At 32.9% G+C, this 288,358-nt stretch overlaps 1 pseudogene across 1 annotated transcript in view; it reads left to right on the forward strand.

Moving 5' to 3' along the window:
- Window positions 1-1,526, forward strand: part of LOC146946841 (vacuolar protein sorting-associated protein 54, chloroplastic-like) — a 15,271-nt pseudogene extending 13,745 nt beyond the window's left edge. The window contains exons 13-14 of the transcript XR_015026817.1: window positions 868-949; window positions 1,068-1,526. The product of XR_015026817.1 is annotated as a vacuolar protein sorting-associated protein 54, chloroplastic-like (transcript). The remainder of the gene's footprint in view (window positions 1-867; window positions 950-1,067) is intronic.
- Window positions 1,527-288,358: the final 286,832 nt, after the last annotated feature.

Raw genomic sequence — 288,358 nt, forward strand, 5'->3', positions numbered from 1 at the left:
CATAGGGAAAAATGGTCTTATAAGCTCATAAATACAATTGTTTGACTCAATAAGTTAGAATCAATTTTCAGGGGCTGCTCCTTACTTTCATCCTGTTCCAATCTTCTCATCCATGCTTCCATTTCGTTTTTTTTTTTTTTTAAATAAATATTAGAAGCTCCAAGGATCTGAGCTCTTTGATGCCAATTTGATAAAAACCTAATATATTCATATCTGAAATAGAAAATAATGGAGCTCTGCAATTTACAATCTGAGGCGTATCCCTCTGTAACTGTACAACAGAAAGCAAAATATAGAAATGCAGAAACGAAGAAGACAGTTGGATTAGTATCCTTCCTCAAGCCAAAATATTTCCAATAAAACCATTCTATTACCAAGAAAAAAGATGATAGGTTGCCATAACCGTTACCCAAAATATTTTCATACCCCCTGATACTGTTACCCCCCCTCCAAAACTCATTCTATTATAACAGAATTCTCATTCTCTCTCTTCAATCCCCTTACCCCACGTGCCCCATTCTGTTATTTCTCCCCCCACATTAATAATGGACCTTTCATTAATAGTGACCCTATCAGATTTCAACTAATGTGTTAATGAAACCCAGCTTGGGGAGCATATATTGAGTCATTTCATATCAGCTTATATATTGTCCTGCACTGGAAAGAAACCGCAGGACAATGCTGAGTTAAAAAATTCACGGCTTTCAAACAGTGTGCATCATTTCGTTAAACTATATCCTAAGTAAATGCTGCAGCTGTTGATTTTTTCGGCTTTCGAACAGTTTTGCTTAACGAACTTGATCCCATTTCAATTAACTAGAGTTTTGTCATTCTTTTGGTTTCTAATTTTTTCTAAATTGTGTTCAGGTGTCTGGTTTGAAGTCCATCACCTCTAAACACCTGGCGCTGGCAAGTCAAGTCATTAGTTTCATACATGCTATTATTCCTGGTACAAATTCGCACACCTGTATTAAGTTTTTTGAATGTGTTTGTATCACCAGAGTTTATGAAATTGTTGTTACACGGTCGAATTAAATTATAACTTTGTTCTTCATTTCTGGTGTAAGAAATTCGGCAGATTCTTTTTCTGAAAGTTCCAGAGAATAGAAAATTGCTATTGCTTTCAGACATTGATCGAGTTGCGCAGGTACATACCTAATCCCTTTTTCGCCTTCCTCCATCTGATAGAGTAGACTTATGCAGATGCTGTTTGATTTTAGTTGCATTTTTCAATGAATATCTTTGCTGGAAGTATTATCTTTTCTTTCTTTCTTTTCCTGCTTATAGGGGATGAATATTTATGATTTACAATTCCTCATATAAGGTGAAAATTTACATAGTAGTGTATTAATTGGAAATAGATTTTCCATGTAGTCTCCCTTGCAATGATTCTCCAATCCCTCTACTTTTCCTTTGAGTGGAAAAAGAAATATTGTAATAGAGGAAGGGGCAAATTAATAGATATTATGTTAGGAACCCGAATTAAAGAGAAACAAAAGAAATAGTATTATTGATTGAAAAGAAAATATTACAGAAGATCAACCCTCTGTAATCCTAGAGCAAAAGCTCCTCAGAGAAGAGACATCTCTCTCTGCCCAAAAACCAATAAGGTTCCTAACTGAATAATTCTCAATCTCCCTACTGTTGTTGCCAAATGGTCTTATTTATATAAACTAAGGGCATAAACTGCCTGTAACCACTCCTAATCAATACAAATTACTGCATAAACTGCCTAACTGCTCCTAATGAATACAAATATTGCATATTATACAAAATGCTAACTGCTCCTAAATAACTATATATTGAAATAACTGACTGCATCAGCAGTTACCCTATCAATACCACCCGATACCTAACAGATTATTTGAGTTTGTAAAGTCTAAAGTGCTGAGTAACTGAAGGAAATGACAAAATGTGATAGAAAATGGAAGTGAACATAAATATATAAAATAGACAGAAGTCTGTGAAGCTGACAATTAAATGCGATGACATGTATTCTACAGAGTGCAAGTGTTGCACAAGAAATTATATCTTTTAACAACATGTGTGCATTTAAGCTGAAGGTCAATAGTTCGGATTTTGTAGCCTTTGTTCAATTTTTGGGTTTAACAAAATGTTTGGGTACCGGAACAAGGACAGGCAAGGAACTTGTATATCCACTAGATAATTTTTTTTAGAAACTTCTTTTCTATACTGATTTCATCATGTTCAAACTCATTAATCTCATCATCTATGAAATTCAACACCCTTTATGAGGGCTTTTACTTGTTTCCGCATGTTCGTACCAGATGAGTAGAGTTTAGAATGATCAACTTGTATTACACAAAGGGGATGAACAAATATATACACAAGAGAGAATCTCTCAAAACAAGGAAAAATAATAATCTATGGACACAGTATAAAAAAATATTAATATTATAGTAATGACTATAATCAACTGTATCAAATGTCATTTTTCCCCTCAAATATTTTTTCTTCCTTTACTCCCATTTTAATAGCGAAAATGAAATGTTAGCCTATGTGGTTAGAAGTTTGATAAACAGTGAACTTGTCCCTCGATGTCCCTTGATGCGAAACATGATATGTGAACCTATTTTGTTTTATATTCGGAAAAATGAAAGTATTGGAGTGACTTTGTCGCGAAAATGAGATTTTAGCCTATATGGTTAGAAGATTGATAAAGGTTGAACTTGTCCCTCGATCTCCCTTGATACGAAACATGATATGTGAACCTATTTGGTTTTGTATTCGGCAAAATGAAATTATTTGAATGACCATTGTCCCAAAAATGAGATTTTAGCCTATATGGTTAAAAGTTTGATAAATATTAATGTTGAATTTGTCCCTCAATGTTCTTTATTGCGTAACATAATATTTGAACCAATTTCGTTTCAAATTTGGTAAATAGAAACTAATGAGATGACCCTTATCGTGAAAACGAGATTTTAGCTTATATTGTTACCTGTTTGTTAAATATGAAGGTTGAACATGTCCCTCGATGTCGCTTGATGCGAAACATGATATGTGAACCTATTTGGTTTGAAATTTGGTAAAATGAAAGTATTGAAATGACCCTTGTCGCGAAAATGAAATGTTAGCCTATGTGGTTAGAAGTTTGATAAACAGTGAACTTGTCCCTCGATGTCCCTTGATGCGAAATTTGATATGTGAACCTATTTGGTTTGAAATTTGATAAAATGAAAGTATTGAACTGACCCTTGTCGCGAAAATGAAATGTTAGCCTATGTGGTTAGAGTTTGATAAACAGTGAACTTATCCCTCGATGTCCCTTGATGCGAAACATGATATGTGAACCTATTTGGTTTTATATTCGGAAAAATGAAAGTATTGGAATGACTTTGTCGCGAAAATGAGATTTTAGCCTGTATGGTTAGAAGTTTGATAAAGGTTGAACTTGTCCCTCGATCTCCCTTGATACGAAACATGATATGTGAATCTATTTGGTTTTGTATTCAGAAAAATGAAAGTATTGGAATGACTTTGTCGCAAAAATGAGATTTTAGCTTATATGGTTAGAAGTTTGATAAAGGTTGAACTTGTCCCTCGATCTCCCTTGATACGAAACATGATATGTGAACCTATTTGGTTTTGTATTCGGAAAAATGAAAGTATTTGAATGACTTTGTCGCGAAAATGAGATTTTAGCCTATATGGTTAGAAGTTTGATAAAGGTTGAACTTGTCCCTCGATGTCCCTTGATGCGAAACATGATATGTTAACCTATTTGGTTTGAAATTCGGTAAAATGAAAGTATTGAAATGACCCTTGTCGCGAAAATGAAATGTTAGCCTATGTGGTTAGAAGTTTGATAAACAGTGAACTTGTCCCTCGATGTCCCATGATGCGAAAAATGATATGTGAACCTATTTGGTTTTATATTCGGAAAAATGAAAGTATTGGAATGACTTTATCGCAAAAATGAGATTTTAGCCTATATGGTTAGAAGTTTGATAAAGGTTGAACTTGTCCTTCGATCTCCTTTGATACGAAACATGATATGTGAACCTATTTGGTTTTGTATTCGGCAAAATGAATTTATTTGAATGACCATTGTCCTAAAAATGAGTTTTTAGCCAATATGGTTAAAAGTTTGATAAATATTAATGTTGAATTTGTCCCTCGATGTCCTTTATCGCGTAACATAATATTTGAACCAATTTCGTTTTAAATTTGGTAAATAGAAAGTAATGAGATGACCTTTATCGCGAAAGCGAAATTTTAGCTTATATTGTTACATGTTTGTTAAATATGAAGGTTGAACATGTCCCTCGATGTCCCTTGATGCGAAACATGATATGTGATTCTATTTGGTTTGAAATTCGGTAAAATGAAAGTATTGAAATGACCCTTGTCGCGAAAATGAAATGTTAGCCTATGTGGGTAGAAGTTTAATAAACAGTGAACTTGTCCCTCGATGTCCCATGATGCGAAAAATGATATGTGAACCTATTCGGTTTTATATTCGGTAATTATTTGAATGACCATTGTCCCAAAAATGAGATTTTAGCCTATATGGTTAAAAGTTTGATAAATATTAATGTTGAATTTGTCCCTCCATGTCCTTTATTGCATAACATAATTTTTGAACCAATTTCGTTTTGAATTTGGCAAATAGAAAGCAATGAGATGACCTTTATCGCGAAAACGAGATTTTAGCTTATATTGTTACATGTTTGTTAAATATGAAGGTTGATCATGTCCCTCGATGTTCCTTGATGCGAAACATGATATGTGAACCTATTTGGTTTGAAATTCGGTAAAATGAAAGTATTGAAATGACCCTTGTCGCGAAAATGAAATGTTAGCCTATGTGGTTAGAAGTTTGATAAACAGTGAACTTGTCCCTCGATGTCCCTTGATGCGTAACATGATATGTGAACCTATTTGGATTTATATTCGGAAAAATGAAAGTATTGGAATGACTTTGTCGCAAAAATGAGATTTTAACTTATATGGTTAGAAGTTTGATAAAGGTTGAACTTGTCCCTCGATCTCCCTTGATACGAAACATGATATGTGAACCTATTTGGTTTTGTATTCGGCGAAATGAAATTATTTGAATGACCATTGTCCCAAAAATGAGATTTTAGCCTATATGGTTAAAAGTTTGATAAATATTAATGTTGAATTTGTCCCTCGATGTCCTTTATTGCATAACATAATATTTGAACCAATTTCGTTTTAAATTTGGTAAATAGAAAGTAATGAGATGACCCTTATCGCGAAAACGATATTTTAGCTTATATTGTTACATGTTTGTTAAATATGAAGGTTGAACATGTCCCTCGATGTCCCTTGATGCGAAACATGATATGTGATCCTATTTGGTTTGAAATTCGGTAAAATGAAAGTATTGAAATGACCCTTGTCGCGAAAATGAAATGTTAGCCTATGTGGTTAGAAGTTTGATAAACAGTGAACTTGTCCCTCGATGTCCCTTGATGCGAAACATGATATGTGAACCTATTTGGTTTTATATTCGGAAAAATGAAAGTATTGGAATGACTTTGTCGCGAAAATGAGATTTTAGCCTATATGGTTAGAAGTTTGATAAAGGTTGAACTTGTCCCTCGATCTCCCTTGATACGAAACATGATATGTGAACCTATTTGGTTTTGTATTCGACAAAATGAAATTATTTGAATGACCATTGTCCCAAAAATGAGATTTTAGCTTATATAGTTAAAAGTTTGATAAATATTAATGTTGAATTTGTCCCTCGATGTCCTTTATTGCATAACATAATATTTGAACCAATTTCGTTTTAAATTTGGTAAATAGAAAGTAATGAGATGACCCTTATCGCGAAAACGAGATTTTAGCTTATATTGTTACATGTTTGTTAAATATGAAGGTTGATCATGTCCCTCGATGTTCCTTGATGCGAAACATGATATGTGAACCTATTTGGTTTGAAATTCGGTAAAATGAAAGTATTGAAATGACCCTTGTCGCGAAAATGAAATGTTAGCCTATGTGGGTAGAAGTTTAATAAACAGTGAACTTGTCCCTCGATGTCCCATGATGCGAAAAATGATATGTGAACCTATTCGGTTTTATATTCGGTAATTATTTGAATGACCATTGTCCCAAAAATGAGATTTTAGCCTATATGGTTAAAAGTTTGATAAATATTAATGTTGAATTTGTCCCTCCATGTCCTTTATTGCATAACATAATTTTTGAACCAATTTCGTTTTGAATTTGGCAAATAGAAAGCAATGAGATGACCTTTATCGCGAAAACGAGATTTTAGCTTATATTGTTACATGTTTGTTAAATATGAAGGTTGATCATGTCCCTCGATGTTCCTTGATGCGAAACATGATATGTGAACCTATTTGGTTTGAAATTCGGTAAAATGAAAGTATTGAAATGACCCTTGTCGCGAAAATGAAATGTTAGCCTATGTGGTTAGAAGTTTGATAAACAGTGAACTTGTCCCTCGATGTCCCTTGATGCGTAACATGATATGTGAACCTATTTGGATTTATATTCGGAAAAATGAAAGTATTGGAATGACTTTGTCGCAAAAATGAGATTTTAACTTATATGGTTAGAAGTTTGATAAAGGTTGAACTTGTCCCTCGATCTCCCTTGATACGAAACATGATATGTGAACCTATTTGGTTTTGTATTCGGCGAAATGAAATTATTTGAATGACCATTGTCCCAAAAATGAGATTTTAGCCTATATGGTTAAAAGTTTGATAAATATTAATGTTGAATTTGTCCCTCGATGTCCTTTATTGCATAACATAATATTTGAACCAATTTCGTTTTAAATTTGGTAAATAGAAAGTAATGAGATGACCCTTATCGCGAAAACGATATTTTAGCTTATATTGTTACATGTTTGTTAAATATGAAGGTTGAACATGTCCCTCGATGTCCCTTGATGCGAAACATGATATGTGATCCTATTTGGTTTGAAATTCGGTAAAATGAAAGTATTGAAATGACCCTTGTCGCGAAAATGAAATGTTAGCCTATGTGGTTAGAAGTTTGATAAACAGTGAACTTGTCCCTCGATGTCCCTTGATGCGAAACATGATATGTGAACCTATTTGGTTTTATATTCGGAAAAATGAAAGTATTGGAATGACTTTGTCGCGAAAATGAGATTTTAGCCTATATGGTTAGAAGTTTGATAAAGGTTGAACTTGTCCCTCGATCTCCCTTGATACGAAACATGATATGTGAACCTATTTGGTTTTGTATTCGACAAAATGAAATTATTTGAATGACCATTGTCCCAAAAATGAGATTTTAGCTTATATAGTTAAAAGTTTGATAAATATTAATGTTGAATTTGTCCCTCGATGTCCTTTATTGCATAACATAATATTTGAACCAATTTCGTTTTAAATTTGGTAAATAGAAAGTAATGAGATGACCCTTATCGCGAAAACGAGATTTTAGCTTATATTGTTACATGTTTGTTAAATATGAAGGTTGATCATGTCCCTCGATGTTCCTTGATGCGAAACATGATATGTGAACCTATTTGGTTTGAAATTCGGTAAAATGAAAGTATTGAAATGACCCTTGTCGCGAAAATGAAATGTTAGCCTATGTGGTTAGAAGTTTGATAAACAGTGAACTTGTCCCTCGATGTCCCTTGATGCGTAACATGATATGTGAGCCTATTTGGATTTATATTCGGAAAAATGAAAGTATTGGAATGACTTTGTCGCAAAAATGAGATTTTAGCTTATATGGTTAGAAGTTTGATAAAGGTTGAACTTGTCCCTCGATCTCCCTTGATACGAAACATGATATGTGAACCTATTTGGTTTTGTATTCGGCGAAATGAAATTATTTGAATGACCATTGTCCCAAAAATGAGATTTTAGCCTATATGGTTAAAAGTTTGATAAATATTAATGTTGAATTTGTCCCTCGATGTCCTTTATTGCATAACATAATATTTGAACCAATTTCGTTTTAAATTTGGTAAATAGAAAGTAATGAGATGACCCTTATCGCGAAAACGATATTTTAGCTTATATTGTTACATGTTTGTTAAATATGAAGGTTGAACATGTCCCTCGATGTCCCTTGATGCGAAACATGATATGTGATTCTATTTGGTTTGAAATTCGGTAAAATGAAAGTATTGAAATGACCCTTGTCGCGAAAATGAAATGTTAGCCTATGTGGGTAGAAGTTTAATAAACAGTGAACTTGTCCCTCGATGTCCCATGATGCGAAAAATGATATGTGAACCTATTCGGTTTTATATTCGGTAATTATTTGAATGACCATTGTCCCAAAAATGAGATTTTAGCCTATATGGTTAAAAGTTTGATAAATATTAATGTTGAATTTGTCCCTCCATGTCCTTTATTGCATAACATAATTTTTGAACCAATTTCGTTTTGAATTTGGCAAATAGAAAGCAATGAGATGACCTTTATCGCGAAAACGAGATTTTAGCTTATATTGTTACATGTTTGTTAAATATGAAGGTTGAACATGTCCCTCGATGTCCCTTGATGCGAAACATGATATGTGAACCTATTTGGTTTGAAATTCGGTAAAATGAAAGTATTGAAATGACCCTTGTCGCGAAAATGAAATGTTAGCCTATGTGGTTAGAAGTTTGATAAACAGTGAACTTGTCCCTCGATGTCCCTTGATGCGAAACATGATATTTGAACCTATTTGGTTTTGTATTCGGCAAAATGAAATTATTTGAATGACCATTGTCCTAAAAATGAGATTTTAGCCAATATGGTTAAAAGTTTGATAAATATTAATGTTGAATTTGTCCCTCGATGTCCTTTATTGCGTAACATAATATTTGAACCAATTTCAATTTAAATTTGGTAAATAGAAAGTAATGAGATGACCCTTATCGCGAAAACGAAATTTTAGCTTATATTGTTACATGTTTGTTAAATATAAAGGTTGAACATGTCCCTCGATGTCCCTTGATACAAAACATGATATGTGAACCTATTTGGTTTTGTATTCGGAAAAATGAAAGTATTGGAATGACTTTGTCGCCAAAATGAGATTTTAGCTTATATGGTTAGAAGTTTGATAAAGGTTGAACTTGTCCCTCGATGTCCCTTGATGCGAAACATGATATGTGAACCTATTTGGTTTGAAATTCGATAAAATGAAAGTATTGAAATGACCCTTGTCGCGAAAATTAAATGTTAGCCTATGTGGTTAGAGTTTGATAAACAATGAACTTATCCCTCGATGTCCCTTGATGCGAAACATGATATGTGAACCTATTTGGTTTTATATTCGGAAAAATGAAAGTATTGGAATGACTTTGTCGCGAAAATGAGATTTTAGCCTGTATGGTTAGAAGTTTGATAAAGGTTGAACTTGTCCCTCGATCTCCCTTGATACAAAACATGATATGTGAACCTATTTGGTTTTGTATTCGGAAAAATGAAAGTATTGGAATGACTTTGTCGCCAAAATGAGATTTTAGCTTATATGGTTAGAAGTTTGATAAAGGTTGAACTTGTCCCTCGATCTCCCTTGATACGAAACATGATATGTGAACCTATTTGGTTTTGTATTCTGAAAAATGAAAGTATTGGAATGACTTTGTCGCGAAAATGAGATTTTAGCCTATATGGCTAGAAGTTTGATAAAGGTTGAACTTGTCCCTCGATGTCCCTTGATGCGAAACATGATATGTGAACCTATTTGGTTTGAAATTCGGTAAAATGAAAGTATTGAAATGTCCCTTGTCGCGAAAATGAAATGTTAGCCTATGTGGTTAGAAGTTTGATAAACAGTGAACTTGTCCCTCGATCTCCCTTGATACGAAACATGATATGTGAACCTATTTGGTTTTATATTCGGAAAAATGAAAGTATTGGAATGACTTTGTCGCGAAAATGAGATTTTAGCCTATATGGTTAGAAGTTTGATAAAGGTTGAACTTGTCCCTCGATCTCCCTTGATACGAAACATGATATGTGAACCTATTTGGTTTTGTATTCGGCAAAATGAAATTATTTGAATGACCATTGTCCCAAAAATGAGATTTTAGCCTATATAGTTAAAAGTTTGATAAATATTAATGTTGAATTTGTCCCTCGATGTCCTTTATTGCATAACATAATATTTGAACCAATTTCGTTTTAAATTTGGTAAATAGAAAGTAATGAGATGACCCTTATCGCGAAAACGAGATTTTAGCTTATATTGTTACATGTTTGTTAAATATGAAGGTTGATCATGTCCCTCGATGTTCCTTGATGCGAAACATGATATGTGAACCTATTTGGTTTGAAATTCGGTAAAATGAAAGTATTGAAATGACCCTTGTCGCGAAAATGAAATGTTAGCCTATGTGGTTAGAAGTTTGATAAACAGTGAACTTGTCCCTCGATGTCCCTTGATGCGTAACATGATATGTGAACCTATTTGGATTTATATTCGGAAAAATGAAAGTATTGGAATGACTTTGTCGCAAAAATGAGATTTTAACTTATATGGTTAGAAGTTTGATAAAGGTTGAACTTGTCCCTCGATCTCCCTTGATACGAAACATGATATGTGAACCTATTTGGTTTTGTATTCGGCGAAATGAAATTATTTGAATGACCATTGTCCCAAAAATGAGATTTTAGCCTATATGGTTAAAAGTTTGATAAATATTAATGTTGAATTTGTCCCTCGATGTCCTTTATTGCATAACATAATATTTGAACCAATTTTGTTTTAAATTTGGTAAATAGAAAGTAATGAGATGACCCTTATCGCGAAAACGATATTTTAGCTTATATTGTTACATGTTTGTTAAATATGAAGGTTGAACATGTCCCTCGATGTCCCTTGATGCGAAACATGATATGTGATCCTATTTGGTTTGAAATTCGGTAAAATGAAAGTATTGAAATGACCCTTGTCGCGAAAATGAAATGTTAGCCTATGTGGTTAGAAGTTTAATAAACAGTGAACTTGTCCCTCGATGTCCCATGATGCGAAAAATGATATGTGAACCTATTTGGTTTTATATTCGGTAATTATTTGAATGACCATTGTCCCAAATATGAGATTTTAGCCTATATGGTTAAAAGTTTGATAAATATTAATGTTGAATTTGTCCCTCCATGTCCTTTATTGCATAACATAATTTTTGAACCAATTTCGTTTTGAATTTGGCAAATAGAAAGCAATGAGATGACCTTTATCGCGAAAACGAGATTTTAGCTTATATTGTTACATGTTTGTTAAATATGAAGGTTGAACATGTCCCTCGATGTCCCTTGATGCGAAACATGATATGTGAACCTATTTGGTTTGAAATTCGGTAAAATGAAAGTATTGAAATGACCCTTGTCGCGAAAATGAAATGTTAGCCTATGTGGTTAGAAGTTTGATAAACAGTGAACTTGTCCCTCGATGTCCCTTGATGCGAAACATGATATTTGAACCTATTTGGTTTTGTATTCGGCAAAATGAAATTATTTGAATGACCATTGTCCTAAAAATGAGATTTTAGCCAATATGGTTAAAAGTTTGATAAATATTAATGTTGAATTTGTCCCTCGATGTCCTTTATTGCGTAACATAATATTTGAACCAATTTCAATTTAAATTTGGGAAATAGAAAGTAATGAGATGACCCTTATCGCGAAAACGAAATTTTAGCTTATATTGTTACATGTTTGTTAAATATAAAGGTTGAACATGTCCCTCGATGTCCCTTGATGCGAAACATGATATGTGAGCCTATTTGGTTTGAAATTCGGTAAAATGAAAGTATTGAAATGACCCTTGTCGCGAAAATGAAATGTTAGCCTATGTGGTTAGAAGTTTGATAAACAGTGAACTTGTCCCTCGATGTCCCTTGATGCGAAACATGATATGTGAACCTATTTGGTTTTATATTCGGAAAAATGAAAGTATTGGAATGACTTTGTCGCGAAAATGAGATTTTAGCCTATATGGTTAGAAGTTTGATAAAGGTTGAACTTGTCCCTCGATCTCCCTTGATACGAAACATGATATGTGAACCTATTTGGTTTTGTATTCGGCAAAATGAAATTATTTGAATGACCATTGTCCCAAAAATGAGATTTTAGCCTATATAGTTAAAAGTTTGATAAATATTAATGTTGAATTTGTCCCTCGATGTCCTTTATTGCATAACATAATATTTGAACCAATTTCGTTTTAAATTTGATAAATAGAAAGTAATGAGATGACCCTTATCGCGAAAACGAGATTTTAGCTTATATTGTTACATGTTTGTTAAATATGAAGGTTGATCATGTCCCTCGATGTTCCTTGATGCGAAACATGATATGTGAACCTATTTGGTTTGAAATTCGGTAAAATGAAAGTATTGAAATGACCCTTGTCGCGAAAATGAAATGTTAGCCTATGTGGTTAGAAGTTTGATAAACAGTGAACTTGTCCCTCGATGTCCCTTGATGCGTAACATGATATGTGAACCTATTTGGATTTATATTCGGAAAAATGAAAGTATTGGAATGACTTTGTCGCAAAAATGAGATTTTAGCTTATATGGTTAGAAGTTTGATAAAGGTTGAACTTGTCCCTCGATCTCCCTTGATACGAAACATGATATGTGAACCTATTTGGTTTTGTATTCGGCGAAATGAAATTATTTGAATGACCATTGTCCCAAAAATGAGATTTTAGCCTATATGGTTAAAAGTTTGATAAATATTAATGTTGAATTTGTCCCTCGATGTCCTTTATTGCATAACATAATATTTGAACCAATTTCGTTTTAAATTTGGTAAATAGAAAGTAATGAGATGACCCTTATCGCGAAAACGATATTTTAGCTTATATTGTTACATGTTTGTTAAATATGAAGGTTGAACATGTCCCTCGATGTCCCTTGATGCGAAACATGATATGTGATCCTATTTGGTTTGAAATTCGGTAAAATGAAAGTATTGAAATGACCCTTGTCGCGAAAATGAAATGTTAGCCTATGTGGGTAGAAGTTTAATAAACAGTGAACTTGTCCCTCGATGTCCCATGATGCGAAAAATGATATGTGAACCTATTTGGTTTTATATTCGGTAATTATTTGAATGACCATTGTCCCAAAAATGAGATTTTAGCCTATATGGTTAAAAGTTTGATAAATATTAATGTTGAATTTGTCCCTCCATGTCCTTTATTGCATAACATAATTTTTGAACCAATTTCGTTTTGAATTTGGCAAATAGAAAGCAATGAGATGACCTTTATCGCGAAAACGAGATTTTAGCTTATATTGTTACATGTTTGTTAAATATGAAGGTTGAACATGTCCCTCGATGTCCCTTGATGCGAAACATGATATGTGAACCTATTTGGTTTGAAATTCGGTAAAATGAAAGTATTGAAATGACCCTTGTCGCGAAAATGAAATGTTAGCCTATGTGGTTAGAAGTTTGATAAACAGTGAACTTGTCCCTCGATGTCCCTTGATGCGAAACATGATATTTGAACCTATTTGGTTTTGTATTCGGCAAAATGAAATTATTTGAATGACCATTGTCCTAAAAATGAGATTTTAGCCAATATGGTTAAAAGTTTGATAAATATTAATGTTGAACATGTCCCTCGATGTTCCTTGATGCGAAACATGATATGTGAACCTATTTGGTTTGAAATTCGGTAAAATGAAAGTATTGAAATGACCCTTGTCGCGAAAATGAAATGTTAGCCTATGTGGTTAGAAGTTTGATAAACAGTGAACTTGTCCCTCGATGTCCCTTGATGCGTAACATGATATGTGAACCTATTTGGATTTATATTCGGAAAAATGAAAGTATTGGAATGACTTTGTCGCAAAAATGAGATTTTAGCTTATATGGTTAGAAGTTTGATAAAGGTTGAACTTGTCCCTCGATCTCCCTTGATACGAAACATGATATGTGAACCTATTTGGTTTTGTATTCGGCGAAATGAAATTATTTGAATGACCATTGTCCCAAAAATGAGATTTTAGCCTATATGGTTAAAAGTTTGATAAACATTAATGTTGAATTTGTCCCTCCATGTCCTTTATTGCATAACATAATTTTTGAACCAATTTCGTTTTGAATTTGGCAAATAGAAAGCAATGAGATGACCTTTATCGCGAAAACGAGATTTTAGCTTATATTGTAACGTTTGTTAAATATGAAGGTTGAACATGTCACTCGATGTCCCATGATGCGAAACATGATATGTGAACCTATTTGGTTTGAAATTCGGTAAAATGAAAGTATTAAAATGACCCTTGTCGCGAAAATGAAATGTTAGCCTATGTGGTTAGAAGTTTGATAAACAGTGAACTTGTCCCTCGATGTCCCTTGATGCGAAACATGATATGTGAACCTATTTGGTTTTGTATTCGGCAAAATGAAATTATTTGAATGACCATTGTCCTAAAAATGAGATTTTAGCCAATATGGTTAAAAGTTTGATAAATATTAATGTTGAATTTGTCCCTCGATGTCCTTTATTGCGTAACATAATATTTGAACCAATTTCAATTTAAATTTGGTAAATAGAAAGTAATGAGATGACCCTTATCGCGAAAACGAAATTTTAGCTTATATTGTTACATGTTTGTTAAATATAAAGGTTGAACATGTCCCTCGATGTCCCTTGATGCGAAACATGATATGTGAGCCTATTTGGTTTGAAATTCGGTAAAATGAAAGTATTGAAATGACCCTTGTCGCGAAAATGAAATGTTGGCCTATGTGGTTAGAAGTTTGATAAACAGTGAACTTGTCCCTCGATGTCCCTTGATGCGAAACATGATATGTGAACCTATTTGGTTTGAAATTCGATAAAATGAAAGTATTGAAATGACCCTTGTCGCGAAAAGGAAATGTTAGCCTATGTGGTTAGAGTTTGATAAACAATGAACTTATCCCTCGATGTCCCTTGATGCGAAACATGATATGTGAACCTATTTGGTTTTATATTCGGAAAAATGAAAGTATTGGAATGACTTTGTCGTGTAAATGAGATTTTAGCCTGTATGGTTAGAAGTTTGATAAAGGTTGAACTTGTCCCTCGATCTCCCTTGATACAAAACATGATATGTGAACCTATTTGGTTTTGTATTCGGAAAAATGAAAGTATTGGAATGACTTTGTCGCAAAAATGAGATTTTAGCTTATATGGTTATAAGTTTGATAAAGGTTAAACTTGTCCCTCGATCTCCCTTGATACGAAACATGATATGTGAACCTATTTGGTTTTGTATTCGGAAAAATGAAAGTATTGGAATGACTTTGTCGCGAAAATGAGATTTTAGCCTATATGGCTAGAAGTTTGATAAAGGTTGAACTTGTCCCTCGATGTCCCTTGATGCGAAACATGATATTGGAACCTATTTGGTTTGAAATTCGGTAAAATGAAAGTATTGAAATGACCCTTGTCGCGAAAATGGAATGTTAGCCTATGTGGTTAGAAGTTTGATAAACAGTGAACTTGTCCCTCGATGTCCCTTGATGCGAAACATGATATGTGAACCTATTTGGTTTTATATTCGGAAAAATGAAAGTATTGGAATGACTTTGTCGCAAAAATGAGATTTTAGCCTATATGGTTAGAAGTTTGATAAAGGTTGAACTTGTCCCTCGATCTCCCTTGATACGAAACATGATATGTGAACCTATTTGGTTTTGTATTCGGTAAAATGAAATTATTTGAATGACCATTGTCCCAAAAATGAGATTTTAGCCTATATAGTTAAAAGTTTGATAAATATTAATGTTGAATTTGTCCCTCGATGTCCTTTATTGCATAACATAATATTTGAACCAATTTCGTTTTAAATTTGGTAAATAGAAAGTAATGAGATGACCCTTATCGCGAAAACGAGATTTTAGCTTATATTGATACATGTTTGTTAAATATGAAGGTTGATCATGTCCCTCGATGTTCCTTGATGCGAAACATGATATGTGAACCTATTTGGTTTGAAATTCGGTAAAATGAAAGTATTGAAATGGACCTTGTCGCGAAAATGAAATGTTAGCCTATGTGGTTAGAAGTTTGATAAACAGTGAACTTGTCCCTCGATGTCCCTTGATGCGTAACATGATATGTGAACCTATTTGGATTTATATTCGGAAAAATGAAAGTATTCGAATGACTTTGTCGCAAAAATGAGATTTTAGCTTATATGGTTAGAAGTTTGATAAAGGTTGAACTTGTCCCTCGATCTCCCTTGATACGAAACATGATATGTGAACCTATTTGGTTTTGTATTCGGCGAAATGAAATTATTTGAATGACCATTGTCCCAAAAATGAGATTTTAGCCTATATGGTTAAAAGTTTGATAAATATTAATGTTGAATTTGTCCCTCGATGTCCTTTATTGCATAACATAATATTTGAACCAATTTCGTTTTAAATTTGGTAAATAGAAAGTAATGAGATGACCCTTATCGCGAAAACGAGATTTTAGCTTATATTGTTACATGTTTGTTAAATATGAAGGTTGATCATGTCCCTCGATGTCCCTTGATGCGAAACATGATATGTGAACCTATTTGGTTTGAAATTCGGTAAAATGAAATTATTAAAATGACCCTTGTCGCGAAAATGAAATGTTAGCCTATGTGGTTAGAAGTTTGATAAACAGTGAACTTGTCCCTCGATGTCCCTTGATGCGTAACATGATATGTGAACCTATTTGGTTTTGTATTCGGCAAAATGAAATTATTTGAATGACCATTGTCCTAAAAATGAGATTTTAGCCAATATGGTTAAAAGTTTGATAAATATTAATGTTGAATTTGTCCCTTGATGTCCTTTATTGCGTAACATAATATTTGAACCAATTTCAATTTAAATTTGGTAAATAGAAAGTAATGAGATGACCCTTATCGCGAAAACGAAATTTTAGCTTATATTGTTACATGTTTGTTAAATATGAAGGTTGAACATGTCCCTCGATGTCCCTTGATGCGAAACATGATATGTGAGCCTATTTGGTTTGAAATTCGGTAAAATGAAAGTATTGAAATGACCCTTGTCGCGAAAATGAAATGTTAGCCTATGTGGTTAGAAGTTTGATAAACAGTGAACTTATCCCTCGATGTCCCTTGATGCGTAACATGATATGTGAACCTATTTGGATTTATATTCGGAAAAATGAAAGTATTCGAATGACTTTGTCGCAAAAATGAGATTTTAGCTTATATGGTTAGAAGTTTGATAAAGGTTGAACTTGTCCCTCGATCTCCCTTGATACGAAACATGATATGTGAACCTATTTGGTTTTGTATTCGGCGAAATGAAATTATTTGAATGACCATTGTCCCAAAAATGAGATTTTAGCCTATATGGTTAAAAGTTTGATAAATATTAATGTTGAATTTGTCCCTCGATGTCCTTTATTGCATAACATAATATTTGAACCAATTTCGTTTTAAATTTGGTAAATAGAAAGTAATGAGATGACCCTTATCGCGAAAACGAGATTTTAGCTTATATTGTTACATGTTTGTTAAATATGAAGGTTGATCATGTCCCTCGATGTCCCTTGATGCGAAACATGATATGTGAACCTATTTGGTTTGAAATTCGGTAAAATGAAATTATTAAAATGACCCTTGTCGCGAAAATGAAATGTTAGCCTATGTGGTTAGAAGTTTGATAAACAGTGAACTTGTCCCTCGATGTCCCTTGATGCGTAACATGATATGTGAACCTATTTGGATTTATATTCGGAAAAATGAAAGTATTGGAATGACTTTGTCGCAAAAATGAGATTTTAGCTTATATGGTTAGAAGTTTGATAAAGGTTGAACTTGTCCCTCGATCTCCCTTGATACGAAACATGATATGTGAACCTATTTGGTTTTGTATTCGGCGAAATGAAATTATTTGAATGACCATTGTCCCAAAAATGAAATTTTAGCCTATATGGTTAAAAGTTTGATAAATATTAATGTTGAATTTGTCCCTCGATGTCCTTTGTTGCATAACATAATATTTGAACCAATTTCGTTTTAAATTTGGTAAATAGAAAGCAATGAGATGACCTTTATCGCGAAAACGAGATTTTAGCTTATATTATTACATGTTTGTTAAATATGAAAGTTGAACATGTCCCTCGATGTCCCTTGATGAGAATCATGATATGTGAACCTATTTGGTTTGAAATTTGGTAAAATGAAAGTATTGAAATGACCCTTGTCGCGAAAATGAAATGTTAGCCTATGTGGTTAGAAGTTTGATAAACAGTGAACTTGTCCCTCGATGTCCCTTGATGCGAAACATGATATGTGAACCTATTTGGTTTTATATTCGGAAAAATGAAAGTATTGGAATGACTTTGTCGTGAAAATGAGATTTTAGCTTATATGGTTAGAAGTTTGATAAAGGTTGAACTTGTCCCTCGATCTCCCTTGATACGAAACATGATATGTGAACCTATTTGGTTTTGTATTCGGCAAAATGAAATTATTTGAATGACCATTGTCCCAAAAATGAGATTTTAGCCTATATAGTTAAAAGTTTGATAAATATTAATGTTGAATTTGTCCCTCCATGTCCTTTATTGCATAACATAATTTTTGAACAAATTTCGTTTTGAATTTGGCAAATAGAAAGCAATGAGATGACCTTTATCGCGAAAACGAAATTTTAGCTTATATTGTAACATGTTTGTTAAATATGAAGGTTGAACATGTCCCTCGATGTCCCTTGACGCGAAACATGATATGTGAACCTATTTGGTTTGAAATTCGGTAAAATGAAAGTATTGAAATGACCCTTGTCGCGAAAATGAAATGTTAGCCTATGTGGTTAGAAGTTTGATAAACAGTGAACTTGTCCCTCGATGTCCCTTGATGCAAAACATGATATGTGAACCTATTTGGTTTTGTATTCGGCAAAATGAAATTATTTGAATGACCATTGTCCTAAAAATGAGATTTTAGCCAATATGGTTAAAAGTTTGATAAATATTAATGTTGAATTTGTCCCTTGATGTCCTTTATTGCGTAACATAATATTTGAACCAATTTCAATTTAAATTTGGTAAATAGAAAGTAATGAGATGACCCTTATCGCGAAAACGAAATTTTAGCTTATATTGTTACATGTTTGTTAAATATGAAGGTTGAACATGTCCCTCGATGTCCCTTGATGCGAAACATGATATGTGAGCCTATTTGGTTTGAAATTCGGTAAAATGAAAGTATTGAAATGACCCTTGTCGCGAAAATGAAATGTTAGCCTATGTGGTTAGAAGTTTGATAAACAGTGAACTTATCCCTCGATGTCCCTTGATGCGTAACATGATATGTGAACCTATTTGGATTTATATTCGGAAAAATGAAAGTATTGGAATGACTTTGTCGCGAAAATGAGATTTTAGCTTATATGGTTAGAAGTTTGATAAAGGTTGAACTTGTCCCTCGATCTCCCTTGATACGAAACATGATATGTGAACCTATTTGGTTTTGTATTCGGCAAAATGAAATTATTTGAATGACCATTGTCCCAAAAATGAGATTTTAGCCTATATGGTTAAAAGTTTGATAAATATTAATGTTGAATTTGTCCCTCCATGTCCTTTATTGCATAACATAATTTTTGAACAAATTTCGTTTTGAATTTGGCAAATAGAAAGCAATGAGATGACCTTTATCGCGAAAACGAGATTTTAGCTTATATTGTAACATGTTTGTTAAATATGAAGGTTGAACATGTCCCTCGATGTCCCTTGACGCGAAACATGATAAGTGAACCTATTTGGTTTGAAATTCGGTAAAATGAAAGTATTGAAATGACCCTTGTCGCGAAAATGAAATGTTAGCCTATGTGGTTAGAAGTTTGATAAACAGTGAACTTGTCCCTCGATGTCCCTTGATGCAAAACATGATATGTGAACCTATTTGGTTTTGTATTCGGCAAAATGAAATTATTTGAATGACCATTGTCCTAAAAATGAGATTTTAGCCAATATGGTTAAAAGTTTGATAAATATTAATGTTGAATTTGTCCCTTGATGTCCTTTATTGCGTAACATAATATTTGAACCAATTTCAATTTAAATTTGGTAAATAGAAAGTAATGAGATGACCCTTATCGCGAAAACGAAATTTTAGCTTATATTGTTACATGTTTGTTAAATATGAAGGTTGAACATGTCCCTCGATGTCCCTTGATGCGAAACATGATATGTGAGCCTATTTGGTTTGAAATTCGGTAAAATGAAAGTATTGAAATGACCCTTGTCGCGAAAATGAAATGTTAGCCTATGTGGTTAGAAGTTTGATAAACAGTGAACTTATCCCTCGATGTCCCTTGATGCGTAACATGATATGTGAACCTATTTGGATTTATATTCGGAAAAATGAAAGTATTGGAATGACTTTGTCGCGAAAATGAGATTTTAGCTTATATGGTTAGAAGTTTGATAAAGGTTGAACTTGTCCCTCGATCTCCCTTGATACGAAACATGATATGTGAACCTATTTGGTTTTGTATTCGGCGAAATGAAATTATTTGAATGACCATTGTCCCAAAAATGAAATTTTAGCCTATATGGTTAAAAGTTTGATAAATATTAATGTTGAATTTGTCCCTCGATGTCCTTTGTTGCATAACATAATATTTGAACCAATTTCATTTTAAATTTGGTAAATAGAAAGCAATGAGATGACCTTTATCGCGAAAACGAGATTTTAGCTTATATTATTACATGTTTGTTAAATATGAAAGTTGAACATGTCCCTCGATGTCCCTTGATGAGAATCATGATATGTGAACCTATTTGGTTTGAAATTTGGTAAAATGAAAGTATTGAAATGACCCTTGTCGCGAAAATGAAATGTTAGCCTATGTGGTTAGAAGTTTGATAAACAGTGAACTTGTCCCTCGATGTCCCTTGATGCGAAACATGATATGTGAACCTATTTGGTTTTATATTCGGAAAAATGAAAGTATTGGAATGACTTTGTCGTGAAAATGAGATTTTAGCTTATATGGTTAGAAGTTTGATAAAGGTTGAACTTGTCCCTCGATCTCCCTTGATACGAAACATGATATGTGAACCTATTTGGTTTTGTATTCGGCAAAATGAAATTATTTGAATGACCATTGTCCCAAAAATGAGATTTTAGCCTATATAGTTAAAAGTTTGATAAATATTAATGTTGAATTTGTCCCTCCATGTCCTTTATTGCATAACATAATTTTTGAACAAATTTCGTTTTGAATTTGGCAAATAGAAAGCAATGAGATGACCTTTATCGCGAAAACGAGATTTTAGCTTATATTGTAACATGTTTGTTAAATATGAAGGTTGAACATGTCCCTCGATGTCCCTTGACGCGAAACATGATATGTGAACCTATTTGGTTTGAAATTCGGTAAAATGAAAGTATTGAAATGACCCTTGTCGCGAAAATGAAATGTTAGCCTATGTGGTTAGAAGTTTGATAAACAGTGAACTTGTCCCTCGATGTCCCTTGATGCAAAACATGATATGTGAACCTATTTGGTTTTGTATTCGGCAAAATGAAATTATTTGAATGACCATTGTCCTAAAAATGAGATTTTAGCCAATATGGTTAAAAGTTTGATAAATATTAATGTTGAATTTGTCCCTTGATGTCCTTTATTGCGTAACATAATATTTGAACCAATTTCAATTTAAATTTGGTAAATAGAAAGTAATGAGATGACCCTTATCGCGAAAACGAAATTTTAGCTTATATTGTTACATGTTTGTTAAATATGAAGGTTGAACATGTCCCTCGATGTCCCTTGATGCGAAACATGATATGTGAGCCTATTTGGTTTGAAATTCGGTAAAATGAAAGTATTGAAATGACCCTTGTCGCGAAAATGAAATGTTAGCCTATGTGGTTAGAAGTTTGATAAACAGTGAACTTATCCCTCGATGTCCCTTGATGCGTAACATGATATGTGAACCTATTTGGATTTATATTCGGAAAAATGAAAGTATTGGAATGACTTTGTCGCGAAAATGAGATTTTAGCTTATATGGTTAGAAGTTTGATAAAGGTTGAACTTGTCCCTCGATCTCCCTTGATACGAAACATGATATGTGAACCTATTTGGTTTTGTATTCGGCAAAATGAAATTATTTGAATGACCATTGTCCCAAAAATGAGATTTTAGCCTATATGGTTAAAAGTTTGATAAATATTAATGTTGAATTTGTCCCTCCATGTCCTTTATTGCATAACATAATTTTTGAACAAATTTCGTTTTGAATTTGGCAAATAGAAAGCAATGAGATGACCTTTATCGCGAAAACGAGATTTTAGCTTATATTGTAACATGTTTGTTAAATATGAAGGTTGAACATGTCCCTCGATGTCCCTTGACGCGAAACATGATAAGTGAACCTATTTGGTTTGAAATTCGGTAAAATGAAAGTATTGAAATGACCCTTGTCGCGAAAATGAAATGTTAGCCTATGTGGTTAGAAGTTTGATAAACAGTGAACTTGTCCCTCGATGTCCCTTGATGCAAAACATGATATGTGAACCTATTTGGTTTTGTATTCGGCAAAATGAAATTATTTGAATGACCATTGTCCTAAAAATGAGATTTTAGCCAATATGGTTAAAAGTTTGATAAATATTAATGTTGAATTTGTCCCTTGATGTCCTTTATTGCGTAACATAATATTTGAACCAATTTCAATTTAAATTTGGTAAATAGAAAGTAATGAGATGACCCTTATCGCGAAAACGAAATTTTAGCTTATATTGTTACATGTTTGTTAAATATGAAGGTTGAACATGTCCCTCGATGTCCCTTGATGCGAAACATGATATGTGAGCCTATTTGGTTTGAAATTCGGTAAAATGAAAGTATTGAAATGACCCTTGTCGCGAAAATGAAATGTTAGCCTATGTGGTTAGAAGTTTGATAAACAGTGAACTTATCCCTCGATGTCCCTTGATGCGTAACATGATATGTGAACCTATTTGGATTTATATTCGGAAAAATGAAAGTATTGGAATGACTTTGTCGCGAAAATGAGATTTTAGCTTATATGGTTAGAAGTTTGATAAAGGTTGAACTTGTCCCTCGATCTCCCTTGATACGAAACATGATATGTGAACCTATTTGGTTTTGTATTCGGCAAAATGAAATTATTTGAATGACCATTGTCCCAAAAATGAGATTTTAGCCTATATGGTTAAAAGTTTGATAAATATTAATGTTGAATTTGTCCCTCCATGTCCTTTATTGCATAACATAATTTTTGAACAAATTTCGTTTTGAATTTGGCAAATAGAAAGCAATGAGATGACCTTTATCGCGAAAACGAGATTTTAGCTTATATTGTAACATGTTTGTTAAATATGAAGGTTGAACATGTCCCTCGATGTCCCTTGACGCGAAACATGATAAGTGAACCTATTTGGTTTGAAATTCGGTAAAATGAAAGTATTGAAATGACCCTTGTCGCGAAAATGAAATGTTAGCCTATGTGGTTAGAAGTTTGATAAACAGTGAACTTGTCCCTCGATGTCCCTTGATGCAAAACATGATATGTGAACCTATTTGGTTTTGTATTCGGCAAAATGAAATTATTTGAATGACCATTGTCCTAAAAATGAGATTTTAGCCAATATGGTTAAAAGTTTGATAAATATTAATGTTGAATTTGTCCCTTGATGTCCTTTATTGCGTAACATAATATTTGAACCAATTTCAATTTAAATTTGGTAAATAGAAAGTAATGAGATGACCCTTATCGCGAAAACGAAATTTTAGCTTATATTGTTACATGTTTGTTAAATATGAAGGTTGAACATGTCCCTCGATGTCCCTTGATGCGAAACATGATATGTGAGCCTATTTGGTTTGAAATTCGGTAAAATGAAAGTATTGAAATGACCCTTGTCGCGAAAATGAAATGTTAGCCTATGTGGTTAGAAGTTTGATAAACAGTGAACTTATCCCTCGATGTCCCTTGATGCGTAACATGATATGTGAACCTATTTGGATTTATATTCGGAAAAATGAAAGTATTGGAATGACTTTGTCGCGAAAATGAGATTTTAGCTTATATGGTTAGAAGTTTGATAAAGGTTGAACTTGTCCCTCGATCTCCCTTGATACGAAACATGATATGTGAACCTATTTGGTTTTGTATTCGGCAAAATGAAATTATTTGAATGACCATTGTCCCAAAAATGAGATTTTAGCCTATATGGTTAAAAGTTTGATAAATATTAATGTTGAATTTGTCTCTCCATGTCCTTTATTGCATAACATAATTTTTGAACAAATTTCGTTTTGAATTTGGCAAATAGAAAGCAATGAGATGACCTTTATCGCGAAAACGAGATTTTAGCTTATATTGTAACATGTTTGTTAAATATGAAGGTTGAACATGTCCCTCGATGTCCCTTGATGCGAAACATGATATGTGAACCTATTTGGTTTGAAATTCGGTAAAATGAAAGTATTGAAATGACCCTTGTCGCGAAAATGAAATGTTAGCCTATGTGGTTAGAAGTTTGATAAACAATGAACTTGTCCCTCGATGTCCCTTGATGTGAAACATGATATGTGAACCTATTTGGTTTTGTATTCGGCAAAATGAAATTATTTGAATGACCATTGTCCTAAAAATGAGATTTTAGCCAATATGGTTAAAAGTTTGATAAATATTAATGTTGAATTTGTCCCTCGATGTCCTTTATTGCGTAACATAATATTTGAACCAATTTCGTTTTAAATTTGGTAAATAGAAAGCAATGAGATGACCTTTATCGCGAAAACGAGATTTTAGCTTATATTATTACATGTTTGTTAAATATGAAAGTTGAACATGTCCCTCGATGTCCCTTGATGCGAATCATGATATGTGAACCTATTTGGTTTCAAATTTGGTAAAATGAAAGTATTGAAATGACCCTTGTCGCGAAAATGAAATGTTAGCCTATGTGGTTAGAAGTTTGATAAACAGTGAACTTGTCCCTCGATGTCCCTTGATGCGAAACATGATATGTGAATCTATTTGGTTTTATATTCGGAAAAATGAAAGTATTGGAATGACTTTGTCGCGAAAATGAGATTTTAGCTTATATGGTTAGAAGTTTGATAAAGGTTGAACTTGTACCTCGATCTCCCTTGATACGAATCATGATATGTGAACCTATTTGGTTTTGTATTCGGCAAAATGAAATTATTTGAATGACCATTGTCCCAAAAATGAGATTTTAGCCTATATGGTTAAAAGTTTGATAAATATTAATGTTGAATTTGTCCCTCCATGTCCTTTATTGCATAACATAATTTTTGAACAAATTTCGTTTTGAATTTGGCAAATAGAAAGCAATGAGATGACCTTTATCGCGAAAACGAGATTTTAGCTTATATTGTAACATGTTTGTTAAATATGAAGGTTGAACATGTCCCTCGATGTCCCTTGATGCGAAACATGATATGTGAACCTATTTGGTTTGAAATTCGGTAAAATGAAAGTATTGAAATGACCCTTGTCGCGAAAATGAAATGTTAGCCTATGTGGTTAGAAGTTTGATAAACAGTGAACTTGTCCCTCGATGTCCCTTGATGCAAAACATGATATGTGAACCTATTTGGTTTTGTATTCGGCAAAATGAAATTATTTGAATGACCATTGTCCTAAAAATGAGATTTTAGCCAATATGGTTAAAAGTTTGATAAATATTAATGTTGAATTTGTCCCTTGATGTCCTTTATTGCGTAACATAATATTTGAACCAATTTCAATTTAAATTTGGTAAATAGAAAGTAATGAGATGACCCTTATCGCGAAAACGAAATTTTAGCTTATATTGTTACATGTTTGTTAAATATGAAGGTTGAACATGTCCCTCGATGTCCTTTGATGCGAAACATGATATGTGAGCCTATTTGGTTTGAAATTCGGTAAAATGAAAGTATTGAAATGACCCTTGTCGCGAAAATGAAATGTTAGCCTATGTGGTTAGAAGTTTGATAAACAGTGAACTTGTCCCTCGATGTCCCTTGATGCGTAACATGATATGTGAACCTATTTGGATTTATATTCGGAAAAATGAAAGTATTGGAATGACTTTGTCGCAAAAATGAGATTTTAGCTTATATGGTTAGAAGTTTGATAAAGGTTGAACTTGTCCCGCGATCTCCCTTGATACGAAACATGATATGTGAACCTATTTGGTTTTGTATTCGGCGAAATGAAATTATTTGAATGACCATTGTCCCAAAAATGAAATTTTAGCCTATATGGTTAAAAGTTTGATAAATATTAATGTTGAATTTGTCCCTCGATGTCCTTTATTGCATAACATAATATTTGAACCAATTTCATTTTAAATTTGGTAAATAGAAAGCAATGAGATGACCTTTATCGCGAAAATGAGATTTTAGCTTATATTATTACATGTTTGTTAAATATGAAAGTTGAACATGTCCCTCGATGTCCCTTGATGCGAAACATGGTATGTGAACCTATTTGGTTTGAAATTTGGTAAAATGAAAGTATTGAAATGACCCTTGTCGCGAAAATGAAATGTTAGCCTATGTGGTTAGAAGTTTGATAAACAGTGAACTTGTCCCTCGATGTCCCTTGATGCGAAACATGATATGTGAATCTATTTGGTTTTATATTCGGAAAAATGAAAGTATTGGAATGACTTTGTCGCGAAAATGAGATTTTAGCTTATATGGTTAGAAGTTTGATAAAGGTTGAACTTGTACCTCGATCTCCCTTGATACGAATCATGATATGTGAACCTATTTGGTTTTGTATTCGGCAAAATGAAATTATTTGAATGACCATTGTCCCAAAAATGAGATTTTAGCCTATATGGTTAAAAGTTTGATAAATATTAATGTTGAATTTGTCCCTCCATGTCCTTTATTGCATAACATAATTTTTGAACAAATTTCGTTTTGAATTTGGCAAATAGAAAGCAATGAGATGACCTTTATCGCGAAAACGAGATTTTAGCTTATATTGTAACATGTTTGTTAAATATGAAGGTTGAACATGTCCCTCGATGTCCCTTGATGCGAAACATGATATGTGAACCTATTTGGTTTGAAATTCGGTAAAATGAAAGTATTGAAATGACCCTTGTCGCGAAAATGAAATGTTAGCCTATGTGGTTAGAAGTTTGATAAACAGTGAACTTGTCCCTCGATGTCCCTTGATGCAAAACATGATATGTGAACCTATTTGGTTTTGTATTCGGCAAAATGAAATTATTTGAATGACCATTGTCCTAAAAATGAGATTTTAGCCAATATGGTTAAAAGTTTGATAAATATTAATGTTGAATTTGTCCCTTGATGTCCTTTATTGCGTAACATAATATTTGAACCAATTTCAATTTAAATTTGGTAAATAGAAAGTAATGAGATGACCCTTATCGCGAAAACGAAATTTTAGCTTATATTGTTACATGTTTGTTAAATATGAAGGTTGAACATGTCCCTCGATGTCCCTTGATGCGAAACATGATATGTGAGCCTATTTGGTTTGAAATTCGGTAAAATGAAAGTATTGAAATGACCCTTGTCGCGAAAATGAAATGTTAGCCTATGTGGTTAGAAGTTTGATAAACAGTGAACTTATCCCTCGATGTCCCTTGATGCGTAACATGATATGTGAACCTATTTGGATTTATATTCGGAAAAATGAAAGTATTGGAATGACTTTGTCGCGAAAATGAGATTTTAGCTTATATGGTTAGAAGTTTGATAAAGGTTGAACTTGTCCCTCGATCTCCCTTGATACGAAACATGATATGTGAACCTATTTGGTTTTGTATTCGGCAAAATGAAATTATTTGAATGACCATTGTCCCAAAAATGAGATTTTAGCCTATATGGTTAAAAGTTTGATAAATATTAATGTTGAATTTGTCCCTCCATGTCCTTTATTGCATAACATAATTTTTGAACAAATTTCGTTTTGAATTTGGCAAATAGAAAGCAATGAGATGACCTTTATCGCGAAAACGAGATTTTAGCTTATATTGTAACATGTTTGTTAAATATGAAGGTTGAACATGTCCCTCGATGTCCCTTGACGCGAAACATGATAAGTGAACCTATTTGGTTTGAAATTCGGTAAAATGAAAGTATTGAAATGACCCTTGTCGCGAAAATGAAATGTTAGCCTATGTGGTTAGAAGTTTGATAAACAGTGAACTTGTCCCTCGATGTCCCTTGATGCAAAACATGATATGTGAACCTATTTGGTTTTGTATTCGGCAAAATGAAATTATTTGAATGACCATTGTCCTAAAAATGAGATTTTAGCCAATATGGTTAAAAGTTTGATAAATATTAATGTTGAATTTGTCCCTCGATGTCCTTTATTGCGTAACATAATATTTGAACCAATTTCGTTTTAAATTTGGTAAATAGAAAGCAATGAGATGACCTTTATCGCGAAAACGAGATTTTAGCTTATATTATTACATGTTTGTTAAATATGAAAGTTGAACATGTCCCTCGATGTCCCTTGATGCGAATCATGATATGTGAACCTATTTGGTTTCAAATTTGGTAAAATGAAAGTATTGAAATGACCCTTGTCGCGAAAATGAAATGTTAGCCTATGTGGTTAGAAGTTTGATAAACAGTGAACTTGTCCCTCGATGTCCCTTGATGCGAAACATGATATGTGAATCTATTTGGTTTTATATTCGGAAAAATGAAAGTATTGGAATGACTTTGTCGCGAAAATGAGATTTTAGCTTATATGGTTAGAAGTTTGATAAAGGTTGAACTTGTACCTCGATCTCCCTTGATACGAATCATGATATGTGAACCTATTTGGTTTTGTATTCGGCAAAATGAAATTATTTGAATGACCATTGTCCCAAAAATGAGATTTTAGCCTATATGGTTAAAAGTTTGATAAATATTAATGTTGAATTTGTCCCTCCATGTCCTTTATTGCATAACATAATTTTTGAACAAATTTCGTTTTGAATTTGGCAAATAGAAAGCAATGAGATGACCTTTATCGCGAAAACGAGATTTTAGCTTATATTGTAACATGTTTGTTAAATATGAAGGTTGAACATGTCCCTCGATGTCCCTTGATGCGAAACATGATATGTGAACCTATTTGGTTTGAAATTCGGTAAAATGAAAGTATTGAAATGACCCTTGTCGCGAAAATGAAATGTTAGCCTATGTGGTTAGAAGTTTGATAAACAGTGAACTTGTCCCTCGATGTCCCTTGATGCAAAACATGATATGTGAACCTATTTGGTTTTGTATTCGGCAAAATGAAATTATTTGAATGACCATTGTCCTAAAAATGAGATTTTAGCCAATATGGTTAAAAGTTTGATAAATATTAATGTTGAATTTGTCCCTTGATGTCCTTTATTGCGTAACATAATATTTGAACCAATTTCAATTTAAATTTGGTAAATAGAAAGTAATGAGATGACCCTTATCGCGAAAACGAAATTTTAGCTTATATTGTTACATGTTTGTTAAATATGAAGGTTGAACATGTCCCTCGATGTCCTTTGATGCGAAACATGATATGTGAGCCTATTTGGTTTGAAATTCGGTAAAATGAAAGTATTGAAATGACCCTTGTCGCGAAAATGAAATGTTAGCCTATGTGGTTAGAAGTTTGATAAACAGTGAACTTGTCCCTCGATGTCCCTTGATGCGTAACATGATATGTGAACCTATTTGGATTTATATTCGGAAAAATGAAAGTATTGGAATGACTTTGTCGCAAAAATGAGATTTTAGCTTATATGGTTAGAAGTTTGATAAAGGTTGAACTTGTCCCGCGATCTCCCTTGATACGAAACATGATATGTGAACCTATTTGGTTTTGTATTCGGCGAAATGAAATTATTTGAATGACCATTGTCCCAAAAATGAAATTTTAGCCTATATGGTTGAAAGTTTGATAAATATTAATGTTGAATTTGTCCCTCGATGTCCTTTATTGCATAACATAATATTTGAACCAATTTCATTTTAAATTTGGTAAATAGAAAGCAATGAGATGACCTTTATCGCGAAAATGAGATTTTAGCTTATATTATTACATGTTTGTTAAATATGAAAGTTGAACATGTCCCTCGATGTCCCTTGATGCGAAACATGGTATGTGAACCTATTTGGTTTGAAATTTGGTAAAATGAAAGTATTGAAATGACCCTTGTCGCGAAAATGAAATGTTAGCCTATGTGGTTAGAAGTTTGATAAACAGTGAACTTGTCCCTCGATGTCCCTTGATGCGAAACATGATATGTGAATCTATTTGGTTTTATATTCGGAAAAATGAAAGTATTGGAATGACTTTGTCGCGAAAATGAGATTTTAGCTTATATGGTTAGAAGTTTGATAAAGGTTGAACTTGTACCTCGATCTCCCTTGATACGAATCATGATATGTGAACCTATTTGGTTTTGTATTCGGCAAAATGAAATTATTTGAATGACCATTGTCCCAAAAATGAGATTTTAGCCTATATGGTTAAAAGTTTGATAAATATTAATGTTGAATTTGTCCCTCCATGTCCTTTATTGCATAACATAATTTTTGAACAAATTTCGTTTTGAATTTGGCAAATAGAAAGCAATGAGATGACCTTTATCGCGAAAACGAGATTTTAGCTTATATTGTAACATGTTTGTTAAATATGAAGGTTGAACATGTCCCTCGATGTCCCTTGATGCGAAACATGATATGTGAACCTATTTGGTTTGAAATTCGGTAAAATGAAAGTATTGAAATGACCCTTGTCGCGAAAATGAAATGTTAGCCTATGTGGTTAGAAGTTTGATAAACAGTGAACTTGTCCCTCGATGTCCCTTGATGCAAAACATGATATGTGAACCTATTTGGTTTTGTATTCGGCAAAATGAAATTATTTGAATGACCATTGTCCTAAAAATGAGATTTTAGCCAATATGGTTAAAAGTTTGATAAATATTAATGTTGAATTTGTCCCTTGATGTCCTTTATTGCGTAACATAATATTTGAACCAATTTCAATTTAAATTTGGTAAATAGAAAGTAATGAGATGACCCTTATCGCGAAAACGAAATTTTAGCTTATATTGTTACATGTTTGTTAAATATGAAGGTTGAACATGTCCCTCGATGTCCCTTGATGCGAAACATGATATGTGAGCCTATTTGGTTTGAAATTCGGTAAAATGAAAGTATTGAAATGACCCTTGTCGCGAAAATGAAATGTTAGCCTATGTGGTTAGAAGTTTGATAAACAGTGAACTTATCCCTCGATGTCCCTTGATGCGTAACATGATATGTGAACCTATTTGGATTTATATTCGGAAAAATGAAAGTATTGGAATGACTTTGTCGCGAAAATGAGATTTTAGCTTATATGGTTAGAAGTTTGATAAAGGTTGAACTTGTCCCTCGATCTCCCTTGATACGAAACATGATATGTGAACCTATTTGGTTTTGTATTCGGCAAAATGAAATTATTTGAATGACCATTGTCCCAAAAATGAGATTTTAGCCTATATGGTTAAAAGTTTGATAAATATTAATGTTGAATTTGTCCCTCCATGTCCTTTATTGCATAACATAATTTTTGAACAAATTTCGTTTTGAATTTGGCAAATAGAAAGCAATGAGATGACCTTTATCGCGAAAACGAGATTTTAGCTTATATTGTAACATGTTTGTTAAATATGAAGGTTGAACATGTCCCTCGATGTCCCTTGATGCGAAACATGATATGTGAACCTATTTGGTTTGAAATTCGGTAAAATGAAAGTATTGAAATGACCCTTGTCGCGAAAATGAAATGTTAGCCTATGTGGTTAGAAGTTTGATAAACAGTGAACTTGTCCCTCGATGTCCCTTGATGCAAAACATGATATGTGAACCTATTTGGTTTTGTATTCGGCAAAATGAAATTATTTGAATGACCATTGTCCTAAAAATGAGATTTTAGCCAATATGGTTAAAAGTTTGATAAATATTAATGTTGAATTTGTCCCTTGATGTCCTTTATTGCGTAACATAATATTTGAACCAATTTCAATTTAAATTTGGTAAATAGAAAGTAATGAGATGACCCTTATCGCGAAAACGAAATTTTAGCTTATATTGTTACATGTTTGTTAAATATGAAGGTTGAACATGTCCCTCGATGTCCTTTGATGCGAAACATGATATGTGAGCCTATTTGGTTTGAAATTCGGTAAAATGAAAGTATTGAAATGACCCTTGTCGCGAAAATGAAATGTTAGCCTATGTGGTTAGAAGTTTGATAAACAGTGAACTTGTCCCTCGATGTCCCTTGATGCGAAACATGATATGTGAACCTATTTGGTTTTATATTCGGAAAAATGAAAGTATTGGAATGACTTTGTCGTGAAAATGAGATTTTAGCTTATATGGTTAGAAGTTTGATAAAGGTTGAACTTGTCCCTCGATCTCCCTTGATACGAAACATGATATGTGAACCTATTTGGTTTTGTATTCGGCAAAATGAAATTATTTGAATGACCATTGTCCCAAAAATGAGATTTTAGCCTATATAGTTAAAAGTTTGATAAATATTAATGTTGAATTTGTCCCTCCATGTCCTTTATTGCATAACATAATTTTTGAACAAATTTCGTTTTGAATTTGGCAAATAGAAAGCAATGAGATGACCTTTATCGCGAAAACGAGATTTTAGCTTATATTGTAACATGTTTGTTAAATATGAAGGTTGAACATGTCCCTCGATGTCCCTTGACGCGAAACATGATATGTGAACCTATTTGGTTTGAAATTCGGTAAAATGAAAGTATTGAAATGACCCTTGTCGCGAAAATGAAATGTTAGCCTATGTGGTTAGAAGTTTGATAAACAGTGAACTTGTCCCTCGATGTCCCTTGATGCAAAACATGATATGTGAACCTATTTGGTTTTGTATTCGGCAAAATGAAATTATTTGAATGACCATTGTCCTAAAAATGAGATTTTAGCCAATATGGTTAAAAGTTTGATAAATATTAATGTTGAATTTGTCCCTTGATGTCCTTTATTGCGTAACATAATATTTGAACCAATTTCAATTTAAATTTGGTAAATAGAAAGTAATGAGATGACCCTTATCGCGAAAACGAAATTTTAGCTTATATTGTTACATGTTTGTTAAATATGAAGGTTGAACATGTCCCTCGATGTCCCTTGATGCGAAACATGATATGTGAGCCTATTTGGTTTGAAATTCGGTAAAATGAAAGTATTGAAATGACCCTTGTCGCGAAAATGAAATGTTAGCCTATGTGGTTAGAAGTTTGATAAACAGTGAACTTATCCCTCGATGTCCCTTGATGCGTAACATGATATGTGAACCTATTTGGATTTATATTCGGAAAAATGAAAGTATTGGAATGACTTTGTCGCGAAAATGAGATTTTAGCTTATATGGTTAGAAGTTTGATAAAGGTTGAACTTGTCCCTCGATCTCCCTTGATACGAAACATGATATGTGAACCTATTTGGTTTTGTATTCGGCAAAATGAAATTATTTGAATGACCATTGTCCCAAAAATGAGATTTTAGCCTATATGGTTAAAAGTTTGATAAATATTAATGTTGAATTTGTCCCTCCATGTCCTTTATTGCATAACATAATTTTTGAACAAATTTCGTTTTGAATTTGGCAAATAGAAAGCAATGAGATGACCTTTATCGCGAAAACGAGATTTTAGCTTATATTGTAACATGTTTGTTAAATATGAAGGTTGAACATGTCCCTCGATGTCCCTTGATGCGAAACATGATATGTGAACCTATTTGGTTTGAAATTCGGTAAAATGAAAGTATTGAAATGACCCTTGTCGCGAAAATGAAATGTTAGCCTATGTGGTTAGAAGTTTGATAAACAATGAACTTGTCCCTCGATGTCCCTTGATGTGAAACATGATATGTGAACCTATTTGGTTTTGTATTCGGCAAAATGAAATTATTTGAATGACCATTGTCCTAAAAATGAGATTTTAGCCAATATGGTTAAAAGTTTGATAAATATTAATGTTGAATTTGTCCCTCGATGTCCTTTATTGCGTAACATAATATTTGAACCAATTTTGTTTTAAATTTGGTAAATAGAAAGCAATGAGATGACCTTTATCGCGAAAACGAGATTTTAGCTTATATTATTACATGTTTGTTAAATATGAAAGTTGAACATGTCCCTCGATGTCCCTTGATGCGAATCATGATATGTGAACCTATTTGGTTTCAAATTTGGTAAAATGAAAGTATTGAAATGACCCTTGTCGCGAAAATGAAATGTTAGCCTATGTGGTTAGAAGTTTGATAAACAGTGAACTTGTCCCTCGATGTCCCTTGATGCGAAACATGATATGTGAATCTATTTGGTTTTATATTCGGAAAAATGAAAGTATTGGAATGACTTTGTCGCGAAAATGAGATTTTAGCTTATATGGTTAGAAGTTTGATAAAGGTTGAACTTGTACCTCGATCTCCCTTGATACGAATCATGATATGTGAACCTATTTGGTTTTGTATTCGGCAAAATGAAATTATTTGAATGACCATTGTCCCAAAAATGAGATTTTAGCCTATATGGTTAAAAGTTTGATAAATATTAATGTTGAATTTGTCCCTCCATGTCCTTTATTGCATAACATAATTTTTGAACAAATTTCGTTTTGAATTTGGCAAATAGAAAGCAATGAGATGACCTTTATCGCGAAAACGAGATTTTAGCTTATATTGTAACATGTTTGTTAAATATGAAGGTTGAACATGTCCCTCGATGTCCCTTGATGCGAAACATGATATGTGAACCTATTTGGTTTGAAATTCGGTAAAATGAAAGTATTGAAATGACCCTTGTCGCGAAAATGAAATGTTAGCCTATGTGGTTAGAAGTTTGATAAACAGTGAACTTGTCCCTCGATGTCCCTTGATGCAAAACATGATATGTGAACCTATTTGGTTTTGTATTCGGCAAAATGAAATTATTTGAATGACCATTGTCCTAAAAATGAGATTTTAGCCAATATGGTTAAAAGTTTGATAAATATTAATGTTGAATTTGTCCCTTGATGTCCTTTATTGCGTAACATAATATTTGAACCAATTTCAATTTAAATTTGGTAAATAGAAAGTAATGAGATGACCCTTATCGCGAAAACGAAATTTTAGCTTATATTGTTACATGTTTGTTAAATATGAAGGTTGAACATGTCCCTCGATGTCCTTTGATGCGAAACATGATATGTGAGCCTATTTGGTTTGAAATTCGGTAAAATGAAAGTATTGAAATGACCCTTGTCGCGAAAATGAAATGTTAGCCTATGTGGTTAGAAGTTTGATAAACAGTGAACTTGTCCCTCGATGTCCCTTGATGCGTAACATGATATGTGAACCTATTTGGATTTATATTCGGAAAAATGAAAGTATTGGAATGACTTTGTCGCAAAAATGAGATTTTAGCTTATATGGTTAGAAGTTTGATAAAGGTTGAACTTGTCCCGCGATCTCCCTTGATACGAAACATGATATGTGAACCTATTTGGTTTTGTATTCGGCGAAATGAAATTATTTGAATGACCATTGTCCCAAAAATGAAATTTTAGCCTATATGGTTAAAAGTTTGATAAATATTAATGTTGAATTTGTCCCTCGATGTCCTTTATTGCATAACATAATATTTGAACCAATTTCATTTTAAATTTGGTAAATAGAAAGCAATGAGATGACCTTTATCGCGAAAATGAGATTTTAGCTTATATTATTACATGTTTGTTAAATATGAAAGTTGAACATGTCCCTCGATGTCCCTTGATGCGAAACATGGTATGTGAACCTATTTGGTTTGAAATTTGGTAAAATGAAAGTATTGAAATGACCCTTGTCGCGAAAATGAAATGTTAGCCTATGTGGTTAGAAGTTTGATAAACAGTGAACTTGTCCCTCGATGTCCCTTGATGCGAAACATGATATGTGAATCTATTTGGTTTTATATTCGGAAAAATGAAAGTATTGGAATGACTTTGTCGCGAAAATGAGATTTTAGCTTATATGGTTAGAAGTTTGATAAAGGTTGAACTTGTACCTCGATCTCCCTTGATACGAATCATGATATGTGAACCTATTTGGTTTTGTATTCGGCAAAATGAAATTATTTGAATGACCATTGTCCCAAAAATGAGATTTTAGCCTATATGGTTAAAAGTTTGATAAATATTAATGTTGAATTTGTCCCTCCATGTCCTTTATTGCATAACATAATTTTTGAACAAATTTCGTTTTGAATTTGGCAAATAGAAAGCAATGAGATGACCTTTATCGCGAAAACGAGATTTTAGCTTATATTGTAACATGTTTGTTAAATATGAAGGTTGAACATGTCCCTCGATGTCCCTTGATGCGAAACATGATATGTGAACCTATTTGGTTTGAAATTCGGTAAAATGAAAGTATTGAAATGACCCTTGTCGCGAAAATGAAATGTTAGCCTATGTGGTTAGAAGTTTGATAAACAGTGAACTTGTCCCTCGATGTCCCTTGATGCAAAACATGATATGTGAACCTATTTGGTTTTGTATTCGGCAAAATGAAATTATTTGAATGACCATTGTCCTAAAAATGAGATTTTAGCCAATATGGTTAAAAGTTTGATAAATATTAATGTTGAATTTGTCCCTTGATGTCCTTTATTGCGTAACATAATATTTGAACCAATTTCAATTTAAATTTGGTAAATAGAAAGTAATGAGATGACCCTTATCGCGAAAACGAAATTTTAGCTTATATTGTTACATGTTTGTTAAATATGAAGGTTGAACATGTCCCTCGATGTCCTTTGATGCGAAACATGATATGTGAGCCTATTTGGTTTGAAATTCGGTAAAATGAAAGTATTGAAATGACCCTTGTCGCGAAAATGAAATGTTAGCCTATGTGGTTAGAAGTTTGATAAACAGTGAACTTGTCCCTCGATGTCCCTTGATGCGTAACATGATATGTGAACCTATTTGGATTTATATTCGGAAAAATGAAAGTATTGGAATGACTTTGTCGCAAAAATGAGATTTTAGCTTATATGGTTAGAAGTTTGATAAAGGTTGAACTTGTCCCGCGATCTCCCTTGATACGAAACATGATATGTGAACCTATTTGGTTTTGTATTCGGCGAAATGAAATTATTTGAATGACCATTGTCCCAAAAATGAAATTTTAGCCTATATGGTTAAAAGTTTGATAAATATTAATGTTGAATTTGTCCCTCGATGTCCTTTATTGCATAACATAATATTTGAACCAATTTCATTTTAAATTTGGTAAATAGAAAGCAATGAGATGACCTTTATCGCGAAAATGAGATTTTAGCTTATATTATTACATGTTTGTTAAATATGAAAGTTGAACATGTCCCTCGATGTCCCTTGATGCGAAACATGGTATGTGAACCTATTTGGTTTGAAATTTGGTAAAATGAAAGTATTGAAATGACCCTTGTCGCGAAAATGAAATGTTAGCCTATGTGGTTAGAAGTTTGATAAACAGTGAACTTGTCCCTCGATGTCCCTTGATGCGAAACATGATATGTGAACCTATTTGGTTTTATATTCGGAAAAATGAAAGTATTGGAATGACTTTGTCGTGAAAATGAGATTTTAGCTTATATGGTTAGAAGTTTGATAAAGGTTGAACTTGTCCCTCGATCTCCCTTGATACGAAACATGATATGTGAACCTATTTGGTTTTGTATTCGGCAAAATGAAATTATTTGAATGACCATTGTCCCAAAAATGAGATTTTAGCCTATATAGTTAAAAGTTTGATAAATATTAATGTTGAATTTGTCCCTCCATGTCCTTTATTGCATAACATAATTTTTGAACAAATTTCGTTTTGAATTTGGCAAATAGAAAGCAATGAGATGACCTTTATCGCGAAAACGAGATTTTAGCTTATATTGTAACATGTTTGTTAAATATGAAGGTTGAACATGTCCCTCGATGTCCCTTGACGCGAAACATGATATGTGAACCTATTTGGTTTGAAATTCGGTAAAATGAAAGTATTGAAATGACCCTTGTCGCGAAAATGAAATGTTAGCCTATGTGGTTAGAAGTTTGATAAACAGTGAACTTGTCCCTCGATGTCCCTTGATGCAAAACATGATATGTGAACCTATTTGGTTTTGTATTCGGCAAAATGAAATTATTTGAATGACCATTGTCCTAAAAATGAGATTTTAGCCAATATGGTTAAAAGTTTGATAAATATTAATGTTGAATTTGTCCCTTGATGTCCTTTATTGCGTAACATAATATTTGAACCAATTTCAATTTAAATTTGGTAAATAGAAAGTAATGAGATGACCCTTATCGCGAAAACGAAATTTTAGCTTATATTGTTACATGTTTGTTAAATATGAAGGTTGAACATGTCCCTCGATGTCCCTTGATGCGAAACATGATATGTGAGCCTATTTGGTTTGAAATTCGGTAAAATGAAAGTATTGAAATGACCCTTGTCGCGAAAATGAAATGTTAGCCTATGTGGTTAGAAGTTTGATAAACAGTGAACTTGTCCCTCGATGTCCCTTGATGCGTAACATGATATGTGAACCTATTTGGATTTATATTCGGAAAAATGAAAGTATTGGAATGACTTTGTCGCAAAAATGAGATTTTAGCTTATATGGTTAGAAGTTTGATAAAGGTTGAACTTGTCCCGCGATCTCCCTTGATACGAAACATGATATGTGAACCTATTTGGTTTTGTATTCGGCGAAATGAAATTATTTGAATGACCATTGTCCCAAAAATGAAATTTTAGCCTATATGGTTAAAAGTTTGATAAATATTAATGTTGAATTTGTCCCTCGATGTCCTTTATTGCATAACATAATATTTGAACCAATTTCATTTTAAATTTGGTAAATAGAAAGCAATGAGATGACCTTTATCGCGAAAATGAGATTTTAGCTTATATTATTACATGTTTGTTAAATATGAAAGTTGAACATGTCCCTCGATGTCCCTTGATGCGAAACATGGTATGTGAACCTATTTGGTTTGAAATTTGGTAAAATGAAAGTATTGAAATGACCCTTGTCGCGAAAATGAAATGTTAGCCTATGTGGTTAGAAGTTTGATAAACAGTGAACTTGTCCCTCGATGTCCCTTGATGCGAAACATGATATGTGAACCTATTTGGTTTTATATTCGGAAAAATGAAAGTATTGGAATGACTTTGTCGTGAAAATGAGATTTTAGCTTATATGGTTAGAAGTTTGATAAAGGTTGAACTTGTCCCTCGATCTCCCTTGATACGAAACATGATATGTGAACCTATTTGGTTTTGTATTCGGCAAAATGAAATTATTTGAATGACCATTGTCCCAAAAATGAGATTTTAGCCTATATAGTTAAAAGTTTGATAAATATTAATGTTGAATTTGTCCCTCCATGTCCTTTATTGCATAACATAATTTTTGAACAAATTTCGTTTTGAATTTGGCAAATAGAAAGCAATGAGATGACCTTTATCGCGAAAACGAGATTTTAGCTTATATTGTAACATGTTTGTTAAATATGAAGGTTGAACATGTCCCTCGATGTCCCTTGACGCGAAACATGATATGTGAACCTATTTGGTTTGAAATTCGGTAAAATGAAAGTACTGAAATGACCCTTGTCGCGAAAATGAAATGTTAGCCTATGTGGTTAGAAGTTTGATAAACAGTGAACTTGTCCCTCGATGTCCCTTGATGCAAAACATGATATGTGAACCTATTTGGTTTTGTATTCGGCAAAATGAAATTATTTGAATGACCATTGTCCTAAAAATGAGATTTTAGCCAATATGGTTAAAAGTTTGATAAATATTAATGTTGAATTTGTCCCTTGATGTCCTTTATTGCGTAACATAATATTTGAACCAATTTCAATTTAAATTTGGTAAATAGAAAGTAATGAGATGACCCTTATCGCGAAAACGAAATTTTAGCTTATATTGTTACATGTTTGTTAAATATGAAGGTTGAACATGTCCCTCGATGTCCCTTGATGCGAAACATGATATGTGAGCCTATTTGGTTTGAAATTCGGTAAAATGAAAGTATTGAAATGACCCTTGTCGCGAAAATGAAATGTTAGCCTATGTGGTTAGAAGTTTGATAAACAGTGAACTTATCCCTCGATGTCCCTTGATGCGTAACATGATATGTGAACCTATTTGGATTTATATTCGGAAAAATGAAAGTATTGGAATGACTTTGTCGCGAAAATGAGATTTTAGCTTATATGGTTAGAAGTTTGATAAAGGTTGAACTTGTCCCTCGATCTCCCTTGATACGAAACATGATATGTGAACCTATTTGGTTTTGTATTCGGCAAAATGAAATTATTTGAATGACCATTGTCCCAAAAATGAGATTTTAGCCTATATGGTTAAAAGTTTGATAAATATTAATGTTGAATTTGTCCCTCCATGTCCTTTATTGCATAACATAATTTTTGAACAAATTTCGTTTTGAATTTGGCAAATAGAAAGCAATGAGATGACCTTTATCGCGAAAACGAGATTTTAGCTTATATTGTAACATGTTTGTTAAATATGAAGGTTGAACATGTCCCTCGATGTCCCTTGACGCGAAACATGATAAGTGAACCTATTTGGTTTGAAATTCGGTAAAATGAAAGTATTGAAATGACCCTTGTCGCGAAAATGAAATGTTAGCCTATGTGGTTAGAAGTTTGATAAACAGTGAACTTGTCCCTCGATGTCCCTTGATGCAAAACATGATATGTGAACCTATTTGGTTTTGTATTCGGCAAAATGAAATTATTTGAATGACCATTGTCCTAAAAATGAGATTTTAGCCAATATGGTTAAAAGTTTGATAAATATTAATGTTGAATTTGTCCCTTGATGTCCTTTATTGCGTAACATAATATTTGAACCAATTTCAATTTAAATTTGGTAAATAGAAAGTAATGAGATGACCCTTATCGCGAAAACGAAATTTTAGCTTATATTGTTACATGTTTGTTAAATATGAAGGTTGAACATGTCCCTCGATGTCCCTTGATGCGAAACATGATATGTGAGCCTATTTGGTTTGAAATTCGGTAAAATGAAAGTATTGAAATGACCCTTGTCGCGAAAATGAAATGTTAGCCTATGTGGTTAGAAGTTTGATAAACAGTGAACTTATCCCTCGATGTCCCTTGATGCGTAACATGATATGTGAACCTATTTGGATTTATATTCGGAAAAATGAAAGTATTGGAATGACTTTGTCGCGAAAATGAGATTTTAGCTTATATGGTTAGAAGTTTGATAAAGGTTGAACTTGTCCCTCGATCTCCCTTGATACGAAACATGATATGTGAACCTATTTGGTTTTGTATTCGGCAAAATGAAATTATTTGAATGACCATTGTCCCAAAAATGAGATTTTAGCCTATATGGTTAAAAGTTTGATAAATATTAATGTTGAATTTGTCCCTCCATGTCCTTTATTGCATAACATAATTTTTGAACAAATTTCGTTTTGAATTTGGCAAATAGAAAGCAATGAGATGACCTTTATCGCGAAAACGAGATTTTAGCTTATATTGTAACATGTTTGTTAAATATGAAGGTTGAACATGTCCCTCGATGTCCCTTGACGCGAAACATGATAAGTGAACCTATTTGGTTTGAAATTCGGTAAAATGAAAGTATTGAAATGACCCTTGTCGCGAAAATGAAATGTTAGCCTATGTGGTTAGAAGTTTGATAAACAGTGAACTTGTCCCTCGATGTCCCTTGATGCAAAACATGATATGTGAACCTATTTGGTTTTGTATTCGGCAAAATGAAATTATTTGAATGACCATTGTCCTAAAAATGAGATTTTAGCCAATATGGTTAAAAGTTTGATAAATATTAATGTTGAATTTGTCCCTTGATGTCCTTTATTGCGTAACATAATATTTGAACCAATTTCAATTTAAATTTGGTAAATAGAAAGTAATGAGATGACCCTTATCGCGAAAACGAAATTTTAGCTTATATTGTTACATGTTTGTTAAATATGAAGGTTGAACATGTCCCTCGATGTCCCTTGATGCGAAACATGATATGTGAGCCTATTTGGTTTGAAATTCGGTAAAATGAAAGTATTGAAATGACCCTTGTCGCGAAAATGAAATGTTAGCCTATGTGGTTAGAAGTTTGATAAACAGTGAACTTATCCCTCGATGTCCCTTGATGCGTAACATGATATGTGAACCTATTTGGATTTATATTCGGAAAAATGAAAGTATTGGAATGACTTTGTCGCGAAAATGAGATTTTAGCTTATATGGTTAGAAGTTTGATAAAGGTTGAACTTGTCCCTCGATCTCCCTTGATACGAAACATGATATGTGAACCTATTTGGTTTTGTATTCGGCAAAATGAAATTATTTGAATGACCATTGTCCCAAAAATGAGATTTTAGCCTATATGGTTAAAAGTTTGATAAATATTAATGTTGAATTTGTCCCTCCATGTCCTTTATTGCATAACATAATTTTTGAACAAATTTCGTTTTGAATTTGGCAAATAGAAAGCAATGAGATGACCTTTATCGCGAAAACGAGATTTTAGCTTATATTGTAACATGTTTGTTAAATATGAAGGTTGAACATGTCCCTCGATGTCCCTTGACGCGAAACATGATAAGTGAACCTATTTGGTTTGAAATTCGGTAAAATGAAAGTATTGAAATGACCCTTGTCGCGAAAATGAAATGTTAGCCTATGTGGTTAGAAGTTTGATAAACAGTGAACTTGTCCCTCGATGTCCCTTGATGCAAAACATGATATGTGAACCTATTTGGTTTTGTATTCGGCAAAATGAAATTATTTGAATGACCATTGTCCTAAAAATGAGATTTTAGCCAATATGGTTAAAAGTTTGATAAATATTAATGTTGAATTTGTCCCTTGATGTCCTTTATTGCGTAACATAATATTTGAACCAATTTCAATTTAAATTTGGTAAATAGAAAGTAATGAGATGACCCTTATCGCGAAAACGAAATTTTAGCTTATATTGTTACATGTTTGTTAAATATGAAGGTTGAACATGTCCCTCGATGTCCCTTGATGCGAAACATGATATGTGAGCCTATTTGGTTTGAAATTCGGTAAAATGAAAGTATTGAAATGACCCTTGTCGCGAAAATGAAATGTTAGCCTATGTGGTTAGAAGTTTGATAAACAGTGAACTTATCCCTCGATGTCCCTTGATGCGTAACATGATATGTGAACCTATTTGGATTTATATTCGGAAAAATGAAAGTATTGGAATGACTTTGTCGCGAAAATGAGATTTTAGCTTATATGGTTAGAAGTTTGATAAAGGTTGAACTTGTCCCTCGATCTCCCTTGATACGAAACATGATATGTGAACCTATTTGGTTTTGTATTCGGCAAAATGAAATTATTTGAATGACCATTGTCCCAAAAATGAGATTTTAGCCTATATGGTTAAAAGTTTGATAAATATTAATGTTGAATTTGTCCCTCCATGTCCTTTATTGCATAACATAATTTTTGAACAAATTTCGTTTTGAATTTGGCAAATAGAAAGCAATGAGATGACCTTTATCGCGAAAACGAGATTTTAGCTTATATTGTAACATGTTTGTTAAATATGAAGGTTGAACATGTCCCTCGATGTCCCTTGATGCGAAACATGATATGTGAACCTATTTGGTTTGAAATTCGGTAAAATGAAAGTATTGAAATGACCCTTGTCGCGAAAATGAAATGTTAGCCTATGTGGTTAGAAGTTTGATAAACAATGAACTTGTCCCTCGATGTCCCTTGATGTGAAACATGATATGTGAACCTATTTGGTTTTGTATTCGGCAAAATGAAATTATTTGAATGACCATTGTCCTAAAAATGAGATTTTAGCCAATATGGTTAAAAGTTTGATAAATATTAATGTTGAATTTGTCCCTCGATGTCCTTTATTGCGTAACATAATATTTGAACCAATTTCGTTTTAAATTTGGTAAATAGAAAGCAATGAGATGACCTTTATCGCGAAAACGAGATTTTAGCTTATATTATTACATGTTTGTTAAATATGAAAGTTGAACATGTCCCTCGATGTCCCTTGATGCGAATCATGATATGTGAACCTATTTGGTTTCAAATTTGGTAAAATGAAAGTATTGAAATGACCCTTGTCGCGAAAATGAAATGTTAGCCTATGTGGTTAGAAGTTTGATAAACAGTGAACTTGTCCCTCGATGTCCCTTGATGCGAAACATGATATGTGAATCTATTTGGTTTTATATTCGGAAAAATGAAAGTATTGGAATGACTTTGTCGCGAAAATGAGATTTTAGCTTATATGGTTAGAAGTTTGATAAAGGTTGAACTTGTACCTCGATCTCCCTTGATACGAATCATGATATGTGAACCTATTTGGTTTTGTATTCGGCAAAATGAAATTATTTGAATGACCATTGTCCCAAAAATGAGATTTTAGCCTATATGGTTAAAAGTTTGATAAATATTAATGTTGAATTTGTCCCTCCATGTCCTTTATTGCATAACATAATTTTTGAACAAATTTCGTTTTGAATTTGGCAAATAGAAAGCAATGAGATGACCTTTATCGCGAAAACGAGATTTTAGCTTATATTGTAACATGTTTGTTAAATATGAAGGTTGAACATGTCCCTCGATGTCCCTTGATGCGAAACATGATATGTGAACCTATTTGGTTTGAAATTCGGTAAAATGAAAGTATTGAAATGACCCTTGTCGCGAAAATGAAATGTTAGCCTATGTGGTTAGAAGTTTGATAAATAGTGAACTTGTCCCTCGATGTCCCTTGATGCAAAACATGATATGTGAACCTATTTGGTTTTGTATTCGGCAAAATGAAATTATTTGAATAACCATTGTCCTAAAAATGAGATTTTAGCCAATATGGTTAAAAGTTTGATAAATATTAATGTTGAATTTGTCCCTTGATGTCCTTTATTGCGTAACATAATATTTGAACCAATTTCAATTTAAATTTGGTAAATAGAAAGTAATGAGATGACCCTTATCGCGAAAACGAAATTTTAGCTTATATTGTTACATGTTTGTTAAATATGAAGGTTGAACATGTCCCTCGATGTCCTTTGATGCGAAACATGATATGTGAGCCTATTTGGTTTGAAATTCGGTAAAATGAAATTAATGAAATGACCCTTGTCGCGAAAATGAAATGTTAGCCTATGTGGTTAGAAGTTTGATAAACAGTGAACTTGTCCCTCGATGTCCCTTGATGCGTAACATGATATGTGAACCTATTTGGATTTATATTCGGAAAAATGAAAGTATTGGAATGACTTTGTCGCAAAAATGAGATTTTAGCTTATATGGTTAGAAGTTTGATAAAGGTTGAACTTGTCCCGCGATCTCCCTTGATACGAAACATGATATGTGAACCTATTTGGTTTTGTATTCGGCGAAATGAAATTATTTGAATGACCATTGTCCCAAAAATGAAATTTTAGCCTATATGGTTAAAAGTTTGATAAATATTAATGTTGAATTTGTCCCTCGATGTCCTTTATTGCATAACATAATATTTGAACCAATTTCATTTTAAATTTGGTAAATAGAAAGCAATGAGATGACCTTTATCGCGAAAATGAGATTTTAGCTTATATTATTACATGTTTGTTAAATATGAAAGTTGAACATGTCCCTCGATGTCCCTTGATGCGAAACATGGTATGTGAACCTATTTGGTTTGAAATTTGGTAAAATGAAAGTATTGAAATGACCCTTGTCGCGAAAATGAAATGTTAGCCTATGTGGTTAGAAGTTTGATAAACAGTGAACTTGTCCCTCGATGTCCCTTGATGCGAAACATGATATGTGAACCTATTTGGTTTTATATTCGGAAAAATGAAAGTATTGAAATGACTTTGTCGCGAAAATGAGATTTTAGCTTATATGGTTAGAAGTTTGATAAAGGTTGAACTTGTCCCTCGATCTCCCTTGATACGAAACATGATATGTGAACCTATTTGGTTTTGTATTCGGCAAAATGAAATTATTTGAATGACCATTGTCCCAAAAATGAGATTTTAGCCTATATGGTTAAAAGTTTGATAAATATTAATGTTGAATTTGTCCCTCCATGTCCTTTATTGCATAACATAATTTTTGAACAAATTTCATTTTGAATTTGGCAAATAGAAAGCAATGAGATGACCTTTATCGCGAAAACGAGATTTTAGCTTATATTGTAACATGTTTGTTAAATATGAAGGTTGAACATGTCCCTCGATGTCCCTTGATGCGAAACATGATATGTGAACCTATTTGGATTGAAATTCGGTAAAATGAAAGTATTGAAATGACCCTTGTCGCGAAAGTGAAATGTTAGCCTATGTGGTTAGAATTTTGATAAACAGTGAACTTGTCCCTCGATGTCCCTTGATGCGAAACATGATATGTGAACCTATTTGGTTTTGTATTCGGCAAAATGAAATTATTTGAATGACCGTTGTCCTAAAAATGAGATTTTAGCCAATATGGTTAAAAGTTTGATAAATATTAATGTTGAATTTGTCCCTCGATGTCCTTTATTGCGTAACATAATATTTGAACCAATTTTGTTTTAAATTTGGTAAATAGAAAGTAATGAGATGACCCTTATCGCGAAAACGAAATTTTAGCTTATATTGTTACATGTTTGTTAAATATGAAGGTTGAACATGTCCCTCGATGTCCCTTGATGCGAAACATGATATGTGAGCCTATTTGGTTTGAAATTCGGTAAAATGAAAGTATTGAAATGACCCTTGTCGCGAAAATGAAATGTTAGCCTATGTGGTTAGAAGTTTGATAAACAGTGAACTTGTCCCGCGATGTCGCTTGATGCGTAACATGATATGTGAACCTATTTGGTTTTATATTCGGAAAAATGAAAGTATTGGAATGACTTTGTCGCAAAAATGAGATTTTAGCTTATATGGTTAGAAGTTTGATGAAGGTTGAACTTGTCCCTCGATCTCCCTTGATACGAAACATGATATGTGAACCTATTTGGTTTTGTATTCGGCGAAATGAAATTATTTGAATGACCATTGTCCCAAAAATGAAATTTTAGCCTATATGGTTAAAAGTTTGATAAATATTAATGTTGAATTTGTCCCTCGATGTCCTTTATTGCATAACATAATATTTGAACCAATTTCGTTTTAAATTTGGTAAATAGAAAGCAATGAGATGACCTTTATAGCGAAAACGAAATTTTAGCTTATATTATTACATGTTTGTTAAATATGAAAGTTGAACATGTCCCTCGATGTCCCTTGATGCGAAATATGATATGTGAACCTATTTGGTTTGAAATTTGGTAAAATGAAAGTATTGAAATGACCCTTGTCGCGAAAATGAAATGTTAGCCTATGTGGTTAGAAGTTTGATAAACAGTGAACTTGTCCCTCGATGTCCCTTGATGCGAAACATGATATGTGAACCTATTTGGTTTTATATTCGGAAAAATGAAAGTATTGGAATGACTTTGTCGCGAAAATGAGATTTTAGCTTATATGGTTAGAAGTTTGATAAAGGTTGAACTTGTCCCTCGATTTCCCTTGATACGAAACATGATATGTGAACATATTTGGTTTTGTATTTGGCAAAATGAAATTATTTGAATGACCATTGTCCCAAAAATGAGATTTTAGCCTATATGGTTAAAAGTTTGATAAATATTAATGTTGAATTTGTCCCTCCATGTCCTTTATTGCATAACATAATTTTTGAACCAATTTCGTTTTGAAATTGGCAAATAGAAAGCAATGAGATGACCTTTATCGCGAAAACGAGATTTTAGCTTATATTGTAACATGTTTGTTAAATATGAAGGTTGAACATGTCCCTCGATGTCCCTTGATGCGAAACATGATATGTGAACCTATTTGGTTTTGTATTCGGCGAAATGAAATTATTTGAATGACCATTGTCCCAAAAATGAAATTTTAGCCTATATGGTTAAAAGTTTGATAAATATTAATGTTGAATTTGTCCCTCGATGTCCTTTATTGCATAACATAATATTTGAACCAATTTCATTTTAAATTTGGTAAATAGAAAGCAATGAGATGACCTTTATCGCGAAAATGAGATTTTAGCTTATATTATTACATGTTTGTTAAATATGAAAGTTGAACATGTCCCTCGATGTCCCTTGATGCGAAACATGGTATGTGAACCTATTTGGTTTGAAATTTGGTAAAATGAAAGTATTGAAATGACCCTTGTCGCGAAAATGAAATGTTAGCCTATGTGGTTAGATGTTTGATAAACAGTGAACTTGTCCTTCGATGTCCCTTGATGCGAAACATGATATGTGAACCTATTTGGTTTTATATTCAGAAAAATGAAAGTATTGGAATGACTTTGTCGCGAAAATGAGATTTTAGCTCATATGGTTAGAAGTTTGATAAAGGTTGAACTTGTCCCTCGATCTCCCTTGATACGAAACATGATATGTGAACCTATTTGGTTTTGTATTCGGCAAAATGAAATTATTTGAATGACCATTGTCGCAAAAATGAGATTTTAGCCTATATGGTTAAAAGTTTGATAAATATTAATGTTGAATTTGTCCCTCCATGTCCTTTATTGCATAACATAATTTTTGAACAAATTTCGTTTTGAATTTGGCAAATAGAAAGCAATGAGATGACCTTTATCGCGAAAACGAGATTTTAGCTTATATTATTACATGTTTGTTAAATATGAAAGTTGAACATGTCCCTCGATGTCCCTTGATGCGAAACATGATATGTGAACCTATTTGGTTTGAAATTCGGTAAAATGAAAGTATTGAAATGACCCTTGTCGCGAAAGTGAAATGTTAGCCTATGTGGTTAGAATTTTGATAAACAGTGAACTTGTCCCTCGATGTCCCTTGATGCGAAACATGATATGTGAACCTATTTGGTTTTGTATTCGGCAAAATGAAATTATTTGAATGACCGTTGTCCTAAAAATGAGATTTTAGCCAATATGGTTAAAAGTTTGATAAATATTAATGTTGAATTTGTCCCTCGATGTCCTTTATTGCGTAACATAACATTTGAACCAATTTTGTTTTAAATTTGGTAAATAGAAAGTAATGAGATGACCCTTATCGCGAAAACGAAATTTTAGCTTATATTGTTACATGTTTGTTAAATATGAAGGTTGAACATGTCCCACGATGTCCCTTGATGCGAAACATGATATGTGAGCCTATTTGATTTGAAATTCGGTAAAATGAAAGTATTGAAATGACCCTTGTCGCGAAAATGAAATGTTAGCCTATGTGGTTAGAAGTTTGATAAACAGTGAACTTGTCCCGCGATGTCGCTTGATGCGTAACATGATATGTGAACCTATTTGGTTTTATATTCGGAAAAATGAAAGTATTGGAATGACTTTGTCGCAAAAATGAGATTTTAGCTTATATGGTTAGAAGTTTGATGAAGGTTGAACTTGTCCCTCGATCTCCCTTGATACGAAATATGATATGTGAACCTATTTGGTTTTGTATTCGGCGAAATGAAATTATTTGAATGACCATTGTCCCAAAAATGAAATTTTAGCCTATATGGTTAAAAGTTTGATAAATATTAATGTTGAATTTGTCCCTCGATGTCCTTTATTGCATAACATAATATTTGAACCAATTTCGTTTTAAATTTGGTAAATAGAAAGCAATGAGATGACCTTTATCGCGAAAACGAGATTTTAGCTTATATTATTACATGTTTGTTAAATATGAAAGTTGAACATGTCCCTCGATGTCCCTTGATGCGAAATATGATATGTGAACCTATTTGGTTTGAAATTTGGTAAAATGAAAGTATTGAAATGACCCTTGTCGCGAAAATGAAATGTTAGCCTATGTGGTTAGAAGTTTGATAAACAGTGAACTTGTCCCTCGATGTCCCTTGATGCGAAACATGATATGTGAACCTATTTGGTTTTATATTCGGAAAAATGAAAGTATTGGAATGACTTTGTCGCGAAAATGAGATTTTAGCTTATATGGTTAGAAGTTTGATAAAGGTTGAAATTGTCCCTCGATCTCCCTTGATACGAAACATGATATGTGAACATATTTGGTTTTGTATTTGGCAAAATGAAATTATTTGAATGACCATTGTCCCAAAAATGAGATTTTAGCCTATATGGTTAAAAGTTTGATAAATATTAATGTTGAATTTGTCCCTCCAAGTCCTTTATTGCATAACATAATTTTTGAACCAATTTCGTTTTGAATTTGGCAAATAGAAAGCAATGAGATGACCTTTATCGCGAAAACGAGATTTTAGCTTATATTGTAACATGTTTGTTAAATATGAAGGTTGAACATGTCCCTCGATGTCCCTTGATGCGAAACATGATATGTGAACCTATTTGGTTTGAAATTCGGTAAAATGAAAGTATTGAAATGACCCTTGTCGCGAAAATGAAATGTTAGCCTATGTGGTTAGAAGTTTGATAAACAGTGAACTTGTCCCTCGATGTCCCTTGATGCGAAACATGATATGTGAACCTATTTGGTTTTATATTCGGAAAAATGAAAGTATTGGAATGACTTTGTCGCGAAAATGAGATTTTAGCCTATATGGTTAGAAGTTTGATAAAGGTTGAACTTGTCCCTCGATCTCCCTTGATACGAAACATGATATGTGAGCCTATTTGGTTTTGTATTCGGCAAAATGAAATTATTTGAATGACCATTGTCCCAAAAATGAGATTTTAGCCTATATAGTTAAAAGTTTGATAAATATTAGTGTTGAATTTGTCCCTCGATGTCCTTTATTGCATAACATAATATTTGAACCAATTTCGTTTTAAATTTGGTAAATAGAAAGTAATGAGATGACCCTTATCGCGAACACGAGATTTTAGCTTATATTGTTACATGTTTGTTAAATATGAAGGTTGATCATGTCCCTCGATGTTCCTTGATGCGAAACATGATATGTGAACCTATTTGGTTTGAAATTCGGTAAAATGAAAGTATTGAAATGACCCTTGTCGCGAAAATGAAATGTTAGCCTATGTGGTTAGAAGTTTGATAAACAGTGAACTTGTCCCTCGATGTCCCTTGATGCGAAACATGATATGTGAACCTATTTGGTTTTATATTCGGAAAAATGAAAGTATTGGAATGACTTTGTCGCGAAAATGAGATTTTAGCCTATATGGTTAGAAGTTTGATAAAGGTTGAACTTGTCCCTCGATCTCCCTTGATACGAAACATGATATGTGAGCCTATTTGGTTTTGTATTCGGCAAAATGAAATTATTTGAATGACCATTGTCCCAAAAATGAGATTTTAGCCTATATAGTTAAAAGTTTGATAAATATTAGTGTTGAATTTGTCCCTCGATGTCCTTTATTGCATAACATAATATTTGAACCAATTTCGTTTTAAATTTGGTAAATAGAAAGTAATGAGATGACCCTTATCGCGAACACGAGATTTTAGCTTATATTGTTACATGTTTGTTAAATATGAAGGTTGATCATGTCCCTCGATGTTCCTTGATGCGAAACATGATATGTGAACCTATTTGGTTTGAAATTCGGTAAAATGAAAGTATTGAAATGACCCTTGTCGCGAAAATGAAATGTTAGCCTATGTGGTTAGAAGTTTGATAAACAGTGAACTTGTCCCTCGATGTCCCTTGATGCGTAACATGATATGTGAACCTATTTGGATTTATATTCGGAAAAATGAAAGTATTGGAATGACTTTGTCGCAAAAATGAGATTTTAGCTTATATGGTTAGAAGTTTGATAAAGGTTGAACTTGTCCCTCGATCTCCCTTGATACGAAACATGATATGTGAACCTATTTGGTTTTGTATTCGGCGAAATGAAATTATTTGAATGACCATTGTCCCAAAAATGAAATTTTAGCCTATATGGTTAAAAGTTTGATAAATATTAATGTTGAATTTGTCCCTCGATGTCCTTTATTGCATAACATAATATTTGAACCAATTTTGTTTTGAATTTGGTAAATAGAAAGCAATGAGATGACCTTTATCGCGAAAACGAGATTTTAGCTTATATTGTAACATGTTTGTTAAATATGAAGGTTGAACATGTCCCTCGATGTCCCTTGATGCGAAACATGATATGTGAACCTATTTGGTTTGAAATTCGGTAAAATGAAAGTATTGAAATGACCCTTGTCGCGAAAATGAAATGTTAGCCTATGTGGTTAGAAGTTTGATAAACAGTGAACTTGTCCCTCGATGTCCCTTGATGCGAAACATGATATGTGAACCTATTTGGTTTTATATTCGGAAAAATGAAAGTATTGGAATGACTTTGTCGCGAAAATGAGATTTTAGCTTATATGGTTAGAAGTTTGATAAAGGTTGAACTTGTCCCTCGATCTCCCTTGATACGAAACATGATATGTGAACCTATTTGGTTTTGTATTCGGCAAAATGAAATTATTTGAATGACCATTGTCCCAAAAATGAGATTTTAGCCTATATAGTTAAAAGTTTGATAAATATTAGTGTTGAATTTGTCCCTCGATGTCCTTTATTGCATAACATAATATTTGAACCAATTTCGTTTTAAATTTGGTAAATAGAAAGTAATGAGATGACCCTTATCGCGAACACGAGATTTTAGCTTATATTGTTACATGTTTGTTAAATATGAAGGTTGATCATGTCCCTCGATGTTCCTTGATGCGAAACATGATATGTGAACCTATTTGGTTTGAAATTCGGTAAAATGAAAGTATTGAAATGACCCTTGTCGCGAAAATGAAATGTTAGCCTATGTGGTTAGAAGTTTGATAAACAGTGAACTTGTCCCGCGATGTCGCTTGATGCGTAACATGATATGTGAACCTATTTGGTTTTATATTCGGAAAAATGAAAGTATTGGAATGACTTTGTCGCAAAAATGAGATTTTAGCTTATATGGTTAGAAGTTTGATGAAGGTTGAACTTGTCCCTCGATCTCCCTTGATACGAAATATGATATGTGAACCTATTTGGTTTTGTATTCGGCGAAATGAAATTATTTGAATGACCATTGTCCCAAAAATGAAATTTTAGCCTATATGGTTAAAAGTTTGATAAATATTAATGTTGAATTTGTCCCTCGATGTCCTTTATTGCATAACATAATATTTGAACCAATTTCGTTTTAAATTTGGTAAATAGAAAGCAATGAGATGACCTTTATCGCGAAAACGAGATTTTAGCTTATATTATTACATGTTTGTTAAATATGAAAGTTGAACATGTCCCTCGATGTCCCTTGATGCGAAATATGATATGTGAACCTATTTGGTTTGAAATTTGGTAAAATGAAAGTATTGAAATGACCCTTGTCGCGAAAATGAAATGTTAGCCTATGTGGTTAGAAGTTTGATAAACAGTGAACTTGTCCCTCGATGTCCCTTGATGCGAAACATGATATGTGAACCTATTTGGTTTTATATTCGGAAAAATGAAAGTATTGGAATGACTTTGTCGCGAAAATGAGATTTTAGCTTATATGGTTAGAAGTTTGATAAAGGTTGAAATTGTCCCTCGATCTCCCTTGATACGAAACATGATATGTGAACATATTTGGTTTTGTATTTGGCAAAATGAAATTATTTGAATGACCATTGTCCCAAAAATGAGATTTTAGCCTATATGGTTAAAAGTTTGATAAATATTAATGTTGAATTTGTCCCTCCAAGTCCTTTATTGCATAACATAATTTTTGAACCAATTTCGTTTTGAATTTGGCAAATAGAAAGCAATGAGATGACCTTTATCGCGAAAACGAGATTTTAGCTTATATTGTAACATGTTTGTTAAATATGAAGGTTGAACATGTCCCTCGATGTCCCTTGATGCGAAACATGATATGTGAACCTATTTGGTTTGAAATTCGGTAAAATGAAAGTATTGAAATGACCCTTGTCGCGAAAATGAAATGTTAGCCTATGTGGTTAGAAGTTTGATAAACAGTGAACTTGTCCCTCGATGTCCCTTGATGCGAAACATGATATGTGAACCTATTTGGTTTTATATTCGGAAAAATGAAAGTATTGGAATGACTTTGTCGCGAAAATGAGATTTTAGCCTATATGGTTAGAAGTTTGATAAAGGTTGAACTTGTCCCTCGATCTCCCTTGATACGAAACATGATATGTGAGCCTATTTGGTTTTGTATTCGGCAAAATGAAATTATTTGAATGACCATTGTCCCAAAAATGAGATTTTAGCCTATATAGTTAAAAGTTTGATAAATATTAGTGTTGAATTTGTCCCTCGATGTCCTTTATTGCATAACATAATATTTGAACCAATTTCGTTTTAAATTTGGTAAATAGAAAGTAATGAGATGACCCTTATCGCGAACACGAGATTTTAGCTTATATTGTTACATGTTTGTTAAATATGAAGGTTGATCATGTCCCTCGATGTTCCTTGATGCGAAACATGATATGTGAACCTATTTGGTTTGAAATTCGGTAAAATGAAAGTATTGAAATGACCCTTGTCGCGAAAATGAAATGTTAGCCTATGTGGTTAGAAGTTTGATAAACAGTGAACTTGTCCCTCGATGTCCCTTGATGCGAAACATGATATGTGAACCTATTTGGTTTTATATTCGGAAAAATGAAAGTATTGGAATGACTTTGTCGCGAAAATGAGATTTTAGCCTATATGGTTAGAAGTTTGATAAAGGTTGAACTTGTCCCTCGATCTCCCTTGATACGAAACATGATATGTGAGCCTATTTGGTTTTGTATTCGGCAAAATGAAATTATTTGAATGACCATTGTCCCAAAAATGAGATTTTAGCCTATATAGTTAAAAGTTTGATAAATATTAGTGTTGAATTTGTCCCTCGATGTCCTTTATTGCATAACATAATATTTGAACCAATTTCGTTTTAAATTTGGTAAATAGAAAGTAATGAGATGACCCTTATCGCGAACACGAGATTTTAGCTTATATTGTTACATGTTTGTTAAATATGAAGGTTGATCATGTCCCTCGATGTTCCTTGATGCGAAACATGATATGTGAACCTATTTGGTTTGAAATTCGGTAAAATGAAAGTATTGAAATGACCCTTGTCGCGAAAATGAAATGTTAGCCTATGTGGTTAGAAGTTTGATAAACAGTGAACTTGTCCCTCGATGTCCCTTGATGCGTAACATGATATGTGAACCTATTTGGATTTATATTCGGAAAAATGAAAGTATTGGAATGACTTTGTCGCAAAAATGAGATTTTAGCTTATATGGTTAGAAGTTTGATAAAGGTTGAACTTGTCCCTCGATCTCCCTTGATACGAAACATGATATGTGAACCTATTTGGTTTTGTATTCGGCGAAATGAAATTATTTGAATGACCATTGTCCCAAAAATGAAATTTTAGCCTATATGGTTAAAAGTTTGATAAATATTAATGTTGAATTTGTCCCTCGATGTCCTTTATTGCATAACATAATATTTGAACCAATTTTGTTTTGAATTTGGTAAATAGAAAGCAATGAGATGACCTTTATCGCGAAAACGAGATTTTAGCTTATATTGTAACATGTTTGTTAAATATGAAGGTTGAACATGTCCCTCGATGTCCCTTGATGCGAAACATGATATGTGAACCTATTTGGTTTGAAATTCGGTAAAATGAAAGTATTGAAATGACCCTTGTCGCGAAAATGAAATGTTAGCCTATGTGGTTAGAAGTTTGATAAACAGTGAACTTGTCCCTCGATGTCCCTTGATGCGAAACATGATATGTGAACCTATTTGGTTTTATATTCGGAAAAATGAAAGTATTGGAATGACTTTGTCGCGAAAATGAGATTTTAGCTTATATGGTTAGAAGTTTGATAAAGGTTGAACTTGTCCCTCGATCTCCCTTGATACGAAACATGATATGTGAACCTATTTGGTTTTGTATTCGGCAAAATGAAATTATTTGAATGACCATTGTCCCAAAAATGAGATTTTAGCCTATATAGTTAAAAGTTTGATAAATATTAGTGTTGAATTTGTCCCTCGATGTCCTTTATTGCATAACATAATATTTGAACCAATTTCGTTTTAAATTTGGTAAATAGAAAGTAATGAGATGACCCTTATCGCGAACACGAGATTTTAGCTTATATTGTTACATGTTTGTTAAATATGAAGGTTGATCATGTCCCTCGATGTTCCTTGATGCGAAACATGATATGTGAACCTATTTGGTTTGAAATTCGGTAAAATGAAAGTATTGAAATGACCCTTGTCGCGAAAATGAAATGTTAGCCTATGTGGTTAGAAGTTTGATAAACAGTGAACTTGTCCCTCGATGTCCCTTGATGCGTAACATGATATGTGAACCTATTTGGATTTATATTCGGAAAAATGAAAGTATTGGAATGACTTTGTCGCAAAAATGAGATTTTAGCTTATATGGTTAGAAGTTTGATAAAGGTTGAACTTGTCCCTCGATCTCCCTTGATACGAAACATGATATGTGAACCTATTTGGTTTTGTATTCGGCGAAATGAAATTATTTGAATGACCATTGTCCCAAAAATGAAATTTTAGCCTATATGGTTAAAAGTTTGATAAATATTAATGTTGAATTTGTCCCTCGATGTCCTTTATTGCATAACATAATATTTGAACCAATTTCGTTTTGAATTTGGTAAATAGAAAGCAATGAGATGACCTTTATCGCGAAAACGAGATTTTAGCTTATATTGTAACATGTTTGTTAAATATGAAGGTTGAACATGTCCCTCGATGTCCCTTGATGCGAAACATGATATGTGAACCTATTTGGTTTGAAATTCGGTAAAATGAAAGTATTGAAATGACCCTTGTCGCGAAAATGAAATGTTAGCCTATGTGGTTAGAAGTTTGATAAACAGTGAACTTGTCCCTCGATGTCCCTTGATGCGAAACATGATATGTGAACCTATTTGGTTTTATATTCGGAAAAATGAAAGTATTGGAATGACTTTGTCGCGAAAATGAGATTTTAGCTTATATGGTTAGAAGTTTGATAAAGGTTGAACTTGTCCCTCGATCTCCCTTGATACGAAACATGATATGTGAACCTATTTGGTTTTGTATTCGGCAAAATGAAATTATTTGAATGATCATTGTCCCAAAAATGAGATTTTAGCCTATATGGTTAAAAGTTTGATAAATATTAATGTTGAATTTGTCCCTCGATGTCCTTTATTGCATAACATAATTTTTGAACAAATTTCGTTTTGAATTTGGCAAATAGAAAGCAATGAGATGACCTTTATCGCGAAAACGAGATTTTAGCTTATATTGTAACATGTTTGTCAAATATGAAGGTTGAACATGTCCCTCGATGTCCCTTGATGCGAAACATGATATGTGAACCTATTTGGTTTGAAATTCGGTAAAATGAAAGTATTGAAATGACCCTTGTCGCGAAAATGAAATGTTAGCCTATGTGGTTAGAAGTTTGATAAACAGTGAACTTGTCCCTCGATGTCCCTTGATGCGAAACATGATATGTGAACCTATTTGGTTTTGTATTCGGCAAAATGAAATTATTTGAATGACCATTGTCCTAAAAATGAGATTTTAGCCAATATGGTTAAAAGTTTGATAAATATTAATGTTGAATTTGTCCCTTGATGTCCTTTATTGCGTAACATAATATTTGAACCAATTTCAATTTAAATTTGGTAAATAGAAAGTAATGAGATGACCCTTATCGCGAAAACGAAATTTTAGCTTATATTGTTACATGTTTGTTAAATATGAAGGTTGAACATGTCCCTCGATGTCCCTTGATGCGAAACATGATATGTGAGCCTATTTGGTTTGAAATTCGGTAAAATGAAAGTATTGAAATGACCCTTGTCGCGAAAATGAAATGTTAGCCTATGTGGTTAGAAGTTTGATAAACAGTGAACTTGTCCCTCGATGTCCCTTGATGCGTAACATGATATGTGAACCTATTTGGATTTATATTCGGAAAAATGAAAGTATTGGAATGACTTTGTCGCAAAAATGAGATTTTAGCTTATATGGTTAGAAGATTGATAAAGGTTGAACTTGTCCCTCGATCTCCCTTGATACGAAACATGATATGTGAACCTATTTGGTTTTGTATTCGGCGAAATGAAATTATTTGAATGACCATTGTCCCAAAAATGAAATTTTAGCCTATATGGTTAAAAGTTTGATAAATATTAATGTTGAATTTGTCCCTCGATGTCCTTTATTGCATAACATAATATTTGAACCAATTTCGTTTTAAATTTGGTAAATAGAAAGCAATGAGATGACCTTTATCGCGAAAACGAGATTTTAGCTTATATTATTACATGTTTGTTAAATATGAAAGTTGAACATGTCCCTCGATGTCCCTTGATGCGAAATATGATATGTGAACCTATTTGGTTTGAAATTTGGTAAAATGAAAGTATTGAAATGACCCTTGTCGCGAAAATGAAATGTTAGCCTATGTGGTTAGAAGTTTGATAAACAGTGAACTTGTCCCTCGATGTCCCTTGATGCGAAACATGATATGTGAACCTATTTGGTTTTATATTCGGAAAAATGAAAGTATTGGAATGACTTTGTCGCGAAAATGAGATTTTAGCTTATATGGTTAGAAGTTTGATAAAGGTTGAAATTGTCCCTCGATCTCCCTTGATACGAAACATGATATGTGAACATATTTGGTTTTGTATTTGGCAAAATGAAATTATTTGAATGACCATTGTCCCAAAAATGAGATTTTAGCCTATATGGTTAAAAGTTTGATAAATATTAATGTTGAATTTGTCCCTCCATGTCCTTTATTGCATAACATAATTTTTGAACCAATTTCGTTTTGAATTTGGCAAATAGAAAGCAATGAGATGACCTTTATCGCGAAAACGAGATTTTAGCTTATATTGTAACATGTTTGTTAAATATGAAGGTTGAACATGTCCCTCGATGTCCCTTGATGCGAAACATGATATGTGAACCTATTTGGTTTGAAATTCGGTAAAATGAAAGTATTGAAATGACCCTTGTCGCGAAAATGAAATGTTAGCCTATGTGGTTAGAAGTTTGATAAACAGTGAACTTGTCCCTCGATGTCCCTTGATGCGAAACATGATATGTGAACCTATTTGGTTTTATATTCGGAAAAATGAAAGTATTGGAATGACTTTGTCGCGAAAATGAGATTTTAGCCTATATGGTTAGAAGTTTGATAAAGGTTGAACTTGTCCCTCGATCTCCCTTGATACGAAACATGATATGTGAGCCTATTTGGTTTTGTATTCGGCAAAATGAAATTATTTGAATGACCATTGTCCCAAAAATGAGATTTTAGCCTATATAGTTAAAAGTTTGATAAATATTAGTGTTGAATTTGTCCCTCGATGTCCTTTATTGCATAACATAATATTTGAACCAATTTCGTTTTAAATTTGGTAAATAGAAAGTAATGAGATGACCCTTATCGCGAACACGAGATTTTAGCTTATATTGTTACATGTTTGTTAAATATGAAGGTTGATCATGTCCCTCGATGTTCCTTGATGCGAAACATGATATGTGAACCTATTTGGTTTGAAATTCGGTAAAATGAAAGTATTGAAATGACCCTTGTCGCGAAAATGAAATGTTAGCCTATGTGGTTAGAAGTTTGATAAACAGTGAACTTGTCCCTCGATGTCCCTTGATGCGTAACATGATATGTGAACCTATTTGGATTTATATTCGGAAAAATGAAAGTATTGGAATGACTTTGTCGCAAAAATGAGATTTTAGCTTATATGGTTAGAAGTTTGATAAAGGTTGAACTTGTCCCTCGATCTCCCTTGATACGAAACATGATATGTGAACCTATTTGGTTTTGTATTCGGCGAAATGAAATTATTTGAATGACCATTGTCCCAAAAATGAAATTTTAGCCTATATGGTTAAAAGTTTGATAAATATTAATGTTGAATTTGTCCCTCGATGTCCTTTATTGCATAACATAATATTTGAACCAATTTCGTTTTGAATTTGGTAAATAGAAAGCAATGAGATGACCTTTATCGCGAAAACGAGATTTTAGCTTATATTGTAACATGTTTGTTAAATATGAAGGTTGAACATGTCCCTCGATGTCCCTTGATGCGAAACATGATATGTGAACCTATTTGGTTTGAAATTCGGTAAAATGAAAGTATTGAAATGACCCTTGTCGCGAAAATGAAATGTTAGCCTATGTGGTTAGAAGTTTGATAAACAGTGAACTTGTCCCTCGATGTCCCTTGATGCGAAACATGATATGTGAACCTATTTGGTTTTATATTCGGAAAAATGAAAGTATTGGAATGACTTTGTCGCGAAAATGAGATTTTAGCTTATATGGTTAGAAGTTTGATAAAGGTTGAACTTGTCCCTCGATCTCCCTTGATACGAAACATGATATGTGAACCTATTTGGTTTTGTATTCGGCAAAATGAAATTATTTGAATGATCATTGTCCCAAAAATGAGATTTTAGCCTATATGGTTAAAAGTTTGATAAATATTAATGTTGAATTTGTCCCTCCATGTCCTTTATTGCATAACATAATTTTTGAACAAATTTCGTTTTGAATTTGGCAAATAGAAAGCAATGAGATGACCTTTATCGCGAAAACGAGATTTTAGCTTATATTGTAACATGTTTGTCAAATATGAAGGTTGAACATGTCCCTCGATGTCCCTTGATGCGAAACATGATATGTGAACCTATTTGGTTTGAAATTCGGTAAAATGAAAGTATTGAAATGACCCTTGTCGCGAAAATGAAATGTTAGCCTATGTGGTTAGAAGTTTGATAAACAGTGAACTTGTCCCTCGATCTCCCTTGATACGAAACATGATATGTGAACATATTTGGTTTTGTATTTGGCAAAATGAAATTATTTGAATGACCATTGTCCCAAAAATGAGATTTTAGCCTATATGGTTAAAAGTTTGATAAATATTAATGTTGAATTTGTCCCTCCATGTCCTTTATTGCATAACATAATTTTTGAACCAATTTCGTTTTGAATTTGGCAAATAGAAAGCAATGAGATGACCTTTATCGCGAAAACGAGATTTTAGCTTATATTGTAACATGTTTGTTAAATATGAAGGTTGAACATGTCCCTCGATGTCCCTTGATGCGAAACATGATATGTGAACCTATTTGGTTTGAAATTCGGTAAAATGAAAGTATTGAAATGACCCTTGTCGCGAAAATGAAATGTTAGCCTATGTGGTTAGAAGTTTGATAAACAGTGAACTTGTCCCTCGATGTCCCTTGATGCGTAACATGATATGTGAACCTATTTGGATTTATATTCGGAAAAATGAAAGTATTGGAATGACTTTGTCGCAAAAATGAGATTTTAGCTTATATGGTTAGAAGATTGATAAAGGTTGAACTTGTCCCTCGATCTCCCTTGATACGAAACATGATATGTGAACCTATTTGGTTTTGTATTCGGCGAAATGAAATTATTTGAATGACCATTGTCCCAAAAATGAAATTTTAGCCTATATGGTTAAAAGTTTGATAAATATTAATGTTGAATTTGTCCCTCGATGTCCTTTATTGCATAACATAATATTTGAACCAATTTCGTTTTAAATTTGGTAAATAGAAAGCAATGAGATGACCTTTATCGCGAAAACGAGATTTTAGCTTATATTATTACATGTTTGTTAAATATGAAAGTTGAACATGTCCCTCGATGTCCCTTGATGCGAAATATGATATGTGAACCTATTTGGTTTGAAATTTGGTAAAATGAAAGTATTGAAATGACCCTTGTCGCGAAAATGAAATGTTAGCCTATGTGGTTAGAAGTTTGATAAACAGTGAACTTGTCCCTCGATGTCCCTTGATGCGAAACATGATATGTGAACCTATTTGGTTTTATATTCGGAAAAATGAAAGTATTGGAATGACTTTGTCGCGAAAATGAGATTTTAGCTTATATGGTTAGAAGTTTGATAAAGGTTGAAATTGTCCCTCGATCTCCCTTGATACGAAACATGATATGTGAACATATTTGGTTTTGTATTTGGCAAAATGAAATTATTTGAATGACCATTGTCCCAAAAATGAGATTTTAGCCTATATGGTTAAAAGTTTGATAAATATTAATGTTGAATTTGTCCCTCCATGTCCTTTATTGCATAACATAATTTTTGAACCAATTTCGTTTTGAATTTGGCAAATAGAAAGCAATGAGATGACCTTTATCGCGAAAACGAGATTTTAGCTTATATTGTAACATGTTTGTTAAATATGAAGGTTGAACATGTCCCTCGATGTCCCTTGATGCGAAACATGATATGTGAACCTATTTGGTTTGAAATTCGGTAAAATGAAAGTATTGAAATGACCCTTGTCGCGAAAATGAAATGTTAGCCTATGTGGTTAGAAGTTTGATAAACAGTGAACTTGTCCCTCGATGTCCCTTGATGCGAAACATGATATGTGAACCTATTTGGTTTTATATTCGGAAAAATGAAAGTATTGGAATGACTTTGTCGCGAAAATGAGATTTTAGCCTATATGGTTAGAAGTTTGATAAAGGTTGAACTTGTCCCTCGATCTCCCTTGATACGAAACATGATATGTGAGCCTATTTGGTTTTGTATTCGGCAAAATGAAATTATTTGAATGACCATTGTCCCAAAAATGAGATTTTAGCCTATATAGTTAAAAGTTTGATAAATATTAGTGTTGAATTTGTCCCTCGATGTCCTTTATTGCATAACATAATATTTGAACCAATTTCGTTTTAAATTTGGTAAATAGAAAGTAATGAGATGACCCTTATCGCGAACACGAGATTTTAGCTTATATTGTTACATGTTTGTTAAATATGAAGGTTGATCATGTCCCTCGATGTTCCTTGATGCGAAACATGATATGTGAACCTATTTGGTTTGAAATTCGGTAAAATGAAAGTATTGAAATGACCCTTGTCGCGAAAATGAAATGTTAGCCTATGTGGTTAGAAGTTTGATAAACAGTGAACTTGTCCCTCGATGTCCCTTGATGCGTAACATGATATGTGAACCTATTTGGATTTATATTCGGAAAAATGAAAGTATTGGAATGACTTTGTCGCAAAAATGAGATTTTAGCTTATATGGTTAGAAGTTTGATAAAGGTTGAACTTGTCCCTCGATCTCCCTTGATACGAAACATGATATGTGAACCTATTTGGTTTTGTATTCGGCGAAATGAAATTATTTGAATGACCATTGTCCCAAAAATGAAATTTTAGCCTATATGGTTAAAAGTTTGATAAATATTAATGTTGAATTTGTCCCTCGATGTCCTTTATTGCATAACATAATATTTGAACCAATTTCGTTTTGAATTTGGTAAATAGAAAGCAATGAGATGACCTTTATCGCGAAAACGAGATTTTAGCTTATATTGTAACATGTTTGTTAAATATGAAGGTTGAACATGTCCCTCGATGTCCCTTGATGCGAAACATGATATGTGAACCTATTTGGTTTGAAATTCGGTAAAATGAAAGTATTGAAATGACCCTTGTCGCGAAAATGAAATGTTAGCCTATGTGGTTAGAAGTTTGATAAACAGTGAACTTGTCCCTCGATGTCCCTTGATGCGAAACATGATATGTGAACCTATTTGGTTTTATATTCGGAAAAATGAAAGTATTGGAATGACTTTGTCGCGAAAATGAGATTTTAGCTTATATGGTTAGAAGTTTGATAAAGGTTGAACTTGTCCCTCGATCTCCCTTGATACGAAACATGATATGTGAACCTATTTGGTTTTGTATTCGGCAAAATGAAATTATTTGAATGATCATTGTCCCAAAAATGAGATTTTAGCCTATATGGTTAAAAGTTTGATAAATATTAATGTTGAATTTGTCCCTCCATGTCCTTTATTGCATAACATAATTTTTGAACAAATTTCGTTTTGAATTTGGCAAATAGAAAGCAATGAGATGACCTTTATCGCGAAAACGAGATTTTAGCTTATATTGTAACATGTTTGTCAAATATGAAGGTTGAACATGTCCCTCGATGTCCCTTGATGCGAAACATGATATGTGAACCTATTTGGTTTGAAATTCGGTAAAATGAAAGTATTGAAATGACCCTTGTCGCGAAAATGAAATGTTAGCCTATGTGGTTAGAAGTTTGATAAACAGTGAACTTGTCCCTCGATGTCCCTTGATGCGAAACATGATATGTGAACCTATTTGGTTTTGTATTCGGCAAAATGAAATTATTTGAATGACCATTGTCCTAAAAATGAGATTTTAGCCAATATGGTTAAAAGTTTGATAAATATTAATGTTGAATTTGTCCCTTGATGTCCTTTATTGCGTAACATAATATTTGAACCAATTTCAATTTAAATTTGGTAAATAGAAAGTAATGAGATGACCCTTATCGCGAAAACGAAATTTTAGCTTATATTGTTACATGTTTGTTAAATATGAAGGTTGAACATGTCCCTCGATGTCCCTTGATGCGAAACATGATATGTGAGCCTATTTGGTTTGAAATTCGGTAAAATGAAAGTATTGAAATGACCCTTGTCGCGAAAATGAAATGTTAGCCTATGTGGTTAGAAGTTTGATAAACAGTGAACTTGTCCCTCGATGTCCCTTGATGCGTAACATGATATGTGAACCTATTTGGATTTATATTCGGAAAAATGAAAGTATTGGAATGACTTTGTCGCAAAAATGAGATTTTAGCTTATATGGTTAGAAGATTGATAAAGGTTGAACTTGTCCCTCGATCTCCCTTGATACGAAACATGATATGTGAACCTATTTGGTTTTGTATTCGGCGAAATGAAATTATTTGAATGACCATTGTCCCAAAAATGAAATTTTAGCCTATATGGTTAAAAGTTTGATAAATATTAATGTTGAATTTGTCCCTCGATGTCCTTTATTGCATAACATAATATTTGAACCAATTTCGTTTTAAATTTGGTAAATAGAAAGCAATGAGATGACCTTTATCGCGAAAACGAGATTTTAGCTTATATTATTACATGTTTGTTAAATATGAAAGTTGAACATGTCCCTCGATGTCCCTTGATGCGAAATATGATATGTGAACCTATTTGGTTTGAAATTTGGTAAAATGAAAGTATTGAAATGACCCTTGTCGCGAAAATGAAATGTTAGCCTATGTGGTTAGAAGTTTGATAAACAGTGAACTTGTCCCTCGATGTCCCTTGATGCGAAACATGATATGTGAACCTATTTGGTTTTATATTCGGAAAAATGAAAGTATTGGAATGACTTTGTCGCGAAAATGAGATTTTAGCTTATATGGTTAGAAGTTTGATAAAGGTTGAACTTGTCCCTCGATCTCCCTTGATACGAAACATGATATGTGAACATATTTGGTTTTGTATTTGGCAAAATGAAATTATTTGAATGACCATTGTCCCAAAAATGAGATTTTAGCCTATATGGTTAAAAGTTTGATAAATATTAATGTTGAATTTGTCCCTCCATGTCCTTTATTGCATAACATAATTTTTGAACCAATTTCGTTTTGAATTTGGCAAATAGAAAGCAATGAGATGACCTTTATCGCGAAAACGAGATTTTAGCTTATATTGTAACATGTTTGTTAAATATGAAGGTTGAACATGTCCCTCGATGTCCCTTGATGCGAAACATGATATGTGAACCTATTTGGTTTGAAATTCGGTAAAATGAAAGTATTGAAATGACCCTTGTCGCGAAAATGAAATGTTAGCCTATGTGGTTAGAAGTTTGATAAACAGTGAACTTGTCCCTCGATGTCCCTTGATGCGAAACATGATATGTGAAACTATTTGGTTTTATATTCGGAAAAATGAAAGTATTGGAATGACTTTGTCGCGAAAATGAGATTTTAGCTTATATGGTTAGAAGTTTGATAAAGGTTGAACTTGTCCCTCGATCTCCCTTGATACGAAACATGATATGTGAACATATTTGGTTTTGTATTTGGCAAAATGAAATTATTTGAATGACCATTGTCCCAAAAATGAGATTTTAGCCTATATGGTTAAAAGTTTGATAAATATTAATGTTGAATTTGTCCCTCCATGTCCTTTATTGCATAACATAATTTTTGAACAAATTTCGTTTTGAATTTGGCAAATAGAAAGCAATGAGATGACCTTTATCGCGAAAACGAGATTTTAGCTTATATTGTAACATGTTTGTTAAATATGAAGGTTGAACATGTCCCTCGATGTCCCTTGATGCGAAACATGATATGTGAACCTATTTGGTTTGAAATTCGGTAAAATGAAAGTATTGAAATGACCCTTGTCGCGAAAGTGAAATGTTAGCCTATGTGGTTAGAATTTTGATAAACAGTGAACTTGCCCCTCGATGTCCCTTGATGCGAAACATGATATGTGAACCTATTTGGTTTTGTATTCGGCAAAATGAAATTATTTGAATGACCGTTGTCCTAAAAATGAGATTTTAGCCAATATGGTTAAAAGTTTGATAAATATTAATGTTGAATTTGTCCCTCGATGTCCTTTATTGCGTAACATAATATTTGAACCAATTTTGTTTTAAATTTGGTAAATAGAAAGTAATGAGATGACCCTTATCGCGAAAACGAAATTTTAGCTTATATTGTTACATGTTTGTTAAATATGAAGGTTGAACATGTCCCTCGATGTCCCTTGATGCGAAACATGATATGTGAGCCTATTTGGTTTGAAATTCGGTAAAATGAAAGTATTGAAATGACCCTTGTCGCGAAAATGAAATGTTAGCCTATGTGGTTAGAAGTTTGATAAACAGTGAACTTGTCCCGCGATGTCGCTTGATGCGTAACATGATATGTGAACCTATTTGGTTTTATATTCGGAAAAATGAAAGTATTGGAATGACTTTGTCGCAAAAATGAGATTTTAGCTTATATGGTTAGAAGTTTGATGAAGGTTGAACTTGTCCCTCGATCTCCCTTGATACGAAACATGATATGTGAACCTATTTGGTTTTGTATTCGGCGAAATGAAATTATTTGAATGACCATTGTCCCAAAAATGAAATTTTAGCCTATATGGTTAAAAGTTTGATAAATATTAATGTTGAATTTGTCCCTCGATGTCCTTTATTGCATAACATAATATTTGAACCAATTTCGTTTTAAATTTGGTAAATAGAAAGCAATGAGATGACCTTTATAGCGAAAACGAAATTTTAGCTTATATTATTACATGTTTGTTAAATATGAAAGTTGAACATGTCCCTCGATGTCCCTTGATGCGAAATATGATATGTGAACCTATTTGGTTTGAAATTTGGTAAAATGAAAGTATTGAAATGACCCTTGTCGCGAAAATGAAATGTTAGCCTATGTGGTTAGAAGTTTGATAAACAGTGAACTTGTCCCTCGATGTCCCTTGATGCGAAACATGATATGTGAACCTATTTGGTTTTATATTCGGAAAAATGAAAGTATTGGAATGACTTTGTCGCGAAAATGAGATTTTAGCTTATATGGTTAGAAGTTTGATAAAGGTTGAACTTGTCCCTCGATCTCCCTTGATACGAAACATGATATGTGAACATATTTGGTTTTGTATTTGGCAAAATGAAATTATTTGAATGACCATTGTCCCAAAAATGAGATTTTAGCCTATATGGTTAAAAGTTTGATAAATATTAATGTTGAATTTGTCCCTCCATGTCCTTTATTGCATAACATAATTTTTGAACCAATTTCGTTTTGAATTTGGCAAATAGAAAGCAATGAGATGACCTTTATCGCGAAAACGAGATTTTAGCTTATATTGTAACATGTTTGTTAAATATGAAGGTTGAACATGTCCCTCGATGTCCCTTGATGCGAAACATGATATGTGAACCTATTTGGTTTTGTATTCGGCGAAATGAAATTATTTGAATGACCATTGTCCCAAAAATGAAATTTTAGCCTATATGGTTAAAAGTTTGATAAATATTAATGTTGAATTTGTCCCTCGATGTCCTTTATTGCATAACATAATATTTGAACCAATTTCATTTTAAATTTGGTAAATAGAAAGCAATGAGATGACCTTTATCGCGAAAATGAGATTTTAGCTTATATTATTACATGTTTGTTAAATATGAAAGTTGAACATGTCCCTCGATGTCCCTTGATGCGAAACATGGTATGTGAACCTATTTGGTTTGAAATTTGGTAAAATGAAAGTATTGAAATGACCCTTGTCGCGAAAATGAAATGTTAGCCTATGTGGTTAGAAGTTTGATAAACAGTGAACTTGTCCTTCGATGTCCCTTGATGCGAAACATGATATGTGAACCTATTTGGTTTTATATTCGGAAAAATGAAAGTATTGGAATGACTTTGTCGCGAAAATGAGATTTTAGCTCATATGGTTAGAAGTTTGATAAAGGTTGAACTTGTCCCTCGATCTCCCTTGATACGAAACATGATATGTGAACCTATTTGGTTTTGTATTCGGCAAAATGAAATTATTTGAATGACCATTCTCGCAAAAATGAGATTTTAGCCTATATGGTTAAAAGTTTGATAAATATTAATGTTGAATTTGTCCCTCCATGTCCTTTATTGCATAACATAATTTTTGAACAAATTTCGTTTTGAATTTGGCAAATAGAAAGCAATGAGATGACCTTTATCGCGAAAACGAGATTTTAGCTTATATTGTAACATGTTTGTTAAATATGAAGGTTGAACATGTCCCTCGATGTCCCTTGATGCGAAACATGATATGTGAACCTATTTGGTTTGAAATTCGGTAAAATGAAAGTATTGAAATGACCCTTGTCGCGAAAGTGAAATGTTAGCCTATGTGGTTAGAATTTTGATAAACAGTGAACTTGTCCCTCGATGTCCCTTGATGCGAAACATGATATGTGAACCTATTTGGTTTTGTATTCGGCAAAATGAAATTATTTGAATGACCGTTGTCCTAAAAATGAGATTTTAGCCAATATGGTTAAAAGTTTGATAAATATTAATGTTGAATTTGTCCCTCGATGTCCTTTATTGCGTAACATAACATTTGAACCAATTTTGTTTTAAATTTGGTAAATAGAAAGTAATGAGATGACCCTTATCGCGAAAACGAAATTTTAGCTTATATTGTTACATGTTTGTTAAATATGAAGGTTGAACATGTCCCACGATGTCCCTTGATGCGAAACATGATATGTGAGCCTATTTGATTTGAAATTCGGTAAAATGAAAGTATTGAAATGACCCTTGTCGCGAAAATGAAATGTTAGCCTATGTGGTTAGAAGTTTGATAAACAGTGAACTTGTCCCGCGATGTCGCTTGATGCGTAACATGATATGTGAACCTATTTGGTTTTATATTCGGAAAAATGAAAGTATTGGAATGACTTTGTCGCAAAAATGAGATTTTAGCTTATATGGTTAGAAGTTTGATGAAGGTTGAACTTGTCCCTCGATCTCCCTTGATACGAAATATGATATGTGAACCTATTTGGTTTTGTATTCGGCGAAATGAAATTATTTGAATGACCATTGTCCCAAAAATGAAATTTTAGCCTATATGGTTAAAAGTTTGATAAATATTAATGTTGAATTTGTCCCTCGATGTCCTTTATTGCATAACATAATATTTGAACCAATTTCGTTTTAAATTTGGTAAATAGAAAGCAATGAGATGACCTTTATCGCGAAAACGAGATTTTAGCTTATATTATTACATGTTTGTTAAATATGAAAGTTGAACATGTCCCTCGATGTCCCTTGATGCGAAATATGATATGTGAACCTATTTGGTTTGAAATTTGGTAAAATGAAAGTATTGAAATGACCCTTGTCGCGAAAATGAAATGTTAGCCTATGTGGTTAGAAGTTTGATAAACAGTGAACTTGTCCCTCGATGTCCCTTGATGCGAAACATGATATGTGAACCTATTTGGTTTTATATTCGGAAAAATGAAAGTATTGGAATGACTTTGTCGCGAAAATGAGATTTTAGCTTATATGGTTAGAAGTTTGATAAAGGTTGAAATTGTCCCTCGATCTCCCTTGATACGAAACATGATATGTGAACATATTTGGTTTTGTATTTGGCAAAATGAAATTATTTGAATGACCATTGTCCCAAAAATGAGATTTTAGCCTATATGGTTAAAAGTTTGATAAATATTAATGTTGAATTTGTCCCTCCAAGTCCTTTATTGCATAACATAATTTTTGAACCAATTTCGTTTTGAATTTGGCAAATAGAAAGCAATGAGATGACCTTTATCGCGAAAACGAGATTTTAGCTTATATTGTAACATGTTTGTTAAATATGAAGGTTGAACATGTCCCTCGATGTCCCTTGATGCGAAACATGATATGTGAACCTATTTGGTTTGAAATTCGGTAAAATGAAAGTATTGAAATGACCCTTGTCGCGAAAATGAAATGTTAGCCTATGTGGTTAGAAGTTTGATAAACAGTGAACTTGTCCCTCGATGTCCCTTGATGCGAAACATGATATGTGAACCTATTTGGTTTTATATTCGGAAAAATGAAAGTATTGGAATGACTTTGTCGCGAAAATGAGATTTTAGCCTATATGGTTAGAAGTTTGATAAAGGTTGAACTTGTCCCTCGATCTCCCTTGATACGAAACATGATATGTGAGCCTATTTGGTTTTGTATTCGGCAAAATGAAATTATTTGAATGACCATTGTCCCAAAAATGAGATTTTAGCCTATATAGTTAAAAGTTTGATAAATATTAGTGTTGAATTTGTCCCTCGATGTCCTTTATTGCATAACATAATATTTGAACCAATTTCGTTTTAAATTTGGTAAATAGAAAGTAATGAGATGACCCTTATCGCGAACACGAGATTTTAGCTTATATTGTTACATGTTTGTTAAATATGAAGGTTGATCATGTCCCTCGATGTTCCTTGATGCGAAACATGATATGTGAACCTATTTGGTTTGAAATTCGGTAAAATGAAAGTATTGAAATGACCCTTGTCGCGAAAATGAAATGTTAGCCTATGTGGTTAGAAGTTTGATAAACAGTGAACTTGTCCCTCGATGTCCCTTGATGCGTAACATGATATGTGAACCTATTTGGATTTATATTCGGAAAAATGAAAGTATTGGAATGACTTTGTCGCAAAAATGAGATTTTAGCTTATATGGTTAGAAGTTTGATAAAGGTTGAACTTGTCCCTCGATCTCCCTTGATACGAAACATGATATGTGAACCTATTTGGTTTTGTATTCGGCGAAATGAAATTATTTGAATGACCATTGTCCCAAAAATGAAATTTTAGCCTATATGGTTAAAAGTTTGATAAATATTAATGTTGAATTTGTCCCTCGATGTCCTTTATTGCATAACATAATATTTGAACCAATTTCGTTTTGAATTTGGTAAATAGAAAGCAATGAGATGACCTTTATCGCGAAAACGAGATTTTAGCTTATATTGTAACATGTTTGTTAAATATGAAGGTTGAACATGTCCCTCGATGTCCCTTGATGCGAAACATGATATGTGAACCTATTTGGTTTGAAATTCGGTAAAATGAAAGTATTGAAATGACCCTTGTCGCGAAAATGAAATGTTAGCCTATGTGGTTAGAAGTTTGATAAACAGTGAACTTGTCCCTCGATGTCCCTTGATGCGAAACATGATATGTGAACCTATTTGGTTTTATATTCGGAAAAATGAAAGTATTGGAATGACTTTGTCGCGAAAATGAGATTTTAGCTTATATGGTTAGAAGTTTGATAAAGGTTGAAATTGTCCCTCGATCTCCCTTGATACGAAACATGATATGTGAACATATTTGGTTTTGTATTTGGCAAAATGAAATTATTTGAATGACCATTGTCCCAAAAATGAGATTTTAGCCTATATGGTTAAAAGTTTGATAAATATTAATGTTGAATTTGTCCCTCCAAGTCCTTTATTGCATAACATAATTTTTGAACCAATTTCGTTTTGAATTTGGCAAATAGAAAGCAATGAGATGACCTTTATCGCGAAAACGAGATTTTAGCTTATATTGTAACATGTTTGTTAAATATGAAGGTTGAACATGTCCCTCGATGTCCCTTGATGCGAAACATGATATGTGAACCTATTTGGTTTGAAATTCGGTAAAATGAAAGTATTGAAATGACCCTTGTCGCGAAAATGAAATGTTAGCCTATGTGGTTAGAAGTTTGATAAACAGTGAACTTGTCCCTCGATGTCCCTTGATGCGAAACATGATATGTGAACCTATTTGGTTTTATATTCGGAAAAATGAAAGTATTGGAATGACTTTGTCGCGAAAATGAGATTTTAGCCTATATGGTTAGAAGTTTGATAAAGGTTGAACTTGTCCCTCGATCTCCCTTGATACGAAACATGATATGTGAGCCTATTTGGTTTTGTATTCGGCAAAATGAAATTATTTGAATGACCATTGTCCCAAAAATGAGATTTTAGCCTATATAGTTAAAAGTTTGATAAATATTAGTGTTGAATTTGTCCCTCGATGTCCTTTATTGCATAACATAATATTTGAACCAATTTCGTTTTAAATTTGGTAAATAGAAAGTAATGAGATGACCCTTATCGCGAACACGAGATTTTAGCTTATATTGTTACATGTTTGTTAAATATGAAGGTTGATCATGTCCCTCGATGTTCCTTGATGCGAAACATGATATGTGAACCTATTTGGTTTGAAATTCGGTAAAATGAAAGTATTGAAATGACCCTTGTCGCGAAAATGAAATGTTAGCCTATGTGGTTAGAAGTTTGATAAACAGTGAACTTGTCCCTCGATGTCCCTTGATGCGTAACATGATATGTGAACCTATTTGGATTTATATTCGGAAAAATGAAAGTATTGGAATGACTTTGTCGCAAAAATGAGATTTTAGCTTATATGGTTAGAAGTTTGATAAAGGTTGAACTTGTCCCTCGATCTCCCTTGATACGAAACATGATATGTGAACCTATTTGGTTTTGTATTCGGCGAAATGAAATTATTTGAATGACCATTGTCCCAAAAATGAAATTTTAGCCTATATGGTTAAAAGTTTGATAAATATTAATGTTGAATTTGTCCCTCGATGTCCTTTATTGCATAACATAATATTTGAACCAATTTCGTTTTGAATTTGGTAAATAGAAAGCAATGAGATGACCTTTATCGCGAAAACGAGATTTTAGCTTATATTGTAACATGTTTGTTAAATATGAAGGTTGAACATGTCCCTCGATGTCCCTTGATGCGAAACATGATATGTGAACCTATTTGGTTTGAAATTCGGTAAAATGAAAGTATTGAAATGACCCTTGTCGCGAAAATGAAATGTTAGCCTATGTGGTTAGAAGTTTGATAAACAGTGAACTTGTCCCTCGATGTCCCTTGATGCGAAACATGATATGTGAACCTATTTGGTTTTATATTCGGAAAAATGAAAGTATTGGAATGACTTTGTCGCGAAAATGAGATTTTAGCTTATATGGTTAGAAGTTTGATAAAGGTTGAACTTGTCCCTCGATCTCCCTTGATACGAAACATGATATGTGAACCTATTTGGTTTTGTATTCGGCAAAATGAAATTATTTGAATGATCATTGTCCCAAAAATGAGATTTTAGCCTATATGGTTAAAAGTTTGATAAATATTAATGTTGAATTTGTCCCTCGATGTCCTTTATTGCATAACATAATTTTTGAACAAATTTCGTTTTGAATTTGGCAAATAGAAAGCAATGAGATGACCTTTATCGCGAAAACGAGATTTTAGCTTATATTGTAACATGTTTGTCAAATATGAAGGTTGAACATGTCCCTCGATGTCCCTTGATGCGAAACATGATATGTGAACCTATTTGGTTTGAAATTCGGTAAAATGAAAGTATTGAAATGACCCTTGTCGCGAAAATGAAATGTTAGCCTATGTGGTTAGAAGTTTGATAAACAGTGAACTTGTCCCTCGATGTCCCTTGATGCGAAACATGATATGTGAACCTATTTGGTTTTGTATTCGGCAAAATGGAATTATTTGAATGACCATTGTCCTAAAAATGAGATTTTAGCCAATATGGTTAAAAGTTTGATAAATATTAATGTTGAATTTGTCCCTTGATGTCCTTTATTGCGTAACATAATATTTGAACCAATTTCAATTTAAATTTGGTAAATAGAAAGTAATGAGATGACCCTTATCGCGAAAACGAAATTTTAGCTTATATTGTTACATGTTTGTTAAATATGAAGGTTGAACATGTCCCTCGATGTCCCTTGATGCGAAACATGATATGTGAGCCTATTTGGTTTGAAATTCGGTAAAATGAAAGTATTGAAATGACCCTTGTCGCGAAAATGAAATGTTAGCCTATGTGGTTAGAAGTTTGATAAACAGTGAACTTGTCCCTCGATGTCCCTTGATGCGTAACATGATATGTGAACCTATTTGGATTTATATTCGGAAAAATGAAAGTATTGGAATGACTTTGTCGCAAAAATGAGATTTTAGCTTATATGGTTAGAAGATTGATAAAGGTTGAACTTGTCCCTCGATCTCCCTTGATACGAAACATGATATGTGAACCTATTTGGTTTTGTATTCGGCGAAATGAAATTATTTGAATGACCATTGTCCCAAAAATGAAATTTTAGCCTATATGGTTAAAAGTTTGATAAATATTAATGTTGAATTTGTCCCTCGATGTCCTTTATTGCATAACATAATATTTGAACCAATTTCGTTTTAAATTTGGTAAATAGAAAGCAATGAGATGACCTTTATCGCGAAAACGAGATTTTAGCTTATATTATTACATGTTTGTTAAATATGAAAGTTGAACATGTCCCTCGATGTCCCTTGATGCGAAATATGATATGTGAACCTATTTGGTTTGAAATTTGGTAAAATGAAAGTATTGAAATGACCCTTGTCGCGAAAATGAAATGTTAGCCTATGTGGTTAGAAGTTTGATAAACAGTGAACTTGTCCCTCGATGTCCCTTGATGCGAAACATGATATGTGAACCTATTTGGTTTTATATTCGGAAAAATGAAAGTATTGGAATGACTTTGTCGCGAAAATGAGATTTTAGCTTATATGGTTAGAAGTTTGATAAAGGTTGAAATTGTCCCTCGATCTCCCTTGATACGAAACATGATATGTGAACATATTTGGTTTTGTATTTGGCAAAATGAAATTATTTGAATGACCATTGTCCCAAAAATGAGATTTTAGCCTATATGGTTAAAAGTTTGATAAATATTAATGTTGAATTTGTCCCTCCATGTCCTTTATTGCATAACATAATTTTTGAACCAATTTCGTTTTGAATTTGGCAAATAGAAAGCAATGAGATGACCTTTATCGCGAAAACGAGATTTTAGCTTATATTGTAACATGTTTGTTAAATATGAAGGTTGAACATGTCCCTCGATGTCCCTTGATGCGAAACATGATATGTGAACCTATTTGGTTTGAAATTCGGTAAAATGAAAGTATTGAAATGACCCTTGTCGCGAAAATGAAATGTTAGCCTATGTGGTTAGAAGTTTGATAAACAGTGAACTTGTCCCTCGATGTCCCTTGATGCGAAACATGATATGTGAACCTATTTGGTTTTATATTCGGAAAAATGAAAGTATTGGAATGACTTTGTCGCGAAAATGAGATTTTAGCCTATATGGTTAGAAGTTTGATAAAGGTTGAACTTGTCCCTCGATCTCCCTTGATACGAAACATGATATGTGAGCCTATTTGGTTTTGTATTCGGCAAAATGAAATTATTTGAATGACCATTGTCCCAAAAATGAGATTTTAGCCTATATAGTTAAAAGTTTGATAAATATTAGTGTTGAATTTGTCCCTCGATGTCCTTTATTGCATAACATAATATTTGAACCAATTTCGTTTTAAATTTGGTAAATAGAAAGTAATGAGATGACCCTTATCGCGAACACGAGATTTTAGCTTATATTGTTACATGTTTGTTAAATATGAAGGTTGATCATGTCCCTCGATGTTCCTTGATGCGAAACATGATATGTGAACCTATTTGGTTTGAAATTCGGTAAAATGAAAGTATTGAAATGACCCTTGTCGCGAAAATGAAATGTTAGCCTATGTGGTTAGAAGTTTGATAAACAGTGAACTTGTCCCTCGATGTCCCTTGATGCGTAACATGATATGTGAACCTATTTGGATTTATATTCGGAAAAATGAAAGTATTGGAATGACTTTGTCGCAAAAATGAGATTTTAGCTTATATGGTTAGAAGTTTGATAAAGGTTGAACTTGTCCCTCGATCTCCCTTGATACGAAACATGATATGTGAACCTATTTGGTTTTGTATTCGGCGAAATGAAATTATTTGAATGACCATTGTCCCAAAAATGAAATTTTAGCCTATATGGTTAAAAGTTTGATAAATATTAATGTTGAATTTGTCCCTCGATGTCCTTTATTGCATAACATAATATTTGAACCAATTTCGTTTTGAATTTGGTAAATAGAAAGCAATGAGATGACCTTTATCGCGAAAACGAGATTTTAGCTTATATTGTAACATGTTTGTTAAATATGAAGGTTGAACATGTCCCTCGATGTCCCTTGATGCGAAACATGATATGTGAACCTATTTGGTTTGAAATTCGGTAAAATGAAAGTATTGAAATGACCCTTGTCGCGAAAATGAAATGTTAGCCTATGTGGTTAGAAGTTTGATAAACAGTGAACTTGTCCCTCGATGTCCCTTGATGCGAAACATGATATGTGAACCTATTTGGTTTTATATTCGGAAAAATGAAAGTATTGGAATGACTTTGTCGCGAAAATGAGATTTTAGCTTATATGGTTAGAAGTTTGATAAAGGTTGAACTTGTCCCTCGATCTCCCTTGATACGAAACATGATATGTGAACCTATTTGGTTTTGTATTCGGCAAAATGAAATTATTTGAATGATCATTGTCCCAAAAATGAGATTTTAGCCTATATGGTTAAAAGTTTGATAAATATTAATGTTGAATTTGTCCCTCCATGTCCTTTATTGCATAACATAATTTTTGAACAAATTTCGTTTTGAATTTGGCAAATAGAAAGCAATGAGATGACCTTTATCGCGAAAACGAGATTTTAGCTTATATTGTAACATGTTTGTCAAATATGAAGGTTGAACATGTCCCTCGATGTCCCTTGATGCGAAACATGATATGTGAACCTATTTGGTTTGAAATTCGGTAAAATGAAAGTATTGAAATGACCCTTGTCGCGAAAATGAAATGTTAGCCTATGTGGTTAGAAGTTTGATAAACAGTGAACTTGTCCCTCGATGTCCCTTGATGCGAAACATGATATGTGAACCTATTTGGTTTTGTATTCGGCAAAATGAAATTATTTGAATGACCATTGTCCTAAAAATGAGATTTTAGCCAATATGGTTAAAAGTTTGATAAATATTAATGTTGAATTTGTCCCTTGATGTCCTTTATTGCGTAACATAATATTTGAACCAATTTCAATTTAAATTTGGTAAATAGAAAGTAATGAGATGACCCTTATCGCGAAAACGAAATTTTAGCTTATATTGTTACATGTTTGTTAAATATGAAGGTTGAACATGTCCCTCGATGTCCCTTGATGCGAAACATGATATGTGAGCCTATTTGGTTTGAAATTCGGTAAAATGAAAGTATTGAAATGACCCTTGTCGCGAAAATGAAATGTTAGCCTATGTGGTTAGAAGTTTGATAAACAGTGAACTTGTCCCTCGATGTCCCTTGATGCGTAACATGATATGTGAACCTATTTGGATTTATATTCGGAAAAATGAAAGTATTGGAATGACTTTGTCGCAAAAATGAGATTTTAGCTTATATGGTTAGAAGATTGATAAAGGTTGAACTTGTCCCTCGATCTCCCTTGATACGAAACATGATATGTGAACCTATTTGGTTTTGTATTCGGCGAAATGAAATTATTTGAATGACCATTGTCCCAAAAATGAAATTTTAGCCTATATGGTTAAAAGTTTGATAAATATTAATGTTGAATTTGTCCCTCGATGTCCTTTATTGCATAACATAATATTTGAACCAATTTCGTTTTAAATTTGGTAAATAGAAAGCAATGAGATGACCTTTATCGCGAAAACGAGATTTTAGCTTATATTATTACATGTTTGTTAAATATGAAAGTTGAACATGTCCCTCGATGTCCCTTGATGCGAAATATGATATGTGAACCTATTTGGTTTGAAATTTGGTAAAATGAAAGTATTGAAATGACCCTTGTCGCGAAAATGAAATGTTAGCCTATGTGGTTAGAAGTTTGATAAACAGTGAACTTGTCCCTCGATGTCCCTTGATGCGAAACATGATATGTGAACCTATTTGGTTTTATATTCGGAAAAATGAAAGTATTGGAATGACTTTGTCGCGAAAATGAGATTTTAGCTTATATGGTTAGAAGTTTGATAAAGGTTGAAATTGTCCCTCGATCTCCCTTGATACGAAACATGATATGTGAACATATTTGGTTTTGTATTTGGCAAAATGAAATTATTTGAATGACCATTGTCCCAAAAATGAGATTTTAGCCTATATGGTTAAAAGTTTGATAAATATTAATGTTGAATTTGTCCCTCCATGTCCTTTATTGCATAACATAATTTTTGAACCAATTTCGTTTTGAATTTGGCAAATAGAAAGCAATGAGATGACCTTTATCGCGAAAACGAGATTTTAGCTTATATTGTAACATGTTTGTTAAATATGAAGGTTGAACATGTCCCTCGATGTCCCTTGATGCGAAACATGATATGTGAACCTATTTGGTTTGAAATTCGGTAAAATGAAAGTATTGAAATGACCCTTGTCGCGAAAATGAAATGTTAGCCTATGTGGTTAGAAGTTTGATAAACAGTGAACTTGTCCCTCGATGTCCCTTGATGCGAAACATGATATGTGAACCTATTTGGTTTTATATTCGGAAAAATGAAAGTATTGGAATGACTTTGTCGCGAAAATGAGATTTTAGCCTATATGGTTAGAAGTTTGATAAAGGTTGAACTTGTCCCTCGATCTCCCTTGATACGAAACATGATATGTGAGCCTATTTGGTTTTGTATTCGGCAAAATGAAATTATTTGAATGACCATTGTCCCAAAAATGAGATTTTAGCCTATATAGTTAAAAGTTTGATAAATATTAGTGTTGAATTTGTCCCTCGATGTCCTTTATTGCATAACATAATATTTGAACCAATTTCGTTTTAAATTTGGTAAATAGAAAGTAATGAGATGACCCTTATCGCGAACACGAGATTTTAGCTTATATTGTTACATGTTTGTTAAATATGAAGGTTGATCATGTCCCTCGATGTTCCTTGATGCGAAACATGATATGTGAACCTATTTGGTTTGAAATTCGGTAAAATGAAAGTATTGAAATGACCCTTGTCGCGAAAATGAAATGTTAGCCTATGTGGTTAGAAGTTTGATAAACAGTGAACTTGTCCCTCGATGTCCCTTGATGCGTAACATGATATGTGAACCTATTTGGATTTATATTCGGAAAAATGAAAGTATTGGAATGACTTTGTCGCAAAAATGAGATTTTAGCTTATATGGTTAGAAGTTTGATAAAGGTTGAACTTGTCCCTCGATCTCCCTTGATACGAAACATGATATGTGAACCTATTTGGTTTTGTATTCGGCGAAATGAAATTATTTGAATGACCATTGTCCCAAAAATGAAATTTTAGCCTATATGGTTAAAAGTTTGATAAATATTAATGTTGAATTTGTCCCTCGATGTCCTTTATTGCATAACATAATATTTGAACCAATTTCGTTTTGAATTTGGTAAATAGAAAGCAATGAGATGACCTTTATCGCGAAAACGAGATTTTAGCTTATATTGTAACATGTTTGTTAAATATGAAGGTTGAACATGTCCCTCGATGTCCCTTGATGCGAAACATGATATGTGAACCTATTTGGTTTGAAATTCGGTAAAATGAAAGTATTGAAATGACCCTTGTCGCGAAAATGAAATGTTAGCCTATGTGGTTAGAAGTTTGATAAACAGTGAACTTGTCCCTCGATGTCCCTTGATGCGAAACATGATATGTGAACCTATTTGGTTTTATATTCGGAAAAATGAAAGTATTGGAATGACTTTGTCGCGAAAATGAGATTTTAGCTTATTTGGTTAGAAGTTTGATAAAGGTTGAACTTGTCCCTCGATCTCCCTTGATACGAAACATGATATGTGAACCTATTTGGTTTTGTATTCGGCAAAATGAAATTATTTGAATGATCATTGTCCCAAAAATGAGATTTTAGCCTATATGGTTAAAAGTTTGATAAATATTAATGTTGAATTTGTCCCTCCATGTCCTTTATTGCATAACATAATTTTTGAACAAATTTCGTTTTGAATTTGGCAAATAGAAAGCAATGAGATGACCTTTATCGCGAAAACGAGATTTTAGCTTATATTGTAACATGTTTGTCAAATATGAAGGTTGAACATGTCCCTCGATGTCCCTTGATGCGAAACATGATATGTGAACCTATTTGGTTTGAAATTCGGTAAAATGAAAGTATTGAAATGACCCTTGTCGCGAAAATGAAATGTTAGCCTATGTGGTTAGAAGTTTGATAAACAGTGAACTTGTCCCTCGATGTCCCTTGATGCGAAACATGATATGTGAACCTATTTGGTTTTGTATTCGGCAAAATGAAATTATTTGAATGACCATTGTCCTAAAAATGAGATTTTAGCCAATATGGTTAAAAGTTTGATAAATATTAATGTTGAATTTGTCCCTTGATGTCCTTTATTGCGTAACATAATATTTGAACCAATTTCAATTTAAATTTGGTAAATAGAAAGTAATGAGATGACCCTTATCGCGAAAACGAAATTTTAGCTTATATTGTTACATGTTTGTTAAATATGAAGGTTGAACATGTCCCTCGATGTCCCTTGATGCGAAACATGATATGTGAGCCTATTTGGTTTGAAATTCGGTAAAATGAAAGTATTGAAATGACCCTTGTCGCGAAAATGAAATGTTAGCCTATGTGGTTAGAAGTTTGATAAACAGTGAACTTGTCCCTCGATGTCCCTTGATGCGTAACATGATATGTGAACCTATTTGGATTTATATTCGGAAAAATGAAAGTATTGGAATGACTTTGTCGCAAAAATGAGATTTTAGCTTATATGGTTAGAAGATTGATAAAGGTTGAACTTGTCCCTCGATCTCCCTTGATACGAAACATGATATGTGAACCTATTTGGTTTTGTATTCGGCGAAATGAAATTATTTGAATGACCATTGTCCCAAAAATGAAATTTTAGCCTATATGGTTAAAAGTTTGATAAATATTAATGTTGAATTTGTCCCTCGATGTCCTTTATTGCATAACATAATATTTGAACCAATTTCGTTTTAAATTTGGTAAATAGAAAGCAATGAGATGACCTTTATCGCGAAAACGAGATTTTAGCTTATATTATTACATGTTTGTTAAATATGAAAGTTGAACATGTCCCTCGATGTCCCTTGATGCGAAATATGATATGTGAACCTATTTGGTTTGAAATTTGGTAAAATGAAAGTATTGAAATGACCCTTGTCGCGAAAATGAAATGTTAGCCTATGTGGTTAGAAGTTTGATAAACAGTGAACTTGTCCCTCGATGTCCCTTGATGCGAAACATGATATGTGAACCTATTTGGTTTTATATTCGGAAAAATGAAAGTATTGGAATGACTTTGTCGCGAAAATGAGATTTTAGCTTATATGGTTAGAAGTTTGATAAAGGTTGAAATTGTCCCTCGATCTCCCTTGATACGAAACATGATATGTGAACATATTTGGTTTTGTATTTGGCAAAATGAAATTATTTGAATGACCATTGTCCCAAAAATGAGATTTTAGCCTATATGGTTAAAAGTTTGATAAATATTAATGTTGAATTTGTCCCTCCATGTCCTTTATTGCATAACATAATTTTTGAACCAATTTCGTTTTGAATTTGGCAAATAGAAAGCAATGAGATGACCTTTATCGCGAAAACGAGATTTTAGCTTATATTGTAACATGTTTGTTAAATATGAAGGTTGAACATGTCCCTCGATGTCCCTTGATGCGAAACATGATATGTGAACCTATTTGGTTTGAAATTCGGTAAAATGAAAGTATTGAAATGACCCTTGTCGCGAAAATGAAATGTTAGCCTATGTGGTTAGAAGTTTGATAAACAGTGAACTTGTCCCTCGATGTCCCTTGATGCGAAACATGATATGTGAACCTATTTGGTTTTATATTCGGAAAAATGAAAGTATTGGAATGACTTTGTCGCGAAAATGAGATTTTAGCCTATATGGTTAGAAGTTTGATAAAGGTTGAACTTGTCCCTCGATCTCCCTTGATACGAAACATGATATGTGAGCCTATTTGGTTTTGTATTCGGCAAAATGAAATTATTTGAATGACCATTGTCCCAAAAATGAGATTTTAGCCTATATAGTTAAAAGTTTGATAAATATTAGTGTTGAATTTGTCCCTCGATGTCCTTTATTGCATAACATAATATTTGAACCAATTTCGTTTTAAATTTGGTAAATAGAAAGTAATGAGATGACCCTTATCGCGAACACGAGATTTTAGCTTATATTGTTACATGTTTGTTAAATATGAAGGTTGATCATGTCCCTCGATGTTCCTTGATGCGAAACATGATATGTGAACCTATTTGGTTTGAAATTCGGTAAAATGAAAGTATTGAAATGACCCTTGTCGCGAAAATGAAATGTTAGCCTATGTGGTTAGAAGTTTGATAAACAGTGAACTTGTCCCTCGATGTCCCTTGATGCGTAACATGATATGTGAACCTATTTGGATTTATATTCGGAAAAATGAAAGTATTGGAATGACTTTGTCGCAAAAATGAGATTTTAGCTTATATGGTTAGAAGATTGATAAAGGTTGAACTTGTCCCTCGATCTCCCTTGATACGAAACATGATATGTGAACCTATTTGGTTTTGTATTCGGCGAAATGAAATTATTTGAATGACCATTGTCCCAAAAATGAAATTTTAGCCTATATGGTTAAAAGTTTGATAAATATTAATGTTGAATTTGTCCCTCGATGTCCTTTATTGCATAACATAATATTTGAACCAATTTCGTTTTAAATTTGGTAAATAGAAAGCAATGAGATGACCTTTATCGCGAAAACGAGATTTTAGCTTATATTATTACATGTTTGTTAAATATGAAAGTTGAACATGTCCCTCGATGTCCCTTGATGCGAAATATGATATGTGAACCTATTTGGTTTGAAATTTGGTAAAATGAAAGTATTGAAATGACCCTTGTCGCGAAAATGAAATGTTAGCCTATGTGGTTAGAAGTTTGATAAACAGTGAACTTGTCCCTCGATGTCCCTTGATGCGAAACATGATATGTGAACCTATTTGGTTTTATATTCGGAAAAATGAAAGTATTGGAATGACTTTGTCGCGAAAATGAGATTTTAGCTTATATGGTTAGAAGTTTGATAAAGGTTGAAATTGTCCCTCGATCTCCCTTGATACGAAACATGATATGTGAACATATTTGGTTTTGTATTTGGCAAAATGAAATTATTTGAATGACCATTGTCCCAAAAATGAGATTTTAGCCTATATGGTTAAAAGTTTGATAAATATTAATGTTGAATTTGTCCCTCCATGTCCTTTATTGCATAACATAATTTTTGAACCAATTTCGTTTTGAATTTGGCAAATAGAAAGCAATGAGATGACCTTTATCGCGAAAACGAGATTTTAGCTTATATTGTAACATGTTTGTTAAATATGAAGGTTGAACATGTCCCTCGATGTCCCTTGATGCGAAACATGATATGTGAACCTATTTGGTTTGAAATTCGGTAAAATGAAAGTATTGAAATGACCCTTGTCGCGAAAATGAAATGTTAGCCTATGTGGTTAGAAGTTTGATAAACAGTGAACTTGTCCCTCGATGTCCCTTGATGCGAAACATGATATGTGAACCTATTTGGTTTTATATTCGGAAAAATGAAAGTATTGGAATGACTTTGTCGCGAAAATGAGATTTTAGCCTATATGGTTAGAAGTTTGATAAAGGTTGAACTTGTCCCTCGATCTCCCTTGATACGAAACATGATATGTGAGCCTATTTGGTTTTGTATTCGGCAAAATGAAATTATTTGAATGACCATTGTCCCAAAAATGAGATTTTAGCCTATATAGTTAAAAGTTTGATAAATATTAGTGTTGAATTTGTCCCTCGATGTCCTTTATTGCATAACATAATATTTGAACCAATTTCGTTTTAAATTTGGTAAATAGAAAGTAATGAGATGACCCTTATCGCGAACACGAGATTTTAGCTTATATTGTTACATGTTTGTTAAATATGAAGGTTGATCATGTCCCTCGATGTTCCTTGATGCGAAACATGATATGTGAACCTATTTGGTTTGAAATTCGGTAAAATGAAAGTATTGAAATGACCCTTGTCGCGAAAATGAAATGTTAGCCTATGTGGTTAGAAGTTTGATAAACAGTGAACTTGTCCCTCGATGTCCCTTGATGCGTAACATGATATGTGAACCTATTTGGATTTATATTCGGAAAAATGAAAGTATTGGAATGACTTTGTCGCAAAAATGAGATTTTAGCTTATATGGTTAGAAGTTTGATAAAGGTTGAACTTGTCCCTCGATCTCCCTTGATACGAAACATGATATGTGAACCTATTTGGTTTTGTATTCGGCAAAATGAAATTATTTGAATGATCATTGTCCCAAAAATGAGATTTTAGCCTATATGGTTAAAAGTTTGATAAATATTAATGTTGAATTTGTCCCTCCATGTCCTTTATTGCATAACATAATTTTTGAACAAATTTCGTTTTGAATTTGGCAAATAGAAAGCAATGAGATGACCTTTATCGCGAAAACGAGATTTTAGCTTATATTGTAACATGTTTGTTAAATATGAAGGTTGAACATGTCCCTCGATGTCCCTTGATGCGAAACATGATATGTGAACCTATTTGGTTTGAAATTCGGTAATATGAAAGTATTGAAATGACCCTTGTCGCGAAAATGAAATGTTAGCCTATGTGGTTAGAAGTTTGATAAACAGTGAACTTGTCCCTCGATGTCCCTTGATGCGAAACATGATATGTGAACCTATTTGGTTTTGTATTCGGCAAAATGAAATTATTTGAATGACCATTGTCCCAAAAATGAGATTTTAGCCAATATGGTTAAAAGTTTGACAAATATTAATGTTGAATTTGTCCCTCGATGTCCTTTATTGCATAACATAATATTTGAACCAATTTCAATTTAAATTTGGTAAATAGAAAGCAATGAGATGACCCTTATCGCGAAAACGAGATTTTAGCTTATATTGTAACATGTTTGTTAAATATGAAGGTTGAACATGTCCCTCGATGTCCCTTGATGCGAAACATGATATGTGAACCTATTTGGTTTGAAATTCGGTAAAATGAAAGTATTGAAATGACCCTTGTCGCGAAAATGAAATGTTAGCCTATGTGGTTAGAAGTTTGATAAACAGTGAACTTGTCCCTCGATGTCCCTTGATGCGAAACATGATATGTGAACCTATTTGGTTTTATATTCGGAAAAATGAAAGTATTGGAATGACTTTGTCGCGAAAATGAGATTTTAGCTTATATGGTTAGAAGTTTGATAAAGGTTGAACTTGTCCCTCGATCTCCCTTGATACGAAACATGATATGTGAACCTATTTGGTTTTGTATTCGGCAAAATGAAATTATTTGAATGATCATTGTCCCAAAAATGAGATTTTAGCCTATATGGTTAAAAGTTTGATAAATATTAATGTTGAATTTGTCCCTCCATGTCCTTTCTTGCATAACATAATTTTTGAACAAATTTCGTTTTGAATTTGGCAAATAGAAAGCAATGAGATGACCTTTATCGCGAAAACGAGATTTTAGCTTATATTGTAACATGTTTGTTAAATATGAAGGTTGAACATGTCCCTCGATGTCCCTTGATGCGAAACATGATATGTGAACCTATTTGGTTTGAAATTCGGTAAAATGAAAGTATTGAAATGACCCTTGTCGCGAAAATGAAATGTTAGCCTATGTGGTTAGAAGTTTGATAAACAGTGAACTTGTCCCTCGATGTCCCTTGATGCGAAACATGATATGTGAACCTATTTGGTTTTGTATTCGGCAAAATGAAATTATTTGAATGACCATTGTCCTAAAAATGAGATTTTAGCCAATATGGTTAAAAGTTTGATAAATATTAATGTTGAATTTGTCCCTTGATGTCCTTTATTGCGTAACATAATATTTGAACCAATTTCAATTTAAATTTGGTAAATAGAAAGTAATGAGATGACCCTTATCGCGAAAACGAAATTTTAGCTTATATTGTTACATGTTTGTTAAATATGAAGGTTGAACATGTCCCTCGATGTCCCTTGATGCGAAACATGATATGTGAGCCTATTTGGTTTGAAATTTGGTAAAATGAAAGTATTGAAATGACCCTTGTCGCGAAAATGAAATGTTAGCCTATGTGGTTAGAAGTTTGATAAACAGTGAACTTGTCCCTCGATGTCCCTTGATGCGTAACATGATATGTGAACCTATTTGGATTTATATTCGGAAAAATGAAAGTATTGGAATGACTTTGTCGCAAAAATGAGATTTTAGCTTATATGGTTAGAAGATTGATAAAGGTTGAACTTGTCCCTCGATCTCCCTTGATACGAAACATGATATGTGAACCTATTTGGTTTTGTATTCGGCGAAATGAAATTATTTGAATGACCATTGTCCCAAAAATGAAATTTTAGCCTATATGGTTAAAAGTTTGATAAATATTAATGTTGAATTTGTCCCTCGATGTCCTTTATTGCATAACATAATATTTGAACCAATTTCGTTTTAAATTTGGTAAATAGAAAGCAATGAGATGACCTTTATCGCGAAAACGAGATTTTAGCTTATATTATTACATGTTTGTTAAATATGAAAGTTGAACATGTCCCTCGATGTCCCTTGATGCGAAATATGATATGTGAACCTATTTGGTTTGAAATTTGGTAAAATGAAAGTATTGAAATGACCCTTGTCGCGAAAATGAAATGTTAGCCTATGTGGTTAGAAGTTTGATAAACAGTGAACTTGTCCCTCGATGTCCCTTGATGCGAAACATGATATGTGAACCTATTTGGTTTTATATTCGGAAAAATGAAAGTATTGGAATGACTTTGTCGCGAAAATGAGATTTTAGCTTATATGGTTAGAAGTTTGATAAAGGTTGAAATTGTCCCTCGATCTCCCTTGATACGAAACATGATATGTGAACATATTTGGTTTTGTATTTGGCAAAATGAAATTATTTGAATGACCATTGTCCCAAAAATGAGATTTTAGCCTATATGGTTAAAAGTTTGATAAATATTAATGTTGAATTTGTCCCTCCATGTCATTTATTGCATAACATAATTTTTGAACCAATTTCGTTTTGAATTTGGCAAATAGAAAGCAATGAGATGACCTTTATCGCGAAAACGAGATTTTAGCTTATATTGTAACATGTTTGTTAAATATGAAGGTTGAACATGTCCCTCGATGTCCCTTGATGCGAAACATGATATGTGAACCTATTTGGTTTGAAATTCGGTAAAATGAAAGTATTGAAATGACCCTTGTCGCGAAAATGAAATGTTAGCCTATGTGGTTAGAAGTTTGATAAACAGTGAACTTGTCCCTCGATGTCCCTTGATGCGAAACATGATATGTGAACCTATTTGGTTTTATATTCGGAAAAATGAAAGTATTGGAATGACTTTGTCGCGAAAATGAGATTTTAGCCTATATGGTTAGAAGTTTGATAAAGGTTGAACTTGTCCCTCGATCTCCCTTGATACGAAACATGATATGTGAGCCTATTTGGTTTTGTATTCGGCAAAATGAAATTATTTGAATGACCATTGTCCCAAAAATGAGATTTTAGCCTATATAGTTAAAAGTTTGATAAATATTAGTGTTGAATTTGTCCCTCGATGTCCTTTATTGCATAACATAATATTTGAACCAATTTCGTTTTAAATTTGGTAAATAGAAAGTAATGAGATGACCCTTATCGCGAACACGAGATTTTAGCTTATATTGTTACATGTTTGTTAAATATGAAGGTTGATCATGTCCCTCGATGTTCCTTGATGCGAAACATGATATGTGAACCTATTTGGTTTGAAATTCGGTAAAATGAAAGTATTGAAATGACCCTTGTCGCGAAAATGAAATGTTAGCCTATGTGGTTAGAAGTTTGATAAACAGTGAACTTGTCCCTCGATGTCCCTTGATGCGTAACATGATATGTGAACCTATTTGGATTTATATTAGGAAAAATGAAAGTATTGGAATGACTTTGTCGCAAAAATGAGATTTTAGCTTATATGGTTAGAAGTTTGATAAAGGTTGAACTTGTCCCTCGATCTCCCTTGATACGAAACATGATATGTGAACCTATTTGGTTTTGTATTCGGCGAAATGAAATTATTTGAATGACCATTGTCCCAAAAATGAAATTTTAGCCTATATGGTTAAAAGTTTGATAAATATTAATGTTGAATTTGTCCCTCGATGTCCTTTATTGCATAACATAATATTTGAACCAATTTCGTTTTGAATTTGGTAAATAGAAAGCAATGAGATGACCTTTATCGCGAAAACGAGATTTTAGCTTATATTGTAACATGTTTGTTAAATATGAAGGTTGAACATGTCCCTCGATGTCCCTTGATGCGAAACATGATATGTGAACCTATTTGGTTTGAAATTCGGTAAAATGAAAGTATTGAAATGACCCTTGTCGCGAAAATGAAATGTTAGCCTATGTGGTTAGAAGTTTGATAAACAGTGAACTTGTCCCTCGATGTCCCTTGATGCGAAACATGATATGTGAACCTATTTGGTTTTATATTCGGAAAAATGAAAGTATTGGAATGACTTTGTCGCGAAAATGAGATTTTAGCTTATATGGTTAGAAGTTTGATAAAGGTTGAACTTGTCCCTCGATCTCCCTTGATACGAAACATGATATGTGAACCTATTTGGTTTTGTATTCGGCAAAATGAAATTATTTGAATGATCATTGTCCCAAAAATGAGATTTTAGCCTATATGGTTAAAAGTTTGATAAATATTAATGTTGAATTTGTCCCTCCATGTCCTTTATTGCATAACATAATTTTTGAACAAATTTCGTTTTGAATTTGGCAAATAGAAAGCAATGAGATGACCTTTATCGCGAAAACGAGATTTTAGCTTATATTGTAACATGTTTGTTAAATATGAAGGTTGAACATGTCCCTCGATGTCCCTTGATGCGAAACATGATATGTGAACCTATTTGGTTTGAAATTCGGTAAAATGAAAGTATTGAAATGACCCTTGTCGCGAAAATGAAATGTTAGCCTATGTGGTTAGAAGTTTGATAAACAGTGAACTTGTCCCTCGATGTCCCTTGATGCGAAACATGATATGTGAGCCTATTTGGTTTGAAATTCGGTAAAATGAAAGTATTGAAATGACCCTTGTCGCGAAAATGAAATGTTAGCCTATGTGGTTAGAAGTTTGATAAACAGTGAACTTGTCCCTCGATGTCCCTTGATGCGAAACATGATATGTGAACCTATTTGGTTTTGTATTCGGCAAAATGAAATTATTTGAATGACCATTGTCCTAAAAATGAGATTTTAGCCAATATGGTTAAAAGTTTGATAAATATTAATGTTGAATTTGTCCCTTGATGTCCTTTATTGCGTAACATAATATTTGAACCAATTTCAATTTAAATTTGGTAAATAGAAAGTAATGAGATGACCCTTATCGCGAAAACGAAATTTTAGCTTATATTGTTACATGTTTGTTAAATATGAAGGTTGAACATGTCCCTCGATGTCCCTTGATGCGAAACATGATATGTGAGCCTATTTGGTTTGAAATTCGGTAAAATGAAAGTATTGAAATGACCCTTGTCGCGAAAATGAAATGTTAGCCTATGTGGTTAGAAGTTTGATAAACAGTGAACTTGTCCCTCGATGTCCCTTGATGCGTAACATGATATGTGAACCTATTTGGATTTATATTCGGAAAAATGAAAGTATTGGAATGACTTTGTCGCAAAAATGAGATTTTAGCTTATATGGTTAGAAGTTTGATAAAGGTTGAACTTGTCCCGCGATCTCCCCTGATACGAAACATGATATGTGAACCTATTTGGTTTTGTATTCGGCGAAATGAAATTATTTGAATGACCATTGTCCCAAAAATGAAATTCTAGCCTATATGGTTAAAAGTTTGATAAATATTAATGTTGAATTTGTCCCTCGATGTCCTTTATTGCATAACATAATATTTGAGCCAATTTCATTTTAAATTTGGTAAATAGAAAGCAATGAGATGACCTTTATCGCGAAAACGAGATTTTAGCTTATATTATTACATGTTTGTTAAATATGAAAGTTGAACATGTCCCTCGATGTCCCTTGATGCGAAACATGATATGTGAACCTATTTGGTTTGAAATTTGGTAAAATGAAAGTATTGAAATGACCCTTGTCGCGAAAATGAAATGTTAGCCTATGTGGTTAGAAGTTTGATAAACAGTGAACTTGTCCCTCGATGTCCCTTGATGCGAAACATGATATGTGAACCTATTTGGTTTTATATTCGGAAAAATGAAAGTATTGGAATGACTTTGTCGCGAAAATGAGATTTTAGCTTATATGGTCAGAAGTTTGATAAAGGTTGAACTTGTCCCTCGATCTCCCTTGATACGAAACATGATATGTGAACCTATTTGGTTTTGTATTCGGCAAAATGAAATTATTTGAATGATCATTGTCCCAAAAATGAGATTTTAGCCTATATGGTTAAAAGTTTGATAAATATTAATGTTGAATTTGTCCCTCCATGTCCTTTATTGCATAACATAATTTTTGAACAAATTTCGTTTTGAATTTGGCAAATAGAAAGCAATGAGATGACCTTTATCGCGAAAACGAGATTTTAGCTTATATTGTAACATGTTTGTTAAATATGAAGGTTGAACATGTCCCTCGATGTCCCTTGATGCGAAACATGATATGTGAACCTATTTGGTTTGAAATTCGGTAAAATGAAAGTATTGAAATGACCCTTGTCGCGAAAATGAAATGTTAGCCTATGTGGTTAGAAGTTTGATAAACAGTGAACTTGTCCCTCGATGTCCCTTGATGCGAAACATGATATGTGAGCCTATTTGGTTTGAAATTCGGTAAAATGAAAGTATTGAAATGACCCTTGTCGCGAAAATGAAATGTTAGCCTATGTGGTTAGAAGTTTGATAAACAGTGAACTTGTCCCTCGATGTCCCTTGATGCGTAACATGATATGTGAACCTATTTGGATTTATATTCGGAAAAATGAAAGTATTGGAATGACTTTGTCGCAAAAATGAGATTTTAGCTTATATGGTTAGAAGATTGATAAAGGTTGAAGTTGTCCCGCGATCTCCCTTGATACGAAACATGATATGTGAACCTATTTGGTTTTGTATTCGGCGAAATGAAATTATTTGAATGACCATTGTCCCAAAAATGAAATTTTAGCCTATATGGTTAAAAGTTTGATAAATATTAATGTTGAATTTGTCCCTCGATGTCCTTTATTGCATAACATAATATTTGAGCCAATTTCATTTTAAATTTGGTAAATAGAAAGCAATGAGATGACCTTTATCGCGAAAACGAGATTTTAGCTTATATTGTAACATGTTTGTTAAATATGAAGGTTGAACATGTCCCTCGATGTCCCTTGATGCGAAACATGATATGTGAACCTATTTGGTTTGAAATTCGGTAAAATGAAAGTATTGAAATGACCCTTGTTGCGAAAATGAAATGTTAGCCTATGTGGTTAGAAGTTTGATAAACAGTGAACTTGTCCCTCGATGTCCCTTGATGCGAAACATGATATGTGAACCTATTTGGTTTTATATTCGGAAAAATGAAAGTATTGGAATGACTTTGTCGCGAAAATGAGATTTTAGCCTATATGGTTAGAAGTTTGATAAAGGTTGAACTTGTCCCTCGATCTCCCTTGATACGAAACATGATATGTGAGCCTATTTGGTTTTGTATTCGGCAAAATGAAATTATTTGAATGACCATTGTCCCAAAAATGAGATTTTAGCCTATATAGTTAAAAGTTTGATAAATATTAGTGTTGAATTTGTCCCTCGATGTCCTTTATTGCATAACATAATATTTGAACCAATTTCGTTTTAAATTTGGTAAATAGAAAGTAATGAGATGACCCTTATCGCGAACACGAGATTTTAGCTTATATTGTTACATGTTTGTTAAATATGAAGGTTGATCATGTCCCTCGATGTTCCTTGATGCGAAACATGATATGTGAACCTATTTGGTTTGAAATTCGGTAAAATGAAAGTATTGAAATGACCCTTGTCGCGAAAATGAAATGTTAGCCTATGTGGTTAGAAGTTTGATAAACAGTGAACTTGTCCCTCGATGTCCCTTGATGCGTAACATGATATGTGAACCTATTTGGATTTATATTAGGAAAAATGAAAGTATTGGAATGACTTTGTCGCAAAAATGAGATTTTAGCTTATATGGTTAGAAGTTTGATAAAGGTTGAACTTGTCCCTCGATCTCCCTTGATACGAAACATGATATGTGAACCTATTTGGTTTTGTATTCGGCGAAATGAAATTATTTGAATGACCATTGTCCCAAAAATGAAATTTTAGCCTATATGGTTAAAAGTTTGATAAATATTAATGTTGAATTTGTCCCTCGATGTCCTTTATTGCATAACATAATATTTGAACCAATTTCGTTTTGAATTTGGTAAATAGAAAGCAATGAGATGACCTTTATCGCGAAAACGAGATTTTAGCTTATATTGTAACATGTTTGTTAAATATGAAGGTTGAACATGTCCCTCGATGTCCCTTGATGCGAAACATGATATGTGAACCTATTTGGTTTGAAATTCGGTAAAATGAAAGTATTGAAATGACCCTTGTCGCGAAAATGAAATGTTAGCCTATGTGGTTAGAAGTTTGATAAACAGTGAACTTGTCCCTCGATGTCCCTTGATGCGAAACATGATATGTGAACCTATTTGGTTTTATATTCGGAAAAATGAAAGTATTGGAATGACTTCGTCGCGAAAATGAGATTTTAGCTTATATGGTTAGAAGTTTGATAAAGGTTGAACTTGTCCCTCGATCTCCCTTGATACGAAACATGATATGTGAACCTATTTGGTTTTGTATTCGGCAAAATGAAATTATTTGAATGATCATTGTCCCAAAAATGAGATTTTAGCCTATATGGTTAAAAGTTTGATAAATATTAATGTTGAATTTGTCCCTCCATGTCCTTTATTGCATAACATAATTTTTGAACAAATTTCGTTTTGAATTTGGCAAATAGAAAGCAATGAGATGACCTTTATCGCGAAAACGAGATTTTAGCTTATATTGTAACATGTTTGTTAAATATGAAGGTTGAACATGTCCCTCGATGTCCCTTGATGCGAAACATGATATGTGAACCTATTTGGTTTGAAATTCGGTAAAATGAAAGTATTGAAATGACCCTTGTCGCGAAAATGAAATGTTAGCCTATGTGGTTAGAAGTTTGATAAACAGTGAACTTGTCCCTCGATGTCCCTTGATGCGAAACATGATATGTGAGCCTATTTGGTTTGAAATTCGGTAAAATGAAAGTATTGAAATGACCCTTGTCGCGAAAATGAAATGTTAGCCTATGTGGTTAGAAGTTTGATAAACAGTGAACTTGTCCCTCGATGTCCCTTGATGCGAAACATGATATGTGAACCTATTTGGTTTTGTATTCGGCAAAATGAAATTATTTGAATGACCATTGTCCTAAAAATGAGATTTTAGCCAATATGGTTAAAAGTTTGATAAATATTAATGTTGAATTTGTCCCTTGATGTCCTTTATTGCGTAACATAATATTTGAACCAATTTCAATTTAAATTTGGTAAATAGAAAGTAATGAGATGACCCTTATCGCGAAAACGAAATTTTAGCTTATATTGTTACATGTTTGTTAAATATGAAGGTTGAACATGTCCCTCGATGTCCCTTGATGCGAAACATGATATGTGAGCCTATTTGGTTTGAAATTCGGTAAAATGAAAGTATTGAAATGACCCTTGTCGCGAAAATGAAATGTTAGCCTATGTGGTTAGAAGTTTGATAAACAGTGAACTTGTCCCTCGATGTCCCTTGATGCGTAACATGATATGTGAACCTATTTGGATTTATATTCGGAAAAATGAAAGTATTGGAATGACTTTGTCGCAAAAATGAGATTTTAGCTTATATGGTTAGAAGTTTGATAAAGGTTGAACTTGTCCCGCGATCTCCCCTGATACGAAACATGATATGTGAACCTATTTGGTTTTGTATTCGGCGAAATGAAATTATTTGAATGACCATTGTCCCAAAAATGAAATTTTAGCCTATATGGTTAAAAGTTTGATAAATATTAATGTTGAATTTGTCCCTCGATGTCCTTTATTGCATAACATAATATTTGAGCCAATTTCATTTTAAATTTGGTAAATAGAAAGCAATGAGATGACCTTTATCGCGAAAACGAGATTTTAGCTTATATTATTACATGTTTGTTAAATATGAAAGTTGAACATGTCCCTCGATGTCCCTTGATGCGAAACATGATATGTGAACCTATTTGGTTTGAAATTTGGTAAAATGAAAGTATTGAAATGACCCTTGTCGCGAAAATGAAATGTTAGCCTATGTGGTTAGAAGTTTGATAAACAGTGAACTTGTCCCTCGATGTCCCTTGATGCGAAACATGATATGTGAACCTATTTGGTTTTATATTCGGAAAAATGAAAGTATTGGAATGACTTTGTCGCGAAAATGAGATTTTAGCTTATATGGTCAGAAGTTTGATAAAGGTTGAACTTGTCCCTCGATCTCCCTTGATACGAAACATGATATGTGAACCTATTTGGTTTTGTATTCGGCAAAATGAAATTATTTGAATGATCATTGTCCCAAAAATGAGATTTTAGCCTATATGGTTAAAAGTTTGATAAATATTAATGTTGAATTTGTCCCTCCATGTCCTTTATCCTTTATTGCATAACATAATTTTTGAACAAATTTCGTTTTGAATTTGGCAAATAGAAAGCAATGAGATGACCTTTATCGCGAAAACGAGATTTTAGCTTATATTGTAACATGTTTGTTAAATATGAAGGTTGAACATGTCCCTCAATGTCCCTTGATGCGAAACATGATATGTGAACCTATTTGGTTTGAAATTCGGTAAAATGAAAGTATTGAAATGACCCTTGTCGCGAAAATGAAATGTTAGCCTATGTGGTTAGAAGTTTGATAAACAGTGAACTTGTCCCTCGATGTCCCTTGATGCGAAACATGATATGTGAGCCTATTTGGTTTGAAATTCGGTAAAATGAAAGTATTGAAATGACCCTTGTCGCGAAAATGAAATGTTAGCCTATGTGGTTAGAAGTTTGATAAACAGTGAACTTGTCCCTCGATGTCCCTTGATGCGTAACATGATATGTGAACCTATTTGGATTTATATTCGGAAAAATGAAAGTATTGGAATGACTTTGTCGCAAAAATGAGATTTTAGCTTATATGGTTAGAAGTTTGATAAAGGTTGAACTTGTCCCGCGATCTCCCCTGATACGAAACATGATATGTGAACCTATTTGGTTTTGTATTCGGCGAAATGAAATTATTTGAATGACCATTGTCCCAAAAATGAAATTTTAGCCTATATGGTTAAAAGTTTGATAAATATTAATGTTGAATTTGTCCCTCGATGTCCTTTATTGCATAACATAATATTTGAGCCAATTTCATTTTAAATTTGGTAAATAGAAAGCAATGAGATGACCTTTATCGCGAAAACGAGATTTTAGCTTATATTATTACATGTTTGTTAAATATGAAAGTTGAACATGTCCCTCGATGTCCCTTGATGCGAAACATGATATGTGAACCTATTTGGTTTGAAATTTGGTAAAATGAAAGTATTGAAATGACCCTTGTCGCGAAAATGAAATGTTAGCCTATGTGGTTAGAAGTTTGATAAACAGTGAACTTGTCCCTCGATGTCCCTTGATGCGAAACATGATATGTGAACCTATTTGGTTTTATATTCGGAAAAATGAAAGTATTGGAATGACTTTGTCGCGAAAATGAGATTTTAGCTTATATGGTTAGAAGTTTGATAAAGGTTGAACTTGTCCCTCGATCTCCCTTGATACGAAACATGATATGTGAACCTATTTGGTTTTGTATTCGGCAAAATGAAATTATTTGAATGATCATTGTCCCAAAAATGAGATTTTAGCCTATATGGTTAAAAGTTTGATAAATATTAATGTTGAATTTGTCCCTCCATGTCCTTTATTGCATAACATAATTTTTGAACAAATTTCGTTTTGAATTTGGCAAATAGAAAGCAATGAGATGACCTTTATCGCGAAAACGAGATTTTAGCTTATATTGTAACATGTTTGTTAAATATGAAGGTTGAACATGTCCCTCGATGTCCCTTGATGCGAAACATGATATGTGAACCTATTTGGTTTGAAATTCGGTAAAATGAAAGTATTGAAATGACCCTTGTCGCGAAAATGAAATGTTAGCCTATGTGGTTAGAAGTTTGATAAACAGTGAACTTGTCCCTCGATGTCCCTTGATGCGAAACATGATATGTGAGCCTATTTGGTTTGAAATTCGGTAAAATGAAAGTATTGAAATGACCCTTGTCGCGAAAATGAAATGTTAGCCTATGTGGTTAGAAGTTTGATAAACAGTGAACTTGTCCCTCGATGTCCCTTGATGCGTAACATGATATGTGAACCTATTTGGATTTATATTCGGAAAAATGAAAGTATTGGAATGACTTTGTCGCAAAAATGAGATTTTAGCTTATATGGTTAGAAGATTGATAAAGGTTGAAGTTGTCCCGCGATCTCCCTTGATACGAAACATGATATGTGAACCTATTTGGTTTTGTATTCGGCGAAATGAAATTATTTGAATGACCATTGTCCCAAAAATGAAATTTTAGCCTATATGGTTAAAAGTTTGATAAATATTAATGTTGAATTTGTCCCTCGATGTCCTTTATTGCATAACATAATATTTGAGCCAATTTCATTTTAAATTTGGTAAATAGAAAGCAATGAGATGACCTTTATCGCGAAAACGAGATTTTAGCTTATATTATTACATGTTTGTTAAATATGAAAGTTGAACATGTCCCTCGATGTCCCTTGATGCGAAACATGATATGTGAACCTATTTGGTTTGAAATTTGGTAAAATGAAAGTATTGAAATGACCCTTGTCGCGAAAATGAAATGTTAGCCTATGTGGTTAGAAGTTTGATAAACAGTGAACTTGTCCCTCGATGTCCCTTGATGCGAAACATGATATGTGAACCTATTTGGTTTTATATTCGGAAAAATGAAAGTATTGGAATGACTTTGTCGCGAAAATGAGATTTTAGCTTATATGGTTAGAAGTTTGATAAAGGTTGAACTTGTCCCTCGATCTCCCTTGATACGAAACATGATATGTGAACCTATTTGGTTTTGTATTCGGCAAAATGAAATTATTTGAATGATCATTGTCCCAAAAATGAGATTTTAGCCTATATGGTTAAAAGTTTGATAGATATTAATGTTGAATTTGTCCCTCCATGTCCTTTATTGCATAACATAATTTTTGAACAAATTTCGTTTTGAATTTGGCAAATAGAAAGCAATGAGATGACCTTTATCGCGAAAACGAGATTTTAGCTTATATTGTAACATGTTTGTTAAATATGAAGGTTGAACATGTCCCTCGATGTCCCTTGATGCGAAACATGATATGTGAACCTATTTGGTTTGAAATTCGGTAAAATGAAAGTATTGAAATGACCCTTGTCGCGAAAATGAAATGTTAGCCTATGTGGTTAGAAGTTTGATAAACAGTGAACTTGTCCCTCGATGTCCCTTGATGCGAAACAAGATATGTGAGCCTATTTGGTTTGAAATTCGGTAAAATGAAAGTATTGAAATGACCCTTGTCGCGAAAATGAAATGTTAGCCTATGTGGTTAGAAGTTTGATAAACAGTGAACTTGTCCCTCGATGTCCCTTGATGCGAAACATGATATGTGAGCCTATTTGGTTTGAAATTCGGTAAAATGAAAGTATTGAAATGACCCTTGTCGCGAAAATGAAATGTTAGCCTATGTGGTTAGAAGTTTGATAAACAGTGAACTTGTCCCTCGATGTCCCTTGATGCGTAACATGATATGTGAACCTATTTGGATTTATATTCGGAAAAATGAAAGTATTGGAATGACTTTGTCGCAAAAATGAGATTTTAGCTTATATGGTTAGAAGATTGATAAAGGTTGAAGTTGTCCCGCGATCTCCCTTGATACGAAACATGATATGTGAACCTATTTGGTTTTGTATTCGGCGAAATGAAATTATTTGAATGACCATTGTCCCAAAAATGAAATTTTAGCCTATATGGTTAAAAGTTTGATAAATATTAATGTTGAATTTGTCCCTCGATGTCCTTTATTGCATAACATAATATTTGAGCCAATTTCATTTTAAATTTGGTAAATAGAAAGCAATGAGATGACCTTTATCGCGAAAACGAGATTTTAGCTTATATTATTACATGTTTGTTAAATATGAAAGTTGAACATGTCCCTCGATGTCCCTTGATGCGAAACATGATATGTGAACCTATTTGGTTTGAAATTTGGTAAAATGAAAGTATTGAAATGACCCTTGTCGCGAAAATGAAATGTTAGCCTATGTGGTTAGAAGTTTGATAAACAGTGAACTTGTCCCTCGATGTCCCTTGATGCGAAACATGATATGTGAACCTATTTGGTTTTATATTCGGAAAAATGAAAGTATTGGAATGACTTTGTCGCGAAAATGAGATTTTAGCTTATATGGTTAGAAGTTTGATAAAGGTTGAACTTGTCCCTCGATCTCCCTTGATACGAAACATGATATGTGAACCTATTTGGTTTTGTATTCGGCAAAATGAAATTATTTGAATGATCATTGTCCCAAAAATGAGATTTTAGCCTATATGGTTAAAAGTTTGATAGATATTAATGTTGAATTTGTCCCTCCATGTCCTTTATTGCATAACATAATTTTTGAACAAATTTCGTTTTGAATTTGGCAAATAGAAAGCAATGAGATGACCTTTATCGCGAAAACGAGATTTTAGCTTATATTGTAACATGTTTGTTAAATATGAAGGTTGAACATGTCCCTCGATGTCCCTTGATGCGAAACATGATATGTGAACCTATTTGGTTTGAAATTCGGTAAAATGAAAGTATTGAAATGACCCTTGTCGCGAAAATGAAATGTTAGCCTATGTGGTTAGAAGTTTGATAAACAGTGAACTTGTCCCTCGATGTCCCTTGATGCGAAACAAGATATGTGAGCCTATTTGGTTTGAAATTCGGTAAAATGAAAGTATTGAAATGACCCTTGTCGCGAAAATGAAATGTTAGCCTATGTGGTTAGAAGTTTGATAAACAGTGAACTTGTCCCTCGATGTCCCTTGATGCGAAACATGATATGTGAGCCTATTTGGTTTGAAATTCGGTAAAATGAAAGTATTGAAATGACCCTTGTCGCGAAAATGAAATGTTAGCCTATGTGGTTAGAAGTTTGATAAACAGTGAACTTGTCCCTCGATGTCCCTTGATGCGTAACATGATATGTGAACCTATTTGGATTTATATTCGGAAAAATGAAAGTATTGGAATGACTTTGTCGCAAAAATGAGATTTTAGCTTATATGGTTAGAAGATTGATAAAGGTTGAAGTTGTCCCGCGATCTCCCTTGATACGAAACATGATATGTGAACCTATTTGGTTTTGTATTCGGCGAAATGAAATTATTTGAATGACCATTGTCCCAAAAATGAAATTTTAGCCTATATGGTTAAAAGTTTGATAAATATTAATGTTGAATTTGTCCCTCGATGTCCTTTATTGCATAACATAATATTTGAGCCAATTTCATTTTAAATTTGGTAAATAGAAAGCAATGAGATGACCTTTATCGCGAAAACGAGATTTTAGCTTATATTATTACATGTTTGTTAAATATGAAAGTTGAACATGTCCCTCGATGTCCCTTGATGCGAAACATGATATGTGAACCTATTTGGTTTGAAATTTGGTAAAATGAAAGTATTGAAATGACCCTTGTCGCGAAAATGAAATGTTAGCCTATGTGGTTAGAAGTTTGATAAACAGTGAACTTGTCCCTCGATGTCCCTTGATGCGAAACATGATATGTGAACCTATTTGGTTTTATATTCGGAAAAATGAAAGTATTGGAATGACTTTGTCGCGAAAATGAGATTTTAGCTTATATGGTTAGAAGTTTGATAAAGGTTGAACTTGTCCCTCGATCTCCCTTGATACGAAACATGATATGTGAACCTATTTGGTTTTGTATTCGGCAAAATGAAATTATTTGAATGATCATTGTCCCAAAAATGAGATTTTAGCCTATATGGTTAAAAGTTTGATAGATATTAATGTTGAATTTGTCCCTCCATGTCCTTTATTGCATAACATAATTTTTGAACAAATTTCGTTTTGAATTTGGCAAATAGAAAGCAATGAGATGACCTTTATCGCGAAAACGAGATTTTAGCTTATATTGTAACATGTTTGTTAAATATGAAGGTTGAACATGTCCCTCGATGTCCCTTGATGCGAAACATGATATGTGAACCTATTTGGTTTGAAATTCGGTAAAATGAAAGTATTGAAATGACCCTTGTCGCGAAAATGAAATGTTAGCCTATGTGGTTAGAAGTTTGATAAACAGTGAACTTGTCCCTCGATGTCCCTTGATGCGAAACAAGATATGTGAGCCTATTTGGTTTGAAATTCGGTAAAATGAAAGTATTGAAATGACCCTTGTCGCGAAAATGAAATGTTAGCCTATGTGGTTAGAAGTTTGATAAACAGTGAACTTGTCCCTCGATGTCCCTTGATGCGTAACATGATATGTGAACCTATTTGGATTTATATTCGGAAAAATGAAAGTATTGGAATGACTTTGTCGCAAAAATGAGATTTTAGCTTATATGGTTAGAAGTTTGATAAAGGTTGAACTTGTCCCGCGATCTCCCTTGATACGAAACATGATATGTGAACCTATTTGGTTTTGTATTCGGCGAAATGAAATTATTTGAATGACCATTGTCCCAAAAATGAAATTTTAGCCTATATGGTTAAAAGTTTGATAAATATTAATGTTGAATTTGTCCCTCGATGTCCTTTATTGCATAACATAATATTTGAGCCAATTTCATTTTAAATTTGGTAAATAGAAAGCAATGAGATGACCTTTATCGCGAAAACGAGATTTTAGCTTATATTATTACATGTTTGTTAAATATGAAAGTTGAACATGTCCCTCGATGTCCCTTGATGCGAAACATGATATGTGAACCTATTTGGTTTGAAATTTGGTAAAATGAAAGTATTGAAATGACCCTTGTCGCGAAAATGAAATGTTAGCCTATGTGGTTAGAAGTTTGATAAACAGTGAACTTGTCCCTCGATGTCCCTTGATGCGAAACATGATATGTGAACCTATTTGGTTTTATATTCGGAAAAATGAAAGTATTGGAATGACTTTGTCGCGAAAATGAGATTTTAGCTTATATGGTTAGAAGTTTGATAAAGGTTGAACTTGTCCCTCGATCTCCCTTGATACGAAACATGATATGTGAACCTATTTGGTTTTGTATTCGGCAAAATGAAATTATTTGAATGATCATTGTCCCAAAAATGAGATTTTAGCCTATATGGTTAAAAGTTTGATAAATATTAATGTTGAATTTGTCCCTCCATGTCCTTTATTGCATAACATAATTTTTGAACAAATTTCGTTTTGAATTTGGCAAATAGAAAGCAATGAGATGACCTTTATCGCGAAAACGAGATTTTAGCTTATATTGTAACATGTTTGTTAAATATGAAGGTTGAACATGTCCCTCGATGTCCCTTGATGCGAAACATGATATGTGAACCTATTTGGTTTGAAATTCGGTAAAATGAAAGTATTGAAATGACCCTTGTCGCGAAAATGAAATGTTAGCCTATGTGGTTAGAAGTTTGATAAACAGTGAACTTGTCCCTCGATGTCCCTTGATGCGAAACATGATATGTGAGCCTATTTGGTTTGAAATTCGGTAAAATGAAAGTATTGAAATGACCCTTGTCGCGAAAATGAAATGTTAGCCTATGTGGTTAGAAGTTTGATAAACAGTGAACTTGTCCCTCGATGTCCCTTGATGCGTAACATGATATGTGAACCTATTTGGATTTATATTCGGAAAAATGAGAGTATTGGAATGACTTTGTCGCAAAAATGAGATTTTAGCTTATATGGTTAGAAGTTTGATAAAGGTTGAACGTGTCCCGCGATCTCCCTTGATACGAAACATGATATGTGAACCTATTTGGTTTTGTATTCGGCGAAATGAAATTATTTGAATGACCATTGTCCCAAAAATGAAATTTTAGCCTATATGGTTAAAAGTTTGATAAATATTAATGTTGAATTTGTCCCTCGATGTCCTTTATTGCATAACATAATATTTGAGCCAATTTCATTTTAAATTTGGTAAATAGAAAGCAATGAGATGACCTTTATCGCGAAAACGAGATTTTAGCTTATATTATTACATGTTTGTTAAATATGAAAGTTGAACATGTCCCTCGATGTCCCTTGATGCGAAACATGATATGTGAACCTATTTGGTTTGAAATTCGGTAAAATGAAAGTATTGAAATGACCCTTGTCGCGAAAATGAAATGTTAGCCTATGTGGTTAGAAGTTTGATAAACAGTGAACTTGTCCCTCGATGTCCCTTGATGCGAAACATGATATGTGAGCCTATTTGGTTTGAAATTCGGTAAAATGAAAGTATTGAAATGACCCTTGTCGCGAAAATGAAATGCTAGCCTATGTGGTTAGAAGTTTGATAAACAGTGAACTTGTCCCTCGATGTCCCTTGATGCGTAACATGATATGTGAACCTATTTGGATTTATATTCGGAAAAATGAAAGTATTGGAATGACTTTGTCACAAAAATGAGATTTTAGCTTATATGGTTAGAAGTTTGATAAAGGTTGAACTTGTCCCGCGATCTCCCTTGATACGAAACATGATATGTCAACCTATTTGGTTTTGTATTCGGCGAAATGAAATTATTTGAATGACCATTGTCCCAAAAATGAAATTTTAGCCTATATGGTTAAAAGTTTGATAAATATTAATGTTGAATTTGTCCCTCGATGTCCTTTATTGCATAACATAATATTTGAGCCAATTTCATTTTAAATTTGGTAAATAGAAAGCAATGAGATGACCTTTATCGCGAAAACGAGATTTTAGCTTATATTATTACATGTTTGTTAAATATGAAAGTTGAACATGTCCCTCGATGTCCCTTGATGCGAAACATGATATGTGAACCTATTTGGTTTGAAATTTGGTAAAATGAAAGTATTGAAATGACCCTTGTCGCGAAAATGAAATGTTAGCCTATGTGGTTAGAAGTTTGATAAACAGTGAACTTGTCCCTCGATGTCCCTTGATGCGAAACATGATATGTGAACCTATTTGGTTTTATATTCGGAAAAATGAAAGTATTGGAATGACTTTGTCGCGAAAATGAGATTTTAGCTTATATGGTTAGAAGTTTGATAAAGGTTGAACTTGTCCCTCGATCTCCCTTGATACGAAACATGATATGTGAACCTATTTGGTTTTGTATTCGGCAAAATGAAATTATTTGAATGATCATTGTCCCAAAAATGAGATTTTAGCCTATATGGTTAAAAGTTTGATAAATATTAATGTTGAATTTGTCCCTCCATGTCCTTTATTGCATAACATAATTTTTGAACAAATTTCGTTTTGAATTTGGCAAATAGAAAGCAATGAGATGACCTTTATCGCGAAAACGAGATTTTAGCTTATATTGTAACATGTTTGTTAAATATGAAGGTTGAACATGTCCCTCGATGTCCCTTGATGCGAAACATGATATGTGAACCTATTTGGTTTGAAATTCGGTAAAATGAAAGTATTGAAATGACCCTTGTCGCGAAAATGAAATGTTAGCCTATGTGGTTAGAAGTTTGATAAACAGTGAACTTGTCCCTCGATGTCCCTTGATGCGAAACATGATATGTGAGCCTATTTGGTTTGAAATTCGGTAAAATGAAAGTATTGAAATGACCCTTGTCGCGAAAATGAAATGTTAGCCTATGTGGTTAGAAGTTTGATAAACAGTGAACTTGTCCCTCGATGTCCCTTGATGCGTAACATGATATGTGAACCTCTTTGGATTTATATTCGGAAAAATGAGAGTATTGGAATGACTTTGTCGCAAAAATGAGATTTTAGCTTATATGGTTAGAAGTTTGATAAAGGTTGAACGTGTCCCGCGATCTCCCTTGATACGAAACATGATATGTGAACCTATTTGGTTTTGTATTCGGCGAAATGAAATTATTTGAATGACCATTGTCCCAAAAATGAAATTTTAGCCTATATGGTTAAAAGTTTGATAAATATTAATGTTGAATTTGTCCCTCGATGTCCTTTATTGCATAACATAATATTTGAGCCAATTTCATTTTAAATTTGGTAAATAGAAAGCAATGAGATGACCTTTATCGCGAAAACGAGATTTTAGCTTATATTATTACATGTTTGTTAAATATGAAAGTTGAACATGTCCCTCGATGTCCCTTGATGCGAAACATGATATGTGAACCTATTTGGTTTGAAATTCGGTAAAATGAAAGTATTGAAATGACCCTTGTCGCGAAAATGAAATGTTAGCCTATGTGGTTAGAAGTTTGATAAACAGTGAACTTGTCCCTCGATGTCCCTTGATGCGAAACATGATATGTGAACCTATTTGGTTTTATATTCGGAAAAATGAAAGTATTGGAATGACTTTGTCGCGAAAATGAGATTTTAGCTTATATGGTTAGAAGTTTGATAAAGGTTGAACTTGTCCCTCGATCTCCCTTGATACGAAACATGATATGTGAACCTATTTGGTTTTGTATTCGGCAAAATGAAATTATTTGAATGATCATTGTCCCAAAAATGAGATTTTAGCCTATATGGTTAAAAGTTTGATAAATATTAATGTTGAATTTGTCCCTCCATGTCCTTTATTGCATAACATAATTTTTGAACAAATTTCGTTTTGAATTTGGCAAATAGAAAGCAATGAGATGACCTTTATCGCGAAAACGAGATTTTAGCTTATATTGTAACATGTTTGTTAAATATGAAGGTTGAACATGTCCCTCGATGTCCCTTGATGCGAAACATGATATGTGAACCTATTTGGTTTGAAATTCGGTAAAATGAAAGTATTGAAATGACCCTTGTCGCGAAAATGAAATGTTAGCCTATGTGGTTAGAAGTTTGATAAACAGTGAACTTGTCCCTCGATGTCCCTTGATGCGAAACATGATATGTGAGCCTATTTGGTTTGAAATTCGGTAAAATGAAAGTATTGAAATGACCCTTGTCGCGAAAATGAAATGTTAGCCTATGTGGTTAGAAGTTTGATAAACAGTGAACTTGTCCCTCGATGTCCCTTGATGCGTAACATGATATGTGAACCTCTTTGGATTTATATTCGGAAAAATGAGAGTATTGGAATGACTTTGTCGCAAAAATGAGATTTTAGCTTATATGGTTAGAAGTTTGATAAAGGTTGAACGTGTCCCGCGATCTCCCTTGATACGAAACATGATATGTGAACCTATTTGGTTTTGTATTCGGCGAAATGAAATTATTTGAATGACCATTGTCCCAAAAATGAAATTTTAGCCTATATGGTTAAAAGTTTGATAAATATTAATGTTGAATTTGTCCCTCGATGTCCTTTATTGCATAACATAATATTTGAGCCAATTTCATTTTAAATTTGGTAAATAGAAAGCAATGAGATGACCTTTATCGCGAAAACGAGATTTTAGCTTATATTATTACATGTTTGTTAAATATGAAAGTTGAACATGTCCCTCGATGTCCCTTGATGCGAAACATGATATGTGAACCTATTTGGTTTGAAATTCGGTAAAATGAAAGTATTGAAATGACCCTTGTCGCGAAAATGAAATGTTAGCCTATGTGGTTAGAAGTTTGATAAACAGTGAACTTGTCCCTCGATGTCCCTTGATGCGAAACATGATATGTGAGCCTATTTGGTTTGAAATTCGGTAAAATGAAAGTATTGAAATGACCCTTGTCGCGAAAATGAAATGTTAGCCTATGTGGTTAGAAGTTTGATAAACAGTGAACTTGTCCCTCGATGTCCCTTGATGCGTAACATGATATGTGAACCTATTTGGATTTATATTCGGAAAAATGAAAGTATTGGAATGACTTTGTCACAAAAATGAGATTTTAGCTTATATGGTTAGAAGTTTGATAAAGGTTGAACTTGTCCCGCGATCTCCCTTGATACGAAACATGATATGTCAACCTATTTGGTTTTGTATTCGGCGAAATGAAATTATTTGAATGACCATTGTCCCAAAAATGAAATTTTAGCCTATATGGTTAAAAGTTTGATAAATATTAATGTTGAATTTGTCCCTCGATGTCCTTTATTGCATAACATAATATTTGAGCCAATTTCATTTTAAATTTGGTAAATAGAAAGCAATGAGATGACCTTTATCGCGAAAACGAGATTTTAGCTTATATTATTACATGTTTGTTAAATATGAAAGTTGAACATGTCCCTCGATGTCCCTTGATGCGAAACATGATATGTGAACCTATTTGGTTTGAAATTTGGTAAAATGAAAGTATTGAAATGACCCTTGTCGCGAAAATGAAATGTTAGCCTATGTGGTTAGAAGTTTGATAAACAGTGAACTTGTCCCTCGATGTCCCTTGATGCGAAACATGATATGTGAACCTATTTGGTTTTATATTCGGAAAAATGAAAGTATTGGAATGACTTTGTCGCGAAAATGAGATTTTAGCTTATATGGTTAGAAGTTTGATAAAGGTTGAACTTGTCCCTCGATCTCCCTTGATACGAAACATGATATGTGAACCTATTTGGTTTTGTATTCGGCAAAATGAAATTATTTGAATGATCATTGTCCCAAAAATGAGATTTTAGCCTATATGGTTAAAAGTTTGATAAATATTAATGTTGAATTTGTCCCTCCATGTCCTTTATTGCATAACATAATTTTTGAACAAATTTCGTTTTGAATTTGGCAAATAGAAAGCAATGAGATGACCTTTATCGCGAAAACGAGATTTTAGCTTATATTGTAACATGTTTGTTAAATATGAAGGTTGAACATGTCCCTCGATGTCCCTTGATGCGAAACATGATATGTGAACCTATTTGGTTTGAAATTCGGTAAAATGAAAGTATTGAAATGACCCTTGTCGCGAAAATGAAATGTTAGCCTATGTGGTTAGAAGTTTGATAAACAGTGAACTTGTCCCTCGATGTCCCTTGATGCGAAACAAGATATGTGAGCCTATTTGGTTTGAAATTCGGTAAAATGAAAGTATTGAAATGACCCTTGTCGCGAAAATGAAATGTTAGCCTATGTGGTTAGAAGTTTGATAAACAGTGAACTTGTCCCTCGATGTCCCTTGATGCGTAACATGATATGTGAACCTATTTGGATTTATATTCGGAAAAATGAAAGTATTGGAATGACTTTGTCGCAAAAATGAGATTTTAGCTTATATGGTTAGAAGTTTGATAAAGGTTGAACTTGTCCCGCGATCTCCCTTGATACGAAACATGATATGTGAACCTATTTGGTTTTGTATTCGGCGAAATGAAATTATTTGAATGACCATTGTCCCAAAAATGAAATTTTAGCCTATATGGTTAAAAGTTTGATAAATATTAATGTTGAATTTGTCCCTCGATGTCCTTTATTGCATAACGTAATATTTGAGCCAATTTCATTTTAAATTTGGTAAATAGAAAGCAATGAGATGACCTTTATCGCGAAAACGAGATTTTAGCTTATATTATTACATGTTTGTTAAATATGAAAGTTGAACATGTCCCTCGATGTCCCTTGATGCGAAACATGATATGTGAACCTATTTGGTTTGAAATTTGGTAAAATGAAAGTATTGAAATGACCCTTGTCGCGAAAATGAAATGTTAGCCTATGTGGTTAGAAGTTTGATAAACAGTGAACTTGTCCCTCGATGTCCCTTGATGCGTAACATGATATGTGAACCTATTTGGATTTATATTCGGAAAAATGAAAGTATTGGAATGACTTTGTCGCAAAAATGAGATTTTAGCTTATATGGTTAGAAGTTTGATAAAGGTTGAACGTGTCCCGCGATCTCCCTTGATACGAAACATGATATGTGAACCTATTTGGTTTTGTATTCGGCGAAATGAAATTATTTGAATGACCATTGTCCCAAAAATGAAATTTTAGCCTATATGGTTAAAAGTTTGATAAATATTAATGTTGAATTTGTCCCTCGATGTCCTTTATTGCATAACATAATATTTGAGCCAATTTCATTTTAAATTTGGTAAATAGAAAGCAATGAGATGACCTTTATCGCGAAAACGAGATTTTAGCTTATATTATTACATGTTTGTTAAATATGAAAGTTGAACATGTCCCTCGATGTCCCTTGATGCGAAACATGATATGTGAACCTATTTGGTTTGAAATTTGGTAAAATGAAAGTATTGAAATGACCCTTGTCGCGAAAATGAAATGTTAGCCTATGTGGTTAGAAGTTTGATAAACAGTGAACTTGTCCCTCGATGTCCCTTGATGCGAAACATGATATGTGAACCTATTTGGTTTTATATTCGGAAAAATGAAAGTATTGGAATGACTTTGTCGCGAAAATGAGATTTTAGCTTATATGGTTAGAAGTTTGATAAAGGTTGAACTTGTCCCTCGATCTCCCTTGATACGAAACATGATATGTGAACCTATTTGGTTTTGTATTCGGCAAAATGAAATTATTTGAATGATCATTGTCCCAAAAATGAGATTTTAGCCTATATGGTTAAAAGTTTGATAAATATTAATGTTGAATTTGTCCCTCCATGTCCTTTATTGCATAACATAATTTTTGAACAAATTTCGTTTTGAATTTGGCAAATAGAAAGCAATGAGATGACCTTTATCGCGAAAACGAGATTTTAGCTTATATTGTAACATGTTTGTTAAATATGAAGGTTGAACATGTCCCTCGATGTCCCTTGATGCGAAACATGATATGTGAACCTATTTGGTTTGAAATTCGGTAAAATGAAAGTATTGAAATGACCCTTGTCGCGAAAATGAAATGTTAGCCTATGTGGTTAGAAGTTTGATAAACAGTGAACTTGTCCCTCGATGTCCCTTGATGCGAAACATGATATGTGAGCCTATTTGGTTTGAAATTCGGTAAAATGAAAGTATTGAAATGACCCTTGTCGCGAAAATGAAATGTTAGCCTATGTGGTTAGAAGTTTGATAAACAGTGAACTTGTCCCTCGATGTCCCTTGATGCGTAACATGATATGTGAACCTATTTGGATTTATATTCGGAAAAATGAGAGTATTGGAATGACTTTGTCGCAAAAATGAGATTTTAGCTTATATGGTTAGAAGTTTGATAAAGGTTGAACGTGTCCCGCGATCTCCCTTGATACGAAACATGATATGTGAACCTATTTGGTTTTGTATTCGGCGAAATGAAATTATTTGAATGACCATTGTCCCAAAAATGAAATTTTAGCCTATATGGTTAAAAGTTTGATAAATATTAATGTTGAATTTGTCCCTCGATGTCCTTTATTGCATAACATAATATTTGAGCCAATTTCATTTTAAATTTGGTAAATAGAAAGCAATGAGATGACCTTTATCGCGAAAACGAGATTTTAGCTTATATTATTACATGTTTGTTAAATATGAAAGTTGAACATGTCCCTCGATGTCCCTTGATGCGAAACATGATATGTGAACCTATTTGGTTTGAAATTCGGTAAAATGAAAGTATTGAAATGACCCTTGTCGCGAAAATGAAATGTTAGCCTATGTGGTTAGAAGTTTGATAAACAGTGAACTTGTCCCTCGATGTCCCTTGATGCGAAACATGATATGTGAGCCTATTTGGTTTGAAATTCGGTAAAATGAAAGTATTGAAATGACCCTTGTCGCGAAAATGAAATGTTAGCCTATGTGGTTAGAAGTTTGATAAACAGTGAACTTGTCCCTCGATGTCCCTTGATGCGTAACATGATATGTGAACCTATTTGGATTTATATTCGGAAAAATGAAAGTATTGGAATGACTTTGTCACAAAAATGAGATTTTAGCTTATATGGTTAGAAGTTTGATAAAGGTTGAACTTGTCCCGCGATCTCCCTTGATACGAAACATGATATGTCAACCTATTTGGTTTTGTATTCGGCGAAATGAAATTATTTGAATGACCATTGTCCCAAAAATGAAATTTTAGCCTATATGGTTAAAAGTTTGATAAATATTAATGTTGAATTTGTCCCTCGATGTCCTTTATTGCATAACATAATATTTGAGCCAATTTCATTTTAAATTTGGTAAATAGAAAGCAATGAGATGACCTTTATCGCGAAAACGAGATTTTAGCTTATATTATTACATGTTTGTTAAATATGAAAGTTGAACATGTCCCTCGATGTCCCTTGATGCGAAACATGATATGTGAACCTATTTGGTTTGAAATTTGGTAAAATGAAAGTATTGAAATGACCCTTGTCGCGAAAATGAAATGTTAGCCTATGTGGTTAGAAGTTTGATAAACAGTGAACTTGTCCCTCGATGTCCCTTGATGCGAAACATGATATGTGAACCTATTTGGTTTTATATTCGGAAAAATGAAAGTATTGGAATGACTTTGTCGCGAAAATGAGATTTTAGCTTATATGGTTAGAAGTTTGATAAAGGTTGAACTTGTCCCTCGATCTCCCTTGATACGAAACATGATATGTGAACCTATTTGGTTTTGTATTCGGCAAAATGAAATTATTTGAATGATCATTGTCCCAAAAATGAGATTTTAGCCTATATGGTTAAAAGTTTGATAAATATTAATGTTGAATTTGTCCCTCCATGTCCTTTATTGCATAACATAATTTTTGAACAAATTTCGTTTTGAATTTGGCAAATAGAAAGCAATGAGATGACCTTTATCGCGAAAACGAGATTTTAGCTTATATTGTAACATGTTTGTTAAATATGAAGGTTGAACATGTCCCTCGATGTCCCTTGATGCGAAACATGATATGTGAACCTATTTGGTTTGAAATTCGGTAAAATGAAAGTATTGAAATGACCCTTGTCGCGAAAATGAAATGTTAGCCTATGTGGTTAGAAGTTTGATAAACAGTGAACTTGTCCCTCGATGTCCCTTGATGCGAAACAAGATATGTGAGCCTATTTGGTTTGAAATTCGGTAAAATGAAAGTATTGAAATGACCCTTGTCGCGAAAATGAAATGTTAGCCTATGTGGTTAGAAGTTTGATAAACAGTGAACTTGTCCCTCGATGTCCCTTGATGCGTAACATGATATGTGAACCTATTTGGATTTATATTCGGAAAAATGAAAGTATTGGAATGACTTTGTCGTAAAAATGAGATTTTAGCTTATATGGTTAGAAGTTTGATAAAGGTTGAACTTGTCCCGCGATCTCCCTTGATACGAAACATGATATGTGAACCTATTTGGTTTTGTATTCGGCGAAATGAAATTATTTGAATGACCATTGTCCCAAAAATGAAATTTTAGCCTATATGGTTAAAAGTTTGATAAATATTAATGTTGAATTTGTCCCTCGATGTCCTTTATTGCATAACGTAATATTTGAGCCAATTTCATTTTAAATTTGGTAAATAGAAAGCAATGAGATGACCTTTATCGCGAAAACGAGATTTTAGCTTATATTATTACATGTTTGTTAAATATGAAAGTTGAACATGTCCCTCGATGTCCCTTGATGCGAAACATGATATGTGAACCTATTTGGTTTGAAATTTGGTAAAATGAAAGTATTGAAATGACCCTTGTCGCGAAAATGAAATGTTAGCCTATGTGGTTAGAAGTTTGATAAACAGTGAACTTGTCCCTCGATGTCCCTTGATGCGTAACATGATATGTGAACCTATTTGGATTTATATTCGGAAAAATGAAAGTATTGGAATGACTTTGTCGCAAAAATGAGATTTTAGCTTATATGGTTAGAAGTTTGATAAAGGTTGAACGTGTCCCGCGATCTCCCTTGATACGAAACATGATATGTGAACCTATTTGGTTTTGTATTCGGCGAAATGAAATTATTTGAATGACCATTGTCCCAAAAATGAAATTTTAGCCTATATGGTTAAAAGTTTGATAAATATTAATGTTGAATTTGTCCCTCGATGTCCTTTATTGCATAACATAATATTTGAGCCAATTTCATTTTAAATTTGGTAAATAGAAAGCAATGAGATGACCTTTATCGCGAAAACGAGATTTTAGCTTATATTATTACATGTTTGTTAAATATGAAAGTTGAACATGTCCCTCGATGTCCCTTGATGCGAAACATGATATGTGAACCTATTTGGTTTGAAATTTGGTAAAATGAAAGTATTGAAATGACCCTTGTCGCGAAAATGAAATGTTAGTTTATGTGGTTAGAAGTTTGATAAACAGTGAACTTGTCCCTCGATGTCCCTTGATGCGAAACATGATATGTGAACCTATTTGGTTTTATATTCGGAAAAATGAAAGTATTGGAATGACTTTGTCGCGAAAATGAGATTTTAGCTTATATGGTTAGAAGTTTGATAAAGGTTGAACTTGTCCCTCGATCTCCCTTGATACGAAACATGATATGTGAACCTATTTGGTTTTGTATTCGGCAAAATGAAATTATTTGAATGATCATTGTCCCAAAAATGAGATTTTAGCCTATATGGTTAAAAGTTTGATAAATATTAATGTTGAATTTGTCCCTCCATGTCCTTTATTGCATAACATAATTTTTGAACAAATTTCGTTTTGAATTTGGCAAATAGAAAGCAATGAGATGACCTTTATCGCGAAAACGAGATTTTAGCTTATATTGTAACATGTTTGTTAAATATGAAGGTTGAACATGTCCCTCGATGTCCCTTGATGCGAAACATGATATGTGAACCTATTTGGTTTGAAATTCGGTAAAATGAAAGTATTGAAATGACCCTTGTCGCGAAAATGAAATGTTAGCCTATGTGGTTAGAAGTTTGATAAACAGTGAACTTGTCCCTCGATGTCCCTTGATGCGAAACATGATATGTGAGCCTATTTGGTTTGAAATTCGGTAAAATGAAAGTATTGAAATGACCCTTGTCGCGAAAATGAAATGTTAGCCTATGTGGTTAGAAGTTTGATAAACAGTGAACTTGTCCCTCGATGTCCCTTGATGCGTAACATGATATGTGAACCTATTTGGATTTATATTCGGAAAAATGAAAGTATTGGAATGACTTTGTCGCAAAAATGAGATTTTAGCGTATATGGTTAGAAGTTTGATAAAGGTTGAACTTGTCCCGCGATCTCCCTTGATACGAAACATGATATGTGAACCTATTTGGTTTTGTATTCGGCGAAATGAAATTATTTGAATGACCATTGTCCCAAAAATGAAATTTTAGCCTATATGGTTAAAAGTTTGATAAATATTAATGTTGAATTTGTCCCTCGATGTCCTTTATTGCATAACATAATATTTGAGCCAATTTCATTTTAAATTTGGTAAATAGAAAGCAATGAGATGACCTTTATCGCGAAAACGAGATTTTAGCTTATATTATTACATGTTTGTTAAATATGAAAGTTGAACATGTCCCTCGATGTCCCTTGATGCGAAACATGATATGTGAACCTATTTGGTTTGAAATTTGGTAAAATGAAAGTATTGAAATGACCCTTGTCGCGAAAATGAAATGTTAGCCTATGTGGTTAGAAGTTTGATAAACAGTGAACTTGTCCCTCGATGTCCCTTGATGCGAAACATGATATGTGAACCTATTTGGTTTTATATTCGGAAAAATGAAAGTATTGGAATGACTTTGTCGCGAAAATGAGATTTTAGCTTATATGGTTAGAAGTTTGATAAAGGTTGAACTTGTCCCTCGATCTCCCTTGATACGAAACATGATATGTGAACCTATTTGGTTTTGTATTCGGCAAAATGAAATTATTTGAATGATCATTGTCCCAAAAATGAGATTTTAGCCTATATGGTTAAAAGTTTGATAAATATTAATGTTGAATTTGTCCCTCCATGTCCTTTATTGCATAACATAATTTTTGAACAAATTTCGTTTTGAATTTGGCAAATAGAAAGCAATGAGATGACCTTTATCGCGAAAACGAGATTTTAGCTTATATTGTAACATGTTTGTTAAATATGAAGGTTGAACATGTCCCTCGATGTCCCTTGATGCGAAACATGATATGTGAACCTATTTGGTTTGAAATTCGGTAAAATGAAAGTATTGAAATGACCCTTGTCGCGAAAATGAAATGTTAGCCTATGTGGTTAGAAGTTTGATAAACAGTGAACTTGTCCCTCGATGTCCCTTGATGCGAAACAAGATATGTGAGCCTATTTGGTTTGAAATTCGGTAAAATGAAAGTATTGAAATGACCCTTGTCGCGAAAATGAAATGTTAGCCTATGTGGTTAGAAGTTTGATAAACAGTGAACTTGTCCCTCGATGTCCCTTGATGCGTAACATGATATGTGAACCTATTTGGATTTATATTCGGAAAAATGAAAGTATTGGAATGACTTTGTCGTAAAAATGAGATTTTAGCTTATATGGTTAGAAGTTTGATAAAGGTTGAACTTGTCCCGCGATCTCCCTTGATACGAAACATGATATGTGAACCTATTTGGTTTTGTATTCGGCGAAATGAAATTATTTGAATGACCATTGTCCCAAAAATGAAATTTTAGCCTATATGGTTAAAAGTTTGATAAATATTAATGTTGAATTTGTCCCTCGATGTCCTTTATTGCATAACGTAATATTTGAGCCAATTTCATTTTAAATTTGGTAAATAGAAAGCAATGAGATGACCTTTATCGCGAAAACGAGATTTTAGCTTATATTATTACATGTTTGTTAAATATGAAAGTTGAACATGTCCCTCGATGTCCCTTGATGCGAAACATGATATGTGAACCTATTTGGTTTGAAATTTGGTAAAATGAAAGTATTGAAATGACCCTTGTCGCGAAAATGAAATGTTAGCCTATGTGGTTAGAAGTTTGATAAACAGTGAACTTGTCCCTCGATGTCCCTTGATGCGTAACATGATATGTGAACCTATTTGGATTTATATTCGGAAAAATGAAAGTATTGGAATGACTTTGTCGCAAAAATGAGATTTTAGCTTATATGGTTAGAAGTTTGATAAAGGTTGAACGTGTCCCGCGATCTCCCTTGATACGAAACATGATATGTGAACCTATTTGGTTTTGTATTCGGCGAAATGAAATTATTTGAATGACCATTGTCCCAAAAATGAAATTTTAGCCTATATGGTTAAAAGTTTGATAAATATTAATGTTGAATTTGTCCCTCGATGTCCTTTATTGCATAACATAATATTTGAGCCAATTTCATTTTAAATTTGGTAAATAGAAAGCAATGAGATGACCTTTATCGCGAAAACGAGATTTTAGCTTATATTATTACATGTTTGTTAAATATGAAAGTTGAACATGTCCCTCGATGTCCCTTGATGCGAAACATGATATGTGAACCTATTTGGTTTGAAATTTGGTAAAATGAAAGTATTGAAATGACCCTTGTCGCGAAAATGAAATGTTAGTTTATGTGGTTAGAAGTTTGATAAACAGTGAACTTGTCCCTCGATGTCCCTTGATGCGAAACATGATATGTGAACCTATTTGGTTTTATATTCGGAAAAATGAAAGTATTGGAATGACTTTGTCGCGAAAATGAGATTTTAGCTTATATGGTTAGAAGTTTGATAAAGGTTGAACTTGTCCCTCGATCTCCCTTGATACGAAACATGATATGTGAACCTATTTGGTTTTGTATTCGGCAAAATGAAATTATTTGAATGATCATTGTCCCAAAAATGAGATTTTAGCCTATATGGTTAAAAGTTTGATAAATATTAATGTTGAATTTGTCCCTCCATGTCCTTTATTGCATAACATAATTTTTGAACAAATTTCGTTTTGAATTTGGCAAATAGAAAGCAATGAGATGACCTTTATCGCGAAAACGAGATTTTAGCTTATATTGTAACATGTTTGTTAAATATGAAGGTTGAACATGTCCCTCGATGTCCCTTGATGCGAAACATGATATGTGAACCTATTTGGTTTGAAATTCGGTAAAATGAAAGTATTGAAATGACCCTTGTCGCGAAAATGAAATGTTAGCCTATGTGGTTAGAAGTTTGATAAACAGTGAACTTGTCCCTCGATGTCCCTTGATGCGAAACATGATATGTGAGCCTATTTGGTTTGAAATTCGGTAAAATGAAAGTATTGAAATGACCCTTGTCGCGAAAATGAAATGTTAGCCTATGTGGTTAGAAGTTTGATAAACAGTGAACTTGTCCCTCGATGTCCCTTGATGCGTAACATGATATGTGAACCTATTTGGATTTATATTCGGAAAAATGAAAGTATTGGAATGACTTTGTCGCAAAAATGAGATTTTAGCGTATATGGTTAGAAGTTTGATAAAGGTTGAACTTGTCCCGCGATCTCCCTTGATACGAAACATGATATGTGAACCTATTTGGTTTTGTATTCGGCGAAATGAAATTATTTGAATGACCATTGTCCCAAAAATGAAATTTTAGCCTATATGGTTAAAAGTTTGATAAATATTAATGTTGAATTTGTCCCTCGATGTCCTTTATTGCATAACGTAATATTTGAGCCAATTTCATTTTAAATTTGGTAAATAGAAAGCAATGAGATGACCTTTATCGCGAAAACGAGATTTTAGCTTATATTATTACATGTTTGTTAAATATGAAAGTTGAACATGTCCCTCGATGTCCCTTGATGCGAAACATGATATGTGAACCTATTTGGTTTGAAATTTGGTAAAATGAAAGTATTGAAATGACCCTTGTCGCGAAAATGAAATGTTAGCCTATGTGGTTAGAAGTTTGATAAACAGTGAACTTGTCCCTCGATGTCCCTTGATGCGTAACATGATATGTGAACCTATTTGGATTTATATTCGGAAAAATGAAAGTATTGGAATGACTTTGTCGCAAAAATGAGATTTTAGCTTATATGGTTAGAAGTTTGATAAAGGTTGAACGTGTCCCGCGATCTCCCTTGATACGAAACATGATATGTGAACCTATTTGGTTTTGTATTCGGCGAAATGAAATTATTTGAATGACCATTGTCCCAAAAATGAAATTTTAGCCTATATGGTTAAAAGTTTGATAAATATTAATGTTGAATTTGTCCCTCGATGTCCTTTATTGCATAACATAATATTTGAGCCAATTTCATTTTAAATTTGGTAAATAGAAAGCAATGAGATGACCTTTATCGCGAAAACGAGATTTTAGCTTATATTATTACATGTTTGTTAAATATGAAAGTTGAACATGTCCCTCGATGTCCCTTGATGCGAAACATGATATGTGAACCTATTTGGTTTGAAATTTGGTAAAATGAAAGTATTGAAATGACCCTTGTCGCGAAAATGAAATGTTAGCCTATGTGGTTAGAAGTTTGATAAACAGTGAACTTGTCCCTCGATGTCCCTTGATGCGAAACATGATATGTGAACCTATTTGGTTTTATATTCGGAAAAATGAAAGTATTGGAATGACTTTGTCGCGAAAATGAGATTTTAGCTTATATGGTTAGAAGTTTGATAAAGGTTGAACTTGTCCCTCGATCTCCCTTGATACGAAACATGATATGTGAACCTATTTGGTTTTGTATTCGGCAAAATGAAATTATTTGAATGATCATTGTCCCAAAAATGAGATTTTAGCCTATATGGTTAAAAGTTTGATAAATATTAATGTTGAATTTGTCCCTCCATGTCCTTTATTGCATAACATAATTTTTGAACAAATTTCGTTTTGAATTTGGCAAATAGAAAGCAATGAGATGACCTTTATCGCGAAAACGAGATTTTAGCTTATATTGTAACATGTTTCTTAAATATGAAGGTTGAACATGTCCCTCGATGTCCCTTGATGCGAAACATGATATGTGAACCTATTTGGTTTGAAATTCGGTAAAATGAAAGTATTGAAATGACCCTTGTCGCGAAAATGAAATGTTAGCCTATGTGGTTAGAAGTTTGATAAACAGTGAACTTGTCCCTCGATGTCCCTTGATGCGAAACAAGATATGTGAGCCTATTTGGTTTGAAATTCGGTAAAATGAAAGTATTGAAATGACCCTTGTCGCGAAAATGAAATGTTAGCCTATGTGGTTAGAAGTTTGATAAACAGTGAACTTGTCCCTCGATGTCCCTTGATGCGTAACATGATATGTGAACCTATTTGGATTTATATTCGGAAAAATGAAAGTATTGGAATGACTTTGTCGCAAAAATGAGATTTTAGCTTATATGGTTAGAAGTTTGATAAAGGTTGAACTTGTCCCGCGATCTCCCTTGATACGAAACATGATATGTGAACCTATTTGGTTTTGTATTCGGCGAAATGAAATTATTTGAATGACCATTGTCCCAAAAATGAAATTTTAGCCTATATGGTTAAAAGTTTGATAAATATTAATGTTGAATTTGTCCCTCGATGTCCTTTATTGCATAACGTAATATTTGAGCCAATTTCATTTTAAATTTGGTAAATAGAAAGCAATGAGATGACCTTTATCGCGAAAACGAGATTTTAGCTTATATTATTACATGTTTGTTAAATATGAAAGTTGAACATGTCCCTCGATGTCCCTTGATGCGAAACATGATATGTGAACCTATTTGGTTTGAAATTTGGTAAAATGAAAGTATTGAAATGACCCTTGTCGCGAAAATGAAATGTTAGCCTATGTGGTTAGAAGTTTGATAAACAGTGAACTTGTCCCTCGATGTCCCTTGATGCGTAACATGATATGTGAACCTATTTGGATTTATATTCGGAAAAATGAAAGTATTGGAATGACTTTGTCGCAAAAATGAGATTTTAGCTTATATGGTTAGAAGTTTGATAAAGGTTGAACGTGTCCCGCGATCTCCCTTGATACGAAACATGATATGTGAACCTATTTGGTTTTGTATTCGGCGAAATGAAATTATTTGAATGACCATTGTCCCAAAAATGAAATTTTAGCCTATATGGTTAAAAGTTTGATAAATATTAATGTTGAATTTGTCCCTCGATGTCCTTTATTGCATAACATAATATTTGAGCCAATTTCATTTTAAATTTGGTAAATAGAAAGCAATGAGATGACCTTTATCGCGAAAACGAGATTTTAGCTTATATTATTACATGTTTGTTAAATATGAAAGTTGAACATGTCCCTCGATGTCCCTTGATGCGAAACATGATATGTGAACCTATTTGGTTTGAAATTTGGTAAAATGAAAGTATTGAAATGACCCTTGTCGCGAAAATGAAATGTTAGCCTATGTGGTTAGAAGTTTGATAAACAGTGAACTTGTCCCTCGATGTCCCTTGATGCGTAACATGATATGTGAACCTATTTGGTTTTATATTCGGAAAAATGAAAGTATTGGAATGACTTTGTCGCAAAAATGAGATTTTAGCTTATATGGTTAGAAGTTTGATAAAGGTTGAACGTGTCCCGCGATCTCCCTTGATACGAAACATGATATGTGAACCTATTTGGTTTTGTATTCGGCGAAATGAAATTATTTGAATGACCATTGTCCCAAAAATGAAATTTTAGCCTATATGGTTAAAAGTTTGATAAATATTAATGTTGAATTTGTCCCTCGATGTCCTTTATTGCATAACATAATATTTGAGCCAATTTCATTTTAAATTTGGTAAATAGAAAGCAATGAGATGACCTTTATCGCGAAAACGAGATTTTAGCTTATATTATTACATGTTTGTTAAATATGAAAGTTGAACATGTCCCTCGATGTCCCTTGATGCGAAACATGATATGTGAACCTATTTGGTTTGAAATTTGGTAAAATGAAAGTATTGAAATGACCCTTGTCGCGAAAATGAAATGTTAGCCTATGTGGTTAGAAGTTTGATAAACAGTGAACTTGTCCCTCGATGTCCCTTGATGCGAAACATGATATGTGAACCTATTTGGTTTTATATTCGGAAAAATGAAAGTATTGGAATGACTTTGTCGCGAAAATGAGATTTTAGCTTATATGGTTAGAAGTTTGATAAAGGTTGAACTTGTCCCTCGATCTCCCTTGATACGAAACATGATATGTGAACCTATTTGGTTTTGTATTCGGCAAAATGAAATTATTTGAATGATCATTGTCCCAAAAATGAGATTTTAGCCTATATGGTTAAAAGTTTGATAAATATTAATGTTGAATTTGTCCCTCCATGTCCTTTATTGCATAACATAATTTTTGAACAAATTTCGTTTTGAATTTGGCAAATAGAAAGCAATGAGATGACCTTTATCGCGAAAACGAGATTTTAGCTTATATTGTAACATGTTTCTTAAATATGAAGGTTGAACATGTCCCTCGATGTCCCTTGATGCGAAACATGATATGTGAACCTATTTGGTTTGAAATTCGGTAAAATGAAAGTATTGAAATGACCCTTGTCGCGAAAATGAAATGTTAGCCTATGTGGTTAGAAGTTTGATAAACAGTGAACTTGTCCCTCGATGTCCCTTGATGCGAAACAAGATATGTGAGCCTATTTGGTTTGAAATTCGGTAAAATGAAAGTATTGAAATGACCCTTGTCGCGAAAATGAAATGTTAGCCTATGTGGTTAGAAGTTTGATAAACAGTGAACTTGTCCCTCGATGTCCCTTGATGCGTAACATGATATGTGAACCTATTTGGATTTATATTCGGAAAAATGAAAGTATTGGAATGACTTTGTCGCAAAAATGAGATTTTAGCTTATATGGTTAGAAGTTTGATAAAGGTTGAACTTGTCCCGCGATCTCCCTTGATACGAAACATGATATGTGAACCTATTTGGTTTTGTATTCGGCGAAATGAAATTATTTGAATGACCATTGTCCCAAAAATGAAATTTTAGCCTATATGGTTAAAAGTTTGATAAATATTAATGTTGAATTTGTCCCTCGATGTCCTTTATTGCATAACGTAATATTTGAGCCAATTTCATTTTAAATTTGGTAAATAGAAAGCAATGAGATGACCTTTATCGCGAAAACGAGATTTTAGCTTATATTATTACATGTTTGTTAAATATGAAAGTTGAACATGTCCCTCGATGTCCCTTGATGCGAAACATGATATGTGAACCTATTTGGTTTGAAATTTGGTAAAATGAAAGTATTGAAATGACCCTTGTCGCGAAAATGAAATGTTAGCCTATGTGGTTAGAAGTTTGATAAACAGTGAACTTGTCCCTCGATGTCCCTTGATGCGTAACATGATATGTGAACCTATTTGGATTTATATTCGGAAAAATGAAAGTATTGGAATGACTTTGTCGCAAAAATGAGATTTTAGCTTATATGGTTAGAAGTTTGATAAAGGTTGAACGTGTCCCGCGATCTCCCTTGATACGAAACATGATATGTGAACCTATTTGGTTTTGTATTCGGCGAAATGAAATTATTTGAATGACCATTGTCCCAAAAATGAAATTTTAGCCTATATGGTTAAAAGTTTGATAAATATTAATGTTGAATTTGTCCCTCGATGTCCTTTATTGCATAACATAATATTTGAGCCAATTTCATTTTAAATTTGGTAAATAGAAAGCAATGAGATGACCTTTATCGCGAAAACGAGATTTTAGCTTATATTATTACATGTTTGTTAAATATGAAAGTTGAACATGTCCCTCGATGTCCCTTGATGCGAAACATGATATGTGAACCTATTTGGTTTGAAATTTGGTAAAATGAAAGTATTGAAATGACCCTTGTCGCGAAAATGAAATGTTAGTTTATGTGGTTAGAAGTTTGATAAACAGTGAACTTGTCCCTCGATGTCCCTTGATGCGAAACATGATATGTGAACCTATTTGGTTTTATATTCGGAAAAATGAAAGTATTGGAATGACTTTGTCGCGAAAATGAGATTTTAGCTTATATGGTTAGAAGTTTGATAAAGGTTGAACTTGTCCCTCGATCTCCCTTGATACGAAACATGATATGTGAACCTATTTGGTTTTGTATTCGGCAAAATGAAATTATTTGAATGATCATTGTCCCAAAAATGAGATTTTAGCCTATATGGTTAAAAGTTTGATAAATATTAATGTTGAATTTGTCCCTCCATGTCCTTTATTGCATAACATAATTTTTGAACAAATTTCGTTTTGAATTTGGCAAATAGAAAGCAATGAGATGACCTTTATCGCGAAAACGAGATTTTAGCTTATATTGTAACATGTTTGTTAAATATGAAGGTTGAACATGTCCCTCGATGTCCCTTGATGCGAAACATGATATGTGAACCTATTTGGTTTGAAATTCGGTAAAATGAAAGTATTGAAATGACCCTTGTCGCGAAAATGAAATGTTAGCCTATGTGGTTAGAAGTTTGATAAACAGTGAACTTGTCCCTCGATGTCCCTTGATGCGAAACATGATATGTGAGCCTATTTGGTTTGAAATTCGGTAAAATGAAAGTATTGAAATGACCCTTGTCGCGAAAATGAAATGTTAGCCTATGTGGTTAGAAGTTTGATAAACAGTGAACTTGTCCCTCGATGTCCCTTGATGCGTAACATGATATGTGAACCTATTTGGATTTATATTCGGAAAAATGAAAGTATTGGAATGACTTTGTCGCAAAAATGAGATTTTAGCGTATATGGTTAGAAGTTTGATAAAGGTTGAACTTGTCCCGCGATCTCCCTTGATACGAAACATGATATGTGAACCTATTTGGTTTTGTATTCGGCGAAATGAAATTATTTGAATGACCATTGTCCCAAAAATGAAATTTTAGCCTATATGGTTAAAAGTTTGATAAATATTAATGTTGAATTTGTCCCTCGATGTCCTTTATTGCATAACGTAATATTTGAGCCAATTTCATTTTAAATTTGGTAAATAGAAAGCAATGAGATGACCTTTATCGCGAAAACGAGATTTTAGCTTATATTATTACATGTTTGTTAAATATGAAAGTTGAACATGTCCCTCGATGTCCCTTGATGCGAAACATGATATGTGAACCTATTTGGTTTGAAATTTGGTAAAATGAAAGTATTGAAATGACCCTTGTCGCGAAAATGAAATGTTAGCCTATGTGGTTAGAAGTTTGATAAACAGTGAACTTGTCCCTCGATGTCCCTTGATGCGTAACATGATATGTGAACCTATTTGGATTTATATTCGGAAAAATGAAAGTATTGGAATGACTTTGTCGCAAAAATGAGATTTTAGCTTATATGGTTAGAAGTTTGATAAAGGTTGAACGTGTCCCGCGATCTCCCTTGATACGAAACATGATATGTGAACCTATTTGGTTTTGTATTCGGCGAAATGAAATTATTTGAATGACCATTGTCCCAAAAATGAAATTTTAGCCTATATGGTTAAAAGTTTGATAAATATTAATGTTGAATTTGTCCCTCGATGTCCTTTATTGCATAACATAATATTTGAGCCAATTTCATTTTAAATTTGGTAAATAGAAAGCAATGAGATGACCTTTATCGCGAAAACGAGATTTTAGCTTATATTATTACATGTTTGTTAAATATGAAAGTTGAACATGTCCCTCGATGTCCCTTGATGCGAAACATGATATGTGAACCTATTTGGTTTGAAATTTGGTAAAATGAAAGTATTGAAATGACCCTTGTCGCGAAAATGAAATGTTAGCCTATGTGGTTAGAAGTTTGATAAACAGTGAACTTGTCCCTCGATGTCCCTTGATGCGAAACATGATATGTGAACCTATTTGGTTTTATATTCGGAAAAATGAAAGTATTGGAATGACTTTGTCGCGAAAATGAGATTTTAGCTTATATGGTTAGAAGTTTGATAAAGGTTGAACTTGTCCCTCGATCTCCCTTGATACGAAACATGATATGTGAACCTATTTGGTTTTGTATTCGGCAAAATGAAATTATTTGAATGATCATTGTCCCAAAAATGAGATTTTAGCCTATATGGTTAAAAGTTTGATAAATATTAATGTTGAATTTGTCCCTCCATGTCCTTTATTGCATAACATAATTTTTGAACAAATTTCGTTTTGAATTTGGCAAATAGAAAGCAATGAGATGACCTTTATCGCGAAAACGAGATTTTAGCTTATATTGTAACATGTTTCTTAAATATGAAGGTTGAACATGTCCCTCGATGTCCCTTGATGCGAAACATGATATGTGAACCTATTTGGTTTGAAATTCGGTAAAATGAAAGTATTGAAATGACCCTTGTCGCGAAAATGAAATGTTAGCCTATGTGGTTAGAAGTTTGATAAACAGTGAACTTGTCCCTCGATGTCCCTTGATGCGAAACAAGATATGTGAGCCTATTTGGTTTGAAATTCGGTAAAATGAAAGTATTGAAATGACCCTTGTCGCGAAAATGAAATGTTAGCCTATGTGGTTAGAAGTTTGATAAACAGTGAACTTGTCCCTCGATGTCCCTTGATGCGTAACATGATATGTGAACCTATTTGGATTTATATTCGGAAAAATGAAAGTATTGGAATGACTTTGTCGCAAAAATGAGATTTTAGCTTATATGGTTAGAAGTTTGATAAAGGTTGAACTTGTCCCGCGATCTCCCTTGATACGAAACATGATATGTGAACCTATTTGGTTTTGTATTCGGCGAAATGAAATTATTTGAATGACCATTGTCCCAAAAATGAAATTTTAGCCTATATGGTTAAAAGTTTGATAAATATTAATGTTGAATTTGTCCCTCGATGTCCTTTATTGCATAACGTAATATTTGAGCCAATTTCATTTTAAATTTGGTAAATAGAAAGCAATGAGATGACCTTTATCGCGAAAACGAGATTTTAGCTTATATTATTACATGTTTGTTAAATATGAAAGTTGAACATGTCCCTCGATGTCCCTTGATGCGAAACATGATATGTGAACCTATTTGGTTTGAAATTTGGTAAAATGAAAGTATTGAAATGACCCTTGTCGCGAAAATGAAATGTTAGCCTATGTGGTTAGAAGTTTGATAAACAGTGAACTTGTCCCTCGATGTCCCTTGATGCGTAACATGATATGTGAACCTATTTGGATTTATATTCGGAAAAATGAAAGTATTGGAATGACTTTGTCGCAAAAATGAGATTTTAGCTTATATGGTTAGAAGTTTGATAAAGGTTGAACGTGTCCCGCGATCTCCCTTGATACGAAACATGATATGTGAACCTATTTGGTTTTGTATTCGGCGAAATGAAATTATTTGAATGACCATTGTCCCAAAAATGAAATTTTAGCCTATATGGTTAAAAGTTTGATAAATATTAATGTTGAATTTGTCCCTCGATGTCCTTTATTGCATAACATAATATTTGAGCCAATTTCATTTTAAATTTGGTAAATAGAAAGCAATGAGATGACCTTTATCGCGAAAACGAGATTTTAGCTTATATTATTACATGTTTGTTAAATATGAAAGTTGAACATGTCCCTCGATGTCCCTTGATGCGAAACATGATATGTGAACCTATTTGGTTTGAAATTTGGTAAAATGAAAGTATTGAAATGACCCTTGTCGCGAAAATGAAATGTTAGTTTATGTGGTTAGAAGTTTGATAAACAGTGAACTTGTCCCTCGATGTCCCTTGATGCGAAACATGATATGTGAACCTATTTGGTTTTATATTCGGAAAAATGAAAGTATTGGAATGACTTTGTCGCGAAAATGAGATTTTAGCTTATATGGTTAGAAGTTTGATAAAGGTTGAACTTGTCCCTCGATCTCCCTTGATACGAAACATGATATGTGAACCTATTTGGTTTTGTATTCGGCAAAATGAAATTATTTGAATGATCATTGTCCCAAAAATGAGATTTTAGCCTATATGGTTAAAAGTTTGATAAATATTAATGTTGAATTTGTCCCTCCATGTCCTTTATTGCATAACATAATTTTTGAACAAATTTCGTTTTGAATTTGGCAAATAGAAAGCAATGAGATGACCTTTATCGCGAAAACGAGATTTTAGCTTATATTGTAACATGTTTGTTAAATATGAAGGTTGAACATGTCCCTCGATGTCCCTTGATGCGAAACATGATATGTGAACCTATTTGGTTTGAAATTCGGTAAAATGAAAGTATTGAAATGACCCTTGTCGCGAAAATGAAATGTTAGCCTATGTGGTTAGAAGTTTGATAAACAGTGAACTTGTCCCTCGATGTCCCTTGATGCGAAACATGATATGTGAGCCTATTTGGTTTGAAATTCGGTAAAATGAAAGTATTGAAATGACCCTTGTCGCGAAAATGAAATGTTAGCCTATGTGGTTAGAAGTTTGATAAACAGTGAACTTGTCCCTCGATGTCCCTTGATGCGTAACATGATATGTGAACCTATTTGGATTTATATTCGGAAAAATGAAAGTATTGGAATGACTTTGTCGCAAAAATGAGATTTTAGCGTATATGGTTAGAAGTTTGATAAAGGTTGAACTTGTCCCGCGATCTCCCTTGATACGAAACATGATATGTGAACCTATTTGGTTTTGTATTCGGCGAAATGAAATTATTTGAATGACCATTGTCCCAAAAATGAAATTTTAGCCTATATGGTTAAAAGTTTGATAAATATTAATGTTGAATTTGTCCCTCGATGTCCTTTATTGCATAACGTAATATTTGAGCCAATTTCATTTTAAATTTGGTAAATAGAAAGCAATGAGATGACCTTTATCGCGAAAACGAGATTTTAGCTTATATTATTACATGTTTGTTAAATATGAAAGTTGAACATGTCCCTCGATGTCCCTTGATGCGAAACATGATATGTGAACCTATTTGGTTTGAAATTTGGTAAAATGAAAGTATTGAAATGACCCTTGTCGCGAAAATGAAATGTTAGCCTATGTGGTTAGAAGTTTGATAAACAGTGAACTTGTCCCTCGATGTCCCTTGATGCGTAACATGATATGTGAACCTATTTGGATTTATATTCGGAAAAATGAAAGTATTGGAATGACTTTGTCGCAAAAATGAGATTTTAGCTTATATGGTTAGAAGTTTGATAAAGGTTGAACGTGTCCCGCGATCTCCCTTGATACGAAACATGATATGTGAACCTATTTGGTTTTGTATTCGGCGAAATGAAATTATTTGAATGACCATTGTCCCAAAAATGAAATTTTAGCCTATATGGTTAAAAGTTTGATAAATATTAATGTTGAATTTGTCCCTCGATGTCCTTTATTGCATAACATAATATTTGAGCCAATTTCATTTTAAATTTGGTAAATAGAAAGCAATGAGATGACCTTTATCGCGAAAACGAGATTTTAGCTTATATTATTACATGTTTGTTAAATATGAAAGTTGAACATGTCCCTCGATGTCCCTTGATGCGAAACATGATATGTGAACCTATTTGGTTTGAAATTTGGTAAAATGAAAGTATTGAAATGACCCTTGTCGCGAAAATGAAATGTTAGCCTATGTGGTTAGAAGTTTGATAAACAGTGAACTTGTCCCTCGATGTCCCTTGATGCGAAACATGATATGTGAACCTATTTGGTTTTATATTCGGAAAAATGAAAGTATTGGAATGACTTTGTCGCGAAAATGAGATTTTAGCTTATATGGTTAGAAGTTTGATAAAGGTTGAACTTGTCCCTCGATCTCCCTTGATACGAAACATGATATGTGAACCTATTTGGTTTTGTATTCGGCAAAATGAAATTATTTGAATGATCATTGTCCCAAAAATGAGATTTTAGCCTATATGGTTAAAAGTTTGATAAATATTAATGTTGAATTTGTCCCTCCATGTCCTTTATTGCATAACATAATTTTTGAACAAATTTCGTTTTGAATTTGGCAAATAGAAAGCAATGAGATGACCTTTATCGCGAAAACGAGATTTTAGCTTATATTGTAACATGTTTCTTAAATATGAAGGTTGAACATGTCCCTCGATGTCCCTTGATGCGAAACATGATATGTGAACCTATTTGGTTTGAAATTCGGTAAAATGAAAGTATTGAAATGACCCTTGTCGCGAAAATGAAATGTTAGCCTATGTGGTTAGAAGTTTGATAAACAGTGAACTTGTCCCTCGATGTCCCTTGATGCGAAACAAGATATGTGAGCCTATTTGGTTTGAAATTCGGTAAAATGAAAGTATTGAAATGACCCTTGTCGCGAAAATGAAATGTTAGCCTATGTGGTTAGAAGTTTGATAAACAGTGAACTTGTCCCTCGATGTCCCTTGATGCGTAACATGATATGTGAACCTATTTGGATTTATATTCGGAAAAATGAAAGTATTGGAATGACTTTGTCGCAAAAATGAGATTTTAGCTTATATGGTTAGAAGTTTGATAAAGGTTGAACTTGTCCCGCGATCTCCCTTGATACGAAACATGATATGTGAACCTATTTGGTTTTGTATTCGGCGAAATGAAATTATTTGAATGACCATTGTCCCAAAAATGAAATTTTAGCCTATATGGTTAAAAGTTTGATAAATATTAATGTTGAATTTGTCCCTCGATGTCCTTTATTGTATAACATAATATTTGAGCCAATTTCATTTTAAATTTGGTAAATAGAAAGCAATGAGATGACCTTTATCGCGAAAACGAGATTTTAGCTTATATTATTACATGTTTGTTAAATATGAAAGTTGAACATGTCCCTCGATGTCCCTTGATGCGAAACATGATATGTGAACCTATTTGGTTTGAAATTTGGTAAAATGAAAGTATTGAAATGACCCTTGTCGCGAAAATGAAATGTTAGCCTATGTGGTTAGAAGTTTGATAAACAGTGAACTTGTCCCTCGATGTCCCTTGATGCGTAACATGATATGTGAACCTATTTGGATTTATATTCGGAAAAATGAAAGTATTGGAATGACTTTGTCGCAAAAATGAGATTTTAGCTTATATGGTTAGAAGTTTGATAAAGGTTGAACGTGTCCCGCGATCTCCCTTGATACGAAACATGATATGTGAACCTATTTGGTTTTGTATTCGGCGAAATGAAATTATTTGAATGACCATTGTCCCAAAAATGAAATTTTAGCCTATATGGTTAAAAGTTTGATAAATATTAATGTTGAATTTGTCCCTCGATGTCCTTTATTGCATAACATAATATTTGAGCCAATTTCATTTTAAATTTGGCAAATAGAAAGCAATGAGATGACCTTTATCGCGAAAACGAGATTTTAGCTTATATTGTAACATGTTTGTTAAATATGAAGGTTGAACATGTCCCTCGATGTCCCTTGATGCGAAACATGATATGTGAACCTATTTGGTTTGAAATTCGGTAAAATGAAAGTATTGAAATGACCCTTGTCGCGAAAATGAAATGTTAGCCTATGTGGTTAGAAGTTTGATAAACAGTGAACTTGTCCCTCGATGTCCCTTGATGCGAAACAAGATATGTGAACCTATTTGGTTTGAAATTCGGTAAAATGAAAGTATTGAAATGACTTTGTCGCGAAAATGAGATTTTAGCTTATATGGTTAGAAGTTTGATAAAGGTTGAACTTGTCCCTCGATCTCCCTTGATACGAAACATGATATGTGAACCTATTTGGTTTTGTATTCGGCAAAATGAAATTATTTGAATGATCATTGTCCCAAAAATGAGATTTTAGCCTATATGGTTAAAAGTTTGATAAATATTAATGTTGAATTTGTCCCTCCATGTCCTTTATTGCATAACATAATTTTTGAACAAATTTCGTTTTGAATTTGGCAAATAGAAAGCAATGAGATGACCTTTATCGCGAAAACGAGATTTTAGCTTATATTGTAACATGTTTGTTAAATATGAAGGTTTAACATGTCCCTCGATGTCCCTTGATGCGAAACATGATATGTGAACCTATTTGGTTTGAAATTCGGTAAAATGAAAGTATTGAAATGACCCTTGTCGCGAAAATGAAATGTTAGCCTATGTGGTTAGAAGTTTGATAAACAGTGAACTTGTCCCTCGATGTCCCTTGATGCGAAACATGATATGTGAGCCTATTTGGTTTGAAATTCGGTAAAATGAAAGTATTGAAATGACCCTTGTCGCGAAAATGAAATGTTAGCCTATGTGGTTAGAAGTTTGATAAACAGTGAACTTGTCCCTCGATGTCCCTTGATGCGTAACATGATATGTGAACCTATTTGGATTTATATTCGGAAAAATGAAAGTATTGGAATGACTTTGTCGCAAAAATGAGATTTTAGCTTATATGGTTAGAAGTTTGATAAAGGTTGAACTTGTCCCGCGATCTCCCTTGATACGAAACATGAAATGTGAACCTATTTGGTTTTGTATTCGGCGAAATGAAATTATTTGAATGACCATTGTCCCAAAAATGAAATTTTAGCCTATATGGTTAAAAGTTTGATAAATATTAATGTTGAATTTGTCCCTCGATGTCCTTTATTGCATAACATAATATTTGAGCCAATTTCATTTTAAATTTGGTAAATAGAAAGCAATGAGATGACCTTTATCGCGAAAACGAGATTTTAGCTTATATTATTACATGTTTGTTAAATATGAAAGTTGAACATGTCCCTCGATGTCCCTTGATGCGAAACATGATATGTGAACCTATTTGGTTTGAAATTTGGTAAAATGAAAGTATTGAAATGACCCTTGTCGCGAAAATGAAATGTTAGCCTATGTGGTTAGAAGTTTGATAAACAGTGAACTTGTCCCTCGATGTCCCTTGATGCGAAACATGATATGTGAACCTATTTGGTTTTATATTCGGAAAAATGAAAGTATTGGAATGACTTTGTCGCGAAAATGAGATTTTAGCTTATATGGTTAGAAGTTTGATAAAGGTTGAACTTGTCCCTCGATCTCCCTTGATACGAAACATGATATGTGAACCTATTTGGTTTTGTATTCGGCAAAATGAAATTATTTGAATGATCATTGTCCCAAAAATGAGATTTTAGCCTATATGGTTAAAAGTTTGATAAATATTAATGTTGAATTTGTCCCTCCATGTCCTTTATTGCATAACATAATTTTTGAACAAATTTCGTTTTGAATTTGGCAAATAGAAAGCAATGAGATGACCTTTATCGCGAAAACGAGATTTTAGCTTATATTGTAACATGTTTCTTAAATATGAAGGTTGAACATGTCCCTCGATGTCCCTTGATGCGAAACATGATATGTGAACCTATTTGGTTTGAAATTCGGTAAAATGAAAGTATTGAAATGACCCTTGTCGCGAAAATGAAATGTTAGCCTATGTGGTTAGAAGTTTGATAAACAGTGAACTTGTCCCTCGATGTCCCTTGATGCGAAACAAGATATGTGAGCCTATTTGGTTTGAAATTCGGTAAAATGAAAGTATTGAAATGACCCTTGTCGCGAAAATGAAATGTTAGCCTATGTGGTTAGAAGTTTGATAAACAGTGAACTTGTCCCTCGATGTCCCTTGATGCGTAACATGATATGTGAACCTATTTGGATTTATATTCGGAAAAATGAAAGTATTGGAATGACTTTGTCGCAAAAATGAGATTTTAGCTTATATGGTTAGAAGTTTGATAAAGGTTGAACGTGTCCCGCGATCTCCCTTGATACGAAACATGATATGTGAACCTATTTGGTTTTGTATTCGGCGAAATGAAATTATTTGAATGACCATTGTCCCAAAAATGAAATTTTAGCCTATATGGTTAAAAGTTTGATAAATATTAATGTTGAATTTGTCCCTCGATGTCCTTTATTGCATAACATAATATTTGAACCAATTTCATTTTAAATTTGGTAAATAGAAAGCAATGAGATGACCTTTATCGCGAAAATGAGATTTTAGCTTATATTATTACATGTTTGTTAAATATGAAAGTTGAACATGTCCCTCGATGTCCCTTGATGCGAAACATGGTATGTGAACCTATTTGGTTTGAAATTCGGTAAAATGAAAGTATTGAAATGACTTTGTCGCGAAAATGAGATTTTAGCTTATATGGTTAGAAGTTTGATAAAGGTTGAACTTGTCCCTCGATCTCCCTTGATACGAAACATGATATGTGAACCTATTTGGTTTTGTATTCGGCAAAATGAAATTATTTGAATGATCATTGTCCCAAAAATGAGATTTTAGCCTATATGGTTAAAAGTTTGATAAATATTAATGTTGAATTTGTCCCTCCATGTCCTTTATTGCATAACATAATTTTTGAACAAATTTCGTTTTGAATTTGGCAAATAGAAAGCAATGAGATGACCTTTATCGCGAAAACGAGATTTTAGCTTATATTGTAACATGTTTGTTAAATATGAAGGTTTAACATGTCCCTCGATGTCCCTTGATGCGAAACATGATATGTGAACCTATTTGGTTTGAAATTCGGTAAAATGAAAGTATTGAAATGACCCTTGTCGCGAAAATGAAATGTTAGCCTATGTGGTTAGAAGTTTGATAAACAGTGAACTTGTCCCTCGATGTCCCTTGATGCGAAACATGATATGTGAGCCTATTTGGTTTGAAATTCGGTAAAATGAAAGTATTGAAATGACCCTTGTCGCGAAAATGAAATGTTAGCCTATGTGGTTAGAAGTTTGATAAACAGTGAACTTGTCCCTCGATGTCCCTTGATGCGTAACATGATATGTGAACCTATTTGGATTTATATTCGGAAAAATGAAAGTATTGGAATGACTTTGTCGCAAAAATGAGATTTTAGCTTATATGGTTAGAAGTTTGATAAAGGTTGAACTTGTCCCGCGATCTCCCTTGATACGAAACATGAAATGTGAACCTATTTGGTTTTGTATTCGGCGAAATGAAATTATTTGAATGACCATTGTCCCAAAAATGAAATTTTAGCCTATATGGTTAAAAGTTTGATAAATATTAATGTTGAATTTGTCCCTCGATGTCCTTTATTGCATAACATAATATTTGAGCCAATTTCATTTTAAATTTGGTAAATAGAAAGCAATGAGATGACCTTTATCGCGAAAACGAGATTTTAGCTTATATTATTACATGTTTGTTAAATATGAAAGTTGAACATGTCCCTCGATGTCCCTTGATGCGAAACATGATATGTGAACCTATTTGGTTTGAAATTTGGTAAAATGAAAGTATTGAAATGACCCTTGTCGCGAAAATGAAATGTTAGCCTATGTGGTTAGAAGTTTGATAAACAGTGAACTTGTCCCTCGATGTCCCTTGATGCGAAACATGATATGTGAACCTATTTGGTTTTATATTCGGAAAAATGAAAGTATTGGAATGACTTTGTCGCGAAAATGAGATTTTAGCTTATATGGTTAGAAGTTTGATAAAGGTTGAACTTGTCCCTCGATCTCCCTTGATACGAAACATGATATGTGAACCTATTTGGTTTTGTATTCGGCAAAATGAAATTATTTGAATGATCATTGTCCCAAAAATGAGATTTTAGCCTATATGGTTAAAAGTTTGATAAATATTAATGTTGAATTTGTCCCTCCATGTCCTTTATTGCATAACATAATTTTTGAACAAATTTCGTTTTGAATTTGGCAAATAGAAAGCAATGAGATGACCTTTATCGCGAAAACGAGATTTTAGCTTATATTGTAACATGTTTGTTAAATATGAAGGTTGAACATGTCCCTCGATGTCCCTTGATGCGAAACATGATATGTGAACCTATTTGGTTTGAAATTCGGTAAAATGAAAGTATTGAAATGACCCTTGTCGCGAAAATGAAATGTTAGCCTATGTGGTTAGAAGTTTGATAAACAGTGAACTTGTCCCTCGATGTCCCTTGATGCGAAACAAGATATGTGAGCCTATTTGGTTTGAAATTCGGTAAAATGAAAGTATTGAAATGACCCTTGTCGCGAAAATGAAATGTTAGCCTATGTGGTTAGAAGTTTGATAAACAGTGAACTTGTCCCTCGATGTCCCTTGATGCGTAACATGATATGTGAACCTATTTGGATTTATATTCGGAAAAATGAAAGTATTGGAATGACTTTGTCGCAAAAATGAGATTTTAGCTTATATGGTTAGAAGTTTGATAAAGGTTGAACTTGTCCCGCGATCTCCCTTGATACGAAACATGAAATGTGAACCTATTTGGTTTTGTATTCGGCGAAATGAAATTATTTGAATGACCATTGTCCCAAAAATGAAATTTTAGCCTATATGGTTAAAAGTTTGATAAATATTAATGTTGAATTTGTCCCTCGATGTCCTTTATTGCATAACATAATATTTGAGCCAATTTCATTTTAAATTTGGTAAATAGAAAGCAATGAGATGACCTTTATCGCGAAAACGAGATTTTAGCTTATATTATTACATGTTTGTTAAATATGAAAGTTGAACATGTCCCTCGATGTCCCTTGATGCGAAACATGATATGTGAACCTATTTGGTTTGAAATTTGGTAAAATGAAAGTATTGAAATGACCCTTGTCGCGAAAATGAAATGTTAGCCTATGTGGTTAGAAGTTTGATAAACAGTGAACTTGTCCCTCGATGTCCCTTGATGCGTAACATGATATGTGAACCTATTTGGATTTATATTCGGAAAAATGAAAGTATTGGAATGACTTTGTCGCAAAAATGAGATTTTAGCTTATATGGTTAGAAGTTTGATAAAGGTTGAACGTGTCCCGCGATCTCCCTTGATACGAAACATGATATGTGAACCTATTTGGTTTTGTATTCGGCGAAATGAAATTATTTGAATGACCATTGTCCCAAAAATGAAATTTTAGCCTATATGGTTAAAAGTTTGATAAATATTAATGTTGAATTTGTCCCTCGATGTCCTTTATTGCATAACATAATATTTGAGCCAATTTCATTTTAAATTTGGCAAATAGAAAGCAATGAGATGACCTTTATCGCGAAAACGAGATTTTAGCTTATATTGTAACATGTTTGTTAAATATGAAGGTTGAACATGTCCCTCGATGTCCCTTGATGCGAAACATGATATGTGAACCTATTTGGTTTGAAATTCGGTAAAATGAAAGTATTGAAATGACCCTTGTCGCGAAAATGAAATGTTAGCCTATGTGGTTAGAAGTTTGATAAACAGTGAACTTGTCCCTCGATGTCCCTTGATGCGAAACAAGATATGTGAACCTATTTGGTTTGAAATTCGGTAAAATGAAAGTATTGAAATGACTTTGTCGCGAAAATGAGATTTTAGCTTATATGGTTAGAAGTTTGATAAAGGTTGAACTTGTCCCTCGATCTCCCTTGATACGAAACATGATATGTGAACCTATTTGGTTTTGTATTCGGCAAAATGAAATTATTTGAATGATCATTGTCCCAAAAATGAGATTTTAGCCTATATGGTTAAAAGTTTGATAAATATTAATGTTGAATTTGTCCCTCCATGTCCTTTATTGCATAACATAATTTTTGAACAAATTTCGTTTTGAATTTGGCAAATAGAAAGCAATGAGATGACCTTTATCGCGAAAACGAGATTTTAGCTTATATTGTAACATGTTTGTTAAATATGAAGGTTTAACATGTCCCTCGATGTCCCTTGATGCGAAACATGATATGTGAACCTATTTGGTTTGAAATTCGGTAAAATGAAAGTATTGAAATGACCCTTGTCGCGAAAATGAAATGTTAGCCTATGTGGTTAGAAGTTTGATAAACAGTGAACTTGTCCCTCGATGTCCCTTGATGCGAAACATGATATGTGAGCCTATTTGGTTTGAAATTCGGTAAAATGAAAGTATTGAAATGACCCTTGTCGCGAAAATGAAATGTTAGCCTATGTGGTTAGAAGTTTGATAAACAGTGAACTTGTCCCTCGATGTCCCTTGATGCGTAACATGATATGTGAACCTATTTGGATTTATATTCGGAAAAATGAAAGTATTGGAATGACTTTGTCGCAAAAATGAGATTTTAGCTTATATGGTTAGAAGTTTGATAAAGGTTGAACTTGTCCCGCGATCTCCCTTGATACGAAACATGAAATGTGAACCTATTTGGTTTTGTATTCGGCGAAATGAAATTATTTGAATGACCATTGTCCCAAAAATGAAATTTTAGCCTATATGGTTAAAAGTTTGATAAATATTAATGTTGAATTTGTCCCTCGATGTCCTTTATTGCATAACATAATATTTGAGCCAATTTCATTTTAAATTTGGTAAATAGAAAGCAATGAGATGACCTTTATCGCGAAAACGAGATTTTAGCTTATATTATTACATGTTTGTTAAATATGAAAGTTGAACATGTCCCTCGATGTCCCTTGATGCGAAACATGATATGTGAACCTATTTGGTTTGAAATTTGGTAAAATGAAAGTATTGAAATGACCCTTGTCGCGAAAATGAAATGTTAGCCTATGTGGTTAGAAGTTTGATAAACAGTGAACTTGTCCCTCGATGTCCCTTGATGCGAAACATGATATGTGAACCTATTTGGTTTTATATTCGGAAAAATGAAAGTATTGGAATGACTTTGTCGCGAAAATGAGATTTTAGCTTATATGGTTAGAAGTTTGATAAAGGTTGAACTTGTCCCTCGATCTCCCTTGATACGAAACATGATATGTGAACCTATTTGGTTTTGTATTCGGCAAAATGAAATTATTTGAATGATCATTGTCCCAAAAATGAGATTTTAGCCTATATGGTTAAAAGTTTGATAAATATTAATGTTGAATTTGTCCCTCCATGTCCTTTATTGCATAACATAATTTTTGAACAAATTTCGTTTTGAATTTGGCAAATAGAAAGCAATGAGATGACCTTTATCGCGAAAACGAGATTTTAGCTTATATTGTAACATGTTTGTTAAATATGAAGGTTGAACATGTCCCTCGATGTCCCTTGATGCGAAACATGATATGTGAACCTATTTGGTTTGAAATTCGGTAAAATGAAAGTATTGAAATGACCCTTGTCGCGAAAATGAAATGTTAGCCTATGTGGTTAGAAGTTTGATAAACAGTGAACTTGTCCCTCGATGTCCCTTGATGCGAAACAAGATATGTGAGCCTATTTGGTTTGAAATTCGGTAAAATGAAAGTATTGAAATGACCCTTGTCGCGAAAATGAAATGTTAGCCTATGTGGTTAGAAGTTTGATAAACAGTGAACTTGTCCCTCGATGTCCCTTGATGCGTAACATGATATGTGAACCTATTTGGATTTATATTCGGAAAAATGAAAGTATTGGAATGACTTTGTCGCAAAAATGAGATTTTAGCTTATATGGTTAGAAGTTTGATAAAGGTTGAACTTGTCCCGCGATCTCCCTTGATACGAAACATGATATGTGAACCTATTTGGTTTTGTATTCGGCGAAATGAAATTATTTGAATGACCATTGTCCCAAAAATGAAATTTTAGCCTATATGGTTAAAAGTTTGATAAATATTAATGTTGAATTTGTCCCTCGATGTCCTTTATTGTATAACATAATATTTGAGCCAATTTCATTTTAAATTTGGTAAATAGAAAGCAATGAGATGACCTTTATCGCGAAAACGAGATTTTAGCTTATATTATTACATGTTTGTTAAATATGAAAGTTGAACATGTCCCTCGATGTCCCTTGATGCGAAACATGATATGTGAACCTATTTGGTTTGAAATTTGGTAAAATGAAAGTATTGAAATGACCCTTGTCGCGAAAATGAAATGTTAGCCTATGTGGTTAGAAGTTTGATAAACAGTGAACTTGTCCCTCGATGTCCCTTGATGCGTAACATGATATGTGAACCTATTTGGATTTATATTCGGAAAAATGAAAGTATTGGAATGACTTTGTCGCAAAAATGAGATTTTAGCTTATATGGTTAGAAGTTTGATAAAGGTTGAACGTGTCCCGCGATCTCCCTTGATACGAAACATGATATGTGAACCTATTTGGTTTTGTATTCGGCGAAATGAAATTATTTGAATGACCATTGTCCCAAAAATGAAATTTTAGCCTATATGGTTAAAAGTTTGATAAATATTAATGTTGAATTTGTCCCTCGATGTCCTTTATTGCATAACATAATATTTGAGCCAATTTCATTTTAAATTTGGCAAATAGAAAGCAATGAGATGACCTTTATCGCGAAAACGAGATTTTAGCTTATATTGTAACATGTTTGTTAAATATGAAGGTTGAACATGTCCCTCGATGTCCCTTGATGCGAAACATGATATGTGAACCTATTTGGTTTGAAATTCGGTAAAATGAAAGTATTGAAATGACCCTTGTCGCGAAAATGAAATGTTAGCCTATGTGGTTAGAAGTTTGATAAACAGTGAACTTGTCCCTCGATGTCCCTTGATGCGAAACAAGATATGTGAACCTATTTGGTTTGAAATTCGGTAAAATGAAAGTATTGAAATGACTTTGTCGCGAAAATGAGATTTTAGCTTATATGGTTAGAAGTTTGATAAAGGTTGAACTTGTCCCTCGATCTCCCTTGATACGAAACATGATATGTGAACCTATTTGGTTTTGTATTCGGCAAAATGAAATTATTTGAATGATCATTGTCCCAAAAATGAGATTTTAGCCTATATGGTTAAAAGTTTGATAAATATTAATGTTGAATTTGTCCCTCCATGTCCTTTATTGCATAACATAATTTTTGAACAAATTTCGTTTTGAATTTGGCAAATAGAAAGCAATGAGATGACCTTTATCGCGAAAACGAGATTTTAGCTTATATTGTAACATGTTTGTTAAATATGAAGGTTTAACATGTCCCTCGATGTCCCTTGATGCGAAACATGATATGTGAACCTATTTGGTTTGAAATTCGGTAAAATGAAAGTATTGAAATGACCCTTGTCGCGAAAATGAAATGTTAGCCTATGTGGTTAGAAGTTTGATAAACAGTGAACTTGTCCCTCGATGTCCCTTGATGCGAAACATGATATGTGAGCCTATTTGGTTTGAAATTCGGTAAAATGAAAGTATTGAAATGACCCTTGTCGCGAAAATGAAATGTTAGCCTATGTGGTTAGAAGTTTGATAAACAGTGAACTTGTCCCTCGATGTCCCTTGATGCGTAACATGATATGTGAACCTATTTGGATTTATATTCGGAAAAATGAAAGTATTGGAATGACTTTGTCGCAAAAATGAGATTTTAGCTTATATGGTTAGAAGTTTGATAAAGGTTGAACTTGTCCCGCGATCTCCCTTGATACGAAACATGATATGTGAACCTATTTGGTTTTGTATTCGGCGAAATGAAATTATTTGAATGACCATTGTCCCAAAAATGAAATTTTAGCCTATATGGTTAAAAGTTTGATAAATATTAATGTTGAATTTGTCCCTCGATGTCCTTTATTGCATAACATAATATTTGAGCCAATTTCATTTTAAATTTGGTAAATAGAAAGCAATGAGATGACCTTTATCGCGAAAACGAGATTTTAGCTTATATTATTACATGTTTGTTAAATATGAAAGTTGAACATGTCCCTCGATGTCCCTTGATGCGAAACATGATATGTGAACCTATTTGGTTTGAAATTTGGTAAAATGAAAGTATTGAAATGACCCTTGTCGCGAAAATGAAATGTTAGCCTATGTGGTTAGAAGTTTGATAAACAGTGAACTTGTCCCTCGATGTCCCTTGATGCGAAACATGATATGTGAACCTATTTGGTTTTATATTCGGAAAAATGAAAGTATTGGAATGACTTTGTCGCGAAAATGAGATTTTAGCTTATATGGTTAGAAGTTTGATAAAGGTTGAACTTGTCCCTCGATCTCCCTTGATACGAAACATGATATGTGAACCTATTTGGTTTTGTATTCGGCAAAATGAAATTATTTGAATGATCATTGTCCCAAAAATGAGATTTTAGCCTATATGGTTAAAAGTTTGATAAATATTAATGTTGAATTTGTCCCTCCATGTCCTTTATTGCATAACATAATTTTTGAACAAATTTCGTTTTGAATTTGGCAAATAGAAAGCAATGAGATGACCTTTATCGCGAAAACGAGATTTTAGCTTATATTGTAACATGTTTGTTAAATATGAAGGTTGAACATGTCCCTCGATGTCCCTTGATGCGAAACATGATATGTGAACCTATTTGGTTTGAAATTCGGTAAAATGAAAGTATTGAAATGACCCTTGTCGCGAAAATGAAATGTTAGCCTATGTGGTTAGAAGTTTGATAAACAGTGAACTTGTCCCTCGATGTCCCTTGATGCGAAACATGATATGTGAACCTATTTGGTTTTGTATTCGGCAAAATGAAATTATTTGAATGACCATTGTCCTAAAAATGAGATTTTAGCCAATATGGTTAAAAGTTTGATAAATATTAATGTTGAATTTGTCCCTTGATGTCCTTTATTGCGTAACATAATATTTGAACCAATTTCAATTTAAATTTGGTAAATAGAAAGTAAAGAGATGACCCTTATCGCGAAAACGAAATTTTAGCTTATATTGTTACATGTTTGTTAAATATGAAGGTTGAACATGTCCCTCGATGTCCTTTGATGTGAAACATGATATGTGAGCCTATTTGGTTTGAAATTCGGTAAAATGAAAGTATTGAAATGACCCTTGTCGCGAAAATGAAATGTTAGCCTATGTGGTTAGAAGTTTGATAAACAGTGAACTTGTCCCTCGATGTCCCTTGATGCGTAACATGATATGTGAACCTATTTGGATTTATATTCGGAAAAATGAAAGTATTGGAATGACTTTGTCGCAAAAATGAGATTTTAGCTTATATGGTTAGAAGTTTGATAAAGGTTGAACTTGTCCCGCGATCTCCCTTGATACGAAACATGATATGTGAACCTATTTGGTTTTGTATTCGGCGAAATGAAATTATTTGAATGACCATTGTCCCAAAAATGAAATTTTAGCCTATATGGTTAAAAGTTTGATAAATATTAATGTTGAATTTGTCCCTCGATGTCCTTTATTGCATAACATAATATTTGAGCCAATTTCATTTTAAATTTGGTAAATAGAAAGCAATGAGATGACCTTTATCGCGAAAACGAGATTTTAGCTTATATTATTACATGTTTGTTAAATATGAAAGTTGAACATGTCCCTCGATGTCCCTTGATGCGAAACATGATATGTGAACCTATTTGGTTTGAAATTTGGTAAAATGAAAGTATTGAAATGACCCTTGTCGCGAAAATGAAATGTTAGCCTATGTGGTTAGAAGTTTGATAAACAGTGAACTTGTCCCTCGATGTCCCTTGATGCGAAACATGATATGTGAACCTATTTGGTTTTATATTCGGAAAAATGAAAGTATTGGAATGACTTTGTCGCGAAAATGAGATTTTAGCTTATATGGTTAGAAGTTTGATAAAGGTTGAACTTGTCCCTCGATCTCCCTTGATACGAAACATGATATGTGAACCTATTTGGTTTTGTATTCGGCAAAATGAAATTATTTGAATGATCATTGTCCCAAAAATGAGATTTTAGCCTATATGGTTAAAAGTTTGATAAATATTAATGTTGAATTTGTCCCTCCATGTCCTTTATTGCATAACATAATTTTTGAACAAATTTCGTTTTGAATTTGGCAAATAGAAAGCAATGAGATGACCTTTATCGCGAAAACGAGATTTTAGCTTATATTGTAACATGTTTGTTAAATATGAAGGTTGAACATGTCCCTCGATGTCCCTTGATGCGAAACATGATATGTGAACCTATTTGGTTTGAAATTCGGTAAAATGAAAGTATTGAAATGACCCTTGTCGCGAAAATGAAATGTTAGCCTATGTGGTTAGAAGTTTGATAAACAGTGAACTTGTCCCTCGATGTCCCTTGATGCGAAACATGATATGTGAACCTATTTGGTTTTGTATTCGGCAAAATGAAATTATTTGAATGACCATTGTCCTAAAAATGAGATTTTAGCCAATATGGTTAAAAGTTTGATAAATATTAATGTTGAATTTGTCCCTTGATGTCCTTTATTGCGTAACATAATATTTGAACCAATTTCAATTTAAATTTGGTAAATAGAAAGTAATGAGATGACCCTTATCGCGAAAACGAAATTTTAGCTTATATTGTTACATGTTTGTTAAATATGAAGGTTGAACATGTCCCTCGATGTCCTTTGATGCGAAACATGATATGTGAGCCTATTTGGTTTGAAATTCGGTAAAATGAAAGTATTGAAATGACCCTTGTCGCGAAAATGAAATGTTAGCCTATGTGGTTAGAAGTTTGATAAACAGTGAACTTGTCCCTCGATGTCCCTTGATGCGTAACATGATATGTGAACCTATTTGGATTTATATTCGGAAAAATGAAAGTATTGGAATGACTTTGTCGCAAAAATGAGATTTTAGCTTATATGGTTAGAAGTTTGATAAAGGTTGAACTTGTCCCGCGATCTCCCTTGATACGAAACATGATATGTGAACCTATTTGGTTTTGTATTCGGCGAAATGAAATTATTTGAATGACCATTGTCCCAAAAATGAAATTTTAGCCTATATGGTTAAAAGTTTGATAAATATTAATGTTGAATTTGTCCCTCGATGTCCTTTATTGCATAACATAATATTTGAGCCAATTTCATTTTAAATTTGGTAAATAGAAAGCAATGAGATGACCTTTATCACGAAAATGAGATTTTAGCTTATATTATTACATGTTTGTTAAATATGAAAGTTGAACATGTCCCTCGATGTCCCTTGATGCGAAACATGGTATGTGAACCTATTTGGTAAAATGAAAGTATTGAAATGACCCTTGTCGCGAAAATGAAATGTTAGCCTATGTGGTTAGAAGTTTGATAAACAGTGAACTTGTCCCTCGATGTCCCTTGATGCGAAACATGATATGTGAACCTATTTGGTTTTATATTCGGAAAAATGAAAGTATTGGAATGACTTTGTCGCGAAAATGAGATTTTAGCTTATATGGTTAGAAGTTTGATAAAGGTTGAACTTGTCCCTCGATCTCCCTTGATACGAAACATGATATGTGAACCTATTTGGTTTTGTATTCGGCAAAATGAAATTATTTGAATGACCATTGTCCCAAAAATGAGATTTTAGCCTATATGGTTAAAAGTTTGATAAATATTAATGTTGAATTTGTCCCTCCATGTCCTTTATTGCATAACATAATTTTTGAACAAATTTCGTTTTGAATTTGGCAAATAGAAAGCAATGAGATGACCTTTATCGCGAAAACGAGATTTTAGCTTATATTGTAACATGTTTGTTAAATATGAAGGTTGAACATGTCCCTCGATGTCCCTTGATGCGAAACATGATATGTGAACCTATTTGGTTTGAAATTCGGTAAAATGAAAGTATTGAAATGACCCTTGTCGCGAAAGTGAAATGTTAGCCTATGTGGTTAGAATTTTGATAAACAGTGAACTTGTCGCTCTATGTCCCTTGATGCGAAACATGATATGTGAACCTATTTGGTTTTGTATTCGGCAAAATGAAATTATTTGAATGACCGTTGTCCTAAAAATGAGATTTTAGCCAATATGGTTAAAAGTTTGATAAATATTAATGTTGAATTTGTCCCTCGATGTCCTTTATTGCGTAACATAATATTTGAACCAATTTTGTTTTAAATTTGGTAAATAGAAAGTAATGAGATGACCCTTATCGCGAAAACGAAATTTTAGCTTATATTGTTACATGTTTGTTAAATATGAAGGTTGAACATGTCCCTCGATGTCCTTTGATGCGAAACATGATATGTGAGCCTATTTGGTTTGAAATTCGGTAAAATGAAAGTATTGAAATGACCCTTGTCGCGAAAATGAAATGTTAGCCTATGTGGTTAGAAGTTTGATAAACAGTGAACTTGTCCCTCGATGTCCCTTGATGCGTAACATGATATGTGAACCTATTTGGATTTATATTCGGAAAAATGAAAGTATTGGAATGACTTTGTCGCAAAAATGAGATTTTAGCTTATATGGTTAGAAGTTTGATAAAGGTTGAACTTGTCCCGCGATCTCCCTTGATACGAAACATGATATGTGAACCTATTTGGTTTTGTATTCGGCGAAATGAAATTATTTGAATGACCATTGTCCCAAAAATGAAATTTTAGCCTATATGGTTAAAAGTTTGATAAATATTAATGTTGAATTTGTCCCTCGATGTCCTTTATTGCATAACATAATATTTGAACCAATTTCATTTTAAATTTGGTAAATAGAAAGCAATGAGATGACCTTTATCGCGAAAATGAGATTTTAGCTTATATTATTACATGTTTGTTAAATATGAAAGTTAAACATGTCCCTCGATGTCCCTTGATGCGAAACATGGTATGTGAACCTATTTGGTTTGAAATTTGGTAAAATGAAAGTATTGAAATGACCCTTGTCGCGAAAATGAAATGTTAGCCTATGTGGTTAGAAGTTTGATAAACAGTGAACTTGTCCCTCGATGTCCCTTGATGCGAAACATGATATGTGAACCTATTTGGTTTTATATTCGGAAAAATGAAAGTATTGGAATGACTTTGTCGCGAAAATGAGATTTTAGCTTATATGGTTAGAAGTTTGATAAAGGTTGAACTTGTCCCTCGATCTCCCTTGATACGAAACATGATATGTGAACCTATTTGGTTTTGTATTCGGCAAAATGAAATTATTTGAATGACCATTGTCCCAAAAATGAGATTTTAGCCTATATGGTTAAAAGTTTGATAAATATTAATGTTGAATTTGTCCCTCCATGTCCTTTATTGCATAACATAATTTTTGAACAAATTTCGTTTTGAATTTGGCAAATAGAAAGCAATGAGATGACCTTTATCGCGAAAACGAGATTTTAGCTTATATTGTAACATGTTTGTTAAATATGAAGGTTGAACATGTCCCTCGATGTCCCTTGATGCGAAACATGATATGTGAACCTATTTGGTTTGAAATTCGGTAAAATGAAAGTATTGAAATGACCCTTGTCGCGAAAGTGAAATGTTAGCCTATGTGGTTAGAATTTTGATAAACAGTGAACTTGTCCCTCTATGTCCCTTGATGCGAAACATGATATGTGAACCTATTTGGTTTTGTATTCGGCAAAATGAAATTATTTGAATGACCGTTGTCCTAAAAATGAGATTTTAGCCAATATGGTTAAAAGTTTGATAAATATTAATGTTGAATTTGTCCCTCGATGTCCTTTATTGCGTAACATAATATTTGAACCAATTTTGTTTTAAATTTGGTAAATAGAAAGTAATGAGATGACCCTTATCGCGAAAACGAAATTTTAGCTTATATTGTTACATGTTTGTTAAATATGAAGGTTGAACATGTCCCTCGATGTCCTTTGATGCGAAACATGATATGTGAGCCTATTTGGTTTGAAATTCGGTAAAATGAAAGTATTGAAATGACCCTTGTCGCGAAAATGAAATGTTAGCCTATGTGGTTAGAAGTTTGATAAACAGTGAACTTGTCCCTCGATGTCCCTTGATGCGTAACATGATATGTGAACCTATTTGGATTTATATTCGGAAAAATGAAAGTATTGGAATGACTTTGTCGCAAAAATGAGATTTTAGCTTATATGGTTAGAAGTTTGATAAAGGTTGAACTTGTCCCGCGATCTCCCTTGATACGAAACATGATATGTGAACCTATTTGGTTTTGTATTCGGCGAAATGAAATTATTTGAATGACCATTGTCCCAAAAATGAAATTTTAGCCTATATGGTTAAAAGTTTGATAAATATTAATGTTGAATTTGTCCCTCGATGTCCTTTATTGCATAACATAATATTTGAACCAATTTCATTTTAAATTTGGTAAATAGAAAGCAATGAGATGACCTTTATCGCGAAAATGAGATTTTAGCTTATATTATTACATGTTTGTTAAATATGAAAGTTAAACATGTCCCTCGATGTCCCTTGATGCGAAACATGGTATGTGAACCTATTTGGTTTGAAATTTGGTAAAATGAAAGTATTGAAATGACCCTTGTCGCGAAAATGAAATGTTAGCCTATGTGGTTAGAAGTTTGATAAACAGTGAACTTGTCCCTCGATGTCCCTTGATGCGAAACATGATATGTGAACCTATTTGGTTTTATATTCGGAAAAATGAAAGTATTGGAATGACTTTGTCGCGAAAATGAGATTTTAGCTTATATGGTTAGAAGTTTGATAAAGGTTGAACTTGTCCCTCGATCTCCCTTGATACGAAACATGATATGTGAACCTATTTGGTTTTGTATTCGGCAAAATGAAATTATTTGAATGACCATTGTCCCAAAAATGAGATTTTAGCCTATATGGTTAAAAGTTTGATAAATATTAATGTTGAATTTGTCCCTCCATGTCCTTTATTGCATAACATAATTTTTGAACAAATTTCGTTTTGAATTTGGCAAATAGAAAGCAATGAGATGACCTTTATCGCGAAAACGAGATTTTAGCTTATATTGTAACATGTTTGTTAAATATGAAGGTTGAACATGTCCCTCGATGTCCCTTGATGCGAAACATGATATGTGAACCTATTTGGTTTGAAATTCGGTAAAATGAAAGTATTGAAATGACCCTTGTCGCGAAAGTGAAATGTTAGCCTATGTGGTTAGAATTTTGATAAACAGTGAACTTGTCCCTCGATGTCCCTTGATGCGAAACATGATATGTGAACCTATTTGGTTTTGTATTCGGCAAAATGAAATTATTTGAATGACCGTTGTCCTAAAAATGAGATTTTAGCCAATATGGTTAAAAGTTTGATAAATATTAATGTTGAATTTGTCCCTCGATGTCCTTTATTGCGTAACATAATATTTGAACCAATTTTGTTTTAAATTTGGTAAATAGAAAGTAATGAGATGACCCTTATCGCGAAAACGAAATTTTAGCTTATATTGTTACATGTTTGTTAAATATGAAGGTTGAACATGTCCCTCGATGTCCCTTGATGCGAAACATGATATGTGAGCCTATTTGGTTTGAAATTCGGTAAAATGAAAGTATTGAAATGACCCTTGTCGCGAAAATGAAATGTTAGCCTATGTGGTTAGAAGTTTGATAAACAGTGAACTTGTCCCTCGATGTCCCTTGATGCGTAACATGATATGTGAACCTATTTGGATTTATATTCGGAAAAATGAAAGTATTGGAATGACTTTGTCGCAAAAATGAGATTTTAGCTTATATGGTTAGAAGTTTGATAAAGGTTGAACTTGTCCCGCGATCTCCCTTGATACGAAACATGATATGTGAACCTATTTGGTTTTGTATTCGGCGAAATGAAATTATTTGAATGACCATTGTCCCAAAAATGAAATTTTAGCCTATATGGTTAAAAGTTTGATAAATATTAATGTTGAATTTGTCCCTCGATGTCCTTTATTGCATAACATAATATTTGAACCAATTTCATTTTAAATTTGGTAAATAGAAAGCAATGAGATGACCTTTATCGCGAAAATGAGATTTTAGCTTATATTATTACATGTTTGTTAAATATGAAAGTTGAACATGTCCCTCGATGTCCCTTGATGCGAAACATGGTATGTGAACCTATTTGGTTTGAAATTTGGTAAAATGAAAGTATTGAAATGACCCTTGTCGCGAAAATGAAATGTTAGCCTATGTGGTTAGAAGTTTGATAAACAGTGAACTTGTCCCTCGATGTCCCTTGATGCGAAACATGATATGTGAACCTATTTGGTTTTATATTCGGAAAAATGAAAGTATTGGAATGACTTTGTCGCGAAAATGAGATTTTAGCTTATATGGTTAGAAGTTTGATAAAGGTTGAACTTGTCCCTCGATCTCCCTTGATACGAAACATGATATGTGAACCTATTTGGTTTTGTATTCGGCAAAATGAAATTATTTGAATGACCATTGTCCCAAAAATGAGATTTTAGCCTATATGGTTAAAAGTTTGATAAATATTAATGTTGAATTTGTCCCTCCATGTCCTTTATTGCATAACATAATTTTTGAACAAATTTCGTTTTGAATTTGGCAAATAGAAAGCAATGAGATGACCTTTATCGCGAAAACGAGATTTTAGCTTATATTGTAACATGTTTGTTAAATATGAAGGTTGAACATGTCCCTCGATGTCCCTTGATGCGAAACATGATATGTGAACCTATTTGGTTTGAAATTCGGTAAAATGAAAGTATTGAAATGACCCTTGTCGCGAAAGTGAAATGTTAGCCTATGTGGTTAGAATTTTGATAAACAGTGAACTTGTCCCTCGATGTCCCTTGATGCGAAACATGATATGTGAACCTATTTGGTTTTGTATTCGGCAAAATGAAATTATTTGCATGACCGTTGTCCTAAAAATGAGATTTTAGCCAATATGGTTAAAAGTTTGATAAATATTAATGTTGAATTTGTCCCTCGATGTCCTTTATTGCGTAACATAATATTTGAACCAATTTTGTTTTAAATTTGGTAAATAGAAAGTAATGAGATGACCCTTATCGCGAAAACGAAATTTTAGCTTATATTGTTACATGTTTGTTAAATATGAAGGTTGAACATGTCCCTCGATGTCCCTTGATGCGAAACATGATATGTGAGCCTATTTGGTTTGAAATTCGGTAAAATGAAAGTATTGAAATGACCCTTGTCGCGAAAATGAAATGTTAGCCTATGTGGTTAGAAGTTTGATAAACAGTGAACTTGTCCCTCGATGTCCCTTGATGCGTAACATGATATGTGAACCTATTTGGATTTATATTCGGAAAAATGAAAGTATTGGAATGACTTTGTCGCAAACATGAGATTTTAGCTTATATGGTTAGAAGTTTGATAAAGGTTGAACTTGTCCCGCGATCTCCCTTGATACGAAACATGATATGTGAACCTATTTGGTTTTGTATTCGGCGAAATGAAATTATTTGAATGACCATTGTCCCAAAAATGAAATTTTAGCCTATATGGTTAAAAGTTTGATAAATATTAATGTTGAATTTGTCCCTCGATGTCCTTTATTGCATAACATAATATTTGAACCAATTTCATTTTAAATTTGGTAAATAGAAAGCAATGAGATGACCTTTATCGCGAAAATGAGATTTTAGCTTATATTATTACATGTTTGTTAAATATGAAAGTTGAACATGTCCCTCGATGTCCCTTGATGCGAAACATGGTATGTGAACCTATTTGGTTTGAAATTTGGTAAAATGAAAGTATTGAAATGACCCTTGTCGCGAAAATGAAATGTTAGCCTATGTGGTTAGAAGTTTGATAAACAGTGAACTTGTCCCTCGATGTCCCTTGATGCGAAACATGATATGTGAACCTATTTGGTTTTATATTCGGAAAAATGAAAGTATTGGAATGACTTTGTCGCGAAAATGAGATTTTAGCTTATATGGTTAGAAGTTTGATAAAGGTTGAACTTGTCCCTCGATCTCCCTTGATACGAAACATGATATGTGAACCTATTTGGTTTTGTATTCGGCAAAATGAAATTATTTGAATGACCATTGTCCCAAAAATGAGATTTTAGCCTATATGGTTAAAAGTTTGATAAATATTAATGTTGAATTTGTCCCTCCATGTCCTTTATTGCATAACATAATTTTTGAACAAATTTCGTTTTGAATTTGGCAAATAGAAAGCAATGAGATGACCTTTATCGCGAAAACGAGATTTTAGCTTATATTGTAACATGTTTGTTAAATATGAAGGTTGAACATGTCCCTCGATGTCCCTTGATGCGAAACATGATATGTGAACCTATTTGGTTTGAAATTCGGTAAAATGAAAGTATTGAAATGACCCTTGTCGCGAAAGTGAAATGTTAGCCTATGTGGTTAGAATTTTGATAAACAGTGAACTTGTCCCTCGATGTCCCTTGATGCGAAACATGATATGTGAACCTATTTGGTTTTGTATTCGGCAAAATGAAATTATTTGAATGACCGTTGTCCTAAAAATGAGATTTTAGCCAATATGGTTAAAAGTTTGATAAATATTAATGTTGAATTTGTCCCTCGATGTCCTTTATTGCGTAACATAATATTTGAACCAATTTTGTTTTAAATTTGGTAAATAGAAAGTAATGAGATGACCCTTATCGCGAAAACGAAATTTTAGCTTATATTGTTACATGTTTGTTAAATATGAAGGTTGAACATGTCCCTCGATGTCCCTTGATGCGAAACATGATATGTGAGCCTATTTGGTTTGAAATTCGGTAAAATGAAAGTATTGAAATGACCCTTGTCGCGAAAATGAAATGTTAGCCTATGTGGTTAGAAGTTTGATAAACAGTGAACTTGTCCCGCGATGTCGCTTGATGCGTAACATGATATGTGAACCTATTTGGTTTTATATTCGGAAAAATGAAAGTATTGGAATGACTTTGTCGCAAAAATGAGATTTTAGCTTATATGGTTAGAAGTTTGATGAAGGTTGAACTTGTCCCTCGATCTCCCTTGATACGAAACATGATATGTGAACCTATTTGGTTTTGTATTCGGCGAAATGAAATTATTTGAATGACCATTGTCCCAAAAATGAAATTTTAGCCTATATTGTTAAAAGTTTGATAAATATTAATGTTGAATTTGTCCCTCGATGTCCTTTATTGCATAACATAATATTTGAACCAATTTCGTTTTAAATTTGGTAAATAGAAAGCAATGAGATGACCTTTATCGCGAAAACGAGATTTTAGCTTATATTATTACATGTTTGTTAAATATGAAAGTTGAACATGTCCCTCGATGTCCCTTGATGCGAAATATGATATGTGAACCTATTTGGTTTGAAATTTGGTAAAATGAAAGTATTGAAATGACCCTTGTCGCGAAAATGAAATGTTAGCCTATGTGGTTAGAAGTTTGATAAACAGTGAACTTGTCCCTCGATGTCCCTTGATGCGAAACATGATATGTGAACCTATTTGGTTTTATATTCGGAAAAATGAAAGTATTGGAATGACTTTGTCGCGAAAATGAGATTTTAGCTTATATGGTTAGAAGTTTGATAAAGGTTGAACTTGTCCCTCGATCTCCCTTGATACGAAACATGATATGTGAACATATTTGGTTTTGTATTTGGCAAAATGAAATTATTTGAATGACCATTGTCCCAAAAATGAGATTTTAGCCTATATGGTTAAAAGTTTGATAAATATTAATGTTGAATTTGTCCCTCCATGTCCTTTATTGCATAACATAATTTTTGAACCAATTTCGTTTTGAATTTGGCAAATAGAAAGCAATGAGATGACCTTTATCGCGAAAACGAGATTTTAGCTTATATTGTAACATGTTTGTTAAATATGAAGGTTGAACATGTCCCTCGATGTCCCTTGATGCGAAACATGATATGTGAACCTATTTGGTTTGAAATTCGGTAAAATGAAAGTATTGAAATGACCCTTGTCGCGAAAATGAAATGTTAGCCTATGTGGTTAGAAGTTTGATAAACAGTGAACTTGTCCCTCGATGTCCCTTGATGCGAAACATGATATGTGAACGTATTTGGTTTTATATTCGGAAAAATGAAAGTATTGGAATGACTTTGTCGCGAAAATGAGATTTTAGCCTATATGGTTAGAAGTTTGATAAAGGTTGAACTTGTCCCTCGATCTCCCTTGATACGAAACATGATATGTGAGCCTATTTGGTTTTGTATTCGGCAAAATGAAATTATTTGAATGACCATTGTCCCAAAAATGAGATTTTAGCCTATATAGTTAAAAGTTTGATAAATATTAGTGTTGAATTTGTCCCTCGATGTCCTTTATTGCATAACATAATATTTGAACCAATTTCGTTTTAAATTTGGTAAATAGAAAGTAATGAGATGACCCTTATCGCGAAAACGAGATTTTAGCTTATATTGTTACATGTTTGTTAAATATGAAGGTTGATCATGTCCCTCGATGTTCCTTGATGCGAAACATGATATGTGAACCTATTTGGTTTGAAATTCGGTAAAATGAAAGTATTGAAATGACCCTTGTCGCGAAAATGAAATGTTAGCCTATGTGGTTAGAAGTTTGATAAACAGTGAACTTGTCCCTCGATGTCCCTTGATGCGTAACATGATATGTGAACCTATTTGGATTTATATTCGGAAAAATGAAAGTATTGGAATGACTTTGTCGCAAAAATGAGATTTTAGCTTATATGGGTAGAAGTTTGATAAAGGTTGAACTTGTCCCTCGATCTCCCTTGATACGAAACATGATATGTGAACCTATTTGGTTTTGTATTCGGCGAAATGAAATTATTTGAATGACCATTGTCCCAAAAATGAAATTTTAGCCTATATGGTTAAAAGTTTGATAAATATTAATGTTGAATTTGTCCCTCGATGTCCTTTATTGCATAACATAATATTTGAACCAATTTCGTTTTGAATTTGGTAAATAGAAAGCAATGAGATGACCTTTATCGCGAAAACGAGATTTTAGCTTATATTGTAACATGTTTGTTAAATATGAAGGTTGAACATGTCCCTCGATGTCCCTTGATGCGAAACATAATATGTGAACCTATTTGGTTTGAAATTCGATAAAATGAAGGTATTGAAATGACCCTTGTCGCAAAAATGAAATTTTAGCCTATGTGGTTAGAAGTTTGATAAACAGTGAACTTGTCCCTCGATGTCCCTTGATGCGAAACATGATATGTGAACCTATTTGGTTTTATATTCGGAAAAATGAAAGTATTGGAATGACTTTGTCGCGAAAATGAGATTTTAGCTTATATGGTTAGAAGTTTGATAAAGGTTGAACTTGTCCCTCGATCTCCCTTGATACGAAACATGATATGTGAACCTATTTGGTTTTGTATTCGGCAAAATGAAATTATTTGAATGATCATTGTCCCAAAAATGAGATTTTAGCCTATATGGTTAAAAGTTTGATAAATATTAATGTTGAATTTGTCCCTCCATGTCCTTTATTGCATAACATAATTTTTGAACAAATTTCGTTTTGAATTTGGCAAATAGAAAGCAATGAGATGACCTTTATCGCGAAAACGAGATTTTAGCTTATATTGTAACATGTTTGTTAAATATGAAGGTTGAACATGTCCCTCGATGTCCCTTGATGCGAAACATGATATGTGAACCTATTTGGTTTGAAATTCGGTAAAATGAAAGTATTGAAATGACCCTTGTCGCGAAAATGAAATGTTAGCCTATGTGGTTAGAAGTTTGATAAACAGTGAACTTGTCCCTCGATGTCCCTTGATGCGAAACATGATATGTGAACCTATTTGGTTTTATATTCGGAAAAATGAAAGTATTGGAATGACTTTGTCGCGAAAATGAGATTTTAGCTTATATGGTTAGAAGTTTGATAAAGGTTGAACTTGTCCCTCGATCTCCCTTGATACGAAACATGATATGTGAACATATTTGGTTTTGTATTTGGCAAAATGAAATTATTTGAATGACCATTGTCCCAAAAATGAGATTTTAGCCTATATGGTTAAAAGTTTGATAAATATTAATGTTGAATTTGTCCCTCCATGTCCTTTATTTCATAACATAATTTTTGAACCAATTTCGTTTTGAATTTGGCAAATAGAAAGCAATGAGATGACCTTTATCGCGAAAACGAGATTTTAGCTTATATTGTAACATGTTTGTTAAATATGAAGGTTGAACATGTCCCTCGATGTCCCTTGATGCGAAACATGATATGTGAACCTATTTGGTTTGAAATTCGGTAAAATGAAAGTATTGAAATGACCCTTGTCGCGAAAATGAAATGTTAGCCTATGTGGTTAGAAGTTTGATAAACAGTGAACTTGTCCCTCGATGTCCCTTGATGCGAAACATGATATGTGAACGTATTTGGTTTTATATTCGGAAAAATGAAAGTATTGGAATGACTTTGTCGCGAAAATGAGATTTTAGCCTATATGGTTAGAAGTTTGATAAAGGTTGAACTTGTCCCTCGATCTCCCTTGATACGAAACATGATATGTGAGCCTATTTGGTTTTGTATTCGGCAAAATGAAATTATTTGAATGACCATTGTCCCAAAAATGAGATTTTAGCCTATATAGTTAAAAGTTTGATAAATATTAGTGTTGAATTTGTCCCTCGATGTCCTTTATTGCATAACATAATATTTGAACCAATTTCGTTTTAAATTTGGTAAATAGAAAGTAATGAGATGACCCTTATCGCGAAAACGAGATTTTAGCTTATATTGTTACATGTTTGTTAAATATGAAGGTTGATCATGTCCCTCGATGTTCCTTGATGCGAAACATGATATGTGAACCTATTTGGTTTGAAATTCGGTAAAATGAAAGTATTGAAATGACCCTTGTCGCGAAAATGAAATGTTAGCCTATGTGGTTAGAAGTTTGATAAACAGTGAACTTGTCCCTCGATGTCCCTTGATGCGTAACATGATATGTGAACCTATTTGGATTTATATTCGGAAAAATGAAAGTATTGGAATGACTTTGTCGCAAAAATGAGATTTTAGCTTATATGGGTAGAAGTTTGATAAAGGTTGAACTTGTCCCTCGATCTCCCTTGATACGAAACATGATATGTGAACCTATTTGGTTTTGTATTCGGCGAAATGAAATTATTTGAATGACCATTGTCCCAAAAATGAAATTTTAGCCTATATGGTTAAAAGTTTGATAAATATTAATGTTGAATTTGTCCCTCGATGTCCTTTATTGCATAACATAATATTTGAACCAATTTCGTTTTGAATTTGGTAAATAGAAAGCAATGAGATGACCTTTATCGCGAAAACGAGATTTTAGCTTATATTGTAACATGTTTGTTAAATATGAAGGTTGAACATGTCCCTCGATGTCCCTTGATGCGAAACATAATATGTGAACCTATTTGGTTTGAAATTCGATAAAATGAAGGTATTGAAATGACCCTTGTCGCAAAAATGAAATTTTAGCCTATGTGGTTAGAAGTTTGATAAACAGTGAACTTGTCCCTCGATGTCCCTTGATGCGAAACATGATATGTGAACCTATTTGGTTTTATATTCGGAAAAATGAAAGTATTGGAATGACTTTGTCGCGAAAATGAGATTTTAGCTTATATGGTTAGAAGTTTGATAAAGGTTGAACTTGTCCCTCGATCTCCCTTGATACGAAACATGATATGTGAACCTATTTGGTTTTGTATTCGGCAAAATGAAATTATTTGAATGATCATTGTCCCAAAAATGAGATTTTAGCCTATATGGTTAAAAGTTTGATAAATATTAATGTTGAATTTGTCCCTCCATGTCCTTTATTGCATAACATAATTTTTGAACAAATTTCGTTTTGAATTTGGCAAATAGAAAGCAATGAGATGACCTTTATCGCGAAAACGAGATTTTAGCTTATATTGTAACATGTTTGTTAAATATGAAGGTTGAACATGTCCCTCGATGTCCCTTGATGCGAAACATGATATGTGAACCTATTTGGTTTGAAATTCGGTAAAATGAAAGTATTGAAATGACCCTTGTCGCGAAAATGAAATGTTAGCCTATGTGGTTAGAAGTTTGATAAACAGTGAACTTGTCCCTCGATGTCCCTTGATGCGAAACATGATATGTGAACCTATTTGGTTTTGTATTCGGCAAAATGAAATTATTTGAATGACCATTGTCCTAAAAATGAGATTTTAGCCAATATGGTTAAAAGTTTGATAAATATTAATGTTGAATTTGTCCCTTGATGTCCTTTATTGCGTAACATAATATTTGAACCAATTTCAATTTAAATTTGGTAAATAGAAAGTAATGAGATGACCCTTATGGCGAAAACGAAATTTTAGCTTATATTGTTACATGTTTGTTAAATATGAAGGTTGAACATGTCCCTCGATGTCCCTTGATGCGAAACATGATATGTGAGCCTATTTGGTTTGAAATTCGGTAAAATGAAAGTATTGAAATGACCCTTGTCGCGAAAATGAAATGTTAGCCTATGTGGTTAAAAGTTTGATAAACAGTGAACTTGTCCCTCGATGTCCCTTGATGCGTAACATGATATGTGAACCTATTTGGATTTATATTCGGAAAAATGAAAGTATTGGAATGACTTTGTCGCAAAAATGAGATTTTAGCTTATATGGTTAGAAGTTTGATAAAGGTTGAACTTGTCCCGCGATCTCCCTTGATACGAAACATGATATGTGAACCTATTTGGTTTTGTATTCGGCGAAATGAAATTATTTGAATGACCATTGTCCGAAAAATGAAATTTTAGCCTATATGGTTAAAAGTTTGATAAATATTAATGTTGAATTTGTCCCTCGATGTCCTTTATTGCATAACATAATATTTGAGCCAATTTCATTTTAAATTTGGTAAATAGAAAGCAATGAGATGACCTTTATCGCGAAAACGAGATTTTAGCTTATATTATTACATGTTTGTTAAATATGAAAGTTGAACATGTCCCTCGATGTCCCTTGATGCGAAACATGATATGTGAACCTATTTGGTTTGAAATTCGGTAAAATGAAAGTATTGAAATGACCCTTGTCGCGAAAATGAAATGTTAGCCTATGTGGTTAAAAGTTTGATAAACAGTGAACTTGTCCCTCGATGTCCCTTGATGCGTAACATGATATGTGAACCTATTTGGATTTATATTCGGAAAAATGAAAGTATTGGAATGACTTTGTCGCGAAAATGAGATTTTAGCTTATATGGTTAGAAGTTTGATAAAGGTTGAACTTGTCCCTCGATCTCCCTTGATACGAAACATGATATGTGAACATATTTGGTTTTGTATTTGGCAAAATGAAATTATTTGAATGACCATTGTCCCAAAAATGAGATTTTAGCCTATATGGTTAAAAGTTTGATAAATATTAATGTTGAATTTGTCCCTCCATGTCCTTTATTGCATAACATAATTTTTGAACCAATTTCGTTTTGAATTTGGCAAATAGAAAGCAATGAGATGACCTTTATCGCGAAAACGAGATTTTAGCTTATATTGTAACATGTTTGTTAAATATGAAGGTTGAACATGTCCCTCGATGTCCCTTGATGCGAAACATGATATGTGAACCTATTTGGTTTGAAATTCGGTAAAATGAAAGTATTGAAATGACCCTTGTCGCGAAAATGAAATGTTAGCCTATGTGGTTAGAAGTTTGATAAACAGTGAACTTGTCCCTCGATGTCCCTTGATGCAAAACATGATATGTGAACCTATTTGGTTTTATATTCGGAAAAATGAAAGTATTGGAATGACTTTGTCGCGAAAATGAGATTTTAGCCTATATGGTTAGAAGTTTGATAAAGGTTGAACTTGTCCCTCGATCTCCCTTGATACGAAACATGATATGTGAGCCTATTTGGTTTTGTATTCGGCAAAATGAAATTATTTGAATGACCATTGTCCCAAAAATGAGATTTTAGCCTATATAGTTAAAAGTTTGATAAATATTAGTGTTGAATTTGTCCCTCGATGTCCTTTATTGCATAACATAATATTTGAACCAATTTCGTTTTAAATTTGGTAAATAGAAAGTAATGAGATGACCCTTATCGCGAAAACGAGATTTTAGCTTATATTGTTACATGTTTGTTAAATATGAAGGTTGATCATGTCCCTCGATGTTCCTTGATGCGAAACATGATATGTGAACCTATTTGGTTTGAAATTCGGTAAAATGAAAGTATTGAAATGACCCTTGTCGCGAAAATGAAATGTTAGCCTATGTGGTTAGAAGTTTGATAAACAGTCAACTTGTCCCTCGATGTCCCTTGATGCGTAACATGATATGTGAACCTATTTGGATTTATATTCGGAAAAATGAAAGTATTGGAATGACTTTGTCGCAAAAATGAGATTTTAGCTTATATGGTTAGAAGTTTGATAAAGGTTGAACTTGTCCCTCGATCTCCCTTGATACGAAACATGATATGTGAACCTATTTGGTTTTGTATTCGGCGAAATGAAATTATTTGAATGACCATTGTCCCAAAAATGAAATTTTAGCCTATATGGTTAAAAGTTTGATAAATATTAATGTTGAATTTGTCCCTCGATGTCCTTTATTGCATAACATAATATTTGAACCAATTTCGTTTTGAATTTGGTAAATAGAAAGCAATGAGATGACCTTTATCGCGAAAACGAGATTTTAGCTTATATTGTAACATGTTTGTTAAATATGAAGGTTGAACATGTCCCTCGATGTCCCTTGATGCGAAACATGATATGTGAACCTATTTGGTTTGAAATTCGGTAAAATGAAAGTATTGAAATGACCCTTGTCGCGAAAATGAAATGTTAGCCTATGTGGTTAGAAGTTTGATAAACAGTGAACTTGTCCCTCGATGTCCCTTGATGCAAAACATGATATGTGAACCTATTTGGTTTTATATTCGGAAAAATGAAAGTATTGGAATGACTTTGTCGCGAAAATGAGATTTTAGCCTATATGGTTAGAAGTTTGATAAAGGTTGAACTTGTCCCTCGATCTCCCTTGATACGAAACATGATATGTGAGCCTATTTGGTTTTGTATTCGGCAAAATGAAATTATTTGAATGACCATTGTCCCAAAAATGAGATTTTAGCCTATATAGTTAAAAGTTTGATAAATATTAGTGTTGAATTTGTCCCTCGATGTCCTTTATTGCATAACATAATATTTGAACCAATTTCGTTTTAAATTTGGTAAATAGAAAGTAATGAGATGACCCTTATCGCGAAAACGAGATTTTAGCTTATATTGTTACATGTTTGTTAAATATGAAGGTTGATCATGTCCCTCGATGTTCCTTGATGCGAAACATGATATGTGAACCTATTTGGTTTGAAATTCGGTAAAATGAAAGTATTGAAATGACCCTTGTCGCGAAAATGAAATGTTAGCCTATGTGGTTAGAAGTTTGATAAACAGTCAACTTGTCCCTCGATGTCCCTTGATGCGTAACATGATATGTGAACCTATTTGGTTTTGTATTCGGCAAAATGAAAGTATTGGAATGACTTTGTCGCAAAAATGAGATTTTAGCTTATATGGTTAGAAGTTTGATAAAGGTTGAACTTGTCCCTCGATCTCCCTTGATACGAAACATGATATGTGAACCTATTTGGTTTTGTATTCGGCGAAATGAAATTATTTGAATGACCATTGTCCCAAAAATGAAATTTTAGCCTATATGGTTAAAAGTTTGATAAATATTAATGTTGAATTTGTCCCTCGATGTCCTTTATTGCATAACATAATATTTGAACCAATTTCGTTTTGAATTTGGTAAATAGAAAGCAATGAGATGACCTTTATCGCGAAAACGAGATTTTAGCTTATATTGTAACATGTTTGTTAAATATGAAGGTTGAACATGTCCCTCGATGTCCCTTGATGCGAAACATAATATGTGAACCTATTTGGTTTGAAATTCGATAAAATGAAGGTATTGAAATGACCCTTGTCGCAAAAATGAAATTTTAGCCTATGTGGTTAGAAGTTTGATAAACAGTGAACTTGTCCCTCGATGTCCCTTGATGCGAAACATGATATGTGAACCTATTTGGTTTTATATTCGGAAAAATGAAAGTATTGGAATGACTTTGTCGCGAAAATGAGATTTTAGCTTATATGGTTAGAAGTTTGATAAAGGTTGAACTTGTCCCTCGATCTCCCTTGATACGAAACATGATATGTGAACCTATTTGGTTTTGTATTCGGCAAAATGAAATTATTTGAATGATCATTGTCCCAAAAATGAGATTTTAGCCTATATGGTTAAAAGTTTGATAAATATTAATGTTGAATTTGTCCCTCCATGTCCTTTATTGCATAACATAATTTTTGAACAAATTTCGTTTTGAATTTGGCAAATAGAAAGCAATGAGATGACCTTTATCGCGAAAACGAGATTTTAGCTTATATTGTAACATGTTTGTTAAATACGAAGGTTGAACATGTCCCTCGATGTCCCTTGATGCGAAACATGATATGTGAACCTATTTGGTTTGAAATTCGGTAAAATGAAAGTATTGAAATGACCCTTGTCGCGAAAATGAAATGTTAGCCTATGTGGTTAGAAGTTTGATAAACAGTGAACTTGTCCCTCGATGTCCCTTGATGCGAAACATGATATGTGAACCTATTTGGTTTTGTATTCGGCAAAATGAAATTATTTGAATGACCATTGTCCTAAAAATGAGATTTTAGCCAATATGGTTAAAAGTTTGATAAATATTAATGTTGAATTTGTCCCTTGATGTCCTTTATTGCGTAACATAATATTTGAACCAATTTCAATTTAAATTTGGTAAATAGAAAGTAATGAGATGACCCTTATGGCGAAAACGAAATTTTAGCTTATATTGTTACATGTTTGTTAAATATGAAGGTTGAACATGTCCCTCGATGTCCCTTGATGCGAAACATGATATGTGAGCCTATTTGGTTTGAAATTCGGTAAAATGAAAGTATTGAAATGACCCTTGTCGCGAAAATGAAATGTTAGCCTATGTGGTTAAAAGTTTGATAAACAGTGAACTTGTCCCTCGATGTCCCTTGATGCGTAACATGATATGTGAACCTATTTGGATTTATATTCGGAAAAATGAAAGTATTGGAATGACTTTGTCGCAAAAATGAGATTTTAGCTTATATGGTTAGAAGTTTGATAAAGGTTGAACTTGTCCCGCGATCTCCCTTGATACGAAACATGATATGTGAACCTATTTGGTTTTGTATTCGGCGAAATGAAATTATTTGAATGACCATTGTCCGAAAAATGAAATTTTAGCCTATATGGTTAAAAGTTTGATAAATATTAATGTTGAATTTGTCCCTCGATGTCCTTTATTGCATAACATAATATTTGAGCCAATTTCATTTTAAATTTGGTAAATAGAAAGCAATGAGATGACCTTTATCGCGAAAACGAGATTTTAGCTTATATTATTACATGTTTGTTAAATATGAAAGTTGAACATGTCCCTCGATGTCCCTTGATGCGAAACATGATATGTGAACCTATTTGGTTTGAAATTCGGTAAAATGAAAGTATTGAAATGACCCTTGTCGCGAAAATGAAATGTTAGCCTATGTGGTTAAAAGTTTGATAAACAGTGAACTTGTCCCTCGATGTCCCTTGATGCGTAACATGATATGTGAACCTATTTGGATTTATATTCGGAAAAATGAAAGTATTGGAATGACTTTGTCGCGAAAATGAGATTTTAGCTTATATGGTTAGAAGTTTGATAAAGGTTGAACTTGTCCCTCGATCTCCCTTGATACGAAACATGATATGTGAACATATTTGGTTTTGTATTTGGCAAAATGAAATTATTTGAATGACCATTGTCCCAAAAATGAGATTTTAGCCTATATGGTTAAAAGTTTGATAAATATTAATGTTGAATTTGTCCCTCCATGTCCTTTATTGCATAACATAATTTTTGAACCAATTTCGTTTTGAATTTGGCAAATAGAAAGCAATGAGATGACCTTTATCGCGAAAACGAGATTTTAGCTTATATTGTAACATGTTTGTTAAATATGAAGGTTGAACATGTCCCTCGATGTCCCTTGATGCGAAACATGATATGTGAACCTATTTGGTTTGAAATTCGGTAAAATGAAAGTATTGAAATGACCCTTGTCGCGAAAATGAAATGTTAGCCTATGTGGTTAGAAGTTTGATAAACAGTGAACTTGTCCCTCGATGTCCCTTGATGCGAAACATGATATGTGAACCTATTTGGTTTTATATTCGGAAAAATGAAAGTATTGGAATGACTTTGTCGCGAAAATGAGATTTTAGCCTATATGGTTAGAAGTTTGATAAAGGTTGAACTTGTCCCTCGATCTCCCTTGATACGAAACATGATATGTGAGCCTATTTGGTTTTGTATTCGGCAAAATGAAATTATTTGAATGACCATTGTCCCAAAAATGAGATTTTAGCCTATATAGTTAAAAGTTTGATAAATATTAGTGTTGAATTTGTCCCTCGATGTCCTTTATTGCATAACATAATATTTGAACCAATTTCGTTTTAAATTTGGTAAATAGAAAGTAATGAGATGACCCTTATCGCGAAAACGAGATTTTAGCTTATATTGTTACATGTTTGTTAAATATGAAGGTTGATCATGTCCCTCGATGTTCCTTGATGCGAAACATGATATGTGAACCTATTTGGTTTGAAATTCGGTAAAATGAAAGTATTGAAATGACCCTTGTCGCGAAAATGAAATGTTAGCCTATGTGGTTAGAAGTTTGATAAACAGTGAACTTGTCCCTCGATGTCCCTTGATGCGTAACATGATATGTGAACCTATTTGGATTTATATTCGGAAAAATGAAAGTATTGGAATGACTTTGTCGCAAAAATGAGATTTTAGCTTATATGGTTAGAAGTTTGATAAAGGTTGAACTTGTCCCTCGATCTCCCTTGATACGAAACATGATATGTGAACCTATTTGGTTTTGTATTCGGCGAAATGAAATTATTTGAATGACCATTGTCCCAAAAATGAAATTTTAGCCTATATGGTTAAAAGTTTGATAAATATTAATGTTGAATTTGTCCCTCGATGTCCTTTATTGCATAACATAATATTTGAACCAATTTCGTTTTGAATTTGGTAAATAGAAAGCAATGAGATGACCTTTATCGCGAAAACGAGATTTTAGCTTATATTGTAACATGTTTGTTAAATATGAAGGTTGAACATGTCCCTCGATGTCCCTTGATGCGAAACATAATATGTGAACCTATTTGGTTTGAAATTCGATAAAATGAAGGTATTGAAATGACCCTTGTCGCAAAAATGAAATTTTAGCCTATGTGGTTAGAAGTTTGATAAACAGTGAACTTGTCCCTCGATGTCCCTTGATGCGAAACATGATATGTGAACCTATTTGGTTTTATATTCGGAAAAATGAAAGTATTGGAATGACTTTGTCGCGAAAATGAGATTTTAGCTTATATGGTTAGAAGTTTGATAAAGGTTGAACTTGTCCCTCGATCTCCCTTGATACGAAACATGATATGTGAACCTATTTGGTTTTGTATTCGGCAAAATGAAATTATTTGAATGATCATTGTCCCAAAAATGAGATTTTAGCCTATATGGTTAAAAGTTTGATAAATATTAATGTTGAATTTGTCCCTCCATGTCCTTTATTGCATAACATAATTTTTGAACAAATTTCGTTTTGAATTTGGCAAATAGAAAGCAATGAGATGACCTTTATCGCGAAAACGAGATTTTAGCTTATATTGTAACATGTTTGTTAAATATGAAGGTTGAACATGTCCCTCGATGTCCCTTGATGCGAAACATGATATGTGAACCTATTTGGTTTGAAATTCGGTAAAATGAAAGTATTGAAATGACCCTTGTCGCGAAAATGAAATGTTAGCCTATGTGGTTAGAAGTTTGATAAACAGTGAACTTGTCCCTCGATGTCCCTTGATGCGAAACATGATATGTGAACCTATTTGGTTTTGTATTCGGCAAAATGAAATTATTTGAATGACCATTGTCCTAAAAATGAGATTTTAGCCAATATGGTTAAAAGTTTGATAAATATTAATGTTGAATTTGTCCCTTGATGTCCTTTATTGCGTAACATAATATTTGAACCAATTTCAATTTAAATTTGGTAAATAGAAAGTAATGAGATGACCCTTATCGCGAAAACGAAATTTTAGCTTATATTGTTACATGTTTGTTAAATATGAAGGTTGAACATGTCCCTCGATGTCCCTTGATGCGAAACATGATATGTGAGCCTATTTGGTTTGAAATTCGGTAAAATGAAAGTATTGAAATGACCCTTGTCGCGAAAATGAAATGTTAGCCTATGTGGTTAAAAGTTTGATAAACAGTGAACTTGTCCCTCGATGTCCCTTGATGCATAACATGATATGTGAACCTATTTGGATTTATATTCGGAAAAATGAAAGTATTGGAATGACTTTGTCGCAAAAATGAGATTTTAGCTTATATGGTTAGAAGTTTGATAAAGGTTGAACTTGTCCCGCGATCTCCCTTGATACGAAACATGATATGTGAACCTATTTGGTTTTGTATTCGGCGAAATGAAATTATTTGAATGACCATTGTCCGAAAAATGAAATTTTAGCCTATATGGTTAAAAGTTTGATAAAGATTAATGTTGAATTTGTCCCTCGATGTCCTTTATTGCATAACATAATATTTGAGCCAATTTCATTTTAAATTTGGTAAATAGAAAGCAATGAGATGACCTTTATCGCGAAAACGAGATTTTAGCTTATATTATTACATGTTTGTTAAATATGAAAGTTGAACATGTCCCTCGATGTCCCTTGATGCGAAACATGATATGTGAACCTATTTGGTTTGAAATTCGGTAAAATGAAAGTATTGAAATGACCCTTGTCGCGAAAATGAAATGTTAGCCTATGTGGTTAAAAGTTTGATAAACAGTGAACTTGTCCCTCGATGTCCCTTGATGCGTAACATGATATGTGAACCTATTTGGATTTATATTCGGAAAAATGAAAGTATTGGAATGACTTTGTCGCGAAAATGAGATTTTAGCTTATATGGTTAGAAGTTTGATAAAGGTTGAACTTGTCCCTCGATCTCCCTTGATACGAAACATGATATGTGAACATATTTGGTTTTGTATTTGGCAAAATGAAATTATTTGAATGACCATTGTCCCAAAAATGAGATTTTAGCCTATATGGTTAAAAGTTTGATAAATATTAATGTTGAATTTGTCCCTCCATGTCCTTTATTGCATAACATAATTTTTGAACCAATTTCGTTTTGAATTTGGCAAATAGAAAGCAATGAGATGACCTTTATCGCGAAAACGAGATTTTAGCTTATATTGTAACATGTTTGTTAAATATGAAGGTTGAACATGTCCCTCGATGTCCCTTGATGCGAAACATGATATGTGAACCTATTTGGTTTGAAATTCGGTAAAATGAAAGTATTGAAATGACCCTTGTCGCGAAAATGAAATGTTAGCCTATGTGGTTAGAAGTTTGATAAACAGTGAACTTGTCCCTCGATGTCCCTTGATGCGAAACATGATATGTGAACCTATTTGGTTTTATATTCGGAAAAATGAAAGTATTGGAATGACTTTGTCGCGAAAATGAGATTTTAGCCTATATGGTTAGAAGTTTGATAAAGGTTGAACTTGTCCCTCGATCTCCCTTGATACGAAACATGATATGAGAGCCTATTTGGTTTTGTATTCGGCAAAATGAAATTATTTGAATGACCATTGTCCCAAAAATGAGATTTTAGCCTATATAGTTAAAAGTTTGATAAATATTAGTGTTGAATTTGTCCCTCGATGTCCTTTATTGCATAACATAATATTTGAACCAATTTCGTTTTAAATTTGGTAAATAGAAAGTAATGAGATGACCCTTATCGCGAAAACGAAATTTTAGCTTATATTGTTACATGTTTGTTAAATATGAAGGTTGAACATGTCCCTCGATGTCCCTTGATGCGACACATGATATGTGAGCCTATTTGGTTTGAAATTCGGTAAAATGAAAGTATTTAAATGACCCTTGTCGCGAAAATGAAATGTTAGCCTATGTGGTTAAAAGTTTGATAAACAGTGAACTTGTCCCTCGATGTCCCTTGATGCGTAACATGATATGTGAACCTATTTGGATTTATATTCGGAAAAATGAAAGTATTGGAATGACTTTGTCGCAAAAATGAGATTTTAGCTTATATGGTTAGAAGTTTGATAAAGGTTGAACTTGTCCCGCGATCTCCCTTGATACGAAACATGATATGTGAACCTATTTGGTTTTGTATTCGGCGAAATGAAATTATTTGAATGACCATTGTCCCAAAAATGAAATTTTAGCCTATATGGTTAAAAGTTTGATAAATATTAATGTTGAATTTGTCCCTCGATGTCCTTTATTGCATAACATAATATTTGAGCCAATTTCATTTTAAATTTGGTAAATAGAAAGCAATGAGATGACCTTTATCGCGAAAACGAGATTTTAGCTTATATTATTACATGTTTGTTAAATATGAAAGTTGAACATGTCCCTCGATGTCCCTTGATGCGAAACATGATATGTGAACCTATTTGCTTTGAAATTCGGTAAAATGAAAGTATTGAAATGACCCTTGTCGCGAAAATGAAATGTTAGCCTATGTGGTTAAAAGTTTGATAAACAGTGAACTTGTCCCTCGATGTCCCTTGATGCGTAACATGATATGTGAACCTATTTGGATTTATATTCGGAAAAATGAAAGTATTGGAATGACTTTGTCGCGAAAATGAGATTTTAGCTTATATGGTTAGAAGTTTGATAAAGGTTGAACTTGTCCCTCGATCTCCCTTGATACGAAACATGATATGTGAACATATTTGGTTTTGTATTTGGCAAAATGAAATTATTTGAATGACCATTGTCCCAAAAATGAGATTTTAGCCTATATGGTTAAAAGTTTGATAAATATTAATGTTGAATTTGTCCCTCCATGTCCTTTATTGCATAACATAATTTTTGAACCAATTTCGTTTTGAATTTGGCAAATAGAAAGCAATGAGATGACCTTTATCGCGAAAACGAGATTTTAGCTTATATTGTAACATGTTTGTTAAATATGAAGGTTGAACATGTCCCTCGATGTCCCTTGATGCGAAACATGATATGTGAACCTATTTGGTTTGAAATTCGGTAAAATGAAAGTATTGAAATGACCCTTGTCGCGAAAATGAAATGTTAGCCTATGTGGTTAGAAGTTTGATAAACAGTGAACTTGTCCCTCGATGTCCCTTGATGCGAAACATGATATGTGAACCTATTTGGTTTTATATTCGGAAAAATGAAAGTATTGGAATGACTTTGTCGCGAAAATGAGATTTTAGCCTATATGGTTAGAAGTTTGATAAAGGTTGAACTTGTCCCTCGATCTCCCTTGATACGAAACATGATATGTGAGCCTATTTGGTTTTGTATTCGGCAAAATGAAATTATTTGAATGACCATTGTCCCAAAAATGAGATTTTAGCCTATATAGTTAAAAGTTTGATAAATATTAGTGTTGAATTTGTCCCTCGATGTCCTTTATTGCATAACATAATATTTGAACCAATTTCGTTTTAAATTTGGTAAATAGAAAGTAATGAGATGACCCTTATCGCGAAAACGAGACTTTAGCTTATATTGTTACATGTTTGTTAAATATGAAGGTTGATCATGTCCCTCGATGTTCCTTGATGCGAAACATGATATGTGAACCTATTTGGTTTGAAATTCGGTAAAATGAAAGTATTGAAATGACCCTTGTCGCGAAAATGAAATGTTAGCCTATGTGGTTAGAAGTTTGATAAACAGTGAACTTGTCCCTCGATGTCCCTTGATGCGTAACATGATATGTGAACCTATTTGGATTTATATTCGGAAAAATGAAAGTATTGGAATGACTTTGTCGCAAAAATGAGATTTTAGCTTATATGGTTAGAAGTTTGATAAAGGTTGAACTTGTCCCTCGATCTCCCTTGATACGAAACATGATATGTGAACCTATTTGGTTTTGTATTCGGCGAAATGAAATTATTTGAATGACCATTGTCCCAAAAATGAAATTTTAGCCTATATGGTTAAAAGTTTGATAAATATTAATGTTGAATTTGTCCCTCGATGTCCTTTATTGCATAACATAATATTTGAACCAATTTCGTTTTGAATTTGGTAAATAGAAAGCAATGAGATGACCTTTATCGCGAAAACGAGATTTTAGCTTATATTGTAACATGTTTGTTAAATATGAAGGTTGAACATGTCCCTCGATGTCCCTTGATGCGAAACATAATATGTGAACCTATTTGGTTTGAAATTCGATAAAATGAAGGTATTGAAATGACCCTTGTCGCAAAAATGAAATTTTAGCCTATGTGGTTAGAAGTTTGATAAACAGTGAACTTGTCCCTCGATGTCCCTTGATGCGAAACATGATATGTGAACCTATTTGGTTTTATATTCGGAAAAATGAAAGTATTGGAATGACTTTGTCGCGAAAATGAGATTTTAGCTTATATGGTTAGAAGTTTGATAAAGGTTGAACTTGTCCCTCGATCTCCCTTGATACGAAACATGATATGTGAACCTATTTGGTTTTGTATTCGGCAAAATGAAATTATTTGAATGATCATTGTCCCAAAAATGAGATTTTAGCCTATATGGTTAAAAGTTTGATAAATATTAATGTTGAATTTGTCCCTCCATGTCCTTTATTGCATAACATAATTTTTGAACAAATTTCGTTTTGAATTTGGCAAATAGAAAGCAATGAGATGACCTTTATCGCGAAAACGAGATTTTAGCTTATATTGTAACATGTTTGTTAAATATGAAGGTTGAACATGTCCCTCGATGTCCCTTGATGCGAAACATGATATGTGAACCTATTTGGTTTGAAATTCGGTAAAATGAAAGTATTGAAATGACCCTTGTCGCGAAAATGAAATGTTATCCTATGTGGTTAGAAGTTTGATAAACAGTGAACTTGTCCCTCGATGTCCCTTGATGCAAAACATGATATGTGAACCTATTTGGTTTTGTATTCGGCAAAATGAAATTATTTGAATGACCATTGTCCTAAAAATGAGATTTTAGCCAATATGGTTAAAAGTTTGATAAATATTAATGTTGAATTTGTCCGTTGATGTCCTTTATTGCGTAACATAATATTTGAACCAATTTCAATTTAAATTTGGTAAATAGAAAGTAATGAGATGACCCTTATCGCGAAAACGAAATTTTAGCTTATATTGTTGCATGTTTGTTAAATATGAAGGTTGAACATGTCCCTCGATGTCCCTTGATGCGAAACATGATATGTGAGCCTATTTGGTTTGAAATTCGGTAAAATGAAAGTATTGAAATGACCCTTGTCGCGAAAATGAAATGTTAGCCTATGTGGTTAAAAGTTTGATAAACAGTGAACTTGTCCCTCGATGTCCCTTGATGCGTAACATGATATGTGAACCTATTTGGATTTATATTCGGAAAAATGAAAGTATTGGAATGACTTTGTTGCAAAAATGAGATTTTAGCTTATATGGTTAGAAGTTTGATAAAGGTTGAACTTGTCCCGCGATCTCCCTTGATACGAAACATGATATGTGAACCTATTTGGTTTTGTATTCGGCGAAATGAAATTATTTGAATGACCATTGTCCCAAAAATGAAATTTTAGCCTATATGGTTAAAAGTTTGATAAATATTAATGTTGAATTTGTCCCTCGATGTCCTTTATTGCATAACATAATATTTGAGCCAATTTCATTTTAAATTTGGTAAATAGAAAGCAATGAGATGACCTTTATCGCGAAAACGAGATTTTAGCTTATATTATTACATGTTTGTTAAATATGAAAGTTGAACATGTCCCTCGATGTCCCTTGATGCGAAACATGATATGTGAACCTATTTGGTTTTAAATTTGGTAAAATGAAAGTATTGAAATGACCCTTGTCGCGAAAATGAAATGTTAGCCTATGTGGTTAGAAGTTTGATAAACAGTGAACTTGTCCCTCGATGTCCCTTGATGCGAAACATGATATGTGAACCTATTTGGTTTTATATTCGGAAAAATGAAATTATTGGAATGACTTTGTCGCGAAAATGAGATTTTAGCTTATATGGTTAGAAGTTTGATAAAGGTTGAACTTGTCCCTCGATCTCCCTTGATACGAAACATGATATGTGAACCTATTTGGTTTTGTATTCGGCAAAATGAAATTATTTGAATGATCATTGTCCCAAAAATGAGATTTTAGCCTATATGGTTAAAAGTTTGATAAATATTAATGTTGAATTTGTCCCTCCATGTCCTTTATTGCATAACATAATTTTTGAACAAATTTCGTTTTGAATTTGGCAAATAGAAAGCAATGAGATGACCTTTATCGCGAAAACGAGATTTTAGCTTATATTGTAACATGTTTGTTAAATATGAAGGTTGAACATGTCCCTCGATGTCCCTTGATGCGAAACATGATATGTGAACCTATTTGGTTTGAAATTCGGTAAAATGAAAGTATTGAAATGACCCTTGTCGCGAAAATGAAATGTTAGCCTATGTGGTTAGAAGTTTGATAAACAGTGAACTTGTCCCTCGATGTCCCTTGATGCGAAACATGATATGTGAGCCTATTTGGTTTGAAATTCGGTAAAATGAAAGTATTGAAATGACCCTTGTCGCGAAAATGAAATGTTAGCCTATGTGGTTAGAAGTTTGATAAACAGTGAACTTGTCCCTCGATGTCCCTTGATGCGTAACATGATATGTGAACCTATTTGGATTTATATTCGGAAAAATGAAAGTATTGGAATGACTTTGTCGCAAAAATGAGATTTTAGCTTATATGGTTAGAAGATTGATAAAGGTTAAACTTGTCCCGCGATCTCCCTTGATACGAAACATGATATGTGAACCTATTTGGTTTTGTATTCGGCGAAATGAAATTATTTGAATGACCATTGTCCCAAAAATGAAATTTTAGCCTATATGGTTAAAAGTTTGATAAATATTAATGTTGAATTTGTCCCTCGATGTCCTTTATTGCATAACATAATATTTGAGCCAATTTCATTTTAAATTTGGTAAATAGAAAGCAATGAGATGACCTTTATCGCGAAAACGAGATTTTAGCTTATATTGTAACATGTTTGTTAAATATGAAGGTTGAACATGTCCCTCGATGTCCCTTGATGCGAAACATAATATGTGAACCTATTTGGTTTGAAATTCGATAAAATGAAGGTATTGAAATGACCCTTGTCGCAAAAATGAAATTTTAGCCTATGTGGTTAGAAGTTTGATAAACAGTGAACTTGTCCCTCGATGTCCCTTGATGCGAAACATGATATGTGAACCTATTTGGTTTTATATTCGGAAAAATGAAAGTATTGGAATGACTTTGTCGCGAAAATGAGATTTTAGCTTATATGGTTAGAAGTTTGATAAAGGTTGAACTTGTCCCTCGATCTCCCTTGATACGAAACATGATATGTGAACCTATTTGGTTTTGTATTCGGCAAAATGAAATTATTTGAATGATCATTGTCCCAAAAATGAGATTTTAGCCTATATGGTTAAAAGTTTGATAAATATTAATGTTGAATTTGTCCCTCCATGTCCTTTATTGCATAACATAATTTTTGAACAAATTTCGTTTTGAATTTGGCAAATAGAAAGCATTGAGATGACCTTTATCGCGAAAACGAGATTTTAGCTTATATTGTAACATGTTTGTTAAATATGAAGGTTGAACATGTCCCTCGATGTCCCTTGATGCGAAACATGATATGTGAACCTATTTGGTTTGAAATTCGGTAAAATGAAAGTATTGAAATGACCCTTGTCGCGAAAATGAAATGTTAGCCTATGTGGTTAGAAGTTTGATAAACAGTGAACTTGTCCCTCGATGTCCCTTGATGCGAAACATGATAATGTGAACCTATTTGGTTTTGTATTCGGCAAAATGAAATTATTTGAATGACCATTGTCCTAAAAATGAGATTTTAGCCAATATGGTTAAAAGTTTGATAAATATTAATGTTGAATTTGTCCCTTGATGTCCTTTATTGCGTAACATAATATTTGAACCAATTTCAATTTAAATTTGGTAAATAGAAAGTAATGAGATGACCCTTATCGCGAAAACGAAATTTTAGCTTATATTGTTACATGTTTGTTAAATATGAAGGTTGAACATGTCCCTCGATGTCCCTTGATGCGAAACATGATATGTGAGCCTATTTGGTTTGAAATTCGGTAAAATGAAAGTATTGAAATGACCCTTGTCGCGAAAATGAAATGTTAGCCTATGTGGTTAAAAGTTTGATAAACAGTGAACTTGTCCCTCGATGTCCCTTGATGCGTAACATGACATGTGAACCTATTTGGATTTATATTCGGAAAAATGAAAGTATTGAAATGACTTTGTCGCAAAAATGAGATTTTAGCTTATATGGTTAGAAGTTTGATAAAGGTTGAACTTGTCCCGCGATCTCCCTTGATACGAAACATGATATGTGAACCTATTTGGTTTTGTATTCGGCGAAATGAAATTATTTGAATGACCATTGTCCCAAAAATGAAATTTTAGCCTATATGGTTAAAAGTTTGATAAATATTAATGTTGAATTTGTCCCTCGATGTCCTTTATTGCATAACATAATATTTGAGCCAATTTCATTTTAAATTTGGTAAATAGAAAGCAATGAGATGACCTTTATCGCGAAAACGAGATTTTAGCTTATATTATTACATGTTTGTTAAATATGAAAGTTGAACATGTCCCTCGATGTCCCTTGATGCGAAACATGATATGTGAACCTATTTGGTTTTAAATTTGGTAAAATGAAAGTATTGAAATGACCCTTGTCGCGAAAATGAAATGTTAGCCTATGTGGTTAGAAGTTTGATAAACAGTGAACTTGTCCCTCGATGTCCCTTGATGCGAAACATGATATGTGAACCTATTTGGTTTTATATTCGGAAAAATGAAAGTATTGGAATGACTTTGTCGCGAAAATGAGATTTTAGCTTATATGGTTAGAAGTTTGATAAAGGTTGAACTTGTCCCTCGATCTCCCTTGATACGAAACATGATATGTGAACCTATTTGGTTTTGTATTCGGCAAAATGAAATTATTTGAATGATCATTGTCCCAAAAATGAGATTTTAGCCTATATGGTTAAAAGTTTGATAAATATTAATGTTGAATTTGTCCCTCCATGTCCTTTATTGCATAACATAATTTTTGAACAAATTTCGTTTTGAATTTGGCAAATAGAAAGCAATGAGATGACCTTTATCGCGAAAACGAGATTTTAGCTTATATTGTAACATGTTTGTTAAATATGAAGGTTGAACATGTCCCTCGATGTCCCTTGATGCGAAACATGATATGTGAACCTATTTGGTTTGAAATTCGGTAAAATGAAAGTATTGAAATGACCCTTGTCGCGAAAATGAAATGTTAGCCTATGTGGTTAGAAGTTTGATAAACAGTGAACTTGTCCCTCGATGTCCCTTGATGCGAAACATGATAATGTGAACCTATTTGGTTTTGTATTCGGCAAAATGAAATTATTTGAATGACCATTGTCCTAAAAATGAGATTTTAGCCAATATGGTTAAAAGTTTGATAAATATTAATGTTGAATTTGTCCCTTGATGTCCTTTATTGCGTAACATAATATTTGAACCAATTTCAATTTAAATTTGGTAAATAGAAAGTAATGAGATGACCCTTATCGCGAAAACGAAATTTTAGCTTATATTGTTACATGTTTGTTAAATATGAAGGTTGAACATGTCCCTCGATGTCCCTTGATGCGAAACATGATATGTGAGCCTATTTGGTTTGAAATTCGGTAAAATGAAAGTATTGAAATGACCCTTGTCGCGAAAATGAAATGTTAGCCTATGTGGTTAAAAGTTTGATAAACAGTGAACTTGTCCCTCGATGTCCCTTGATGCGTAACATGATATGTGAACCTATTTGGATTTATATTCGGAAAAATGAAAGTATTGGAATGACTTTGTCGCAAAAATGAGATTTTAGCTTATATGGTTAGAAGTTTGATAAAGGTTGAACTTGTCCCGCGATCTCCCTTGATACGAAACATGATATGTGAACCTATTTGGTTTTGTATTCGGCGAAATGAAATTATTTGAATGACCATTGTCCCAAAAATGAAATTTTAGCCTATATGGTTAAAAGTTTGATAAATATTAATGTTGAATTTGTCCCTCGATGTCCTTTATTGCATAACATAATATTTGAGCCAATTTCATTTTAAATTTGGTAAATAGAAAGCAATGAGATGACCTTTATCGCGAAAACGAGATTTTAGCTTATATTATTACATGTTTGTTAAATATGAAAGTTGAACATGTCCCTCGATGTCCCTTGATGCGAAACATGATATGTGAACCTATTTGGTTTTAAATTTGGTAAAATGAAAGTATTGAAATGACCCTTGTCGCGAAAATGAAATGTTAGCCTATGTGGTTAGAAGTTTGATAAACAGTGAACTTGTCCCTCGATGTCCCTTGATGCGAAACATGATATGTGAACCTATTTGGTTTTATATTCGGAAAAATGAAAGTATTGGAATGACTTTGTCGCGAAAATGAGATTTTAGCTTATATGGTTAGAAGTTTGATAAAGGTTGAACTTGTCCCTCGATCTCCCTTGATACGAAACATGATATGTGAACCTATTTGGTTTTGTATTCGGCAAAATGAAATTATTTGAATGATCATTGTCCCAAAAATGAGATTTTAGCCTATATGGTTAAAAGTTTGATAAATATTAATGTTGAATTTGTCCCTCCATGTCCTTTATTGCATAACATAATTTTTGAACAAATTTCGTTTTGAATTTGGCAAATAGAAAGCAATGAGATGACCTTTATCGCGAAAACGAGATTTTAGCTTATATTGTAACATGTTTGTTAAATATGAAGGTTGAACATGTCCCTCGATGTCCCTTGATGCGAAACATGATATGTGAACCTATTTGGTTTGAAATTCGGTAAAATGAAATTATTGAAATGACCCTTGTCGCGAAAATGAAATGTTAGCCTATGTGGTTAGAAGTTTGATAAACAGTGAACTTGTCCCTCGATGTCCCTTGATGCGAAACATGATATGTGAGCCTATTTGGTTTGAAATTCGGTAAAATGAAAGTATTGAAATGACCCTTGTCGCGAAAATGAAATGTTAGCCTATGTGGTTAGAAGTTTGATAAACAGTGAACTTGTCCCTCGATGTCCCTTGATGCGTAACATGATATGTGAACCTATTTGGATTTATATTCGGAAAAATGAAAGTATTGGACTGACTTTGTCGCAAAAATGAGATTTTAGCTTATATGGTTAGAAGTTTGATAAAGGTTGAACTTGTCCCGCGATCTCCCTTGATACGAAACATGATATGTGAACCTATTTGGTTTTGTATTCGGCGAAATGAAATTATTTGAATGACCATTGTCCCAAAAATGAAATTTTAGCCTATATGGTTAAAAGTTTGATAAATATTAATGTTGAATTTGTCCCTCGATGTCCTTTATTGCATAACATAATATTTGAGCCAATTTCATTTTAAATTTGGTAAATAGAAAGCAATGAGATGACCTTTATCGCGAAAACGAGATTTTAGCTTATATTATTACATGTTTGTTAAATATGAAAGTTGAACATGTCCCTCGATGTCCCTTGATGCGAAACATGATATGTGAACCTATTTGGTTTGAAATTTGGTAAAATGAAAGTATTGAAATGACCCTTGTCGCGAAAATGAAATGTTAGCCTATGTGGTTAGAAGTTTGATAAACAGTGAACTTGTCCCTCGATGTCCCTTGATGCGAAACATGATATGTGAACCTATTTGGTTTTATATTCGGAAAAATGAAAGTATTGGAATGACTTTGTCGCGAAAATGAGATTTTAGCTTATATGGTTAGAAGTTTGATAAAGGTTGAACTTGTCCCTCGATCTCCCTTGATACGAAACATGATATGTGAACCTATTTGGTTTTGTATTCGGCAAAATGAAATTATTTGAATGATCATTGTCCCAAAAATGAGATTTTAGCCTATATGGTTAAAAGTTTGATAAATATTAATGTTGAATTTGTCCCTCCATGTCCTTTATTGCATAACATAATTTTTGAACAAATTTCGTTTTGAATTTGGCAAATAGAAAGCAATGAGATGACCTTTATCGCGAAAACGAGATTTTAGCTTATATTGTAACATGTTTGTTAAATATGAAGGTTGAACATGTCCCTCGATGTCCCTTGATGCGAAACATGATATGTGAACCTATTTGGTTTGAAATTCGGTAAAATGAAAGTATTGAAATGACCCTTGTCGCGAAAATGAAATGTTATCCTATGTGGTTAGAAGTTTGATAAACAGTGAACTTGTCCCTCGATGTCCCTTGATGCGAAACATGATAATGTGAACCTATTTGGTTTTGTATTCGGCAAAATGAAATTATTTGAATGACCATTGTCCTAAAAATGAGATTTTAGCCAATATGGTTAAAAGTTTGATAAATATTAATGTTGAATTTGTCCCTTGATGTCCTTTATTGCGTAACATAATATTTGAACCAATTTCAATTTAAATTTGGTAAATAGAAAGTAATGAGATGACCCTTATCGCGAAAACGAAATTTTAGCTTATATTGTTACATGTTTGTTAAATATGAAGGTTGAACATGTCCCTCGATGTCCCTTGATGCGAAACATGATATGTGAGCCTATTTGGTTTGAAATTCGGTAAAATGAAAGTATTGAAATGACCCTTGTCGCGAAAATGAAATGTTAGCCTATGTGGTTAAAAGTTTGATAAACAGTGAACTTGTCCCTCGATGTCCCTTGATGCGTAACATGATATGTGAACCTATTTGGATTTATATTCGGAAAAATGAAAGTATTGGAATGACTTTGTCGCAAAAATGAGATTTTAGCTTATATGGTTAGAAGTTTGATAAAGGTTGAACTTGTCCCGCGATCTCCCTTGATACGAAACATGATATGTGAACCTATTTGGTTTTGTATTCGGCGAAATGAAATTATTTGAATGACCATTGTCCCAAAAATGAAATTTTAGCCTATATGGTTAAAAGTTTGATAAATATTAATGTTGAATTTGTCCCTCGATGTCCTTTATTGCATAACATAATATTTGAGCCAATTTCATTTTAAATTTGGTAAATAGAAAGCAATGAGATGACCTTTATCGCGAAAACGAGATTTTAGCTTATATTATTACATGTTTGTTAAATATGAAAGTTGAACATGTCCCTCGATGTCCCTTGATGCGAAACATGATATGTGAACCTATTTGGTTTTAAATTTGGTAAAATGAAAGTATTGAAATGACCCTTGTCGCGAAAATGAAATGTTAGCCTATGTGGTTAGAAGTTTGATAAACAGTGAACTTGTCCCTCGATGTCCCTTGATGCGAAACATGATATGTGAGCCTATTTGGATTGAAATTCGGTAAAATGAAAGTATTGAAATGACCCTTGTCGCGAAAATGAAATGTTAGCCTATGTGGTTAGAAGTTTGATAAACAGTGAACTTGTCCCTCGATGTCCCTTGATGCGTAACATGATATGTGAACCTATTTGGATTTATATTCGGAAAAATGAAAGTATTGGACTGACTTTGTCGCAAAAATGAGATTTTAGCTTATATGGTTAGAAGTTTGATAAAGGTTGAACTTGTCCCGCGATCTCCCTTGATACGAAACATGATATGTGAACCTATTTGGTTTTGTATTCGGCGAAATGAAATTATTTGAATGACCATTGTCCCAAAAATGAAATTTTAGCCTATATGGTTAAAAGTTTGATAAATATTAATGTTGAATTTGTCCCTCGATGTCCTTTATTGCATAACATAATATTTGAGCCAATTTCATTTTAAATTTGGTAAATAGAAAGCAATGAGATGACCTTTATCGCGAAAACGAGATTTTAGCTTATATTATTACATGTTTGTTAAATATGAAAGTTGAACATGTCCCTCGATGTCCCTTGATGCGAAACATGATATGTGAACCTATTTGGTTTGAAATTTGGTAAAATGAAAGTATTGAAATGACCCTTGTCGCGAAAATGAAATGTTAGCCTATGTGGTTAGAAGTTTGATAAACAGTGAACTTGTCCCTCGATGTCCCTTGATGCGAAACATGATATGTGAACCTATTTGGTTTTATATTCGGAAAAATGAAAGTATTGGAATGACTTTGTCGCGAAAATGAGATTTTAGCTTATATGGTTAGAAGTTTGATAAAGGTTGAACTTGTCCCTCGATCTCCCTTGATACGAAACATGATATGTGAACCTATTTGGTTTTGTATTCGGCAAAATGAAATTATTTGAATGATCATTGTCCCAAAAATGAGATTTTAGCCTATATGGTTAAAAGTTTGATAAATATTAATGTTGAATTTGTCCCTCCATGTCCTTTATTGCATAACATAATTTTTGAACAAATTTCGTTTTGAATTTGGCAAATAGAAAGCAATGAGATGACCTTTATCGCGAAAACGAGATTTTAGCTTATATTGTAACATGTTTGTTAAATATGAAGGTTGAACATGTCCCTCGAAGTCCCTTGATGCGAAACATGATATGTGAACCTATTTGGTTTGAAATTCGGTAAAATGAAAGTATTGAAATGACCCTTGTCGCGAAAATGAAATGTTATCCTATGTGGTTAGAAGTTTGATAAACAGTGAACTTGTCCCTCGATGTCCCTTGATGCGAAACATGATAATGTGAACCTATTTGGTTTTGTATTCGGCAAAATGAAATTATTTGAATGACCATTGTCCTAAAAATGAGATTTTAGCCAATATGGTTAAAAGTTTGATAAATATTAATGTTGAATTTGTCCCTTGATGTCCTTTATTGCGTAACATAATATTTGAACCAATTTCAATTTAAATTTGGTAAATAGAAAGTAATGAGATGACCCTTATCGCGAAAACGAAATTTTAGCTTATATTGTTACATGTTTGTTAAATATGAAGGTTGAACATGTCCCTCGATGTCCCTTGATGCGAAACATGATATGTGAGCCTATTTGGTTTGAAATTCGGTAAAATGAAAGTATTGAAATGACCCTTGTCGCGAAAATGAAATGTTAGCCTATGTGGTTAAAAGTTTGATAAACAGTGAACTTGTCCCTCGATGTCCCTTGATGCGTAACATGATATGTGAACCTATTTGGATTTATATTCGGAAAAATGAAAGTATTGGAATGACTTTGTCGCAAAAATGAGATTTTAGCTTATATGGTTAGAAGTTTGATAAAGGTTGAACTTGTCCCGCGATCTCCCTTGATACGAAACATGATATGTGAACCTATTTGGTTTTGTATTCGGCGAAATGAAATTATTTGCATGACCATTGTCCCAAAAATGAAATTTTAGCCTATATGGTTAAAAGTTTGATAAATATTAATGTTGAATTTGTCCCTCGATGTCCTTTATTGCATAACATAATATTTGAGCCAATTTCATTTTAAATTTGGTAAATAGAAAGCAATGAAATGACCTTTATCGCGAAAACGAGATTTTAGCTTATATTATTACATGTTTGTTAAATATGAAAGTTGAACATGTCCCTCGATGTCCCTTGATGCGAAACATGATATGTGAACCTATTTGGTTTTAAATTTGGTAAAATGAAAGTATTGAAATGACCCTTGTCGCGAAAATGAAATGTTAGCCTATGTGGTTAGAAGTTTGATAAACAGTGAACTTGTCCCTCGATGTCCCTTGATGCGAAACATGATATGTGAACCTATTTGGTTTTATATTCGGAAAAATGAAAGTATTGGAATGACTTTGTCGCGAAAATGAGATTTTAGCTTATATGGTTAGAAGTTTGATAAAGGTTGAACTTGTCCCTCGATCTCCCTTGATACGAAACATGATATGTGAACCTATTTGGTTTTGTATTCGGCAAAATGAAATTATTTGAATGATCATTGTCCCAAAAATGAGATTTTAGCCTATATGGTTAAAAGTTTGATAAATATTAATGTTGAATTTGTCCCTCCATGTCCTTTATTGCATAACATAATTTTTGAACAAATTTCGTTTTGAATTTGGCAAATAGAAAGCAATGAGATGACCTTTATCGCGAAAACGAGATTTTAGCTTATATTGTAACATGTTTGTTAAATATGAAGGTTGAACATGTCCCTCGATGTCCCTTGATGCGAAACATGATATGTGAACCTATTTGGTTTGAAATTCGGTAAAATGAAATTATTGAAATGACCCTTGTCGCGAAAATGAAATGTTAGCCTATGTGGTTAGAAGTTTGATAAACAGTGAACTTGTCCCTCGATGTCCCTTGATGCGAAACATGATATGTGAGCCTATTTGGTTTGAAATTCGGTAAAATGAAAGTATTGAAATGACCCTTGTCGCGAAAATGAAATGTTAGCCTATGTGGTTAGAAGTTTGATAAACAGTGAACTTGTCCCTCGATGTCCCTTGATGCGTAACATGATATGTGAACCTATTTGGATTTATATTCGGAAAAATGAAAGTATTGGACTGACTTTGTCGCAAAAATGAGATTTTAGCTTATATGGTTAGAAGTTTGATAAAGGTTGAACTTGTCCCGCGATCTCCCTTGATACGAAACATGATATGTGAACCTATTTGGTTTTGTATTCGGCGAAATGAAATTATTTGAATGACCATTGTCCCAAAAATGAAATTTTAGCCTATATGGTTAAAAGTTTGATAAATATTAATGTTGAATTTGTCCCTCGATGTCCTTTATTGCATAACATAATATTTGAGCCAATTTCATTTTAAATTTGGTAAATAGAAAGCAATGAGATGACCTTTATCGCGAAAACGAGATTTTAGCTTATATTATTACATGTTTGTTAAATATGAAAGTTGAACATGTCCCTCGATGTCCCTTGATGCGAAACATGATATGTGAACCTATTTGGTTTGAAATTTGGTAAAATGAAAGTATTGAAATGACCCTTGTCGCGAAAATGAAATGTTAGCCTATGTGGTTAGAAGTTTGATAAACAGTGAACTTGTCCCTCGATGTCCCTTGATGCGAAACATGATATGTGAACCTATTTGGTTTTATATTCGGAAAAATGAAAGTATTGGAATGACTTTGTCGCGAAAATGAGATTTTAGCTTATATGGTTAGAAGTTTGATAAAGGTTGAACTTGTCCCTCGATCTCCCTTGATACGAAACATGATATGTGAACCTATTTGGTTTTGTATTCGGCAAAATGAAATTATTTGAATGATCATTGTCCCAAAAATGAGATTTTAGCCTATATGGTTAAAAGTTTGATAAATATTAATGTTGAATTTGTCCCTCCATGTCCTTTATTGCATAACATAATTTTTGAACAAATTTCGTTTTGAATTTGGCAAATAGAAAGCAATGAGATGACCTTTATCGCGAAAACGAGATTTTAGCTTATATTGTAACATGTTTGTTAAATATGAAGGTTGAACATGTCCCTCGAAGTCCCTTGATGCGAAACATGATATGTGAACCTATTTGGTTTGAAATTCGGTAAAATGAAAGTATTGAAATGACCCTTGTCGCGAAAATGAAATGTTATCCTATGTGGTTAGAAGTTTGATAAACAGTGAACTTGTCCCTCGATGTCCCTTGATGCGAAACATGATATGTGAACCTATTTGGTTTTGTATTCGGCAAAATGAAATTATTTGAATGACCATTGTCCTAAAAATGAGATTTTAGCCAATATGGTTAAAAGTTTGATAAATATTAATGTTGAATTTGTCCCTTGATGTCCTTTATTGCGTAACATAATATTTGAACCAATTTCAATTTAAATTTGGTAAATAGAAAGTAATGAGATGACCCTTATCGCGAAAACGAAATTTTAGCTTATATTGTTGCATGTTTGTTAAATATGAAGGTTGAACATGTCCCTCGATGTCCCTTGATGCGAAACATGATATGTGAGCCTATTTGGTTTGAAATTCGGTAAAATGAAAGTATTGAAATGACCCTTGTCGCGAAAATGAAATGTTAGCCTATGTGGTTAAAAGTTTGATAAACAGTGAACTTGTCCCTCGATGTCCCTTGATGCGTAACATGATATGTGAACCTATTTGGATTTATATTCGGAAAAATGAAAGTATTGGAATGACTTTGTCGCAAAAATGAGATTTTAGCTTATATGGTTAGAAGTTTGATAAAGGTTGAACTTGTCCCGCGATCTCCCTTGATACGAAACATGATATGTGAACCTATTTGGTTTTGTATTCGGCGAAATGAAATTATTTGAATGACCATTGTCCCAAAAATGAAATTTTAGCCTATATGGTTAAAAGTTTGATAAATATTAATGTTGAATTTGTCCCTCGATGTCCTTTATTGCATAACATAATATTTGAGCCAATTTCATTTTAAATTTGGTAAATAGAAAGCAATGAGATGACCTTTATCGCGAAAACGAGATTTTAGCTTATATTATTACATGTTTGTTAAATATGAAAGTTGAACATGTCCCTCGATGTCCCTTGATGCGAAACATGATATGTGAACCTATTTGGTTTTAAATTTGGTAAAATGAAAGTATTGAAATGACCCTTGTCGCGAAAATGAAATGTTAGCCTATGTGGTTAGAAGTTTGATAAACAGTGAACTTGTCCCTCGATGTCCCTTGATGCGAAACATGATATGTGAACCTATTTGGTTTTATATTCGGAAAAATGAAATTATTGGAATGACTTTGTCGCGAAAATGAGATTTTAGCTTATATGGTTAGAAGTTTGATAAAGGTTGAACTTGTCCCTCGATCTCCCTTGATACGAAACATGATATGTGAACCTATTTGGTTTTGTATTCGGCAAAATGAAATTATTTGAATGATCATTGTCCCAAAAATGAGATTTTAGCCTATATGGTTAAAAGTTTGATAAATATTAATGTTGAATTTGTCCCTCCATGTCCTTTATTGCATAACATAATTTTTGAACAAATTTCGTTTTGAATTTGGCAAATAGAAAGCAATGAGATGACCTTTATCGCGAAAACGAGATTTTAGCTTATATTGTAACATGTTTGTTAAATATGAAGGTTGAACATGTCCCTCGATGTCCCTTGATGCGAAACATGATATGTGAACCTATTTGGTTTGAAATTCGGTAAAATGAAAGTATTGAAATGACCCTTGTCGCGAAAATGAAATGTTAGCCTATGTGGTTAGAAGTTTGATAAACAGTGAACTTGTCCCTCGATGTCCCTTGATGCGAAACATGATATGTGAGCCTATTTGGTTTGAAATTCGGTAAAATGAAAGTATTGAAATGACCCTTGTCGCGAAAATGAAATGTTAGCCTATGTGGTTAGAAGTTTGATAAACAGTGAACTTGTCCCTCGATGTCCCTTGATGCGTAACATGATATGTGAACCTATTTGGATTTATATTCGGAAAAATGAAAGTATTGGAATGACTTTGTCGCAAAAATGAGATTTTAGCTTATATGGTTAGAAGATTGATAAAGGTTAAACTTGTCCCGCGATCTCCCTTGATACGAAACATGATATGTGAACCTATTTGGTTTTGTATTCGGCGAAATGAAATTATTTGAATGACCATTGTCCCAAAAATGAAATTTTAGCCTATATGGTTAAAAGTTTGATAAATATTAATGTTGAATTTGTCCCTCGATGTCCTTTATTGCATAACATAATATTTGAACCAATTTCGTTTTGAATTTGGTAAATAGAAAGCAATGAGATGACCTTTATCGCGAAAACGAGATTTTAGCTTATATTGTAACATGTTTGTTAAATATGAAGGTTGAACATGTCCCTCGATGTCCCTTGATGCGAAACATAATATGTGAACCTATTTGGTTTGAAATTCGATAAAATGAAGGTATTGAAATGACCCTTGTCGCAAAAATGAAATTTTAGCCTATGTGGTTAGAAGTTTGATAAACAGTGAACTTGTCCCTCGATGTCCCTTGATGCGAAACATGATATGTGAACCTATTTGGTTTTATATTCGGAAAAATGAAAGTATTGGAATGACTTTGTCGCGAAAATGAGATTTTAGCTTATATGGTTAGAAGTTTGATAAAGGTTGAACTTGTCCCTCGATCTCCCTTGATACGAAACATGATATGTGAACCTATTTGGTTTTGTATTCGGCAAAATGAAATTATTTGAATGATCATTGTCCCAAAAATGAGATTTTAGCCTATATGGTTAAAAGTTTGATAAATATTAATGTTGAATTTGTCCCTCCATGTCCTTTATTGCATAACATAATTTTTGAACAAATTTCGTTTTGAATTTGGCAAATAGAAAGCAATGAGATGACCTTTATCGCGAAAACGAGATTTTAGCTTATATTGTAACATGTTTGTTAAATATGAAGGTTGAACATGTCCCTCGAAGTCCCTTGATGCGAAACATGATATGTGAACCTATTTGGTTTGAAATTCGGTAAAATGAAAGTATTGAAATGACCCTTGTCGCGAAAATGAAATGTTATCCTATGTGGTTAGAAGTTTGATAAACAGTGAACTTGTCCCTCGATGTCCCTTGATGCGAAACATGATATGTGAACCTATTTGGTTTTGTATTCGGCAAAATGAAATTATTTGAATGACCATTGTCCTAAAAATGAGATTTTAGCCAATATGGTTAAAAGTTTGATAAATATTAATGTTGAATTTGTCCCTTGATGTCCTTTATTGCGTAACATAATATTTGAACCAATTTCAATTTAAATTTGGTAAATAGAAAGTAATGAGATGACCCTTATCGCGAAAACGAAATTTTAGCTTATATTGTTGCATGTTTGTTAAATATGAAGGTTGAACATGTCCCTCGATGTCCCTTGATGCGAAACATGATATGTGAGCCTATTTGGTTTGAAATTCGGTAAAATGAAAGTATTGAAATGACCCTTGTCGCGAAAATGAAATGTTAGCCTATGTGGTTAAAAGTTTGATAAACAGTGAACTTGTCCCTCGATGTCCCTTGATGCGTAACATGATATGTGAACCTATTTGGATTTATATTCGGAAAAATGAAAGTATTGGAATGACTTTGTCGCAAAAATGAGATTTTAGCTTATATGGTTAGAAGTTTGATAAAGGTTGAACTTGTCCCGCGATCTCCCTTGATACGAAACATGATATGTGAACCTATTTGGTTTTGTATTCGGCGAAATGAAATTATTTGAATGACCATTGTCCCAAAAATGAAATTTTAGCCTATATGGTTAAAAGTTTGATAAATATTAATGTTGAATTTGTCCCTCGATGTCCTTTATTGCATAACATAATATTTGAGCCAATTTCATTTTAAATTTGGTAAATAGAAAGCAATGAGATGACCTTTATCGCGAAAACGAGATTTTAGCTTATATTATTACATGTTTGTTAAATATGAAAGTTGAACATGTCCCTCGATGTCCCTTGATGCGAAACATGATATGTGAACCTATTTGGTTTTAAATTTGGTAAAATGAAAGTATTGAAATGACCCTTGTCGCGAAAATGAAATGTTAGCCTATGTGGTTAGAAGTTTGATAAACAGTGAACTTGTCCCTCGATGTCCCTTGATGCGAAACATGATATGTGAACCTATTTGGTTTTATATTCGGAAAAATGAAATTATTGGAATGACTTTGTCGCGAAAATGAGATTTTAGCTTATATGGTTAGAAGTTTGATAAAGGTTGAACTTGTCCCTCGATCTCCCTTGATACGAAACATGATATGTGAACCTATTTGGTTTTGTATTCGGCAAAATGAAATTAATTGAATGATCATTGTCCCAAAAATGAGATTTTAGCCTATATGGTTAAAAGTTTGATAAATATTAATGTTGAATTTGTCCCTCCATGTCCTTTATTGCATAACATAATTTTTGAACAAATTTCGTTTTGAATTTGGCAAATAGAAAGCAATGAGATGACCTTTATCGCGAAAACGAGATTTTAGCTTATATTGTAACATGTTTGTTAAATATGAAGGTTGAACATGTCCCTCGATGTCCCTTGATGCGAAACATGATATGTGAACCTATTTGGTTTGAAATTCGGTAAAATGAAAGTATTGAAATGACCCTTGTCGCGAAAATGAAATGTTAGCCTATGTGGTTAGAAGTTTGATAAACAGTGAACTTGTCCCTCGATGTCCCTTGATGCGAAACATGATATGTGAGCCTATTTGGTTTGAAATTCGGTAAAATGAAAGTATTGAAATGACCCTTGTCGCGAAAATGAAATGTTAGCCTATGTGGTTAGAAGTTTGATAAACAGTGAACTTGTCCCTCGATGTCCCTTGATGCGTAACATGATATGTGAACCTATTTGGATTTATATTCGGAAAAATGAAAGTATTGGAATGACTTTGTCGCAAAAATGAGATTTTAGCTTATATGGTTAGAAGATTGATAAAGGTTAAACTTGTCCCGCGATCTCCCTTGATACGAAACATGATATGTGAACCTATTTGGTTTTGTATTCGGCGAAATGAAATTATTTGAATGACCATTGTCCCAAAAATGAAATTTTAGCCTATATGGTTAAAAGTTTGATAAATATTAATGTTGAATTTGTCCCTCGATGTCCTTTATTGCATAACATAATATTTGAACCAATTTCGTTTTGAATTTGGTAAATAGAAAGCAATGAGATGACCTTTATCGCGAAAACGAGATTTTAGCTTATATTGTAACATGTTTGTTAAATATGAAGGTTGAACATGTCCCTCGATGTCCCTTGATGCGAAACATAATATGTGAACCTATTTGGTTTGAAATTCGATAAAATGAAGGTATTGAAATGACCCTTGTCGCAAAAATGAAATTTTAGCCTATGTGGTTAGAAGTTTGATAAACAGTGAACTTGTCCCTCGATGTCCCTTGATGCGAAACATGATATGTGAACCTATTTGGTTTTATATTCGGAAAAATGAAAGTATTGGAATGACTTTGTCGCGAAAATGAGATTTTAGCTTATATGGTTAGAAGTTTGATAAAGGTTGAACTTGTCCCTCGATCTCCCTTGATACGAAACATGATATGTGAACCTATTTGGTTTTGTATTCGGCAAAATGAAATTATTTGAATGATCATTGTCCCAAAAATGAGATTTTAGCCTATATGGTTAAAAGTTTGATAAATATTAATGTTGAATTTGTCCCTCCATGTCCTTTATTGCATAACATAATTTTTGAACAAATTTCGTTTTGAATTTGGCAAATAGAAAGCAATGAGATGACCTTTATCGCGAAAACGAGATTTTAGCTTATATTGTAACATGTTTGTTAAATATGAAGGTTGAACATGTCCCTCGATGTCCCTTGATGCGAAACATGATATGTGAACCTATTTGGTTTGAAATTCGGTAAAATGAAAGTATTGAAATGACCCTTGTCGCGAAAATGAAATGTTAGCCTATGTGGTTAGAAGTTTGATAAACAGTGAACTTGTCCCTCGATGTCCCTTGATGCGAAACATGATAATGTGAACCTATTTGGTTTTGTATTCGGCAAAATGAAATTATTTGAATGACCATTGTCCTAAAAATGAGATTTTAGTCAATATGGTTAAAAGTTTGATAAATATTAATGTTGAATTTGTCCCTTGATGTCCTTTATTGCGTAACATAATATTTGAACCAATTTCAATTTAAATTTGGTAAATAGAAAGTAATGAGATGACCCTTATCGCGAAAACGAAATTTTAGCTTATATTGTTACATGTTTGTTAAATATGAAGGTTGAACATGTCCCTCGATGTCCCTTGATGCGAAACATGATATGTGAGCCTATTTGGTTTGAAATTCGGTAAAATGAAAGTATTGAAATGACCCTTGTCGCGAAAATGAAATGTTAGCCTATGTGGTTAAAAGTTTGATAAACAGTGAACTTGTCCCTCGATGTCCCTTGATGCGTAACATGATATGTGAACCTATTTGGATTTATATTCGGAAAAATGAAAGTATTGGAATGACTTTGTCGCAAAAATGAGATTTTAGCTTATATGGTTAGAAGTTTGATAAAGGTTGAACTTGTCCCGCGATCTCCCTTGATACGAAACATGATATGTGAACCTATTTGGTTTTGTATTCGGCGAAATGAAATTATTTGAATGACCATTGTCCCAAAAATGAAATTTTAGCCTATATGGTTAAAAGTTTGATAAATATTAATGTTGAATTTGTCCCTCGATGTCCTTTATTGCATAACATAATATTTGAGCCAATTTCATTTTAAATTTGGTAAATAGAAAGCAATGAGATGACCTTTATCGCGAAAACGAGATTTTAGCTTATATTATTACATGTTTGTTAAATATGAAAGTTGAACATGTCCCTCGATGTCCCTTGATGCGAAACATGATATGTGAACCTATTTGGTTTTAAATTTGGTAAAATGAAAGTATTGAAATGACCCTTGTCGCGAAAATGAAATGTTAGCCTATGTGGTTAGAAGTTTGATAAACAGTGAACTTGTCCCTCGATGTCCCTTGATGCGAAACATGATATGTGAACCTATTTGGTTTTATATTCGGAAAAATGAAAGTATTGGAATGACTTTGTCGCGAAAATGAGATTTTAGCTTATATGGTTAGAAGTTTGATAAAGGTTGAACTTGTCCCTCGATCTCCCTTGATACGAAACATGATATGTGAACCTATTTGGTTTTGTATTCGGCAAAATGAAATTATTTGAATGATCATTGTCCCAAAAATGAGATTTTAGCCTATATGGTTAAAAGTTTGATAAATATTAATGTTGAATTTGTCCCTCCATGTCCTTTATTGCATAACATAATTTTTGAACAAATTTCGTTTTGAATTTGGCAAATAGAAAGCAATGAGATGACCTTTATCGCGAAAACGAGATTTTAGCTTATATTGTAACATGTTTGTTAAATATGAAGGTTGAACATGTCCCTCGATGTCCCTTGATGCGAAACATGATATGTGAACCTATTTGGTTTGAAATTCGGTAAAATGAAATTATTGAAATGACCCTTGTCGCGAAAATGAAATGTTAGCCTATGTGGTTAGAAGTTTGATAAACAGTGAACTTGTCCCTCGATGTCCCTTGATGCGAAACATGATATGTGAGCCTATTTGGTTTGAAATTCGGTAAAATGAAAGTATTGAAATGACCCTTGTCGCGAAAATGAAATGTTAGCCTATGTGGTTAGAAGTTTGATAAACAGTGAACTTGTCCCTCGATGTCCCTTGATGCGTAACATGATATGTGAACCTATTTGGATTTATATTCGGAAAAATGAAAGTATTGGACTGACTTTGTCGCAAAAATGAGATTTTAGCTTATATGGTTAGAAGTTTGATAAAGGTTGAACTTGTCCCGCGATCTCCCTTGATACGAAACATGATATGTGAACCTATTTGGTTTTGTATTCGGCGAAATGAAATTATTTGAATGACCATTGTCCCAAAAATGAAATTTTAGCCTATATGGTTAAAAGTTTGATAAATATTAATGTTGAATTTGTCCCTCGATGTCCTTTATTGCATAACATAATATTTGAGCCAATTTCATTTTAAATTTGGTAAATAGAAAGCAATGAGATGACCTTTATCGCGAAAACGAGATTTTAGCTTATATTATTACATGTTTGTTAAATATGAAAGTTGAACATGTCCCTCGATGTCCCTTGATGCGAAACATGATATGTGAACCTATTTGGTTTGAAATTTGGTAAAATGAAAGTATTGAAATGACCCTTGTCGCGAAAATGAAATGTTAGCCTATGTGGTTAGAAGTTTGATAAACAGTGAACTTGTCCCTCGATGTCCCTTGATGCGAAACATGATATGTGAACCTATTTGGTTTTATATTCGGAAAAATGAAAGTATTGGAATGACTTTGTCGCGAAAATGAGATTTTAGCTTATATGGTTAGAAGTTTGATAAAGGTTGAACTTGTCCCTCGATCTCCCTTGATACGAAACATGATATGTGAACCTATTTGGTTTTGTATTCGGCAAAATGAAATTATTTGAATGATCATTGTCCCAAAAATGAGATTTTAGCCTATATGGTTAAAAGTTTGATAAATATTAATGTTGAATTTGTCCCTCCATGTCCTTTATTGCATAACATAATTTTTGAACAAATTTCGTTTTGAATTTGGCAAATAGAAAGCAATGAGATGACCTTTATCGCGAAATCGAGATTTTAGCTTATATTGTAACATGTTTGTTAAATATGAAGGTTGAACATGTCCCTCGAAGTCCCTTGATGCGAAACATGATATGTGAACCTATTTGGTTTGAAATTCGGTAAAATGAAAGTATTGAAATGACCCTTGTCGCGAAAATGAAATGTTAGCCTATGTGGTTAGAAGTTTGATAAAAAGTGAACTTGTCCCTCGATGTCCCTTGATGCGAAACATGATATGTGAGCCTATTTGGTTTGAAATTCGGTAAAATGAAAGTATTGAAATGACCCTTGTCGCGAAAATGAAATGTTAGCCTATGTGGTTAGAAGTTTGATAAACAGTGAACTTGTCCCTCGATGTCCCTTGATGCGTAACATGATATGTGAACCTATTTGGATTTATATTCGGAAAAATGAAAGTATTGGAATGACTTTGTCGCAAAAATGAGATTTTAGCTTATATGGTTAGAAGATTGATAAAGGTTAAACTTGTCCCGCGATCTCCCTTGATACGAAACATGATATGTGAACCTATTTGGTTTTGTATTCGGCGAAATGAAATTATTTGAATGACCATTGTCCCAAAAATGAAATTTTAGCCTATATGGTTAAAAGTTTGATAAATATTAATGTTGAATTTGTCCCTCGATGTCCTTTATTGCATAACATAATATTTGAGCCAATTTCATTTTAAATTTGGTAAATAGAAAGTAATGAGATGACCCTTATCGCGAAAACGAAATTTTAGCTTATATTGTTACATGTTTGTTAAATATGAAGGTTGAACATGTCCCTCGATGTCCCTTGATGCGAAGCATGATATGTGAGCCTATTTGGTTTGAAATTCGGTAAAATGAAAGTATTGAAATGACCCTTGTCGCGAAAATGAAATGTTAGCCTATGTGGTTAGAAGATTGATAAACAGTGAACTTGTCCCTCGATGTCCCTTGATGCGTAACATGATATGTGAACCTATTTGGATTTATATTCGGAAAAATGAAAGTATTGGACTGACTTTGTCGCAAAAATGAGATTTTAGCTTATATGGTTAGAAGTTTGATAAAGGTTGAACTTGTCCCGCGATCTCCCTTGATACGAAACATGATATGTGAACCTATTTGGTTTTGTATTCGGCGAAATGAAATTATTTGAATGACCGTTGTCCCAAAAATGAAATTTTAGCCTATATGGTTAAAAGTTTGATAAATATTAATGTTGAATTTGTCCCTCGATGTCCTTTATTGCATAACATAATAATTGAGCCAATTTCATTTTAAATTTGGTAAATAGAAAGCAATGAGATGACCTTTATCGCGAAAACGAGATTTTAGCTTATATTATTACATGTTTGTTAAATATGAAAGTTGAACATGTCCCTCGATGTCCCTTGATGCGAAACATGATATGTGAACCTATTTGGTTTGAAATTTGGTAAAATGAAAGTATTGAAATGACCCTTGTCGCGAAAATGAAATGTTAGCCTATGTGGTTAGAAGTTTGATAAACAGTGAACTTGTCCCTCGATGTCCCTTGATGCGAAACATGATATGTGAACCTATTTGGTTTTATATTCGGAAAAATGAAATTATTGGAATGACTTTGTCGCGAAAATGAGATTTTAGCTTATATGGTTAGAAGTTTGATAAAGGTTGAACTTGTCCCTCGATCTCCCTTGATACGAAACATGATATGTGAACCTATTTGGTTTTGTATTCGGCAAAATGAAATTATTTGAATGATCATTGTCCCAAAAATGAGATTTTAGCCTATATGGTTAAAAGTTTGATAAATATTAATGTTGAATTTGTCCCTCCATGTCCTTTATTGCATAACATAATTTTTGAACAAATTTCGTTTTGAATTTGGCAAATAGAAAGCAATGAGATGACCTTTATCGCGAAAACGAGATTTTAGCTTATATTGTAACATGTTTGTTAAATATGAAGGTTGAACATGTCCCTCGAAGTCCCTTGATGCGAAACATGATATGTGAACCTATTTGGTTTGAAATTCGGTAAAATGAAAGTATTGAAATGACCCTTGTCGCGAAAATGAAATGTTAGCCTATGTGGTTAGAAGTTTGATAAACAGTGAACTTGTCCCTCGATGTCCCTTGATGCGAAACATGATATGTGAGCCTATTTGGTTTGAAATTCGGTAAAATGAAAGTATTGAAATGACCCTTGTCGCGAAAATGAAATGTTAGCCTATGTGGTTAGAAGTTTGATAAACAGTGAAATTGTCCCTCGATGTCCCTTGATGCGTAACATGATATGTGAACCTATTTGGATTTATATTCGGAAAAATGAAAGTATTGGAATGACTTTGTCGCAAAAATGAGATTTTAGCTTATATGGTTAGAAGATTGATAAAGGTTAAACTTGTCCCGCGATCTCCCTTGATACGAAACATGATATGTGAACCTATTTGGTTTTGTATTCGGCGAAATGAAATTATTTGAATGACCATTGTCCCAAAAATGAAATTTTAGCCTATATGGTTAAAAGTTTGATAAATATTAATGTTGAATTTGTCCCTCGATGTCCTTTATTGCATAACATAATATTTGAGCCAATTTCATTTTAAATTTGGTAAATAGAAAGCAATGAGATGACCTTTATCGCGAAAATGAGATTTTAGCTTATATTATTACATGTTTGTTAAATATGAAAGTTGAACATGTCCCTCGATGTCCCTTGATGCGAAACATGATATGTGAACCTATTTGGTTTGAAATTTGGTAAAATGAAAGTATTGAAATGACCCTTGTCGCGAAAATGAAATGTTAGCCTATGTGGTTAGAAGTTTGATAAACAGTGAACTTGTCCCTCGATGTCCCTTGATGCGAAACATGATATGTGAGCCTATTTGGTTTGAAATTCGGTAAAATGAAAGTATTGAAATGACCCTTGTCGCGAAAATGAAATGTTAGCCTATGTGGTTAGAAGTTTGATAAACAGTGAACTTGTCCCTCGATGTCCCTTGATGCGAAACATGATATGTGAGCCTATTTGGTTTGAAATTCGGTAAAATGAAAGTATTGAAATGACCCTTGTCGCGAAAATGAAATGTTAGCCTATGTGGTTAGAAGTTTGATAAACAGTGAACTTGTCCCTCGATGTCCCTTGATGCGTAACATGATATGTGAACCTATTTGGATTTATATTCGGAAAAATGAAAGTATTGGAATGACTTTGTCGCAAAAATGAGATTTTAGCTTATATGGTTAGAAGTTTGATAAAGGTTGAACTTGTCCCGCGATCTCCCTTGATACGAAACATGATATGTGAACCTATTTGGTTTTGTATTCGGCGAAATGAAATTATTTGAATGACCATTGTCCCAAAAATGAAATTTTAGCCTATATGGTTAAAAGTTTGATAAATATTAATGTTGAATTTGTCCCTCGATGTCCTTTATTGCATAACATAATATTTGAGCCAATTTCATTTTAAATTTGGTAAATAGAAAGCAATGAGATGACCTTTATCGCGAAAACGAGATTTTAGCTTATATTATTACATGTTTGTTAAATATGAAAGTTGAACATGTCCCTCGATGTCCCTTGATGCGAAACATGATATGTGAACCTATTTGGTTTGAAATTTGGTAAAATGAAAGTATTGAAATGACCCTTGTCGCGAAAATGAAATGTTAGCCTATGTGGTTAGAAGTTTGATAAACAGTGAACTTGTCCCTCGATGTCCCTTGATGCGAAACATGATATGTGAACCTATTTGGTTTTATATTCGGAAAAATAAAAGTATTGGAATGACTTTGTCGCGAAAATGAGATTTTAGCTTATATGGTTAGAAGTTTGATAAAGGTTGAACTTGTCCCTCGATCTCCCTTGATACGAAACATGATATGTGAACCTATTTGGTTTTGTATTCGGCAAAATGAAATTATTTGAATGATCATTGTCCCAAAAATGAGATTTTAGCCTATATGGTTAAAAGTTTGATAAATATTAATGTTGAATTTGTCCCTCCATGTCCTTTATTGCATAACATAATTTTTGAACAAATTTCGTTTTGAATTTGGCAAATAGAAAGCAATGAGATGACCTTTATCGCGAAAACGAGATTTTAGCTTATATTGTAACATGTTTGTTAAATATGAAGGTTGAACATGTCCCTCGATGTCCCTTGATGCGAAACATGATATGTGAACCTATTTGGTTTGAAATTCGGTAAAATGAAAGTATTGAAATGACCCTTGTCGCGAAAATGAAATGTTAGCCTATGTGGTTAGAAGTTTGATAAACAGTGAACTTGTCCCTCGATGTCCCTTGATGCGAAACATGATATGTGAACCTATTTGGTTTTGTATTCGGCAAAATGAAATTATTTGAATGACCATTGTCCTAAAAATGAGATTTTAGCCAATATGGTTAAAAGTTTGATAAATATTAATGTTGAATTTGTCCCTTGATGTCCTTTATTGCGTAACATAATATTTGAACCAATTTCAATTTAAATTTGGTAAATAGAAAGTAATGAGATGACCCTTATCGCGAAAACGAAATTTTAGCTTATATTGTTACATGTTTGTTAAATATGAAGGTTGAACATGTCCCTCGATGTCCCTTGATGCGAAACATGATATGTGAGCCTATTTGGTTTGAAATTCGGTAAAATGAAAGTATTGAAATGACCCTTGTCGCGAAAATGAAATGTTAGCCTATGTGGTTAGAAGTTTGATAAACAGTGAACTTGTCCCTCGATGTCCCTTGATGCGTAACATGATATGTGAACCTATTTGGATTTATATTCGGAAAAATGAAAGTATTGGAATGACTTTGTCGCAAAAATGAGATTTTAGCTTATATGGTTAGAAGTTTGATAAAGGTTGAACTTGTCCCGCGATCTCCCTTGATACGAAACATGATATGTGAACCTATTTGGTTTTGTATTCGGCGAAATGAAATTATTTGAATGACCATTGTCCCAAAAATTAAATTTTAGCCTATATGGTTAAAAGTTTGATAAATATTAATGTTGAATTTGTCCCTCGATGTCCTTTATTGCATAACATAATATTTGAGCCAATTTCATTTTAAATTTGGTAAATAGAAAGCAATGAGATGACCTTTATCGCGAAAACGAGATTTTAGCTTATATTATTACATGTTTGTTAAATATGAAAGTTGAACATGTCCCTCGATGTCCCTTGATGCGAAACATGATATGTGAACCTATTTGGTTTGAAATTTGGTAAAATGAAAGTATTGAAATGACCCTTGTCGCGAAAATGAAATGTTAGCCTATGTGGTTAGAAGTTTGATAAACAGTGAACTTGTCCCTCGATGTCCCTTGATCCGAAACATGATATGTGAACCTATTTGGTTTTATATTCGGAAAAATGAAAGTAATGGAATGACTTTGTTGCGAAAATGAGATTTTAGCTTATATGGTTAGAAGTTTGATAAAGGTTGAACTTGTCCCTCGATCTCCCTTGATACGAAACATGATATGTGAACCTATTTGGTTTTCAATTCGGAAAAATGAAATTATTTGAATGACCATTGTCCCAAAAATGAGATTTTAGCCTATATGGTTAAAAGTTTGATAAATATTAATGTTGAATTTGTCCCTCCATGTCCTTTATTGCATAACATAATTTTTGAACAAATTTCGTTTTGAATTTGGCAAATAGAAAGCAATGAGATGACCTTTATCGCGAAAACGAGATTTTAGCTTATATTGTAACATGTTTGTTAAATATGAAGGTTGAACATGTCCCTCGATGTCCCTTGATGCGAAACATGACATGTGAACCTATTTGGTTTGAAATTCGGTAAAATGAAAGTATTGAAATGACCCTTGTCGCGAAAATGAAATGTTAGTCTATGTGGTTAGAAGTTTGATAAACAGTGAACTTGTCCCTCGATGTCCCTTGATGCGAAACATGATATGTGAACCTATTTGGTTTTGTATTCGGCAAAATGAAATTATTTGAATGACCATTGTCCTAAAAATGAGATTTTAGCCTATATGGTTAAAAGTTTGATAAATATTAATGTTGAATTTGTCCCTCCATGTCCTTTATTGCATAACATAATTTTTGAACAAATTTCGTTTTGAATTTGGCAAATAGAAAGCAATGAGATGACCTTTCGCGAAAACGAGATTTTAGCTTATATTATTACATGTTTGTTAAATATGAAAGTTGAACATGTCCCTCGATGTCCCTTGATGCGAAACATGATATGTGAACCTATTTGGTTTGAAATTTGGTAAAATGAAAGTATTGAAATGACCCTTGTCGCGAAAATGAAATGTTAGCCTATGTGGTTAGAAGTTTGATAAACAGTGAACTTGTCCCTCGATGTCCCTTGATGCGAAACATGATATGTGAACCTATTTGGTTTTATATTCGGAAAAATGAAAGTATTGGAATGACTATTGTCCTAAAAATGAGATTTTAGCCAATATGGTTAAAAGTTTGATAAATATTAATGTTGAATTTGTCCCTTGATGTCCTTTATTGCGTAACATAATATTTGAACCAATTTCAATTTAAATTTGGTAAATAGAAAGTAATGAGATGACCCTTATCGCGAAAACGAAATTTTAGCTTATATTGTTACATGTTTGTTAAATATGAAGGTTGAACATGTCCCTCGATGTCCCTTGATGCGAAACATGATATGTGAGCCTATTTGGTTTGAAATTCGGTAAAATGAAAGTATTGAAATGACCCTTGTCGCGAAAATGAAATGTTAGCCTATGTGGTTAGAAGTTTGATAAACAGTGAACTTGTCCCTCGATGTCCGTTGATGCGTAACATGATATGTGAACCTATTTGGATTTATATTCGGAAAAATGAAAGTATTGGAATGACTTTGTCGCAAAAATGAGATTTTAGCTTATATGGTTAGAAGTTTGATAAAGGTTGAACTTGTCCCGCGATCTCCCTTGATACGAAACATGATATGTGAACCTATTTGGTTTTGTATTCGGCGAAATGAAATTATTTGAATGACCATTGTCCCAAAAATGAAATTTTAGCCTATATGGTTAAAAGTTTGATAAATATTAATGTTGAATTTTTCCCTCGATGTCCTTTATTGCATAACATAATATTTGAACCAATTTCATTTTAAATTTGGTAAATAGAAAGCAATGAGATGACCTTTATCGCGAAAACGAGATTTTAGCTTATATTATTACATGTTTGTTAAATATGAAAGTTGAACATGTCCCTCGATGTCCCTTGATGCGAAGCATGATATGTGAACCTATTTGGTTTGAAATTTGGTAAAATGAAAGTATTGAAATGACCCTTGTCGCGAAAATGAAATGTTAGCCTATGTGGTTAGAAGTTTGATAAACAGTGAACTTGTCCCTCGATGTCCCTTGATGCGAAACATGATATGTGAACCTATTTGGTTTTATATTCGGAAAAATGAAAGTATTGGAATGACTTTGTCGCGAAAACGAGATTTTAGCTTATATGGTTAGAAGTTTGATAAAGGTTGAACTTGTCCCTCGATCTCCCTTGATACGAAACATGATATGTGAACCTATTTGGTTTTGTATTCGGAAAAATGAAATTATTTGAATGACCATTGTCCCAAAAATGAGATTTTAGCCTATATGGTTAAAAGTTTGATAAATATTAATGTTGAATTTGTCCCTCCATGTCCTTTATTGCATAACATAATTTTTGAACAAATTTCGTTTTGAATTTGGCAAATAGAAAGCAATGAGATGACCTTTATCGCGAAAACGAGATTTTAGCTTATATTGTAACATGTTTGTTAAATATGAAGGTTGAACATGTCCCTCGATGTCCCTTGATGCGAAACATGATATGTGAACCTATTTGGTTTGAAATTCGGTAAAATGAAAGTATTGAAATGACCCTTGTCGCGAAACTGAAACGTTAGCCTATGTGGTTAGAAGTTTGATAAACAGTGAACTTGTCCCTCGATGTCCCATGATGCGAAACATGATATGTGAACCTATTTGGTTTTGTATTCGGCAAAATGAAATTATTTGAATGACCATTGTCCTAAAAATGAGATTTTAGCCTATATGGTTAAAAGTTTGATAAATATTAATGTTGAATTTGTCCCTCCATGTCCTTTATTGCATAACATAATTTTTGAACAAATTTCGTTTTGAATTTGGCAAATAGAAAGCAATGAGATGACCTTTATCGCAAAAACGAGATTTTAGCTTATATTGTAACATGTTTGTTAAATATGAAGGTTGAACATGTCCCTCGATGTCCCTTGATGCGAAACATGATATGTGAACCTATTTGGTTTGAAATTCGGTAAAATGAAAGTATTGAAATGACCCTTGTCGCGAAAATGAAATGTTAGCCTATGTGGTTAGAAGTTTGATAAACAGTGAACTTGTCCCTCGATGTCCCTTGATGCGAAACATGATATGTGAACCTATTTGGTTTTGTATTCGGCAAAATGAAATTATTTGAATGACCATTGTCCTAAAAATGAGATTTTAGCCAATATGGTTAAAAGTTTGATAAATATTAATGTTGAATTTGTCCCTTGATGTCCTTTATTGCGTAACATAATATTTGAACCAATTTCAATTTAAATTTGGTAAATAGAAAGTAATGAGATGACCCTTATCGCGAAAACGAAATTTTAGCTTATATTGTTACATGTTTGTTAAATATGAAGGTTGAACATGTCCCTCGATGTCCCTTGATGCGAAACATGATATGTGAGCCTATTTGGGTTGAAATTCGGTAAAATGAAAGTATTGAAATGACCCTTGTCGCGAAAATGAAATGTTAGCGTATGTGGTTAGAAGTTTGATAAACAGTGAACTTGTCCCTCGATGTCCCTTGATGCGTAACATGATATGTGAACCTATTTGGATTTATATTCGGAAAAATGAAAGTATTGGAATGACTTTGTCGCAAAAATGAGATTTTAGCTTATATGGTTAGAAGTTTGATAAAGGTTGAACTTGTCCCGCGATCTCCCTTGATACGAAACATGATATGTGAACCTATTTGGTTTTGTATTCGGCGAAATGAAATTATTTGAATGACCATTGTCCCAAAAATGAAATTTTAGCCTATATGGTTAAAAGTTTGATAAATATTAATGTTGAATTTTTCCCTCGATGTCCTTTATTGCATAACATAATATTTGAACCAATTTCATTTTAAATTTGGTAAATAGAAAGCAATGAGATGACCTTTATCGCGAAAACGAGATTTTAGCTTATATTATTACATGTTTGTTAAATATGAAAGTTGAACATGTCCCTCGATGTCCCTTGATGCGAAACATGATATGTGAACCTATTTGGTTTGAAATTTGGTAAAATGAAAGTATTGAAATGACCCTTGTCGCGAAAATGAAATGTTAGCCTATGTGGTTAGAAGTTTGATAAACAGTGAACTTGTCCCTCGATGTCCCTTGATGCGAAACATGATATGTGAACCTATTTGGTTTTATATTCGGAAAAATGAAAGTATTGGAATGACTTTGTCGCGAAAACGAGATTTTAGCTTATATGGTTAGAAGTTTGATAAAGGTTGAACTTGTCCCTCGATCTCCCTTGATACGAAACATGATATGTGAACCTATTTGGTTTTGTATTCGGAAAAATGAAATTATTTGAATGACCATTGTCCCAAAAATGAGATTTTAGCCTATATGGTTAAAAGTTTGATAAATATTAATGTTGAATTTGTCCCTCCATGTCCTTTATTGCATAACATAATTTTTGAACAAATTTCGTTTTGAATTTGGCAAATAGAAAGCAATGAGATGACCTTTATCGTGAAAACGAGATTTTAGCTTATATTGTAACATGTTTGTTAAATATGAAGGTTGAACATGTCCCTCGATGTCCCTTGATGCGAAACATGATATGTGAACCTATTTGGTTTGAAATTCGGTAAAATGAAAGTATTGAAATGACCCTTGTCGCGAAACTGAAACGTTAGCCTATGTGGTTAGAAGTTTGATAAACAGTGAACTTGTCCCTCGATGTCCCTTGATGCGAAACATGATATGTGAACCTATTTGGTTTTGTATTCGGCAAAATGAAATTATTTGAATGACCATTGTCCTAAAAATGAGATTTTAGCCTATATGGTTAAAAGTTTGATAAATATTAATGTTGAATTTGTCCCTCCATGTCCTTTATTGCATAACATAATTTTTGAACAAATTTCGTTTTGAATTTGGCAAATAGAAAGCAATGAGATGACCTTTATCGCAAAAACGAGATTTTAGCTTATATTGTAACATGTTTGTTAAATATGAAGGTTGAACATGTCCCTCGATGTCCCTTGATGCGAAACATGATATGTGAACCTATTTGGTTTGAAATTCGGTAAAATGAAAGTATTGAAATGACCCTTGTCGCGAAAATGAAATGTTAGCCTATGTGGTTAGAAGTTTGATAAACAGTGAACTTGTCCCTCGATGTCCCTTGATGCGAAACATGATATGTGAACCTATTTGGTTTTGTATTCGGCAAAATGAAATTATTTGAATGACCATTGTCCTAAAAATGAGATTTTAGCCAATATGGTTAAAAGTTTGATAAATATTAATGTTGAATTTGTCCCTTGATGTCCTTTATTGCGTAACATAATATTTGAACCAATTTCAATTTAAATTTGGTAAATAGAAAGTAATGAGATGACCCTTATCGCGAAAACGAAATTTTAGCTTATATTGTTACATGTTTGTTAAATATGAAGGTTGAACATGTCCCTCGATGTCCCTTGATGCGAAACATGATATGTGAGCCTATTTGGGTTGAAATTCGGTAAAATGAAAGTATTGAAATGACCCTTGTCGCGAAAATGAAATGTTAGCGTATGTGGTTAGAAGTTTGATAAACAGTGAACTTGTCCCTCGATGTCCCTTGATGCGTAACATGATATGTGAACCTATTTGGATTTATATTCGGAAAAATGAAAGTATTGGAATGACTTTGTCGCAAAAATGAGATTTTAGCTTATATGGTTAGAAGTTTGATAAAGGTTGAACTTGTCCCGCGATCTCCCTTGATACGAAACATGATATGTGAACCTATTTGGTTTTGTATTCGGCGAAATGAAATTATTTGAATGACCATTGTCCCAAAAATGAAATTTTAGCCTATATGGTTAAAAGTTTGATAAATATTAATGTTGAATTTTTCCCTCGATGTCCTTTATTGCATAACATAATATTTGAACCAATTTCATTTTAAATTTGGTAAATAGAAAGCAATGAGATGACCTTTATCGCGAAAACGAGATTTTAGCTTATATTATTACATGTTTGTTAAATATGAAAGTTGAACATGTCCCTCGATGTCCCTTGATGCGAAACATGATATGTGAACCTATTTGGTTTGAAATTTGGTAAAATGAAAGTATTGAAATGACCCTTGTCGCGAAAATGAAATGTTAGCCTATGTGGTTAGAAGTTTGATAAACAGTGAACTTGTCCCTCGATGTCCCTTGATGCGAAACATGATATGTGAACCTATTTGGTTTTATATTCGGAAAAATGAAAGTATTGGAATGACTTTGTCGCGAAAACGAGATTTTAGCTTATATGGTTAGAAGTTTGATAAAGGTTGAACTTGTCCCTCGATCTCCCTTGATACGAAACATGATATGTGAACCTATTTGGTTTTGTATTCGGAAAAATGAAATTATTTGAATGACCATTGTCCCAAAAATGAGATTTTAGCCTATATGGTTAAAAGTTTGATAAATATTAATGTTGAATTTGTCCCTCCATGTCCTTTATTGCATAACATAATTTTTGAACAAATTTCGTTTTGAATTTGGCAAATAGAAAGCAATGAGATGACCTTTATCGTGAAAACGAGATTTTAGCTTATATTGTAACATGTTTGTTAAATATGAAGGTTGAACATGTCCCTCGATGTCCCTTGATGCGAAACATGATATGTGAACCTATTTGGTTTGAAATTCGGTAAAATGAAAGTATTGAAATGACCCTTGTCGCGAAACTGAAACGTTAGCCTATGTGGTTAGAAGTTTGATAAACAGTGAACTTGTCCCTCGATGTCCCTTGATGCGAAACATGATATGTGAACCTATTTGGTTTTGTATTCGGCAAAATGAAATTATTTGAATGACCATTGTCCTAAAAATGAGATTTTAGCCTATATGGTTAAAAGTTTGATAAATATTAATGTTGAATTTGTCCCTCCATGTCCTTTATTGCATAACATAATTTTTGAACAAATTTCGTTTTGAATTTGGCAAATAGAAAGCAATGAGATGACCTTTATCGCAAAAACGAGATTTTAGCTTATATTGTAACATGTTTGTTAAATATGAAGGTTGAACATGTCCCTCGATGTCCCTTGATGCGAAACATGATATGTGAACCTATTTGGTTTGAAATTCGGTAAAATGAAAGTATTGAAATGACCCTTGTCGCGAAAATGAAATGTTAGCCTATGTGGTTAGAAGTTTGATAAACAGTGAACTTGTCCCTCGATGTCCCTTGATGCGAAACATGATATGTGAACCTATTTGGTTTTGTATTCGGCAAAATGAAATTATTTGAATGACCATTGTCCTAAAAATGAGATTTTAGCCAATATGGTTAAAAGTTTGATAAATATTAATGTTGAATTTGTCCCTTGATGTCCTTTATTGCGTAACATAATATTTGAACCAATTTCAATTTAAATTTGGTAAATAGAAAGTAATGAGATGACCCTTATCGCGAAAACGAAATTTTAGCTTATATTGTTACATGTTTGTTAAATATGAAGGTTGAACATGTCCCTCGATGTCCCTTGATGCGAAACATGATATGTGAGCCTATTTGGGTTGAAATTCGGTAAAATGAAAGTATTGAAATGACCCTTGTCGCGAAAATGAAATGTTAGCGTATGTGGTTAGAAGTTTGATAAACAGTGAACTTGTCCCTCGATGTCCCTTGATGCGTAACATGATATGTGAACCTATTTGGATTTATATTCGGAAAAATGAAAGTATTGGAATGACTTTGTCGCAAAAATGAGATTTTAGCTTATATGGTTAGAAGTTTGATAAAGGTTGAACTTGTCCCGCGATCTCCCTTGATACGAAACATGATATGTGAACCTATTTGGTTTTGTATTCGGCGAAATGAAATTATTTGAATGACCATTGTCCCAAAAATGAAATTTTAGCCTATATGGTTAAAAGTTTGATAAATATTAATGTTGAATTTTTCCCTCGATGTCCTTTATTGCATAACATAATATTTGAACCAATTTCATTTTAAATTTGGTAAATAGAAAGCAATGAGATGACCTTTATCGCGAAAACGAGATTTTAGCTTATATTATTACATGTTTGTTAAATATGAAAGTTGAACATGTCCCTCGATGTCCCTTGATGCGAAACATGATATGTGAACCTATTTGGTTTGAAATTTGGTAAAATGAAAGTATTGAAATGACCCTTGTCGCGAAAATGAAATGTTAGCCTATGTGGTTAGAAGTTTGATAAACAGTGAACTTGTCCCTCGATGTCCCTTGATGCGAAACATGATATGTGAACCTATTTGGTTTTATATTCGGAAAAATGAAAGTATTGGAATGACTTTGTCGCGAAAACGAGATTTTAGCTTATATGGTTAGAAGTTTGATAAAGGTTGAACTTGTCCCTCGATCTCCCTTGATACGAAACATGATATGTGAACCTATTTGGTTTTGTATTCGGAAAAATGAAATTATTTGAATGACCATTGTCCCAAAAATGAGATTTTAGCCTATATGGTTAAAAGTTTGATAAATATTAATGTTGAATTTGTCCCTCCATGTCCTTTATTGCATAACATAATTTTTGAACAAATTTCGTTTTGAATTTGGCAAATAGAAAGCAATGAGATGACCTTTATCGCGAAAACGAGATTTTAGCTTATATTGTAACATGTTTGTTAAATATGAAGGTTGAACATGTCCCTCGATGTCCCTTGATGCGAAACATGATATGTGAACCTATTTGGTTTGAAATTCGGTAAAATGAAAGTATTGAAATGACCCTTGTCGCGAAACTGAAACGTTAGCCTATGTGGTTAGAAGTTTGATAAACAGTGAACTTGTCCCTCGATGTCCCTTGATGCGAAACATGATATGTGAACCTATTTGGTTTTGTATTCGGCAAAATGAAATTATTTGAATGACCATTGTCCTAAAAATGAGATTTTAGCCAATATGGTTAAAAGTTTGATAAATATTAATGTTGAATTTGTCCCTTGATGTCCTTTATTGCGTAACATAATATTTGAACCAATTTCAATTTAAATTTGGTAAATAGAAAGTAATGAGATGACCCTTATCGCGAAAACGAAATTTTAGCTTATATTGTTACATGTTTGTTAAATATGAAGGTTGAACATGTCCCTCGATGTCCCTTGATGCGAAACATGATATGTGAGCCTATTTGGGTTGAAATTCGGTAAAATGAAAGTATTGAAATGACCCTTGTCGCGAAAATGAAATGTTAGCGTATGTGGTTAGAAGTTTGATAAACAGTGAACTTGTCCCTCGATGTCCCTTGATGCGTAACATGATATGTGAACCTATTTGGATTTATATTCGGAAAAATGAAAGTATTGGAATGACTTTGTCGCAAAAATGAGATTTTAGCTTATATGGTTAGAAGTTTGATAAAGGTTGAACTTGTCCCGCGATCTCCCTTGATACGAAACATGATATGTGAACCTATTTGGTTTTGTATTCGGCGAAATGAAATTATTTGAATGACCATTGTCCCAAAAATGAAATTTTAGCCTATATGGTTAAAAGTTTGATAAATATTAATGTTGAATTTTTCCCTCGATGTCCTTTATTGCATAACATAATATTTGAACCAATTTCATTTTAAATTTGGTAAATAGAAAGCAATGAGATGACCTTTATCGCGAAAACGAGATTTTAGCTTATATTATTACATGTTTGTTAAATATGAAAGTTGAACATGTCCCTCGATGTCCCTTGATGCGAAACATGATATGTGAACCTATTTGGTTTGAAATTTGGTAAAATGAAAGTATTGAAATGACCCTTGTCGCGAAAATGAAATGTTAGCCTATGTGGTTAGAAGTTTGATAAACAGTGAACTTGTCCCTCGATGTCCCTTGATGCGAAACATGATATGTGAACCTATTTGGTTTTATATTCGGAAAAATGAAAGTATTGGAATGACTTTGTCGCGAAAACGAGATTTTAGCTTATATGGTTAGAAGTTTGATAAAGGTTGAACTTGTCCCTCGATCTCCCTTGATACGAAACATGATATGTGAACCTATTTGGTTTTGTATTCGGAAAAATGAAATTATTTGAATGACCATTGTCCCAAAAATGAGATTTTAGCCTATATGGTTAAAAGTTTGATAAATATTAATGTTGAATTTGTCCCTCCATGTCCTTTATTGCATAACATAATTTTTGAACAAATTTCGTTTTGAATTTGGCAAATAGAAAGCAATGAGATGACCTTTATCGCGAAAACGAGATTTTAGCTTATATTGTAACATGTTTGTTAAATATGAAGGTTGAACATGTCCCTCGATGTCCCTTGATGCGAAACATGATATGTGAACCTATTTGGTTTGAAATTCGGTAAAATGAAAGTATTGAAATGACCCTTGTCGCGAAACTGAAACGTTAGCCTATGTGGTTAGAAGTTTGATAAACAGTGAACTTGTCCCTCGATGTCCCTTGATGCGAAACATGATATGTGAACCTATTTGGTTTTGTATTCGGCAAAATGAAATTATTTGAATGACCATTGTCCTAAAAATGAGATTTTAGCCTATATGGTTAAAAGTTTGATAAATATTAATGTTGAATTTGTCCCTCCATGTCCTTTATTGCATAACATAATTTTTGAACAAATTTCGTTTTGAATTTGGCAAATAGAAAGCAATGAGATGACCTTTATCGCAAAAACGAGATTTTAGCTTATATTGTAACATGTTTGTTAAATATGAAGGTTGAACATGTCCCTCGATGTCCCTTGATGCGAAACATGATATGTGAACCTATTTGGTTTGAAATTCGGTAAAATGAAAGTATTGAAATGACCCTTGTCGCGAAAATGAAATGTTAGCCTATGTGGTTAGAAGTTTGATAAACAGTGAACTTGTCCCTCGATGTCCCTTGATGCGAAACATGATATGTGAACCTATTTGGTTTTGTATTCGGCAAAATGAAATTATTTGAATGACCATTGTCCTAAAAATGAGATTTTAGCCAATATGGTTAAAAGTTTGATAAATATTAATGTTGAATTTGTCCCTTGATGTCCTTTATTGCGTAACATAATATTTGAACCAATTTCAATTTAAATTTGGTAAATAGAAAGTAATGAGATGACCCTTATCGCGAAAACGAAATTTTAGCTTATATTGTTACATGTTTGTTAAATATGAAGGTTGAACATGTCCCTCGATGTCCCTTGATGCGAAACATGATATGTGAGCCTATTTGGGTTGAAATTCGGTAAAATGAAAGTATTGAAATGACCCTTGTCGCGAAAATGAAATGTTAGCGTATGTGGTTAGAAGTTTGATAAACAGTGAACTTGTCCCTCGATGTCCCTTGATGCGTAACATGATATGTGAACCTATTTGGATTTATATTCGGAAAAATGAAAGTATTGGAATGACTTTGTCGCAAAAATGAGATTTTAGCTTATATGGTTAGAAGTTTGATAAAGGTTGAACTTGTCCCGCGATCTCCCTTGATACGAAACATGATATGTGAACCTATTTGGTTTTGTATTCGGCGAAATGAAATTATTTGAATGACCATTGTCCCAAAAATGAAATTTTAGCCTATATGGTTAAAAGTTTGATAAATATTAATGTTGAATTTTTCCCTCGATGTCCTTTATTGCATAACATAATATTTGAACCAATTTCATTTTAAATTTGGTAAATAGAAAGCAATGAGATGACCTTTATCGCGAAAACGAGATTTTAGCTTATATTATTACATGTTTGTTAAATATGAAAGTTGAACATGTCCCTCGATGTCCCTTGATGCGAAACATGATATGTGAACCTATTTGGTTTGAAATTTGGTAAAATGAAAGTATTGAAATGACCCTTGTCGCGAAAATGAAATGTTAGCCTATGTGGTTAGAAGTTTGATAAACAGTGAACTTGTCCCTCGATGTCCCTTGATGCGAAACATGATATGTGAACCTATTTGGTTTTATATTCGGAAAAATGAAAGTATTGGAATGACTTTGTCGCGAAAACGAGATTTTAGCTTATATGGTTAGAAGTTTGATAAAGGTTGAACTTGTCCCTCGATCTCCCTTGATACGAAACATGATATGTGAACCTATTTGGTTTTGTATTCGGAAAAATGAAATTATTTGAATGACCATTGTCCCAAAAATGAGATTTTAGCCTATATGGTTAAAAGTTTGATAAATATTAATGTTGAATTTGTCCCTCCATGTCCTTTATTGCATAACATAATTTTTGAACAAATTTCGTTTTGAATTTGGCAAATAGAAAGCAATGAGATGACCTTTATCGCGAAAACGAGATTTTAGCTTATATTGTAACATGTTTGTTAAATATGAAGGTTGAACATGTCCCTCGATGTCCCTTGATGCGAAACATGATATGTGAACCTATTTGGTTTGAAATTCGGTAAAATGAAAGTATTGAAATGACCCTTGTCGCGAAACTGAAACGTTAGCCTATGTGGTTAGAAGTTTGATAAACAGTGAACTTGTCCCTCGATGTCCCTTGATGCGAAACATGATATGTGAACCTATTTGGTTTTGTATTCGGCAAAATGAAATTATTTGAATGACCATTGTCCTAAAAATGAGATTTTAGCCTATATGGTTAAAAGTTTGATAAATATTAATGTTGAATTTGTCCCTCCATGTCCTTTATTGCATAACATAATTTTTGAACAAATTTCGTTTTGAATTTGGCAAATAGAAAGCAATGAGATGACCTTTATCGCAAAAACGAGATTTTAGCTTATATTGTAACATGTTTGTTAAATATGAAGGTTGAACATGTCCCTCGATGTCCCTTGATGCGAAACATGATATGTGAACCTATTTGGTTTGAAATTCGGTAAAATGAAAGTATTGAAATGACCCTTGTCGCGAAAATGAAATGTTAGCCTATGTGGTTAGAAGTTTGATAAACAGTGAACTTGTCCCTCGATGTCCCTTGATGCGAAACATGATATGTGAACCTATTTGGTTTTGTATTCGGCAAAATGAAATTATTTGAATGACCATTGTCCTAAAAATGAGATTTTAGCCAATATGGTTAAAAGTTTGATAAATATTAATGTTGAATTTGTCCCTTGATGTCCTTTATTGCGTAACATAATATTTGAACCAATTTCAATTTAAATTTGGTAAATAGAAAGTAATGAGATGACCCTTATCGCGAAAACGAAATTTTAGCTTATATTGTTACATGTTTGTTAAATATGAAGGATGAACATGTCCCTCGATGTCCCTTGATGCGAAACATGATATGTGAGCCTATTTGGTTTGAAATTCGGTAAAATGAAAGTATTGAAATGACCCTTGTCGCGAAAATGAAATGTTAGCGTATGTGGTTAGAAGTTTGATAAACAGTGAACTTATCCCTCGATGTCCCTTGATGCGTAACATGATATGTGAACCTATTTGGATTTATATTCGGAAAAATGAAAGTATTGGAATGACTTTGTCGCAAAAATGAGATTTTAGCTTATATGGTTAGAAGTTTGATAAAGGTTGAACTTGTCCCGCGATCTCCCTTGATACGAAACATGATATGTGAACCTATTTGGTTTTGTATTCGGCGAAATGAAATTATTTGAATGACCATTGTCCCAAAAATGAAATTTTAGCCTATATGGTTAAAAGTTTGATAAATATTAATCTTGAATTTTTCCCTCGATGTCCTTTATTGCATAACATAATATTTAAACCAATTTCATTTTAAATTTGGTAAATAGAAAGCAATGAGATGACCTTTATCGCGAAAACGAGATTTTAGCTTATATTATTACATGTTTGTTAAATATGAAAGTTGAACATGTCCCTCGATGTCCCTTGATGCGAAACATGATATGTGAACCTATTTGGTTTGAAATTTGGTAAAATGAAAGTATTGAAATGACCCTTGTCGCGAAAATGAAATGTTAGCCTATGTGGTTAGAAGTTTGATAAACAGTGAACTTGTCCCTCGATGTCCCTTGATGCGAAACATGATATGTGAACCTATTTGGTTTTATATTCGGAAAAATGAAAGTATTGGAATGACTTTGTCGCGAAAATGAGATTTTAGCTTATATGGTTAGAAGTTTGATAAAGGTTGAACTTGTCCCTCGATCTCCCTTGATACGAAACATGATATGTGAACCTATTTGGTTTTCAATTCGGAAAAATGAAATTATTTGAATGACCATTGTCCCAAAAATGAGATTTTAGCCTATATGGTTAAAAGTTTGATAAATATTAATGTTGAATTTGTCCCTCCATGTCCTTTATTGCATAACATAATTTTTGAACAAATTTCGTTTTGAATTTGGCAAATAGAAAGCAATGAGATGACCTTTATCGCGAAAACGAGATTTTAGCTTATATTGTAACATGTTTGTTAAATATGAAGGTTGAACATGTCCCTCGATGTCCCTTGATGCGAAACATGATATGTGAACCTATTTGGTTTGAAATTCGGTAAAATGAAAGTATTGAAATGACCCTTGTCGCGAAAATGAAATGTTAGCCTATGTGGTTAGAAGTTTGATAAACAGTGAACTTGTCCCTCGATGTCCCTTGATGCGAAACATGATATGTGAACCTATTTGGATTTATATTCGGAAAAATGAAAGTATTGGAATGACTTTGTCGCAAAAATGAGATTTTAGCTTATATGGTTAGAAGTTTGATAAAGGTTGAACTTGTCCCGCGATCTCCCTTGATACGAAACATGATATGTGAACCTATTTGGTTTTGTATTCGGCGAAATGAAATTATTTGAATGACCATTGTCCCAAAAATGAAATTTTAGCCTATATGGTTAAAAGTTTGATAAATATTAATGTTGAATTTTTCCCTCGATGTCCTTTATTGCATAACATAATATTTGAACCAATTTCATTTTAAATTTGGTAAATAGAAAGCAATGAGATGACCTTTATCGCGAAAACGAGATTTTAGCTTATATTATTACATGTTTGTTAAATATGAAAGTTGAACATGTCCCTCGATGTCCCTTGATGCGAAACATGATATGTGAACCTATTTGGTTTGAAATTTGGTAAAATGAAAGTATTGAAATGACCCTTGTCGCGAAAATGAAATGTTAGCCTATGTGGTTAGAAGTTTGATAAACAGTGAACTTGTCCCTCGATGTCCCTTGATGCGTAACATGATATGTGAACCTATTTGGATTTATATTCGGAAAAATGAAAGTATTGGAATGACTTTGCCCGAAAATGAGATTTTAGCTTATATGGTTAGAAGTTTGATAAAGGTTGAACTTGTCCCTCGATCTCCCTTGATACGAAACATGATATGTGAACCTATTTGGTTTTGTATTCGGCAATATGAAATTATTTGAATGACCATTGTCCCAAAAATGAGATTTTAGCCTATATGGTTAAAAGTTTGATAAATATTAATGTTGAATTTGTCCCTCCATGTCCTTTATTGCATAACATAATTTTTGAACAAATTTCGTTTTGAATTTGGCAAATAGAAAGCAATGAGATGACCTTTATCGCGAAAACGAGATTTTAGCTTATATTGTAACATGTTTGTTAAATATGAAGGTTGAACATGTCCCTCGATGTCCCTTGATGCGAAACATGATATGTGAACCTATTTGGTTTGAAATTTGGTAAAATGAAAGTATTGAAATGACCCTTGTCGCGAAAATGAAATGTTAGCGTATGTGGTTAGAAGTTTGATAAACAGTGAACTTGTCCCTCGATGTCCCTTGATGCGTAACATGATATGTGAACCTATTTGGATTTATATTCGGAAAAATGAAAGTATTGGAATGACTTTGTCGCAAAAATGAGATTTTAGCTTATATGGTTAGAAGTTTGATAAAGGTTGAACTTGTCCCGCGATCTCCCTTGATACGAAACATGATATGTGAACCTATTTGGTTTTGTATTCGGCGAAATGAAATTATTTGAATGACCATTGTCCCAAAAATGAAATTTTAGCCTATATGGTTAAAAGTTTGATAAATATTAATCTTGAATTTTTCCCTCGATGTCCTTTATTGCATAACCTAATATTTAAACCAATTTCATTTTAAATTTGGTAAATAGAAAGCAATGAGATGACCTTTATCGCGAAAACGAGATTTTAGCTTATATTATTACATGTTTGTTAAATATGAAAGTTGAACATGTCCCTCGATGTCCCTTGATGCGAAACATGATATGTGAACCTATTTGGTTTGAAATTTGGTAAAATGAAAGTATTGAAATGACCCTTGTCGCGAAAATGAAATGTTAGCCTATGTGGTTAGAAGTTTGATAAACAGTGAACTTGTCCCTCGATGTCCCTTGATGCGAAACATGATATGTGAACCTATTTGGTTTTATATTCGGAAAAATGAAAGTATTGGAATGACTTTGTCGCGAAAATGAGATTTTAGCTTATATGGTTAGAAGTTTGATAAAGGTTGAACTTGTCCCTCGATCTCCCTTGATACGAAACATGATATGTGAACCTATTTGGTTTTCAATTCGGAAAAATGAAATTATTTGAATGACCATTGTCCCAAAAATGAGATTTTAGCCTATATGGTTAAAAGTTTGATAAATATTAATGTTGAATTTGTCCCTCCATGTCCTTTATTGCATAACATAATTTTTGAACAAATTTCGTTTTGAATTTGGCAAATAGAAAGCAATGAGATGACCTTTATCGCGAAACAGAGATTTTAGCTTATATTGTAACATGTTTGTTAAATATGAAGGTTGAACATGTCCCTCGATGTCCCTTGATGCGAAACATGATATGTGAACCTATTTGGTTTGAAATTCGGTAAAATGAAAGTATTGAAATGACCCTTGTCGCGAAAATGAAATGTTAGCCTATGTGGTTAGAAGTTTGATAAACAGTGAACTTGTCCCTCGATGTCCCTTGATGCGAAACATGATATGTGAACCTATTTGGATTTATATTCGGAAAAATGAAAGTATTGGAATGACTTTGTCGCAAAAATGAGATTTTAGCTTATATGGTTAGAAGTTTGATAAAGGTTGAACTTGTCCCGCGATCTCCCTTGATACGAAACATGATATGTGAACCTATTTGGTTTTGTATTCGGCGAAATGAAATTATTTGAATGACCATTGTCCCAAAAATGAAATTTTAGCCTATATGGTTAAAAGTTTGATAAATATTAATGTTGAATTTTTCCCTCGATGTCCTTTATTGCATAACATAATATTTGAACCAATTTCATTTTAAATTTGGTAAATAGAAAGCAATGAGATGACCTTTATCGCGAAAACGAGATTTTAGCTTATATTATTACATGTTTGTTAAATATGAAAGTTGAACATGTCCCTCGATGTCCCTTGATGCGAAACATGATATGTGAACCTATTTGGTTTGAAATTTGGTAAAATGAAAGTATTGAAATGACCCTTGTCGCGAAAATGAAATGTTAGCCTATGTGGTTAGAAGTTTGATAAACAGTTAACTTGTCCCTCGATGTCCCTTGATGCGTAACATGATATGTGAACCTATTTGGATTTATATTCGGAAAAATGAAAGTATTGGAATGACTTTGCCCGAAAATGAGATTTTAGCTTATATGGTTAGAAGTTTGATAAAGGTTGAACTTGTCCCTCGATCTCCCTTGATACGAAACATGATATGTGAACCTATTTGGTTTTGTATTCGGCAAAATGAAATTATTTGAATGACCATTGTCCCAAAAATGAGATTTTAGCCTATATGGTTAAAAGTTTGATAAATATTAATGTTGAATTTGTCCCTCCATGTCCTTTATTGCATAACATAATTTTTGAACAAATTTCGTTTTGAATTTGGCAAATAGAAAGCAATGAGATGACCTTTATCGCGAAAACGAGATTTTAGCTTATATTGTAACATGTTTGTTAAATATGAAGGTTGAACATGTCCCTCGATGTCCCTTGATGCGAAACATGATATGTGAACCTATTTGGTTTGAAATTCGGTAAAATGAAAGTATTGAAATGACCCTTGTCGCGAAAATGAAATGTTAGTCTATGTGGTTAGAAGTTTGATAAACAGTGAACTTGTCCCTCGATGTCCCTTGATGCGAAACATGATATGTGAACCTATTTGGTTTTGTATTCGGCAAAATGAAATTATTTGAATGACCATTGTCCTAAAAATGAGATTTTAGCCTATATGGTTAAAAGTTTGATAAATATTAATGTTGAATTTTTCCCTCCATGTCCTTTATTGCATAACATAATTTTTGAACAAATTTCGTTTTGAATTTGGCAAATAGAAAGCAATGAGATGACCTTTATCGCGAAAACGAGAATTTAGCTTATATTGTAACATGTTTGTTAAATATGAAGGTTGAACATGTCCCTCGATGTCCCTTGATGCGAAACATGATATGTGAACCTATTTGGTTTGAAATTCGATAAAATGAAAGTATTGAAATGACCCTTGTCGCGAAAATGAAATGTTAGCCTATGTGGTTAGAAGTTTGATAAACAGTGAACTTGTCCCTCGATGTCCCTTGATGCGAAACATGATATGTGAACCTATTTGGTTTTGTATTCGGCAAAATGAAATTATTTGAATGACCATTGTCCTAAAAATGAGATTTTAGCCAATATGGTTAAAAGTTTGATAAATATTAATGTTGAATTTGTCCCTTGATGTCCTTTATTGCGTAACATAATATTTGAACCAATTTCAATTTAAATTTGGTAAATAGAAAGTAATGAGATGACCCTTATCGCGAAAACGAAATTTTAGCTTATATTGTTACATGTTTGTTAAATATGAAGGTTGAACATGTCCCTCGATGTCCCTTGATGCGAAACATGATATGTGAGCCTATTTGGTTTGAAATTCGGTAAAATGAAAGTATTGAAATGACCCTTGTCGCGAAAATGAAATGTTAGCCTATGTGGTTAGAAGTTTGATAAACAGTGAACTTGTCCCTCGATGTCCTTTGATGCGTAACATGATATGTGAACCTATTTGGATTTATATTCGGAAAAATGAAAGTATTGGAATGACTTTGTCGCAAAAATGAGATTTTAGCTTATATGGTTAGAAGTTTGATAAAGGTTGAACTTGTCCCGCGATCTCCCTTGATACGAAACATGATATGTGAACCTATTTGGTTTTGTATTCGGCGAAATGAAATTATTTGAATGACCATTGTCCCAAAAATGAAATTTTAGCCTATATGGTTAAAAGTTTGATAAATATTAATGTTGAATTTTTCCCTCGATGTCCTTTATTGCATAACATAATATTTGAACCAATTTCATTTTAAATTTGGTAAATAGAAAGCAATGAGATGACCTTTATCGCAAAAACGAGATTTTAGCTTATATTATTACATGTTTGTTAAATATGAAAGTTGAACATGTCCCTCGATGTCCCTCGATGCGAAACATGATATGTGAACCTATTTGGTTTGAAATTTGGTAAAATGAAAGTATTGAAATGACCCTTGTCGCGAAAATGAAATGTTAGCCTATGTGGTTAGAAGTTTGATAAACAGTGAACTTGTCCCTCGATGTCCCTTGATGCGAAACATGATATGTGAACCTATTTGGTTTTATATTCGGAAAAATGAAAGTATTGGAATGACTTTGTCGCGAAAATGAGATTTTAGCTTATATGGTTAGAAGTTTGATAAAGGTTGAACTTGTCCCTCGATCTCCCTTGATACGAAACATGATATGTGAACCTATTTGGTTTTGTATTCGGAAAAATGAAATTATTTGAATGACCATTGTCCCAAAAATGAGATTTTAGCCTATATGGTTAAAAGTTTGATAAATATTAATGTTGAATTTGTCCCTCCATGTCCTTTATTGCATAACATAATTTTTGAACAAATTTCGTTTTGAATTTGGCAAATAGAAAGCAATGAGATGACCTTTATCGCGAAAACGAGATTTTAGCTTATATTGTAACATGTTTGTTAAATATGAAGGTTGAACATGTCCCTCGATGTCCCTTGATGCGAAACATGATATGTGAACCTATTTGGTTTGAAATTCGGTAAAATGAAAGTATTGAAATGACCCTTGTCGCGAAAATGAAACGTTAGCCTATGTGGTTAGAAGTTTGATAAACAGTGAACTTGTCCCTCGATGTCCCTTGATGCGAAACATGATATGTGAACCTATTTGGTTTTGTATTCGGCAAAATGAAATTATTTGAATGACCATTGTCCTAAAAATGAGATTTTAGCCTATATGGTTAAAATTTTGATAAATATTAATGTTGAATTTGTCCCTCCATGTCCTTTATTGCATAACATAATTTTTGAACAAATTTCGTTTTGAATTTGGCAAATAGAAAGCAATGAGATGACCTTTATCGCGAAAACGAGATTTTAGCTTATATTGTAACATGTTTGTTAAATATGAAGGTTGAACATGTCCCTCGATGTCCCTTGATGCGAAACATGATATGTGAACCTATTTGGTTTGAAATTCGGTAAAATGAAAGTATTGAAATGACCCTTGTCGCGAAAATGAAATGTTAGCCTATGTGGTTAGAAGTTTGATAAACAGTGAACTTGTCCCTCGATGTCCCTTGATGCGAAACATGATATGTGAACCTATTTGGTTTTGTATTCGGCAAAATGAAATTATTTGAATGACCATTGTCCTAAAAATGAGATTTTAGCCAATATGGTTAAAAGTTTGATAAATATTAATGTTGAATTTGTCCCTTGATGTCCTTTATTGCGTAACATAATATTTGAACCAATTTCAATTTAAATTTGGTAAATAGAAAGTAATGAGATGACCCTTATCGCGAAAACGAAATTTTAGCTTATATTGTTACATGTTTGTTAAATATGAAGGTTGAACATGTCCCTCGATGGCCCTTGATGAGAAACATGATATGTGAGCCTATATGGTTTGAAATTCGGTAAAATGAAAGTATTGAAATGACCCTTGTCGCGAAAATGAAATGTTAGCGTATGTGGTTAGAAGTTTGATAAACAGTGAACTTGTCCCTCGATGTCCCTTGATGCGTAACATGATATGTGAACCTATTTGGATTTATATTCGGAAAAATGAAAGTATTGGAATGACTTTGTCGGAAAAATGAGATTTTAGCTTATATGGTTAGAAGTTTGATAAAGGTTGAACTTGTCCCGCGATCTCCCTTGATACGAAACATGATATGTGAACCTATTTGGTTTTGTATTCGGCGAAATGAAATTATTTGAATGACCATTGTCCCAAAAATGAAATTTTAGCCTATATGGTTAAAAGTTTGATAAATATTAATGTTGAATTTTTCCCTCGATGTCCTTTATTGCATAACATAATATTTGAACCAATTTCATTTTAAATTTGGTAAATAGAAAGCAATGAGATGACCTTTATCGCGAAAACGAGATTTTAGCTTATATTATTACATGTTTGTTAAATATGAAAGTTGAACATGTCCCTCGATGTCCCTTGATGCGAAACATGATATGTGAACCTATTTGGTTTGAAATTTGGTAAAATGAAAGTATTGAAATGACCCTTGTCGCGAAAATGAAATGTTAGCCTATGTGGTTAGAAGTTTGATAAACAGTGAACTTGTCCCTCGATGTCCCTTGATGCGAAACATGATATGTGAACCTATTTGGTTTTATATTCGGAAAAATGAAAGTATTGGAATGACTTTGTCGCGAAAATGAGATTTTAGCTTATATGGTTAGAAGTTTGATAAAGGTTGAACTTGTCCCTCGATCTCCCTTGATACGAAACATGATATGTGAACCTATTTGGTTTTCAATTCGGAAAAATGAAATTATTTGAATGACCATTGTCCCAAAAATGAGATTTTAGCCTATATGGTTAAAAGTTTGATAAATATTAATGTTGAATTTGTCCCTCCATGTCCTTTATTGCATAACATAATTTTTGAACAAATTTCGTTTTGAATTTGGCAAGTAGAAAGCAATGAGATGACCTTTATCGCGAAAACGAGATTTTAGCTTATATTGTAACATGTTTGTTAAATATGAAGGTTGAACATGTCCCTCGATGTCCCTTGATGCGAAACATGTTATGTGAACCTATTTGGTTTGAAATTCGGTAAAATGAAAGTATTGAAATGACCCTTGTCGCGAAAATGAAATGTTAGCCTATGTGGTTAGAAGTTTGATAAACAGTGAACTTGTCCCTCGATGTCCCTTGATGCGAAACATGATATGTGAACCTATTTGGTTTTATATTCGGAAAAATGAAAGTATTGGAATGACTTTGTCGCGAAAATGAGATTTTAGCTTATATGGTTAGAAGTTTGATAAAGGTTGAACTTGTCCCTCGATCTCCCTTGATACGAAACATGATATGTGAACCTATTTGGTTTTGTATTCGGAAAAATGAAATTATTTGAATGACCATTGTCCCAAAAATGAGATTTTAGCCTATATGGTTAAAAGTTTGATAAATATTAATGTTGAATTTGTCCCTCCATGTCCTTTATTGCATAACATAATTTTTGAACAAATTTCGTTTTGAATTTGGCAAATAGAAAGCAATGAGATGACCTTTATCGCGAAAACGAGATTTTAGCTTATATTGTAACATGTTTGTTAAATATGAAGGTTGAACATGTCCCTCGATGTCCCTTGATGCGAAACATGATATGTGAACCTATTTGGTTTGAAATTCGGTAAAATGAAAGTATTGAAATGACCCTTGTCGCGAAAATGAAACGTTAGCCTATGTGGTTAGAAGTTTGATAAACAGTGAACTTGTCCCGCGATGTCCCTTGATGCGAAACATGATATGTGAACCTATTTGGTTTTGTATTCGGCAAAATGAAATTATTTGAATGACCATTGTCCTAAAAATGAGATTTTAGCCAATATGGTTAAAAGTTTGATAAATATTAATGTTGAATTTGTCCCTTGATGTCCTTTATTGCGTAACATAATATTTGAACCAATTTCAATTTAAATTTGGTAAATAGAAAGTAATGAGATGACCCTTATCGCGAAAACGAAATTTTAGCTTATATTGTTACATGTTTGTTAAATATGAAGGTTGAACATGTCCCTCGATGTCCCTTGATGCGAAACATGATATGTGAGCCTATTTGGTTTGAAATTCGGTAAAATGAAAGTATTGAAATGACCCTTGTCGCGAAAATGAAATGTTAGCCTATGTGGTTAGAAGTTTGATAAACAGTGAACTTGTCCCTCGATGTCCTTTGATGCGTAACATGATATGTGAACCTATTTGGATTTATATTCGGAAAAATGAAAGTATTGGAATGACTTTGTCGCAAAAATGAGATTTTAGCTTATATGGTTAGAAGTTTGATAAAGGTTGAACTTGTCCCGCGATCTCCCTTGATACGAAACATGATATGTGAACCTATTTGGTTTTGTATTCGGCGAAATGAAATTATTTGAATGACCATTGTCCCAAAAATGAAATTTTAGCCTATATGGTTAAAAGTTTGATAAATATTAATGTTGAATTTTTCCCTCGATGTCCTTTATTGCATAACATAATATTTGAACCAATTTCATTTTAAATTTGGTAAATAGAAAGCAATGAGATGACCTTTATCGCAAAAACGAGATTTTAGCTTATATTATTACATGTTTGTTAAATATGAAAGTTGAACATGTCCCTCGATGTCCCTCGATGCGAAACATGATATGTGAACCTATTTGGTTTGAAATTTGGTAAAATGAAAGTATTGAAATGACCCTTGTCGCGAAAATGAAATGTTAGCCTATGTGGTTAGAAGTTTGATAAACAGTGAACTTGTCCCTCGATGTCCCTTGATGCGAAACATGATATGTGAACCTATTTGGTTTTATATTCGGAAAAATGAAAGTATTGGAATGACTTTGTCGCGAAAATGAGATTTTAGCTTATATGGTTAGAAGTTTGATAAAGGTTGAACTTGTCCCTCGATCTCCCTTGATACGAAACATGATATGTGAACCTATTTGGTTTTGTATTCGGAAAAATGAAATTATTTGAATGACCATTGTCCCAAAAATGAGATTTTAGCCTATATGGTTAAAAGTTTGATAAATATTAATGTTGAATTTGTCCCTCCATGTCCTTTATTGCATAACATAATTTTTGAACAAATTTCGTTTTGAATTTGGCAAATAGAAAGCAATGAGATGACCTTTATCGCGAAAACGAGATTTTAGCTTATATTGTAACATGTTTGTTAAATATGAAGGTTGAACATGTCCCTCGATGTCCCTTGATGCGAAACATGATATGTGAACCTATTTGGTTTGAAATTCGGTAAAATGAAAGTATTGAAATGACCCTTGTCGCGAAAATGAAACGTTAGCCTATGTGGTTAGAAGTTTGATAAACAGTGAACTTGTCCCTCGATGTCCCTTGATGCGGAACATGATATGTGAACCTATTTGGTTTTGTATTCGGCAAAATGAAATTATTTGAATGACCATTGTCCTAAAAATGAGATTTTAGCCTATATGGTTAAAATTTTGATAAATATTAATGTTGAATTTGTCCCTCCATGTCCTTTATTGCATAACATAATTTTTGAACAAATTTCGTTTTGAATTTGGCAAATAGAAAGCAATGAGATGACCTTTATCGCGAAAACGAGATTTTAGCTTATATTGTAACATGTTTGTTAAATATGAAGGTTGAACATGTCCCTCGATGTCCCTTGATGCGAAACATGATATGTGAACCTATTTGGTTTGAAATTCGGTAAAATGAAAGTATTGAAATGACCCTTGTCGCGAAAATGAAATGTTAGCCTATGTGGTTAGAAGTTTGATAAACAGTGAACTTGTCCCTCGATGTCCCTTGATGCGAAACATGATATGTGAACCTATTTGGTTTTGTATTCGGCAAAATGAAATTATTTGAATGACCATTGTCCTAAAAATGAGATTTTAGCCAATATGGTTAAAAGTTTGATAAATATTAATGTTGAATTTGTCCCTTGATGTCCTTTATTGCGTAACATAATATTTGAACCAATTTCAATTTAAATTTGGTAAATAGAAAGTAATGAGATGACCCTTATCGCGAAAACGAAATTTTAGCTTATATTGTTACATGTTTGTTAAATATGAAGGTTGAACATGTCCCTCGATGGCCCTTGATGCGAAACATGATATGTGAGCCTATATGGTTTGAAATTCGGTAAAATGAAAGTATTGAAATGACCCTTGTCGCGAAAATGAAATGTTAGCGTATGTGGTTAGAAGTTTGATAAACAGTGAACTTGTCCCTCGATGTCCCTTGATGCGTAACATGATATGTGAACCTATTTGGATTTATATTCGGAAAAATGAAAGTATTGGAATGACTTTGTCGCAAAAATGAGATTTTAGCTTATATGGTTAGAAGTTTGATAAAGGTTGAACTTGTCCCGCGATCTCCCTTGATACGAAACATGATATGTGAACCTATTTGGTTTTGTATTCGGCGAAATGAAATTATTTGAATGACCATTGTCCCAAAAATGAAATTTTAGCCTATATGGTTAAAAGTTTGATAAATATTAATGTTGAATTTTTCCCTCGATGTCCTTTATTGCATAACATAATATTTGAACCAATTTCATTTTAAATTTGGTAAATAGAAAGCAATGAGATGACCTTTATCGCGAAAACGAGATTTTAGCTTATATTATTACATGTTTGTTAAATATGAAAGTTGAACATGTCCCTCGATGTCCCTTGATGCGAAACATGATATGTGAACCTATTTGGTTTGAAATTTGGTAAAATGAAAGTATTGAAATGACCCTTGTCGCGAAAATGAAATGTTAGCCTATGTGGTTAGAAGTTTGATAAACAGTGAACTTGTCCCTCGATGTCCCTTGATGCGAAACATGATATGTGAACCTATTTGGTTTTATATTCGGAAAAATGAAAGTATTGGAATGACTTTGTCGCGAAAATGAGATTTTAGCTTATATGGTTAGAAGTTTGATAAAGGTTGAACTTGTCCCTCGATCTCCCTTGATACGAAACATGATATGTGAACCTATTTGGTTTTCAATTCGGAAAAATGAAATTATTTGAATGACCATTGTCCCAAAAATGAGATTTTAGCCTATATGGTTAAAAGTTTGATAAATATTAATGTTGAATTTGTCCCTCCATGTCCTTTATTGCATAACATAATTTTTGAACAAATTTCGTTTTGAATTTGGCAAATAGAAAGCAATGAGATGACCTTTATCGCGAAAACGAGATTTTAGCTTATATTGTAACATGTTTGTTAAATATGAAGGTTGAACATGTCCCTCGATGTCCCTTGATGCGAAACATGTTATGTGAACCTATTTGGTTTGAAATTCGGTAAAATGAAAGTATTGAAATGACCCTTGTCGCGAAAATGAAATGTTAGCCTATGTGGTTAGAAGTTTGATAAACAGTGAACTTGTCCCTCGATGTCCCTTGATGCGAAACATGATATGTGAACCTATTTGGTTTTATATTCGGAAAAATGAAAGTATTGGAATGACTTTGTCGCGAAAATGAGATTTTAGCTTATATGGTTAGAAGTTTGATAAAGGTTGAACTTGTCCCTCGATCTCCCTTGATACGAAACATGATATGTGAACCTATTTGGTTTTGTATTCGGCAAAATGAAATTATTTGAATGACCATTGTCCTAAAAATGAGATTTTAGCCAATATGGTTAAAAGTTTGATAAATATTAATGTTGAATTTGTCCCTTGATGTCCTTTATTGCGTAACATAATATTTGAACCAATTTCAATTTAAATTTGGTAAATAGAAAGTAATGAGATGACCCTTATCGCGAAAACGAAATTTTAGCTTATATTGTTACATGTTTGTTTAATATGAAGGTTGAACATGTCCCTCGATGTCCCTTGATGCGAAACATGATATGTGAGCCTATTTGGTTTGAAATTCGGTAAAATGAAAGTATTGAAATGACCCTTGTCGCGAAAATGAAATGTTAGCCTATGTGGTTAGAAGTTTGATAAACAGTGAACTTGTCCCTCGATGTCCCTTGATGCGTAACATGATATGTGAACCTATTTGGATTTATATTCGGAAAAATGAAAGTATTGGAATGACTTTGTCGCAAAAATGAGATTTTAGCTTATATGGTTAGAAGTTTGATAAAGGTTGAACTTGTCCCGCGATCTCCCTTGATACGAAACATGATATGTGAACCTATTTGGTTTTGTATTCGGCGAAATGAAATTATTTGAATGACCATTGTCCCAAAAATGAAATTTTAGCCTATATGGTTAAAAGTTTGATAAATATTAATGTTGAATTTTTCCCTCGATGTCCTTTATTGCATAACATAATATTTGAACCAATTTCATTTTAAATTTGGTAAATAGAAAGCAATGAGATGACCTTTATCGCGAAAACGAGATTTTAGCTTATATTATTACATGTTTGTTAAATATGAAAGTTGAACATGTCCCTCGATGTCCCTTGATGCGAAACATGATATGTGAACCTATTTGGTTTGAAATTTGGTAAAATGAAAGTATTGAAATGACCCTTGTCGCGAAAATGAAATGTTAGCCTATGTGGTTAGAAGTTTGATAAACAGTGAACTTGTCCCTCGATGTCCCTTGATGCGAAACATGATATGTGAACCTATTTGGTTTTATATTCGGAAAAATGAAAGTATTGGAATGACTTTGTCGCGAAAATGAGATTTTAGCTTATATGGTTAGAAGTTTGATAAAGGTTGAACTTGTCCCTCGATCTCCCTTGATACGAAACATGATATGTGAACCTATTTGGTTTTCAATTCGGAAAAATGAAATTATTTGAATGACCATTGTCCCAAAAATGAGATTTTAGCCTATATGGTTAAAAGTTTGATAAATATTAATGTTGAATTTGTCCCTCCATGTCCTTTATTGCATAACATAATTTTTGAACAAATTTCGTTTTGAATTTGGCAAATAGAAAGCAATGAGATGACCTTTATCGCGAAAACGAGATTTTAGCTTATATTGTAACATGTTTGTTAAATATGAAGGTTGAACATGTCCCTCGATGTCCCTTGATGCGAAACATGATATGTGAACCTATTTGGTTTGAAATTCGGTAAAATGAAAGTATTGAAATGACCCTTGTCGCGAAAATGAAATGTTAGCCTATGTGGTTAGAAGTTTGATAAACAGTGAACTTGTCCCTCGATGTCCCTTGATGCGAAACATGATATGTGAACCTATTTGGATTTATATTCGGAAAAATGAAAGTATTGGAATGACTTTGTCGCAAAAATGAGATTTTAGCTTATATGGTTAGAAGTTTGATAAAGGTTGAACTTGTCCCGCGATCTCCCTTGATACGAAACATGATATGTGAACCTATTTGGTTTTGTATTCGGCGAAATGAAATTATTTGAATGACCATTGTCCCAAAAATGAAATTTTAGCCTATATGGTTAAAAGTTTGATAAATATTAATGTTGAATTTTTCCCTCGATGTCCTTTATTGCATAACATAATATTTGAACCAATTTCATTTTAAATTTGGTAAATAGAAAGCAATGAGATGACCTTTATCGCGAAAACGAGATTTTAGCTTATATTATTACATGTTTGTTAAATATGAAAGTTGAACATGTCCCTCGATGTCCCTTGATGCGAAACATGATATGTGAACCTATTTGGTTTGAAATTTGGTAAAATGAAAGTATTGAAATGACCCTTGTCGCGAAAATGAAATGTTAGCCTATGTGGTTAGAAGTTTGATAAACAGTGAACTTGTCCCTCGATGTCCCTTGATGCGTAACATGATATGTGAACCTATTTGGATTTATATTCGGAAAAATGAAAGTATTGGAATGACTTTGTCGCGAAAATGTGATTTTAGCTTATATGGTTAGAAGTTTGATAAAGGTTGAACTTGTCCCTCGATCTCCCTTGATACGAAACATGATATGTGAACCTATTTGGTTTTGTATTCGGCAAAATGAAATTATTTGAATGACCATTGTCCTAAAAATGAGATTTTAGCCAATATGGTTAAAAGTTTGATAAATATTAATGTTGAATTTGTCCCTTGATGTCCTTTATTGCGTAACATAATATTTGAACCAATTTCAATTTAAATTTGGTAAATAGAAAGTAATGAGATGACCCTTATCGCGAAAACGAAATTTTAGCTTATATTGTTACATGTTTGTTAAATATGAAGGTTGAACATGTCCCTCGATGTCCCTTGATGCGAAACATGATATGTGAGCCTATTTGGTTTGAAATTCGGTAAAATGAAAGTATTGAAATGACCCTTGTCGCGAAAATGAAATGTTAGCCTATGTGGTTAGAAGTTTGATAAACAGTGAACTTGTCCCTCGATGTCCCTTGATGCGTAACATGATATGTGAACCTATTTGGATTTATATTCGGAAAAATGAAAGTATTGGAATGACTTTGTCGCAAAAATGAGATTTTAGCTTATATGGTTAGAAGTTTGATAAAGGTTGAACTTGTCCCGCGATCTCCCTTGATACGAAACATGATATGTAAACCTATTTGGTTTTGTATTCGGCGAAATGAAATTATTTGAATGACCATTGTCCCAAAAATGAAATTTTAGCCTATATGGTTAAAAGTTTGATAAATATTAATGTTGAATTTTTCCCTCGATGTCCTTTATTGCATAACATAATATTTGAACCAATTTCATTTTAAATTTGGTAAATAGAAAGCAATGAGATGACCTTTATCGCGAAAACGAGATTTTAGCTTATATTATTACATGTTTGTTAAATATGAAAGTTGAACATGTCCCTCGATGTCCCTTGATTCGAAACATGATATGTGAACCTATTTGGTTTGAAATTTGGTAAAATGAAAGTATTGAAATGACCCTTGTCGCGAAAATGAAATGTTAGCCTATGTGGTTAGAAGTTTGATAAACAGTGAACTTGTCCCTCGATGTCCCTTGATGCGTAACATGATATGTGAACCTATTTGGATTTATATTCGGAAAAATGAAAGTATTGGAATGACTTTGTCGCGAAAATGAGATTTTAGCTTATATGGTTAGAAGTTTGATAAAGGTTGAACTTGTCCCTCGATCTCCCTTGATACGAAACATGATATGTGAACCTATTTGGTTTTGTATTCGGCAAAATGAAATTATTTGAATGACCATTGTCCTAAAAATGAGATTTTAGCCAATATGGTTAAAAGTTTGATAAATATTAATGTTGAATTTGTCCCTTGATGTCCTTTATTGCGTAACATAATATTTGAACCAATTTCAATTTAAATTTGGTAAATAGAAAGTAATGAGATGACCCTTATCGCGAAAACGAAATTTTAGCTTATATTGTTACATGTTTGTTAAATATGAAGGTTGAACATGTCCCTCGATGTCCCTTGATGCGAAACATGATATGTGAGCCTATTTGGTTTGAAATTCGGTAAAATGAAAGTATTGAAATGACCCTTGTCGCGAAAATGAAATGTTAGCCTATGTGGTTAGAAGTTTGATAAACAGTGAACTTGTCCCTCGATGTCCCTTGATGCGTAACATGATATGTGAACCTATTTGGATTTATATTCGGAAAAATGAAAGTATTGGAATGACTTTGTCGCAAAAATGAGATTTTAGCTTATATGGTTAGAAGTTTGATAAAGGTTGAACTTGTCCCGCGATCTCCCTTGATACGAAACATGATATGTAAACCTATTTGGTTTTGTATTCGGCGAAATGAAATTATTTGAATGACCATTGTCCCAAAAATGAAATTTTAGCCTATATGGTTAAAAGTTTGATAAATATTAATGTTGAATTTTTCCCTCGATGTCCTTTATTGCATAACATAATATTTGAACCAATTTCATTTTAAATTTGGTAAATAGAAAGCAATGAGATGACCTTTATCGCGAAAACGAGATTTTAGCTTATATTATTACATGTTTGTTAAATATGAAAGTTGAACATGTCCCTCGATGTCCCTTGATGCGAAACATGATATGTGAACCTATTTGGTTTGAAATTTGGTAAAATGAAAGTATTGAAATGACCCTTGTCGCGAAAATGAAATGTTAGCCTATGTGGTTAGAAGTTTGATAAACAGTGAACTTGTCCCTCGATGTCCCTTGATGCGTAACATGATATGTGAACCTATTTGGATTTATATTCGGAAAAATGAAAGTATTGGAATGACTTTGTCGCGAAAATGAGATTTTAGCTTATATGGTTAGAAGTTTGATAAAGGTTGAACTTGTCCCTCGATCTCCCTTGATACGAAACATGATATGTGAACCTATTTGGTTTTGTATTCGGCAAAATGAAATTATTTGAATGACCATTGTCCTAAAAATGAGATTTTAGCCAATATGGTTAAAAGTTTGATAAATATTAATGTTGAATTTGTCCCTTGATGTCCTTTATTGCGTAACATAATATTTGAACCAATTTCAATTTAAATTTGGTAAATAGAAAGTAATGAGATGACCCTTATCGCGAAAACGAAATTTTAGCTTATATTGTTACATGTTTGTTAAATATGAAGGTTGAACATGTCCCTCGATGTCCCTTGATGCGAAACATGATATGTGAGCCTATTTGGTTTGAAATTCGGTAAAATGAAAGTATTGAAATGACCCTTGTCGCGAAAATGAAATGTTAGCCTATGTGGTTAGAAGTTTGATAAACAGTGAACTTGTCCCTCGATGTCCCTTGATGCGTAACATGATATGTGAACCTATTTGGATTTATATTCGGAAAAATGAAAGTATTGGAATGACTTTGTCGCAAAAATGAGATTTTAGCTTATATGGTTAGAAGTTTGATAAAGGTTGAACTTGTCCCGCGATCTCCCTTGATACGAAACATGATATGTAAACCTATTTGGTTTTGTATTCGGCGAAATGAAATTATTTGAATGACCATTGTCCCAAAAATGAAATTTTAGCCTATATGGTTAAAAGTTTGATAAATATTAATGTTGAATTTTTCCCTCGATGTCCTTTATTGCATAACATAATATTTGAACCAATTTCATTTTAAATTTGGTAAATAGAAAGCAATGAGATGACCTTTATCGCGAAAACGAGATTTTAGCTTATATTATTACATGTTTGTTAAATATGAAAGTTGAACATGTCCCTCGATGTCCCTTGATGCGAAACATGATATGTGAACCTATTTGGTTTGAAATTTGGTAAAATGAAAGTATTGAAATGACCCTTGTCGCGAAAATGAAATGTTAGCCTATGTGGTTAGAAGTTTGATAAACAGTGAACTTGTCCCTCGATGTCCCTTGATGCGTAACATGATATGTGAACCTATTTGGATTTATATTCGGAAAAATGAAAGTATTGGAATGACTTTGTCGCGAAAATGAGATTTTAGCTTATATGGTTAGAAGTTTGATAAAGGTTGAACTTGTCCCTCGATCTCCCTTGATACGAAACATGATATGTGAACCTATTTGGTTTTGTATTCGGCAAAATGAAATTATTTGAATGACCATTGTCCTAAAAATGAGATTTTAGCCAATATGGTTAAAAGTTTGATAAATATTAATGTTGAATTTGTCCCTTGATGTCCTTTATTGCGTAACATAATATTTGAACCAATTTCAATTTAAATTTGGTAAATAGAAAGTAATGAGATGACCCTTATCGCGAAAACGAAATTTTAGCTTATATTGTTACATGTTTGTTAAATATGAAGGTTGAACATGTCCCTCGATGTCCCTTGATGCGAAACATGATATGTGAGCCTATTTGGTTTGAAATTCGGTAAAATGAAAGTATTGAAATGACCCTTGTCGCGAAAATGAAATGTTAGCCTATGTGGTTAGAAGTTTGATAAACAGTGAACTTGTCCCTCGATGTCCCTTGATGCGTAACATGATATGTGAACCTATTTGGATTTATATTCGGAAAAATGAAAGTATTGGAATGACTTTGTCGCAAAAATGAGATTTTAGCTTATATGGTTAGAAGTTTGATAAAGGTTGAACTTGTCCCGCGATCTCCCTTGATACGAAACATGATATGTAAACCTATTTGGTTTTGTATTCGGCGAAATGAAATTATTTGAATGACCATTGTCCCAAAAATGAAATTTTAGCCTATATGGTTAAAAGTTTGATAAATATTAATGTTGAATTTTTCCCTCGATGTCCTTTATTGCATAACATAATATTTGAACCAATTTCATTTTAAATTTGGTAAATAGAAAGCAATGAGATGACCTTTATCGCGAAAACGAGATTTTAGCTTATATTATTACATGTTTGTTAAATATGAAAGTTGAACATGTCCCTCGATGTCCCTTGATGCGAAACATGATATGTGAACCTATTTGGTTTGAAATTTGGTAAAATGAAAGTATTGAAATGACCCTTGTCGCGAAAATGAAATGTTAGCCTATGTGGTTAGAAGTTTGATAAACAGTGAACTTGTCCCTCGATGTCCCTTGATGCGTAACATGATATGTGAACCTATTTGGATTTATATTCGGAAAAATGAAAGTATTGGAATGACTTTGTCGCGAAAATGAGATTTTAGCTTATATGGTTAGAAGTTTGATAAAGGTTGAACTTGTCCCTCGATCTCCCTTGATACGAAACATGATATGTGAACCTATTTGGTTTTGTATTCGGCAAAATGAAATTATTTGAATGACCATTGTCCTAAAAATGAGATTTTAGCCAATATGGTTAAAAGTTTGATAAATATTAATGTTGAATTTGTCCCTTGATGTCCTTTATTGCGTAACATAATATTTGAACCAATTTCAATTTAAATTTGGTAAATAGAAAGTAATGAGATGACCCTTATCGCGAAAACGAAATTTTAGCTTATATTGTTACATGTTTGTTAAATATGAAGGTTGAACATGTCCCTCGATGTCCCTTGATGCGAAACATGATATGTGAGCCTATTTGGTTTGAAATTCGGTAAAATGAAAGTATTGAAATGACCCTTGTCGCGAAAATGAAATGTTAGCCTATGTGGTTAGAAGTTTGATAAACAGTGAACTTGTCCCTCGATGTCCCTTGATGCGTAACATGATATGTGAACCTATTTGGATTTATATTCGGAAAAATGAAAGTATTGGAATGACTTTGTCGCAAAAATGAGATTTTAGCTTATATGGTTAGAAGTTTGATAAAGGTTGAACTTGTCCCGCGATCTCCCTTGATACGAAACATGATATGTAAACCTATTTGGTTTTGTATTCGGCGAAATGAAATTATTTGAATGACCATTGTCCCAAAAATGAAATTTTAGCCTATATGGTTAAAAGTTTGATAAATATTAATGTTGAATTTTTCCCTCGATGTCCTTTATTGCATAACATAATATTTGAACCAATTTCATTTTAAATTTGGTAAATAGAAAGCAATGAGATGACCTTTATCGCGAAAACGAGATTTTAGCTTATATTATTACATGTTTGTTAAATATGAAAGTTGAACATGTCCCTCGATGTCCCTTGATGCGAAACATGATATGTGAACCTATTTGGTTTGAAATTTGGTAAAATGAAAGTATTGAAATGACCCTTGTCGCGAAAATGAAATGTTAGCCTATGTGGTTAGAAGTTTGATAAACAGTGAACTTGTCCCTCGATGTCCCTTGATGCGTAACATGATATGTGAACCTATTTGGATTTATATTCGGAAAAATGAAAGTATTGGAATGACTTTGTCGCGAAAATGAGATTTTAGCTTATATGGTTAGAAGTTTGATAAAGGTTGAACTTGTCCCTCGATCTCCCTTGATACGAAACATGATATGTGAACCTATTTGGTTTTGTATTCGGCAAAATGAAATTATTTGAATGACCATTGTCCTAAAAATGAGATTTTAGCCAATATGGTTAAAAGTTTGATAAATATTAATGTTGAATTTGTCCCTTGATGTCCTTTATTGCGTAACATAATATTTGAACCAATTTCAATTTAAATTTGGTAAATAGAAAGTAATGAGATGACCCTTATCGCGAAAACGAAATTTTAGCTTATATTGTTACATGTTTGTTAAATATGAAGGTTGAACATGTCCCTCGATGTCCCTTGATGCGAAACATGATATGTGAGCCTATTTGGTTTGAAATTCGGTAAAATGAAAGTATTGAAATGACCCTTGTCGCGAAAATGAAATGTTAGCCTATGTGGTTAGAAGTTTGATAAACAGTGAACTTGTCCCTCGATGTCCCTTGATGCGTAACATGATATGTGAACCTATTTGGATTTATATTCGGAAAAATGAAAGTATTGGAATGACTTTGTCGCAAAAATGAGATTTTAGCTTATATGGTTAGAAGTTTGATAAAGGTTGAACTTGTCCCGCGATCTCCCTTGATACGAAACATGATATGTGAACCTATTTGGTTTTGTATTCGGCGAAATGAAATTATTTGAATGACCATTGTCCCAAAAATGAAATTTTAGCCTATATGGTTAAAAGTTTGATAAATATTAATGTTGAATTTTTCCCTCGATGTCCTTTATTGCATAACATAATATTTGAACCAATTTCATTTTAAATTTGGTAAATAGAAAGCAATGAGATGACCTTTATCGCGAAAACGAGATTTTAGCTTATATTATTACATGTTTGTTAAATATGAAAGTTGAACATGTCCCTCGATGTCCCTTGATGCGAAACATGATATGTGAACCTATTTGGTTTGAAATTTGGTAAAATGAAAGTATTGAAATGACCCTTGTCGCGAAAATGAAATGTTAGCCTATGTGGTTAGAAGTTTGATAAACAGTGAACTTGTCCCTCGATGTCCCTTGATGCGTAACATGATATGTGAACCTATTTGGATTTATATTCGGAAAAATGAAAGTATTGGAATGACTTTGTCGCGAAAATGAGATTTTAGCTTATATGGTTAGAAGTTTGATAAAGGTTGAACTTGTCCCTCGATCTCCCTTGATACGAAACATGATATGTGAACCTATTTGGTTTTGTATTCGGCAAAATGAAATTATTTGAATGACCATTGTCCTAAAAATGAGATTTTAGCCAATATGGTTAAAAGTTTGATAAATATTAATGTTGAATTTGTCCCTTGATGTCCTTTATTGCGTAACATAATATTTGAACCAATTTCAATTTAAATTTGGTAAATAGAAAGTAATGAGATGACCCTTATCGCGAAAACGAAATTTTAGCTTATATTGTTACATGTTTGTTAAATATGAAGGTTGAACATGTCCCTCGATGTCCCTTGATGCGAAACATGATATGTGAGCCTATTTGGTTTGAAATTCGGTAAAATGAAAGTATTGAAATGACCCTTGTCGCGAAAATGAAATGTTAGCCTATGTGGTTAGAAGTTTGATAAACAGTGAACTTGTCCCTCGATGTCCCTTGATGCGAAACATGATATGTGAACCTATTTGGATTTATATTCGGAAAAATGAAAGTATTGGAATGACTTTGTCGCAAAAATGAGATTTTAGCTTATATGGTTAGAAGTTTGATAAAGGTTGAACTTGTCCCGCGATCTCCCTTGATACGAAACATGATATGTGAACCTATTTGGTTTTGTATTCGGCGAAATGAAATTATTTGAATGACCATTGTCCCAAAAATGAAATTTTAGCCTATATGGTTAAAAGTTTGATAAATATTAATGTTGAATTTTTCCCTCGATGTCCTTTATTGCATCACATAATATTTGAACCAATTTCATTTTAAATTTGGTAAATAGAAAGCAATGAGATGACCTTTATCGCGAAAACGAGATTTTAGCTTATATTATTACATGTTTGTTAAATATGAAAGTTGAACATGTCCCTCGATGTCCCTTGATGCGAAACATGATATGTGAACCTATTTGGTTTGAAATTTGGTAAAATGAAAGTATTGAAATGACCCTTGTCGCGAAAATGAAATGTTAGCCTATGTGGTTAGAAGTTTGATAAACAGTGAACTTGTCCCTCGATGTCCCTTGATGCGTAACATGATATGTGAACCTATTTGGATTTATATTCGGAAAAATGAAAGTATTGGAATGACTTTGTCGCGAAAATGTGATTTTAGCTTATATGGTTAGAAGTTTGATAAAGGTTGAACTTGTCCCTCGATCTCCCTTGATACGAAACATGATATGTGAACCTATTTGGTTTTGTATTCGGCAAAATGAAATTATTTGAATGACCATTGTCCTAAAAATGAGATTTTAGCCAATATGGTTAAAAGTTTGATAAATATTAATGTTGAATTTGTCCCTTGATGTCCTTTATTGCGTAACATAATATTTGAACCAATTTCAATTTAAATTTGGTAAATAGAAAGTAATGAGATGACCCTTATCGCGAAAACGAAATTTTAGCTTATATTGTTACATGTTTGTTAAATATGAAGGTTGAACATGTCCCTCGATGTCCCTTGATGCGAAACATGATATGTGAGCCTATTTGGTTTGAAATTCGGTAAAATGAAAGTATTGAAATGACCCTTGTCGCGAAAATGAAATGTTAGCCTATGTGGTTAGAAGTTTGATAAACAGTGAACTTGTCCCTCGATGTCCCTTGATGCGTAACATGATATGTGAACCTATTTGGATTTATATTCGGAAAAATGAAAGTATTGGAATGACTTTGTCGCAAAAATGAGATTTTAGCTTATATGGTTAGAAGTTTGATAAAGGTTGAACTTGTCCCGCGATCTCCCTTGATACGAAACATGATATGTAAACCTATTTGGTTTTGTATTCGGCGAAATGAAATTATTTGAATGACCATTGTCCCAAAAATGAAATTTTAGCCTATATGGTTAAAAGTTTGATAAATATTAATGTTGAATTTTTCCCTCGATGTCCTTTATTGCATAACATAATATTTGAACCAATTTCATTTTAAATTTGGTAAATAGAAAGCAATGAGATGACCTTTATCGCGAAAACGAGATTTTAGCTTATATTATTACATGTTTGTTAAATATGAAAGTTGAACATGTCCCTCGATGTCCCTTGATGCGAAACATGATATGTGAACCTATTTGGTTTGAAATTTGGTAAAATGAAAGTATTGAAATGACCCTTGTCGCGAAAATGAAATGTTAGCCTATGTGGTTAGAAGTTTGATAAACAGTGAACTTGTCCCTCGATGTCCCTTGATGCGAAACATGATATGTGAACCTATTTGGTTTTATATTCGGAAAAATGAAAGTATTGGAATGACTTTGTCGCGAAAATGAGATTTTAGCTTATATGGTTAGAAGTTTGATAAAGGTTGAACTTGTCCCTCGATCTCCCTTGATACGAAACATGATATGTGAACCTATTTGGTTTTCAATTCGGAAAAATGAAATTATTTGAATGACCATTGTCCCAAAAATGAGATTTTAGCCTATATGGTTAAAAGTTTGATAAATATTAATGTTGAATTTGTCCCTCCATGTCCTTTATTGCATAACATAATTTTTGAACAAATTTCGTTTTGAATTTGGCAAATAGAAAGCAATGAGATGACCTTTATCGCGAAAACGAGATTTTAGCTTATATTGTAACATGTTTGTTAAATATGAAGGTTGAACATGTCCCTCGATGTCCCTTGATGCGAAACATGATATGTGAGCCTATTTGGTTTGAAATTCGGTAAAATGAAAGTATTGAAATGACCCTTGTCGCGAAAATGAAATGTTAGCCTATGTGGTTAGAAGTTTGATAAACAGTGAACTTGTCCCTCGATGTCCCTTGATGCGTAACATGATATGTGAACCTATTTGGATTTATATTCGGAAAAATGAAAGTATTGGAATGACTTTGTCGCAAAAATGAGATTTTAGCTTATATGGTTAGAAGTTTGATAAAGGTTGAACTTGTCCCGCGATCTCCCTTGATACGAAACATGATATGTAAACCTATTTGGTTTTGTATTCGGCGAAATGAAATTATTTGAATGACCATTGTCCCAAAAATGAAATTTTAGCCTATATGGTTAAAAGTTTGATAAATATTAATGTTGAATTTTTCCCTCGATGTCCTTTATTGCATAACATAATATTTGAACCAATTTCATTTTAAATTTGGTAAATAGAAAGCAATGAGATGACCTTTATCGCGAAAACGAGATTTTAGCTTATATTATTACATGTTTGTTAAATATGAAAGTTGAACATGTCCCTCGATGTCCCTTGATGCGAAACATGATATGTGAACCTATTTGGTTTGAAATTTGGTAAAATGAAAGTATTGAAATGACCCTTGTCGCGAAAATGAAATGTTAGCCTATGTGGTTAGAAGTTTGATAAACAGTGAACTTGTCCCTCGATGTCCCTTGATGCGAAACATGATATGTGAACCTATTTGGTTTTATATTCGGAAAAATGAAAGTATTGGAATGACTTTGTCGCGAAAATGAGATTTTAGCTTATATGGTTAGAAGTTTGATAAAGGTTGAACTTGTCCCTCGATCTCCCTTGATACGAAACATGATATGTGAACCTATTTGGTTTTCAATTCGGAAAAATGAAATTATTTGAATGACCATTGTCCCAAAAATGAGATTTTAGCCTATATGGTTAAAAGTTTGATAAATATTAATGTTGAATTTGTCCCTCCATGTCCTTTATTGCATAACATAATTTTTGAACAAATTTCGTTTTGAATTTGGCAAATAGAAAGCAATGAGATGACCTTTATCGCGAAAACGAGATTTTAGCTTATATTGTAACATGTTTGTTAAATATGAAGGTTGAACATGTCCCTCGATGTCCCTTGATGCGAAACATGATATGTGAACCTATTTGGTTTGAAATTCGGTAAAATGAAAGTATTGAAATGACCCTTGTCGCGAAAATGAAATGTTAGCCTATGTGGTTAGAAGTTTGATAAACAGTGAACTTGTCCCTCGATGTCCCTTGATGCGAAACATGATATGTGAACCTATTTGGATTTATATTCGGAAAAATGAAAGTATTGGAATGACTTTGTCGCAAAAATGAGATTTTAGCTTATATGGTTAGAAGTTTGATAAAGGTTGAACTTGTCCCGCGATCTCCCTTGATACGAAACATGATATGTGAACCTATTTGGTTTTGTATTCGGCGAAATGAAATTATTTGAATGACCATTGTCCCAAAAATGAAATTTTAGCCTATATGGTTAAAAGTTTGATAAATATTAATGTTGAATTTTTCCCTCGATGTCCTTTATTGCATAACATAATATTTGAACCAATTTCATTTTAAATTTGGTAAATAGAAAGCAATGAGATGACCTTTATCGCGAAAACGAGATTTTAGCTTATATTATTACATGTTTGTTAAATATGAAAGTTGAACATGTCCCTCGATGTCCCTTGATGCGAAACATGATATGTGAACCTATTTGGTTTGAAATTTGGTAAAATGAAAGTATTGAAATGACCCTTGTCGCGAAAATGAAATGTTAGCCTATGTGGTTAGAAGTTTGATAAACAGTGAACTTGTCCCTCGATGTCCCTTGATGCGAAACATGATATGTGAACCTATTTGGTTTTATATTCGGAAAAATGAAAGTATTGGAATGACTTTGTCGCGAAAATGAGATTTTAGCTTATATGGTTAGAAGTTTGATAAAGGTTGAACTTGTCCCTCGATCTCCCTTGATACGAAACATGATATGTGAACCTATTTGGTTTTCAATTCGGAAAAATGAAATTATTTGAATGACCATTGTCCCAAAAATGAGATTTTAGCCTATATGGTTAAAAGTTTGATAAATATTAATGTTGAATTTGTCCCTCCATGTCCTTTATTGCATAACATAATTTTTGAACAAATTTCGTTTTGAATTTGGCAAATAGAAAGCAATGAGATGACCTTTATCGCGAAAACGAGATTTTAGCTTATATTGTAACATGTTTGTTAAATATGAAGGTTGAACATGTCCCTCGATGTCCCTTGATGCGAAACATGATATGTGAACCTATTTGGTTTGAAATTTGGTAAAATGAAAGTATTGAAATGACCCTTGTCGCGAAAATGAAATGTTAGCCTATGTGGTTAGAAGTTTGATAAACAGTGAACTTGTCCCTCGATGTCCCTTGATGCGTAACATGATATGTGAACCTATTTGGATTTATATTCGGAAAAATGAAAGTATTGGAATGACTTTGCCCGAAAATGAGATTTTAGCTTATATGGTTAGAAGTTTGATAAAGGTTGAACTTGTCCCTCGATCTCCCTTGATACGAAACATGATATGTGAACCTATTTGGTTTTGTATTCGGCAAAATGAAATTATTTGAATGACCATTGTCCTAAAAATGAGATTTTAGCCAATATGGTTAAAAGTTTGATAAATATTAATGTTGAATTTGTCCCTTGATGTCCTTTATTGCGTAACATAATATTTGAACCAATTTCAATTTAAATTTGGTAAATAGAAAGTAATGAGATGACCCTTATCGCGAAAACGAAATTTTAGCTTATATTGTTACATGTTTGTTAAATATGAAGGTTGAACATGTCCCTCGATGTCCCTTGATGCGAAACATGATATGTGAGCCTATTTGGTTTGAAATTCGGTAAAATGAAAGTATTGAAATGACCCTTGTCGCGAAAATGAAATGTTAGCCTATGTGGTTAGAAGTTTGATAAACAGTGAACTTGTCCCTCGATGTCCCTTGATGCGTAACATGATATGTGAACCTATTTGGATTTATATTCGGAAAAATGAAAGTATTGGAATGACTTTGTCGCAAAAATGAGATTTTAGCTTATATGGTTAGAAGTTTGATAAAGGTTGAACTTGTCCCGCGATCTCCCTTGATACGAAACATGATATGTGAACCTATTTGGTTTTGTATTCGGCGAAATGAAATTATTTGAATGACCATTGTCCCAAAAATGAAATTTTAGCCTATATGGTTAAAAGTTTGATAAATATTAATGTTGAATTTTTCCCTCGATGTCCTTTATTGCATAACATAATATTTGAACCAATTTCATTTTAAATTTGGTAAATAGAAAGCAATGAGATGACCTTTATCGCGAAAACGAGATTTTAGCTTATATTATTACATGTTTGTTAAATATGAAAGTTGAACATGTCCCTCGATGTCCCTTGATGCGAAACATGATATGTGAACCTATTTGGTTTGAAATTTGGTAAAATGAAAGTATTGAAATGACCCTTGTCGCGAAAATGAAATGTTAGCCTATGTGGTTAGAAGTTTGATAAACAGTGAACTTGTCCCTCGATGTCCCTTGATGCGAAACATGATATGTGAACCTATTTGGTTTTATATTCGGAAAAATGAAAGTATTGGAATGACTTTGTCGCGAAAATGAGATTTTAGCTTATATGGTTAGAAGTTTGATAAAGGTTGAACTTGTCCCTCGATCTCCCTTGATACGAAACATGATATGTGAACCTATTTGGTTTTCAATTCGGAAAAATGAAATTATTTGAATGACCATTGTCCCAAAAATGAAATTTTAGCCTATATGGTTAAAAGTTTGATAAATATTAATGTTGAATTTGTCCCTCCATGTCCTTTATTGCATAACATAATTTTTGAACAAATTTCGTTTTGAATTTGGCAAATAGAAAGCAATGAGATGACCTTTATCGCGAAAACGAGATTTTAGCTTATATTGTAACATGTTTGTTAAATATGAAGGTTGAACATGTCCCTCGATGTCCCTTGATGCGAAACATGATATGTGAACCTATTTGGTTTGAAATTCGGTAAAATGAAAGTATTGAAATGACCCTTGTCGCGAAAATGAAATGTTAGCCTATGTGGTTAGAAGTTTGATAAACAGTGAACTTGTCCCTCGATGTCCCTTGATGCGAAACATGATATGTGAACCTATTTGGATTTATATTCGGAAAAATGAAAGTATTGGAATGACTTTGTCGCAAAAATGAGATTTTAGCTTATATGGTTAGAAGTTTGATAAAGGTTGAACTTGTCCCGCGATCTCCCTTGATACGAAACATGATATGTGAACCTATTTGGTTTTGTATTCGGCGAAATGAAATTATTTGAATGACCATTGTCCCAAAAATGAAATTTTAGCCTATATGGTTAAAAGTTTGATAAATATTAATGTTGAATTTTTCCCTCGATGTCCTTTATTGCATAACATAATATTTGAACCAATTTCATTTTAAATTTGGTAAATAGAAAGCAATGAGATGACCTTTATCGCGAAAACGAGATTTTAGCTTATATTATTACATGTTTGTTAAATATGAAAGTTGAACATGTCCCTCGATGTCCCTTGATGCGAAACATGATATGTGAACCTATTTGGTTTGAAATTTGGTAAAATGAAAGTATTGAAATGACCCTTGTCGCGAAAATGAAATGTTAGCCTATGTGGTTAGAAGTTTGATAAACAGTGAACTTGTCCCTCGATGTCCCTTGATGCGTAACATGATATGTGAACCTATTTGGATTTATATTCGGAAAAATGAAAGTATTGGAATGACTTTGTCGCGAAAATGAGATTTTAGCTTATATGGTTAGAAGTTTGATAAAGGTTGAACTTGTCCCTCGATCTCCCTTGATACGAAACATGATATGTGAACCTATTTGGTTTTGTATTCGGCAAAATGAAATTATTTGAATGACCATTGTCCTAAAAATGAGATTTTAGCCAATATGGTTAAAAGTTTGATAAATATTAATGTTGAATTTGTCCCTTGATGTCCTTTATTGCGTAACATAATATTTGAACCAATTTCAATTTAAATTTGGTAAATAGAAAGTAATGAGATGACCCTTATCGCGAAAACGAAATTTTAGCTTATATTGTTACATGTTTGTTAAATATGAAGGTTGAACATGTCCCTCGATGTCCCTTGATGCGAAACATGATATGTGAGCCTATTTGGTTTGAAATTCGGTAAAATGAAAGTATTGAAATGACCCTTGTCGCGAAAATGAAATGTTAGCCTATGTGGTTAGAAGTTTGATAAACAGTGAACTTGTCCCTCGATGTCCCTTGATGCGTAACATGATATGTGAACCTATTTGGATTTATATTCGGAAAAATGAAAGTATTGGAATGACTTTGTCGCAAAAATGAGATTTTAGCTTATATGGTTAGAAGTTTGATAAAGGTTGAACTTGTCCCGCGATCTCCCTTGATACGAAACATGATATGTAAACCTATTTGGTTTTGTATTCGGCGAAATGAAATTATTTGAATGACCATTGTCCCAAAAATGAAATTTTAGCCTATATGGTTAAAAGTTTGATAAATATTAATGTTGAATTTTTCCCTCGATGTCCTTTATTGCATAACATAATATTTGAACCAATTTCATTTTAAATTTGGTAAATAGAAAGCAATGAGATGACCTTTATCGCGAAAACGAGATTTTAGCTTATATTATTACATGTTTGTTAAATATGAAAGTTGAACATGTCCCTCGATGTCCCTTGATGCGAAACATGATATGTGAACCTATTTGGTTTGAAATTTGGTAAAATGAAAGTATTGAAATGACCCTTGTCGCGAAAATGAAATGTTAGCCTATGTGGTTAGAAGTTTGATAAACAGTGAACTTGTCCCTCGATGTCCCTTGATGCGAAACATGATATGTGAACCTATTTGGTTTTATATTCGGAAAAATGAAAGTAATGGAATGACTTTGTCGCGAAAATGAGATTTTAGCTTATATGGTTAGAAGTTTGATAAAGGTTGAACTTGTCCCTCGATCTCCCTTGATACGAAACATGATATGTGAACCTATTTGGTTTTCAATTCGGAAAAATGAAATTATTTGAATGACCATTGTCCCAAAAATGAGATTTTAGCCTATATGGTTAAAAGTTTGATAAATATTAATGTTGAATTTGTCCCTCCATGTCCTTTATTGCATAACATAATTTTTGAACAAATTTCGTTTTGAATTTGGCAAATAGAAAGCAATGAGATGACCTTTATCGCGAAAACGAGATTTTAGCTTATATTGTAACATGTTTGTTAAATATGAAGGTTGAACATGTCCCTCGATGTCCCTTGATGCGAAACATGATATGTGAACCTATTTGGTTTGAAATTCGGTAAAATGAAAGTATTGAAATGACCCTTGTCGCGAAAATGAAATGTTAGCCTATGTGGTTAGAAGTTTGATAAACAGTGAACTTGTCCCTCGATGTCCCTTGATGCGAAACATGATATGTGAACCTATTTGGATTTATATTCGGAAAAATGAAAGTATTGGAATGACTTTGTCGCAAAAATGAGATTTTAGCTTATATGGTTAGAAGTTTGATAAAGGTTGAACTTGTCCCGCGATCTCCCTTGATACGAAACATGATATGTGAACCTATTTGGTTTTGTATTCGGCGAAATGAAATTATTTGAATGACCATTGTCCCAAAAATGAAATTTTAGCCTATATGGTTAAAAGTTTGATAAATATTAATGTTGAATTTTTCCCTCGATGTCCTTTATTGCATAACATAATATTTGAACCAATTTCATTTTAAATTTGGTAAATAGAAAGCAATGAGATGACCTTTATCGCGAAAACGAGATTTTAGCTTATATTATTACATGTTTGTTAAATATGAAAGTTGAACATGTCCCTCGATGTCCCTTGATGCGAAACATGATATGTGAACCTATTTGGTTTGAAATTTGGTAAAATGAAAGTATTGAAATGACCCTTGTCGCGAAAATGAAATGTTAGCCTATGTGGTTAGAAGTTTGATAAACAGTGAACTTGTCCCTCGATGTCCCTTGATGCGTAACATGATATGTGAACCTATTTGGATTTATATTCGGAAAAATGAAAGTATTGGAATGACTTTGTCGCGAAAATGAGATTTTAGCTTATATGGTTAGAAGTTTGATAAAGGTTGAACTTGTCCCTCGATCTCCCTTGATACGAAACATGATATGTGAACCTATTTGGTTTTGTATTCGGCAAAATGAAATTATTTGAATGACCATTGTCCTAAAAATGAGATTTTAGCCAATATGGTTAAAAGTTTGATAAATATTAATGTTGAATTTGTCCCTCGATGTCCTTTATTGCGTAACATAATATTTGAACCAATTTCAATTTAAATTTGGTAAATAGAAAGTAATGAGATGACCCTTATCGCGAAAACGAAATTTTAGCTTATATTGTTACATGTTTGTTAAATATGAAGGTTGAACATGTCCCTCGATGTCCCTTGATGCGAAACATGATATGTGAGCCTATTTGGTTTGAAATTCGGTAAAATGAAAGTATTGAAATGACCCTTGTCGCGAAAATGAAATGTTAGCCTATGTGGTTAGAAGTTTGATAAACAGTGAACTTGTCCCTCGATGTCCCTTGATGCGTAACATGATATGTGAACCTATTTGGATTTATATTCGGAAAAATGAAAGTATTGGAATGACTTTGTCGCAAAAATGAGATTTTAGCTTATATGGTTAGAAGTTTGATAAAGGTTGAACTTGTCCCGCGATCTCCCTTGATACGAAACATGATATGTAAACCTATTTGGTTTTGTATTCGGCGAAATGAAATTATTTGAATGACCATTGTCCCAAAAATGAAATTTTAGCCTATATGGTTAAAAGTTTGATAAATATTAATGTTGAATTTTTCCCTCGATGTCCTTTATTGCATAACATAATATTTGAACCAATTTCATTTTAAATTTGGTAAATAGAAAGCAATGAGATGACCTTTATCGCGAAAACGAGATTTTAGCTTATATTATTACATGTTTGTTAAATATGAAAGTTGAACATGTCCCTCGATGTCCCTTGATGCGAAACATGATATGTGAACCTATTTGGTTTGAAATTTGGTAAAATGAAAGTATTGAAATGACCCTTGTCGCGAAAATGAAATGTTAGCCTATGTGGTTAGAAGTTTGATAAACAGTGAACTTGTCCCTCGATGTCCCTTGATGCGAAACATGATATGTGAACCTATTTGGTTTTATATTCGGAAAAATGAAAGTAATGGAATGACTTTGTCGCGAAAATGAGATTTTAGCTTATATGGTTAGAAGTTTGATAAAGGTTGAACTTGTCCCTCGATCTCCCTTGATACGAAACATGATATGTGAACCTATTTGGTTTTCAATTCGGAAAAATGAAATTATTTGAATGACCATTGTCCCAAAAATGAGATTTTAGCCTATATGGTTAAAAGTTTGATAAATATTAATGTTGAATTTGTCCCTCCATGTCCTTTATTGCATAACATAATTTTTGAACAAATTTCGTTTTGAATTTGGCAAATAGAAAGCAATGAGATGACCTTTATCGCGAAAACGAGATTTTAGCTTATATTGTAACATGTTTGTTAAATATGAAGGTTGAACATGTCCCTCGATGTCCCTTGATGCGAAACATGATATGTGAACCTATTTGGTTTGAAATTCGGTAAAATGAAAGTATTGAAATGACCCTTGTCGCGAAAATGAAATGTTAGCCTATGTGGTTAGAAGTTTGATAAACAGTGAACTTGTCCCTCGATGTCCCTTGATGCGAAACATGATATGTGAACCTATTTGGATTTATATTCGGAAAAATGAAAGTATTGGAATGACTTTGTCGCAAAAATGAGATTTTAGCTTATATGGTTAGAAGTTTGATAAAGGTTGAACTTGTCCCGCGATCTCCCTTGATACGAAACATGATATGTGAACCTATTTGGTTTTGTATTCGGCGAAATGAAATTATTTGAATGACCATTGTCCCAAAAATGAAATTTTAGCCTATATGGTTAAAAGTTTGATAAATATTAATGTTGAATTTTTCCCTCGATGTCCTTTATTGCATAACATAATATTTGAACCAATTTCATTTTAAATTTGGTAAATAGAAAGCAATGAGATGACCTTTATCGCGAAAACGAGATTTTAGCTTATATTATTACATGTTTGTTAAATATGAAAGTTGAACATGTCCCTCGATGTCCCTTGATGCGAAACATGATATGTGAACCTATTTGGTTTGAAATTTGGTAAAATGAAAGTATTGAAATGACCCTTGTCGCGAAAATGAAATGTTAGCCTATGTGGTTAGAAGTTTGATAAACAGTGAACTTGTCCCTCGATGTCCCTTGATGCGTAACATGATATGTGAACCTATTTGGATTTATATTCGGAAAAATGAAAGTATTGGAATGACTTTGTCGCGAAAATGAGATTTTAGCTTATATGGTTAGAAGTTTGATAAAGGTTGAACTTGTCCCTCGATCTCCCTTGATACGAAACATGATATGTGAACCTATTTGGTTTTGTATTCGGCAAAATGAAATTATTTGAATGACCATTGTCCTAAAAATGAGATTTTAGCCAATATGGTTAAAAGTTTGATAAATATTAATGTTGAATTTGTCCCTCGATGTCCTTTATTGCGTAACATAATATTTGAACCAATTTCAATTTAAATTTGGTAAATAGAAAGTAATGAGATGACCCTTATCGCGAAAACGAAATTTTAGCTTATATTGTTACATGTTTGTTAAATATGAAGGTTGAACATGTCCCTCGATGTCCCTTGATGCGAAACATGATATGTGAGCCTATTTGGTTTGAAATTCGGTAAAATGAAAGTATTGAAATGACCCTTGTCGCGAAAATGAAATGTTAGCCTATGTGGTTAGAAGTTTGATAAACAGTGAACTTGTCCCTCGATGTCCCTTGATGCGAAACATGATATGTGAACCTATTTGGTTTTATATTCGGAAAAATGAAAGTAATGGAATGACTTTGTCGCGAAAATGAGATTTTAGCTTATATGGTTAGAAGTTTGATAAAGGTTGAACTTGTCCCTCGATCTCCCTTGATACGAAACATGATATGTGAACCTATTTGGTTTTCAATTCGGAAAAATGAAATTATTTGAATGACCATTGTCCCAAAAATGAGATTTTAGCCTATATGGTTAAAAGTTTGATAAATATTAATGTTGAATTTGTCCCTCCATGTCCTTTATTGCATAACATAATTTTTGAACAAATTTCGTTTTGAATTTGGCAAATAGAAAGCAATGAGATGACCTTTATCGCGAAAACGAGATTTTAGCTTATATTGTAACATGTTTGTTAAATATGAAGGTTGAACATGTCCCTCGATGTCCCTTGATGCGAAACATGATATGTGAACCTATTTGGTTTGAAATTCGGTAAAATGAAAGTATTGAAATGACCCTTGTCGCGAAAATGAAATGTTAGCCTATGTGGTTAGAAGTTTGATAAACAGTGAACTTGTCCCTCGATGTCCCTTGATGCGAAACATGATATGTGAACCTATTTGGATTTATATTCGGAAAAATGAAAGTATTGGAATGACTTTGTCGCAAAAATGAGATTTTAGCTTATATGGTTAGAAGTTTGATAAAGGTTGAACTTGTCCCGCGATCTCCCTTGATACGAAACATGATATGTGAACCTATTTGGTTTTGTATTCGGCGAAATGAAATTATTTGAATGACCATTGTCCCAAAAATGAAATTTTAGCCTATATGGTTAAAAGTTTGATAAATATTAATGTTGAATTTTTCCCTCGATGTCCTTTATTGCATAACATAATATTTGAACCAATTTCATTTTAAATTTGGTAAATAGAAAGCAATGAGATGACCTTTATCGCGAAAACGAGATTTTAGCTTATATTATTACATGTTTGTTAAATATGAAAGTTGAACATGTCCCTCGATGTCCCTTGATGCGAAACATGATATGTGAACCTATTTGGTTTGAAATTTGGTAAAATGAAAGTATTGAAATGACCCTTGTCGCGAAAATGAAATGTTAGCCTATGTGGTTAGAAGTTTGATAAACAGTGAACTTGTCCCTCGATGTCCCTTGATGCGTAACATGATATGTGAACCTATTTGGATTTATATTCGGAAAAATGAAAGTATTGGAATGACTTTGTCGCGAAAATGAGATTTTAGCTTATATGGTTAGAAGTTTGATAAAGGTTGAACTTGTCCCTCGATCTCCCTTGATACGAAACATGATATGTGAACCTATTTGGTTTTGTATTCGGCAAAATGAAATTATTTGAATGACCATTGTCCTAAAAATGAGATTTTAGCCAATATGGTTAAAAGTTTGATAAATATTAATGTTGAATTTGTCCCTTGATGTCCTTTATTGCGTAACATAATATTTGAACCAATTTCAATTTAAATTTGGTAAATAGAAAGTAATGAGATGACCCTTATCGCGAAAACGAAATTTTAGCTTATATTGTTACATGTTTGTTAAATATGAAGGTTGAACATGTCCCTCGATGTCCCTTGATGCGAAACATGATATGTGAGCCTATTTGGTTTGAAATTCGGTAAAATGAAAGTATTGAAATGACCCTTGTCGCGAAAATGAAATGTTAGCCTATGTGGTTAGAAGTTTGATAAACAGTGAACTTGTCCCTCGATGTCCCTTGATGCGAAACATGATATGTGAACCTATTTGGTTTTATATTCGGAAAAATGAAAGTAATGGAATGACTTTGTCGCGAAAATGAGATTTTAGCTTATATGGTTAGAAGTTTGATAAAGGTTGAACTTGTCCCTCGATCTCCCTTGATACGAAACATGATATGTGAACCTATTTGGTTTTCAATTCGGAAAAATGAAATTATTTGAATGACCATTGTCCCAAAAATGAGATTTTAGCCTATATGGTTAAAAGTTTGATAAATATTAATGTTGAATTTGTCCCTCCATGTCCTTTATTGCATAACATAATTTTTGAACAAATTTCGTTTTGAATTTGGCAAATAGAAAGCAATGAGATGACCTTTATCGCGAAAACGAGATTTTAGCTTATATTGTAACATGTTTGTTAAATATGAAGGTTGAACATGTCCCTCGATGTCCCTTGATGCGAAACATGATATGTGAACCTATTTGGTTTGAAATTCGGTAAAATGAAAGTATTGAAATGACCCTTGTCGCGAAAATGAAATGTTAGCCTATGTGGTTAGAAGTTTGATAAACAGTGAACTTGTCCCTCGATGTCCCTTGATGCGAAACATGATATGTGAACCTATTTGGATTTATATTCGGAAAAATGAAAGTATTGGAATGACTTTGTCGCAAAAATGAGATTTTAGCTTATATGGTTAGAAGTTTGATAAAGGTTGAACTTGTCCCGCGATCTCCCTTGATACGAAACATGATATGTGAACCTATTTGGTTTTGTATTCGGCGAAATGAAATTATTTGAATGACCATTGTCCCAAAAATGAAATTTTAGCCTATATGGTTAAAAGTTTGATAAATATTAATGTTGAATTTTTCCCTCGATGTCCTTTATTGCATAACATAATATTTGAACCAATTTCATTTTAAATTTGGTAAATAGAAAGCAATGAGATGACCTTTATCGCGAAAACGAGATTTTAGCTTATATTATTACATGTTTGTTAAATATGAAAGTTGAACATGTCCCTCGATGTCCCTTGATGCGAAACATGATATGTGAACCTATTTGGTTTGAAATTTGGTAAAATGAAAGTATTGAAATGACCCTTGTCGCGAAAATGAAATGTTAGCCTATGTGGTTAGAAGTTTGATAAACAGTGAACTTGTCCCTCGATGTCCCTTGATGCGTAACATGATATGTGAACCTATTTGGATTTATATTCGGAAAAATGAAAGTATTGGAATGACTTTGTCGCGAAAATGAGATTTTAGCTTATATGGTTAGAAGTTTGATAAAGGTTGAACTTGTCCCTCGATCTCCCTTGATACGAAACATGATATGTGAACCTATTTGGTTTTGTATTCGGCAAAATGAAATTATTTGAATGACCATTGTCCTAAAAATGAGATTTTAGCCAATATGGTTAAAAGTTTGATAAATATTAATGTTGAATTTGTCCCTCGATGTCCTTTATTGCGTAACATAATATTTGAACCAATTTCAATTTAAATTTGGTAAATAGAAAGTAATGAGATGACCCTTATCGCGAAAACGAAATTTTAGCTTATATTGTTACATGTTTGTTAAATATGAAGGTTGAACATGTCCCTCGATGTCCCTTGATGCGAAACATGATATGTGAGCCTATTTGGTTTGAAATTCGGTAAAATGAAAGTATTGAAATGACCCTTGTCGCGAAAATGAAATGTTAGCCTATGTGGTTAGAAGTTTGATAAACAGTGAACTTGTCCCTCGATGTCCCTTGATGCGAAACATGATATGTGAACCTATTTGGTTTTATATTCGGAAAAATGAAAGTAATGGAATGACTTTGTCGCGAAAATGAGATTTTAGCTTATATGGTTAGAAGTTTGATAAAGGTTGAACTTGTCCCTCGATCTCCCTTGATACGAAACATGATATGTGAACCTATTTGGTTTTCAATTCGGAAAAATGAAATTATTTGAATGACCATTGTCCCAAAAATGAGATTTTAGCCTATATGGTTAAAAGTTTGATAAATATTAATGTTGAATTTGTCCCTCCATGTCCTTTATTGCATAACATAATTTTTGAACAAATTTCGTTTTGAATTTGGCAAATAGAAAGCAATGAGATGACCTTTATCGCGAAAACGAGATTTTAGCTTATATTGTAACATGTTTGTTAAATATGAAGGTTGAACATGTCCCTCGATGTCCCTTGATGCGAAACATGATATGTGAACCTATTTGGTTTGAAATTCGGTAAAATGAAAGTATTGAAATGACCCTTGTCGCGAAAATGAAATGTTAGCCTATGTGGTTAGAAGTTTGATAAACAGTGAACTTGTCCCTCGATGTCCCTTGATGCGAAACATGATATGTGAACCTATTTGGATTTATATTCGGAAAAATGAAAGTATTGGAATGACTTTGTCGCAAAAATGAGATTTTAGCTTATATGGTTAGAAGTTTGATAAAGGTTGAACTTGTCCCGCGATCTCCCTTGATACGAAACATGATATGTGAACCTATTTGGTTTTGTATTCGGCGAAATGAAATTATTTGAATGACCATTGTCCCAAAAATGAAATTTTAGCCTATATGGTTAAAAGTTTGATAAATATTAATGTTGAATTTTTCCCTCGATGTCCTTTATTGCATAACATAATATTTGAACCAATTTCATTTTAAATTTGGTAAATAGAAAGCAATGAGATGACCTTTATCGCGAAAACGAGATTTTAGCTTATATTATTACATGTTTGTTAAATATGAAAGTTGAACATGTCCCTCGATGTCCCTTGATGCGAAACATGATATGTGAACCTATTTGGTTTGAAATTTGGTAAAATGAAAGTATTGAAATGACCCTTGTCGCGAAAATGAAATGTTAGCCTATGTGGTTAGAAGTTTGATAAACAGTGAACTTGTCCCTCGATGTCCCTTGATGCGTAACATGATATGTGAACCTATTTGGATTTATATTCGGAAAAATGAAAGTATTGGAATGACTTTGTCGCGAAAATGAGATTTTAGCTTATATGGTTAGAAGTTTGATAAAGGTTGAACTTGTCCCTCGATCTCCCTTGATACGAAACATGATATGTGAACCTATTTGGTTTTGTATTCGGCAAAATGAAATTATTTGAATGACCATTGTCCTAAAAATGAGATTTTAGCCAATATGGTTAAAAGTTTGATAAATATTAATGTTGAATTTGTCCCTTGATGTCCTTTATTGCGTAACATAATATTTGAACCAATTTCAATTTAAATTTGGTAAATAGAAAGTAATGAGATGACCCTTATCGCGAAAACGAAATTTTAGCTTATATTGTTACATGTTTGTTAAATATGAAGGTTGAACATGTCCCTCGATGTCCCTTGATGCGAAACATGATATGTGAGCCTATTTGGTTTGAAATTCGGTAAAATGAAAGTATTGAAATGACCCTTGTCGCGAAAATGAAATGTTAGCCTATGTGGTTAGAAGTTTGATAAACAGTGAACTTGTCCCTCGATGTCCCTTGATGCGAAACATGATATGTGAACCTATTTGGTTTTATATTCGGAAAAATGAAAGTAATGGAATGACTTTGTCGCGAAAATGAGATTTTAGCTTATATGGTTAGAAGTTTGATAAAGGTTGAACTTGTCCCTCGATCTCCCTTGATACGAAACATGATATGTGAACCTATTTGGTTTTCAATTCGGAAAAATGAAATTATTTGAATGACCATTGTCCCAAAAATGAGATTTTAGCCTATATGGTTAAAAGTTTGATAAATATTAATGTTGAATTTGTCCCTCCATGTCCTTTATTGCATAACATAATTTTTGAACAAATTTCGTTTTGAATTTGGCAAATAGAAAGCAATGAGATGACCTTTATCGCGAAAACGAGATTTTAGCTTATATTGTAACATGTTTGTTAAATATGAAGGTTGAACATGTCCCTCGATGTCCCTTGATGCGAAACATGATATGTGAACCTATTTGGTTTGAAATTCGGTAAAATGAAAGTATTGAAATGACCCTTGTCGCGAAAATGAAATGTTAGCCTATGTGGTTAGAAGTTTGATAAACAGTGAACTTGTCCCTCGATGTCCCTTGATGCGAAACATGATATGTGAACCTATTTGGATTTATATTCGGAAAAATGAAAGTATTGGAATGACTTTGTCGCAAAAATGAGATTTTAGCTTATATGGTTAGAAGTTTGATAAAGGTTGAACTTGTCCCGCGATCTCCCTTGATACGAAACATGATATGTGAACCTATTTGGTTTTGTATTCGGCGAAATGAAATTATTTGAATGACCATTGTCCCAAAAATGAAATTTTAGCCTATATGGTTAAAAGTTTGATAAATATTAAATTTGAATTTTTCCCTCGATGTCCTTTATTGCATAACATAATATTTGAACCAATTTCATTTTAAATTTGGTAAATAGAAAGCAATGAGATGACCTTTATCGCGAAAACGAAATTTTAGCTTATATTATTACATGTTTGTTAAATATGAAAGTTGAACATGTCCCTCGATGTCCCTTGATGCGAAACATGATATGTGAACCTATTTGGTTTGAAATTTGGTAAAATGAAAGTATTGAAATGACCCTTGTCGCGAAAATGAAATGTTAGCCTATGTGGTTAGAAGTTTGATAAACAGTGAACTTGTCCCTCGATGTCCCTTGATGCGTAACATGATATGTGAACCTATTTGGATTTATATTCGGAAAAATGAAAGTATTGGAATGACTTTGTCGCGAAAATGAGATTTTAGCTTATATGGTTAGAAGTTTGATAAAGGTTGAACTTGTCCCTCGATCTCCCTTGATACGAAACATGATATGTGAACCTATTTGGTTTTGTATTCGGCAAAATGAAATTATTTGAATGACCATTGTCCTAAAAATGAGATTTTAGCCAATATGGTTAAAAGTTTGATAAATATTAATGTTGAATTTGTCCCTTGATGTCCTTTATTGCGTAACATAATATTTGAACCAATTTCAATTTAAATTTGGTAAATAGAAAGTAATGAGATGACCCTTATCGCGAAAACGAAATTTTAGCTTATATTGTTACATGTTTGTTAAATATGAAGGTTGAACATGTCCCTCGATGTCCCTTGATGCGAAACATGATATGTGAGCCTATTTGGTTTGAAATTCGGTAAAATGAAAGTATTGAAATGACCCTTGTCGCGAAAATGAAATGTTAGCCTATGTGGTTAGAAGTTTGATAAACAGTGAACTTGTCCCTCGATGTCCCTTGATGCGTAACATGATATGTGAACCTATTTGGATTTATATTCGGAAAAATGAAAGTATTGGAATGACTTTGTCGCAAAAATGAGATTTTAGCTTATATGGTTAGAAGTTTGATAAAGGTTGAACTTGTCCCGCGATCTCCCTTGATACGAAACATGATATGTGAACCTATTTGGTTTTGTATTCGGCGAAATGAAATTATTTGAATGACCATTGTCCCAAAAATGAAATTTTAGCCTATATGGTTAAATGTTTGATAAATATTAATGTTGAATTTTTCCCTCGATGTCCTTTATTGCATAACATAATATTTGAAACAATTTCATTTTAAATTTGGTAAATAGAAAGCAATGAGATGACCTTTATCGCGAAAACGAGATTTTAGCTTATATTATTACATGTTTGTTAAATATGAAAGTTGAACATGTCCCTCGATGTCCCTTGATGCGAAACATGATATGTGAACCTATTTGGTTTGAAATTTGGTAAAATGAAAGTATTGAAATGACCCTTGTCGCGAAAATGAAATGTTAGCCTATGTGGTTAGAAGTTTGATAAACAGTGAACTTGTCCCTCGATGTCCCTTGATGCGAAACATGATATGTGAACCTATTTGGTTTTATATTCGGAAAAATGAAAGTATTGGAATGACTTTGTCGCGAAAATGAGATTTTAGCTTATATGGTTAGAAGTTTGATAAAGGTTGAACTTGTCCCTCGATCTCCCTTGATACGAAACATGATATGTGAACCTATTTGGTTTTGTATTCGGCAAAATGAAATTATTTGAATGACCATTGTCCCAAAAATGAGATTTTAGCCTATATGGTTAAAAGTTTGATAAATATTAATGTTGAATTTGTCCCTCCATGTCCTTTATTGCATAACATAATTTTTGAACAAATTTCGTTTTGAATTTGGCAAATAGAAAGCAATGAGATGACCTTTATCGCGAAAACGAGATTTTAGCTTATATTGTAACATGTTTGTTAAATATGAAGGTTGAACATGTCCCTCGATGTCCCTTGATGCGAAACATGATATGTGAACCTATTTGGTTTGAAATTCGGTAAAATGAAAGTATTGAAATGACCCTTGTCGCGAAAATGAAATGTTAGCCTATGTGGTTAGAAGTTTGATAAACAGTGAACTTGTCCCTCGATGTCCCTTGATGCGAAACATGATATGTGAACCTATTTGGTTTTGTATTCGGCAAAATGAAATTATTTGAATGACCATTGTCCTAAAAATGAGATTTTAGCCAATATGGTTAAAAGTTTGATAAATATTAATGTTGAATTTGTCCCTTGATGTCCTTTATTGCGTAACATAATATTTGAACCAATTTCAATTTAAATTTGGTAAATAGAAAGTAATGAGATGACCCTTATCGCGAAAACGAAATTTTAGCTTATATTGTTACATGTTTGTTAAATATGAAGGTTGAACATGTCCCTCGATGTCCCTTGATGCGAAACATGATATGTGAGCCTATTTGGTTTGAAATTCGGTAAAATGAAAGTATTGAAATGACCCTTGTCGCGAAAATGAAATGTTAGCCTATGTGGTTAGAAGTTTGATAAACAGTGAACTTGTCCCTCGATGTCCCTTGATGCGTAACATGATATGTGAACCTATTTGGATTTATATTCGGAAAAATGAAAGTATTGGAATGACTTTGTCGCAAAAATGAGATTTTAGCTTATATGGTTAGAAGTTTGATAAAGGTTGAACTTGTCCCGCGATCTCCCTTGATACGAAACATGATATGTGAACCGATTTGGTTTTGTATTCGGCGAAATGAAATTATTTGAATGATCATTGTCCCAAAAATGAAATTTTAGCCTATATGGTTAAAAGTTTGATAAATATTAATGTTGAATTTTTCCCTCGATGTCCTTTATTGCATAACATAATATTTGAACCAATTTAATTTTAGATTTGGTAAATAGAAAGCAATGAGATGACCTTTATCGCGAAAACGAGATTTTAGCTTATATTATTACATGTTTGTTAAATATGAAAGTTGAACATGTCCCTCGATGTCCCTTGATGCGAAACATGATATGTGAACCTATTTGGTTTGAAATTTGGTAAAATGAAAGTATTGAAATGACCCTTGTCGCGAAAATGAAATGTTAGCCTATGTGGTTAGAAGTTTGATAAACAGTGAACTTGTCCCTCGATGTCCCTTGATGCGAAACATGATATGTGAACCTATTTGGTTTTATATTCGGAAAAATGAAAGTATTGGAATGACTTTGTCGCGAAAATGAGATTTTAGCTTATATGGTTAGAAGTTTGATAAAGGTTGAACTTGTGCCTCGATCTCCCTTGATACGAAACATGATATGTGAACCTATTTGGTTTTGTATTCGGAAAAATGAAATTATTTGAATGACCATTGTCCCAAAAATGAGATTTTAGCCTATATTTTTAAAAGTTTGATAAATATTAATGTTGAATTTGTCCCTCCATGTCCTTTATTGCATAACATAAGTTTTGAACAAATTTCGTTTTGAATTTGGCAAATAGAAAGCAATGAGATGACCTTTATCGCGAAAACGAGATTTTAGCTTATATTGTAACATGTTTGTTAAATATGAAGGTTGAACATGTCCCTCGATGTCCCTTGATGCGAAACATGATATGTGAACCTATTTGGTTTGAAATTCGGTAAAATGAAAGTGTTGAAATGACCCTTGTCGCGAAAATGATACGTTAGCCTATGTGGTTAGAAGTTTGATAAACAGTGAACTTGTCCCTCGATGTCCCTTGATGCGAAACATGATATGTGAACCTATTTGGTTTTGTATTCGGCAAAATGAAATTATTTGAATGACCATTGTCCTAAAAATGAGATTTTAGCCTATATGGTTAAAAGTTTGATAAATATTAATGTTGAATTTGTCCCTCCATGTCCTTTATTGCATAACATAATTTTTGAACAAATTTCGTTTTGAATTTGGCAAATAGAAAGCAATGAGATGACCTTTATCGCGAAAACGAGATTTTAGCTTATATTGTAACATGTTTGTTAAATATGAAGGTTGAACATGTCCCTCGATGTCCCTTGATGCGAAACATGATATGTGAACCTATTTGGTTTGAAATTTGGTAAAATGAAAGTATTGAAATGACCCTTGTCGCGAAAATGAAATGTTAGCCTATGTGGTTAGAAGTTTGATAAACAGTGAACTTGTCCCTCGATGTCCCTTGATGCGTAACATGATATGTGAACCTATTTGGATTTATATTCGGAAAAATGAAAGTATTGGAATGACTTTGCCCGAAAATGAGATTTTAGCTTATATGGTTAGAAGTTTGATAAAGGTTGAACTTGTCCCTCGATCTCCCTTGATACGAAACATGATATGTGAACCTATTTGGTTTTGTATTCGGCAAAATGAAATTATTTGAATGACCATTGTCCTAAAAATGAGATTTTAGCCAATATGGTTAAAAGTTTGATAAATATTAATGTTGAATTTGTCCCTTGATGTCCTTTATTGCGTAACATAATATTTGAACCAATTTCAATTTAAATTTGGTAAATAGAAAGTAATGAGATGACCCTTATCGCGAAAACGAAATTTTAGCTTATATTGTTACATGTTTGTTAAATATGAAGGTTGAACATGTCCCTCGATGTCCCTTGATGCGAAACATGATATGTGAGCCTATTTGGTTTGAAATTCGGTAAAATGAAAGTATTGAAATGACCCTTGTCGCGAAAATGAAATGTTAGCCTATGTGGTTAGAAGTTTGATAAACAGTGAACTTGTCCCTCGATGTCCCTTGATGCGTAACATGATATGTGAACCTATTTGGATTTATATTCGGAAAAATGAAAGTATTGGAATGACTTTGTCGCAAAAATGAGATTTTAGCTTATATGGTTAGAAGTTTGATAAAGGTTGAACTTGTCCCGCGATCTCCCTTGATACGAAACATGATATGTGAACCTATTTGGTTTTGTATTCGGCGAAATGAAATTATTTGAATGACCATTGTCCCAAAAATGAAATTTTAGCCTATATGGTTAAATGTTTGATAAATATTAATGTTGAATTTTTCCCTCGATGTCCTTTATTGCATAACATAATATTTGAAACAATTTCATTTTAAATTTGGTAAATAGAAAGCAATGAGATGACCTTTATCGCGAAAACGAGATTTTAGCTTATATTATTACATGTTTGTTAAATATGAAAGTTGAACATGTCCCTCGATGTCCCTTGATGCGAAACATGATATGTGAACCTATTTGGTTTGAAATTTGGTAAAATGAAAGTATTGAAATGACCCTTGTCGCGAAAATGAAATGTTAGCCTATGTGGTTAGAAGTTTGATAAACAGTGAACTTGTCCCTCGATGTCCCTTGATGCGAAACATGATATGTGAACCTATTTGGTTTTATATTCGGAAAAATGAAAGTATTGGAATGACTTTGTCGCGAAAATGAGATTTTAGCTTATATGGTTAGAAGTTTGATAAAGGTTGAACTTGTCCCTCGATCTCCCTTGATACGAAACATGATATGTGAACCTATTTGGTTTTGTATTCGGCAAAATGAAATTATTTGAATGACCATTGTCCCAAAAATGAGATTTTAGCCTATATGGTTAAAAGTTTGATAAATATTAATGTTGAATTTGTCCCTCCATGTCCTTTATTGCATAACATAATTTTTGAACAAATTTCGTTTTGAATTTGGCAAATAGAAAGCAATGAGATGACCTTTATCGCGAAAACGAGATTTTAGCTTATATTGTAACATGTTTGTTAAATATGAAGGTTGAACATGTCCCTCGATGTCCCTTGATGCGAAACATGATATGTGAACCTATTTGGTTTGAAATTCGGTAAAATGAAAGTATTGAAATGACCCTTGTCGCGAAAATGAAATGTTAGCCTATGTGGTTAGAAGTTTGATAAACAGTGAACTTGTCCCTCGATGTCCCTTGATGCGAAACATGATATGTGAACCTATTTGGTTTTGTATTCGGCAAAATGAAATTATTTGAATGACCATTGTCCTAAAAATGAGATTTTAGCCAATATGGTTAAAAGTTTGATAAATATTAATGTTGAATTTGTCCCTTGATGTCCTTTATTGCGTAACATAATATTTGAACCAATTTCAATTTAAATTTGGTAAATAGAAAGTAATGAGATGACCCTTATCGCGAAAACGAAATTTTAGCTTATATTGTTACATGTTTGTTAAATATGAAGGTTGAACATGTCCCTCGATGTCCCTTGATGCGAAACATGATATGTGAGCCTATTTGGTTTGAAATTCGGTAAAATGAAAGTATTGAAATGACCCTTGTCGCGAAAATGAAATGTTAGCCTATGTGGTTAGAAGTTTGATAAACAGTGAACTTGTCCCTCGATGTCCCTTGATGCGTAACATGATATGTGAACCTATTTGGATTTATATTCGGAAAAATGAAAGTATTGGAATGACTTTGTCGCAAAAATGAGATTTTAGCTTATATGGTTAGAAGTTTGATAAAGGTTGAACTTGTCCCGCGATCTCCCTTGATACGAAACATGATATGTGAACCTATTTGGTTTTGTATTCGGCGAAATGAAATTATTTGAATGATCATTGTCCCAAAAATGAAATTTTAGCCTATATGGTTAAAAGTTTGATAAATATTAATGTTGAATTTTTCCCTCGATGTCCTTTATTGCATAACATAATATTTGAACCAATTTAATTTTAGATTTGGTAAATAGAAAGCAATGAGATGACCTTTATCGCGAAAACGAGATTTTAGCTTATATTATTACATGTTTGTTAAATATGAAAGTTGAACATGTCCCTCGATGTCCCTTGATGCGAAACATGATATGTGAACCTATTTGGTTTGAAATTTGGTAAAATGAAAGTATTGAAATGACCCTTGTCGCGAAAATGAAATGTTAGCCTATGTGGTTAGAAGTTTGATAAACAGTGAACTTGTCCCTCGATGTCCCTTGATGCGAAACATGATATGTGAACCTATTTGGTTTTATATTCGGAAAAATGAAAGTATTGGAATGACTTTGTCGCGAAAATGAGATTTTAGCTTATATGGTTAGAAGTTTGATAAAGGTTGAACTTGTGCCTCGATCTCCCTTGATACGAAACATGATATGTGAACCTATTTGGTTTTGTATTCGGAAAAATGAAATTATTTGAATGACCATTGTCCCAAAAATGAGATTTTAGCCTATATTTTTAAAAGTTTGATAAATATTAATGTTGAATTTGTCCCTCCATGTCCTTTATTGCATAACATAAGTTTTGAACAAATTTCGTTTTGAATTTGGCAAATAGAAAGCAATGAGATGACCTTTATCGCGAAAACGAGATTTTAGCTTATATTGTAACATGTTTGTTAAATATGAAGGTTGAACATGTCCCTCGATGTCCCTTGATGCGAAACATGATATGTGAACCTATTTGGTTTGAAATTCGGTAAAATGAAAGTGTTGAAATGACCCTTGTCGCGAAAATGATACGTTAGCCTATGTGGTTAGAAGTTTGATAAACAGTGAACTTGTCCCTCGATGTCCCTTGATGCGAAACATGATATGTGAACCTATTTGGTTTTGTATTCGGCAAAATGAAATTATTTGAATGACCATTGTCCTAAAAATGAGATTTTAGCCTATATGGTTAAAAGTTTGATAAATATTAATGTTGAATTTGTCCCTCCATGTCCTTTATTGCATAACATAATTTTTGAACAAATTTCGTTTTGAATTTGGCAAATAGAAAGCAATGAGATGACCTTTATCGCGAAAACGAGATTTTAGCTTATATTGTAACATGTTTGTTAAATATGAAGGTTGAACATGTCCCTCGATGTCCCTTGATGCGAAACATGATATGTGAACCTATTTGGTTTGAAATTCGGTAAAATGAAAGTATTGAAATGACCCTTGTCGCGAAAATGAAATGTTAGCCTATGTGGTTAGAAGTTTGATAAACAGTGAACTTGTCCCTCGATGTCCCTTGATGCGAAACATGATATGTGAACCTATTTGGATTTATATTCGGAAAAATGAAAGTATTGGAATGACTTTGTCGCAAAAATGAGATTTTAGCTTATATGGTTAGAAGTTTGATAAAGGTTGAACTTGTCCCGCGATCTCCCTTGATACGAAACATGATATGTGAACCTATTTGGTTTTGTATTCGGCGAAATGAAATTATTTGAATGACCATTGTCCCAAAAATGAAATTTTAGCCTATATGGTTAAAAGTTTGATAAATATTAATGTTGAATTTTTCCCTCGATGTCCTTTATTGCATAACATAATATTTGAACCAATTTCATTTTAAATTTGGTAAATAGAAAGCAATGAGATGACCTTTATCGCGAAAACGAGATTTTAGCTTATATTATTACATGTTTGTTAAATATGAAAGTTGAACATGTCCCTCGATGTCCCTTGATGCGAAACATGATATGTGAACCTATTTGGTTTGAAATTTGGTAAAATGAAAGTATTGAAATGACCCTTGTCGCGAAAATGAAATGTTAGCCTATGTGGTTAGAAGTTTGATAAACAGTGAACTTGTCCCTCGATGTCCCTTGATGCGTAACATGATATGTGAACCTATTTGGATTTATATTCGGAAAAATGAAAGTATTGGAATGACTTTGTCGCGAAAATGAGATTTTAGCTTATATGGTTAGAAGTTTGATAAAGGTTGAACTTGTCCCTCGATCTCCCTTGATACGAAACATGATATGTGAACCTATTTGGTTTTGTATTCGGCAAAATGAAATTATTTGAATGACCATTGTCCTAAAAATGAGATTTTAGCCAATATGGTTAAAAGTTTGATAAATATTAATGTTGAATTTGTCCCTTGATGTCCTTTATTGCGTAACATAATATTTGAACCAATTTCAATTTAAATTTGGTAAATAGAAAGTAATGAGATGACCCTTATCGCGAAAACGAAATTTTAGCTTATATTGTTACATGTTTGTTAAATATGAAGGTTGAACATGTCCCTCGATGTCCCTTGATGCGAAACATGATATGTGAGCCTATTTGGTTTGAAATTCGGTAAAATGAAAGTATTGAAATGACCCTTGTCGCGAAAATGAAATGTTAGCCTATGTGGTTAGAAGTTTGATAAACAGTGAACTTGTCCCTCGATGTCCCTTGATGCGAAACATGATATGTGAACCTATTTGGTTTTATATTCGGAAAAATGAAAGTAATGGAATGACTTTGTCGCGAAAATGAGATTTTAGCTTATATGGTTAGAAGTTTGATAAAGGTTGAACTTGTCCCTCGATCTCCCTTGATACGAAACATGATATGTGAACCTATTTGGTTTTCAATTCGGAAAAATGAAATTATTTGAATGACCATTGTCCCAAAAATGAGATTTTAGCCTATATGGTTAAAAGTTTGATAAATATTAATGTTGAATTTGTCCCTCCATGTCCTTTATTGCATAACATAATTTTTGAACAAATTTCGTTTTGAATTTGGCAAATAGAAAGCAATGAGATGACCTTTATCGCGAAAACGAGATTTTAGCTTATATTGTAACATGTTTGTTAAATATGAAGGTTGAACATGTCCCTCGATGTCCCTTGATGCGAAACATGATATGTGAACCTATTTGGTTTGAAATTCGGTAAAATGAAAGTATTGAAATGACCCTTGTCGCGAAAATGAAATGTTAGCCTATGTGGTTAGAAGTTTGATAAACAGTGAACTTGTCCCTCGATGTCCCTTGATGCGAAACATGATATGTGAACCTATTTGGATTTATATTCGGAAAAATGAAAGTATTGGAATGACTTTGTCGCAAAAATGAGATTTTAGCTTATATGGTTAGAAGTTTGATAAAGGTTGAACTTGTCCCGCGATCTCCCTTGATACGAAACATGATATGTGAACCTATTTGGTTTTGTATTCGGCGAAATGAAATTATTTGAATGACCATTGTCCCAAAAATGAAATTTTAGCCTATATGGTTAAAAGTTTGATAAATATTAATGTTGAATTTTTCCCTCGATGTCCTTTATTGCATAACATAATATTTGAACCAATTTCATTTTAAATTTGGTAAATAGAAAGCAATGAGATGACCTTTATCGCGAAAACGAGATTTTAGCTTATATTATTACATGTTTGTTAAATATGAAAGTTGAACATGTCCCTCGATGTCCCTTGATGCGAAACATGATATGTGAACCTATTTGGTTTGAAATTTGGTAAAATGAAAGTATTGAAATGACCCTTGTCGCGAAAATGAAATGTTAGCCTATGTGGTTAGAAGTTTGATAAACAGTGAACTTGTCCCTCGATGTCCCTTGATGCGTAACATGATATGTGAACCTATTTGGATTTATATTCGGAAAAATGAAAGTATTGGAATGACTTTGTCGCGAAAATGAGATTTTAGCTTATATGGTTAGAAGTTTGATAAAGGTTGAACTTGTCCCTCGATCTCCCTTGATACGAAACATGATATGTGAACCTATTTGGTTTTGTATTCGGCAAAATGAAATTATTTGAATGACCATTGTCCTAAAAATGAGATTTTAGCCAATATGGTTAAAAGTTTGATAAATATTAATGTTGAATTTGTCCCTCGATGTCCTTTATTGCGTAACATAATATTTGAACCAATTTCAATTTAAATTTGGTAAATAGAAAGTAATGAGATGACCCTTATCGCGAAAACGAAATTTTAGCTTATATTGTTACATGTTTGTTAAATATGAAGGTTGAACATGTCCCTCGATGTCCCTTGATGCGAAACATGATATGTGAGCCTATTTGGTTTGAAATTCGGTAAAATGAAAGTATTGAAATGACCCTTGTCGCGAAAATGAAATGTTAGCCTATGTGGTTAGAAGTTTGATAAACAGTGAACTTGTCCCTCGATGTCCCTTGATGCGAAACATGATATGTGAACCTATTTGGTTTTATATTCGGAAAAATGAAAGTAATGGAATGACTTTGTCGCGAAAATGAGATTTTAGCTTATATGGTTAGAAGTTTGATAAAGGTTGAACTTGTCCCTCGATCTCCCTTGATACGAAACATGATATGTGAACCTATTTGGTTTTCAATTCGGAAAAATGAAATTATTTGAATGACCATTGTCCCAAAAATGAGATTTTAGCCTATATGGTTAAAAGTTTGATAAATATTAATGTTGAATTTGTCCCTCCATGTCCTTTATTGCATAACATAATTTTTGAACAAATTTCGTTTTGAATTTGGCAAATAGAAAGCAATGAGATGACCTTTATCGCGAAAACGAGATTTTAGCTTATATTGTAACATGTTTGTTAAATATGAAGGTTGAACATGTCCCTCGATGTCCCTTGATGCGAAACATGATATGTGAACCTATTTGGTTTGAAATTCGGTAAAATGAAAGTATTGAAATGACCCTTGTCGCGAAAATGAAATGTTAGCCTATGTGGTTAGAAGTTTGATAAACAGTGAACTTGTCCCTCGATGTCCCTTGATGCGAAACATGATATGTGAACCTATTTGGATTTATATTCGGAAAAATGAAAGTATTGGAATGACTTTGTCGCAAAAATGAGATTTTAGCTTATATGGTTAGAAGTTTGATAAAGGTTGAACTTGTCCCGCGATCTCCCTTGATACGAAACATGATATGTGAACCTATTTGGTTTTGTATTCGGCGAAATGAAATTATTTGAATGACCATTGTCCCAAAAATGAAATTTTAGCCTATATGGTTAAAAGTTTGATAAATATTAATGTTGAATTTTTCCCTCGATGTCCTTTATTGCATAACATAATATTTGAACCAATTTCATTTTAAATTTGGTAAATAGAAAGCAATGAGATGACCTTTATCGCGAAAACGAGATTTTAGCTTATATTATTACATGTTTGTTAAATATGAAAGTTGAACATGTCCCTCGATGTCCCTTGATGCGAAACATGATATGTGAACCTATTTGGTTTGAAATTTGGTAAAATGAAAGTATTGAAATGACCCTTGTCGCGAAAATGAAATGTTAGCCTATGTGGTTAGAAGTTTGATAAACAGTGAACTTGTCCCTCGATGTCCCTTGATGCGTAACATGATATGTGAACCTATTTGGATTTATATTCGGAAAAATGAAAGTATTGGAATGACTTTGTCGCGAAAATGAGATTTTAGCTTATATGGTTAGAAGTTTGATAAAGGTTGAACTTGTCCCTCGATCTCCCTTGATACGAAACATGATATGTGAACCTATTTGGTTTTGTATTCGGCAAAATGAAATTATTTGAATGACCATTGTCCTAAAAATGAGATTTTAGCCAATATGGTTAAAAGTTTGATAAATATTAATGTTGAATTTGTCCCTTGATGTCCTTTATTGCGTAACATAATATTTGAACCAATTTCAATTTAAATTTGGTAAATAGAAAGTAATGAGATGACCCTTATCGCGAAAACGAAATTTTAGCTTATATTGTTACATGTTTGTTAAATATGAAGGTTGAACATGTCCCTCGATGTCCCTTGATGCGAAACATGATATGTGAGCCTATTTGGTTTGAAATTCGGTAAAATGAAAGTATTGAAATGACCCTTGTCGCGAAAATGAAATGTTAGCCTATGTGGTTAGAAGTTTGATAAACAGTGAACTTGTCCCTCTATGTCCCTTGATGCGAAACATGATATGTGAACCTATTTGGTTTTATATTCGGAAAAATGAAAGTAATGGAATGACTTTGTCGCGAAAATGAGATTTTAGCTTATATGGTTAGAAGTTTGATAAAGGTTGAACTTGTCCCTCGATCTCCCTTGATACGAAACATGATATGTGAACCTATTTGGTTTTCAATTCGGAAAAATGAAATTATTTGAATGACCATTGTCCCAAAAATGAGATTTTAGCCTATATGGTTAAAAGTTTGATAAATATTAATGTTGAATTTGTCCCTCCATGTCCTTTATTGCATAACATAATTTTTGAACAAATTTCGTTTTGAATTTGGCAAATAGAAAGCAATGAGATGACCTTTATCGCGAAAACGAGATTTTAGCTTATATTGTAACATGTTTGTTAAATATGAAGGTTGAACATGTCCCTCGATGTCCCTTGATGCGAAACATGATATGTGAACCTATTTGGTTTGAAATTCGGTAAAATGAAAGTATTGAAATGACCCTTGTCGCGAAAATGAAATGTTAGCCTATGTGGTTAGAAGTTTGATAAACAGTGAACTTGTCCCTCGATGTCCCTTGATGCGAAACATGATATGTGAACCTATTTGGATTTATATTCGGAAAAATGAAAGTATTGGAATGACTTTGTCGCAAAAATGAGATTTTAGCTTATATGGTTAGAAGTTTGATAAAGGTTGAACTTGTCCCGCGATCTCCCTTGATACGAAACATGATATGTGAACCTATTTGGTTTTGTATTCGGCGAAATGAAATTATTTGAATGACCATTGTCCCAAAAATGAAATTTTAGCCTATATGGTTAAAAGTTTGATAAATATTAAATTTGAATTTTTCCCTCGATGTCCTTTATTGCATAACATAATATTTGAACCAATTTCATTTTAAATTTGGTAAATAGAAAGCAATGAGATGACCTTTATCGCGAAAACGAAATTTTAGCTTATATTATTACATGTTTGTTAAATATGAAAGTTGAACATGTCCCTCGATGTCCCTTGATGCGAAACATGATATGTGAACCTATTTGGTTTGAAATTTGGTAAAATGAAAGTATTGAAATGACCCTTGTCGCGAAAATGAAATGTTAGCCTATGTGGTTAGAAGTTTGATAAACAGTGAACTTGTCCCTCGATGTCCCTTGATGCGTAACATGATATGTGAACCTATTTGGATTTATATTCGGAAAAATGAAAGTATTGGAATGACTTTGTCGCGAAAATGAGATTTTAGCTTATATGGTTAGAAGTTTGATAAAGGTTGAACTTGTCCCTCGATCTCCCTTGATACGAAACATGATATGTGAACCTATTTGGTTTTGTATTCGGCAAAATGAAATTATTTGAATGACCATTGTCCTAAAAATGAGATTTTAGCCAATATGGTTAAAAGTTTGATAAATATTAATGTTGAATTTGTCCCTTGATGTCCTTTATTGCGTAACATAATATTTGAACCAATTTCAATTTAAATTTGGTAAATAGAAAGTAATGAGATGACCCTTATCGCGAAAACGAAATTTTAGCTTATATTGTTACATGTTTGTTAAATATGAAGGTTGAACATGTCCCTCGATGTCCCTTGATGCGAAACATGATATGTGAGCCTATTTGGTTTGAAATTCGGTAAAATGAAAGTATTGAAATGACCCTTGTCGCGAAAATGAAATGTTAGCCTATGTGGTTAGAAGTTTGATAAACAGTGAACTTGTCCCTCGATGTCCCTTGATGCGTAACATGATATGTGAACCTATTTGGATTTATATTCGGAAAAATGAAAGTATTGGAATGACTTTGTCGCAAAAATGAGATTTTAGCTTATATGGTTAGAAGTTTGATAAAGGTTGAACTTGTCCCGCGATCTCCCTTGATACGAAACATGATATGTGAACCTATTTGGTTTTGTATTCGGCGAAATGAAATTATTTGAATGATCATTGTCCCAAAAATGAAATTTTAGCCTATATGGTTAAAAGTTTGATAAATATTAATGTTGAATTTTTCCCTCGATGTCCTTTATTGCATAACATAATATTTGAACCAATTTAATTTTAGATTTGGTAAATAGAAAGCAATGAGATGACCTTTATCGCGAAAACGAGATTTTAGCTTATATTATTACATGTTTGTTAAATATGAAAGTTGAACATGTCCCTCGATGTCCCTTGATGCGAAACATGATATGTGAACCTATTTGGTTTGAAATTTGGTAAAATGAAAGTATTGAAATGACCCTTGTCGCGAAAATGAAATGTTAGCCTATGTGGTTAGAAGTTTGATAAACAGTGAACTTGTCCCTCGATGTCCCTTGATGCGAAACATGATATGTGAACCTATTTGGTTTTATATTCGGAAAAATGAAAGTATTGGAATGACTTTGTCGCGAAAATGAGATTTTAGCTTATATGGTTAGAAGTTTGATAAAGGTTGAACTTGTGCCTCGATCTCCCTTGATACGAAACATGATATGTGAACCTATTTGGTTTTGTATTCGGAAAAATGAAATTATTTGAATGACCATTGTCCCAAAAATGAGATTTTAGCCTATATTTTTAAAAGTTTGATAAATATTAATGTTGAATTTGTCCCTCCATGTCCTTTATTGCATAACATAAGTTTTGAACAAATTTCGTTTTGAATTTGGCAAATAGAAAGCAATGAGATGACCTTTATCGCGAAAACGAGATTTTAGCTTATATTGTAACATGTTTGTTAAATATGAAGGTTGAACATGTCCCTCGATGTCCCTTGATGCGAAACATGATATGTGAACCTATTTGGTTTGAAATTTGGTAAAATGAAAGTATTGAAATGACCCTTGTCGCGAAAATGAAATGTTAGCCTATGTGGTTAGAAGTTTGATAAACAGTGAACTTGTCCCTCGATGTCCCTTGATGCGAAACATGATATGTGAACCTATTTGGTTTTGTATTCGGCAAAATGAAATTATTTGAATGACCATTGTCCTAAAAATGAGATTTTAGCCTATATGGTTAAAAGTTTGATAAATATTAATGTTGAATTTGTCCCTCCATGTCCTTTATTGCATAACATAATTTTTGAACAAATTTCGTTTTGAATTTGGCAAATAGAAAGCAATGAGATGACCTTTATCGCGAAAACGAGATTTTAGCTTATATTGTAACATGTTTGTTAAATATGAAGGTTGAACATGTCCCTCGATGTCCCTTGATGCGAAACATGATATGTGAACCTATTTGGTTTGAAATTTGGTAAAATGAAAGTATTGAAATGACCCTTGTCGCGAAAATGAAATGTTAGCCTATGTGGTTAGAAGTTTGATAAACAGTGAACTTGTCCCTCGATGTCCCTTGATGCGTAACATGATATGTGAACCTATTTGGATTTATATTCGGAAAAATGAAAGTATTGGAATGACTTTGCCCGAAAATGAGATTTTAGCTTATATGGTTAGAAGTTTGATAAAGGTTGAACTTGTCCCTCGATCTCCCTTGATACGAAACATGATATGTGAACCTATTTGGTTTTGTATTCGGCAAAATGAAATTATTTGAATGACCATTGTCCTAAAAATGAGATTTTAGCCAATATGGTTAAAAGTTTGATAAATATTAATGTTGAATTTGTCCCTTGATGTCCTTTATTGCGTAACATAATATTTGAACCAATTTCAATTTAAATTTGGTAAATAGAAAGTAATGAGATGACCCTTATCGCGAAAACGAAATTTTAGCTTATATTGTTACATGTTTGTTAAATATGAAGGTTGAACATGTCCCTCGATGTCCCTTGATGCGAAACATGATATGTGAGCCTATTTGGTTTGAAATTCGGTAAAATGAAAGTATTGAAATGACCCTTGTCGCGAAAATGAAATGTTAGCCTATGTGGTTAGAAGTTTGATAAACAGTGAACTTGTCCATCGATGTCCCTTGATGCGTAACATGATATGTGAACCTATTTGGATTTATATTCGGAAAAATGAAAGTATTGGAATGACTTTGTCGCAAAAATGAGATTTTAGCTTATATGGTTAGAAGTTTGATAAAGGTTGAACTTGTCCCGCGATCTCCCTTGATACGAAACATGATATGTGAACCTATTTGGTTTTGTATTCGGCGAAATGAAATTATTTGAATGACCATTGTCCCAAAAATGAAATTTTAGCCTATATGGTTAAATGTTTGATAAATATTAATGTTGAATTTTTCCCTCGATGTCCTTTATTGCATAACATAATATTTGAAACAATTTCATTTTAAATTTGGTAAATAGAAAGCAATGAGATGACCTTTATCGCGAAAACGAGATTTTAGCTTATATTATTACATGTTTGTTAAATATGAAAGTTGAACATGTCCCTCGATGTCCCTTGATGCGAAACATGATATGTGAACCTATTTGGTTTGAAATTTGGTAAAATGAAAGTATTGAAATGACCCTTGTCGCGAAAATGAAATGTTAGCCTATGTGGTTAGAAGTTTGATAAACAGTGAACTTGTCCCTCGATGTCCCTTGATGCGAAACATGATATGTGAACCTATTTGGTTTTATATTCGGAAAAATGAAAGTATTGGAATGACTTTGTCGCGAAAATGAGATTTTAGCTTATATGGTTAGAAGTTTGATAAAGGTTGAACTTGTCCCTCGATCTCCCTTGATACGAAACATGATATGTGAACCTATTTGGTTTTGTATTCGGCAAAATGAAATTATTTGAATGACCATTGTCCCAAAAATGAGATTTTAGCCTATATGGTTAAAAGTTTGATAAATATTAATGTTGAATTTGTCCCTCCATGTCCTTTATTGCATAACATAATTTTTGAACAAATTTCGTTTTGAATTTGGCAAATAGAAAGCAATGAGATGACCTTTATCGCGAAAACGAGATTTTAGCTTATATTGTAACATGTTTGTTAAATATGAAGGTTGAACATGTCCCTCGATGTCCCTTGATGCGAAACATGATATGTGAACCTATTTGGTTTGAAATTCGGTAAAATGAAAGTATTGAAATGACCCTTGTCGCGAAAATGAAATGTTAGCCTATGTGGTTAGAAGTTTGATAAACAGTGAACTTGTCCCTCGATGTCCCTTGATGCGAAACATGATATGTGAACCTATTTGGTTTTGTATTCGGCAAAATGAAATTATTTGAATGACCATTGTCCTAAAAATGAGATTTTAGCCAATATGGTTAAAAGTTTGATAAATATTAATGTTGAATTTGTCCCTTGATGTCCTTTATTGCGTAACATAATATTTGAACCAATTTCAATTTAAATTTGGTAAATAGAAAGTAATGAGATGACCCTTATCGCGAAAACGAAATTTTAGCTTATATTGTTACATGTTTGTTAAATATGAAGGTTGAACATGTCCCTCGATGTCCCTTGATGCGAAACATGATATGTGAGCCTATTTGGTTTGAAATTCGGTAAAATGAAAGTATTGAAATGACCCTTGTCGCGAAAATGAAATGTTAGCCTATGTGGTTAGAAGTTTGATAAACAGTGAACTTGTCCCTCGATGTCCCTTGATGCGTAACATGATATGTGAACCTATTTGGATTTATATTCGGAAAAATGAAAGTATTGGAATGACTTTGTCGCAAAAATGAGATTTTAGCTTATATGGTTAGAAGTTTGATAAAGGTTGAACTTGTCCCGCGATCTCCCTTGATACGAAACATGATATGTGAACCTATTTGGTTTTGTATTCGGCGAAATGAAATTATTTGAATGATCATTGTCCCAAAAATGAAATTTTAGCCTATATGGTTAAAAGTTTGATAAATATTAATGTTGAATTTTTCCCTCGATGTCCTTTATTGCATAACATAATATTTGAACCAATTTAATTTTAGATTTGGTAAATAGAAAGCAATGAGATGACCTTTATCGCGAAAACGAGATTTTAGCTTATATTATTACATGTTTGTTAAATATGAAAGTTGAACATGTCCCTCGATGTCCCTTGATGCGAAACATGATATGTGAACCTATTTGGTTTGAAATTTGGTAAAATGAAAGTATTGAAATGACCCTTGTCGCGAAAATGAAATGTTAGCCTATGTGGTTAGAAGTTTGATAAACAGTGAACTTGTCCCTCGATGTCCCTTGATGCGAAACATGATATGTGAACCTATTTGGTTTTATATTCGGAAAAATGAAAGTATTGGAATGACTTTGTCGCGAAAATGAGATTTTAGCTTATATGGTTAGAAGTTTGATAAAGGTTGAACTTGTGCCTCGATCTCCCTTGATACGAAACATGATATGTGAACCTATTTGGTTTTGTATTCGGAAAAATGAAATTATTTGAATGACCATTGTCCCAAAAATGAGATTTTAGCCTATATTTTTAAAAGTTTGATAAATATTAATGTTGAATTTGTCCCTCCATGTCCTTTATTGCATAACATAAGTTTTGAACAAATTTCGTTTTGAATTTGGCAAATAGAAAGCAATGAGATGACCTTTATCGCGAAAACGAGATTTTAGCTTATATTGTAACATGTTTGTTAAATATGAAGGTTGAACATGTCCCTCGATGTCCCTTGATGCGAAACATGATATGTGAGCCTATTTGGTTTGAAATTCGGTAAAATGAAAGTATTGAAATGACCCTTGTCGCGAAAATGAAATGTTAGCCTATGTGGTTAGAAGTTTGATAAACAGTGAACTTGTCCCTCGATGTCCCTTGATGCGTAACATGATATGTGAACCTATTTGGATTTATATTCGGAAAAATGAAAGTATTGGAATGACTTTGTCGCAAAAATGAGATTTTAGCTTATATGGTTAGAAGTTTGATAAAGGTTGAACTTGTCCCGCGATCTCCCTTGATACGAAACATGATATGTGAACCTATTTGGTTTTGTATTCGGCGAAATGAAATTATTTGAATGACCATTGTCCCAAAAATGAAATTTTAGCCTATATGGTTAAATGTTTGATAAATATTAATGTTGAATTTTTCCCTCGATGTCCTTTATTGCATAACATAATATTTGAAACAATTTCATTTTAAATTTGGTAAATAGAAAGCAATGAGATGACCTTTATCGCGAAAACGAGATTTTAGCTTATATTATTACATGTTTGTTAAATATGAAAGTTGAACATGTCCCTCGATGTCCCTTGATGCGAAACATGATATGTGAACCTATTTGGTTTGAAATTTGGTAAAATGAAAGTATTGAAATGACCCTTGTCGCGAAAATGAAATGTTAGCCTATGTGGTTAGAAGTTTGATAAACAGTGAACTTGTCCCTCGATGTCCCTTGATGCGAAACATGATATGTGAACCTATTTGGTTTTATATTCGGAAAAATGAAAGTATTGGAATGACTTTGTCGCGAAAATGAGATTTTAGCTTATATGGTTAGAAGTTTGATAAAGGTTGAACTTGTCCCTCGATCTCCCTTGATACGAAACATGATATGTGAACCTATTTGGTTTTGTATTCGGCAAAATGAAATTATTTGAATGACCATTGTCCCAAAAATGAGATTTTAGCCTATATGGTTAAAAGTTTGATAAATATTAATGTTGAATTTGTCCCTCCATGTCCTTTATTGCATAACATAATTTTTGAACAAATTTCGTTTTGAATTTGGCAAATAGAAAGCAATGAGATGACCTTTATCGCGAAAACGAGATTTTAGCTTATATTGTAACATGTTTGTTAAATATGAAGGTTGAACATGTCCCTCGATGTCCCTTGATGCGAAACATGATATGTGAACCTATTTGGTTTGAAATTCGGTAAAATGAAAGTATTGAAATGACCCTTGTCGCGAAAATGAAATGTTAGCCTATGTGGTTAGAAGTTTGATAAACAGTGAACTTGTCCCTCGATGTCCCTTGATGCGAAACATGATATGTGAACCTATTTGGTTTTGTATTCGGCAAAATGAAATTATTTGAATGACCATTGTCCTAAAAATGAGATTTTAGCCAATATGGTTAAAAGTTTGATAAATATTAATGTTGAATTTGTCCCTTGATGTCCTTTATTGCGTAACATAATATTTGAACCAATTTCAATTTAAATTTGGTAAATAGAAAGTAATGAGATGACCCTTATCGCGAAAACGAAATTTTAGCTTATATTGTTACATGTTTGTTAAATATGAAGGTTGAACATGTCCCTCGATGTCCCTTGATGCGAAACATGATATGTGAGCCTATTTGGTTTGAAATTCGGTAAAATGAAAGTATTGAAATGACCCTTGTCGCGAAAATGAAATGTTAGCCTATGTGGTTAGAAGTTTGATAAACAGTGAACTTGTCCCTCGATGTCCCTTGATGCGTAACATGATATGTGAACCTATTTGGATTTATATTCGGAAAAATGAAAGTATTGGAATGACTTTGTCGCAAAAATGAGATTTTAGCTTATATGGTTAGAAGTTTGATAAAGGTTGAACTTGTCCCGCGATCTCCCTTGATACGAAACATGATATGTGAACCTATTTGGTTTTGTATTCGGCGAAATGAAATTATTTGAATGATCATTGTCCCAAAAATGAAATTTTAGCCTATATGGTTAAAAGTTTGATAAATATTAATGTTGAATTTTTCCCTCGATGTCCTTTATTGCATAACATAATATTTGAACCAATTTAATTTTAGATTTGGTAAATAGAAAGCAATGAGATGACCTTTATCGCGAAAACGAGATTTTAGCTTATATTATTACATGTTTGTTAAATATGAAAGTTGAACATGTCCCTCGATGTCCCTTGATGCGAAACATGATATGTGAACCTATTTGGTTTGAAATTTGGTAAAATGAAAGTATTGAAATGACCCTTGTCGCGAAAATGAAATGTTAGCCTATGTGGTTAGAAGTTTGATAAACAGTGAACTTGTCCCTCGATGTCCCTTGATGCGAAACATGATATGTGAACCTATTTGGTTTTATATTCGGAAAAATGAAAGTATTGGAATGACTTTGTCGCGAAAATGAGATTTTAGCTTATATGGTTAGAAGTTTGATAAAGGTTGAACTTGTGCCTCGATCTCCCTTGATACGAAACATGATATGTGAACCTATTTGGTTTTGTATTCGGAAAAATGAAATTATTTGAATGACCATTGTCCCAAAAATGAGATTTTAGCCTATATTTTTAAAAGTTTGATAAATATTAATGTTGAATTTGTCCCTCCATGTCCTTTATTGCATAACATAAGTTTTGAACAAATTTCGTTTTGAATTTGGCAAATAGAAAGCAATGAGATGACCTTTATCGCGAAAACGAGATTTTAGCTTATATTGTAACATGTTTGTTAAATATGAAGGTTGAACATGTCCCTCGATGTCCCTTGATGCGAAACATGATATGTGAACCTATTTGGTTTGAAATTCGGTAAAATGAAAGTGTTGAAATGACCCTTGTCGCGAAAATGATACGTTAGCCTATGTGGTTAGAAGTTTGATAAACAGTGAACTTGTCCCTCGATGTCCCTTGATGCGAAACATGATATGTGAACCTATTTGGTTTTGTATTCGGCAAAATGAAATTATTTGAATGACCATTGTCCTAAAAATGAGATTTTAGCCTATATGGTTAAAAGTTTGATAAATATTAATGTTGAATTTGTCCCTCCATGTCCTTTATTGCATAACATAATTTTTGAACAAATTTCGTTTTGAATTTGGCAAATAGAAAGCAATGAGATGACCTTTATCGCGAAAACGAGATTTTAGCTTATATTGTAACATGTTTGTTAAATATGAAGGTTGAACATGTCCCTCGATGTCCCTTGATGCGAAACATGATATGTGAACCTATTTGGTTTGAAATTCGGTAAAATGAAAGTATTGAAATGACCCTTGTCGCGAAAATGAAAGGTTAGCCTATGTGGTTAGAAGTTTGATAAACAGTGAACTTGTCCCTCGATGTCCCTTGATGCGAAACGTGATATGTGAACCTATTTGGTTTTGTATTCGGCAAAATGAAATTATTTGAATGACCATTGTCCTAAAAATGAGATTTTAGCCAATATGGTTAAAAGTTTGATAAATATTAATGTTGAATTTGTCCCTTGATGTCCTTTATTGCGTAACATAATATTTGAACCAATTTCAATTTAAATTTGGTAAATAGAAAGTAATGAGATGACCCTTATCGCGAAAACGAAATTTTAGCTTATAGTTACATGTTTGTTAAATATGAAGGTTGAACATGTCCCTCGATGTCCCTTGATGCGAAACATGATATGTGAGCCTATTTGGTTTCAAATTCGGTAAAATGAAAGTATTGAAATGACCCTTGTCGCGAAAATGAAATGTTAGCCTATGTGGTTAGAAGTTTGATAAACAGTGAACTTGTCCCTCGATGTCCCTTGATGCGTAACATGATATGTGAACCTATTTGGATTTATATTCGGAAAAATGAAAGTATTGGAATGACTTTGTCGCAAAAATGAGATTTTAGCTTATATGGTTAGAAGTTTGATAAAGGTTGAACTTGTCCCGCGATCTCCCTTGATACGAAACATGATATGTGAACCTATTTGGTTTTGTATTCGGCGAAATGAAATTATTTGAATGATCATTGTCCCAAAAATGAAATTTTAGCCTATATGGTTAAAAGTTTGATAAATATTAATGTTGAATTTTTCCCTCGATGTCCTTTATTGCATAACATAATATTTGAACCAATTTCATTTTAGATTTGGTAAATAGAAAGCAATGAGATGACCTTTATCGCGAAAACGAGATTTTAGCTTATATTATTACATGTTTGTTAAATATGAAAGTTGAACATGTCCCTCGATGTCCCTTGATGCGAAACATGATATGTGAACCTATTTGGTTTGAAATTTGGTAAAATGAAAGTATTGAAATGACCCTTGTCACGAAAATGAAATGTTAGCCTATGTGGTTAGAAGTTTGATAAACAGTGAACTTGTCCCTCGATGTCCCTTGATGCGAAACATGATATGTGAACCTATTTGGTTTTATATTCGGAAAAATGAAAGTATTGGAATGACTTTGTCGCGAAAATGAGATTTTAGCTTATATGGTTAGAAGTTTGATAAAGGTTGAACTTGTCCCTCGATCTCCCTAGATACGAAACATGATATGTGAACCTATTTGGTTTTGTATTCGGAAAAATGAAATTATTTGAATGACCATTGTCCCAAAAATGAGATTTTAGCCTATATTTTTAAAAGTTTGATAAATATTAACGTTGAATTTGTCCCTCCATGTCCTTTATTGCATAACATAAGTTTTGAACAAATTTTGTTTTGAATTTGGCAAATAGAAAGCAATGAGATGACCTTTATCGCGAAAACGAGATTTTAGCTTATATTGTAACATGTTTGTTAACTATGAAGGTTGAACATGTCCCTCGATGTCCCTTGATGCGAAACATGATATGTGAACCTATTTGGTTTGAAATTCGGTAAAATGAAAGTATTGAAATGACCCTTGTCGCGAAAATGAAACGTTAGCCTATGTGGTTAGAAGTTTGATAAACAGTGTACTTGTCCTTCGATGTCCCTTGATGCGAAACATGATATGTGAACCTATTTGGTTTTGTATTCGGCAAAATGAAATTATTTGAATGACCATTGTCCTAAAAATGAGATTTTAGCCTATATGGTTAAAAGTTTGATAAATATTAATGTTGAATTTGTCCCTCCATGTCCTTTATTGCATAACATAATTTTTGAACAAATTTCGTTTTGAATTTGGCAAATAGAAAGCAATGAGATGACCTTTATCGCGAAAACGAGATTTTAGCTTATATTGTAACATGTTTGTTAAATATGAAGGTTGAACATGTCCCTCGATGTCCCTTGATGCGAAACATGATATGTGAACCTATTTGGTTTGAAATTCGGTAAAATGAAAGTATTGAAATGACCCTTGTCGCGAAAATGAAATGTTAGCCTATGTGGTTAGAAGTTTGATAAACAGTGAACTTGTCCCTCGATGTCCCTTGATGCGAAACATGATATGTGAACCTATTTGGTATTGTATTCGGCAAAATGAAATTATTTGAATGACCATTGTCCCAAAAATGAGATTTTAGCCTATATGGTTAAAAGTTTGATAAATATTAAAGTTGAATTTGTCCCTCGATGTTCTTTATTGCGTAACATAATATTTGAACCAATTTCGTTTTAAATTTGGTAAATTGAAAGTAGTGAGATGACCCTTATCGCGAAAACGAGATTTTAGCTTATATTGTTACATGTTTGTTAAATATGAAGGTTGAACATGTCCCTCGATGTCCCTTGATGCGAAACATGATATGTGAACCTATTTGGTTTGAAATTTGGTAAAATGAAAGTATTGAAATGACCCTTGTCACGAAAATGAAATGTTAGCCTATGTGGTTAGAAGTTTGATAAACAGTGAACTTGTCCCTCGATGTCCCTTGATGCGAAACATGATATGTGAACCTATTTGGTTTTATATTCGGAAAAATGAAAGTATTGGAATGACTTTGTCGCGAAAATGAGATTTTAGCTTATATGGTTAGAAGTTTGATAAAGGTTGAACTTGTCCCTCGATCTCCCTAGATACGAAACATGATATGTGAACCTATTTGGTTTTGTATTCGGAAAAATGAAATTATTTGAATGACCATTGTCCCAAAAATGAGATTTTAGCCTATATTTTTAAAAGTTTGATAAATATTAACGTTGAATTTGTCCCTCCATGTCCTTTATTGCATAACATAAGTTTTGAACAAATTTCGTTTTGAATTTGGCAAATAGAAAGCAATGAGATGACCTTTATCGCGAAAACGAGATTTTAGCTTATATTGTAACATGTTTGTTAACTATGAAGGTTGAACATGTCCCTCGATGTCCCTTGATGCGAAACATGATATGTGAACCTATTTGGTTTGAAATTCGGTAAAATGAAAGTATTGAAATGACCCTTGTCGCGAAAATGAAACGTTAGCCTATGTGGTTAGAAGTTTGATAAACAGTGTACTTGTCCTTCGATGTCCCTTGATGCGAAACATGATATGTGAACCTATTTGGTTTTGTATTCGGCAAAATGAAATTATTTGAATGACCATTGTCCTAAAAATGAGATTTTAGCCTATATGGTTAAAAGTTTGATAAATATTAATGTTGAATTTGTCCCTCCATGTCCTTTATTGCATAACATAATTTTTGAACAAATTTCGTTTTGAATTTGGCAAATAGAAAGCAATGAGATGACCTTTATCGCGAAAACGAGATTTTAGCTTATATTGTAACATGTTTGTTAAATATGAAGGTTGAACATGTCCCTCGATGTCCCTTGATGCGAAACATGATATGTGAACCTATTTGGTTTGAAATTCGGTAAAATGAAAGTATTGAAATGACCCTTGTCGCGAAAATGAAATGTTAGCCTATGTGGTTAGAAGTTTGATAAACAGTGAACTTGTCCCTCGATGTCCCTTGATGCGAAACATGATATGTGAACCTATTTGGTATTGTATTCGGCAAAATGAAATTATTTGAATGACCATTGTCCCAAAAATGAGATTTTAGCCTATATGGTTAAAAGTTTGATAAATATTAAAGTTGAATTTGTCCCTCGATGTTCTTTATTGCGTAACATAATATTTGAACCAATTTCGTTTTAAATTTGGTAAATTGAAAGTAGTGAGATGACCCTTATCGCGAAAACGAGATTTTAGCTTATATTGTTACATGTTTGTTAAATATGAAGGTTGAACATGTCCCTCGATGTCCCTTGATGCGAAACATGATATGTGAACCTATTTGGTTTGAAATTCGATAAAATGAAAGTATTGAAATGACCCTTGTCGCAAAAATGAAATTTTAGCCTATGTGGTTAGAAGTTTGATAAACAGTGAACTTGTGCCTCGATGTCCCTTGATGCGAAACATGATATGTGAACCTATTTGGTTTTATATTCGGAAAAATGAAAGTATTCGAATGACTTTGTCGCGAAAATGAGATTTTAGCCTATATGGTTAGAAGTTTGACAAAGGTTGAACTTGTCCCTCGATCTCCCTTGATACGAAACATGATATGTGAACCTATTTGGTCTTGTATTCGGCAAAATGAAATTATTTGTATGACCATTGTCCCAAAAATGAGATTTTAGCCTATATGGTTAAAAGTTTGATAAATATTAATGTTGAATTTGTCCCTCGATGTCCTTTATTGCGTAACATAATATTTGAACCGATTTCCTTTTAAATTTGGTAAATTGAAAGTAATGAGATGACCCTTATCGCGAAAACGAGATTTTAGCTTATATTGTTACATGTTTGTTAAATATGAAGGTTGAACATGTCCCTCGATGTCCCTTATTGCGAAACATAATATGTGAACCTATTTGGTTTGAAATTCGATAAAATGAAAGTATTGAAATGACCCTTGTCGCGAAAATGAAATTTTAGCCTACGTGGTTAGAAGTTTGATAAACAGTGAACTTGTCCCTCGATGTCCCTTGATGCGAAACATGATATGTGAACCTATTTGGTTTTATATTCGGAAAAATGAAAGTGTTGGAATGACTTTGTCGCGAAAATGAGATTTTAGACTATATGGTTAGAAGTTTGACAAAGGTTGAACTTGTCCCTCGATCTTCCTTGATACGAAACATGATATGTGAACCTATTTGGTTTTGTATTCGGCAAAATGAAATTATTTGAATGACCATTGTCCCAAAAATGAGATTTTAGCCTATATGGTTAAAAGTTTAATAAATATTAATGTTGAATTTGTCCCTCGATGTTCTTTATTGCGTAACATAATATTTGAACCAATTCCGTTTTAAATTTGGTAAATTGAAAGTAATGAGATGACCCTTATCGCGAAAACGAGATTTTAGCATATATTGTTACATGTTTCTTAAATATGAAGGTTGAACATGTCCCTCGATGTCCCTTGATGCGAAACATGATATGTGAACCTATTTGGTTTGAAATTCGATAAAATGAAAGTATTGAAATGACCCTTGTCGCAAAAATGAAATTTTAGCCTATGTGGTTAGAAGTTTGATAAACAGTGAACTTGTGCCTCGATGTCCCTTGATGCGAAACATGATATGTGAACCTATTTGGTTTTATATTCGGAAAAATGAAAGTATTCGAATGACTTTGTCGCGAAAATGAGATTTTAGCCTATATGGTTAGAAGTTTGATAAAGGTTGAACTTGTCCCTCGATCTCCCTTGATACGAAACATGATATGTGAACCTATTTGGTATTGTATTCGGCAAAATGAAATTATTTGAATGACCATTGTCCCAAAAATGAGATTTTAGCCTATATGGTTAAAAGTTTGATAAATATTAAAGTTGAATTTGTCCCTCGATGTTCTTTATTGCGTAACATAATATTTGAGCCAATTTCGTTTTAAATTTGGTAAATTGAAAGTAATGAGATGACCCTTATCGCGAAAATGAGATTTTAGCTTATATTCTTACATGTTTGTTAAATATGAAGGTTGAACATGTCCCTCGATGTCCCTTGATGCGAAACATGATATGTGAACCTATTTGGTTTGAAATTCGATAAAATGAAAGTATTGAAATGACCCTTGTCGCAAAAATGAAATTTTAGCCTATGTGGTTAGAAGTTTGATAAACAGTGAACTTGTGCCTCGATGTCCCTTGATGCGAAACATGATATGTGAACCTATTTGGTTTTATATTCGGAAAAATGAAAGTATTCGAATGACTTTGTCGCGAAAATGAGATTTTAGCCTATATGGTTAGAAGTTTGATAAAGGTTGAACTTGTCCCTCGATCTCCCTTGATACGAAACATGATATGTGAACCTATTTGGTTTTGTATTCGGCAAAATGAAATTATTTGAATGACCATTGTCCCAAAAATGGGATTTTAGCCTATATGGTTAAAAGTTTGATAAATATTAATGTTGAATTTGTCCCTCGACGTTCTTTATTGCCTAACATAATATTTGAACCAATTTCGTTTTAAATTTGGTAAATTGAAAGTAATGAGTTGACCCTTATCGCGAAAACGGGATTTTAGCTTATATTGTTACATGTTTGTTAAATATGAAGGTTGAACATGTCCCTCGATGTCCCTTGATACGAAACATGATATGTGAACCTATTTGGTTTGAAATTCGATAAAATGAAAGTATTGAAATGACCCTTGTCGCGGAAATGAAATTTTAGCCTACGTGGTTAGAAGTTTGATAAACAGTGAACTTGTCCCTCGATGTCCCTTGATGCGAAACATGATATGTGAACCTATTTGGTTTTATATTCGGAAAAATGAAAGTGTTGGAATGACTTTGTCGCGAAAATGAGATTTTAGACTATATGGTTAGAAGTTTGATAAAGGTTGAACTTGTCCCTCGATCTCCCTTGATACGAAACATGATATGTGAACCTATTTGGTTTGAAATTTGATAAAATGAAAGTATTGAAATGACCCTTGTCGCGAAAATGAAATTTTAGCCTATGTGGTTAGAAGTTTGATAAACAGTGAACTTGTCCCTCGATGTCCCTTGATGCGAAACATGATATGTGAACCTATTTGGTTTTATATTCGAAAAAATGAAAGTATTGGAATGACTTTGTCGCGAAAATGAGATTTTAGCCTATATGGTTAGAAGTTTGATAAAGGTTGAACTTGTCCCTCGATCTCCCTTGATACAAAACATGATATGTGAACCTATTTGGTCTTGTATTCGGCAAAATGAAATTATTTGTATGACCATTGTCCCAAAAATGAGATTTTAGCCTATATGGTTAAAAGTTTGATAAATATTAATGTTGAATTTGTCCCTCGATGTCCTTTATTGCGTAACATAATATTTGAACCAATTTCGTTTTAAATTTGGTAAATTGAAAGTAATGAGATGACCCTTATCGCGAAAACGAGATTTTAGCATATATTGTTACATGTTTCTTAAATATGAAGGTTGAACATGTCCCTCGATGTCCCTTGATGCGAAACATGATATGTGAACCTATTTGGTTTGAAATTCGATAAAATGAAAGTATTGAAATGACCCTTGTCGCGAAAATGAAATTTTAGCCTACGTGGTTAGAAGTTTGATAAACAGTGAACTTGTCCCTCGATGTCCCTTGATGCGAAACATGATATGTGAACCTATTTGGTTTTATATTCGGAAAAATGAAAGTGTTGGAATGACTTTGTCGCGAAAATGAGATTTTAGACTATATGGTTAGAAGTTTGACAAAGGTTGAACTTGTCCCTCGATCTTCCTTGATACGAAACATGATATGTGAACCTATTTGGTTTTGTATTCGGCAAAATGAAATTATTTGAATGACCATTGTCCCAAAAATGAGATTTTAGCCTATATGGTTAAAAGTTTGATAAATATTAAAGTTGAATTTGTCCCTCGATGTTCTTTATTGCGTAACATAATATTTGAGCCAATTTCGTTTTAAATTTGGTAAATTGAAAGTAATGAGATGACCCTTATCGCGAAAATGAGATTTTAGCTTATATTCTTACATGTTTGTTAAATATGAAGGTTGAACATGTCCCTCGATGTCCCTTGATGCGAAACATGATATGTGAACCTATTTGGTTTGAAATTCGATAAAATGAAAGTATTGAAATGACCCTTGTCGCAAAAATGAAATTTTAGCCTATGTGGTTAGAAGTTTGATAAACAGTGAACTTGTGCCTCGATGTCCCTTGATGTGAAACATGATATGTGAACCTATTTGGTTTTATATTCGGAAAAATGAAAGTATTCGAATGACTTTGTCGCGAAAATGAGATTTTAGCCTATATGGTTAGAAGTTTGATAAAGGTTGAACTTGTCCCTCGATCTCCCTTGATACGAAACATGATATGTGAACCTATTTGGTTTTGTATTCGGCAAAATGAAATTATTTGAATGACCATTGTCCCAAAAATGGGATTTTAGCCTATATGGTTAAAAGTTTGATAAATATTAATGTTGAATTTGTCCCTCGACGTTCTTTATTGCCTAACATAATATTTGAACCAATTTCGTTTTAAATTTGGTAAATTGAAAGTAATGAGTTGACCCTTATCGCGAAAACGGGATTTTAGCTTATATTGTTACATGTTTGTTAAATATGAAGGTTGAACATGTCCCTCGATGTCCCTTGATACGAAACATGATATGTGAACCTATTTGGTTTGAAATTCGATAAAATGAAAGTATTGAAATGACCCTTGTCGCGGAAATGAAATTTTAGCCTACGTGGTTAGAAGTTTGATAAACAGTGAACTTGTCCCTCGATGTCCCTTGATGCGAAACATGATATGTGAACCTATTTGGTTTTATATTCGGAAAAATGAAAGTGTTGGAATGACTTTGTCGCGAAAATGAGATTTTAGACTATATGGTTAGAAGTTTGATAAAGGTTGAACTTGTCCCTCGATCTCCCTTGATACGAAACATGATATGTGAACCTATTTGGTTTGAAATTTGATAAAATGAAAGTATTGAAATGACCCTTGTCGCGAAAATGAAATTTTAGCCTATGTGGTTAGAAGTTTGATAAACAGTGAACTTGTCCCTCGATGTCCCTTGATGCGAAACATGATATGTGAACCTATTTGGTTTTATATTCGAAAAAATGAAAGTATTGGAATGACTTTGTCGCGAAAATGAGATTTTAGCCTATATGGTTAGAAGTTTGATAAAGGTTGAACTTGTCCCTCGATCTCCCTTGATACGAAACATGATATGTGAACCTATTTGGTATTGTATTCGGCAAAATGAAATTATTTGAATGACCATTGTCCCAAAAATGAGATTTTAGCCTATATGGTTAAAAGTTTGATAAATATTAATGTTGAATTTGTCCCTCGATGTTCTTTATTGCGTAACATAATATTTGAACCAATTTCGTTTTAAATTTGGTAAATTGAAAGTAATGAGATGACCCTTATCGCGAAAACGAGATTTTAGCATATATTGTTACATGTTTCTTAAATATGAAGGTTGAACATGTCCCTCGATGTCCCTTGATGCGAAACATGATATGTGAACCTATTTGGTTTGAAATTCGATAAAATGAAAGTATTGAAATGACCCTTGTCGCGAAAATGAAATTTTAGCCTACGTGGTTAGAAGTTTGATAAACAGTGAACTTGTCCCTCGATGTCCCTTGATGCGAAACATGATATGTGAACCTATTTGGTTTTATATTCGAAAAAATGAAAGTATTGGAATGACTTTGTCGCGAAAATGAGATTTTAGCCTATATGGTTAGAAGTTTGATAAAGGTTGAACTTGTCCCTCGATCTCCCTTGATACGAAACATGATATGTGAACCTATTTGGTATTGTATTCGGCAAAATGAAATTATTTGAATGACCATTGTCCCAAAAATGAGATTTTAGCCTATATGGTTAAAAGTTTGATAAATATTAATGTTGAATTTGTCCCTCGATGTTCTTTATTGCGTAACATAATATTTGAACCAATTTCGTTTTAAATTTGGTAAATTGAAAGTAATGAGATGACCCTTATCGCGAAAACGAGATTTTAGCATATATTGTTACATGTTTCTTAAATATGAAGGTTGAACATGTCCCTCGATGTCCCTTGATGCGAAACATGATATGTGAACCTATTTGGTTTGAAATTCGATAAAATGAAAGTATTGAAATGACCCTTGTCGCGAAAATGAAATTTTAGCCTACGTGGTTAGAAGTTTGATAAACAGTGAACTTGTCCCTCGATGTCCCTTGATGCGAAACATGATATGTGAACCTATTTGGTTTTATATTCGGAAAAATGAAAGTGTTGGAATGACTTTGTCGCGAAAATGAGATTTTAGACTATATGGTTAGAAGTTTGACAAAGGTTGAACTTGTCCCTCGATCTTCCTTGATACGAAACATGATATGTGAACCTATTTGGTTTTGTATTCGGCAAAATGAAATTATTTGAATGACCATTGTCCCAAAAATGAGATTTTAGCCTATATGGTTAAAAGTTTGATAAATATTAATGTTGAATTTGTCCCTCGATGTTCTTTATTGCGTAACATAATATTTGAACCAATTCCGTTTTAAATTTGGTAAATTGAAAGTAATGAGATGACCCTTATCGCGAAAACGAGATTTTAGCATATATTGTTACATGTTTCTTAAATATGAAGGTTGAACATGTCCCTCGATGTCCCTTGATGCGAAACATGATATGTGAACCTATTTGGTTTGAAATTCGATAAAATGAAAGTATTGAAATGACCCTTGTCGCAAAAATGAAATTTTAGCCTATGTGGTTAGAAGTTTGATAAACAGTGAACTTGTGCCTCGATGTCCCTTGATGCGAAACATGATATGTGAACCTATTTGGTTTTATATTCGGAAAAATGAAAGTATTCGAATGACTTTGTCGCGAAAATGAGATTTTAGCCTATATGGTTAGAAGTTTGATAAAGGTTGAACTTGTCCCTCGATCTCCCTTGATACGAAACATGATATGTGAACCTATTTGGTATTGTATTCGGCAAAATGAAATTATTTGAATGACCATTGTCCCAAAAATGAGATTTTAGCCTATATGGTTAAAAGTTTGATAAATATTAAAGTTGAATTTGTCCCTCGATGTTCTTTATTGCGTAACATAATATTTGAGCCAATTTCGTTTTAAATTTGGTAAATTGAAAGTAATGAGATGACCCTTATCGCGAAAATGAGATTTTAGCTTATATTCTTACATGTTTGTTAAATATGAAGGTTGAACATGTCCCTCGATGTCCCTTGATGCGAAACATGATATGTGAACCTATTTGGTTTGAAATTCGATAAAATGAAAGTATTGAAATGACCCTTGTCGCAAAAATGAAATTTTAGCCTATGTGGTTAGAAGTTTGATAAACAGTGAACTTGTGCCTCGATGTCCCTTGATGCGAAACATGATATGTGAACCTATTTGGTTTTATATTCGGAAAAATGAAAGTATTCGAATGACTTTGTCGCGAAAATGAGATTTTAGCCTATATGGTTAGAAGTTTGACAAAGGTTGAACTTGTCCCTCGATCTCCCTTGATACGAAACATGATATGTGAACCTATTTGGTCTTGTATTCGGCAAAATGAAATTATTTGTATGACCATTGTCCCAAAAATGAGATTTTAGCCTATATGGTTAAAAGTTTGATAAATATTAATGTTGAATTTGTCCCTCGATGTTCTTTATTGCGTAACATAATATTTGAACCAATTCCGTTTTAAATTTGGTAAATTGAAAGTAATGAGATGACCCTTATCGCGAAAACGAGATTTTAGCATATATTGTTACATGTTTCTTAAATATGAAGGTTGAACATGTCCCTCGATGTCCCTTGATGCGAAACATGATATGTGAACCTATTTGGTTTGAAATTCGATAAAATGAAAGTATTGAAATGACCCTTGTCGCAAAAATGAAATTTTAGCCTATGTGGTTAGAAGTTTGATAAACAGTGAACTTGTGCCTCGATGTCCCTTGATGCGAAACATGATATGTGAACCTATTTGGTTTTATATTCGGAAAAATGAAAGTATTCGAATGACTTTGTCGCGAAAATGAGATTTTAGCCTATATGGTTAGAAGTTTGATAAAGGTTGAACTTGTCCCTCGATCTCCCTTGATACGAAACATGATATGTGAACCTATTTGGTATTGTATTCGGCAAAATGAAATTATTTGAATGACCATTGTCCCAAAAATGAGATTTTAGCCTATATGGTTAAAAGTTTGATAAATATTAAAGTTGAATTTGTCCCTCGATGTTCTTTATTGCGTAACATAATATTTGAGCCAATTTCGTTTTAAATTTGGTAAATTGAAAGTAATGAGATGACCCTTATCGCGAAAATGAGATTTTAGCTTATATTCTTACATGTTTGTTAAATATGAAGGTTGAACATGTCCCTCGATGTCCCTTGATGCGAAACATGATATGTGAACCTATTTGGTTTGAAATTCGATAAAATGAAAGTATTGAAATGACCCTTGTCGCAAAAATGAAATTTTAGCCTATGTGGTTAGAAGTTTGATAAACAGTGAACTTGTGCCTCGATGTCCCTTGATGCGAAACATGATATGTGAACCTATTTGGTTTTATATTCGGAAAAATGAAAGTATTCGAATGACTTTGTCGCGAAAATGAGATTTTAGCCTATATGGTTAGAAGTTTGATAAAGGTTGAACTTGTCCCTCGATCTCCCTTGATACGAAACATGATATGTGAACCTATTTGGTTTTGTATTCGGCAAAATGAAATTATTTGAATGACCATTGTCCCAAAAATGGGATTTTAGCCTATATGGTTAAAAGTTTGATAAATATTAATGTTGAATTTGTCCCTCGACGTTCTTTATTGCCTAACATAATATTTGAACCAATTTCGTTTTAAATTTGGTAAATTGAAAGTAATGAGTTGACCCTTATCGCGAAAACGGGATTTTAGCTTATATTGTTACATGTTTGTTAAATATGAAGGTTGAACATGTCCCTCGATGTCCCTTGATACGAAACATGATATGTGAACCTATTTGGTTTGAAATTCGATAAAATGAAAGTATTGAAATGACCCTTGTCGCGGAAATGAAATTTTAGCCTACGTGGTTAGAAGTTTGATAAACAGTGAACTTGTCCCTCGATGTCCCTTGATGCGAAACATGATATGTGAACCTATTTGGTTTTATATTCGGAAAAATGAAAGTGTTGGAATGACTTTGTCGCGAAAATGAGATTTTAGACTATATGGTTAGAAGTTTGATAAAGGTTGAACTTGTCCCTCGATCTCCCTTGATACGAAACATGATATGTGAACCTATTTGGTTTGAAATTTGATAAAATGAAAGTATTGAAATGACCCTTGTCGCGAAAATGAAATTTTAGCCTATGTGGTTAGAAGTTTGATAAACAGTGAACTTGTCCCTCGATGTCCCTTGATGCGAAACATGATATGTGAACCTATTTGGTTTTATATTCGAAAAAATGAAAGTATTGGAATGACTTTGTCGCGAAAATGAGATTTTAGCCTATATGGTTAGAAGTTTGATAAAGGTTGAACTTGTCCCTCGATCTCCCTTGATACGAAACATGATATGTGAACCTATTTGGTATTGTATTCGGCAAAATGAAATTATTTGAATGACCATTGTCCCAAAAATGAGATTTTAGCCTATATGGTTAAAAGTTTGATAAATATTAATGTTGAATTTGTCCCTCGATGTTCTTTATTGCGTAACATAATATTTGAACCAATTTCGTTTTAAATTTGGTAAATTGAAAGTAATGAGATGACCCTTATCGCGAAAACGAGATTTTAGCATATATTGTTACATGTTTCTTAAATATGAAGGTTGAACATGTCCCTCGATGTCCCTTGATGCGAAACATGATATGTGAACCTATTTGGTTTGAAATTCGATAAAATGAAAGTATTGAAATGACCCTGGTCGCGAAAATGAAATTTTAGCCTACGTGGTTAGAAGTTTGATAAACAGTCAACTTGTCCCTCGATGTCCCTTGATGCGAAACATGATATGTGAACCTATTTGGTTTTATATTCGAAAAAATGAAAGTATTGGAATGACTTTGTCGCGAAAATGAGATTTTAGCCTATATGGTTAGAAGTTTGATAAAGGTTGAACTTGTCCCTCGATCTCCCTTGATACGAAACATGATATGTGAACCTATTTGGTATTGTATTCGGCAAAATGAAATTATTTGAATGACCATTGTCCCAAAAATGAGATTTTAGCCTATATGGTTAAAAGTTTGATAAATATTAATGTTGAATTTGTCCCTCGATGTCCTTTATTGCGTAACATAATATTTGAACCAATTTCGTTTTAAATTTGGTAAATTGAAAGTAATGAGATGACCCTTATCGCGAAAACGAGATTTTAGCATATATTGTTACATGTTTCTTAAATATGAAGGTTGAACATGTCCCTCGATGTCCCTTGATGCGAAACATGATATGTGAACCTATTTGGTTTGAAATTCGATAAAATGAAAGTATTGAAATGACCCTTGTCGCGAAAATGAAATTTTAGCCTACGTGGTTAGAAGTTTGATAAACAGTGAACTTGTCCCTCGATGTCCCTTGATGCGAAACATGATATGTGAACCTATTTGGTTTTATATTCGGAAAAATGAAAGTGTTGGAATGACTTTGTCGCGAAAATGAGATTTTAGACTATATGGTTAGAAGTTTGACAAAGGTTGAACTTGTCCCTCGATCTTCCTTGATACGAAACATGATATGTGAACCTATTTGGTTTTGTATTCGGCAAAATGAAATTATTTGAATGACCATTGTCCCAAAAATGAGATTTTAGCCTATATGGTTAAAAGTTTGATAAATATTAAAGTTGAATTTGTCCCTCGATGTTCTTTATTGCGTAACATAATATTTGAGCCAATTTCGTTTTAAATTTGGTAAATTGAAAGTAATGAGATGACCCTTATCGCGAAAATGAGATTTTAGCTTATATTCTTACATGTTTGTTAAATATGAAGGTTGAACATGTCCCTCGATGTCCCTTGATGCGAAACATGATATGTGAACCTATTTGGTTTGAAATTCGATAAAATGAAAGTATTGAAATGACCCTTGTCGCAAAAATGAAATTTTAGCCTATGTGGTTAGAAGTTTGATAAACAGTGAACTTGTGCCTCGATGTCCCTTGATGTGAAACATGATATGTGAACCTATTTGGTTTTATATTCGGAAAAATGAAAGTATTCGAATGACTTTGTCGCGAAAATGAGATTTTAGCCTATATGGTTAGAAGTTTGATAAAGGTTGAACTTGTCCCTCGATCTCCCTTGATACGAAACATGATATGTGAACCTATTTGGTTTTGTATTCGGCAAAATGAAATTATTTGAATGACCATTGTCCCAAAAATGGGATTTTAGCCTATATGGTTAAAAGTTTGATAAATATTAATGTTGAATTTGTCCCTCGACGTTCTTTATTGCCTAACATAATATTTGAACCAATTTCGTTTTAAATTTGGTAAATTGAAAGTAATGAGTTGACCCTTATCGCGAAAACGGGATTTTAGCTTATATTGTTACATGTTTGTTAAATATGAAGGTTGAACATGTCCCTCGATGTCCCTTGATACGAAACATGATATGTGAACCTATTTGGTTTGAAATTCGATAAAATGAAAGTATTGAAATGACCCTTGTCGCGGAAATGAAATTTTAGCCTACGTGGTTAGAAGTTTGATAAACAGTGAACTTGTCCCTCGATGTCCCTTGATGCGAAACATGATATGTGAACCTATTTGGTTTTATATTCGGAAAAATGAAAGTGTTGGAATGACTTTGTCGCGAAAATGAGATTTTAGACTATATGGTTAGAAGTTTGATAAAGGTTGAACTTGTCCCTCGATCTCCCTTGATACGAAACATGATATGTGAACCTATTTGGTTTGAAATTTGATAAAATGAAAGTATTGAAATGACCCTTGTCGCGAAAATGAAATTTTAGCCTATGTGGTTAGAAGTTTGATAAACAGTGAACTTGTCCCTC

This window comes from Medicago sativa, chromosome 2 (assembly GCF_051527215.1).
Source record: "Medicago sativa cultivar Bolivia chromosome 2, Bolivia_mono, whole genome shotgun sequence".
NCBI classification, from domain to species: Eukaryota; Viridiplantae; Streptophyta; class Magnoliopsida; order Fabales; family Fabaceae; genus Medicago; species Medicago sativa.